General features: G+C 38.4%; 1 protein-coding gene across 1 annotated transcript; it reads right to left on the reverse strand.

Moving 5' to 3' along the window:
• Positions 1-22,282: 22,282 nt before the first annotated feature.
• On the reverse strand, positions 22,283-229,801 carry fstl4 (follistatin-like 4). The gene is made up of 16 exons (XM_059526879.1): positions 229,660-229,801; positions 224,750-224,882; positions 214,911-214,944; positions 157,011-157,238; positions 93,314-93,495; positions 92,183-92,303; positions 63,362-63,528; positions 58,478-58,598; positions 53,080-53,241; positions 39,339-39,473; positions 36,620-36,646; positions 34,433-34,551; positions 33,137-33,286; positions 28,961-29,068; positions 24,062-24,171; positions 22,283-23,897 (listed from the first exon to the last, which is right to left on the reverse strand). Exons 2-16 carry the CDS (start codon positions 224,870-224,872, stop codon positions 23,195-23,197), a joined length of 2,490 nt encoding a protein of 829 aa, XP_059382862.1. The 5' UTR covers positions 224,873-224,882; positions 229,660-229,801; the 3' UTR covers positions 22,283-23,194.
• Positions 229,802-288,358: the final 58,557 nt, after the last annotated feature.

Genomic DNA, 288,358 nt, shown 5'->3' on the forward strand with positions numbered 1-288,358 from the left:
ACCCGAATTCCGGAAAAGTTGGGACGTTTTTTTAAATTTTAATAAAATGAAAACTAAAGGAATTTCAAATCACATGAGCCAATATTTTATTCACAATAGAACATAAATAACGTAGCAAATGTTTAAACTGTGAAATTTTACACTTTTATCCACTTAATTAGCTCATTTAAAATTTAATGCCTGCTACAGGTCTCAAAAAAGTTGGCACGGGGGCAACAAATGGCTAAAAAAGCAAGAAGTTTTGAAAAGATTCAGCTGGGAGAACATCTAGTGATTAATTAAGTTAATTGATATCAGGTCTGTAACATGATTAGCTATAAAAGCTTTGTCTTAGAGAAGCAGAGTCTCTCAGAAGTAAAGATGGGCAGAGGCTCTCCAATCTGTGAAAGACTGCGTAAAAAAATTGTGGAAAACTTTAAAAACAATGTTCCTCAACGTCAAATTGCAAAGGCTTTGCAAATCTCATCATCTACAGCGCATAACATCATCAAAAGATTCAGAGAAACTGGAGAAATCTCTGTGTGTAAGGGACAAGGCCGGAGACCTTTATTGGATGCCCGTGGTCTTCGGGCTCTCAGACGACACTGCATCACTCATCGGCATGATTGTGTCAATGACATTACTAAATGGGCCCAGGAATACTTTCAGAAACCACTGTCGGTAAACACAATCCGCCGTGCCATCAGCAGATGCCAACTAAAGCTCTATCATGCAAAAAGGAAGCCATATGTGAACATGGTCCAGAAGCGCCGTCGTGTCCTGTGGGCCAAGGCTCATTTAAAATGGACTATTTCAAAGTGGAATAGTGTTTTATGGTCAGACGAGTCCAAATTTGACATTCTTGTTGGAAATCAGGGAGACCTTCCAGCATGTTATCAGCGTTCAGTTCAAAAGCCAGCATCTCTGATGGTATGGGGGTGCATAAGTGCATACGGTATGGGCAGCTTGCATGTTTTGGAAGGCTCTGTGAATGCTGAAAGGTATATAAAGGTTTTAGAGCAACATATGCTTCCCTCCAAACAACGTCTATTTCAGGGAAGGCCTTGTTTATTTCAGCAGGACAATGCAAAACCACATACTGCAGCTATAACAACAGCATGGCTTCGTCGTAGAAGAGTCCGGGTGCTAACCTGGCCTGCCTGCAGTCCAGATCTTTCACCTATAGAGAACATTTGGCGCATCATTAAACGAAAAATACGTCAAAGACGACCACAAACTCTTCAGCCACTGGAAATATGAATGGGACCAAATTCCAACAGCAAAACTCCAGCAACTCATAGCCTCAATGCCCAGACGTCTTCAAACTGTTTTGAAAAGAAAAGGAGATGCTACACCATGGTAAACATGCCCCGTCCCAACTATTTTGAGACCTGTAGCAGAAATCAAAATTGAAATGAGCTCATTTTGTGCATAAAATTGTAAACTTTCTCAGTTTAAACATTTGCTATGTTATCTATGTTCTATTGTGAATAAAATATTGGCTCATGTGATTTGAAAATCTTTTAGTTTTCATTTTATTAAAATTTAAAAAACGTCCCAACTTTTCCGGAATTCGGGTTGTATAAATATATGGGAAAAACATCCCACAGCACAACCACCTGAGCCCAACTTTAGACTATTCATCATATAAAATTTTCTTTGTGCACAAAAAAGTTTTCTCGTAGCTTGTAAAATTACTGTTGAACCTCTAATGTTACATGGACTATTTTAACGATGTTCTTGTTATGTTTCTGTGCATTGATCATGGAAATATCCTTACTGTCTATGGAGGTTTAGAAAGCTCCCCGATTCCATGACAAATATCTTAATATGTGTTCCGAAGATGAACGAAGGTCTTAAAGGTGTTGAACAACATGAGGTTGAGTAATTAATGACAACATTTTCATTTTTGGTTGAACTAACCCTTTAAATTAGTACTAGGAGATTCATCTGACAAAATATCACATGCCACACTATTTTGCTTTTGAGGCCAGTGTTACACAGAGATGAAATATTGACTGGGACACATTTTATCTGTTCTTTATAGTGCCTTTTCTCACAGGTCAGAGTGGACACGGAGGTTTTAAAGCTTTAGGTATTGGGGTGTAACTTCCACTAACTGATTATTGCATTGGGTCATGCAAATATGAACATTGTTTGAGACCTTCTCCTAATTAATGGATTTTATTTGATCTACATGTGAGTAATGTGTTGTATAATTTTCCTAATTTACACATTTTAGTCTATCATACCTTTTTTATTCAGCACTCTTAAAATGAATTCATTTTCACAGCTTTTCTTCACATCCGCAGCCTGCAGAGTGAAGAATGATTCTTTCACTGTGAAAATGTGATGTTTATTTCAGTGATACAGTGATCATTTTTGGGTGATAGATAGCTCACACAAAAATTAAAACTGTCATAATTTTATCACCTTCAAGTTGTTCCAAACTTGTATGAGTTTCTCTCTTCTGTTGAAAGCAAAAGAAGATATTTTGAAGAATGTTGGTAACCAAACAGTTAATGGTTGCCACTGACTTCAATTGAATTTTTTTCCATACTATGAAAGACTATTACTGTTTGTTTTGTTTTACAACATTCTTGAAAATATATTTGTGTTCAACAGAAGAAACTATTTATTAATCTTAAAGTCAGCTCAGGTCCATTTTATAATATAAACAGATCAGAGCTTTTGATTTTATTAACGTATTAATAGATTAAAAAATTAACTTAGACTAATAAATGCTTTTAAATATTTTTTTTGTCTATTTAGTTAGTTTTAAGATCTACCATAAAACTAAATCACTTTAATTTGAGATGTTTTATTGTTTTCTCCATTGTTTAAATTTCTTCTCCTTTTATTATTCTTATTCATAAGTTGCTTAAAAAACTTTGCAAAATGAATAAATGGAAATGTCTGATTAAAATAAATCAGTGAAATAAATTTCACTATAGGAATTTTGAACCTGTTTGTCTTTTGAATCTTTTCAGAAGTATTTCTTTTCTATTTCAAACTTAATAAAAATATGAAATAATTATAATAATAATACTTAAACTTCAATTTTATTGACTTAATTTAATTATTTTTGTTTAACTGCTGCACAACAGAATGCAGATTGTTTCTTGATGTACAAGGATTTCTTAGATACTGTACTGTAGATATTAAATCTATGATCTGTAATGGTCGACCCATTTTTATCTGACATTTCCTCATTCATGCTTGATCGTCTCTGACCAATTGGGGACTCGTGACAAAGAGAGGTTGAGCTGTGCACTAAGCCATATCCATTCAGGGTCAAAACCTTAAAAGGTGACTCGTGGTGGGCATAACAAAAAAAAAAAAACCCTGAGCAAAAACAAAAAAAGTGAGTGGGGAAAGAGGGGCACAGAGTTAGAGGAAAAGAAAGTAGGTCGACTGGGTCACTTTGTGGATGAAGAGAAGCATTAATGGATTGCTACATCCTGTTAAGAGGCAGACGAGAGAGATAAAGGTACAACGAAATAAAAGCTGGATGTCAGAGCCACCTCAAGGAGAGTCGGAGTCACTGGCACCAATGGCTTCAACCTCATGGTGAGGGGTCAAAAAGTGGAGTTTAGGAACATGAAACAATGCTCTTTCGTCCTGAAGGTCTGAGTGCATCTTGTAGAAGACAAAGTTCTGCACAGAACATTATCGGCTCTATCGCTCGCTCCGTATCCGGATCCAGTCCAGACTGAATGATAACAGAAATGAAGGTGGTAATGGGTGAAATAAATAAACCATGGAAAGAGTTAGCATGCACACAGCTGTTTTTACCAGCCTGACATGAAAGTGATAATGGCAAAACTGATGTGCTTTGAAAGGAGGCGTTCATGAGAACGAAAGTGCCTTTGTGATTGTGTTAGTTCACATGAAGTCGTCGTGTAGGAGCCATTTATACTATGACTGTTGATTTATGATCTGTTTACATCCGTGTTGTCAGGAGAAAAGGAAATCAACAATCAGAAAATGTGGGGACAGGAAGCAAATACCTGGGCCGTTTCTGACTATTGGCACCCTGGTAAAATGTGTTGGTTCAGCTTAGTTAGCAATGAAAGTTTGCAGATTGAGTACTTTGTATGTAAAATCTAAACCGATTGATTGCCATTTGATTTGTTTCCAGTGCACTTTCTACACAGATTTCTACAAAGATTGTACATTTCTCTCTCCCCACTACCCCCGACCACTACTAAAACACACAAAAAACAAAACATTACTCTGTGTTCACTCCATATCAAAAGTATTTTAGTATGTATATTAGTATGCCGATCTCTAGACACAGTAATATTTTTAGTCACACTTTATTTTAATAAAGGTCCAATTCTTACTATTAACCAACCAACTATTAACTATGAATTCTCCCTCAATCAACTCCTAATTTGCTGCTTATTAATAGTTAGTAAGTTAGCTGTTAAGTTTAGGTATAGGTTAGTGATGAGGATTATTTTCATGCAGAATATGTGCTTTATAAGTACTAATAAACAGTCGATATGTTAATAATAGGCATGGTAGTTAAGAGTGAGAACTGGTCTCTATAATTTTGTTAACACTTTAGTATAGGAACCAAGTAGTAACTTTGACCTCATATACTCTATGGCAAACAGATTTCAGATCAGCTTTTGTTTAGAATATGTTTGGCTCTGGTCGTTACTGTTCCTTTAACAATGGTTTAAAATGGATTTCAGGAGGGAGAGATGTTGAAAGTTTTGTCAACACCCCAGCTGTGAGCTAAGAGTGTAGAAACCAGCCGCTGTGTTGAATATTCGCTTCGACTTTTAGAGTATGTGACTGTTCTGTGTATGTTTGTGTGAGAAATACACAATGTAGGTGTTATTATAGCTGAAAATGTGATAGACGGTTTTTTAGAGCAGCACCTCCAGTGTGCAGAGTCTAATCATCTCCTCGTCTCTGCATTTTGTGTATTTGTCTTTCATTCTTCTAAGGCACCACATCTGCGAGGATTAAATCTAAGTCTGACACCAGAATGAAATTTAAACTATGTCCAGTACTGTTCAGGCAGTCAATGTAGTAAAATCAAGTATTTAGGGAGCTCAAAAACATTTGTCTATCAGTGTTTAATCAAGAATATTTCATTAGTTGTGCAAATTCAGGTGAATTTGTTTAATCACACTGATTCATTCAAAAATGAAACGCAACTACTGTGTGTTCCTCTGAGATTCATGAACATTAAAAGGATCATCTTACTTGCCCTCACGTTATTTTTGGATGAACTCAGATGGTTTGAAGTCAAAGTCAGTTTTTAGTGTTTAACGTAGTTTAGTGTAGTCGCATAATTTAAGATTTCTTGCCCCTCATATTGAAGTTAAATGTCACACATGGCTGTAAGCATGAAAGAAGTAAATATGACCAAACGCCGAGCCTTGTGGGACCCCTGATAAATATGTGATGTGAGACATGCAATGTGAGGGTTTGAGCTGATGGTTAGTTATGTAAATGAGAAAAATGTTGATGAATAATGATTTTTTAAATCTTATTATTATCTTGTGTTACATTAAAACATGTCAGAACCACATTCAAAATGTTTTACGTTCAAATCTCCCTAATTTAGAATGACTATCAAAGTATACGCAGATGGTCTAGCACCTGTTTCCCTGCATTTGAGAGGTTATTGCTTTCGCTATAGCTGAACAGTGACAGGTTTACAACCTTTATTTCCTCTGATTTGGGGATAAACATTACAGTCTTTGGTAGTTCCTTTAATAGCAATGCTAAATCAGACAAATTACATTTTATTATAAGGTTATACATGGAAAGATGCGGATGAAAAATACCTGAAGAGTGTAGATAGCATACAGCGAGCTGTATATCAGCATCTGTGGGAATATCCTTCAAATCATTAAGCAGAAGCATGTTGCTGAGTGCTTACAGTATGAGATGTGCATGTAGCTGAGCTGAAGGACTAGTTTGATAAATGGCTTTGTGTGATAGCATGAGTGTGCAGCATATCTTTGTGTTTATACATATCTCACAATAAAATGTTAAAATAAGCCTTCTATTTACATCATTATATATAATCTGAATTATTACAAACCATGCTAAATGTACATGTCTAGTATTCACATATCACCAATTAGATTCTCTGTTATGCTTTGATCATAGTAATAAATTGCTTTTTAACATATATTCACATATAAAACATCTATTCTAAATCTTAATTCTATTTCAAAATGTTAATGTTTTTGCTGTATTTTTGAGCATATAAATGTAGTCTTGATGAGCATAAGAGACTTTAAAACTGTATAGTCACTGTAGTAAGTTCGTGTGGGCAAGGAAGAGGACAAAGCGGTCGGCAGGACTGCTGACGTGTTTATTAAACTGAAAATAAATTAAACTTTGCAAACACCAAATGGTGACTCTTATTCTGGCACGTTGTTCCAGCACTTCCGATTTACTCTTTCCGGTTTCGCTTCCGGCTTCGCGTCCGCAGTCCGTCTCTCTCTCGCTTGCTTCCGACTCTCCTGGCGTTTTATACTCTCTCCACGCCAATTACTACAACCAGAAACAGGTGATGATAATTTTCGCCCAAACCACTCACTTACCGCTCGTCTCCTGATTCTCTCTCCCGCTGCAGACTTCGCTAAACCACGCCCCCCCTGCCACATACCCCCACCGCCCGACTCAGGCCGGGGAGCCATCCGGCCTGCAGCCCCCCCCCCCCCCATTTCTGGAGAGGAAGTCGGCCACCGCCATCTGAACACCCGGCCTGTGGATCACCTTGAACTTAAAAGGCTGAAGAGCTAGATACCAACGAGTGATCCGCGCATTGGTATCCTTCATGCGGTGGAGCCACTGCAGCGGAGCGTGGTCCGAACAGAGGGTGAACTCCCGTCCCAGGAGATAATAGCGGAGGGTGAGGACGGCCCATCTGATGGCAAGGCACTCTTTTTCGATGGTGCTGTACTTAGCCTCTCTCTTCGAGAGCTTCCGGCTAATGTACAGCACCGGCCGTTCCTCTCCCTCTATCTCCTGGGACAGGACTGCCCCCAGCCCCCTGTCCGACGCGTCTGTCTGCAACAGAAAAGGGAGAGAAAAATCAGGAGAGTGTAACAACGGCCCGCCACACAGGGCAGCCTTGACCTGAGTAAAGGCCTGCTGACACGGCTCCGTCCACTGGACCGTATCCGGCACCTCCTTTTTAGTGAGGTCAGTCAAAGGGCTGGTGAGGTCCGAATAATTAGGAATAAACCGTCTATAATATCCCGCCAGCCCCAAGAACTGCCTCACCTCCTTTTTGGTCTTGGGACGTGGGTAGGTCGCAATAGCGGCTGTCTTATCAATTTGGGGACGCACCTGCCCATGCTCCAAGTGGAAGCCCAGATACCTTACTTCCACCCGCCCAATCGCACACTTCTTTGGGTTGGCCGTGAGCCCCGCTCCCCTCAGCGACCTCAGGACAGCCCTCAGATGCTGCATATACCGCTGCCAATCATTACTAAATATAATGATATCATCTAGGTGGGCAGCTGCATACGCAGCATGGGGCCGTAGGATCCTGTCCATGAGGCGCTGAAGGGTAGCTGGAGCCCCGAACAAGCCAAACGGAAGGGTAACAAATTGGTGTAATCCAAACGGCGTTGTGAAAGCTGTCTTTTCTCTGGACAATGGAGACAAGGGGATCTGCCAATAGCCCTTTGTTAAGTCCAATGTCGAATAAAAGCGAGCCGTGCCTAGCCGATCAAGCAACTTCGCAACTAGTTCGAATCGACTTAATGCCCAATAATCCGTACAGTTCGCGTAGCGTACGTGACATAAACGCCGTGCCCTGATCGGTGAGGATTTCTTTTGGAATCCCCACCCGGGAGATAAGACGAAACAGGGCATCTGCAACACTTTTAGCGGAAATGTTGCGGAGGGCCACCGCTTCAGGATATCGTGTTGCATAATCAACTATGACTAGTGCAAAGCGATGTCCTCGTGCCGATCGCTCTAATGGCCCGATGAGGTCCATACCAATTCTCTCGAAGGGGACCTGCATTAAGGGAAGAGGGCGCAAAGGCGCTTTTGGGGCGGCCGGTGGGTTTACCAACTGACATTCCGGACAAGACGCGCACCACCTGCGCACGTTGTCATGAATGCCCGGCCAAAAGAAACGGGCCATGAGGCGATTTAGTGTTGCTGCCTGTCCCAAATGGCCCGCCATAGGATTAGAATGAGCCGCGTGGAAAAGCATTTCCCTGCGGCCCTTTGGAATTAACAATTGGGTTGTATTAAATTTTCTCCGAGCGTCTTGGGTCACTCGATACAACCGGTCTTTTAAAATGGCAAAATATGGATAGGAGAGTGGGAGGGCAGGTTGGAGAGACTGGCCATCGATAGCGCAGACCTGTTGAAACGCATGTTTTAGGGTCTCATCCTGAGACTGCTCCAGAGGAAAGTCATCATGCTCCGAGAGAATCAGTCTCCCGATTTCGTTCGGTTCCCCTGAAGCAGAACCCAGCGGTCCAATTCGTTCCCAAGATTATCGGATGCCGGAGGTGGGGACTAACCGCCACCTCCACACTATGCTTTTGTCCCCGGAATTGAATTATAATTGGGACAACCGGATACTCCACCACATCCCCGTGTACGCACCGCACCTTAACCACGCGGCTTGTATCCAATGCCCCCGGTTGAATCAGACTTTGATGGATTGAGGTTTGGTTACATCCTGAATCCACCAAGGCCGGATATGTACCCCCTTGATACTCACGGGTATTTGGTACTCGCCAGCCTGACCGGGGAGGACCTGTGGGACGTCCGGGACCCGGATCATCATCCCCACCTCCATCACTGGACACCTGTCCACGACATGCTCCGGGTCCCCGCAACGCCAACAGGCCAGCCCAGACCTACAGGCCAGACCTACAGGCCACTCCCGCCCCAGTGGCAGGGAGTGGATTGGAGAATTGGCGCGGAGAGAGCGGAGAAACAGAAGCACTGTCCCCTCCGGCAGGCACAAGCCCCGCCCCCGTGGCGGGACACGAGGAGGGCCGGGTGGACGAGACCTAGGGAGAGGGACAGGGCGACAGAGAGAGGGGGGAGAGAGAGAAGGAGAGAGAGAATTAGTAGCTGGGGGTGCGCCGACCCCTGGGCACGCCACCATGTGGTCCTCCGCCAGATGGATGGCCGAGTCCAGCGACGTGGGGCGGTGGCACTGGACCCACTCGGCCGTCTTCTTGGGAAGCCGAGCGATGAACTGCTCCAGCACCACCAGGTCGACGACATGCTCCACGTCGCTTCCCTCGGCTAGTAGCCACTTGCGGCAGGAGTCCCGGAGCTGTTGGGCCATCGCGAAGGGTCGACCGGCTTCGCCCAAGTCCAGGGACCGGAAGCGCTGGCGATGTTGCTCTGGCGACCGGCCGACCCGCTGGATGATGGCCCTCTTCAGGTCGTTGAAGACCAGGAGGTTCGCCACCGGAAGTTGTTGGGCCGCTACCAGGGCCTCGCCGGAGAGCAGGGGAATGAGGCGCACCGGCCACTGCTTGTGATTTCTCAAACAGTTCCAGGAAGGCCTCCGGATCGTCCTGGGCCCCCATTTTGTGCAGTGGCAGATGGAAGGGGGCGGCGGGCGGCCCGGCGGCCTCGGCGCGAACCTCCCGATCAATCCAGCTCCGGAACCTCTCGCGGTCCTCCTGCTGGGCCTGAACGATGGCCTGGAATCGTCTTTCCTGATCGGTCCTCAGGTCCAGCAGGGCCTGGTGTTGTTCGCGGTGCAGGACCGCGAGGGAAGCAATAACGTCCGCAAGTGGCGTGGAGGACGGGCTTTGCATGGCGGCGGCGGCAGTCCTACTTCCTTCCCGGGTTTCGGCACCAGTGTAGTAAGTTCGTGTGGGCAAGGAAGAGGACAAAGGGGTCGGCAGGACTGCTGACGTGTTTATTAAACTGAAAATAAATTAAACTTTGCAAACACCAAATGGTGACACTTATTCTGGCATGTTGTTCCAGCACTTCCGATTGACTCTTTCCGGTTTCGCTTCCGGCTTCGCGTCCGCAGTCCGTCTCTCTCTCGCTTGCTTCCGACTCTCCTGGCGTTTTATACTCTCTCCACGCCAATTACTAGAACCAGAAACAGGTGATGATAATTTTCGCCCAAACCACTCACTTACCGCTCGTCTCCTGATTCTCTCTCCCGCTGCAGACTTCGCTAAACCACGCCCCCCCCCTGCCACAGTCACATATTTTGAACGTTTGGTTATAATTTAAGTGTCCAAGTCCTATAGGTCTCATTTCACAAAAATTGTGAATATTGCTCAAATACTGTGGCTACTACAATAAGTCACCAAATGTAAATTAGTCAGTAAAGTAGGTGTGAATCACAGAGGAATATTAAGGTTGAGTCATTTCCTCAGTGTTAACATACATTCTATCTTGGCTTGATAAGTTTCAATTTAAAACGAATCGAATGCAATTTCAGTGTAACTGAGATTTTTACCAATTCTGAGCACATAAACATGTAACTTTACCAGAGTAAAGGAAGGCCACGCAATAAAATACTAATAAAAAACAACAGTGAGAAATCAAACATATTTTCTGTCTTTGTGTTAGTGGGTGTATTTTTTCAGCTCTTTGTCAAATATTTGTTTAATCTCATGTTATACATCTCTTCCTTGTTTTCAAATCTAAAAATCAATACCTTATTACTTCTATCTCCCTGTCCGTCTGCACAAACTCAGGAATAAAGCAGAAGACCTCAAAAATGTATCAACAATTATCTTGAAATATCTGTTTTCTGCGAGTGAAGAACATTGAGTCAAATTCAGAAACACTCATTCTTGTCCAAGACAGAAAATATTCCAAGATTCTTCTAAAATGTTACAATTAAGATTTTTTTCTGCTAGAATAATGTGAGCACAACACAAAACATCCATCTAACAGTCCTGTTCCTCTGCATTTCACAGCTACCTAACTAGCTATACCAGTCTTGCTGGTAAACAACTAAAGAAACTTACAGCAGCAGTCTTTTTGGAGGCTATTGATCCAGTATCCATCATATCCAGATAGTGGTAAAGTTTGATAGACGTGTAGGTTTTAGTGATTAGGTCTGAGTAAATGCAGCTGGCAACTTCAGCAAAGAAAATAAAGTTTACTTAACTTTGCTTGATTGAATTAAATGCTAAAATGAATCTGAGACAAAAGTGATTTGCCTTTAGCTTACTCATATGTCTTTTTAAAATGAATAAATAAATAAAATAAAAAATAAAGTAACTAAAGTGTCACATTAACTCCTGTAAATTATCTGACTAGATAATTTTCAGTGCACAGTGATGAGGAACAGATGAAGTCCTTTTAAGTGCTTTTTAATTATACTTTTTTAAATGAAAAATAATTCTAATACAATTTAAATAAAAATACCAGCAGCTTGTTTTTCAGTTCAACGGGGCATCTGTTCTATACAATTATTTCCTGTTTCCAATTTTTTTCCATTTTTAGCAATACATAGTTTTTTTCTGGACTTGATTCAAGAGGTTCTCCATCTCCAAATCTTTGTTTAAATATTCATTCATTCATATATACATCCTTTGAAAGCTGCATTCGAAGACCAAATGTGACACAGTGGCACGACAAAGGCTGTCCCACTTCAAAGGGTTCTACAAATAAGGCCTTGCAATGCTTCTGTGCAATATCAAAAGATGCATTCTTGGCAGTAAAGATAAGATTTTTTTTTTTGAGAAAATGTCAGATAGCAGTTTAAAAGTTCAGTTAATTGACAAGTTTTGTTTTGCGACTGTTGAATATAACTTTTAAAAGTTGTGGAATAAACATAACTAATGATCGTCAACACCAGCTGTCATCGTTGCAATGCTCTGTAAGCTACACTGTCTAGTTCTGTTTAAATGTTTACATGCTCCTTGCCAAATTTGTGAATAAGTTAATCATTTTAACAAAAGAATTATAAAAATGCATGTTTTTTTTTTTTTTTGAGTAGCGGATCTGACCCGAATCAGACAAATTAAAGAGTCGATCAGGACTGTGGTTGAAACATGAGCCGAATTCCTCAGAAAGGCAACAGGAAGTCATAAGGATAGCTTAAGGATACATATATTATCTTATCAAGCATGTGGCCCGAATTTTTCCGCTCTTGCAGGGTAAAATTTTGGACATGATTCCTATAACAAGAATATGATACATTTGACAAATAACTGATGGTCAGGACGGTTTCAAGCTAACAGATTCGAACACATACATACTAGACACGAATATGTATCCTTAAGCTATCCAATAGTTATTAAAAGACATACACAATAAGTGATTATAACATGATAGTCAAATGTGTGGGTTACATATAAATGAATATGGAGTGAAGCGATGGACTGATATTCATTTATAAGTTTTTTTGAGTTCATTTTGATCCATATATATGTAGAAAAGACAGTTTCTGTGTTACTGTTACTGTTTCTTCCAAAGGTTCAAAGCCCCCCCCCCCTTAGGAATTTCAGTCTGGTTCTGCTAGGTTCGAGGAAGTGTTTAAGGATATTGTGTATAACTCTCATGGGTTTACATGTGATGTACGGCGTTGCATTTCAATTACTTGCCCCAAATTTGACAATCTCTTCTCCGAATTGAAATTGTCAATAATTGTTCTACTGGTGTTAATGTTGAAAGCTGTTCTGTGAAAGAGTTGGTTGGTTGGTTATCTTGCTTGGGACTTGTGGCACAGAATGTTTTATGACTTCCTGTTGCCTTTATGAGGAATTCAGCTCGTGTTTCAACCACAGTCCTGATCGACTCTTTAATCATCATCTCATTTGTATGGTTCTGAATATGCTATTTCACAACACAGATGTTTACATATAGTCCACAAGCTCGCCAGGAAATACGTGTTCCTACCTACATTTCTGCAAAACTAAAAAAACCAACAAACAAACAAAAAAAAACTTCCCTACCTGGATGTGCACGAATATCAGCAGTTTCCAGTTGGAATGAACACTTAAGGCAGAAAAACAACTTAACGTTTATTCCCTTTTACAAAAATTATTATTTACAGGAACAGAGTTTCAATTAGGAAAGCCTACTTTTTAACACAATTCCTTGCACAATATTGTGTTACTGTATGTTGGGTTTGGTGTAGGGTTTATGTTATTTTCCAACACAATAGAACATTACCCTTTTAGCGACACACTCCAGACATTAGAATTCTGAACCATGACAATATGTACCTGAAGCAACGTAATAAAAACCCTGCAATACATGCCTTTATTAATGTTAAAACGTGGCCATGTATTGAATGCAAACCATTCACTGGACATTTGCCTTTGAAACTGCTGTGAAACGTGCAATTAAGTACATAATATGAGGGTTGCAGAAACCACAAGAACATATTGACTGTTTTTTATGTTTTGTGATACAGTCGTTCATGTTCATAGTTCACGAGTCTTCGGTTTTGCAACATATTCTGCATATTTGAACCCTTTCCACCAGTGACTGTATGATTTGGACATCCTTCTTTTAATTTAGGGAACACAAATATTATAAAAGGTGAAAACACTGATGTTCAAGATAGAAACACCATGCAGCCTCTGCTCTTTTAATTTACGATTTTATGATCAATAATACAAGAATATGGTAACTTATATTAATAATAATAGGCAAAAAAAACTATATAATTTTAATTTATTATTTTTTAAACAATATTTTAAATAAAGTGTTCCAAGTACCTTTAACCCTGGAACCGTGTAAAAATTAGACTGGACTAAAAGGCGGACAGGGAACTTTGCCTCTTTATTTCAGAGGTCCACCAGTTTTACGCACTGCTGTTAATGCATTTTCATGCATGTTGGCCCTGAGAAAAGGAGAGAAAGATGCCTTTGAGAGTTGTGGGATGTGAATTCCCTGTGAAGCCTGCTCCATTAGGAAAACATGATGCCCCCAAACTACTCCATCTCTACTACACCAGGACACTTTCTCTCACCCCTTTCTTTTTTCCCTCTGTCCTTAGGGACCTTGTGAAATATATTGAAAGCAGGCCTCAAAGGCCTTTAGAATTGAAAAAACAAATAGCATAATTCAGGAGAACTCCACCACTTGCAGCTATTGGATCTACTTCTTCATTTCTTATTTTTTAAAATAATTTGGGGCAAGTTTCACAACACCATTATGCCACTAGCTGAAATTAAAAGTTTGGCAGAGAACTCTTATTCATCCTGTCTCCTCACAATTAGCACATGCCGTAAATAATTTATTTTCTCTTGGAGTTTTTTTTCTTTTTTCTTCAGAGCCTGCCACCAAATTAGTTTTAAAGTATACATACTTTCACTCTTGTTTATGATCAATGTCAAAAATGACTGCATGTCTTATTGTACTTGTCCAGTTCTTGTTCCGTTGTACTGTATATCACAGGACTGAACAATATTAATATATATATATATATATATATATATATATATATATATATATTAAAACTGTTTGCGACAAGTGGCCCATTAGGAAATGTTTTTAGCAGAACAGCCCTACTATATCATCAACTGGTCTCGTTCAAAGCTTGCTGTTAATTTACTTGCTCTCAGGCCATACAAGATGTAGATGACTTTTTCTTTCATTAGAATAGAAGATCTTTAGCTGAAATCGTGGTCCTTGGTGATTTATAAAATGCAAGTCAGTGGCTTCCGGCACTTTGAGAGTCAAAAAAAGCATATCAGCACAATTAGTACCCATGGCTCCTGATGATATATTGAGATCTTATGAAGCAAAGCGATCGGACTGTGCAAGAAACTGAACATTATCTACAATATTATTACCTGTAAAGCAGAGCTTCAGGCAATGAGGAAATCCAATTATTTTCCACAATATGGTTCTTCTAGACACTTTGTTCTGGTTCAGTTCACTAGTTTGTCATGTAATGTATATGCAATTATACCATAAAAGCACCCAATTATAATGTGAAAAGTGGATGTTTTACATATCTAAAGCATATAAAGTGAATAAGCCGTAATCAAACCATCAACATAAACAATGAGAAACCATAAAAACTTAAATGTCTGTTTGTTCTATGCATGCTCATCAGCATCTCATTGATCTTCGGTCTGACCTGGAACTGTTACCTCAGTTCAGTTGGAGGAACTGGAGCAGTGAATCAGAGCATTCATATAGGACAAGATAAACTGGTATTTTGCTTCATTTTCAGTCGGAGTCACTGTCAGGGATCTGAAAGTGAGTTTTGACTGAGTAACTTGTAGATCTATGTTGCTCAGGCCATGAAATGTGTCTGCAACACATCCTCAGTACCAACTTGTCACGTATTGATGCTTGGTCGGGACCCTTTGGTGTCACTTTTTGATGCACAGGGTACCCCTTTAGCAATTTTTTGATGTGCAGGACCCTCCATGCTTTAAATAAGAAACCTGTGGCCAACATTAAAGGCATTGGACATTTTTGCATCATGATTAAATTATAAATTGGATTATAATATTGCCATTATTGCATATGTATTGTACATATGCATATATGAGTGTGATTTTACAATGTTAACAGTCACAACTATTTTATTTACACATTTATGAGCGTTTAACCCAGCCCCTGCCCCTAAACCTAATAACAGGCAGGATCTACAGTCATAATTTCATGTCATACAGTCATAAAAAAATTGATTTGCGAGAGGAATAGACACGATAGCCATCTCTATCCACTGTAAAGCTCATCTCCTGTGTGCAGTTTGTAATACTTTTATACTGCTTTTTATGGCTAGTTCTTGCAGTAAATACCTGTGACTGTACTTCTATTTGCCTATTATGTGTTTTATATTGTTCTGATGTGGGTAGGTTTAGGGTAGAGGTGGGGTTTGGTGCTCCAATTAAAGTATACATTTATATAAAATGATTTCTATTTTTTTTTTTTTTTTTTTTACAAATGCATGCAAACTGTTAAACTAAGGCAAACAATTGAAAGCAATAAAGGAAACAGGATGTCAAAAAGTGATGCTAAAGGGGTACTCTGTGTGAGCATGTTGGTTGCAGATGCTTCAGATTTGGTAAAATGGTTCATCCAGTTCCCTAAAAAGAACCGGTTCGAAAGTATGATTTGTTTGTGAACCAGGCCTTTCTACAGTTCAAAAATAAAATGCTAATGTTCACATTTTCTTTTTATTTTATTTATTCGTTTCTTTGTTTATTTTATTTGAATTTTCATTATTTTCAAACCTAAAATCAGCAAGCTTTTATTTTGATGTGTTGTCAGCAAGTAAATATATGCACTGCTTATTTCAGCGCTGCTGAGTAAAGTGTGTCATAACTTTGCACTTTGCTCCGAAAGTGGAAGCACGTACAGCAGCCTATATTTATGCTTTCAGGTCTAATGGAAATATTTTACAGTATTACAGTTAGATCTAAAACAGTGATTGTGCATTAACAGCTGTCAACCATGTCGGTACGGAGATGAGTTGTCTGAACTTGTTTACCCAGCACCAATAATGGGTACCCCTGATCATATTTATTTTAAAAAAGGCCACCATACACTTACACTGAAATGTAACCATACAGAAATCAGAGAAATACCGAGATCAGCAGAGATGTGCATGTGATGAGCAGGATAACAACATCATCAGTGTGAGGAAACCCACATCCAATTTCAATAAGAGGTCTGTTTAATATGCATTATAATTTTTCTTCATTTATTCATTTCAGTTATTACAATACAATAACACATTTTATAATTATGCAGTTTGGGACAGGCATATGTACATTTAAACTCAGATGCAGATTTAAAGTTAAAAACAGTACAGAAGTTATAGATCTTTTTTTTCACAATACTAATTTTAACAGTAAGGTGATTCTGAGAAGGAAATGTGTTTCACTGTCACTGCTTCATTTTCTTATTGTTAATATACAGGTGCCGGTCATATAATTAGAATATCATCAAAAAGTTGATTTATTTTACTAATTCCATTCAAAAAGTGAAACTTGTATGTTATATTCATTCATTACACACAGACTGATTTATTTCAAATGTTTATTTCTTTTAATTTTGATGATTATAACTGACAACTAAGGAAAATCCCATATTCGGTATCTAAAATTACAATATAACTTAAGACCAATACAAAGAAATGATTTTTTAAAATCTTGGCCAACTAAAAAGTATGAAAATGTGAAGTTTGAGCATGTACAGCACTCAATACTTAGTTGTGGCTCCTTTTGCCTGAATTCCTGCAGCAATGTGTCGCTCTGATAGTGGCCTTCAGCTCTTCTGCATTCTTGGGTCTGGTATATCACATCTTCCTCTTCACAATACCCCATAGATTATCTATGGGGTTAAAGTCAGGCGAAAACCCATGTCTTACATACGTCTGTGTGTAGTGGTTCTTGAAGCACTGACTCCAGCTGCAGTCCACTCTTTGTGAATCTCCCCACATTTTTTAATGGGTTTTGTTTCACAATCCTCTCCAGGGTGCGGTTATCCCTATTGCTTGTACACTTTTTTTCTACCACATCTTTTCCTTCCCTTCGCCTCTATTAATGTGCTTGGACAAAGAGCTCTGTGAACAGCCAGCCTCTTTTGCAATGACCTTTTGTGTCTTGCCCTCCTTGTGCAAGGTGTCACTGGTCGTCTTTTGGACAACTGTCAAGTCTTCCCCATGACTGTGTAGCCTACAGAACTAGACTGAGAGGCCATTTAAAGGCTTTGCAGGTGTTTTGAGTTAATTAGCTGATTAGAGTGTGGCACCAGGTGTCTTCAATATTGAACCTTTTCACATTTTCTGAGATATTGAGTTTGGGATTTTCCTTAGTTGCCAGTTATGCTCATCAAAATTTAAAGAAATAAACTTTTGAACTATATCAGTCTGTGTGTAATGAATGAATATAATATACAAGTTTCACTTTTTGAATGGAATTAGTAAAATAAATCAACTTTTTGAAGTTATTCTAATTATATGACCAGCACCTGTATAAAGACTTTTTGTTAAAGCAAAATACATTCAAAGTATCATTTGATGTGAGAAGTTAAAGACTTAATGACACTGTCTTTTACCAGTTGATTAGTTTTGTGCTCGCATTTGATAGCATCTCTCTTTAAGTTAAAGTGAAAAGGCTTATAGATTTATTTGCAAGAAAAACTTTGTCTTTGTGTCTGCAGTCAAGAAAGTCTTTGTGTCTGCAGTGACAGTGATGGATGGCCTATTGACAGCATCTTTCACTGGTGAGTTGTTGTGAATAATTACTACAGATGGAGGAGTGTGTCGAACACTGAAGTGTATAGATTAAGCAGAGCTGGAGTAAAGGAAGGCTTCACATGGTCTTATCAGAACCATGAAGCAAGATTTGAGCAGGTTATCAATGTTGACCTCTGTGTAGACGCCATTCATCAGTCAAGATGTTCAGATAATCACTGTCAGAATGATCTGTGTTTGTGCAGTAACACTGGAATTAAATATCTATAAGATCTCCAATTCAAACCCTGAACAATAACACACCAATGAACCAATAGGTCAAGGGCCAGTTTTACTAACAGCTTGTGCCAGGGCAAACCGCCCTTTGGTATTAAAATAGTACTGTCAGGTTTTACTAAAGACACACAGTGATGAATTAGCACAAAAAGGCATAGACACAGTTATTTGTGCACCTGACCTTATTGAATATGCATTTCTAGGAGTTTCCCTTTCAGATGCAAAATGTATGGGAAGAGAGTATTCAAATGAATCACGCAATGAGATTTACTAACGTTTGCACTTGTCAAATTGCTTGCATTTGCACTATTATTTAACGGCCACACACACACACACACACACACACACACACACACACACACACACACACACACACACACACACACACACACACACACACACACACACAGATGAACAAAACATGGTGCTGCTTGACCACGAGACAAGCTGAGAACTAGACAAGGGCTTACTGGTGTGGTCAGTTACACTTCAAGAAAAGACAAAAGTCAGTCATCAAAAATTAGCAATTACTGCCAGTTGCAAAAAGTCAATATTTTAACAGTTATTGACTTAATGCTGAAAAATGTGTTGCATTGAGATATAGATTAACCAGCACAAAGACATCTATAGACTGTTATTTCAAATGAACAAATACATCATTTTTGTTGTTGAGTTTAGGCCCCTTGGCATTTTGTCATGATTGAAATGTAAATGTTTAAAAGAGTGTTTTGTGTAATAAATGTGAATTTGATGGCTGTGTGTGCTGTAAAACCAAAGAATGAATGGCGATACAAACTTACAAACTTAAGGAACAGGTTTTATTCACCATACACAATTTACGATGGGAGAAACAAATCTTACACATACACAGAATTGTAAAATCTTACAAATCTTACACATACACAGGCAATAAAAGCCGACATGAGGGTGTGTGTCAGAACAAATGCACCTAGATCATGACAGCTCAACTTGAAAATGAAAAGCCATACAGCTGTTCTATTATTCATTTAAAAATGCTGTTAAAAACGAAACAAATAAAGCCTTTGGTTCTTGGCCTGTTGATTAGCGACTGCAAACGGCTACAGCACTTGATGTGTCTCAAGTTTGCCAGCAGTTCTGGTACACTTAATAAACATTTTAATGACACACATAAACAGAGACTGAGGTGTTGAACAAGTCAATAATAAAATAAATAAATAAAACAACTGTACATGACGAGGACAAGAACAGGCTGAAACAGTCTGAGGACAATAGAGTATAATGAAGACAAATAAATGTGGACTTAAATTTGACTCAATGAGGCACAAGATGCTTCGTTTCTGCCTCATTGGCAAAAGTCAGGCTGGCATTTCAGAGCTAAAAAGAACTGTGAACACATAATACACTCGCACACACACATAATGCAGACATTTTAAAAGAACCCTATATTATAATCAGGACTGTACAAAATGTGTGCAGCTAGATTAGTCTTGAAAAAAAATGTGAATGATGTGACGTCTCCGTTCCCGGGTTATCATACTTCACTGACACAATGTTTATGTATATGTAACATGATTTTTAAACCACTTTTAATATAGATCACTTCTCCTGCAACAAACTACTCTGTTTAATTAATTTTCTCCATAAATCAGACATATAGCGCTCACACTGTTTTGAGATATACTGTTACAAGAGCATTGTAATGACTGTGACTAAATCCAGCTTTCTGGCTCAGTTCTTAAAGAGATAGTTCACTCAAAGTTGAATATTGCTGTTAATTTACTCACACTCTGGCCATCCAAGATGTACTTTAGGCGACTTTCTTTCTTCAGTAGAACAGGAAAGAAGAATGTTAGCTGAAACCATGGTCCTTGGTGATTCATAAAATTGATTGTGGCTCCTGATGATATATTGAGGTGGTATGAAGCAAAACAATCCATCCGTGCAATAAACTACAAGTTACTCATTCAAAACTGAAATGAGCCAAAATGGCTCCAGTTCCTCTAACTGAGGATTGATTCGGACCGAAGACAGATGAGCCACTGAAATGAGCATGCGTGAACCTAGCACTTGAATGTATGGGCAACATTTATGTTCATTCACTTTATGTGCTTTAAACATATAAAACCTCCACATTTCACATCATATTTGTTTAAACAACAATTCTTTCTGGTCCTTGAATCTGATTGGCTGAGAGGAGTGTGACATTATAGTGAACAGAACTCCAACCTTTCACTGTATGTTTAACTTTTATGATGGTTGTTGTTGTTTATTAAATACATTTATTCAATAAACAATATTGTGTATAAATAGCAGTAGTATTTAATTATAGCATTTAATATTGGGAAACTATGTGTGCGTTCATGATAGTAATTTTAGTAACATTATTCTGTCATTAGAAAGAGTCATCAGTATAGACTTTTATATTGAAGGAGAGTTGTAAACAAGGACTTTTTTTTTTTTTAACAACACCTTGTAATATGCAGCACTGGAAGTTACTCTTAACAGATGAAAGGATAGTATGACAAAGATATTGCTTTCCTCTGTGGTTATTCATATTCTACATAAAACAATGAGCTTTTAGTACAGTAATACAATAAGCTTTCAATGAAGCAATGCAACGTTCCTTCACTACTAGTTCTAAAGTGAAGTTTTCAAATTAGTAACAAAGTGTTTGGCTCAGCTGTTAAACTGTCAACTAGGGAGTTGAATCCATGAGTCCATGATAGAAAGAAAAAGTTTGCAAAAAAAAGGGTTTTTTAAAAAACATTGTGTTGTTGTTTACTATGTATTTGCAGACTCGTGCTGTCGAACTGATGTATCACATCCGTGCCAATACACAGCCATATTGCACTGCTACTTGTGTGATATTGCTCGTGTATACAGTATGTGACGTCATTGCATGTTTACATAAACTGGAAAATCAGATTTTTTGAACAGCTTCATTGAAACTGTCCAAGTGGAACAGTTTTTGGAAAAGAATCGGATTTCCCCATTTGCCTGAGGATCTAGATTACAGGTAATTTTGTATATCATGTACAGTTTCTTGCACAAAGTGATTATTTTGTAACATCAATATAACATCAGGAGCCACAGGGATTTATTTTGTGACGATTTTATTTTTTTTATTGACTGCCAAAGTCACGGCAACCACTGAATTGGATTTCATGAATCGTCAAGGACCACAGTTTTAACTAAAAAATTTTTTTACTGTTCTATTGTAGAAAAAAGGTTTGGATGGCCTGTGGGTGAGTACATTAACAGCAATGTTTGATTTCTTGGTGAACTATCCCTTAAAAAGCCAGACATTAAAGACACAAACTCAAATCACTCTATAAGTTAATATGCTGTATTCAGAGCACATTTATTCAGTGAATGGTAGCCCACTGAGTTTAATTAGATTTGTATGGTCCTTAAATGGATCATATTTGTGTCCAGTTTAATGTTCATTGAGGTCTAACTATCTGGCTTTCTAAAGTAATATTGTAGTCATGCATATCTGACTGAGCCTGAAAGCACATCGAAATGCCAATTTAGCTATTTTGTCTCAAATAGGGTGATTTAAAGCTGTGCTTGCGATCTTCTCATTAGAGATGATAGTGTGTTCAGTGCAACAGTGCTCTAATTTGGTTCATGTGTGTTGAATGGGCTGAATGTTTTCTGTTGCCTTCAAAACATCTGATGCACCAGATGAGTTTTTATCTAGCACAGTGGACCTCATTGGCCATCTAATTCTATTTAGCAAGAATATACTTTTCTTGCATTGTTATTTGCCATTCTATTCTTTAGCCGGGTGTAATATATGAATGTAGAACTACTTTAATGAAACTAAAGTTTGTGTTTAAACCAGAAATGAAGCAAAAACAAAAAAAGGCCAATAGAAGATTGACACACTTTTTTTCTTTAATGGTAGTTGTTTCCATGGACTTTTCTAGTTGTGAACTAATGATATTTTCTATCCCCTATGCCTTTACACAAACCTCTGCATTAAGACATTTCCATTAAGACATTTTGTAGTATGTTTATTAAACATACTGCGTCACACAATGGTTTACTATCCTTGTAGTAGGGACATTTGATCAACTTGACCAACCCGCACACCGTGCTTCTAAAACAAATTATTTAATTAAAAAACAAATATTTAATATAGGATTTGTCCTATATGTTGTCCCCAAATGGAGGTCAGCTTTAGCAAACGTTTGGAGGCGATGGTGTCCCCAAAGTGTAGCTCCACAAAAATAAAAACACACACACAGAGCTCTGAGGATGACAGAAAGTACTCACATCATTACAAAAAGGAAAATGCAAAATGTTACTGTAACACATGTTTATTATAATAAAGTGTACTAATAACTGTAAAACAAAACTTGTAGAATTATGTGATCAGAAACACTGGGATAAGGCAAACAAGTTTTCTACATTGACAAAAATGAGACATGACACTGATGGACACATTTGCTGCTGTGACTACTGTATATATAACAAGTGAACACACTGAGAAAAAAAAGGAAAAACACTCAAACTTTAAAAAGCATTGTGCATAGTTCAGTCATTACCTAACCTGTCTGCTGCTTAATGCTATTTCTGCTAACAAGGAAGTGCAAAAAATCATCAAATTAGTTCACTGTTGCACTGAAGGGTGTCTTCATTCGTTCCCTTGATGTTTAAGGTTTCTTGTCATTGAATGTGTGTGTATGTGTGTGTACCTATACAGAAACCCGCATGTGTGTTTGTTTGTCTCACTACTAGGATCGAGTCCATCCGCATCCCTTAAAGGTTTTCCCAAGCTTTGGCCGAGTCGGCCGACGCAATCCTCTGCAGAACCGGCCCGCGGTACCCCGCTCATACCTCGCCCACCCAGACCACTGTGTTCCCTCTCTTGACGTCTGACACCTCACAGTGAGGGCTGCTCTGTTTGCCATCCAGAACGAACAGGGACTCGGCCGCCGATGTGACCAAGTAGCGTCCAAACACCCCGCTGGAAACCACCACCCTGTTGGAGTCTCCCCAAGGCCAGCTGCTGGCTGGAATAGGATCCTTGACATACTCGAGGGCTTTCGTTCTTCCTGAAGCCAGGTCCGAGAAAACCAGCTTGGAGCCCTGCGCCGAAGAGGCCACGATCATGTACTTGTTGGCCTCCGTGAAGGACGGCTGAAACTCCAAGTCTGCAAGGGGAATCGAGACATCCACTTCATGGCCGGTCCGCAGCTCGCCGCTGAAGGACACCATCTGGACTTGAAGCTTTCCGTGTTGCTTGTCCACAGAGACCACAAAGTGGCCATCAGGAGAGACGAACGGCTGGCCGTTGATGTTGGGATTGGGGCCAATGACCTCGTCGCTTACGCTGTCGATGAGAAGCTGTGAGCTTGGACCCGAACGGTCCTCGACTTGGCACTCGATAAAATAGTAGCCGCTTAAATGAGTGTAGGCCATGCTGGCTGGAATGCAGCTGTAGTTTTTCAGACTGATGGTCTTGACGAGATGGAGGGTCTCAAGGTCAATTTTATGCACCGCGGGCTCCGATTTTAAGTAGACAAAGCCAAACCTGAGATGACAACGGTCAAAGACAGGTTAATGATCTTTCTACGGATTTATTAAGTGCTGCGCTTTTAATTACAGCCATCATTTGCTCGCTTGCCATTTTTGGAAGAATTATGTGGAAAATCTGACAGAAGTCATGCACACTAAGCAGCGATGATCGTTTCATACCTTACGTGGGTGATAACGAGATTGGTGGGAGGTATGTAGAAGTCCTCCACTCCTTCAAATGGAGTATGGATGATCTGATGCTGCTCCACCGCACTGGCAGAAGTGAGCACCTTAGAAAAACGGAAGAGAGTGAAAAGAATATAACAACCAGGGCCAACAGCCGCTGAGTTCAGAAAATGTACAGGCTGTGCAATTTTTCATTAAAAACAGGGAGAACCAATTGGGAAAACATGTAATTGCAATTTGTGCTATTATTATTAATATTTTTTTATGTAATATTTGTATTATTGATATTTAATAGTATTCATTAACTGTAAAGTATCTAATAATAAATTTTATTTATATAATAATTATTATAATTATGATTATTATTATTTTATATAACAGTACAATTGCAATAATAATATTGATGGTTGTTTTTTCTTTGCTTTCAAATGTTAAATAATAGTGGTTTTTATGTTAGCAGAAAAACTTCTCTTTTGAAACGCTGCTCTTTTGCTGATAACAGTTTTATAAATGATTCTCATTACAAACTAGTGAAGATTTTTGTACATGTTGCATTTTTTTTATTTATGTTATAAGACACTGAAAACACTGTTATCGTGAGTGTCTCCTGAGAAGATCACAGAACTTCACTCTGAAACACGCAGCACATCAGATTACATATTTATATAATTACAATGCAGTTTTTTAAGATTTCATAATCATACTAAGCCTTATTTCTTTCTCAGGCATTGTTGGAGTTAATAAAGTTATCAAGTTAATGCTGTTTCCACCATGCCCGTTTCTCAGTTATTTACTTGAGTGTATTGTTGCTTCTCATTTGTGTAACCAACTCACAGTTAATAATCTTTTTGAACCTCTTCAGTCCGGTTTTCGTAAATTTCACAGTACTGAGACGGCATTGGTCAAAATCACAAATGATTAGTTGATGGCTTCTGACTCTGGTGCAACATCTATTCTTATTCTTCTTGATCTAAGAGCCGCGTTTGATACTGTGGAGCACTCTACTACTTACTCATCTTGAAAGAGTGTTTGGTGTGTCTGGGACTGCCTTAATGTGGCTGAGGTCTTATTTTACTGACCACTTCCAGTTTTTTTATGGATGGTTATAGGTCTGAGATTAGCTCTGTCTCAACTGGCGTCCCTCAGGGGTCAGTTGTAGGTCCTTTACTTTTTAACATTTATTTGTCACCTTTAGGCCACCGTTTGATAATTCATTACCATTTTGTATGCAAATGCATGCATATATATATATATATACACATTTAACACCTCACGTGCACCTTGATGTTGCTTTTTTGTCTGACTGCATAACTAAGATTAAAATATGGATGTATAATAATTTCTTGTGTTTGATTGGGGTTAAAACTGAAGTTATACTCATTGGTTCCTGTTATCAAATTTCTAAAGCTGGTTGTCTGTCCCTGACTCATGACGAGTCCGTCTTAATCCAGAGTCAGGTGAGACACCTTTGCGTTATCTTTGATGCAACTATGTCTTTTGATTTTTTTGTTCAGAGCACTGTTAAAACCCCTTTTTTTCTGTTCAGAAATATTGCAAGATTACGTCCTATGTCAAATTTTATAGTCGTGGAAATGCTGATACATTTACACTTAATAAGTTGCAATATGTACAAAATTCAGATGCCATGATCTTATCTGGAATTAGGATTGGCAGTCATATTACTCCAGTGTTAGAATCTCTGCACTGGCTCCCGGTCAGGTTTAGAGTGGATTTCAAAATTATGATGCTTACTATTAAAGCACTACATGGTCTGGCACTACATTACCTTACAGAATTGTTACATCCATACACTCCTAGTCATAGATTGCGTTCCTTTCAGTCAAACTTGTTGGTTGTTCCTCAAACACATCTAAGATCTATGTGATGAGGTGATAAGGCTTTCTCTTTCTAAGCTCCTGTCCTTTGGAACTTTCTGCCTCTTGAATTTAGGGAAGTTCAGAATTATGATGTTTTAAAAAAATCTTACGTTTTGCATTTGCTTGTTGATTTTGTATTTTTTTTTTATTGTTTTGATTATATTGTGTTCAGTGCTTTGAGAAGCTGCTTAAAGGCACTTTATAAAATAAAGTTTATTATTATTTATTATCATTATTATTATTAAAGTTAACTGGCGAGTAACACTTAATTCTGGTTTTTACTCACATTTGGTCATTGGTAAGTGAACTTCAGACCCAGATTACAACCATGGCTAAATCTGACAAAACTCAGGAGATGATAAGCAAAGATATTCAGTAATTCATGCTTTGATATTTTATTATATAGTAAGACATTCATGAATTTACTGTATAAGTACAGCTTCCAGCAGTGGTGTAATACTGCCATACAGCCTTCATGTCGAGTGTTTAAACATTTCTATAATGCTTTCCCTGCTCCCTTTACAGTTAATTTTCATGTGTCATACTGCTTAACTTCATTCACATTTTCAGAAAGAAAAAAAAAGTGCACTGAAGAGTGTTAAGAAACATACAGGCAAGTGAACTCTTTAGATGCATGTCTCTTTAGTTGCACTGAAGAGTGTTAAGAAACATACAGGCAAGTGAACTCTTTAGATGCATGTTTTATTAATCTTATACATGTATTACCTGCAAGTAGTTTTTAAAATATACTTTTAAAATTTGAAGTACACTGAGTGCACAGTTACTAAAAAGAAGCACCTTTATAATCACAAAGGCATTGTTCAAGCCATATTTATATTTATAATGTGTTATAGGATATTTAATGTTTTTACTGCAATATTTATATAAAAAAACAATTCTAAAACGCAGATATAGGATTGCTAAGAGACATCTCAGAAAAGTTCAGACTTGGCTTATATTAATAAAGGTTTTAGTACATTCACTTGTTACCCAATAGATACAGTACTACCAAGATAATGATGATATTAGAAGTTTAGTTTTGAATTTACACCAATTTAATGAAAAGAGCTTATAAAGTTGATAAAAATGCCACTGTTGGCTTCATGGCAGATGATTATGAATGCAAACGATGAGTTCTTGATTTGTGAATGTGTGTGATGAGTGCAGGATCAGAGCCAAGCACACACATGTGGCTCTATCTCCCTTCATTTGTTTAATCTAATGAACTGACAAACAGGTTCAGATGTTTGACTAAAAATATAGAGCCATTTAAAAAAATGGTTTTGATATTTCACCTCTCAAGCTGAGCACTGCCTCCAGGCCCCACAAATTGCCAGTGCCCCGGTCAATTACTTGCATTCAAAATGAGTCGAATATTATCAAGTCATTTATTTGTTGTGTGAATCCATATCCCCTGCAGCAAATTATGCAGCTTCCCTCTAAAAGTGCTCTTTAGCATTTCTGAGTGATTCATAGCAAACGCCTTCATTATTCTGTGCGGCTGAAACTCTGTGAGCATGCTGAACAAGCAAACACACCTGAGGACTTTCCCGCTGTTTAATAAAACATGAATTATTCATGTGAATGGGGGCTGGATAACACATTGTTTGTTAAATAAAAAGCCTTGCATTTGTTCTGTCTTTGAGGCTGTGTGTTTCTCAGACGTTTGTGCTGACAAGAGGACAGCTGAGATCAAACCTGGCAAAGAATAAAGTGGGAACAGGGAAAATTTTCTTCATTTAGCAGAAAGCGTCTTATTTGCCTGCAGCTCGAGTCAGGAGCTCTACCTGACACTGAACTGCACTGTGTAGAAACACATTCAGAAATTGCTCGTAAATTGTACAAACAACTATGAAGAAACAATAAGTAATACACTGAATTAAACAAGAAATTTTAATAAAAACTGAAATCGTATTTTCTTGTCTTAAACTCCAATAATTTTTGGAAAAATTTTACGGTTCAGTTAATGCACATGCAATTAATCTTCATAATGCATTTAAAATCTATACTATTTATAAATTTCGGGTTGCTAGAATCATTATTTTCTAAAAGATTTAAAGATTATTAAAGATTTTTCAGATAAAACCATGTACTGTAGTGTCAGATTACCCCCTTTTTATGAATTAAATAAAAAAAGAAATAAAACAAAAAAAGAAATTACGCAATAGTATTGATGAGAAATTTTAGTTGGATAAATTATTTTATGAAATTTATATGAACATATAATCTGTGATTTATGAGTATATCAACCTTAATTGCATTGAACTATGTATTTCTAACTAAGTCGTTACGCCATAAATATAACTCTGAATTGTTTCCAAACTAAATAAATTGTTTGTAATAGCATAAACATTACATTTCATGTGTAAAGTCATCAGGTTTTCATTCTGCAGTGGTTCATCAATAATCATACATATCCATGATGGTCAAAAACATGAACAAAAACACAATTAATTGCAAAAAGTCTTTGAGAATTGTGAGAACTATTTTACAAAAGTTGTTTAATATAACTGTATGGATAATTTTACGAAAAATATATTTTGACAACAAATGGTACTCCATACAAATTAAAACTAACCAGAGCATGAAACATGTGACTTTTGGGTTATATCTCCTAAAAATTAAAGCAAAAAAATTAGAATTAAAATTTTTTAAACTAAGCATAGTTTTCTTTTTTTTAAATTATGTATCTCTTTCAGGTCAAAATGGACCTCAGTATGTTATGAGGCAGCAGTCAGTGCAGAAATACATTTGTCAAGCATAGACTATCACACTTTAACACCAAACATTCAAAAATACAGACAGTTAGCAGATAAAAGGCCCCTCATAAGCTCAATGGATGAACTCTCAGGATAATAATAATAATAAAAAGCACATAACAGTGAGGCATGAAGAAAGTGTGAGTACTCGTTAATATGCTTGAGAGTCTTTAGGAACTATCTGGGTGAATTATAATTCAGGCCAAAACTAGAAACAGTATTTTCCTTGTAGACAGTGAAGGCTTTTTGAGTGTCACCTGCAGTGTAGAGCGGGACTTCTGCAGGTCTCTCCAGCTCAACAGCCACAGCTGATCATGAGATTTGTCGTAGAAGAGTTTGACGGGCATGGCGTCTGTTTCCACAGCCTGTCATTCAACAAAAGAGGAGAAAGTCATTCAGTTTTGTCTGTCAGGAGCAGCTGTTATGAGTAAAGCACCCATTGTGATTTATTTTGGCAAGTGTCATATTAGAGGGTTTCACAGTCTGAAGTGCTCTAAATGTGATGTCATGTGATTTACTGTGGCCTTGTGATCCAATCACAGCCATTGATACTGAGAAACGTAATACTGTTTGATTTATGAAAAAAAGCTCTTACTCATAATTAAATATTGCTTAGCATTGTTTAATATTTCTAGTTTTCAAGTGTTGAAACCTTGCAACCTTGTAATATTTATACATAGATTTGAAAAAAATGGCAAACGTTATTTTTAGAAACATAAATCAGTAGAGCTTTATTAACATGTATGTTTACACACACAAGGAATTTGACTTGACGACAGGAGCTTCCAGTGCAGAAGAATGTACAGACATAGTGCAGACATACATAGGAATAACATAATAGGGATGGAATATAACACTAATATAAGAAAAAAAACAGAATTAAATTATGTACCATATAAAGAATAGAAGAAAAATCTAGTTGTTTAAAAATGTACAGATATGTTGTAAGTGTGCAGATATGTTTTTAACAAAGTGTGCAGTTTACAAGTGTACAAATTTTGAATTCTGTGTATAAATGTGTCAGTTGTGATGGACAATGTATAATTTTTAAAGTTTCATTGTTCAGGCTGAATATAGCCTGCAGGCTGTTCTGGTGGTCAGTGCTCTGTGTGATTTGATAGCTGAACCAAACCAGGCCGTTATGGATGAACACAGGACAGACTCAATGATAGAAGAGTAGAGCTGTTTTAGCATCTCCTGTGGCAGGTTGAATTTCCTCAGCCGGTGAAGGAAGTACATCCTCTGCTAGGCCTTTTTCACAATGAGTCGATATGAGTGAGTCCTGAGAGATGGTGGTGTCTAGAAATCCGAATGACATCACTGAAGCCACAGTGCTGTTCATGATGGAGAGTGGGGGGAGTTCTCCTCAAGTCCACGATCATCTCCACCATTTTGAACATTTTGAGCTCCAGGTTGTTGTGACAGCACCAGACAGCCAGCTCTTTAACCTCCTGTCTGTAAACAGACTTGTCTCTGTCCTTGATGAGGCCGATGACTATAGAGTCATCCGCAAACTTTAGGAGATTGACAGAGGGGTCCTTTGAAGTGTAATCATTCGTGAACAAGGAGAAGAACAGTGGGGAGAGAACAGAGCCCTGAGGGGCGCCAGTGCTAATGGTGATAGTCCTGGATGTGAGTTTACCAGCCTCACTAGCTGCTAGGGATGGGGAGTTGAGTCTTTGACTCTGAACAGCCCTAGAGTCAGAGTCGACTCCAGCACTGGAATCTACTTTCGGTGTCAACTTCAAAATTGATGATGTCTTCCCTGATTCTTAAATCCCTATAGTGCTTTCATGGGAGTTGAGTGCTGTATTATATCAGCAAAGAATGAATGAAATTAGGGGAGGGTCCGTTTGCAGTGCAGTCCGTGCTCAGTGTACTTTATTAAGTCTGTGCTATAGTTTCCGCATGAGCAATTCAGAAGCATAAATGGACAGCGCACACATGGAAAGCATAACACAGGCTTTAGTGTGCTCAGTGTGCTATGATCCGCGGCTATTAGCCTATTTTGATTTCAAATTTGAACGTTGTTGTGACTATTTTTTTCTCTCTCTCAGCAGAGTGATTATCTTTTCACACATTAATACTATCTTTCATAGACATTCATGTTTAGGCGCAATATTATTAAATTAAATGCTTTTTACTGTACTTATTTTTATATTAAGATGCTTAAGCAAGTGGCAAACACAGCCCACAGTAAACTTTTTTTTTCGTAAAAAAACGTGAAACGTTATTAGGTTCACAATTTTAAATATAAATTTACCATTGACAGAAACAACCATCTCGTGGCTTTTTTTTTAATTTTTTTTTATACAAGTAACCCTGTTGGTCATAAAAAAATAATACAAATTCTAGCTCCATGAGTGCCATCGGTTACCATGTTTATCTAAAAGTGTAGGGTACTTTTCCTTGCTTTACACTATAGCCATAGGTAGCCTACTTTAATTTGCCTATATGAATTTATGGTGGTATTAATGCATTTCGTATCAACCCATGTACATTTTTAAAGTTAGCAATGCCTTTTAACTTTAATTCAGGTGTGCAGCACAGCAAAAATAGACTCGATGCTGTAGATGCACCACTCAGAACACATTGAGTGAACGCTCAACATGGAAAAGGAAAAGAAAACATGCACTGCAAATGGATTATGTGTGAAACTCAATAGCCTATAGGCTACATTAGGTTTTCAATACAGGCTATTCAATCATTACACTAAGCTTAAATCATTAAGAACTGACAGGTCTTTATCTGTATGTATTTATTTCTTTTAATAATGCTATTTAAGACAAATTAGGCCTACATTTAGCGCCATCCCCTAACCATTATAATGTGACGAATTCATTAAAGAATATATAATTTTTTATTTAATTCTAAGAGAACATTCCACCATGGCTGACTTTTCCCTTTGTGAAATGAACAGTGAACTATCTGAAACAGCAAGTAATGGTGATAGTTAATTGAAAGGTTATGTCACCGCTAGATTGGACTAGTTTGGACAGTCACGGTAAATTCACAGCTGATTTCTTTTTTCTTTACTGTAAATTTCACAGATTGCTTTTTTTTTACAATGTGTGAAAAATATTTTGCATGCATCTCCTCTAGGTTCTAAGATCTCAACCATGTCTGAAACTGGATGATTTTAAAGTCTGCAAAGAAGTGTTCAGGTTAGACATTTCTTACGAACAAATTATCCACTATGATTTTATGCTGCGTTCCAGGCAGGTTTTTGAGCCCGTAAGTCACGATTTCAAACCACGACTCACGACTTTATAGCGTTCCAGGCAAGTCACGCCAAACTTCCTGAGCGCAAGCAATTGTAGCTAGATTATTAAATTTATTGCAATGTTATATTGTCCTAAAATCGTTTTTTTAACGTGCACCACTTGCGTAAACAATGCATCCATAGGCAATATTATCCGTAGAGGCTGCCATTGTTGTTTCGCAGGCTATGTGACGTCAGAGTTCGTAACTCAGAGTACATCTATCTAGTACGAGTTCACGCGTGGGAAGTCACGGGTTTGACTGCTGTTCCAGTGCACTTTCACGGGTAGAAGGTTGGAAAAACACGGGTTACGGGTTGTCTGGAACGCGGCATTACTGTGTGATGATCACATGTAACCTGGATTACTGTATATAAGTGATTACATGATTACATATTATTCACAAAATAGTAATACATTTTACAAAATGTATTGATTCTCCCTAATTCAATAAATAAATAAATAAATACATACAAAAATCATAATAATTTATAACATAACACATCCAGCAATATTTCCAGTTTTGTGGCCATTCACACAAAGACCAGTCAGTAGTCAGGTGGATATAATAACAGAAAATTGAGAGGCCACATATCGTTTGACCGTTGAATTTACAATAAATAAATAAATAAAAATAATAACGATGATAATAATTTTAATAAATGTTTTCTCAACATTTCAACTCTACATCATCTACTGATAAACACATTCATTTTTATTGAATCATCACTCAGGTTGTTGAACCACGTATTTAAAGCACATTAAAATCCACAAATTCACATTATATCGTATCTACATGTAATGCAGGGATTCCCCAAGGTTTTTTTTTTTTTGTCTTTTCATTAAACCCCCTGCAGGTCCTTTACAAACCCCAGTTTAATGCACTTTATGTTGTTTATAACAACAACTGGAATATATTTTATTTCTCTTTGTATTTTTATATCAATATGGTACAAGATTACCTTATTTAAATCAATGTGATTAACAAGTTAGGTCAAAAGTAATCAAAAAGTAGTCTGATCAGATTACCTAAAACATGTAATGTAATGGATTACACTATTAACTACAAATGTTGTCATGTATTCTGGAATTAGCAAGTAATCTACCCAGCACTGATAACATCTATTGAGATCTCTAATAAGATATGAGAGCAGTGGTTGACTGAAGACTCACCTGCACGACTCTCTGCGCCTGTGTGTCGATCAGCAGCAGTCTGTTCTGAAGCGGCTGAGAAACGTACACATACTTGTCCCTCACGCTGACCGCAGATGCCCATACACACTCCTGTGAAGAGACGCCGGTGCTGCTGGGACACAGTTCTTCCTGCAGGGATGGACACGTGCTTGAACCAATGTTTGTGTCTGTGCACTTGGAAAATACATAGTTATATAGTGGCTGCTATGGTGCCATAAAGAACCTTTAGCCTCCAGGGTACATGACCCTTGCACAAAAGGCTCTTTACAGTAGAAAAAGGTTTTTTAGATTGTTTAAATGTTTTTCACACTAAACAGAAATTATGCTTATCAGAACCTTTCACTGGAGGGTTCTTATGGGAATAAAAAAAATTAAATAATTATGGCATCACTGTGAAAACCACCCCCTTTGAAACAATGTCAAAACATGTTCACCTCCAAATCAAAAGAAACAATAAATTATATATATATATATATATATATAAATAATTATAATGTTGTTTAAATAAAGCATCTGGATGTACATACATTAAAATTCTAAAGTCTGATATACAGAGTTTCTTTCTCTTCTAGTCACTAAGGCTGCATTTATTTGATAAAAAATACAATAAAAAGTAATATTGTGAAATATTACTACAATTCAAAATATTTACTATTGAGTTTATTTTAAAATGTATTTTATTCCTGTGATCAACTCCATTCTTAAGTCACATGATCCTTCAGAAATCATTCTAATATACTGATTTCCTGCTAATTTCTGATTATGAACAATGTTAGTGCTGCATCATATTTTTTTGAAACTGCAATATATAAATATATAATTTTTTGAATTCTTTGATTTGAAATGTAAATCATTTATAAGAAAGTTAATTTTAATGCATGCTTATTATGACTCGTAGTGCATCTTTTAATGCATTATATGATCTCACTAATTATAACCACAGTTATACATTATAATAAATATCTATTCATTATTCAATTAATACATTAGAACACATGACAATTATTTATGAAAAGATATAATGCATTACAACATACGTCATGAATACTTTCATAATGCATTAAACATAAAGTCTTTAAATAAAGTGTTACTAAGAAAGTCTTTTTGAGCAGTAGTATATATTATACTAATGATAATGGTTTGCATTTGCAATAATACGAATTATGGGGGTGGAAGAATGTGAAAATAATCTAAAAACAGTTAGGCTTCACTGGCATTAAGCATAATGATTACTCTTATTTCTGTCTTTTGTTTTGGGTTCGAGCCAAGACTTACATAACTACCCAGAATCCTCTCTGTCCGCGGGATGCGTCTGCGAATCTCACAGTTGCCCGGCTGCAGTATGGTGATCCCTTCGCTGGAGAACACGTAGAACATGTTTCCTACACTGAGCCCTGCAAGCACACATAACATCACACATGCCATTACACACACTCTCTTCCTTCAGAGAGAACAACAGCAAACGGCATGCCACCAGGGGGAGAAAAAGGTTTCAAACAATGTGGCTGTCATACGGTCAGACAGCAGAGACTATTAAAATCTCCTGAAACCACTCCAAAAAGCACATTTGCAGGTCTGTCAGCTGGCAGCAAACAACAGCTGCTAATTAGCGTGGTCACGTCAGAGGAGCGGCGGCACTGAGTTGTCATGCTGTCAGAAAGCAGAAGGTGTAAAAACACACAGTCACAGGTAAGCTGTGCATGATCAGTGCTGGCGGTCATCTCCATGAGTCAAGACGGCGGATGACTGATCCTAATGATCACACGAAGGCACTGATTTGTGCAGAAGCCGAAACTAAATAAAAAATAAAAAAGGTAATTGCCACTTTTTATCTCACAGTTCTGATTGTTTTCTTACAATTACGAGTTTATATCTCACAATTCAAAAAATAAATAAATATATATTTTTTTTAAATAAAAATAAACGTCAGTTTATATCTTGAAATTCTGACTTTATATCCCAAAATGCGGCTTTATATCCCACAATTCTGAGGAATGAAGTGAGAATTTGCAAGAAAAAAAATCTGAAAAAAAGTCAGTTTATATCTCACCATTTTTTCTCAAAAATGCATAATATAATCTTGCGATTATTATTGAAAAAGTCAAGTTCTGAGGAAAAAAAGACTGACCTCCTGCTCCTCAGAATTTATATCTTACAAGTCTTACCTTTTTCTCAGAATTACGAGTTAAACACAATTATATGTAATACACACAATTGCGAATTATAAAGTCAGAAATTAGATATAAATTCACAAATGTAAGAAAATATCTTGTAAGAAAATGTATTTTTTCCACTCAGAATTGGACTTTATTGCGAGTTTATATGTCACAATAATAAAAATAATAAAAGTCAGAGTCTATATCTTGCGATTCTAACTTTATTTTTCAGAATTGCAACTTTGTATCCCACGATCCCACAACTTTATGACTCGCAATTTGAGTTAATTTCAAACAGTTCTGAGAAAAAGTCAGAATTGCACATTTTTATCACACAGTTATGAGAAAAAACAGAAATGCTAGATGTTAACACAATGGCGAGAAAAAAGTTACACTTTGGAGAGAAAAAGTAGCTATTACATTTTGTGTTTTTATTCAGTGGTTTAAAGGGGCTAAAGATAATTTTAACTAAAATTAACATGAAAGCTGAAGATATATTTAAAAATCTAATTGAAAATATGAATAATAACTACAATAGTATCTCAATGATACTAAAATAATGGGATTCAGATGGTTACTACCATTTAATACGTCAGTGTCCACATTAGAGACAATAATCATATTTTGTAACGAAACCATCATATTTAAAACATATCATACATTTTTTTTTGTTACTACTGTTAAGCCATTTAAAGTATATATTTGCTTCAAGCTGTGTATAAAGTTTTCTGAATATTTCTGTATTTTTTAAATAAACAGAAACAGTAAACTTGGCTGAAGGGGTTGTTTAGAACAGGATTTTATGCAAAACATATTACTTTAGCTGAAGTATTTATGTGGCTTTTGCCTCAGTGTGATTCCACAGCACCTCAGATATTTATAAGATTTTAAACAAAACAAAGCACTTTTACAATGTACTTTCCTTCAAAATGTGTTGCTCCATCAATGTTTAATAAAAAGCCTATATTTGTAGCCCCGTTCTACCCTACTGTATGAACATGACACACTGAGTCATTAGACGAGACAGAATGTTAACCACCATTACGACATCATATGTGACGATCAAAGCAATCTACATGTGAGCTTTCTTTGATAACTGGGTTCCTGCAGGTGTGTTATAAAGTCATTAGCACCTGTGCATTCTAGCTCTTTTACCTTCACATTAATGCATGCTTCAAATATGCCTGGATTCATTTTAGCAAGAAATTTAGTCAAAGTGTAGTAATAAAAGTGTCTCCCAAAATGTTTGTCATTGCTTTTGTAACATGACAACTGATCAGACAGATAATCAGACAAACAGATTTACCTTCTTCCCTCCAGAGAATGTTGGCCACTAGATGGACAGCATGAGGAAACACAGAGGACAGTTAGTGGACAGCAGAGAAACACACGGATGAGACTGACTTTAACCTGGACATTTACACGTTTACAGTATGTGAAACTGTAATAAAAGTGATTTCACATTAATATGATCCCCGGAAAACTTAAAGATTAGAAATATTAGAAATTATATTATTTTACAGTACACTATACTAATTAGTTCTGCATTATAAATATACTTTATTCTTATAGAACACAGGAAATTACAAATATATATTGTTGCTGTGCATATGAAACTGTGTATTTGAATGTTCTACTTCAGCATACAAAATTTTACAGAATTTGTATTTTTTATTTTTTTACCAGAAAGTCAAAATTTTGATTTTTTTTTCACCCCAAATCCTGCAGTCCTAGTGGTAAGTGCTGAAATATGGGATCAGATGAACTTCATTTTAAAATTAATCTGTGCTTTTTTCCTGAGATTCCTTTAGTCTGTCCCAATGAGCTGACTGAAAACCTGCAGGCAGATATTACTCAAGCCTTTTCCCACACAGTGGACATTTTCAGAAATGTGTATATATCCATTCTAGTGATGTTTTTAATCAGCAGAAATAGTGTGTAGAAAACTTCAATAGAAATTCATCAAAAGACACAACCACCAGCAGTGTACAGCAGTCAATACAATTTTTGCATTCAATTTTTTCTTGTGTTTATGTGGCTTCTCAGAGAACTCACACTTACCACAAGTACATTTTCATGGTAGACGGTTGATGCATGTTATCAAAGTGAAATTTTATACTCAATTTTCATAAACTCATGAAATATCAATCTGCTAGCTCAGTGTCAGAGATATTAAAATGGCCCTTAGGTCTGTCAGGTCCCCAAAGCAAGGGTTAACATATAAAAGACTTCTTCTAAGTTCTTATTTGAGGTGATTAAAATGCAATAATAACCAGCCTTTGTCCTCTTCATATGGGACTTGTCATCTCTCTTTTATTAAGCCTTTTATATTCAACAAGGACAATGGGTTAGAGAAAATATGGCTGATTTATTATAAGACATATTGGAGCTCAAAGACAGAATGTGTGTTTTGGACAGGGAACATTGCCTTCTTTTTCATATCTTATATTACTGAACATGTGATCATGTTGGGTTAGAGTTGTATTGTAGTACTTCAATAAAGCCTTGCCAGGCAAACTGTGAATTTTCATCAGTACAAGAGTAAAGAAGGTTTTAGCTGAAACGGTGATCCTTGGTGATTCATAAAATGCAAGGCATAGGCTACCGTCACTTTGAGAGTCAAAAAAAAGCATATCAGGCAACACAAAATTAATACCAGTGGCTCCTGATGATATGTTGAGGTCTTATGAAACAAATCAATCGCTCTGCGCAATAAACTGAACATTATTTCCTGAAACTGAACAACTATCACCTGTAATCCAGAGCTTTAAACAAACCGTAAGGAGTGATGTTTAGTTCACAAATCATCTTTTTAGTGAACTAGATGAACCAGTTCACAAAATTAAACTGCACTATTTGAAACAGTTCTCGGCTCGAGCAGCACAGTTCTACAAGTTACTCAATCAAAACTGATTTTCACCTGACAGTCATTCTGTCTGTGACTGAAATGAACCAAATCAGCAGCGTATCTGATCCTGTGATGAATGAACTGATTCAGTGCTCCAGTTCCTCCAACACTCACTGAACTGAACAAGCAGTTAGACTCAGACTGAAGGCCAATGAGCCACTCATATACGCATGTGTGAACCGAGCACTTAAAAGATGGGGTGAAATTAAAGTTTTAGTTTTTCATTGTGTATGTATGTACTGTATTAAAAAAAAAAAACTTAAATATGTCACATCATTATTGGGTGTTTTAATAGTGCAATTGTGAATATGTTATTACATGATTAAATAAATTAACTATAGTGATTGAACCAGTTCATTGAACCCCCCCGGCTCTTGGAACTTTCCTAAACTTCCAATTTTAAACACAAATCTTCCATTTATGAATTGGACACGTTGAGATCTATAGACCTTCATTTCACTTTAACTGAACACTGTAAATTTAACAGTCCAGAAAATGTCTGTAATTTATGAAACAGGAATTGGCATGGCTGTTCACATTTGCAGATGTTTATAGCTGTATGACCATTAAAACCTTATTAATGACAAACTGTCCTTTCCGCATCAGTGGCTTCATTACATGTGAGCTGACTTGTTAATTCTTGTCAGTAATGACTGAATCAACAACACACAGTAAAGTGTGCACGAGTCTAACTGTACACCTAAGGCCCTGTGAGTTCCACAATGTAGAAAATGTGGACAGAATTGCAGAATCCAGTTATAAATACAGAATTTAATGTATAATGTGGAATGTCATAGAATTTGGGAAATGTTGAATGATTTTTAGATTGATATAATGAATAGATTATTATACGATTAAAACTGGAAAACAGAATTTGGTTTAAAAAAATATATTTTTTAAACTTTTTGTTATGTAAAAGTCAAATTCTATAAGTTTTATTATTTCAATTAATTCACATAGATTTTTGCTTTATAACGTAAAAAATACAAAAACTTTGCTTGTACATTCTGGCCAACACCATTCTCCTATTTACAGTATATCTTTTTAACATGTAAGGAACCATAGTTCACAAAATCATTACAATCTGTGTTAAAACAGTTTCATTATCATCACTTACGTGTCTTTCGTGCTGAGTCTTCCACAAACAGAGATGAGATGTCTTCATCCACGCCAACCTCGTTTCTAGCTATGCAGGTATAAGCACCGGTGTCTTCATAACGCACACTACCGATGTGAAGCTCGCTGCCATTAGCTGAAGAAATACAACAGCTAACAGTTAGATTATTCAGTGCATTTCCAATCTAATTCCTTTATGTCCTATGTATCAACACACACCATAGAAAAAGGCCTCTAACAAAACCAACAAGCAACTACAGGGCAATAACATAAATCTCAAAAGTAAGTTTGAGGTGTTTGTTCCCATAGTCGACCAATAACATTTTTCATTGACAGAGCTTTGGGTGAAGGCATTCTTAAAACCCATAAAGGTTTCCCTGTGGTGCAGCTAATACTGTGCCAAGTCCAATACTTGGATTTATTGAATGTCTGTTTTTATTTTTTTACAGCAGGTATGGTCTCTCATGAAAACGACCAAAGGAAGGAAAGGTATAAAGTTGGCAGAATGTGCATTTCATGTTGTTTGCTGGCATGACAAATATCTTGTTTTAAATTCAACCGAAGCAGCTCATACAAGTTACCCCTAACCAGGGGCATGTCTAGAGCATTTCAAATTTCGGGGGCCAGTCTGGGGCACTGGCTCAAAAGAGGGTGACTGGGGGTGGGGGGGGCACGATGTAAGTTATAAATACATTGTGTATACACTCACTAGACAAAGAGTGACAGCTTTTGAATGCTTTCAAAGTAGTAGAGGTAGTGATAATCATAGCAACAGAGTGGACAAATATAGGAAAAATGTGCATTAAGACTAGAGCACCCTCGATGATTTCAGAAGCACCCTCAATAATTATTTCTGGAACCTGGATGATATGCTTTTATTGCAAAACTATATATAAAAAACAACAAAATACAAATGCACTAAATAATTGAATAAATGCCTATTTTCAATTTAAGCACTTACAGGTTTCTTCAGTGAACACAAACCAAGATTTTTAACTCAAGCCGTTGCAGTCTATCAGTCTTATAATGTAAGAGGATGGGAAATCATGGCTAAAACATACAATAAAACTAATACATTTTTTTTTTACATCTTACTAATGCAGTGTCCGAACTGTTAGAACTGAAATAAGGCAGAAACCAGCCGGTGAGCTCCCCCTCCCTCACCACCTTCGATGCCAGTACTGCCTTCCTGGACCTGTAGGCATTCGTCTGGTCTAACCGGCGGTACCTATGCGGCTTGTGGGGAAGCTGCTTCCGTCTTACAAGCTATCGTGTTATTGCAGGTGCACCAGGCTAAGGCACTGAAGGACCTGCACGAGTGTGGTCATGATTCAGCAGTTCTGAAAGAACTCAGAACCGCCATTGTCCTCGCTCTCAGAGCAACAAAGGACACTGCCATCTCTGGCAGACATGAGGGACACCGACAAGGTCTGGTTTCTCAATGCCCCTGTGTCCCAGACCGGCCTCATCGGCAATGAAGATGAGAGCCGTTCTCGGCTGCCCAGAAGCAGACTGAGGTGATCCAACACATCCTTCTCTTTTGGGCAGCTGCTGCCTACCCCCGTCTGTCGGCTGCAGCACCCCAGCTTGCTCATCACCGAAGGCGGGACCCCTTGCCGAGAAAACCTCATAAGATGCCTGATTGCGGTCGTGATTTCCTTTCTGCAGCAAGGGCTGGAGCGAAGGCTGTCTCCCTCCACTCTCAAGGTTGCTGCTATTGCTGGGTACCATGACACTGTGAAAGGTTCCATAAAGGGGCCAGGAGGTTACATCCTTCCCGGACCCCTTCTATACATGCATTCAGTTGGGCTAAAGTTTCTTTCATTAAAAACTCTGCTCCTACATGTACTGGCCTCCATCAAGAGGGTAGGGGACCTGCATGCATTTTCAGTCGACGATTCGTGCCTATAGTTTGGGCCGACTGGCTGAGGCCCCAGCCCGGGCCCGGCTACGTGCCCAAGGTTCCCACTACATCCTTCAAGGACCAAGTGGTGAACCTGCAAGCGCTGCCCCTGGAGGAGGCAGACCCAGCCCTAGCTTTGCTCTGTCCCGTCCGAGCATCTTTGCATCCTCCTGGGCGCATCCTCATCTGTTGCATCCTCCTGGGCGCTGGCTCATGGCGCCTCACTGACAGAGATTTGTAGGGCTGCGGGCTGCATGGTATAGCCTTAGAGCCAGTGTTTCCCCGGCAGACTTCTGCCTTCCCAAGAGGGTTTTAATCACCTCAGATTTCTCCATATACACCTAAACGGATGCTATATGTGTATTTGCTTCCCAAAATCCTTTGGGAAGGCTGGGGCTTCCGCAGCATCCCTGTTCCAAACAGAACGGGTACGTTTCCCAGTGTTATCCAATTTCACCCAGTGAGGTAGTGCTTTGACAATGGTGAGTGGAACTACTTGTTCCAAGCCCCGGCCTACACCTAATAGCGGCGCAGGTGGCTTGCACGGGGCACTGGAAGGGTCAGCACCCATGGCGCTTTGGTAGACATCACAATTGGTGTGCATCACAATCAGTGCATCACACTCGAGAACAAATTCATATTCCCTAATATTTTATTATTTTATTCTAATACATATTACCTGGAAATTATTTGAGAAACAGACATTAACCATATGTTACTGCAGTCTTGATTTTATTTTGTTTACGTTTCAACTTTTTATTCAGCTTATAAGATAGACTACTTCTATGAATCCGGTTTGGACTTTCATCGTAAGAGCGCCCCCCGGCTTCGAGTATGAATGAAACACACACTGTATGACAGTTTAGTGTTTACATCGTTTTGGTTACGAATAAAACGTCATGCATATACTATCTTGTCTCTTTGCTTTTAAATATATATTTATTCACACTAGACACACCAATTTGAAAAACTAATGGAATGCATAGTCGATATAAAAAACTGGATGACGAGTAATTTATTACTGCTAAATTCTGAAAAAAAAAACAGAGGTGTTAATTATAGGACCTAATAACTCTGCATGTAATAACCTAGAACACTGTCTAAGACTTGATGGCTGCTCTGTCAATTCTTCGTCATCAGTTAGGAACCAAGGTGTGCTATTTGATAGCAATCTTTCCTTAGAAAGCCACGTTTCTAGCATTTGTAAAACTGCATTTTTCCATCTAAAAAATATATCTAAATTAAGGCCTATGCTCTCAATGTCAAATGCAGAAATGTTAATCCATTCATTTATGACCTCAAGTTTAGATTATTGTAATGCTTTATTGGGTGGTTGTTTTGCATGCTTAGTAAACAAGCCCGGTCCTGTCAACACTGCACTGGCTCCCTATCAAACATTGTATAGATTTTAAAATATTGCTTATTACTTATACAGCCCTGGATGGTTTAGCACCTCAGTATTTGAAAGAGCTCCTGTTACATTATAATCCTCCATGTCTGCTACGTTCTCAAAACTCAGGCAATTTGATAATACCTAGAATATCAAAATCAACTGTGGGCAGCAGATCCTTTTCCTATTTGGCGCCTAAACTCTGGAATAACCTACCTAACATTGTTCGGGAGGCAGACACACTCTTGCGGTTTAAATCTACAATAAAGACCCATCTCTTTAACCTGGCTTACACATAAAATACTAATATGCTTTTAATATCCAAATCCATTAAAGGATTTTTAGGCTGCATTAATTAGGTAAACCGGAACTGGGAACACTTCCCATAACACCCGATGTACTTTCTACATCATTAGAAGAATGGCATCTACGCTAATATTAGTCTGTTTCTCTCTTATTCCGAGGTCACCGTAGCCACCAGATCCAGTCTGTATCCAGATCAGAGGGTCACTGCAGTCACCCGGATCCGGTACGTATCCAGACCAGATGGTGGATCAGCACCTAGAAAGGACCTCTACATCCCTGAAAGACAGCGGAGACCAGGACAACTAGAGCCCCAGATACAGATCCCCTGTAAAGACCTTGTCTCAGAGGAGCACCAGGACAAGACCACAGGAAACAGATGATTCTTCTGCACAATCTGACTTTGCTGCAGCCTGGAATTAAACTACTGGTTTCATTTGGTCAGAGGAGAACTGCCCCCCCAACTGAGTTTCGGTTCCTTGCCGCTGTCGCCTCTGGCTTGCTTAGTTGGGGTCACTTCATCTACAGCGATATCATTGACTTGATTGCAAATAAATGCACAGACACTATTTAAACTGAACAGAGATGACATCACTGAATTCAATGATGAACTGCCTTTAACTGTCATTTTGCATTATTGACACATTGTTTTCCTAATGAATGTTGTTCAGTTGCTTTGACGCAATGTATTTTGTTTAAAGCGCTATATAAATAAATGTGACTTGACTTGACTAGTCTCTGAAAACCTCTTCATGGACAAAAATGAGGAGTGATCTTTATTCGTTGTCCAGAAATGAATAAAAGTCTTATGGGTTTGAATTGACATGAGGGTGAGTAAATGATTTTTTTCAGAATTTTCAGTTTTGAGTGAATTATCGATTTGAGTTTACGTCTCGTCTGGTCATTCTTTTTCATATTTGGTTTTCTTTTTTGTTTTCCTTATCCATGTTATATTGTTTTCTGTGAGAACTTACACTGCTCTCTGCATTAACAAATAACGTGACCATGGCAACAGTTGATGGTAATGGACGTTTGTACTGAATATAATGTTTTCACTTAGTGATGTATATATTTATAAGCAACTGAAAAAAATCACAAACGTCAGGGCATGTCAAAACTTCTTCAGGCCACCAAAATACCCTTAGACCCCAGAGGGTTAATATTGCAAAATATATCTATATTAACTTTCACAAGTAAAAGTAATTTTTCAAGGTCATGATGGCTGTCTCCGACAACATAATGTGGACGTCAGCTATAGGATTGTTGTGTCTGAGTCGTGGCTGGCCTTTGGTAGAGTGTTCACAATGAACTATCCAGTTCATCTCATACAACACTGTAGCTGGGGTTACTGATGAGATCACCTTTACAGAGTAATCTATTATGACATCACCTCAATATTCTGAGATTCTGTCCCCAAATGAATCAGTGTTTGCAGTAATGATGAGCATGAAGCCAATTATGCATCTCCACTACTCTACAGTATACTACTCTACTCTAAAACACAGACTCAGTTCAAATGAGAGTTTCTCACCACTGGGTAAAAGTTCATACTTTTTATATGGATTTTACTGCAGCTGCATATTTCTGTATTAGGTACATTTATATACTGCAGGTGGATTCTGTATGTGAAATAATGGTCACACTTTATTTTAGGGACCAATTCTCACTATAAACTAACTATTAATTATGACTTTTGCCTCAATAAAGGCATAATTTCCTGCTTTTTAATAGTTAGTAAGTTAGTTCTTAAGTTTAGGTATGGCATAGGATTAAAGGATCTAAAATTTAGTCATGTAGAATAAAATATTAATATGTGCATTATTGGTATAAACAGCCAATATTCAAGTAATTAAACTAATTAGATTATAGTTAGAATTGGTCCCTGCAAAAAAAAATAAAAAAAATAAATTAAAAAAAAAAAAAAAAATTAAATTAAAAAAAAAAAAAAATAATTGAAAATAAAAATGGCCACTAATTCTAGGTCCTGCATTAAATTCATATACTGTTCAACTCCATGTATAAATGAAATTAAACCATATTATGCATTAACTTATTAAATACTGAATGTGTACTGAATGCTGCCAAGGGCATGAACAAAACCTCATGGTGCAGAACTGTGGTCTAGTGTTTTGCACATTCTCTGACACATTTTCAACACATCATGTGGATGATTCAAGTTTTAATAAAATGATGTCAGTTTCAATAAAACTTCCAAAAATATGTTTTTTTTTTTTCAACAGGTTTGCCAACTAAACTTTCTTTAACTATATATCCCAAAGGTTGACTTTTTTCTTTTTTTTTTTACATAAATTCTTTGAAACTTTCCGGCCTTTAATGTTATTTATTTATTTATTTCATTTTTTTTCTTTTCGTTTAAATGACTTTTATGTTTAGTTTTATTGTATTTTCTTTTGTCCCAGAGGCAGGCTTTCCCTTTTAAAATCCAATATAAAATATGAATGTCAGTATCTATTACACCAAGTGCAAATATCCAACCTGGCTGGCAAAAGCCTTTTTTTTTGTTTTTTTTTTAACTTCGCGCACCATTGATATTTCACTTTGACAACTAAGAAAAATTAAAGCAAATGTCTCTTAATTTATTAATTTATGCACAAAAAGTGTAAGTGAAACTTGTTTTTGCAATACGAAAGATGTTAGCTGAGAGATTAGCCTTAGCAAGAAAAATCAGTTGTTGTATTGTATATTTAAAATATCAATTCCACCACAGAATGCTATTTATATTTAGTACAATATATCATTTAAGATGCGCTGTAAGTAACAGTGATTAATCCATGATATATATGTGCCCACTGACAATTTAAGCTAGTGAGATAATGCTATATTGGAGTTTATTTCTCAAAAGGACAAGTGTGCCAATAACTGCTAAAATACCCCAACCAATATTATTTTGTCAAACACCAAAAAAATCCAATAAACTTAAACTAGCGATTGCCATTGAACTTTTTTTGCGGTTCAAATGTTTATTTAAATTTCAATATCATAATAATTTAACCAAATATAAATGTTATTATATACAAAAAATTATATATATATATATATATATATATATATATATATATATATATATATATAATTTAATTAAACATCTGTTCCTTTTCAGGAACTCGAGCTGCGTCGAGCGCTTTGGGGAATGTCCCTGACGAGACTGACTCTGAATATCGTGTGCAATCTGTCCAACGGAAGAGCGTGACGTCACGGGCGGGGTGACGTAGCGACCAGGAAGTTATAAAAGCACGTGCCGTGCAGCTGGCTTCAGTTTCGCGTCTGTCAGCAAGCGCTCTGTGTGTGCATGTTAAAAGCCTGTCCTGTTTGTCCTATTTATTGTTGTCTGTCTCTAAAAGCATTAAAATATCGCTAGAACAGCTCAATATGCCAAAAGTAAAGGCAAAGACCAAGCATGTGAAGGGCAAATCCAAGCCACGTTACAGATTGTGTGTTCCTCCCTGCCCTCGCTACATCACGGGTGGGGATACACACAATTTGTGCGTGGCTTGCCTGGGATCGAAGCACGCTGAGTCGGCTCTCGAGGGGGCCGACTGTCCGCATTGTGAACGATTGCAAATGCGGACTCTTCAATCCCGGAGGGCTCTCTTCAAGGAGGGAGCCTTCACCAGCGTTCCCCGCGGTGCTGGCCCCGCTTCTGCCGAGACAGAAGGGCTGCTGCACTCGTGGGGTTCGCAGGTGGATCTGTCAGAGGGAATGGAGACGGCCAGTCCTTATCTCCTTCCTCATCTGAGATCCGGTGCCCAAACCCTGGGTTTGGAAGCACGCTCGTCAGTTTCTTCCCCCCAGGGTGAGGGATCAGCTTTTCCTCCGAGGAGGTCGATGTGGAGACTGTTGCTGGGGATTCGCCACCCCTGTCGCCCCAATATGAGGAGCTTTTGGAGGTGGTTACGCGCGCAGTCAATAAATTAAAAATCGAATGGCCTGCTGAGAAACATTCTGAGCCGCAGAGAAGCAAGTCAGATGAACGCTTTCTGCGGCCGAGGCAACCACCTCCACGTCGGAGCCTACCATTTTTTCCCGATCTCCACAACGAAATATCGAGATTGTGGAATCATCCATATTCGACCCGCCTCTTCGGCTCCGATTCACTATACTATGGCAACGTGATGGGGCTGGGAGAGCGGAGCCACGCTCGAACAGACGCTCGCCCGGGTCGGCATTATCTCTAAAGGCTACGACGTTGCCCACCAAGCCTCTTAGAGTGACATCTTCGCTGGTGGGCAAAGGGTATGTGGCAGCAGGTCAGGCTGGGGCTTGCCTTCACACCATGGCAGTCCTGCAAGCATATCAGGCCGACCTGCCGGGAGATATCAACGAGGGGGAGGGGATCAAGTCTGAAGATATTGAAGAGCTTAGAAAGACCGCTGATCTGTCCCTCCGCGCCACTAAAGAGACCGCTCGCACGATTGGGCGGTCTATGGCAGCCTTAGTGGCCGCGGAGAGGCATTTATGGGTGACCCTGTCAAAAATTAGAGAAAGAGACAGGGTCTGCCTTCTGGACGTCCCGCTTTAGCCTTCTGGCCTGTTTGGCGACACAGTCAATACTGTCGTCGACAGGTTCCAGGAGGCACGGAAACAGGTGGCGGCATTCCAGAATTTCCTCCCTCATCGCTCTTGTGGTGCATCTGGGTGGGAGATGACCACGCCACATGCCGGCTCCTCATATCGACAGTTCGGTCATCCACCGCCGAAGTTCAACGGGGTTACACCGACAGTAGCCGGCCCCGGTCAGGCTCTGGTTATGAAACAAGAAGTGAATACCCTATTAAGGAAGGAGGCCATTGAGGGGGTCCCTCCTCTAGACAGGGAATCCGGGTTTTACAGACGGTATTTCATAATTCCAAAGAAGGATGGGGGGTTGCGTCCGATCTTAGACTTACGTCACCTGAACCGCTCAGTTATGCCACTGTAGTTCAAAATGCTCACTGTCAAGCAGGTTGTAGCTCAAATCAGATCCGAGGACTGGTTTGTCACAATAGATCTCAAAGACGCATACTTCCACATATCCATCCTTCCACAACACAGGAAGTTTCTGAGGTTTGCTTTCGGGGGCAAAGCTTATCAATATCGAGTACTTCCCTTCAGCCTTGCACTCTCACCCCGCACATTCACGAAATGTGTAGATGCGGCTCTGGTATCCCTCCATATGCAAGGCATCCGCATTCTAAATTATATCGACGATTGGTTGATTCTAGCTCAATCAATTCTTCAGTTCAGAGAACCACCTATCTAGGCATAGTGTGGAATTCGACCACGATGCAGGCACGTCTGTTTCCTGCTCGGATCGAGTCGATCCTCACATCAGTCGAGAGAGTCAAAGAAGGCCAGTCACTCACTGTCAAACAATTTCAGAGATTGTTAGGTCTGATGGCGGCTGCGTCCAACGTGATACCTTTTGACCTGCTGTACATGAGACCCCTGCAGTGGTGGCTTAAGTCCAAGGGCTTTTCCCCGAGGGGGAATCCACTTCGAGTTATCAAGGTCACGCAGCGATGCCTTCGTGCCTTAGACATGTGGAAGAAACCTTGGTTCTTGAATCAGGGCCCGGTGCTGGGAGCTCTTTGTCGCCGTGTAACGCTAGCGACAGACGCGTCCCTCACCGGTTGGGGTGCAGTGATGAGTGGCCACCCTGCCCACGGTCTGTGGAGTGGTCGCCATCTGACATGGCACATCAATTGCCTAGAGATGCTAGCAGTCTATCGAGCATTGAAACATTTCCTCCCAGACCTGAGAGGTCACCATGTGTTGGTGCGCACCGACAACACATCAGTGGTCTCTTATATCAATCACCAGGGGGGTCTGAATTCACGCGCCTTGTACAAGCTGGCACACCAGATCCTTCTGTGGTCCCAGGGCAAGCTCCTCTCGCTCAGAGCAGTGTATATTCCTGGGAGATTGAATGTGGGAGCAGACATACTGTCGAGGCAGGGGCCGAGGCCCGGGGAATGGAAACTTCACCCCGAGGTGGTGAAGCAGATATGGAGAGTGTTTGGCACAGCCCAGGTGGACCTCTTTGCGACTCAGGAGACATCGCAATGTCCCCTCTGGTTCTCTCTAGTTCATCCAGCTCCTCTGGGACTGGACGCTATGGTACAGACCTGGCCGAGGCTTCGTCTGTACGCATTTCCCCCTATCGCTCTGCTCCCAGGAGTTCTGGCAAGAAAACGCCGGGACGGGGTCCGTCTGTTATTAGTAGCCCCGTTCTGGCTGGGCCAAGTATGGTTCGCAGATCTAGTCTCGCTCCTCGACAGTTCTCCGTGGGAGATACCGATCAGGACAGACCTACTCTCACAGGCGCAGGGCACGATAATTCACCCTCGCCCGGAGCTGTGGAAACTGTGGGTGTGGCCCCTGAGGGGGCACAGCTCATAGAATCCGGTCTCTCAACTGAGGTTGTTGAGACCCTCCATCAGTCCAGAGCTCCCTCTATGAGGAAACTGTACACCCTGAGGTGGAAACTCTTCACCTCATGGTGCAGAGACCGTCAGCTTGACCCTGTTAACTGCCCAGTTGATACAGTTCTGGAGTTTCTGCAAGCTAGGCTCTCTGCAGGGTTAACCCACTCCTCCTTAAAGGTGTACGTGGCGGCCATAGCTGCTTACCATGTCCCTTTCAATGATCAGTCAGTGGGTAGACACCCCCTAGTTACACGTTTCCTCTGCGGTGCGCTGAGGCTGAAACCTCCAGTACGATCCCGTGTTCCCCCCTGGGATTTGGTTGTGGTTTTAGAGGCTCTTTGTAAAGCTCCATTCGAGCCAATATAAGACATCTCAGATAGACATCCGATGCTTAAAACTGCCCTGTTAATGGCTATCACCTCGCTAAAGAGAGTTGGAGATCTTCAGGCCCTTTCGGTGGCCCCTACTTACCTAGACTTTGTCCCTGGTATGGCCAAAGCATTCTTATACCCTCGAGCGGATTATGTTCCAAAGGTTCCCTCTGTTACACCACAACCTATAGTACTGCAGGCCTTCTGCCCTCCTCCCTTTCGGGAGCCAGACCAGGAAAAGCTAAATTGTATGTGGACGCATACGGGCAGCTCCCTGTGGAGAAAATCCGACCAATTGCTTGTTTGCCACGGTCCTCCTAAAAAGGGGTCTCCTGCCTCCAAGCAGACCCTAAGTCGTTGGATAGTCGAGGCTATCAACGTCTCCTATGAGTCCTCTGGTCTTCCCCTTCCATTGGGAGCCAAGGCTCACTCCACTCGGGGTATGGCGGCCTCTAAGGCCTTCTCAGCAGGTGTGTCCCTCTTGGACATCTGCAACGCTGCGGGGTGGTCCACGCCCTCTACATTTGTCAGATTTTATGACCTTGATATGCGAGCCACTCCGGGCTCTTCTGTTCTCTCGCCTTAGCTGTGCTCTTCGGATACACACTAGGCAGGGATTTGGAAGTCTGGCAGCGTGGGCACATCGTTCCCCTAAGCGCTCGACGCAGCTCGAGTTCCTGAAAAGGAACGTCTCAAGGTTACGAATGTAACCCTGGTTCCTTGAAGGAACGAGACGCTGCGTCGCAGAGCCATACTCCCGGCACCCCTGTCGGCGCTTGCTTCCCTACTCGAAGCTGAAGCCAGCTGCACGGCACGTGCTTTTATAGCTTCCTGGTCGCTACGTCACCCCGCCCGTGACGTCACGCTCTTCCGTTGGTCAGATTGCACACAATATTCAGAGTCGGTCTCGTAAGGGACGTTCCCCAAAGCGCTCGACGCAGCATCTCGTTCATTCAAGGAACCAGGGTTACATTCGTAACCTTGAGACGATTATGTTTAATGATCATATGACAGGCAGGTAAGCAAATAAAAGATTTAATCTTTTTTTAATGTTCAAGAGTTTTAAAATAATGGTGATGCTTTACATAAAGACTTCATGTATAAAACATTATTATTTTTTTGCATAAATATTTGTAACCAAAGTTTGTTTGTTATGTTTTAATGCACTATACTTTCTAAAGGTATAACAATAAATAGATAAATATTATATTATATTATAAATGTGATTACAATTATTTATGAGATCATACAATGCATTATAAGGTGCATTACAAGGCATACTTAATGAATTAAAACTACTTTTAATATGCATTATGTATAAAGGCTTTAAGTGTTACCAAAATTATTTTTTTAGTGTTCTATTTTAATGATTCATTTAATTATTAGCTCAAACCATAGGTGGGAAACTCGGATGGAAACTATGGTTTGTGACTGTTTACCTTGCGTTGTCTATGAGTATAAATCATGAGTCTGTTTTGTCCATCACATCCATCTTTTCATACAGCAGAAAACAAAAATCTGTTGACACAAAATGACACATTGTGTCTCCGTGCTGAACTAGGCCTGTTATTTGTCATCCCGTGAAAGTGAATTTTTTGAGACTTTGTGATGAAATCATCTTTTATCTTGATGCTGTAAATATTTCTGTGGGCACAAAAAGAAACAGGAGAGCTTGAAAGGAGTGCTTCTAAAATATTAATGCGTGAGGAAAATGGAAACAGACAGACATGCACAATAAAGGGCCAGAGAAACAAATGCTTGAAACTGTCTGTTACATTAAACCTCCATAGAACAAATAAATAAGCCGAGCTGGTGAGAAACAATGGAGCTGAAACAAATAAATGAGTGAAATGAGACCTTGAAGGTCTTGTCTTTTCATTCAGAACTTAAGCAGCACAAGCATCTGATCCAAATAACAAGCTATTACAGGATGTAATGGACCGCACTCAACCAATAAAGTGCTTTCTAATAAGGAGCTACTCTGTAAACAATACAGCACCGCGCTGGAATCGACAGGCCCCACCAAACGAGCCCATTTTCCTGGGCCTGCTATCATCATTTCATGCACTTTTTTTATTATTATCATCATCATCCTTGCAGGGAGCTCGAATTCACTCCCACAGCACCGACGGCTGCCAGCAACGGCTGTAATCCACTGCTGCGTCTGAGGGCTGTACAGAGGATATTATTCATATGCTTCATTACATAATCTGCCCATTATGCATCTGTCTGTTTACCTACGGTCTACCAAACTTTTAGGTTCTTTTGACATCCTGTATTATGGTGCACTCAGGTTTATATTAAAATGTAATGTTAGTACCCATCATTGTGATTTGCATAATAGACTTGGTTGGAAGTCATCAACATGCAGACGTAGTCAGTGGCACCTGTTTATTTATAAATCCATTTTGGGTCTACTGCATCCATATCTCTGTTCTCTCCCAACTTAAAGGTCCTGGAGCTTATTCCCTGTGCTCACAGGACTTTTACACTCTTTGACCAAGGAGCTGTTAAAGGAAGAATTAACTTGTAAATCTTTTAAATTATTTTGGAAACAGAGTTGTGTGTTCTTTTTCTGAAATGTAGCATTGCATCTTGGACAGGTCACTTCTGTAAAAGAGATTTTTAAAGGGGTCATCGGATGCCCTTTTTCCACAAACTGGTATGATTCCTTATGGTGTTAATGTAAAGATAGTAGTGCAAGTAATGTAAAACAACACCCCTTTTACCCAGTCAAAACAGCTGTTGACAGCAAGACGTTTCATTGAATATCTCTTTAAATGCTAATGAGCTCTACTGCCCCTGCCCTCTTCTTTCGTGGGGTGACGAGCAGTTGCCCAGTTCTCTGAGAGTCTGTAAACTTTAGCAGTATTCATTGTAAAACTTGCTATCTTGCACATTATTAGGAAAGGCGATTTGCAAAAATCATTTGAAAAAAAAAAAAATACAAGTATTTTCACTTCTTCTACAGGTGAAGCTGGACCATGATTGATTCGCATGAACATAGACACATTTAGGTAGATCAGGGGCCGCATTCCCTTCACAAAAATATGTAATCCTCTGTATCTTCAGCGACTCGTAAATTATGACTGCTATGTTCATTAGCTTAGGAGTTTAGGAGCCATTCTTGTCTACTCCTGCTCCAGTGTTGAAACAATGGTACATTTTTATCATTATAGGGTGGATGTGTACAAACACTGCCAACACTAATTTCAGTTCAAACATCATGTAACAATGAACTTCGCATCTGATGACCCCTTTTATCTCAGGAAGTTTTACCTGGTTAGATAAAGGAGGAATAAACAAATAAATAAAATCTGCTTCCCGAGAGCAAGGGCTGAGGATCGTACCGAGAAGTGAAATCTGCTTGGATCCGTGCGGCTGCAGGTCCAGGCCGTTCTTTAGCCAGGTGAGTTTGGGGTTTGGAATACCATCTGCATGACAGCGCAGGCTGGCAGCGACGCCGGGTTCCTGGGCTTGAGTCTCTGGATACACCAGGATTACTGGAGGCACTAGAAGGACAAAGAGACAGAAGCAGACTGTGAACAACAGAGAAAGTGATTCAAGACCAGAACAATTGCTTTGTTTTGGATTCCCCTTCTTGTGTAAGTCAGAAACGGTTATTTATTGAAATGAATGTGAGCCGCAAACATGCGTCCTGTCTCGAGGTACCTCAATTAGACAAAACAAGCTCTCGAACAATCACGCTTATTGTCTCTGTTAATTGAAAATCCTTCCAGTATTTTTTCTCTCGCAAACGTAATACAGCACGGGAAACAGGATTGTTGTTTTTGTATCAATACAGGGTTTGTTTATATGCCTTCATATGCCTCGATTAAGAACGATGCCTTGAACGGTTGAATGATCAAAAGGTGAAAACTATTTCCCATTTGAACTATTTCAAATGGTTTGGAAGCAAAGTTATTTTACTTTATATCATATGTTTGTGTTGTTAGAACCAAGTCAATACTTTATTTTTTAAAACATAATAATACTAGCCTTTTGACAGTGTTGGGTCATTCCGGTTCCCTTTGATAGGCAGCTGCTTTCAGATGTTCCCATATTTGTGTGAAGAGTATCAAAAGTTTTTTTTTTACAATGTGATTTTGCAGCGTTGACAATTGTAGCCAATCACAGACATGTTTGTTGAGCATGTGAACTCAATGACTAATCAGAGGCTTTTTAGTTAGAATCTATCACATCAAAGTGTTTTTGATACATGTACAAATACAGCTGATTTTGTAATTAAGGAATGTAATTATTTCTCTTGTGAAGGGAATTATTATACAATATTATTATACTTGGGGGTCGTTGGCATAAGACCCTTTGAAAAACCACTGATCTGTGCACAGTGCATTCTGTCTTTCTCACACACAACTAGGCATTTATGCACAAGTGACATTAAAATAGTTTCAGGATTTGGGAAATCCAGCACATATGTGAGAAATTCGCATTCACACTCTCGCCTGCTCTAACTCTTCAATAACTGCATAAGAGTTCTTGATTCTTTTATTTATTTAACCTGCCAATGCAGGTATGCTAAATATCTGGACCTGTCGGCGATTCAAAATCCTGCTGTGTGTAATGAGTTCTACATCAGCGATGATCTACAGCCAATGAAAGAGCAAGATACAACGCAGTGGGAAATTCTGGAGGAGTTATTAACCACAGTAGTGAACGTGGGAACGTGACATCAGCAAAGCACGGCATTCTGGGACATGGAAACGACAGTAGAGTTATAGTGGAGGTAGTTGTTAAAATTTATGTTAAACAGTTAAAAACACATTAGAATGGAGAACGCTTGCTGTGTTATAAACTGCCACATCTGCTCTCATGACTGGAGTGGAAAACAGATCTAAAATGAAGTGCAACTTTCTGCTTTTCAGCTTTAAACATTACAGTGGTGACAGTATAGTTAAATGGAAATAAACAACTTGACCAAAATTTGTTTTTGTGATTTGTATTTACTCTTTATTACAGATTCATAATTTCTGATCCACTTGAATTTGTAAGCACTCATACCATGAATAATGTTTGAAAACACGTTTGGAAATGTTACGTGTAATCCTAGTCGTTACGATCACTCTCCGTGTTCATAAAGCAACCACTCCCTTTATTCAGTGTTCAGCAACTCTTTATGAGAAACTGTATTTTTTTCCATTTAAATGTAACGTTACCCCCGCTCTAAATATTTTGGTAACACTTTAGAATACTGTTTCTTACTTACTAAATAACTAATAAGGAACTATTGAAGAACTAACAGGTAATTTTTCATTAACACTCACTACTCACTACTGTTAACTACTAAGGAAGATATGTTAATTAATCAGTATGTAATACAATTTTATGATTGTGTTAATTAACAGTTAGCTAATCAATAACTAATGAATTCTGTCATACCTACTGAAGAACTACTATTAATTATCTACTAGTTAGGGTTCATGAAAAATAACTATGAAGTAACTAATGAACAGTTATACACAATTTCCCTATGTTTTCACTTTAGAATACTGTTTCAGTATACTACTGCCCAGTGGTATGGTCAAGTGCAAGTAAAAATGTAGAAAAATTACTGTTAATCCAGAATAGAGCTGCAAGACTAATTCTGAATTGTAAGAGAAAGGTTAATATTATGAGAATGCACAAAATGTTTGGTTGGCTACTGGTGAAGGACAGGGTAATTCTTTCTCTGCTATGTTTTATAAGAAACATTTCAGTATCGAGAGATCCAAGTGTATTGTACTCTAAACTTTTGTATAGTAATGCTAGTCATAATTTTAACACCAGGCATGCATTAAAGTGATATTTTTTACCTTGGTAGTGGCTAATGGGGATTCAAATAAACAATAAACAATTTCATTGAATTGTGACCCTTTCATATAAAAGTTATTAGCAGTAGTAGTAGTAGTATGAAAATGCAATATTAATAAATGCAATTTTACAGAGGTTTGCCTGTGTAGTGAATTGTTTTGTGAGTGTGTTTTGTAAGAAATCAGCTTCCAGTAGGAACCCTACCAAGACTCCAGTGCCTTGCGATAATTACCTTAGTTTTTATATTTTATATATAGTACTGTATGTGTGCCTCATCAGCATATACCACATTACCCTTAATTCAATTTCTGTATGTAAGGCAAAGCCTGAGGAAAAGTGAAAATACAGGTAACCAATTAGTAATTAATAAAGAATTAACAAATAATTCTGCATGACTTATTTCAAACCTGGAACATTAGGCCTACTCTAAAGTGAAAATATTGGGAACGCATTAGTTATTAATAAAAAATTATTAGATAATTCCTCAAGAATTACTTAAAACCTGAAACAGTATTCTAAAGTAAAACATATGGAACCCATGAGTAATTAATACATAGTTATCAAATAATTGTTCAGGACTTATTTCGAACCTGAAACAGCAGGCCTATTCCAAAGTGAAATTATAGTGAACCCTTTAGTACCCTTTTACTCAAGTAACTTTGAAAATGAACAGGCCTACTTATAATTTTGCTGGAGTAATATTTTATTGGGGTATCTGTACTTTTACTCAAGCACTTGATTTGTGGGCCACAGCCTGATTATTATAGTGATTATTTGCGTATAACTGTTCATTAGTAGTTACTTCATAGTTATTTTTCATGAACCCTAGATAATTAATGAACTAGTAGATAACTAGTAGATAATTAATAGTAGTTCTTCAGTAGGTAGTTATTCATTAGTTATTTATTAGCTAACTGTTACTTAACACAATCATAAAATTATATTACATACTGATAAGTTAACACATCTTCCTTAGTAGTTAACACTAGTGTGTAACGAGGAGTCAGAGGTGTTCGGATCCATGTGCAGAATTTTATTAAGAGAATGGTCATACAGGCAGAAATCAGGAACGGCGTCAGGTGTGTTAGGGATATCCAGAATGATTAACGGTAACAAGCAGAGATCGGGGCAGGCAGCAGAGAATCAGTGTCGGTTACACAATCCAAGATCAGACACGGGAAAAACAAAAACACGGGAAAATGCTCGGAAATGCTAGATAGGCTATACAAGACTTCGCAGTGAGTGAGAGTGAGAGTGCTGCTTTTATGTGTGTGTAAATGAGGTGCAGGTGTGGCAAGGAAATTGGCTGATGAATGAGGTGCAGGTGTGGCAGGGTGATTGCGATGCAGTGACTCATGGGGAATGTAGTTCGGGTGTGGTGCAACAGTATGAGAGGTGCTAGTGTCCAAGTGACATCTGGTGGTTGATGGGTGGAATGGTCCTGAGTGGAGTGCCCTCTACTGAAGTTCATGGGCACTCCATCTAATGATCATAGTGAGTTAAGTCTTAATGAATAATCACCTTTTAGTTCTTCAATAATTCCTTATTAGTTATGCAGTAAGTAAGAAACTTATTCTAAAGTGTTACCCATATTTTGCATGTCTATCTTATTTAACACACCTGATTCCGATAACCAGCTGGTAAGAAGAGAGCTACGTGCATGAACTGTGTACCGACTGACATGGTTATATTCATGTCTCGCACACTTTAATGGTCTTTGAATGGAACATATACGCTTGCTTTGAACTGTAATCATGGTGAAATGTACTGTGATGTCTACTTTGCAGGGCACTTATTGTCGAATAGAACAAACGTCGGAAGTGATAAGTGAAACGAACGAAATATGCAGAAGACTGTAATTGACAACCACTTAAATACATAATCAACTGGATGAGATCAAGCTATAGTGTGTTTATTGTTTTATCTGGCAGATATATCAGTGCCATCTAGTTATTAAAAATATTTTCTTGTGTGTGATACGATAGAAGGGGGCTGTATGATTTCAATGAGTGTGTATGTGACTGAGTGCTCAAATTATCATTATTGAATATGAATAGTCTATATATTTTAAGCAAATGCAAGCATCTCTTAAAAATATTAACGCAAATACAGCCGTTTTTTCCTCTGGTGATATGCATTTGTTATCATTGTACGATACTAATATCACAGTAACCATTTTCTTCTCTATAATAAATTTTTTTTTTACCCTTTTGCTGAAAATCAGCACACAGACATTTTAATCTCGAACTTCTTGCAGGCTATTTCCAGTCTCGCATGAGATCTCTGATCGCATAAGCTTGCGTTATTTCCTTATCTCTTCTCGAGGCGTTTGGTTGTGAAACTTAGTTTATCAACCAGACAGAGTTGTCGGCGATTCCTCCTATTGTAAAGTCATGCAGTGTGTAACCTCCTGTCGCCAATCCATCATGCAATGTGAACACAGGAGTAATTGAATGTAATTCCAGATAGTCATGCTGTGTGAAAACAATGATGATCCAACGACTTAGAAAATTGTGCAGTGTGAACTCAGCATAAATGCATGTTAATGTTAAGTCTAGAACTACAGTACAGTAACATCATTGTGTTCTCTGCACTTACTCCCAATTGCTCTCAACATGTGGACAGGAGAGCTGTCAGTCAATGGGAAAACAAAGTAACTCTCCTTATGTATTTGAAAAAAGTAACTCTGATGTTTTTTTGCCAATTAAAAAATAATGTGTTACATCATAGTTACTTGGAAAAGTAATTTGATTGTATAACTTGTAATACATTACCACCAACACTAATTATTACTATAGTTAAAATGAGTAACAAGGACGTTGTATTGAAAATGAAGGTACACTGCTTAATGTCTTTGTTTATCCCTTTGACAGCTTTTACAGACATTACAAAAATAGCTCATGAAATCAAACATATATGAAAGATTCTACTACTAACCATTCACCTGGAGCACGTGGATCTGGGACAGCTCCTCATAGCCGTACGCGTGACAGCTGTAGTTCCCCATGTGAATCGTAGTCACCTTAGTAATGTAGAGTGAGCCGTCGTCGCCAAAGTCCTAATTGAAAGAGAAGAAAGACACAGAGAATAAAATTGCAGGAAGTCACGGGATGAATAGACGATGCATCAGCGCCATCCCAAAAGCACGCAGGCACAGGGGTTTGTTCCTCACTGTCATGCTCTCTCAGGTTGATAAATGGTAAGGGTTAAAAATATAGCCAGCATTAGCGTGATTAATGAAGCCAGTTGTGGTTTTGTGAGGATGCATCCCCTCATTTGGGGCTTCAGGCTGACTCAAGGGGGATAAAAATATTAAACTGTTTTGTAGTTATATGAATTTGCAGAGGGTAAATGATTTAAGGACACGAAAGCACGCTCTTAAACCCTAACACACCTGCAGCTTTATAGGGCGCATGCCGAAAAGGGGCTCGACTGCCGTACTGGGAACAAAACAGCAATTTGTTTGTTTAGGAGGTCGTCGCTTATCCAGCGAGATGGATGATCGGCTCCAATAAAAACGTGACTTTCCCTCCGAGTGCTGAAGTTTTAGGATGAAGAGGGCAGAAGTGACTCTCTTCCAAGGACATGATGCTGTGGAAAGCCAACGACAAAAACTAATTACTTTTTTTTTATTAAATAAAGATTATGTGACTGATAATACCTCACCTCTGCCGTAAGGCCGATATAATGCCACATAAGGAGGACTCGTAGGGGTATTAATCACTGGAGTTGTATTGGCTGCCACTTTCAGATGAAATCTAATTACGAGTTTGTCATTCACATTTTGAAATCAATTGTCAGATAATGGCTTGTCATGAGGTTTTACCGAAAGAAAAGCACCAGAACTATACAGTTAACAAGCCACTAATTCAAGTGACTGGAAAACAGAAAGACGCAAGGGAAATTTAGCTGCCATCTGAAATTTAGCTGGTTTTGGAAAAGGCAACATTTCAACTCTGAAATGAATCAGAGATGAGTGTTTGTCACACAACTGTGCCAATTCATCTCTAAGGAGAGAAAAGCATTAACTGGAGAAGCCATCTGACACTGCTTAAACTAAAAAACCATTAGACATCATGTTTTTTGGTAATGCATTGAAGCGCCATATAAATGGTACATGAATATGATAATCATTTGGTAATCATCTGAACCCATCACTGCACCATTAATATTATTGAAAGAAAACAGATGAAGCGAAAGGAAATGAAGAAGAACTGTTACAAGCTTCAATTAAATATTGTGGAGTTAACATGCAATTATCAATTATTTAGATGGTACTGCACAAACACAACATGGTATTAGCAAAAATATACTTAAAACATTCTGTGCAAACTTCAGTCAATCATCAATGGAAACAGAAGGAAAATAATTGGGGGTATATATATATATACACTCACCGGCCACTTTATTAGGTACAAATGTTCAATTGCTTTGTAACACAAATTGCTAATCAGCCAATCAGATTGCAGTAACTCAATGCATTTAGGCATCTAGATGTGAAGATGACTTGAAGATGAGCATGTACATCCCTTTATGACTATAGTGTATACATCTTCTGATGGCTACTTCCAGCAGGATATTGCACCATGTCACAAAGGTCAAATCATCCCAGACTGGTTTCTTGCAAAATTGCTAAATTCTTTGCTATTTAAGTTTAAACTCTTAGCAGTTTATTTACTCCTGCGTCATTGCAGTGTTGTAAAAGTTGTCCTGTGCTGAGTTTAACAGTACACCATGAAGCTCTACAGCCTACCATGAAGCACAGGTAAACGGTGGGAGTAACTATGACTCTCTTAGGATCTCCAATCCCCCTCATCCTGGTGATGGGAGAGGTGATCAAAGAGAAATGCATTGGAACCATAGCATATGCAAACGACCTGATTCTGCTGGCTGATGCCCCCCAACAGGTCCAGAGAAAATAGGATGGCCTCTGCAGAGGAATATATCAGGTGGGCGTGTCGCTCAACACCAAGAAATCACGAACTTTAACTATACTCAAGGATGGCAGAAGGAAACATCTGGTGCTGGCACGTATCCTCTGCTCAACAAATGACAAAGCCATCCCAACGATGTGCGTTTCGGACACATAAAGGTACCTTGGAATCCACTTTACATGGAAGGGACGAACAATACCAAAGCAAACAAGTAGAGAGAATGTTACAGGAGATTACATTGGAACCTCTTAAGTCGTACCGGAATGTAGAAATTACACACAAATTTCTGGTCCCAAAGCTCAAGCATGAGCTGATAATGGGATGTGCCCATTGAAACACCATATACCGAAACGACAAAATGATCAGAAGAGCTATAAGGGCATGGCTCCGGTTGCCTAAGGACACATCTCTGGGATTTCTACATGCACCAATTAAATCTGGTGGACTGGGAATCCATTAACTATTAATGAGTCAGAATCCTATTGAAAGAGCTCTGACTGAACTTCCTTCCCTCAAGACAACCCTAAGCAGGATAAACTGACTTCTACTATGTAAAGTCAGCAAGGAAACTGTGTTCTCCTTTGAATAAGCTAAAGTCGAGTGGAAAAAAAATATGAAAGTGTCAGCGGATAGCAGGATGATGATAACGGATGACATTGACCACTGGGTAATCAAGCCCAGTAAAGTCTCCTCAGGGGGATCCAGCTCCAAGGAGGTGTACTCAATACAAAAGGAAGGGAGAAGTCCCCTGATGAGCTAATGTGTTGTGAGCCCTGCCACACTTAAGAAACCTACAATCGCATACTTCATATCTGCAAAATAACTGCGAAATAAGTGGAGACAAGGGAATATCACAAATTTTAATTGTCCAAAACAAGGTTTACACAGAGCTGACTGGAGACACACGTAGCACATCAAAACGTTCAAGACCCGACAAGGACCCATGCAGCAGACTACACTATAAATACTAAACTTAAAGAGGGATAATTTATGGACACAGGTGAATCAAAGAGAAAAATACACACAGACAGTCTATAATCCTGACAGCCAGATCCACCAAACACAATCGGATCACAAAGCAAATAGAGAGGATGCTGAGAAAGAATGGATCCCAAAAATGGATCGATCCAATTATACCCACAGAGAGAAGCTTCATAAAACCTGATCTGATAGTGGAGACAGGACAGAGAACAGCATGCCACAATCCTCTACATATTGGTAGTAGTAAACCCCCAGATGGAGCAGAGCCATAGACTGAAAATCAAGAAATATGGCTTCTGGGAGAATGGCTATATGAGCTTGGATGGCTATATGAGCTTGGATGGAAACTGGCACCCCACTAAAGCATCTTCCGATCATCATATCAACCCTAGGACTGATGTATGGTCCTAGTGGAAGGGGACTGTGGGCAATAGGTCTGACTGCTAAAGACCTCTTGGATCTATGTCTGCTAACAATCACTGGATCACTCAAATGCTACAGTGTGTACACTCATGGAACCTAGAACCAAGAAAGACTTATAAAGCAAATGTGCCCACAAAAGCGGCAATATCCTTGCCACAACTAACTGTCTAGCATCTTTAAAGGTGCCTCAAGTATCAGTGGAAGTCAATCACCACAGGACGAAGGGACAGGATGTCTTGAAGACGTGTTGTGCCTCATCATCTAATTAACGACATGCATGAAGGGATGAACGAGGTTACCAATGTCCCTAACAGCGATCTTTTCCCAACACTGAAATCAACGATTCACTTAGTGAACTGCTATATTGACAAGTGCGACAGAAACCAAATACTGAACGGCCCCAAATAACTATACAGCTATAAACCGCACCATATACCTCAGTTTTAAAGATAAGTCAACAGTGAGAAATCTTGTAGAATAAACTTATCTTTTCTCCTGGGGATATATAAATTATCCGTCTGAGGAATCAGAGACAATCAATTCAAAAGACCTATTCCTTACAATCAAAACACAATTACACATACTGATGTTTCCGTTTTCTGGCGTAAGACACAATAATGTATTTATTTAGTTTCCCTGTTTGTCTGGACCATGTCAGTACTCTGATTCTCTATGCAGCTACATATGAAGCTGAACGGCAATGCGTAAGTCACCGGTGCTCGTTCTCGTTGACCCGCGAGTCTTCGTTGACTGGGTCAGTGTTGTAACATTCAACAAACACTTCATTAACATGCAATTAGAGTATTGTAATGAGCGATTGCATAAACACAACCCCATGCTGTCAGGAACACAGGTGAGCTAAACACAAGCATGACACACCTCATTAAACACTACCCATTCCCACCATGAGCATGTCTGCTTCTCAAAATTTACACATGATTTGCAGCTCTTTGAAATCAGCACGGCTCCTGGCCCAACTCCTGAGACCACGCTCATTATGTTATTTCCAATTACATCATGATATGAAGTGCAGAAACACAAATGTGTTTACTAATTGGAAATGGAAAGTGTGCATCAGAATACAGAGTCTGTGTCCTGATAATGAACATTAACATTTGTGATTTGTGTTGGCATGAGCTTCTATTCAAAAACATACTGATTAATTGATGAAAATCAGTGCAACTGGACTCCGACTGAGCTTTATGTTCTGGAAGGTTATCAGATATTCAGCAGCTGTCCAATTAACAGGAGGATGTAAGCATTTTACATCAGATAAGAAGCTCTGCAGGGTTTCTCACCTTGAGAAGGTGTTCTGAGCACAACATTTCCTTATAATCCATAATACTGTGAATGCCTCACATCATGCAGATGCATATTACCAAGTTGTGCTGTCGCAGTAAGCATATAAACGGGACTACATGACCGGGGTTAATTTTCTTGCAGTGATTATTATGGTTGATTTTCAACATATGAAAGTACTCACATTTATATCCTCCAGATCCAGGAAGTTGAGGATGATGCCGTTTCTCTTCCAGATAATGGGTGGTCTCAGGGTGCCCTGAATGGCGCAGGACAGCATGGCACTCAGGCCGACGGTCACTGTTGTGACAGTCAGATGCTTGTCATCGGCTAGACTGAGCTGAACGACCTCTGCGAGACAAAACACCATTATTGCAATTTAGTTAGCCCATGCATTTACATGTATTACTTGAAAAATTATTTGTAATTTATTAAGGCGTTGGAATGTTAAAATACTTTTTGTTGTCTCAGTTTAATATGCTATTATAAGGATGTTTCCTTGTGACAATAGCAATTTGTTTATCCTGAGTGATTCGTTCATTGTGAATGAATTCTTTATGACTCGGGAGTAACGAGTGGTCTCAGAGAGTGGCTAGATCATTTTTTGTGTACAGTTTCTTTTGAGAAGACAAGCTTCTGGACAAGGAGACTTAAATAAAGATTTGTTCATTTTGCTGAATGAGATTTAAAGATATGAATTGGTAAAATGATCCAATCTTCTATTACTGCAGTAGGCACTATGAAAACATAGATCTGTTTGTTTGCAACACTAGATGCATTTACATGGAGCATTGCTTTCTGGTTACAATCGGTTAAAAAATCCAAGCCGAATGAAAATGATTTATGTCAACATTTACGTCAACGTTTAAAAATGTTTTCAACATCTTTTAACATTCTTATTTAACATTTGGGTAACTAGTAAATTAGAATTTTGCGTGTGTTTTAAAGTTATGCAACATTTTAATAAAATTAAATAAAATTTTTAAATTATGCAGTTTTGAATTACAGTATATGCTGTTAATGTGAGAATGTCACACTATTTTACATATGCATCTGCTTACATATGCAATCGCTTGTTCGTGCTACTTCTTTGCCTGTGTTTTGACCTGGGCATTTCGTACTCTTTCAGACGATGTGTAATAGCGCCCCCTACCATATAACAGTGAAAACATAGAAAGAAACAATTCTGTTAATGCCGGGGAAAGAGTTATCAAATCAAAAGCAGCAGAAACCAAGATCACGATTAAAATGTGATTTATTGTGCCACCCTATTTTCCATCATTGCTTGTGTTATTTTTCTGTATATTACTCTAAAGCTGCTTTGTCTCACTCTGTATTGTATAGAGCACTATAGAAATAAAAGTAAGATGACTTGTCTTGATGAGCCATTTGATCATTGGTGAACAGTCCATCTGAAGTGTGCAAACAAGAATGGCCCAGACATTGCAAATGTCTCCGAGTGACCTCGGGTCAATAACAGTCTGGCTTTCAGATCAGTCATTTCACAGCTAGCTTGCAAATAACAGTGTTGGTGTGTTGACAGCAGTCTAAGCATATCATGCTGATGCTTGACGGCTGAAGCAAATGGCTTGAATGCTTGTATCCATTAGCATTCTTCTGCAGTGGACACTTTCTGGCGCAAACATGTTGTTTGCATGATTTCCTGACAGGTCCAGGTAGGGCTGTCACTTTTTATTCGATATTCGAATATGCATTCAAACATGACGTGAAATATCCGTAATCGAACTATGAATAAAATATCCGGTTTTTAAAATGCCATGTGAAGCGAATTTTTTACAGTCTATTAGACCGTTTGTTTTTTATTTTATTCTTTGCCATCTTATCCAGTAGAGGGCACTCTACACATATTGCAGCGTAGTCCCATGACCAAATCAAGCGAATAAGAGCTAGTAGCCAGGCACGTCTGTGCGCTCCGAACGTGTGTTCTCCACCGCGGGGATCATTGTAAATAAAAAGAGAGCTGCACTTAATCCAGATCAAGTTGATAGACTGGTGTTTCTTGCAAACAATATTAAGAAATGATTTAGGCTAGGCTATATGCCTTACTCCTGCTTCACGTTATTGTTCGTGCCTGTTCTGAATCATTTTTTTTTTTTAGCCTAATGTTGTGGGATATGCATAGTGGCACTTCGTGTAAGTTGATATTCTAAGTTGATAACCTGCTGTTTCAAACATTAAGTAAAAATAATAATAATCCAGATAGTCCTGTTTATGACTCACAGTTAATACATTTGTGATTGAATCTCCATTAGGCTACAGTGTTTTTTTTTTTTAATGTGCGGGGGGCGGGCATGTACATTGCATGATATTCGATATCCATTCGAATTTGATTTTTCTCAAAAGTGACAGCCCTAGTTCCAGGTAGATTTAATTATTTCAAATGAAAAGAGGTCATTTAGGTGACGTTGAGAGAGGATTGCAGTGCTGAACACATTTATTTGTCCTGGTTACAGGGGAAATGAGTTCTTTGCACCTGCCTGTCAAATTGCAGCCATCAGATCTGAAAACGCAGCAGGTGCAAGAGGATGAACGGCCCATATACCGCTACAGCAATGACTTGTGATCCACCGTGATCCAGACGGCACTGCACGTCTCTTAAAATGCTATTCTCCATCATTTCATCATGCTGTAGTGAATTTCTGCTGCTGAGATCACTAGAAAATTCAAAATGTTACAAAATGTTTTTGACACTGAATTCAGTTGATGTGCTGTTACTAATTCTGCCATTTGTGAACAAATATGTAATAATCCTTATTTAACATTTGGGTGACTAGTAAGAAGTTTACGTGTGTTTAAAAGTTATGCAACACTTCATGTCACAGAGTGCCACATTCCATGACTCCAAAAATGGAGGCATTTTTAAATTATTTTAGTATAATTGTACAAACACATCCATACATAAGTTTTTAGAAAGATCAGCGAGTCTGAAATATGATCATCAGGCTTTTGCGGAATGTTTATATGTTCATCTCTGTATTGCATTGGATTATGTTTTGATCATTTAAGTATCATCTTACTAAGACATATTATTGAAGATTCTTTAATATAAACAAAAACAAATTTCAAAATTCTGTCAGGCTTTACAAGGTTAAACTTGAAAAGCTTTAACTCTTGTCCAAGTGATGCTATTTCTATTGAGTCAAGAAAGAAGAACAGTTAAATCAACAGGTGATATTTCTTTTGACAAATATAGCAAAGTAGTGTGTATGTAGTATTAGAACAGCACATAAGAGGAGGACGTTTTATAAAAGCGAAGGCAAATTCTCCTCACAGGGGTCGAAAAGTGAATGCATACACAGCTTCAAATTTTACAGCAAATATAAAACCTAGCATCTCCCTTTTCAGGAATCAGCAGATGCCTCGTAGTTGTGCTTCTCATTTTTAGCCTCCAGCAATACTTTTCTTTTCTTGGCACCATGTTGATTTTCCACAGCATAAGAGGTCTGGTTTGAGATTGTTTACCACCCAGACACACACACACACACACATGCGCACACGATAGCCTCTGAGGCAGGGATGCAGACAGACGAATGACATATCCATTGCCCATGGCAGCCCTCCTGCTGGATAGGGTTGACATGACATTATCTCTGTAATGACTCTTTGTGTTCCCCTCTCACCCAAAAATAGTCCCTCCTCGCAAGTAATTGACTTGCCTGGGATTTGCAAACTATTGATCCATCAAAGCTACGTGTTATTGCCGACATCAGCCAAAGGCAAGAGCGCTCATTTCCCACCTAAATGAAAGCTTCCTGCAGGGGTTTTTAGACAAATGCTAAGCACAGTCAAAGTGCCTCCTCAATCAGAGATGAAAGGTGCATGAACAGCCACAGCATCTTTATATATGACACTATAACAGCTGATCTTGGAACAGTTCTCCACAGTGGCACACCGACTCTGTTTCTGAGCAGCTGATTATGGTGATGTGCCGTTTACAGCTCTGTGTTTAAGACAAAACCACTATGGTCGGGAATCCAGAATCGCTTTCTCTGTTTTACACTATAAACCCAAATAAGTTTGCAAGTTACCTCAAATTATTTGAACACACAATATAAATATAATATAAAAATATTAAATAATCTCTAGTAATTTTTTGTTACTGACGGTTTAATCAGACTATATGTCCATTCAGGCAAGTAAAATTCTCTCTCACTTGCCCCTTCAAAAAATCATGTGTTAATGTGATTATGTGTTAACAAGTGTTAATGTCGAGCCCTAACCTAAGATTTGTAAATCAAATCATGACCCTGAAAAAGCTCACTTGAGGAAGACATGAAACTTAGAACAACTGATTTAAAACTCTCCATGTGTTTCGTGACTGAAACGAGAGAAGAAAGAGCACAGAGTTTTCCATGCACAGATCCAAAGCGGCTTTAGTGAGTGTGTTCAGTTATTACCCATCTTACACTGACTGAGTGTTTATAACAGTTCTCATGTGACACACAGAAGCTATCAGATCTCTCACAGTCATTGCATGTGGATTTATTAAAGGTGTCTCAATGTGCTTTGTCCTAAAATAAGATTAAACAGCAACACCCGCATAAAGCACAACACCTGCTGGCTGCAAACACTCTTAAGAGTGCAAACAGCGTAACTGTAGACTGCTAACACATGCACAACTTCTTTTACAGCAAACTGCTCTTATTTCTTTATATAGATAGATGAGTACATCAAAACATATGTTCATGCCCTTGAGAAAATGAACATGCTGAGGTATCTGCAGCACACACACACACACACACACACACACACACACACACACACACACACACACTCCCTTCTATTTGTTACAACAGTCACATTTAAACATTTTACTACTTGATATATTTGATTATGATTGGTTAGTTGTAGCACTGAGCAGTTAAATATTTTTGCATAATGTTGCTAAACTGTTCATATTTACACTAATTTCATATACTGTATTTATATGAAATGTATTGTATTAATTAAATTAGTACTAGCTAAAAGTCATCACTTAAAGGAAGAAACTGCCTTATCTCTCTATCTATCTATCTATCTATCTATCTATCTATCTATCTATCTATCTATCTATCTATCTATCTATCTATCTATCTATCTATCTATCTATCTATCTATCTATCTATCTATCTATCTATCTATCTCAACCTGTCCTTCAACCAATATGCTCGTATAGGTCGTTTGTCCAAATCCCTGAAATATGACCCATCAGAGCATATACTAATTGTGCCCCTATCGGCAACAGGAAAATTTCATATTAATGTTGGGTTATATATAAATTGGGTTATAATTTGGGTTTCATGTAGCTCAGTTAGAAGGGTATTGCATTATACGACTATATGTAATCATGCGAAATAATTTTAGCAAATATATCTTTTGGCCATTGTTTGTATATATATAAATATATATTGGAAACGCAGGAGATCTGAATGGTAGACTTTTCGAAAATGATCATCAACAAGAGACCCTCTTGAGGATGTGGTTATTGTCTCGGCTGAAGAAAAGGCTCTGAGATGGTGGGAGGAGAACAGCGCACTATTGATTAGATTGGTTTTCATAATGCACAGGTGTGCACGAGCCCACGGGGTCAGGATGGCTCTGCCGCACTCCGCATTTAAGGAATGTTGACATTTGTTCTACCATCCTGCCCTGAAGGGACAACCTCAATTACAGAGCCAATTAATTTCCATCCCACAAAATAAAAATGACTTGACATCAGCAAATGTGTTCTCGGAGGTTGCATAAGAGAAACAGAAAACAGACTGAAGAATGATGCGACGGCACAACAGGGATCCTACAGTCATTGAAAACCTGGAAATATCACATTTTTAAACTGTTGTTGTCCTGGAAAAGTCATGGAAACAGATTCTGTTATGATGGGATTTTAAAGGGTTTCTATTATGTCTGAGATTTGTAAGGCTACAATTGCACTGAAGAGTAGAAACAGTGTTTATTTCGAGGATGGACCAAAAGCAATGACATGATGCTGCATGTTGCTTTATTTTTAAGGCACTAGCTGTGTAGTTGTCAATGCAGTGATGTCTGTTTGCTAGTTACATTAATCCATTCATTACAAGTTAATGGTTAACTGCAAAAGTTTTTAATACATTTTTAGTTTTTAAGTTAATTTATTCCTTTAATTCAGTTAAGTTTCAAATACACAACATATTTGAGTAGTGTTTGCACACAAAATGAATGCACTACCCAGCAAATGCTGCCTAACACTCTTTTTTCTGTCTTTGTAAAACAACTTGCAATTTTGAATAAAACTTTAATTTTAGTCTACTTAAATCTTAAGGTGGACTGAACCAATTTCAATTCCTCAAAGTGGTAGTAAACTTTAAATCTAAACATGAACCAGCTTGTTTGCTAAATTTGAGGCAATTAAGTAAACTTAACTTATTACATTTTACAGTCATGAAACTCTAGGGGCCCTATTTTAATGATGTAAACGCATGGTCTATAGCACACAGCACAGGTGCACTCAGGGAGTGTCCGAATCCACTTTTACTTGTTTAACGATGGAAAAACAGTCGGCGCGCCTGGCTGCATGGTCTAAACGGTTTGTCCCTATTCCCTGATTAATGGATGGTTTTTGGGCATAAAATGCAATAAACCAATCATAGTGTCATATCCCATCCCGCTCTTTGAATAACAAAAAAGTAAAAACATTGCGCTACACTTTAGACCAGGTTTTTGTTGGTCAACGGCGCAGTCTATATTCAGTTCCTCAAAATAGCAATGCGCCAACAATGTGCCTGAACACACCTCTTTTTTAGACCTGCATAACCATGGGCACACCAGTGGGCGCAAATACATTTGCTATTTAAACAACACAGTGCAGGACGGAAAAATTTTAACTGTGTCAGGCTGAAACGAGCAAAAACACTTGCTTTGTACCGCATTGCACCAGGTGTATGATAGGGCCCAAAGATGGCGCAGTCTTATGTAGATAGGTCTAACTCAATCTGAGGTAATAACATCATTATCACATGGCACAGCTGATTGGTTCTCTCCTGTATTGTTAGCCAATGAGCTCGCTGCTCAGCATTCAAATATATGACTAGAGCTTGCTGTAGCAGTTGCAGCATGCTTCAGAAACCCTCCACCTTCCCCAGCTCCACCTATATAGACCTGCTACGAGGTGATTCATGTATGCAATAAGGGGGTTATTTCATGTATATTTGCAGCAGCAGTATTTCTTACATTCTCACAGCAGCATGTTGTGGATGTATTGGCAGTAGCAAGTCTCTGTACTTACTCTACCGCAGCAGCGTAGCAGATCTATTCCGCCAAGACCAAATACATTAACATTGTCATTAAGACAATAACACGCCAATCCCTCAGAGAGTTGTAATGACAGGTTACTCATTTTAGGTAATGCATTCTGACTACTTTTTAGATTACTTTTAGATCTCTTTTTAGTTAGCTTGTTTTAAACGTATCATTAAACATAACATATTGAATCACCTGTCAGTCAAACTCTTTGCGAAGGGTCAGTTGGGTTACAATAGAGATTTTAATCCTGTGCATTCATAAGATCACTAAGAACACTAAGAATGTAAGACTAAAAAACTCCAAAACAGTCTCTTCTTTACTCCATTTCACATGTTTTCCGTAGTCATTTGACATATCCTCTCAAACACTGATAACCTGTGGTTAAGCGTGGTGCGAAAAATCTTAAATGAGTCTAAAATATTCATAAGCAAATCAATCTAATTATTAAAAATCATTCATCACAAAGGACTGGAAAGTATGTGAAAACTCATTTATCAAAAAGCATGTAACTAGGGAAGGACTAGTCCCCCGCTGAATCAAGATCGATTACCTGCTGATGTTTTACTGATCTTCTACCACACACAAACAAAACACTGAACATCACACTGATGACTTTACACAATAAAAAACCCAACCGAAAGATGTAATCAACATAAACCAACTCTTTCATACCCTTCAAGCTGTTTATCGACAATTTAAAACCACATAAACTCAGGCATCCAATACATTAAGGTGCTCTAGAACAAACGCTTCTTTGAGACGAGAGAACGCTGTTTAGCACTGCATGTCACCTGCCCCCTGTAGACCGCAGCAGGACGTGAAGGGCACACGCTGTGATTAATTACCTGCCCGACAGCTGTTTACTCAACCAGGCCAGGTTTGGAACACTTACCAAATTTTAGCCTGTAAATGAAAAACAAAAAACAAAAGAATGACCGATATTTAACTCCATGTGCATTGTGAAAAGTGCTATACAAATAAATGTGGCTTGATTTAAACTGCAGCTCATACTTCCACAGTTTCCAATAACAGGCCAATTACAATCTCCATATTCCATTATCTTTTCAAACAAATGAAAACAGACTCCTGGCATATTACCATTGATTATTATATTGCAAACACTCTCTGTCTGACACTAAACAGAAATGATGTGTACCGGCACAAACTGCTTAAACGGACCAGCGGTGAATGACCAAGAACTGATTTGTTCATTTCCTACTGTAATAAACCACTGCGGGTGTAATAAAGAATTTAATTACCAACAAAACAAAAATGTTCAGTGCTCAAATATAAGCAGACCTACAGAATAGTTTATAATGAAGTGCTTGCTTATCTCACTGTGTGCTGTATTCACAATTTATTGCAGTACTTGTTTTCCCTGCATCCTGTTAATTTGCCATTTTTATTTTGAATTTATGCACCACTTAAAAAAGACATTAAAAAGGAACAATATTGACTTTGCTTTTCACTCAAGAAATTAAGTATAAAGGTTACCTGATCTAAAGAAAGTGTAAGTAGTGCCACAATGCTAGGAGCACCAGGCCAATAATATATATCATAGCAAAAAAAAAATAAAGTATGGAACAGAAATTCTTCATTTATAGAGCTGGGCAATATGGCTAAAAATGTTATCACAATATGTTTTCCCATATCATTCAATAATAATATTCATGACAGTATTAATTTAGCATTAATGGGGAAGGTAATGGGGCTTTGCTAATGTATGTTAGATATTGAGAATGAATGTAAACCTTTTTTTGTTCAAAATTAAACTGCACAGAGCAAGGTTGCATTAAATCTATTTTATTTTCCCCTAAGTTCTATGTTTTCCCTTTTATTTTATTTTCTCTGAAGTTTGTATTTTATGGTTTAATACAAACATATCGTCTAAAATGGTGTCTAATGAAATGTATTCAGTCTTTTAAGATGCAATCAATAACAAAAGATTGCATTTTTTCCCCCAGATACGATGTATACATGTTATGTGATATCCCTTTAAAAAACAATAATACTTTAAGAAGTATATTTTAGCATACTACTGTGATATAATTATGTTACAATTTCTTTTAAGTTAAGTTGGAATTTTATTTTGGCATTTTCTTTTTTTTCTTTGGTGGTGGTTTGTCTTTAAAGATCTGTTAGTTTCAGTGTGTATTTGACAGAGGATGGACACAGAGGATCACAGACATTAGCAGTACCGCGTCAGGGAACAGCAGCTATCATGTCGTGTAAGACTCGGGCGACAGGTGTCATTGCTCATGACAGCACAACAGCGGTCAGGTGACTCGTACAGATGGTCAGAGCTTCCAGTCGTGTTAAAGGACATACTAATGTGATTTCTCAGGGATATTTTCTGACCTACAGTAGATGGAGCAGACTGTTCTGGTGAAACAGACACATTCTATCTAAGAGTCTCGTTCAACAGCAACCTTCAACATTCTCCAGCAATCCAACAGATAATCAACGACGTATTGTCCACAGTAAATCAGTTTTTGGAAAATGCAATATCGAGGAAAAGGTCAATCTAACCTTGCTTTAGGAGTTTCCTCTTCTATGATCAAACCATTTCGTTGCAATATGATGGCAGAACTCCTGTCTTCCGCCCGGATTAGTGCTGGACTCAGATGTAATGACAAAGCTGGATACACTGAAATGGAGGAGATTGCTTTTTGTTGCTTCTAGAGCAAACACGCTGCATTAATCGATAAAGGCCCAGATTTGCTGCATAAAGTGTAAATGAAGAGGAGTAGCAGACAATTAGCAGAAATGAACAACACTGAATGCTCATTTCAATTTATAGAGTAAGGTCCCAGAGTCTGATGATAAGAGTATAATATAATTATATCTAATATTGTGAGGCCCACACTGATCAAAAATATCAAATTTGGCACAGATGCTGATATTTATATACAGTATGGTCAAAATGATTTGATCAATATTATGTCTTAGATATATGATATTGATGAATGTGATATTGAATGCTCATTTGATGATCAAAACATATAATGCAATGGTAAGGTAATCAGGTAAATAATAATCAAGCAAAGTGAAGCTGCTTCAGTCCGGTAAGTGCCCATATTGAAATATTACTTACAATATCAATATAAGTTATTCTTATGTTTACTTTATACAAATCAGTAAAAAGACATCTGAAGAACAAGCTGAAGGTGGATGTTTGTACAGTTAATAAACAAAAGGATTTAGAATTGTAAATCAATTTTGGAAAACGTTATGATGCGAAATGAGATTTGGTCAGATGTTCGTCTTCCATTGAAGCTCAAGATGCTCTGTGGATCATCTCAGATCATGACCAGAGCTGCTGTCAGGAAAGCAGAAAAGACATGCACCAAATACTGAGAAAATATAAACGGCATGTTCATGTTTTACTCCATTTGTTATGCTGATTCAAGTTTTAGCATTTGTCATGAGTGAACTTCTGCAAATAAAAAATACTCACACTCAACATGATCACATTATATTACTGGAAGTTATTTCTTTCTATTTAATTCTGAGATTTTAACGAAGATATTTGTATTGCACATTATAGAAGACAATTTTAGAATCTTACATTTTCATTGTAGAAGCGTTTTACACTTTTTAGCATTATTTTAGTCTTCTGGGTTTAAAAATGACTTTACGTCGACAAAACGGATTGTGAATTGATAAATGACAGTAGTACTTTCGATGATATGTTGTCTGTGTGTCCTTTTCCTAAGACAAGATGCTTTGCTTAATTATTCATGACTGCACGTGTTGATTTCCTATGACAGACATTTCAAACGGTAAGATTGTGTACAGTACAGATTATGAAGTAAAATGAACAATGATGAAATCTGAAGTTAACTGATTTTATATTGAGAAAATATGATTTGAGTCAAAACATAGTGAATACAAATGTGGACCTGGACTCGAGAGATTTATGAGCAGTTGAGTGGAGGAAGGTAATATGACGGCAATGAAAGTGATACTGACGTCTCAGCGCACTCATGTCTAACACAATCAGAAGTGCTGACAAGCTATTATAGACTCGTTGCCAGTTTGTATTCAGATTCACAGCTATAATAGGATAATGAGCGGCCTGGGGTTTTTACCTAATTATATGTCAGCAGGATACATTAGGTGATACTTGCTAACCTCAAGACATACAGTTTTGAGTTTTGAATATTTCACACAAACTTGACATATCACAGACAAACCAATCTTGCCAAGCTTTACTGACTGACATTAAATCACCAAAATAATAATAAAAAACAAAATATATAAGTAAAAACAAATAAAAGTTTTTTTTAATAAACAGTAATTGTACAAATGTCCACCTTCAGCTTTCGTTTAACTTTTTTTTTTTTTTGCTGTGAAATCTTTACAGATTTTTATAAAGTAAACGTAAGAATAAGTTGGATATTGTTAGTAATTTTTCCAGATGAACACTTACTGGACTGAAGCAGCTGAGCATTATTTGATTTTCCAGACATCATTTTTGGAAAAAAAACAGTGAGTCTCAAATCTGATAATGCTTTTGAAAAACATTTATTTGTTCATCTCTTAATCTTCATTGTATTGCATTACATTGCATGCTTTTTTTTCCATCAAGCTAAGCGTTTAAATAACGTCTTACTAAGATGGAGAGACAGAGAGAGAGAGAGAGAGAGAGAGAGGTATCATGTATTATGAGAACAATAATGGCGCCAGTATTGAGCCCTGAGGGACACCACATGTAAAATGACCTAGAGAAGAGCAGTGCTTACCAAGACTAACTCTTTAGTCTTTAGAATTTACTCTTTGACAAATAAGAATAAAACCAGTTAGTACCTCTAGGACTGGTGCCGGAGGATCTTGTCTTGTGGTCAACAAAATCAAAACCTGAACCTGAAGATCTAAAAGCACCAAAGCCACCACATTACCAGCATCAGTCATCATTAAAATATCATTAAATTTTTTTAGAAGATCAGACTCAGTGCTGTCTTTAATATGTACGTACATTGAAAGTATGATGAGGTCAAGTAAATTGGGACACATGCCTTTGGTGTGAGAGACCCGGGTTCGAATTCACTGTGAGGCACCAATCTGTCCCTGAGCAAGACACTTAAACCCTAGTTGCTCCAGAGGCGTGCGACCTCTGACATCAAAAAATCAGTTTCACTGGAGAAAATGAATGTGATTTTTCCTGCACTGCCAGTGGCCAAATTAAAGCAACAATTCAAACCCACATTTTAAATGTCTGAACACTGCACCAATTAATCAGCTTATAATCCAACGTGATCTCATGAGAATACGTGTGTATTTTTACGTTTAATGTGGTTCTACCACACGTACATTTACTTACGTTTTCATGCACATAAAAACGTACAACTTAGACGTATTTATAGCAGTAAAACGTACAAATACTTACATGTTAGCAGCTACAAAAACGTAAATAATCTAACGTAAAGTGTGAATTTATATGAATTCCCATGTATTGATATTAAAATCGTGGCTTTAATGATTTAAATCTGTTGTATTTAATTGTCATATCAATAAATGTTTTTATTGAATTTATTGAAAGCAGTTTACTCATCTACTTCATAGGAAATAACATTTCTGTGCATGCTGCAACACATAGATACACAAAAGCACAGCATACAATTACAAATCACATCCATTTTATTTGTTTGCTGTACTCCATCTTTAGAATCCAGATGTTTGCAAGGAACATAACCATATCAATCGATCTTCATCTTCATTCTCAGCAACAGCGTCCGTCACAGTCAAAGCCCGCGCTCGTTATGATTCGAATTAGTGATGTGTCGTTCTTGAACGATTCGTTCATTTTGAACGAATCTTTAATGTGACTCGGGAAGAACGAGTCGTCTCGGGGAGTGATTCGTTCAGTCGCGCATGCAGTAGTGATTCACCTGTCAGTCAATGCAGTCTTGAGCCGGAAAGAGAATTGATTAGTTCATAGTTCGGGTCTGTCGGGTTTTTGACTCGTTCCTTCATCACGTGACAGACCCGTACGCTAAAACCATAGACAGTTCGGGTTGTTTGTTCTTTTGTCCCGTGATGTGACAACATTGGGAGTAATTATTAAATCAGATTGTCTTTAAAAACCATACTTTTGTAACATATGACACTTTATAAACATTAAAAAACACCGTGTACATACTTTTGAATTGTTGTTTATTGTTTATTTTTGTGCCAGAAAAGCTTTGTAACAAAGAGGACAACTATTCCAAAATAAATCAAAATAATAAAAAAGTAAATAATTAAAAATAAAATTAAAATTAAAAGATAATAAAGCCACAGGGTCTAATAACCTTAACAAATGAACTTTAAAAGTACAATATAAATTTTTTTTAATATTGCACAACAAGCTTTGCTTTTTTTATATAATAATTTAAAATGAATACGTTTTAAAATAAATAACACTTTTGTGCCAAAATAAAAACTTTATATCAAAGAGGATAACTACTCCCCAAATAATTTTAAACCATTTAAATAAAAATAAATGAAAATTAAGAGATACTAAAGCTACGGAGCCTTATAACAATAACAAATTACCTTTAAAATCACAACAACAACAAAAATATTGCACAACAAGCTAGTCTTTTTCTAAATAAATAAAAATAAATAAGCTTTAAAATAAATAACACACTGTGGCTATATACTTAGGACTTGCTTTAAGGCATGTTTGCATTTAAAAAAAAAAACAAGCTCCCTGACCTTGGATGGGCTGAGTCTGTTTCTTCTATCTGAGATAATCTGCCCAGTTTTAGAAAAAATTCCTTCAGATGGCACAGATGTGGCCACAATGCAAAGTCTTGTCTTTGTGACTTCAGAAAGGCTTTTGTATACTGGTGAACATCTCCTCCACCAGGCCAGAGGGTCTGATGTGCGGGGTAAGAGTGGCTCTGCAAGGTAGGCCTGCACCTTTATAGCATCTGAGGTCTTAGAAGAGGTAGCAGAAGGCCTCAAGCTTGCTACCCTCTCGTCAAAGTCTTCCCAAAACATGGCCCCTGCACTGGCAGTAGCACCAGGATCTGAAGTATCCTCCTCACTCTGAGCTGGGTTAAAACTGTTAAAGCTGAAGTTATCATAACCTTAATGTTTTCAAACTAACATTAATAATTCAAATTCAAAATTTTATTTGCTTTTAATGTAAATGTCATTATGTCCTTTTTTGAGCAATCTTCTTATACATATATTACACCAATATGTCAAGTCTGCCTAGGAAAAGCAATTATTATACCAGCAAACTCAAAATTGGAGTAAAAATGAACAAACTAGTCTATAAAAACTTTTTATTGTAAGCTTGGATTATTATATTATTATATAGCCTAGTGTTTATTTACCGATAGACAGTCAAAAAGACAAATTAATCAATATTTTATTTATAACAGGGTTTTATTTATTTATAAAATAATAACAAACAACAGATCCTCAACAAACAGTAACAAAAACACAGTGACAGAAAATGTCAGAAATAGCGTATGGGTCTGTCACGTGATTAAGGAACGAGTCAAACTTGACCCGAGACCCGAAAGACTCATGAGATGAACTAATCAATTCTCTTTCCGGCTCAAGACTGCGTTAGTTTTGCGTATGGGTCTGTCACGTGATTAAGGAATGACTTAAACCTGAGGACTTCTTGTCAGATAAGAGGTGAGGTGAGCTAATCACAGACTAAAGACCCAGGTAAAGATATATAGCATTTATTATATATAGCTTATAGCATTTTAGTTTTGTATTGTTTTTAGTGTGATCAACGTTTGCGTAAGTACTAGATGTGTTGGGGAAGTAACACGTAACATTTTCATTACATTTTGCTAAAATGAACGAAATGAACGAAATGACTCGAAAAAAGATTCGTTCGTTTTGCTGAACGAGGCTCAAAAGTCTGAGTCGGTAAAATGATCCGAACTTCCCATCACTAATTCGAATTTGAAAATAGCGCCAGTGTGCCACAGGAACGTTACGACATGGTTTACGGCATTAATATCGAACTCTCATTGGTTCTCATTGGTTGGTACAACCCGAATTCCGGAAAAGTTGGGACGTTTTTTAAATTTTAATAAAATGGAAACTAAAGGAATTTCAAATCACATGAGCCAATATTTTATTCACAATAGAACATAGATAACATAGCAAATGTTTAAACTGAGAAAGTTTACAATTTTATGCACAAAATGAGCTCATTTCAATTTTGATTTCTGCTACAGGTCTCAAAATAGTTGGGACGGGGCATGTTTACCATGGTGTAGCATCTCCTTTTCTTTTCAAAACAGTTTGAAGACGTCTGGGCATTGAGGCTATGAGTTGCTGGAGTTTTGCTGTTGGAATTTGGTCCCATTCTTGCCTTATATAGATTTCCAGCTGCTGAAGAGTTTGTGGTCGTCTTTGACGTATTTTTCGTTTAATGATGCGCCAAATGTTCTCTATAGGTGAAAGATCTGGACTGCAGGCAGGCCAGGTTAGCACCCGGACTCTTCTACGACGAAGCCATGCTGTTGTTATAGCTGCAGTATGTGGTTTTGCATTGTCCTGCTGAAATAAACAAGGCCTTCCCTGAAATAGACGTTGTTTGGAGGGAAGCATATGTTGCTCTAAAACCTTTATATACCTTTCAGCATTCACAGAGCCTTCCAAAACATGCAAGCTGCCCATACCGTATGCACTTATGCACCCCCATACCATCAGAGATGCTGGCTTTTGAACTGAACGCTGATAACATGCTGGAAGGTCTCCCTCCTCTTTAGCCCGGAGGACACGGCGTCCGTGATTTCCAACAAGAATGTCAAATTTGGACTCGTCTGACCATAAAACACTATTACACTTTGAAATAGTCCATTTTAAATGAGCCTTGGCCCACAGGACACGACGGCGCTTCTGGACCATGTTCACATATGGCTTCCTTTTTGCATGATAGAGCTTTAGTTGGCATCTGCTGATGGCACGGCGGATTGTGTTTACCGACAGTGGTTTCTGAAAGTATTCCTGGGCCCATTTAGTAATGTCATTGACACAATCATGCCGATGAGTGATGCAGTGTCGTCTGAGAGCCCGAAGACCACGGGCATCCAATAAAGGTCTCCGGCCTTGTCCCTTACACACAGAGATTTCTCCAGTTTCTCTGAATCTTTTGATGATGTTATGCACTGTAGATGATGAGATTTGCAAAGCCTTTGCAATTTGACGTTGAGGAACATTGTTTTTAAAGTTTTCCACAATTTTTTTACGCAGTCTTTCACAGATTGGAGAGCCTCTGCCCATCTTTATTTCTGAGAGACTCTGCTTCTCTAAGACAAAGCTTTTATAGCTAATCATGTTACAGACCTGATATCAATTAACTTAATTAATAACTAGATGTTCTACCAGCTGAATCTTTTCAAAACTGCTTGCTTTTTTAGCCATTTGTTGCCCCCGTGCCAACTTTTTTGAGACCTGTAGCAGGCATTAAATTTTAAATGAGCTAATTAAGTGGATAAAAGTGTAAAATTTCTCAGTTTAAACATTTGCTATGTTATTTATGTTCTATTGTGAATAAAATATTGGCTCATGTGATTTGAAATTCCTTTAGTTTTCATTTTATTAAAATTTAAAAAACGTCCCAACTTTTCCGGAATTCGGGTTGTAGATGTGTTGGGGAAGTAACACGTAACATTTTCATTACATTTTGCTAAAATGAACGAAATGAACGAAATGACTCGAAAAAAGATTCGTTCATTTTGCTGAACGAGACTCAAAAGTCCGAGTCGGTAAAATGATCCGAACTTCCCATCACTATGGCGCAGTAGCAGTACTGATTTCAAATGTCTATCAACTGAAACAAGACATGTCGCAACCTGTGACGAATTATGTGAGAACCAATGAGAGTTCGATATTAATGCCGTAAACCATGTCGTAACGTTCCTGTGGCGCACTGGCGCTATTTTCAAATTAGAATTAGTGATGGGAAGTTCGGATCATTTTACCGACTCAGACTTTTGAGCCTCGTTCAGCAAAACGAATGAATCTTTTTTCGAGTCATTTCGTTCATTTCGTTCATTTTAGCAAAATGTCATGAAAATGTTACGTGTTACTTCCCCAACACATCTAGTACTTACGCAAACGTTGATCACACTAAAAACAATACAAAACTAAAATGCTATAAGCTATATATAATAAATGCTATATATCTTTACCTGGGTCTTTAGTCTGTGATTAGCTCACCTCACCTCTTATCTGACAAGAAGTCCTCAGGTTTAAGTCATTCCTTAATCACGTGACAGACCCATACGCAAAACTAACGCAGTCTTGAGCCGGAAAGAGAATTGATTAGTTCATCTCATGAGTCTTTCGGGTCTCGGGTCAAGTTTGACTCGTTCCTTAATCACGTGACAGACCCATACTCTATTTCTGACATTTTCTGTCACTGTGTTTTTGTTACTGTTTGTTGAGGATCTGTTGTTTGTTATTATTTTATAAATAAATAAAACCCTGTTATAAATAAAATATTGATTAATTTGTCTTTTTGACTGTCTATCGGTAAATAAACACTAGGCTATATAATAATATAATAATCCAAGCTTACAATAAAAAGTTTTTATACTAGTTTGTTCATTTTTACTCCAATTTTGAGTTTGCTGGTATAATAATTGCTTTTCCTAGGCAGACTTGACATATTGGTGTAATATATGTATAAGAAGATTGCTCAAAAAAGGACATAATGACATTTACATTAAAAGCAAATAAAATTTTGAATTTGAATTATTAATGTTAGTTTGAAAACATTAAGGTTATGATAACTTCAGCTTTAACAGTTTTAACCCAGCTCAGAGTGAGGAGGATACTTCAGATCCTGGTGCTACTGCCAGTGCAGGGGCCATGTTTTGGGAAGACTTTGACGAGAGGGTAGCAAGCTTGAGGCCTTCTGCTACCTCTTTTAAGACCTCAGATGCTATAAAGGTGCAGGCCTACCTTGCAGAGCCACTCTTACCCCGCACATCAGACCCTCTGGCCTGGTGGAGGAGATGTTCACCAGTATACAAAAGCCTTTCTGAAGTCACAAAGACAAGACTTTGCATTGTGGCCACATCTGTGCCATCTGAAGGAATTTTTTCTAAAACTGGGCAGATTATTTCAGATAGAAGAAACAGACTCAGCCCATCCAAGGTCAGGGAGCTTGTTTTTTTTTTTAAATGCAAACATGCCTTAAAGCAAGTCCTAAGTATATAGCCACAGTGTGTTATTTATTTTAAAGCTTATTTATTTTTATTTATTTAGAAAAAGACTAGCTTGTTGTGCAATATTTTTGTTGTTGTTGTGATTTTAAAGGTAATTTGTTATTGTTATAAGGCTCCGTAGCTTTAGTATCTCTTAATTTTCATTTATTTTTATTTAAATGGTTTAAAATTATTTGGGGAGTAGTTATCCTCTTTGATATAAAGTTTTTATTTTGGCACAAAAGTGTTATTTATTTTAAAAACGTATTCATTTTAAATTATTATATAAAAAAAGCAAAGCTTGTTGTGCAATATTTAGTTTTTCTAGTTCTAGTTTTTAAATTGTACTTTTAAAGTTCATTTGTTAAGGTTATTAGACCCTGTGGCTTTATTATCTTTTAATTTTATTTTTATTTTTAATTATTTAATTTTTTATTATTTTGATTTATTTTGGAATAGTTGTCCTCTTTGTTACAAAGCTTTTCTGGCACAAAAATAAACAATAAACAACAATTCAAAAGTATGTACACGGTGTTTTTTAATTTTTATAAAGTGTCATATGTTACAAAAGTATGGTTTATACAGACAATCTGATTTAATAATTACTCCCAATGTTGTCACATCACGGGACAAAAGAACAAACAACCCGAACTGTCTATGGTTTTAGCGTACGGGTCTGTCACATGATTAAGGAATGACTTGACCCGAAGACTCATGAGATGAACTAATCAATTCTCTTTCCGGCTCAGACTGCAATTGGGTTTAGTGTATGTGGCTGTCACGTGATGAAGGAACGAGTCAAAAACCCGACAGACCCGAACTATGAACTAATCAATTCTCTTTCCGGCTCAAGACTGCATTGACTGACAGGTGAATCACTACTGCATGCGCGACTGAACGAATCACTCCCCGAGACGACTCGTTCTTCCCGAGTCACATTAAAGATTCGTTCAAAATGAACAAATAATTCAAGAACGACACATCACTACTGCGCCAGTGCGCCTTCACGGAGAGAAGACAGATTCATAATTTCACGGATTAATAAATTAAATTAAATTCTGCTCTGTACCCTATAAAAACTATTACCTCCAGAGAGGACTGCGACTGGAACTCATTATCATTTGAACTACTTTTGGTACCACTTTTGATATTTTTTCACAAAAAATAAATGATTAACATTATGTTTGTTTGTCTGTTATTTGTTTATTTATAACAGTAACATTATGTAGTTTTTAGAAATGGTTATGGGTAGGTTTAGGGGTAGGTGTAAGATTAACGTTAGTGGCTCAAAATAACGTTTTAATGTTATACTTTTACAAAACTTGTGTTTTATTATGTTTTATTCTTTTAACATTCTGTATAAAATGGGTAGGTTTAGGTTCGGGTGAGGTATAGGGATCTTACATTTATCACAAAGAAATTATAAAAAGGGAAAATATACATAAATATTTAAAAAATTAATCCGATACGCATCGAAAAGCAGCTTCATGAGCAAATTTCTATGGATAACTGACTGTTCAGAGAACACGTTCTATCTGTACGTATTTGAGGTTGTTTTTACGTAAATTTCGATACGTATCGAACCTGTAATTACGTCCAGATAATACGTAAATGACACTGTAAATACGTAAAGGCACATACGTATTGGACAGTTTTAATTTACGTCTAAATATGTACGTTTTGATTGTGAGATCAGGCTGTATAATCCTTGCTCAAAACATCTGTATTATGGAATAATCAGTGGGTCGCTTCTCGATTTTCTCTTCACGTGCAATCAAGCTGGACTGATTGCTGATTTACTTAAGCCGTTTCCATGCAAGGATTCAGTGATAATTTCTGTCTAAAGGCATCTTCAACCTGTGCATGTTTGATATCAGCGTCAACTATGAATGTCTGATGCTTTTAGACTGAAAATGTCACCTTAATAGCACCTTAGGTTTTTGGTCTACAGTAGTCACCTTAGTAAAATACACTTACATTACCTTACTTGCATAACTGAGATAAAATCTACAAAGTGTGAAATACTATCTGTGTCAAATCAAACTGAACAAGAAGAGAGGCAAATGAAAAGCTTCATAGTAACAGCATTATGATTGAATAATTACATATTATAGATAAAATACTTTTTGTGTTGGGAAAAGAAAAGAACTTTGAGATTCGTTTTTGCACTAATTCAGTTGAAAGCATGCTGAAATCTTTTTAAAAAGTGCATTTCAGATAACTGTTTTGATAACTTGCTTGTGAAAACTGTGGCAGCAAACAAAAAACTCTCTATTAGTGTATAACCCATTAATGTACTAACAATGTAGAGACTACAGTTTTGAAACTATCAACTAATAGTGAAAATTATTTATTAGTGCTTTGGAAGTTACAGGAAAAATTACAGCTGAGAAAAGTAGTTGTAAACAAAGCTGCTGTCAGAGCCTGAACTGCATTTTCTACCTCCGTGACAAGAGGCTGAACACTGAAGCCTTTCAGCAGATTACAGCGTCTTTCTGCTGCCAGTGTGTGTCTGTGTGCGTGAAGGTGGCAGCGCTAGGAAGAGCTGAACAGTCCATCGCCTCGAGCACTTGTTTGAAGTCAGACTCTAGCTGAGGCCTGCAGAAGGAATAAATCAATGCAGCCACGGTAATGAATTATTTCCTTCATGCAGTCCAAGTTGGAGGCTGAGATAAAAAAGGCCCACATGCTGAGCAGCCTACAGCCGGGAGCCGCTCCGCCGTCATCAGAATGCTGCACCAGCACTTGTTCGTGTACAAATGCAAAACGTGTGAGAAACTGCATTTCCTTCCGCTAAACGCTCTTCTGCACTGCCAATGCTCACATTTAAAATAATAAAGATGAGTGCTGGAGTCATCAAGAACATGGCAGAACTTGGGAAATTACAAATCTGGCTTCTACTTTGGTCCTTGCAGATACACAAACTAGGAAAATGTCAAGTTAAAAATGTGAAAACATAATATTTTCTTTAAAAAAATATGAGTGTTTCAAATGCTCAAATCATGGCCATTATGCAAGAGTGCACTGGGTTGCTGCCAGGATGGAGGATATTGGCGGAGTGATAAAAAATATCATATTAAGATCTTTATAAAATATTTTTCAATAATGTCAATAACAATGATAAGCTCTTGATATTTCTAATGAATATCATTAATTAATATCAATATAATTTTTTAAGGGATTTCATATAACTAAGATATTTATCATCCATTTTAATTCATACAGTTTGGTTGTACAGCATTTTATTCGACAAAAAGCAGTGTTTCGTTTCGTTAATTTATTTGTTATATTTTAATTTGATTACATTTTAAAATATTGATAAAATTAAAGTTTTATTAAATCATTTTTTATGATAAATCTGTATTAAGTCAGAAAACACAGAATCCAATAAATAGATAAAGTGAAAAACACAATTTAGGGAAAAATAAAATCGATTTCATGAGGTCTAAAACGCCTCAAGGTTACATATGTAACCCTAGGGAAGCTCTCGCTGGGATCGCTTTTTTAAACTAAAATAATCACAATATAAAGAAAACAGATGTTTTTCACACTACTGACAGTAACAGTGTGAAGCTGATGGTCTTGAATCACTGATGAATAAACAGCAATAAACCACTTTGGGACAAAGCACGTCTACTTCACCCATCACAGCTCATGATGAAATGCAGTTCCTGATTTTTATAATGGCAACACTGTAGTTTAAGGATAATTTCTTGCTATTAACTAGTTGTTTATCAACATGCATATTACTAGCATATTGGCTATTTATTCAAACTTATAAAGTACATACAAAGTATGACCATATATGGTCCCCTAATCCACCCCACACCTAAACTAAACAACTACCTTACTCACGAATAACAAGCAGCAAAACAGGAGTTCACTAATATAAAATTTGTATTGATAACTTTATTTAAATGAATTTAAACTTTATTTTAAGGTAAAACTCTGAGAATTAGATCTTAAAATAAGGTTTGACCTTTATATTATGTTTTTCAAGGTTTGTCCTGATTTCAAATCTGGACATTTCAGAAAGGTATAAAAGAATAAATCATATTTTAGATTAGAGAGTTACTTTTGAGTTCTGAAACTTGTCACAGCAAGATATTTTTATTTGAGACAGCTCAAACATGCATTTTAGTCTGGGACTAGCTTAAGCCTTGTAATACTTTCAAATGTATTACATCATTACAAATATGCAGGTTTTCTTTACAAATGACATTAAAGTACATTTCAGTGTACCATAAATGCTTGTTAAAACACTTTAACCATATTTCAAAGACAATAAAAGTACTTATGAAATTATATAGTCCTGCTTAATTGGGGTTAAAGTGTATTTAATATCAATTTAAAATATAATACATTTGCATTTAATTGTAAATAACATGCAATTAGCCCAGTTCACATTTAAGTATGTTTTATAAACTTTATTATGCTAAAGTGATTCAATAAAGTAAGCTAAAGGGTACTTTTTTCACAGGGGTTATCTTGACAGCATTTTGAGGCTTCATAGGTGTATTCTTCATTTTAAAGTATGCAAAAACATAATGCTGTCTTCTTCTAATACACCCCAGTTAAGCAGCATCTCTTTTAAGAAACCAATCCCATAATGCACTGTGAAACAAAACTTTCATCCAAGACTAGAGGTGTGACAAGATCACATGAGATCTGATTTGTCTCGAGAGACCTGACTGGTCTCGTGAGAACGTGATGATATCCTCGCCCAGATATTTCTAATTTATTTGCATTACACTTGCCCTTTCACCAGTGGTGGTATGTAAGATATTTTATGTTCACATCAGGCAAGTGGACGCATGATAAGCAGGGAAATTATACAGTGTTTCATGTACAATTCAGTTTAATGCGGAAAGTCACAGAATTTGTTAAACTTGAATTGATAAATAAATCAAAATTAGGTAATTTACAGTTAACCACATCAACTCTGGGGACCCACCGGTGGGTCCAATATTGCATATGCCTAATTCTCAAAAAATCAAAATAACAGCTCAAGTGGTTAAATAAAATCTCGATATCTATCTGTAAATATAAAGCAGCAAAAGTCAATTTAAACATAAATCCTGCATGTTCTGCGTGTCTGTTAATGAACGGCAAAGACACTGGGTTTCATTTTCTACACAGAAGTACACCTGACTCTCGCGGTGATTTCAGCATCTGTCGTCTCACTGAGGACGGAAACACATGAACATCTCCAGAACTGTTCTGAGAGTCACTTCATGAGCATTTTACCATTTGATTTGAGTAAAACTTCCGTCATATCACATACACAGAACTTTAAAGGAATTCACGGCAACCCGTCAAAATAAAAGTCTGGTTTGATTTGGAGACATTGTACTTATTAATATTTTTCAGAATATTGTACATATCCTACTACTACTACTAAAATGAAACAAATATTTCTTTTAAGGAATAATCACACAACATTTCTTCAAAGTTTTAATTTTAATAGTAAATTCCCTCTGTTTGTTTAAAATAAAGTTTGTTTAATTTTCAATAATTAAAAGATAAATGATAAAAGAAACCATAAAATAACCATAAAAAAGGAGAAAAAGAAGGCTACTTTAAGAAAAAAATTATATTAATCAATTAAGTTGTTTATACAATTAGACATGCTAAAACAGAATTTGGTTACAATACAAAAATATTAATAATATAGTGAGAAAACATAAAACATGCTTTTTAATTAATAAAATGTAATTTAACTATTAAAAAGGAGTTGAAAAAAATTATAATTAAAAAAAAACAAAAAAAAAAAACAACGAAATTTAGGAAAAAATCATAGCCATGTCCTATATCCCTCAGCATATATATATATATATATATATATATATATATATGTATATATTTTATTAAAGTGGAAATAAGTTTGCCAAATAATAAACTTGACTGACTGCTTCACTTCCACTTTAAAGGGATATTTGTGTTATTATTTATTTTTATTTATACTATTTATAATTTTTGTGCACTTACTTGCCTGTTAGTTGAGTTCATGGTAAAATCTTCTGCAGTGTTTACATATTGTTTATTACTGCATAAAAAATTATTAAAATAGATGTTTAATTTCATAAAGAACAAGTTGATTTCAAAATGCACCTACATTTTTTGCATTTTGTGTTTTTCCGTTGAATAATAAAAGACTATTTTCCCCTATATATTTCATCATTTAGGATTTATTTGAACAAATAAATCTCATCTCGTCTTTTTCTCATGAAACCAGTCTTATGTCTCGTCTCATCTCGTGGGGTGAGTGTCTCATCACACCCCATTGAAGACTGAAAACAAGCCACAGTAAAATGTCAGTTATGTATCCTCATGTTAATAAAAATTGACTATTTGACACAATATTTGCATGTAGCATATATTAATGGACATCATTAGAGTACTTTATCAGCTAAGCTAGCCACATGCTAACATCAGACTCGACTGGAATCACAAATCCAGATTTTGTGTGGCATCTGGAGCTTTTGAGATCCGCTTCAGTAAGTAAGTGAGGCACTGACAGCAGAGCTAGTGTCTCCGTTAGATATGTTTAATTAACTCTTTGTCCGATTCAGTAATTAAGCCCCTAGTGAGACCTGCGACCCCCTCTGATATGCAAACCCTCTCCTGACCCGCCAGAATGAGCCATGCAGCTAAGATCGGTCAGACGGTACAGACCTTCAGCGACGCTGTCAGGCACAGGAGCCCTGCTCTCAGCGGGACCTCTTTCTCAATCAATTACACCCGTTCACTCGTTCCCACACCCAGCTGCTCTTTATCTCTGCCTCTTTGCAGTGAGACTCTTTGTCGGAGATCATCGATCGTCTATCTCAGATGGTCAGGCTTCGGCAGGTTAGATTCAGCAGGTAGCTGTGATTATTTTTTGGAGGCTCTTATATTTGTCCTGTCTGGGGTGTCAGAGCTCTGGATAGTCACTAGTGAAGGCAGGTTTGGTGTCTCGCTTTTTGGTTCCCATGCAGACTCTGGATTAATGCAGATGGGCACAGACAGTGCAGCTAAATGTCTTTACAATTCCATCGCTAATGCAAGCCGTGAAAACAGACTGATGCTCCTGTTGCAGTGAAATCTACCCCTCATGCTCACACTTTCTCACGTCCCCCCTCCGGCCCTTGTGAATAAAAAGTGTGCTTAGTTTTATTAAATGTCCATTTATGGTGTATATTTCAAATCTTAAAAGAATAGACTGTACTTTCAGAAATGATAGAGGACTAATTTGCTGCTTATTATTGTCTAATATAGTGTGCTTTATAAGTAGGCTTCTAATAAACAGCCAATATCCTAGTAATATGCATGCTATTAAACAATTAGTGAGAAGTGGTTCCTTAACTAAAGTGTTACAATTTTAACTGTAGTGTGTTATTTGATATTACATTTAAAGGTAATATAATTTAAATACACTACATTGGAGCTTCATAATTATAAATATGCTTGAATGGTAACACTTTAGAATAGGGAGAACTTATTCACTATTAACTATTATTCACTATATTAACTACTTTTCCCTCAATAAATTCCTAATTTGCTGTTTATTAATAGTTAGTAAATTGTTAAGATTAAGATTTGGGTAGGATTGGGGATTAAGAATAAGGTCATGTAAAGCATTAATATGTACTTAATTAGTACTAATAAATGGCTAGTATTCTAGTAATATGCATGCTAATAAGCAACTAGTTAAGAGACCCTAAAACAAAGTGTTACAGTTTAAATATAGCATACAATTTTCAATAGAAGTGACATTAAAGTGTATTTATTTTACCATCAATGCTTGTCGGTGCAATATTTCAAATACAAAAGAATTATGAAATTACATATAAAGATGTACTTAACTAGGTCAAAAAGCACTCTTAAGATCAGCTAAATGAATTAATATGCACATTTAAACTACAACACATTTTCATTTAATTAGAAATAACATGTAACGAAGTGTCTGAAAACATTAAGTTCACACTTAAATTCATTCTTTTTAAATGAAATTATTTCTTTAATAAGTACTCTTTTTCAACGTATGCTAGAGTTCAGAAGGGCATTTTTGACTTTTTATACAATATGTGGCTGTTCACAGCGTTCTCCAGCTGATAAGTTTTGTACTGTATGTGTGTGTGTGTGTGTGTGTGTGTGTGTGAGAGAGAGAGAGAACTGTATTTTGCAACTAAACAGAAAGATCTGGCTGTACCAGAAATAATGATGAGGTGAAGAAAATTCAAAATCTGAAAATTGATTTGTTGATTGAGAGTAGCTCAAAAATTTCTTAGGTCATTGCTGAGTGTTCTGACTGGATTCTAGGTGGATTTTCAGCATCTTGCTGGTCTTTTGGGTAAGTTGCATAAACAAACAATAACCACTATGCTAAAACTGTGTCTTAAGAGCTATTTTTACCAAATATATTACTTTTTCAGATTGAAATTGGGCCAATGAACAGACTTTTATAAATAAAGCTTTGCAGAAAAGAGATTAGATGACTAACAGTAGCTCTTTATTTTAAGGACCAATTCTTACTATTAACTAGCATGCATATTACTAGCATATTAACTGTTTATTTGTACTTATAATGCACATAATCCACACCATACCTAAACTTAATAACTACCTTATTAACTATTAATATGCAGCAAATTAGGAGTTTATTGAGGCAAAAACTGTTAGATTATTATTATTTTTTAATCTACTTTATATTCCAGCAATGTTAGTGTTAGGAGGTGTTCAAATCACTCACCCTACCTAAGATCAATGACAATAGTTCATCTTCTTCTTCTTCGTCTTTTTTTCTCATTAGTTTTTACTGTTTTCACATTTCTGTCCCAGAAACTGAAGTTTATCATTAGGCTTATAGGGTTTATTTTTGTCGAAAGCACTGAAATCCAGCGCTGTCAGATTAATTCAAGCTGCAGCCTTTTCAGATTAATGTTATTAGGGCTTTACTCATATTTATGTGCTGCATGATCTGCTCTTATAAACCTCACGTCTGAATAAACTCTAATGTACAGTGCAAATTTAATAGTGAGTGACCCAGACATAAGATTCCCATGCTTTATTACAGATGAATTCCCATGACTTTCTATGACCTCTCCGGAAACTTACATTGCCCAATCATAAAAATTCTGTTTAGTTTAAAACCTGATTTGGTCCAAATTGTATGGCAGTATCAGTGAGAAAAAATACTATTTCCTCAGTTAAACACTAAAAGAAGATATTTTGAAAGATGCTGGTAACCATATAAATAATCAGCATGCTAATAAGCAACTAGTTAATAGTGAGAACTGTTCCCTATACTATAGTGCTACTGAATTTTCATTTTTGGTTGAACTATCCCTTTAAACTGTATTTTTAGCAAGCAACTAAGACAATACATGCACATTTCACATTATAACATCTAAACAAAAAAATAAATAAAACAAACAAAGATCACATAATTCTGTTCACTATTCACTATTAGTTGCTTATTATCATGCATGTTACCAGCCTATTGGCTGTTTATTACTTATAAACACATATTAATTAACTTATTCTGCATAATTTGGATCCCCTAATCCTACACTATACCTAAACTTAATACTTAAGCAAATTTGAAGTCTGTTGAGGGAAAACAAAGTGAATATGTGTTCCCTATAATCTAAAGTGTCACCAGATTGGTAAAAATCAAAAGCTCATGAATGTGCATATGTTTCATCTCCAGCTTATAGTTGAACAGCATATGTAAAGCACATAATAAAGCATGAAAATTATTTTGTTACACAAAGAACTATAGGAAACGCTAGCGTCTTTCCCCTACAGAATAAAATGCACCGAACAAACAGAGGAGCATGGAGAGGGATCTCCTCAGGGATGCTTGTTTGTATGAAACACCTGAGTCTGTCAATTGCAACAGTGATCCTTCCTCCCTCATTGCAGACGATATCCTCCAAAATCCCACTGCGGCAACACGCTTAACCTTGAGAAGGGCTTGACAAATGCAATGTTTTATTACACCAACACTCGTACACTCGACCTCCTCACCTGAGAACCAACACGGGCCAGCTGGACACAAAAGAAAAGGGACTTTATAATGACAACAAGCAGTTCGCTAAAACCCGGCATTAGTGAGGTTAACGACTGGCACTAGTTAATGGAGCCGTGTTTTTTGCCCCAGCAGTTGAATCTCAAAGTAAGGGTCGCAAGGCACCTCTAATGCTTTGATTGGTCTCCTGGTGGAGTGAATGGATAATTTTAGTCACAGTTGCTCATTCAGAAAACTGGGACTTCGAATTGCATTGGCAATTCCTGAAACGAATGAAATGAGGGCGTTTGCTTTATGCACAGGACGATGGATGATACGAGATAATCTGGGCTTGCCATCTCATCTCTCTTTTTCAGCCAAAAGCACTCATCTCTCATCACCGGGCCATGATTAGCATTCATTGGCCCAAAGGATCAGGTGCTCGCTTCGTCTCAAATGTGCAAAGTGCTTCAGAGAGAGACGTAATGGTGCCTTTCAGACAAAAAATTAGCAGATTTGCCACATGGTGGGAGAGGCTCATTTGTAGTGTAGGACTCACGGAAGGCTGTGTAGAGCTCCTGAAGGGTTAGGTGACCATCGTTGTTGTAATCGTCGTAACGCAGGAGGTCTTGCATGGTGCACTCCAATAAGATATTTTCTAAATGCTCCTTTATGGAGATCTGTAAAAGAACAGGAAGAACACACACAGTGCTGGGTTGTAACTGAGTCAACCTGGTCTCATAAAAATACATACCTCTGTGCACTTTTGTGCAACACCGTTTTTACATACCTTCCTGAACGTTTCCCCACAGTTTCAGAGAGAAATGTTTACTGAGTGGCGCTAAAACACTGGTTCCATTTTTTGTACCATAGCATGTTTTTATTACATTGAAATCAGTATTGCTCTGTTTTTATGTTACTTCAGGTACATATTGCGGTGTCTCAGAATTCAAATATCCGGGGACTGTCGCTAAAAGTTTATGCTCTATCGTGTTGGAAACATGCCCTAAATCAAAACCAACCCTAAACCTACCCGATAGTGTTAACAAATGCAAAACTGATATAAAAAACGCATTTGAGGGGAAAGCACCTCTCAAGCTACTAGACAAACAAAGAATTCTTCAAATTACTGGTAACTATTGATTCTGGAAATCTGGACAAAAATATTTCAGACCCTGAACACTTTGGGCAAGTAATGTCATTTATTGTTTTTATTAATGTTTGTTCATGTAATGGAGAGATTCCCATACGTTTTTTTCAGTCAAACCCATTAAAATAAAATATTTACTTGAAATATCTCTGAGGAAGTTTTTAACATTTAGAATAATTTAATAGCACATTCACATGTTTACAGTTTTCTGATCTCAGTTAATGATCACATTGACATGCAGGAACACAAGTAAAACACTTATATTTTTTAGTGTTCAAGTGTTTGTATTATTTTTATTTTACATTTTTATGATTTCATTAATTATTCGTTTTTTTTTTCAATTCACAAACCACAGATTATTGGTTTGTAATGATTCTGTAAATAATGACTCTGAAATCTTTGACATAATATGCAGGGCAATGTGCAGTCCGGCGGTCATTATAGAAAAATAAACCTCTTCAGAGTGGAGCGAAATGACCGGCTGAAGGTACACTATCCCTTACTTAATCTTCTTGAACTGCAATCCTATGGGACCCTCACCTCTGCCAGCTCCTCACTGCTCAGACGGCCGTCCTGGTTTCTGTCTATATACTTGAACATCGTGTCCACTAGGATCCTCCTCTGGTCCATGGCGTTTGCTTGCTCGTCCATGGATGCCCTGGGCTGCATGTCCAGCAGCATGCTCTTCAGCTTGTTGTACTCTGCCATGGTGCACGTGTCTCCTGTAAAGCACACCAGAGGAATTCAATTAGCTGGATATGACCAAAGGCATCTGCATTTGCATTTATGCTCACACGTGTGTTTGCCATTTGCATTTTTGCAGTTCAGTGCAGGGGTCTCAATTAATTCACTGTAATCCTGCTATTTACACCCAAAGACAAAAGGTAAACATTCCCATTTAGACACTTTAGCTGTATCGCAGCTTCTTTCTGCGGTGAGGGATTAGCAAGCATGTTTTAAACTGTCACATTAATTCCCATGCGGCTCCGCAGCACTTATGTCTATAAAAGACGGCTGGGAAAATGAGAACCATGATTAATCAAGTGTGGTAGTGACTGTTTATTCCTCACTGGCAATAAAATTATGCAAACACAGCCCACCCGCTGAGCAGCTCTTTAAGACCCCTCGAGTGGGAGGAAGATTGTTTCTTGTATCCTTCAAGGAGGCAGCGCAGAAGACGACATTTTATACAAAGCTCTGCTCAACTGATGAGAGGAGGAAATATGGTATGAATAAGTCATTAGGTGACACTGCTCTACATGACGGATCAGAGCCGCCCGCTGAGAGGAGTCTCACTACATCTAATGAAGGAAACAGCAGTCAACAGTAACTGATGCTAACTGCCGGCAGCTTCTGACCATCACAGTATACTGCAGGAACTGAACAATCTCAATAACACACTGAGATGACAGCGTGCAGTGTGCATTACTGGCTGCATACATACTGTGCAATTTCAGGAGGTACACCACATAAAAAAATGGGAGTGAATCCCTTAAATTACAGTTTCATGTGACCGAAACCATAGCAGCGTTTTGCCATCTTGTGCATTTGGTATTCGCTATTTTTTGAGGAGAATAATGTTACAGCTACCAAAGACTCATTATATACACAGATTTGAACTAAAACCAAAGTTCACAGAGCAAGCGTGTTTTGCTTATGTCTGGAAAAGTGTTGCCATGTCTGCTTATTATTATTATTCAGCTTTATTGGGCTTGTTGGTTTGGGCTCAGCTCATAAAACGATCCATTTTATGGAGTTCATAAAGTAGGCAGGTGCCGATCGGGATATTTTACTATGTGGCCTATTTCCAAGAGAATGCATTTGGATTTGAGTTTACACTGCACTGTGTAGTATTTCTGCAAATGAGGTTGCCACAACCTGCATTTTTCAAGAGTCAATGCAGTTGTAGGATGTGGTTAAATTGATTAAAGAAAAAAGACAAGAGGTTTTATTTGGCAGAAAGTCTCAGGGAAACTTCTCTTTTGAAATGCTTCTCTTTTGCTAACAAGACATTTATAAATTATTCTCGTTACCCACAAAGATGTTTGGGGTATGTTGCAAATTTAAATGCATATTATGAAAAGACAGTGAAAACACAGAAAAGATCAAACTCTGAAACACGCAGTGCATCAGATTACATATTTATATAATTGCAATGTCTTTAAGATTTAATAAACAAACTAAGCCATATTGTTTTCCATTGTTAGAATTACTTAAAAAAAAAGTTACCAACAAACTGGCAGGTAACACTTTATTTAAATCACCAACGCTGATTTTTCTCTCGTTTAGCAATTGCCAAGTATTAATATTAGGCGACGCATGGCCATAAACGTGTGACAGTTCTCTTACTTAAAGCATTTCAGAATGCTTACACACTTAAATATCTGTAGATATAGAAACTACATCAGCAGGGGATACATTAAAACTTATTCGTTACATTTGTCAATACAGGGGAAATCCTTCTGTTTTGGCATTCAAATAATATTTCTATTTTCCTGCAGCACATATTTGTACAGTAAATAACCTCAATGTCAAGCCTGTCTGTTAACATCACATCAGGGTCGTCTCCATACACAAACCTGCTTTTCTTACCCACAATCCCTTTTTTGATCAATCACGTACGACTCTGACAGGTCGTTCTGTTTGGTACTTTTGAAACATGGTAATAAGTACATCTATCACTCAAGTGCTAAAGGAAAAGGTCATTGCTAAATGTATAAATTGTTATGACATGCCATAAATCTGAGTTAATCCCTAAATATTTATTTTTCACCATAAAAGGTATCACACAGGTCTACAGCTCCTCTTTTTCGCTTTCACACTCATGCACACAAAAATATCTAATGTACCATGAAGCACATTTCAGAGAGAGCAATCATGTGACTTACATTGCTTTGCATTACAGGATAAAAAGGTCTTTTTTATTTTTTGAATGAATGAATGAATGTTCACTAAACATTGTGTTATCTAAGTGTTCGTTCAATAAACTGCACTGTCAGTTTTATATTGATTCCCTGCTACCTCGCAAATATGCATGACAACTAAAAACACATTTTTTGATTTAGCTGGTTAAGATGGCCCTCAAATAAACTAAAAACACTATAAACTCTATACATTTTAAGGTTAAATAGCACAGTCTAATCCCACGGCTGAGCAGATGCTATGATGGCATGTTGACAGAGCTCCATTTGAAAACACTCTAAAAACTCTTAAAACAGCAGTGACCGATTCAGTGCTCTATTAGGTTCTGTCAGATCCATTTCTCTTTGTCACTTTGTCTTGCTGCTACCCAGCGGCCTTTAGACCATCCAAAACGAGAGATCGCAAGCCTGTCTGATTTCTCTGGAGATTTAGAACCCATATCTTCTGACCTTTTACGTATTTATGTTTACACCTCTTTTCTACCAAGAAAGAGAAGTTCATTGGCATTTTGCTTGACTAATCAAGACTTGATGGGAATGTAAAGATGTGCTATCTAATCAAACAGCATATTTCGCAGTTTAATCAGCAGAAGCTCTTCTGTTCCTGAGTGTTTTAGCATCAGTACGGGACGCCCGTGAAGCCATGCTGTGATGAATAACTGATCAGGGATGTTCAATACATCCTCAACTGTAGTTGCACTACAGGGTGCCATGCATGGACATGTATGATCAATCAGTTATGGTGAATGAATTGAATAAAATCTACATAAATCTAATTTATACTCATACAGAAGCTCACTTATGATTATGTAAATACAATGATTCAAACATATGGCAAGCCATTTTGACATTTAATCCTTAAAACGCATTTATTTTCATACTAATAGCTACTAGTATCTAGTATCTTAGGTAGTATTTATTCATTGTCTGCTATCTGTGTTCATCACTTAGGTATGAGTAACTTTTTAAAGATTATTCATTAGATACTAGTTCTTACTTATTTGATTACTTATTACAGTAGTATATTTTGTATTTGTTACAAGTAACAATTATTTTATCTTAGTAGTCACAATTGAAGATTTTTTACTTGTCTTAACCCACCCTTAAACTTACCCATACCTCCAACCCTCTCCCTAACCTTACCCCTATCCCACCTCAATAGCAGCAAAAGTGTTTTACAATACAATATGAACACAATAAGTACATTGCACTTATTTTTTTATGTAAGTACATAGTAGTTAAGGCCACCTAATATAAAGTGGGACCGTACTAATAATTAATAGAATAGATACTAGTAGCTAAAAAGCAAGTAGTACAACAACAGAAACTAGTACGCTTTAATAATTAAATGTTAAAATAGCTAGCCACAGAACCAGCTGCACTGAGATTTAATGAATCTAATTCCTTCATATTCTTCATATCATGTAAGGACACAATAATAATGTGCTGTCACTACCATGAGGAGCTATTCCTACCGTATCTGCCCTTAATAACTTTCATTACTGCAACATAATGTAGTCATGTTAAAATTAGATTTTTGACTTGGATAAAACCAGTTCATTTATGAAGCACATTCTGAAGTAAACTGACAATCTTTTCTTTACAGTGCTGGCAATGTCTCTGCAGTCTGTGCAACAACATGATCAAAAAGCATTTCCTGTGATCGCTGAGAGCAAAGCATGAAACGTACTAGTTAAACTGAATCCTCTTGAAGTTAGAAAAGGAAATCTTCAGAAGCAGAAGTGTTATGTATCCATTTAGTTCAGTTTATTAGTGAGAGAATCTGGCCTTTGACAGTCAGTAACTGTACATATATAAGGTTATAAGCAATACAGCTAATCCCTGTGGATAAATGTCACAAGCTGCAGGAAAGAAGTGCTGCATATATTTAGTACTCAACTAGAGGTTGCTATTATCCTGTCAGGCATGGCATTTAAAACACAGTATTTGCCACTTCAAATGTTCAAAGGATAAAATAAGTACCAGATATAAATGCTTCTTTCTCATCTTCACGTGAGCAATGCATGCTGTAATGCAACACTAGCACCAAGGTGAACCCTTTTCAGGCATTACACAATTGAACAACATCCAAATAAATCCCCCCAAACACAGTGGGAGACTCACCTGGCAGTTTCCTGACCCCGGGCCTGACAAAGGGTTTGTAGGTGGAAACAATTGCACGGCTGTCAAACACTTAATGGATTAAGAGCAGGATGAGCAGCACAGGACTTGATTACAGTCTCAGCATCAGTGTGCTGCTGCAGGACACTGTATGTCCACTTCAGCACTTCTAGGGCTCAATCAATAGCACTCAGCCTTTAGCCTTTAGAGGCTTCTGGGTTTTAAATGGACTAACAAAAGATTCTGGAAATATCGGCTCATTCAATCCAAATCCTCAATCATAATGCAAAGATAATTTAACAAACCTACATATGAGAGAGTGGGGAAAGATATCCTTGTGAGGAACTACACTTCAAACATACTTATGAAAAGATAACAGACACTTATAATATATTAAAACTTAAAACACATATTAAAACACTTAAAATATATTTAAATGTGAAAAGAATGTTTTCAGACACAGTAAATTTATATTAAATGCAAGTTTGTGGAATTAGACTGTCTTTCTGACTTATCTTTATATGACAATGTTTATAATTACTTTTATTGTCAATTGAAATAGGGTTGAAGTGTATTGCCAAATGTATTTTTTATGGAAGATTAAAATATACATTTCAATGTATGTAATTTGTAATGATGAATTTGCATTTTAGTACATTTAGTACATCATGTTAACTTTAAATGTAATATCAAATAACAAACTACAGTTAAAATGATTTTACTGTATTTAAAAAAAAAGCAAACTGCAAAACACTGATTTGAAATGTACTTTAAAGTAAAGTGTTTAATTTGACATGAATTACAAAAGCACACTTTAAAACAAAAGTGTGTTAAGAAACCGTAAAGAAAAAGTATTTTATTAATTTCATACATTTTCCATTATCTGCAAGTACAGTTTGTTTTATAAATATATACTTTTAACAATTGAGGTTTACTTCAAGTGCACATCCAATACAATTAGCCATACATACGTGGAAATATGGAAATCAATGCAGTTTAGTAATATGTCTGTGTATATTAGCATACAAATTACATGTATATCTGTGTATATTATATGTGTTAATCTATTACTGTGCAATCAAAAAAGAAGCCTCTTAATCCATTTTGAAGTAATAGCTCACCCCAAAATGAAAATGAATTTTCTTTCTTAAAGAAGATTTTTAGCTGAATCCATGGTCCTTGGTGATTCATAAAATTTAAGCAAGCAGATATGGCACTTAAGAATCAAAAATAAAAACAAAACACAAATCAGGCAACACAAAAAATAATACCCATGACTCCTGATGATATATTGAGGTCTGCAAAATTATTGGTCTTTGCAAGAAACTGAACATTATTTATAACATTATGACCTGTAATCCAGAGCCAAAGGCAAATAGTTCAGTTCATGAACAAATCTTTCTTTTGAATCAGTTCTTTTTAGAATGATGAGCCACTGACATGCGAATGAGTGAATCCAGCACTTGACAAAGGGTCCAAATGTATGTTTTTATGGTTTCTAATGATTATTGAAACTTATCACAAAGAGCCAGTTGGCAAAATAGAATCAGATTTCCCCATTTGCTTGAGGCTATGAATACTAGGTAATAATGTTGTAAATGTTGTTCAGTTCCTTGCACATAAAAATGGTTTAACTACATAAGACCTCAGTATTTGTCGTCAGGAGTCAGACAGAAACATCTGATCTGCTATGTAACTGCTGGCAATATTAATCACCATAGACCACGGTTGCAGCTAATTTATTTATTTTTTTTATAAAAATATCAACTTTTTGGGGCGGGGTGGGGGGGGGGGGGTTATCACTTTAAACTTTTTAAGTGTATGTTCATTTGATAGATGCAACTTAAGGAGAGCAAAAATATTTTATATTCATTGTTTTTCTCAGCAACTACTGTACTTGATATTTTTATCAATAGCAGTAAATATGGCTAATCTGTCACTATTTGAAGGTTTTCCCTTTGCTATTGAGTCATACAGCCACTATTTTCCCATTCACCCTATAGAAATCGAAATGCTGCATTGACATATAATACAGAGCATGCAGAAAAGACAATGAGTTTTCTATTCAGAGTCAAGGTTAGAGACACCTCAGAACAAGCTATCTTATTTCAATAAACTGTGGGGCACAAACACATAAACGTCCATTTATCTGAAACAATCTTCACAACGGTATTTGGTCCAGAGCCCAATCTCTCTCCCCAAGAGGCTTCTAGACTGATGAATGGCTCCAGACTCGTTCAGGTAAACAAGGTGAGTGAAAGTCGCTGACTGGGGAGCAGAACTAATGAACGATCTAATTAATAAATCAGCATTCACACACAGAAGATGCTCTCAACAATTGAGTCTCATTTGTTATTGTATGTGGGTCAAACATGTCCCTCGGTGTTGGACAAATCCTTACAGACATGTTAACACAACCACAGTTATGAATTAGCACAATGGAAGAGATCTGAAGCTGAACTATTATAGTGTTTAACAGGTTTTTTGCCTGACAGAGCACAACATTTTAGAAATTTAAAGTCAACAACATTAACTACCCAATTTATTTCCTTTTTTTTTTTTTTTGCTTCCGGCTTTGCTACCGTTCGGACATTCTAGCTTACTGCTCTGTGCTTTGCTTCTTATTTCTGTACTTTTCTCTGATTTTTCTAAAAAATTTTTTCAGCAGATCAGCACAGTGCTCAAACAACAGATTTTTGGCACAAACGCTGAAACTAAAAACTTTTTTAGACTGGAATAATTCTACAAAAAGAAGACTTTACCTCCCACTGCTAACAGCTTACATTCCTGAGACAGGGTAACAACTGCCTACATTCAAACAGAAGAGAGAGAAAATGCCTCTTGTTGGATCTACTTGTTGCATGAACTGCTGCAAACTTCTACAAAGGATTGTGATTCTTGAAACAAAGTTACTTGCTGGAATTCCAAAACAGACGGAACACTCAGCAGACCGTAGTCATGAACCCTCTCAGCATACAGCCGGTGAGTCCCACGAGTCTTCTGAATCTCAACAGTTTATACCAAGTTTAAAGGTACAAGCTGAAACTGATCGTCACACAAATCGATTGCACAAACAGGGAGCGAGACCCAAAGGAACACGAGATATCAGATTGTCACGAGTTTCTCGTATTGCTGCCGTAGCTTCATCTACCCCAGATTCGACTATGACAAGGCTTGTAAATACCGGTATTGTAACTCCCCCTGAACATCTTGAGAACAGATTTGAAGCATTAATGAATGTGGGTGAGAAATCCCCAAATGTATTTAAAGATGGATCTGATCAGCCAGCAGCTAAGATCGCTACTAACAGGCGTTCAAGGACGAGCAGACAGCGGCATTCAGCTCAGAGCGCAGCCGAGCCCAGGACTCTGATAGTGGGTGACTCTGTTATGAGAAACATCCGTAGCAGGACTACAACAACATGCTGCCTTCCTCAAGCAACGGTCTCTGATGTGAACAAGGAACTTAAGAACATTCTGATGAAGCACAAGACTGCCAATCGAATCATCATCATCCATGTGGGAAAGAATGATTTTCGGAAAGAGCAGTCAGAACTCCTTAAGAAGGACTTCATTGAACTCTTTGAAACACTTTGAAGACTCAAAGTTCAGTCGTTCATCAGTGGACCACTCCCAGCAAGGGGAACAAATATGTTTTCACAGTTGCTTGGGCTGATCACATGGCTACAAAGATCTTGCAGTATAAAAGGAGTGAATTTCATCGACAACTTCAATCTTTTCTGGGGCCATAGACAATTGTTTAAACCGGATGGCCTCCACCCAAACAAACTTGGTGCTAGAGTGCTTAAGGACAATATCTATTTCTCCCGCCATTATCCTTCAGCAGAGTTTGTCAATCCATTCAGCACACACACAACGGGTCCGAGTCATCATGTGGTTGACATATCCCACTAGGACACTGATAACACCATGCGAACAAAACAAGCACTGCAGACGGACACTATCACGGCTGAATCCTGCCCACAGAGCTCCTCACAGACAAACCGTGATCTATTAAAACAGCTACAAGATTCAGCACCCAAGGACGGCTTTCTAGAAAACAGCCAGGGAAGCCAGGACAACATATCACAGCCACCGGAAACACCAGAGACACAGCCCATCTCACCAGACACATTATCACTTTCTCCAGCATCTCCACTTCTGTGCTTCTCACAGAAAATGGAGGAATTGGTGTATGCTGGGACTAAACTCTCCCACTCATTTGCTGCAAGCCCGAAGATATCAACAAAAAACGGCGGGCCCCACAACCACCAAAGCCTGTGGCCCCTGCTCCTGCAAGAGCTCTTCGACCACTGCCTCAACGCCAGGGCCAAACCCTCTATCTGCTGAAGGTGAACCAAAAACAACTGATAGCAGCTCTCAGTGATATGTGTCAGGTCCCCGCTATAATAGCAGCAACATTCACAAATGCTTACAGAACAAGCGGGAACCCAGTGTGCCTGTAGCTTTCTCTATTTCAGTTTTATCACGTGATAGAAAGTCTAAGGCCATCTCAAGCCGAAGGGCAAACTCATCTAATCTGTGGCCTATTATGCATCAAACTAAGATTGATGTAAAGACACAAAGCACTGTCATCAAGCTAGCACTTTTAAACATTCGCTCACTAAAAAATAAATAATTTCTAATCAATGACTTCATAACCACAAACAATCTGGATTTTATGTTTCTAAACGAAACATGGCTTGAAGACAGCTGCAGTGCAACAGTCCTAAATGAAGCAGCCCCTCCTAAATTTACTTTCATGAATGTCTGCAGGACTGTTAGGAGAGGTGGAGGTGTAGCTGCTCTATTTAAAGATGTCTATCAATGCAAGCAAGTGTCATTTGGTCAGTACTTGTCTTTTGAATATCTAGGGATTGTGCTTAAAGGTGATCCATGCATTCTGTTTATTATTATTTACAGGCCTCCAAAATACTCTCCAGCATTTGTTGAAGAGGTCATAGAAATGTTATCAATGATTTCCTAAGAGTTTGACTGTTTTGCTATTGGAGGGGATTTTAATATTCACATAGATAATGCAGAAAACAAAACTACAAAAGAAATGATAACGGTTCTAAACCCTTTTGACAGCTTAAGTCATTTGTGGATTAATGTGTATTAGAGATGCAAACCGTTTAAAACGATTCAGTTCTATTTGGTGAACTGAATGATTAGTTCACGAACCGGATATCCAGACTGCTTTGTTTTGAACTCTCTCACACAACAGACACGGAAGAGAAGACAAAGCTGAATAAAGTCGTCGTTTTTGCTATTTTTGGACCAAAATGTATTTTCTATGCTTCAAAAAATTCTAACTGACCCTCTGATGTCACATGGACTACTTTGATGATGTTTTTCCTTCCTTTCTGGACATGGACAGTATACCGTACACACAGCTTCAATGGAGGGACAGAGAGCTCTCGGACTAAATCTAAAATATGTTAAACTGTGTTCCAAAGATAAACGGAGGTCTTACAGGTTTGGAACAACATGAGGGTAAGTTATTAATTACATAATTTTGCTATCTGGGTGAACTAACCCTTTAAACAACACTCGTACTCTTTTTGCCACTGTTGAGAGACTGACAAACCCCCCAAGTCAGATTCCCAGTGAAATGCTCTCAGACAGCAAATGCAATGAGTTTGCTTCCTTCTTTTCTGAGAAGATCATCAATATCAGGAAAACGATTAGCACATCCTCAAATAATGCAGAGGTCAGACAGATTCGGCCACAATATCAAAAAGATACTATGTCTATTTTTGAAACAATTGATAGCAGAATTCTCGAAGATAAAGTGCAGCACCTAAAATCGTCAACCTGCTATCTTGACACACTTCCCACATCTTTTTTCAAAAGTGTGCTTAACTGCTTAGAAGCAGATCTTTTGAGAAGTGGTGAACACGTCACTTCTTTCTGGGACATTTCCAAACCCCCTAAAAACTGCAGTTGTTAAGCCCCTCCTGAAAAAGAGCAATCTTGATAACACCATTTTGAGCAATTTTAGACCAATATCTAATCTTCCTTTTATAGGCAAAATTATAGAAAAGGTCGTTTTTAATCAGCTGAACAAACACTTAAACTCAAATGGATACCCGGACAATTTAGAATCTGGTTTTCGACCGCATCACAGCACAGAGACAGCACTCATTAAGATAATAAATGATATTCGCTTAAATTGTGACTCTGGCAAAATATCGGTGCTGGTATTGCTAGATCTCAGTGCTGCGTTTGACACTGTCGATCATAACATACTTCTACAGAGACTGGAAAACTGGGTCATGCTTTTGGGATGGTACTCAAAGTCTAGGAGAGCATAAGTCTAAGTGGACGTTCATGACTATCATTTAAAAAACATTGCAAGAATTAGATGTTTTGTTTCCAGCCAAGACTTGGAGAAACTTGTTCATGCCTTTATCACCAGCAGGGTGGACTAATGGGCTCCTCACCGACCTTCCCAAAAAGACCATTAGACAGCTGCAGCTCATCTAGAACGCTGCTGCCAGGATTCTGACTAGAACCAGAAAATATGAGCATATCACACCAGTCCTCAGGTCCTTACACTGGCTCCCAGTTACATTTAGGATTGATTTTAAAGTACTTTTACTCATATATAAGTCACTAAATGACCTAGGACCGAAATATATTGCAGATATGCTCACTGAATATAAACCTAACAGATCACTCAGATCACAAGGATCGAGTCAGTTAGAAATACCAAGGGTTCACACAAAACAAGGAGAGTCCGCCTTTAGTTACTATGCCGCCTGCAGTTGGAATCAGCTTCCAGAAGAGATCAGATGTGCTAAAACACTAGTCACATTTAAATCTAGACTTAAAACTCATCTGTTTAGCTGTGCATTTATTGAATGAGCACTGTGCAATGTCCGAACTGATTGCACTATATTTTCACTGTTTTCTTTTTATGTAAAATCATTTTCTAACTGTTTTTAAATTCATTTGAATTAAGTAAATGTTTTAATCATTTTAAACGTTTTTAAAATTGCTTGTTTTATTTTTGTTATTATTTTTCTTCATGATTATTTTACTTTCTTTTATGTAAAGCACTTTGAATTACCATTGTCTACGAAATGTGCCATATAAATAAACTTGCCTTGCCTTGCCTTGCCTAGACACTGTAAAATTGGTTACCTGCATGTTATCTTAAAGGGTTAGTTAATCGAAAAATCAAAATTATGTCATTAATAACTCACCCTCATGTTTTTCCAAACCCGTGAGACCTCAGTTCATCTTCGGAACACAGTTTAAGATATTATAGATTTAGTCTGAGAGCTTTCTGTCCCTCCATTGAAGCTGTGTGTACGGTCTACTGTCCATGTCCACAAAGGTAAGAAAAACATTATCAAAGTAGTCCATGTGATATCAGAGGGTCAGTTAGAATTTTTTGAAGCATCGAAAATACATTTCGGTCCAAAAATAGCAAAAACTACGACTTTATTCAGCATTGTCTTCTCTTCCGGTCTGTTGTGAGATTTCAAAACACTGCAGTGTATGATATCCGGTTCGCGAACGAATCATTCGATATAACCGGATCTTTTTGAACCAGTTCACCAAATAGAACTGAATCGTTTGAAACGGTTCGCGTCTCCAATAAGCATTAATCCACAAATGACTTAAGCTGTTAACTTTTTTAATGTGGCTGACACTCCCTCTGAGTTAAAACAAACCAATATCCCGGAGTAATTCATTTACTCAAACAGTACACTGACTGAACTGCTGTGAAGAGAGAACTGAAGATGAACACCGAGCCAGATAACGAACAAAAGATTGACTCGTTCTCGAGTCAGGAACCCTTTCTGTCAGACGAGTCAGATAAGAAGAATCGAGGAGCTGATGATACTGCGCATGTGTGATTCAGCGTGAAGCAGACCGACACACAGAGCGTCTGAACCGAACTGGTTCTTTTGGTGATTGGTTCTGAACTGATTCTGTGCTAATGTTATGAGCGCGGGTAAACCGAATCAAGGGCAATCATCGCTAATGACGTCACCGGTGAACCGTTTTCTTCAACTGGTTTATTGAATCAAACTGTCCGAAAGCACTACTGGTGATCCGAAAACCGATGCAACCGGTTCTTGACTCGTGAACGAGTCAATGTTTCGTTTGTTATCTGGCTCGCCTCGGTGTTCATCTTCAGTTCTCTCTTCACAGCAGTTCAGTCAGTGTACTGTTTGAGTAAATGAATTACTCCGGGATATTGGTTTGTTTTAACTCAGAGGGAGTGTCAGCCAAGTTAAAATGTTAAAAGGTTAATGACATAATTTTGATTTTTGGGTGAACTAACCCTTTACTATTTCTATATGATTTAAACCACAAAATTTGTTTTGTTGGCATACATGTATTTATAGAAGTTGGTTCAGTGATATTATAGTAAGTAAAATTTTGACTTGAAAACCAGCTAGATATTACAATTATTTTTATGTGACATATTTCTGAGTGAAATAGGGGCTTTGTTCTACTCCTGAAACAAGTTTTTTTTTGCCTGTAACGAAAGATTGGGTAAAGTTACTTCAACAAGTAATGCATTGCAATATTACTCCCTAAAAAGCAACTACTGAACATGTAAATGCGTTATGGAAAGTAATGCATTGAGCTATTTTTACGTAACTTTTTCTCATCTGGGCTGGCTTACTTGTTAATTTTTAATATAAAAAAGTTATATTTTTGGCTTATATAAAAAAAGCCCTTTCCGTTTACTTTGTTTAAACATGTTGTCTAATAATTTAATACTTAGAACTGTTAAACAGAGACTATAAAATAATAAAGATGGAAAATGGGAGTTTTGTGCACTCTGTGTTTTCATCGCTTTCAAAATAAAAGTCCCATAGGCTTTCAAAATTAAACATAAATGTCAAACTGAAAAAATAAAAAAATAAAAAAATAATTGTGAAAATATAAAATAGTCACAAATAAGAAAAATAAACTGGTGTATGGGGAGGGCAGGTAAACAATGTCAAACCACTCAACGATATTTCACAGTCACCCTATTGCCATCTTTAAGCCATTTCAACTCTAGGGATGGGAACCGAAAACCGGTTCTTATTCAGAACCGGTTTTGTTCTTTGAAAAGAACCGGAACTGTGAGCAATTTCTAAGTTTCGGTTCCGAAAATGGTTCTGGTGCAACACATGACCAAGCGCTGTGAGCAGCCTTGCGCCGGTGTTCTGAATATTCGGCATTTACCGTAAAGCAGCGGTTCTCAATTGCAGTCCTCGCGCCGCACTGCTCTGCACTTTTTGACCGTTTCTCTTGGCACTTCAGACATTTGTTCTATTCGAACATAAGTGCCCTGCGAAGTGGACATCACAGGATATTCAGCCATGATTCCAGTTCGAAGCGAACGTTGCTATATGTTCCAATCAAAGTGCATTGAAGTGTGCAAGACGTGAATTTAAATTGTGTTGATTTACAGAGGTATATGATGTCACAGTTGTCCATGTTTAAAGACGCTGCACAGCACAAATCAGTGAATGAATGTTTCGATGTGAGGTAAACTTCAACAGATTTCCCCTGCTCAGGGAGTAGGGAGCAATGAACAATTGGAACACAGTTCATGCATGGAGTTAATTTCTAACGAGCTGATTATCTGAATCAGGTGTGTTAACAAAGAGAAACGTGCAAAATATGCAGAGCAGTGGGGCGCGAGGACTGGAATTGAGAACCCCTGCCGTAAAGGATGTCACGAACCGAATAACAGACACGCCTCCCTGCCTCTTTAATTACTGAGCACATTGATTCCAATAACGTGCATTCCACAGACTCGTTGCGTTTTTCCCGTCTTTAATTGCCGAAAACATTGTTTCTCACGACTGTATGTGTATATGTATATCCCAACCCTCCCTTTGATAACTGCACATCGTTTTGTCTGACTGTACATCTAGTTTAACCGTTTATATTTCATTAATTAAGGGAAATTAACAAGTGTCTCAGCCCTCAAGGGACTATTTGGCCAACAAGCTTATTCCTGCTTGAAAAGCAAAACGTTATTGATAGTGTAAAAAACATCAACTTTGAAACACATGCTGATTGATGGACTAGCATTACTCAACATTACTTACTACCTTCCAGCAACGCTACATTCAGTGAAGGTAAAATAGTAAAAAACATAGTTCATTTAAATGAAACCAGAAGCCGAACCAGAAAATTAAAAAAAATACCTCACCCTACTTATGAAGAGCTGTACACTGTAATATATGTTGCATTTTGACATTGCCAACCTTTAAATTAAGTTGACAGTAAGTAATAAACAGTATTGAGCACTGAGTAGTTGAGTATTGTGCATATTTCCTTACCACTATTTCTTAATAATTGTTTAAAGATTTTAATGGAACCGGAACCGTTAGGTGGAACCGGAATCGGAACCGGAAAATTTCTAACGATTCCCAACCCTATTCAACTCAATGTCTCCATTTCTCTCTGTCAGGTGAACATTATAATGCTGAGAGACCCTCTTTTAGCTGAGTCGCATAAGATGGGATGCGAGTATTAAGTGATCCACTAAGCTGGTATTCTATCATCTGAGCCTGTTGCCTGCAAAGCTGTAAACTCAAGATGAGGACGCTCTCCAAGGTCTGAATTTATGCATTGTGCAAATGTTATGCCAATACCTCCATTTTCTGTCTTTTTTTTTTTTTTTAGCTTATTCTCCTCCTTCAATTAATATCATGCCGCAAAGTGTGCTCCTATACCCAGAGAGACAGAGGGGGAAATGTGCTTTGACTGATAATTTGAACACATGTTCCCCCTGGGGCCAGCTTCATCTCCCACAATCCTCATCATCAGTCGGCTGGCTAATCTGAACACAATGAGGCAAGTTGGGCTCCATTGACTGAACTCTTAATTAAAACCCAGACAAAAGTATCTCATTCTCAACACTGTCATTAGGCTGGAATGAAAGAAGCCGAGCGAAGACACACACGTGCCCTTAGAAAGCAACAGTACAGATAGCTGCTAAAGAACTTCACTATACTGCCATTGTTGAGATGTAATAACCAGACAAAGAGCCAAGGAATTCAAGCCCTACAGGGATGGGACTGGTTTATGAAATCATACTTTGTATGTCATTCATGTTTATCGTTATTTTGAGCGCGATAAGCTGTGTCAGTGATGGTCATCCTTATATTCAAACTATGCTAGGTGCATTAAATTCCCAAACCACCAGGGGGCCCTCATGCGCTTAAAAACACTTGAAAAATGCAGCAGAAAATCATACCGACTGCGCCAGGAAAAGTGGTATATCTAATATATGCATACATCTTTTCTACTTGTAATGCCTAATAAAGCAGTGTTTATAAAATATGTAAATCTATCGCTTTGTTTACAGAGGTTTCCTGGAAACAGTTCTATTTCTGCTGTTCCATAAACACCACCTGCTGTCCGACGTGGATTTACATTTTTATTCAGCCATACTGCCATTTGTATCTACAGGAATGTGAAATTTGACTAAATTTTTGTTGTAAACCTGTGCATTATAAAAATATCAAGACTTCAGATAATTGAATTGTTTATTAAGCAGACAAAAATGCCTATAATTTATCATTTTAATTAATCTTTTTCCTAAAAATGATTTAAAGGGTGAAATGTGTTATTTTATAAAACTTTTTTTTTCTCTTTTTTTGTTAGTGGAAAGAATGGTATTTTGTAAGTCACCCAATCAATATTTATTTATTTATATTTGTATAAAATCTTGCCATAATTTTGAATATTATTAATTTAATGCTTGTGCAGACAGACGTGCATAGTGCTGCTAATTGTTGTTTTTGTACTTTCTGAACATTCCTAGCACAATTTAGCAATACCATCAGTAACCATGATAATTTTGGCCACTTCGTCACTGTGATATGAAATTTTCACGCCACTTCATCTATAGCTCTAAATAACTCATATTAACGCTTTAATGAACATTATTACTTACAACCTTTAATCCAAAGTGTTGCTTAGGGCCCCTAAATGGCTCGAACTGAGAGATATGGCAAAGCTTTATTTTAAGGAACAATTCTCACATATATATTATTAGCATATTGGCTATTTATTAATACTTACAAAGCACATAATAATGTCTTATTCTGCATGATCATATTTTAGATCCCTTAATTCACCCCATATTTAAATTTACCAACTACCTTTCTAACTATTAGTAAGCAGCAAATTAGAAGTTTATTGAGGCAAGAGTCATAGTTAATAGTTAGTTAGTAGTGAGAATTTAATCGAAGTTTAGTCACACTTTATTTTTAGTTCCAAATCTCAATATTAACAAATGTCTCTGTTAGATATGGTAACCCTCGTTCCCTGAAGGAGGGAACGGAGATGTCACATCAGAGGCCGACGAATTGGGATATTGCTTCGATAGACCAATCTACTTCGAGTGTAAACTAAATAGCCAATGCACATTGGCATGCAATTATTGCATCCAGCTGCAGCTGATCACAGCATGAGTATAAGAAGGCAGCAGGTGCAATGCATACCAGGTTATTGCTTCTCGCAATGCATACCAGTGAGCCGGCTGCTCAGTGGTGGTACAGCAGCCGTGGCGATGGGACGTGATGTCTCCATTCCCTCCTTCAGGGAACAAGGGTTACCATACATAACCGAGACGTTCCATTTCAGTCGGTCACTCTCAACTTAAATGGGTAGTGACCAACGAATTGGGATTCGCGAGTGAAAGCCTGGCACCGGACGCTCCACCACGTCTGGCTGCCAAGGAGACAGAGGAGCTTGACAGGGTCTATAATACAGACTTTATGGAGTGGTTTTAGCAAGCCGACACTAACCGGGGCCTCTCAGTGCCACTACCCATTTAAGGTGAGAACACAGGAGGATACTGACTCCACACGAAAGCTATAGGATCTAGCAAATGTGTTGAGGGTCGCCCAGCTCGCATCTCTACAAATATCTCTCAGCGAGGTGCCACGAGCCAGCGCCCAGGAGGATGCAACAATTCTAGTAATGAGCTCGCAACCTGAGCGGACAGGGCACACCTTATGCCTGATAAGCCAGGGTGATGGCATCCACAATCCAGTGGGCCACCCTCTGCTTAAAGACGGCCTTCCCCTTCTGCTGTCGTAACAACTTAGCATCTCAAGGCTTGGACGGGACAGAGCAAAGTAGGGCTGGGTCTGCCTCCTCCAGGGGAAGCGATTGCAGGATCACCACCAGATCCCTGAAGGGAGTATCAGGAACCTTGGGCACATAGCCAGGCTGGGACCCTTAGGATTACCTTGAAGTCAGCCAACCTGGACTTTGAGGGTGGCGGCAGACAGCCTCAGCTCCAGACTGCTGCAAAAAGGAAAGCACGACCCTCAACGAACATGTTTCACTTCAAGGCATAAGCGTGTCTCGTAGACGGTGGTTTCGCCGAAGTGATGGTGTCCACTACCTCTTAGGGTAGGTCATCTGTGTGAGAAGGTACAGTGCATTCGTGCCGAGTGCCTTGTACATGGAGTAGAAACAACTGGCAGTGAGAGGTCTCTAGAGAAGCAAACAGGTCTACCTGAGTGGCTCTGAAATGTTTCCAAATCAGCTGGACCATCCGGGGATGGAGTCGCCAGTCTCCCGGGAGTATAGCTTGAGACATCGCATCCAGAATCGTTGGCCAGATGATTACCTACAGACCCGGGAGAGGAGGCATGGTTCGTCCTGCCGTGTGGAGGCGGTGTTAGGACATAAATGCATCACAACCAACTGCTCCACCGGGGGACCCCTGTATAACCCCTAGCTGCACCACCGTCGAGGGTGGTGAGGGAGGAGGAACCAGCAGATCAGTTTCCGAGAGTAAAAGGTACTGTCCATGACCTGGTGAGCTCCTTATGCACTTCTGGAAAGAAAAGGCAGCCAGCGCAGGACAACCCCAAGAAACCAATCTGGCAGCCACCAGGACGAGCCTTAGATCGTGGCAGAGGCAACGGAACTCCGCCCCCCAGAGGTAGCGTTCAGTTCAGAGATGGTCATCTTCCCACAGTGGGAACATGACTCATCCACAAAAGCCACACCAGCGTATTCAATGCCCAGACACGTGAGGGAGCGATCGTGACCATCACCCTGTGCCAGGTAACAACCGCATCAAAAAACGAACCAGTGAAGTGGAATTCTTAAAAAGAAGTTCAGTCGTCTTTATAAACTGACTGAAGCTCTTTTAGAGAAATTGCTCTTTCAGGGAAATTTAGCTCTTTTATCGCTGAAGCACACAGCGGAACTGACCGCTTGCAGCACAACAGTGGGGTAGTGCAGCCTGAAGTACAATTCGTCGGTCATCGACTTGACGCCAAGAGTGACTGATTGAAAAGGAACCATTAACTATGACTTTTGCCTCAATAAACTCCTAATTTGCTACTTATTAATGGTTATTAAAGTAGTTGTTAAATGTAGGTATTTGGTAGGTTTAGGGATATAGAGTATTGTCATGCAGAATATGTGCTTTACAAGCACTAAAAATAATATATAGGCTTGCTAATAAGCAACTAGTTCACAGTGAGAATTGGTCCCGGTGAGAAATCTCCTCAGCTCAACAAAATATTTCATAAAAATTATACAATGTTCATCTACTTGAAGTACCAAAATTGGCTTTTTACATGTGCTTATGGAATTATTGGGCTGTAATCCTTCATTGCACATTAAAACAATGGATGATGGGTTTGATGTGTGCTTAGCCCTTTATTCTTCATGAAAAACAATCCTTTCTTTTTCTTTAACAGCAAATGAGGTGCATTTAAAAAAAAATCCAGTTTAATGACTATTAAGTAAATTGTATTAGACTTTCTTGTAGACCTATTTTTGACATTTTGAAATATACAATTAAAGATTTAAGAAAAAAAAAATCAAAAATTATGATAGAATTGAGGAATTCAATCTGACATCAGAATCATAAAGTGCACTGTTAATAATAATATATATATATATATATATATATATATTACACAACTCTGTATAATGACATGGGTATGACACAGGTATTACAAGGAGAGTGTGACTTATGAGGACATAACCCATGTTCCCATTTTTCAAAACACTTATAAACCATACAGAGTTTTTTTTGAGAAAGTAAAAATGCACAAAGTTTCCTGTGAGGGTTAGGGTTAGGTGTAGGGTTGGTGTAGGGCCATAGAATATACAGTTTGTACAGTATAAAAACCATTACGCCTATGGGATGGACCCACTTTTCACAAAAACAAACATGTGTGTGTTGTGTGGGTGTGTGTGTGTGTGTTTGTATGTATGTGTGTGTGTATCAAGAACAGTCTACTATACTGAACATTTTCATTTTTTTTCTGTGAATAAACATAAGTACAGTGGCATCACAGCACTCAGCATGCATGCAGGGTGTTACTGAATCTGATTTAAGTGCTTTCAGTCTGACTGAGCTATAAATCGGATTATTACCAGATTATTAGGATGCATGTAAACATATTTGATATATTTCTATTAAAGCTCAGAGAGCTGCAGGAACAACATACGCACTCATAGCAGAGACCTTCCTAAAGTGAGTTGTCAGAATGAAGGTGCAAATGAAGTGGTAGAATAAAAATACAGATGTCAAACTCAGTCTCTCCTGATTTTCACAAGCTTCCTGTGGCTCTGGATTTCTCGACAGGCTGTCAATTGTTTCACCACAGTCGGTCTCACGAGACTGCTGTTTCCATTCAATTATTCCAAAGGGAACTTACTACATGAAAACACACATCCAATTAACACACTGAACAGAGAACTCGTTTTACAGGATTCTGGAGCAAAGAAACATATTTTTTATTTATTTATTAGAAAACACATTGAAACAGACACTGACTGGCACAGCAACTATAATACATTTCTTTAAGAGATAATTGAACCAAAAATAATCACCCTCAGGTTGTTCCAAACCTGTCTGAGTTCTTTCCTCTGATGAACACAAAAGACGTTATTTTGAAGAATGTTGGCAACCAAACAGTTACCAGCAGCCATTGATTTCTGCATGGGAAAAAAAGTAACTCCATGGTTACCAACATTCTTCAAAATATCTTATGCTGTATCTGCAGAAAGAAGCTCATACAGGTTTGGAACAACTTGAGAGTCAGTAAATAATGATTTTTTTTTAGGATCATTTTTAGCCAACATAAGCATTTATTGATGTCAAATAAGCATTGCAGTGTTAGGATCAATGAAACTGAAGACAAAGCCAGCTCTGCATTAATTGACAGTCATTTTAGCAGAATAAGTATTTGGTATCTTTACAGAGAATCTGACACAACCATTTCAGATCCTGGAGTTTCTTTTAATAAGTTTGTGATTATGGAGAAATACATCATGTGCTTTCTAAAATATTGCATTTGCAGCTCTTAACACTTTAAAGTCTTTAGTGGTGGAAATAAAAACCTGAGTAACAGTACAGATTCTCTAACAAAATCTTACTCCTGTAAAACAATACATACCCATTTTCAAATTTTACTTGAGTAGGAGTACAAAACTACCTGATTTAATGACCCGAAGTATTAAAAGTACAAAGTAAAGGGATATTTATTTTATGTATTCTAGCCTACTCAGACTAGTCATTAACCAGCACTAATAAGATTAGCACAGACTTTTGTGTATTTTTATGCAAATATCATGTGTTGATCTGCAAATAAGCAAACTTTTTTTATTATTATTATTACCAAAACACCATTACACACCAAGTTCATTATACAAAAATATCAATTTAGGTTACTGATAGTTTAAGTGAGCAAATTATAAACCCTATAGTATTTTTAAACAACTAAATTTGTGTAAATTTGTGGCTACAAACAGTATGAAAACACAATACTTTAATATTTTAATAATAATGGTATGCAAACATACTACTTTTAATTTAAAATAATCAATAATAAAAATCAGCATTAGTAACTTACTTTTTGTGCCATCGGTCACACGTTCACGTTATACTGGTTTGTGGTCTTTTTGACCAGATCATTGAATCAGTGAATTATTGACTCAAAAACTGCTGCAGTCCATTCAGTCTGATTCACAAATGAATCTTTCAGTGTGATTCTTGGACCAGTTCAACGAATCAGCCATCGTTCTTTTGTCTCAGAGGCAGTGGTGATTTCTTTGGTTCGGCATAACAGATACAAGAGAAATGCACTTGAGTACAGTAATGAAGTGAAAATACTTTTTTACTGTCCAACACTTAAAGGGCCCTATCATACACATGGCACAATGTGACATAAGGCGCAGCGCAAGTGTGTTTGCTAGTTTCAGTCCGGCGCCATTTGCATTTTCCCATCCAGCGCCACGTCGTTTAATTAGCAAATGCATTTGCGCACACTTGTGCGCCCATGGGCGTCCTGGTCTAAAAAAGAGGTGTGTTCAGGTGCATTCCTATTTTAAAGAGCTGAAAATAGACTGCGCCATAGACCAACTCAAACCTGGTCTAAAGGCTAAAGTCAATGGCACAATATTTTTTTTTGTTATTTAAAGAGCGCATTGATAGAAAATGCTCCTCTAGGCGGGTCTACAGTGCGCGTTGACTTTGCTTGTTATACACAGGGATGCACATCACACAAACATGCCAAATATTAAAAACAAAAGGATTACAGTGTAAAAGAATATTATTGTGTAGGCTACATAAATATAAAAATGTAATGATGGATAGGAATTGCGTGTATTAGAATTAGGATACCTATTTGCAATTCAGCCTTTTACTACTTATAATGATGAATGAAATTCTACTTCATCCCACGCCTTCTTCACCTCGGGAAACTTGGTGGATTCCTGCTTGTCCCGTAGATGATCTGCTCGCGTGCTAGAGCATATCGGTTTCTTCGCTTAAGAAGCGTTCAGCTTTTCAGCCCAAATATTCCGCTAACGAGTAACGATCCGCCATGGCGCGAGCGCATCTCACTCTTAAAGGGAATGGGAGATGACACTCTGATTGGTTTATTGAATGTTACGCCCATTACTTATTAAGAGAATTGGGACAACCCATTCCAAAAATGCGCCCCGGCGCACGGACCGTTTTTTCCATCTTTAAAATAGCAAAAGTGGATTTGAACACACCCTGAGTGCACTTGCGCCGTGTGCTTTACACTTTGCATTTAGAACTTTAAAATAAGGCCCAAAGTCTTACTATTAGTATCTATTTTAAAGCATCAAGGAGTGTGATTTATACATAGAGTAGGATGTGCTTCTGGATTCTGGAACATTCAAACTCTAATTCTAATTCTTTCATAAGGTGTCCACTTCATATTAACCAATTTTATTGCAGCTGCAACCACGATGAAGGACACTTCTGTCTGTTGCTTGATTTCTATATTTCTGTGGTGTGGTCCTGAACATAATTTTGAAATAATGAGAAGAAACTGGTTGTGGAAGAGCAAGTGTGTATACAAACAGAGAAAACCCATCCACACACTGTTGAGATTGGCTGTGCTTTATAATTGTCTGCAATGTTGCAATTAATTAGACGTTTACAGCGTTCTGTCATTCAACACTACACAACAAAACTAACAAAACTAAAAACAGCCAGCAATGCTAATTTACCAACTACAGCAATTACACTTTAGGTGGCATTCTGGTCATTTTTCAAAAAAATGTATTTTCTCTAAGATGCTATTATCATATTAGACTAAAACCTACTGACTGCTCACACAGAGTATAGCAACTTTCCTTCTCACCTAGTTACACTTGTGGTCTTTCCTGTCCAAAACGACTGGCTTACAAAAAATTCCTTATATATTTATTTTATATATATTTATTATATATTTATTGTGCTGTATACTGAATTCCATCTTTTTATCAACTTATTTTCTTTAAATTAGCACAGGTTTTGTATTCCTTTTTTAGAGCAGATTGCATAAGCCCAGACATTTTTGACCAGTAACACCAAATTAGGTAAAGTATTTTTAGTACAGCACAAAGGTTGAATCTAAAGAAAATCAAATTGCCTGCTAAGAGAAGATTTATGCATAATCTGTTTGTGAGGACTATGATATTTTGTATACCGGAATGTCTTAGTTGTGTTCGGGTTCCCACTCTTTTTCAGATATCATTTTCCAGGACTTTTCCAGGACATTTCAAATTTCATGATGATGGAAATAAAATATAAGGATCACATATTCACAGCCTAAAGTAATATATTCCTCTCTCCTCTCTTAAAAAAGCATACAATTTATGGCTATAACCCAACTATAAAATCAGAAATGCACCAAATATACAAACACGCAGACATCTGGTTCACTATCCTGCTAGAGAATCTCCTTAGACATAATGGTTTTTATACTGTATAAACTGTATATTCTATCCCCCTACACTATCACAGAAAACGTTTGACATTTTCAAAAAAACATTTAGTATGTGTATTGATCCATTTCCCCCATGGGGACTGCTGGCTGGTCCCCACAATGTAGATGATCTCAGGTTATACTATCCTTGTGGGGACCATTTGGTCTCTCTCTCTCTCTCTCTCTCTCTCTCACACACACACACACACACACACACACACACACACACACACACACACACACACACACACACACACACAGCTTTCACACTCTACACTTTATTTTAATGAACACATTATAACGACTGCCTAGGCCCTTCTTGTTAAGCTTCCCCTTCCCTCTTCCCCCAACTGCAGTCTCCAAAGAAATAAAAGGCATTATAAAAAAAATTGTTTGCAAAAAGCATCTGTCCCAAACAGACTAAACAACAAATAAATGTCTGTCCAAAATATTTACTGCATTAAGCTCCACAGTAACCTTGTGAATTATTTTTACTGTTTGAGTTGGCTCAAACTCTCTTGCAACTTTTCCAAGCTTTGTTTTAGAGCTGCTAACTCCTCACTTTTGTCTGCGACACTTTTTCAATAGGCATTTGATTTTGTCAGTAAGGTGAAGTCATGCTTTCTCTCTGCCCTGACGGCCATTTCATCTGCCTCTTTCTGCATGGTTTCAATGCTTGGTTTCGAAACTTGTCCAGCCTGGAAGTGTAAGCAAAATTTGTGAATTCTGCTTTATGGTGTGTGTAGACGTGTATTAAAAACATTTTGTACTGTGCAAGAACCTCATCACACTGAGGTGCAGTGTACCAACCAGCATTGAGCAAAACTGGCAAGAGTTTTTGAAACATTTCTCTTGAATTATCTCTGTTTGCAACCATGATCACAGGGTAAAGGGAGCTCAAGTGCCACACAGCTGGGTATTTAATAAAAAAAACACTAGTAGTAATCTAGTGTTTTAATAAAATATCAACGAACAGTATATCACAATTGTATAAATAACGCAACAAATGTAATGTTTTAAAATAAATACAATTTAGAATAGAAAGCGGAAAGGTAAGATGCTTTAAAAATTAAACTATTACCACCAGCAGATGGCAGCAAATAACAGTCTTAATGAGTGAATCATTGGAGTCACTCTATCAAACGATTCATTCAAAACGTTTATTTAGGAATGAAGAAAATGACGGTCTTCATGAATGGGTCATGAATCGTTTCTCAAAGATTCAGTCGGCAAAGAAACGTCACTGTACTGTTTGTTGCTAAGAGAAACATCTGTTTGGAACTACTAGGTTGGTGAAACAGAGCAAACAGACAATAGTACAATAGCAAACGTGCCTTTATATATACGTTTATATAAGTACTATTAAATACTACCGGCCTCCGCCTCATGTTCACAAGTCTGTGCTGCACTATGAACATGCAATTATCACTGTGCATCGCGTCAGCATTTCATTTTTACTTCCTATATCGTTCATAAAACAGGTTTGGGAAATTTGGGTCTGATTTGTCATGGGGATGCAAGACGTTCCAACGATTCTAAATAAAATAGACTTAACAAATCGATAACCTTATCTCAGGCAAATGCCGTCACGCATGCTATAATTCGTGCAGACCCCTTGCACATGCGTATCAAAATAATTACTTTACAATAATATTAACATGTAATTAAATATTACCTGCATACCAGTGAACATTTGCTGCAAACATTCGAGCACTTAATTTCTAGCACCTGAAAACCGGCAACACGAGACAGCGTCATACGTCACAGGGAGCTTAAACAACGTGAGCTCACGTGTCAAAACTCAGCATCCCTGAACAGAGCGCTTTCTGTTACGTTAATTGTTTCAACCAGTTGTCGACCAATTCTTTAATGATCAAAAAAAAATTAAAATAATAATTTTCCAGGACAAGATTTTTTCCAGTACAATCTATGTTTTCTCTCATTTTCCATGAGTTTTCAAGGACTGGAAAATTGGTCATTAATATTCCAGGATTTCCAGGACGCGTGGGAACCCTGAGTGATTGTAACACAATAAATTGTCATGATAGTGATTCATGAACATGTTCTACTTGGGTAGATCACATGAGCAAGGGCATAAACTCAGACAGACTGTATATATACATGAGCACACGTCAAACCTAAGAGTGCTCTGGACCACTCTTAATGGAGCAGAACAGTCAAAATATAATTTCCAGTCTCTCAAGCAATATTACACATGAAAAGGTCTGTCAAATGTGTTATTCTACTTCATGTTCTGCACAGCGATGGCCTTAAGCACAGGGAGGAGATCTACTAATTTATCATTTGAAATTGAGGCAGAGCAAAACTTAATGAAACTAGATAAAAAGGCAAACATTATTCACCAATGGAAAGAAGATGGAATAAAAGGTCATAATCGGACATAACACTGGAATAGGATATAATATTTCTTGTCGACCTATTTTTGACAACAATATTATTTTATTAATACATTTATATAAACAAAACCACGTAAAGAGCTTAAAGGGGTTATTTAATGGATAATTTAAAATGTTCTTGATATTTACACATATGAGGGGTTGCCTATTTGTCGGTCACTACGAGTTATGTTGTGACTCAACATTATGGAGTCTTACTTGGGAGCCCGAATCCTCTCTAAACTAAGAAAAACTGCCAATAAAATTTGGCTGGTGGATTCTGCATGCTGAGCCACTCCCTGTGCACACAGGTATAAATAGGTGACAGGTGCATCCACTCAGCAGATTTTTGCTTAGGAGTCGAGTGAATGAACACAGTTCGGTGCTTCATTTAAAAGAGCAGATTCTGAACTGTGCCTTCTGGTTGTGGTCACTTCCTATCCTCTGGGCATCCAGCTCGCTGAAGCTGCATTCGTGGATGGTTTATGCATTCACTGTGAGTGTGTCAACATGGCAGCACTGCGATCATGCCTCTCTCTCCTCACAAAGATGGCTGTATATTTGCCCACCCGGACCGAAACTCATGCTCCTCGTCACAGCCCCTTCCTGGCACATCCCTCTGAGGAAGGACCTTTTTCGCTTTTGACTTGAAGTGGAGTCTGTTTTCAATCTGGTGTGATTCTCGCTGAGAAGATCCCTAAAGAAGCACAAATGGAGTAATGCTTTCTTTCCTGGAAGAAAGGTTGGAGCGAAGGCTGGCCCCCTCCACCTTAAAAGTGGAAAAGTTCGGTCTCATCGTCAGGTTTTTGAGGGGTGCCAGAAGGTTAAATCTTCCTAGGCCACCCCTTGTGCCCTCCTGGGATCTCTCTACCATCCTGGCTGGCCTTCAGAGGGATCCCTTTGAGCTGCTGGACTCAGTTGAGCTCAATTCCTGTCTGCTAAAACAGCACTCCTGAATGCGCTCACTTAGATTTACATTTAGTCATTTAGCAGATGCTTTTATACAAAGCGACTTACCAATGAGGACAATAGAAGCAATTAAAACTAACAAAATAGCAACAATATGTGAGTGCAAATGACAAGTCTCGAATAGCCTTGTACACGTAGCAATATTTATATAATAGTGTTGGGCAAAAAAAAAATGATTTCGCAATAATCATTTTTTAAAATGACATTCATTCAATATTGATTCTCAAAAGTCGCGAATCAATCTTTTCCAGTATTTATTTCAGCAAACATTTAAAACAAGATCTGATTAATATGAATATTTTCATTAAACTTCTCCAGTGTTTTCAGCCTCTGTCGTTTCACTATGATGACATGAATACATGAATATCATCTCCAGCTGCTCTGAGAGTCACTTCATTAGTGACTAATGACAAATCTAGCATCATATCACATACACAGCAGCTGCAAGTTCCCCATGGCAACCCCCTCAAAATAAAAGTTTAGTTTAACATGAAGAAACTGTCAGAAATATATTTCTATTTAGAAGTCTTAAGATTCAATGTAACAACAATGCTTCTATTACTACTAATTCATATTAACAAAATTTAATTTTTTAAGGTATAATCACATTTGTTTTCTTTTTAATTTTAACAGTTAAAAAGTTTTTTTTTTTTTCATTTTATTAGGATCAATTAAATTAATGTTTTATGCCTTCATCTGATTAACAGAAAAAATAAGAGCATTTTATATGGCCCTATTATTGTTTAAAATAGAACTCTATTCAAAAGAAAAACGAGAAAAAAAAAATTAAGCATTTGGCTCTTAATTTCTTTATAAAGTATACATAACTGCAATGAACATGTTGCTACTTCCATACCTCATCGGCTCATGAGACAGTACTGTATGTGTTATGATTGCTGGGGAAGACACTGAGAGCCTTGATTTCTCAGAATCCTCGCTGAATAACAGTATGGATTAGGGTGTAACGTTCTTCTTACAGTCACGCAGTACAGCAGGGCAGTGGCTGCCTGTCATCTCTGCCCTCTCATGTCTGACATCATGATGATTTCCTTCTGTTCTAGCAGCTGTGGCTTTCAAACTCTGTCACCTTACATGAACATTAACATGAACGTGAATGCGGTCTGATCCTGGCGACCCATCGCGGCATGATTTAATAAGCAAGTGACACTTTCACTTTGCTGGTGTACTTCTTAAAACAGATCTCCTCCTCCCAATGAATTCAGCATTTTGCCAGGCTGATGGCAAGGGACTGTGCCAACCTCAGACAACACACACACACACACACACACACACACACACACACACTCAAACAGGCACACACACACCAGTGAATAATGCATATCTCAATAAGTAATGTACTCTGGCCCCAGAGGGAATTTGACCAGATGCCTGTACACCTGCTGATGCATCTAGTTGTCACACTTGTTTGCTTTCATTTATGGGTGCAAGTAAACAGCTTTAAGATTCAACTTTGACGTGATGATCCACCTTAATTCCAGACCTGCTTAGTATTTCAAGCTGTTTTGTTTTGTTGGTAAAGCACTGCACTGGAATGCAGATGTTGTAGGCAGGATTCTGGCAGCATAAAGCCACTGTACATTGTATCACAAGGAGTAGAATATGCCCATTGTGTTGCACAGTCTTGTGCTATTAGCACTGTGCTTTTAAAACAGCATGTCAAGTTATAAACAGTAAAGATTCAAAAACAATATCTCGAATTCTCTGTTTTGTTCCAGCAACACACCATTAATGAGTAGTAGCAATGGGGTTTATGGTGACATTTTTACGCTTAAATTTCTGATGCCCTGTAAGCCTACAGCTGGGTGATATGGCATAAAATAAACAAATAAAATGAAAATAAGTAATAAAATAGATAAATAAAATGTCTTTCAGAATGTTTGAGATAATTGTTTAGATATTTCAACATTTAAGTGAAGTGAAAGTCACATTCAGCCAAGTATGGTGACCCATACTCAGAATTCGTGCTCTGCATTTAACCCATCCGAAGTGCACACACACAGAGCAGTGAACACACACACACACTGTGAACACACACCCGGAGCAGTGGGCAGCCATTTATGCTGCGGCGCCCGGGGAGCAGTTGGGGGTTCGATGCCTTGCTCAAGGGCACCTAAGTCGTGGTATTGAAGGTGGAGAGAGAACTGTACATGCACTCCCCCCACCCACAATTCCTGCCGGCCCGAGACTCGAACTCACAACCCTTCGATCGCGAGTCCGACTCTTTAACCATTAGGCCACGACTTTAACTAGTCAACTTAACACGTATGTAGTATTCTCTTTATTAAAAACTTTGAAAACCATCTGGTTAAAAAGAAAAATCTGTTCCAAAAGCACAATGCGTAACACGGTCAATGGTGTAAAACATTCCACATGTTAAATATTTTGAAGCAATAATGTAAATCTTGTCCAAAGCTTAAATACATCTTATTCAGAAAATGTTTTTAGAAGTGAACTCAAAGTCAAGGCAATTCAAATTCAAAATGACTAAAAGTATAACAACAACAGAAGGCGATTATTACCAGTAAATGAAAATAGCATCAACTTTCAGCCTGTCACCATCATGCAAACATAAGGTAATAAACATACAGTAGAAGAGTTTTTCCATTGTTATTTCTATGCAAACATGTACTCGATGGATGTGTTTGACCGCTGCTCTCACGTCTTGCATCTCTTGTAGCATCTCATGCATAAAACATCATTATAAAAACTTAGTGCTGTTAAGAGAAGTTTATAACGTCTAATAACCTGGCATTTTCCCAATTCCACTGGCCATGTGTCTTTAAAAGCAAAAAATTATTTATAGCTGTAAAAATTCTATGTTATGGTTTTCCATAGAGCAACAGTCCCATGCTATGGCCACTGCCGTTGACACAAGCTTCAGGAGAAGTTATTTTACACTACCATTTAAGGCTACCATTTTCGAACACAGAAATGTGAAAATGTCAATGGCCGTTTTAACTTCTCAGCTTTGTGGCAGGGGACAAGTGATGTACAGTCACTGCTGGGTAGTAACTGATTACTTTGCTGTACTGTCTGTCAATCTTTGATTATATAATTTTGTCTGGATTGTTCAATCAGGTTCCAAGAATTTTATATTTGTGATTAGATTAATATGCTTTTAATCCGATTACAGTTACCGTTTTAATGGATTACATGATTACATTTCACAAGAAGTCCCCCTGAAATTTATTATTAATATTTACATTTATATTTTGACACATATGCATGTTCACCATTCTCTTATGTCAGTTAATTGTCACTGTAACGTGCAGATAAACAAATAAAACGTTCTTGTTTTTAGCATTAAGGTATTGTTTTTATTTTAAAGTATTAATTTTTTCTTTAAGTTTACATGTTTATGATTTAATTCATTTTTCATCAGTTTAGAAACATCCCCTAGGTTTAGGAAGTTTAGGAAACCTTGCTGTTTAATGCACTTCAACAAAAATGCTCTTTCTTGTTCAACTTTTAGAACTTAATTCTTATAATTTAATTCAAATTATGTGATAAACCGTGTTGGGGAAACATACATTTGAAAGTAATGCATCACAATGTTGCTTTATTCCATAAAAAGTAACTATTAGCGTTAAGTGGTTACTTTTTATGGAAAAAAAATGCATTACATTATTTTTGCGTGAAATGAATAAGCCTCTGAAAGTATTGAAATTAATAAGCCTTAGGCTGAAGGAATGGCCTTAGTACCTCACCCACAATTTCTCTAAACATGAATACAGGAGACATATCAGTGAATAAATGGAAATACAAAGTACTAGTTACTTTAAAAAGTAATCTGATTGTGTAACTTGCGTTACTTCCAGCACTGGTGAAAAATGTTAGGTCAAAAAATTAAAAAGTTAGGTCAAAAGTAATCTCAAAGTAATCAAAAGCAGTCTGATTATTTTACCTACAATGTGTCATGTAATAGATGATGTTTCTAACTACAATTGTTAGTCAAGAAATTCGTAATCAGTAACAGACTACAATCTACAATCCAGCTCTGTGTATGGCCCTGTGTTCAGCACACAAACCGGAGGACGGAGGAACAGTTTCACTGCATGAATCTGATGAAATGCTGGGTGCTGCTGCCATAACAGTTGGCTGCCCTCGCAATGAAGCAGAAACAAAGGCCAGCTCTCATCAAGCCAAACACTGCATCTCAAGGAAGTGGTTTCTTACACCTCCCTAGGCAGATTTAATTAAATTAATAATGATATTCTAGAGTAACCATGAGGCAGCTGCCCTACCAAGTGCTGAAATAATCAGAGATAATACGCAGTACCTGGGCCAAACAAGCAGTCTCACAGCCATAGTTCTGAAACCCGATGGCACCTTCTGTTTTCCTAACAATGTCCAAAAGCTAAATGACACCAGCTGCCTTTGACAGTCAGCCCATGCCTTGAGATAAGATGATTGAGAGATTATGTTAGGCATGATTTTCAGATGATGCAAAAGATAAGGCGGTGTTCGGTACACCAGGAGGTCACTGGCAGTGTACTTAAGTTCTTCCCTTCAGGCTTCATGAGGCACCTGCCAGCTTCCAGAGACTTATGGATATAGCTCTCCGTGCTGGGAATAATGATGGCCTCTCGAGGGTGTTTCCTCATTGGCCAGTCTGTTCTATTTTCATACAAAACCCCTTCTATTGAAGACAAACCTGAAGGGAATGGTGAGCCTTTGGCATTTACGCCAGTGTCGCCCTGAGCAATAGGGATTCCCAAGATATTCAGCAGTCTTCTGTTCTCACCCTTCCTCACATGGATTGGTTACCCACAAATCCAGACTTTCTGCTAAACAATAACCCTTCACCCTTTTTTGTACCACAAAAATGTCAACATTTTTGACATCAGGGATTGGTCTTTGCTCTAATATGCATTTTCTGCTGTTAGACCTTTTATCTATAATAAAGTTGCAAAGATGTATAAAACCTGTTATTTGCTTTGTCATTATGGTGTATATAGTGTAGAATGATGTGAGGGGGAAAGTAATTTAAAGCAGTGTAACATACAGCTACAACATAAAGTAAAAAAAAAAAAATTAATACTTCGCAAGGCACTGTTATATATATATATTAGTGGTGGGCAGTTATCGGCGTTAATGTGCTTCGTTAACGTGAGACTTATCGGGCGATAAAAAAAATATCACCGTTAATCTATTCTCAAAGTTGGGTTGGGAGCTGGATCTATACTATGCGAGCTATGATGACTTTCACCTTGATATTTTATCACGGATGTATACCTAACCGGATTGCACTGTGCACTGTAGGGGGCGAGAACCATAGACAGGAAAAGAAAGGTGAGAATGAGTCTTCACACCTGTGTGGATGCCTACTGTGAAATAAATTACCACCTCAAACGTGACGTGCTAACATGAGCCCCTTTAACACTGCCATTCCGGCAAATACACGGGTAAAGTGTTCCGGCAATTGTTCCCGGGTCGCTAGATTTTGCACTTTCACACTGCCAGTGATTACCCGGGATATGTGCGTGCTTTCACACACAACCAGTAAAGATCCCTTAACGACACGTGACATCAGGGCGTGACGTGTAATGTACGAGTCGAAAATGTGAGGCACGTTATACTTTCACTGAAGCAAGGGAAAGAACTCGGCGTCAGTGCAGAAAGTGAGGAACTAACTGATCTCTGCTTCATTATAGTTTGCACATATTTTTTTCGTTGCGAACGTTGATCTTCCTTCAAAACAGCCGGTAAAAGAGTCGCACGATAACGCGCGTCATCACTTCGACATGGCATTAGATCTGGCTTTTGTTCACACAGCGTCCCAGGTTGAACCCGGCAATGTTACTAGGTCCCCGACCCGGGTTCAATGCCGGAATCAATCCCGGGATGTGTTTGCTTTCACACAGAAGGCGACCCGGCTATGTACCGGCAATTTGCCGGGTCTGACGTGCAGTGTGAAAGGGGCTTTGGATGCAGCTGAAGCCGCCGGGTTTGCTTCAGGGATTTTTTTTTAAGAAGCTTCCCAATGGAAACCTCGACAAGACGCACGCCTGTGTCACACATAACGTTACTCTGTCTGCAGTGCGTATGCAGTCCGTCTGCGTTAGGTATGTGGTGCAAAAGCTTTCACACAGGACACGTTTGCAGTCCGCTACTCGGTACGTGAACAATCGCTGCACTGCTGCAGACGCAACGCTCCTGGAACGCACTGACGGACCTCAACCGCGTGAACGCTGGAATCCGTTAACATGGGTGCGTAAAAAAAAAAATGAAACGCATACGCACTGCAGATGGATTATGTGTGAAAAAGGCGTAAGGTTGTTTACACCTTGTGCTATGTGGAATTAGTTTACAGCTTTTTCAAGCACTTTGTGATGCATTTTGGAAACAGGAGAAGAGCCCCTGGTCTAATGCACCACCTGTCTTGAGAAACCCGTTCTAAAAGACTTACTTTTAGTCATTATTTTATTTGGGTAGCACACATATTCGGAATGCCTTTGCCGGAATGTATATATACATACACACACACACACACACACATATTTTATAAACAGTATATTCAAAACTGTATACATATTAATATAAAAATTATTTTAAAAAGTGAGTAAATAATAACAAAATTTTTGCATGAACTAATGCTTTAAGAACTAAATCCAGCAGTAACACAAAGCTTGGCTTGCCTTATTCGGCTCACGGTGATTGGCTTTAATCTGCCATTTTTTGCTTCTCATTTGCATAAAGTTGAGCATTTCTCAGCTTTTTGATTCTCTCATTGCTTGCTTCACTTTGCTTTCAATCCCATAATCCCCTGCGTGCTGCATGTTGTTGAAATCTCATCTCTATGCCAGTGGATACGTATGACCTGCTGTTTAGACAACTTCATCAAGTCCCTTTCTTGCAATAAACATGTTATTTAATAATCTATTCTGATAAAAAATATTTTTATTTTTATTTTTAGCTAAATTGAAGTTGTTTTAGTGTCATTGATAAATTATTATAAGTTTAGTTATTATTTTGAATTTTTATTAAAGGGGTTATACGATGGAATTTTAAGTTTTTCTTTCTCTTTGGAGTGTTACAAGCTGATTGTGCATGGATAAGATCCCTGAAGTTACAAAGACTAAAGTCTCAAATCCAAAGAGATATTCTTTATCGAATTTAAGACTCTGCCAAGCCCCACTATAACGGCTCAATCAAACACGCCCCCACATGTCTACATCACTAAGTGGAAATATTAGCGTAATGCCGCCAAAATGTTCATGCAAACAAAGAAGGCGTGGTTTCAGTAAGTTAAAGCAGCCATGTCAGGGAGATTTTTGCTATTATGGAAAGAGGTGTTACATTTCCGATGAGTGTTCAGCCAATCACAATACACTGGGTCAGTTGGCCAATCAAAGCAGACGGTGCTCTCAGAAGGAGGGACGATGAGTTTGAGAGAGGCGGGGCATAGAGGACCTGCAATAATGTACAGTATTTGAAATATAATTTGTTTAGAAAATTAAAGCATGTCAACATATTCTGTTATACCAAATACACAAAATAATGATCTTTATAAAAGCATCATATGACCCCTTTAATATTTTGTTTGGTAATGTTTATTAATATTTTGAATTGAATTTTATTTTTATATTTTCTGTTTTTATAAAATTTTATTTAAGGTTTTAGTAAATTTGTTGCATGTTTTATCATTTCCATTATTTTTTGGTTGTTTTTAATAAATCTACATAGTTTTGATGTAGTTATTTTTAGTTTATTTACTTTTAGTTATTTTTGTGCATCAACAATGGTAATTCAAATGGTAATTCAAAGTGCTTTACATAAAAGAAAGTAAAATAATAATGAAGAAAAATAATAACAAGAATAAACAAAGCAATTTTTAAACTTTTAAAATTATTAAAAAATTTACTTATTCCAATTTACGTATTTCTAACGGACTCTATCCTAATGATCTGAGTGCTCTGTTAGGTTTATATTCAGTGAGCATATCTGCCATATATTTCGGTCCTATGTCATTTAGTGACTTATATACGAGTAAAAGTACTTTAAAATCAATCCTAAATGTAACTGGAAGCCAGTGTAAGGACCTGAGGACTGGTGTGATATGCTCAGATTTTCTGGTTCTAGTCAGAATCCTGGCAGCAGCGTTCTAGATGAGCTGCAGCTGTCTAATGGTCTTTTTGGGAAGGCCGGTGAAGAGCCCATTACAATAGTCCACCCTGCTGGTGATAAAGGCACGGACAATTTTCTCCAAGTCTTGGCTGGAAGCAAAACACCTAATTCTTGCAATGTTTTTTAAATTATAGTATGCTGATTTAGTTACTGCTTTGACATGTCTACTGAAACTAAGGTCTGTCTCAAGAATCACATCAAGATTCCTGACTTGATTTTTAGTTGTTTGACCCCTAGAGTCAAGGTATGCATTCACCTTGAAAACTTCATCTTTGTTTCCAAATGCAATGACTTCAGTTTTTTCCTTGTTTAACTGAAGAAAGTTCTGGCACATCCAACTATTAATTTCATTAATACATTGGCAGAGGGAGTCAATTGGGCTGTAGTCATTTGGAGATAAGGCTAGGTAAATCTGGGTATCATCAGCATAGCTGTGATAGGCTATTTGGTTCTTTCTCATTATTTGACTTAGTGGGAGCATATACAGGCTAGTACATTTTGATTGACAGCTGTCGGGTCCCGTCGGGTTCGGGCGAAGACCTCTAGCTCTAATACAGGCTAAACAAGAGCGGTGCGAGAATTGACCCTTGTGGGACTCTGCATGTCATGGACGTCCACTTAGACTTATGCTCTCCTATACTCACATAATAGCCTCTCCCTTCTAAGTATGACCTGAACCAATTGAGTACCATCCCAGAAAGCCCGACCCAGTTTACCAGTCTCTGTAGAAGTATGTTATGATCGACAGTATCAAACACAGCACTGAGATCTCGCAATACCAGCACGATATTTTGCCAGAGTCACAATTTAAGCGAATAACATTTATTATCTTAATGAGTGCTGTCTCTGTGCTGTGATGCGGTCGAAAACCAGATTGAAAATTGTCCAGGTATCCATTTGAGTTTAAGAATTTGTTCAGCTGATTAAAAACTACTTTCTATATCTATATTTTGCCTATAAAAGGAAGATTAGATATTGGTCTAAAATTGCTCAGAATGGTGTTATCAAGATTGCTCTTTTTCAGGAGGGGCTTAACAACTGCAGTTTTTAAGGAGTTTGGAAATGTCCCAGAAAGAAGTGACGTGTTCACCACTTCTCAAAAGATCTGCTTCCAAGCAGTTAAGCACACTTTTGAAAAAAGATGTGGGAAGTGTGTCAAGATAGCAGGTTGACGATTTTAGGTGCTGCACTATGTCTTCCAGAATTTTGTTATCAATTGTTTCAAAAATAGACATAGTATCTTTTTGATATTGTGGGCTAATCTGTCTGACCTCTGCATTACTTGAGAATGTGCTAATCGCCTTCCTGATATTGATGATCTTCTCAGAAAAGAAGGATGCAAACTCATTGCATTTGCTGTCTGAGAGCATTTCACTGGGAATCTGACTTGGGGGGTTTGTCAGTCTCTCAACAGTGGCAAAAAGAGTACAAGTGTTATTTAAGTTACTGTTTATAAGGTTTGAGATACAATAAAATAGTAGATACAATAAAACATTAAAATATTATTTTCAAATATTTTTATTTTATTTCATTTAAGGTTTTTTTTTCTTTTATTTTGAGTAATGAAATGTGTTTAGATTTAGATTTTAGCCAAACAAAGTCAGTAAGAACATATAGGTTGAGGAGTATCCCATTTTTGAATTAGAAGTCTATATATATAATCTTAGCATTATGATTCCCCTTCTGAAGGGCAGTGACACCTTCATCTGAGATTAATTATATTTATCAGCAGCATTAATGAGTCTTCCTATTCTTCCTATCTCTCTCAGGCCGGCTTTTGAATTGGAAGGTAATCCTTTAAATCCAGTGACAAGAAACCGAGCGATCCCAATTACCTGCGTACCATAGGGTGTATCAAAAGAGAAAAAAGGCTTTTGTGTTGACATCCATAACCATACACTTTCTCCGGACGTGGGGACATGTGATCACTGTAATTATTGTGGTCTTCATGGCAAACCGCAGAGTGTATCAGGAAAAATTGGAGACAGATTGTAGCAAAGATGACAGAAGTATTGATCTCAATCTAGAATGAGTAAAGTGTTTGACAAACGCTGACAATATTCCCACTGATGAGCAATTCTCCGGTGCAACTCAAACCACTCAAACACACAGAAATGTAATTACAGGATGTCCCAGTGATCAGACCCATCCCAGAAATCGGTGAATGGTTAGGGCTGAAATCTTGCCAAGGCACGCTTCGAGAGAGTGAGGGAAAAAAAAAATATTGTATTTTTGTCAGGACTTTAGGAGAACTACAATGAAAACATCCATTTTCATTTAAACAATTGCAAATATGTTTACTCCATATGTCATCAGACCAATAATTATTACTGTACATATGCATTATCTTTAAATCAGTACATACCAGCTTGTTTTTAAAAGTACAAAACAGTCAGGTTTAAACAAATTTCAAAGTAGCATGATCCTGCAGTGCTATGCAGGCTAAAGTATCCTCACTTCTCAAGAATGTACCTACTGACATTACTTTGATCCAAATATTAAACATCAGGGATGCACTCATACTAAATATTTCAGGCAGTACCAATAACAGATTATTTACAATGATATCTGCTGATGCCAAAACTAAAAGTTAGTTTTTTCTAAGGAAAAAAAATCTCTCCTAACTAATGTTGTGCACTATACAGGGAATACTCTCATCTGGCACATTACAAAGATATTAGAGTTTATAATTAACAACAGGCACTAAACTATTATATCCAACTGTTATTTAATTTCAGAAGTAATAATCACTCCAAACTGAAATGTTTGTATAAAACAGAATTAACAGACTTTGGAATATCATCTCTACCACCATTACGCAAATGTAAAGTTTATCATTTGCATTAATGTTTAAGTCTTGCAGTTTAAAATTCAAATGCAATAAGCAGCAAAAGATCTCAGTTTCGTAACTGAACTTTTTGGCATCTACTTGCACTTGATCAGTTGAATATGCACAATTATGTGTCAAAATGGGAGTGTTTATGTAAATACACACAGTTATGTCTTAAGAGCACGTAAACAGCTGGGAGAAAATCAGATGTGTTTCAGTACATTGGCTCCATGCATTAGGCCATAAAGTGACAGCAGCTTAATTAACAACAAATGACAAAGAAAATCACTCAATACTCAATTAACAAATTAAGTTGATTTCAAACCATTCCAGAACAAGACGAAGCAAAAAAGTACTCAATTTGGTATTTACTTTGTTTTCTGTGAACACAGCCGCACACACAAAACCTCACACACTTGAGGAGCCTGCAGTAGGATCTTTGGTTCACTGTAGTGACTGCAATCCTTTATTTATGATAGGTAAATAAAGGATAGTAAGTCGCTTTGGATAAAAGCATTTAATTAAGCATTTAATTTAAAAGTGATCTGATTTGGATCATCAGTTCAGCAGCAGAGCTTGTGAATTGAGACATTTCCTGATTTTATACGAAGAGCCTATGTTGATTTTCCATCTGTGATATGATGCATTACGCACTGGTACAAATTATACATAACATTATCCATTCCACAATGTATAGTTGTAATGTCAGGTCTGATTTGACACACAATAAGCACCACAGTGGACATCAGAAGTACACAAGGAACATCTACTAGTGATCAAGCAGCATAGCTTGGCAGCAAGCAGTGCTGGAGCAGCTAGCGGTGCGAGTGGTGTTTCACACAGATGCGTGCAGCTACTAGACAGCCTGCACTGACAGTGACACTACTAGTGAGCAACTGAAGCATAACAGATACAGATACACAGACATGTCAGGATGAGAACTTATTTGAAGTTTGGTATTGGGTACAGTATTGGGTATTGTGGAGCGGTAACTAATGTACTGTTGGTGCATGTAAAAAGAGCTGTGCTGAATTATATTGAATGTGCACCGCTAGTTTACTTTAAAATCCTTACTTACTGGATTCGACAGTAATGTCGCAACACAAGTGTGAGTAACAGTTTTCATTACATAGTTACTATTGCTTTGTCTTTTCTTACAGCTCGCTTGATATGTATAGAGTTGTTTATGCATTTTTGACCTACAGTAAATCACATCAGCATCTATGTGTGAATGAAAGTACATTGTAAAATATTTAATAGAGTGTCTGTTTACAAATAGCAAATAGCCCACATTGTTGGCAGAGGCCATTTACACTAACTCTCGACAACATTACATAAGACAGCTATCAAACAACAGCTCTTGTGGCGTAGTGCAGACTTTTTGACACGACCGGCTCAAGTTCAAATTATTATTTTTTCGTCGAGTCCCTTTTCACATCACATATTACATCGCAAAGACATTTATTTTCAACAAAAATAGAGGACATAATCAAAAAGTAGTAAATTAATTATCAGGAAGGGTTAGGGTTTGGTGTAGGGAGGGCTTTATTGTCCCAACAAGATATCATCCATTTAATAATTTTAATAAAACTTATAGTTTACACAATACATTATTACAGCATTCTGTTTTATAATGTACTGTATTATAATACTGAGGTGCAGATACTTTTTGCTGTCATTATTCGCAATAAGTAGTACAAATACTGCTATTTGTACATAGTGCACTTAGTGTAAACAGAACCATTGCTATTTGCACTGTGTAAATAGCATCTATTGCTAAGAAAATATACTATTTTCATGTTTCATGTGTGAATACCATCTACAATTACAGTAGTCAACATCTGAAGTGGATCAAAGAAGTTCATCAAAGTTGTCCCAAAGACAAGAACGGGTGTTGATTTGTATCTTTGATGAAAGTTTTTGATCCACTACAAATGTTGACTACTGTAGTGCAAATATCTGCTGCTAATATTTAAATAACTAGATTGTGCAGACATATATTTTAGCACATATTTATTTATTTTCTTTCTTTCTTTCTTTCATTATGATATAGGTTGTGATTTATACAAAATGACTCTTAACACACTACACATTTGGTTAAATATACATCCACCCTTCTTAAGAGAGGAAATATATGGCCTTCAGAAACAAAGATGATCTGCCCCTTCTCTGCATTTTATTTTAGTAAGGTAAAAAAAAAAGACACATTGTCCCTTTTAGCACCACCCAGGCCATGAATAATACATAGAGCAACATGTGATGAGGAACTGGGGACATCCTGTTCCACACTATATCTCTGCCTGCGCTGGTCTTGGCTTGGACCATCTGAACCCACACTGGGCCAGAGCCGCTTCTGGAAGAGGGATGAAAGCCTCGGGCCAGAAGCAGGTCACATATTGAGGCCATCTCCTAAACCTTTGTGCTTTTCACTCCTGTCTGGCCTCTAGAGAGCTGCAGAGGAACCGTTCTCCATCAGACGAGCTGGAACACAAAAGTCCTCACTATGGTGAAGATGCTTTATTTACAGACTTTTGATTTGTGAAGCTTACACTTGGGTAATGCAATGATTGTAGCTTATATAAGATCGATTTGTATGTTTAGTGTCTTCTAAATTCATAAATGTGTTTGTAACTATAGTTAGGAACAATGTGTTCAAACCTGTAGCGTTAAGATTTAAAGTTCAGCGTGTGCACTGACCTGTTTGTGCTCCAAACATGAATGATTCCTCAAATCATCAAATCATTGACTTTAGTAAGTCATCAGATGCAGCATTTTCCAGGGCTGCATGATTAATCATATTCAAATCCCGTTTTCTGCCATTATTGATTTATTAAGAATATATGTGCCTGCTGGTTATCTATCCTGAATAAGTTTCATTTTAATTTGGCATTTGCATTATCTTGCATTCTTAACAAGCCTCCGCAAGCTTTCATTGCTGTGGTTGCCAGATATCAAGAGTAAAATCCCACAATCACCATTTTTTAAAAATGTTTTCTGCCTAGTGTTTTAATTTATCTTCCCAACCTTTGCAACTATTTGCATGAGCAAATAGTCTGTCTATGTTACAGAAAAGCACTAATGAGCAGAAAACAATGACAAACATGTAAGCTGGAGTTTAGTGACATCTATTGAAATATTTAGCTAAAATAAGTGTAACACAACCAGTCGTTTTTCTTTCGTAGAGTCGTTTTCGCTGTGTGCCGACTAAATCTGCAAGCAAACCATGCTTGGTGTTCTCTTGATTTGTGCTTATGTGAAAGTGCAATAATTCTTATAAACTGTAAACAAATAAATACATAAAATAACCATTAACCATTATCTTTTTCCCTACCTGATTCACCAGCTGAAAAATCACACAGATGCACATTTAGCCACATCTAGAGAGCAAAAGATCAGAGATTTGATGCTGAAGGACACTTTTCACAGAAAGAAGTAATAAGAGAAGTCAGTGTTCGTTTTAGCAGAAGAAAGTATCATTGATTCATAAATGTAAAAGTCTGGTGTTTCTACAGATTCCATTTCTTTTCTTATCCAGCGATGAACTGTTATTTAATCCAAGCGCTCGGCACATCGGCGTGAAGCAAAATGCAGTCTATTTGATGTGTTTGATCTATTTGATCCTGCTGAACTGTGTGTGATAATTTTCCATGTCTTTCGTGCTCTCGTCTGCAATCCCTCTGATAGTCCTGATAAATCAGCATTTTAAAATGCACTGCTTCATACAATAAATTGCGGTTTCAGAGGGGAAATTAAAATTCCTAATGCAGTGATAACACTGGCCTTTCGCAATAATTGAGGCTTCAAGGATGGTAATCACAGTGAAGCAAATCCCTCCAGACACAGCAAAGCTTTTCATAATCGGAGAAAACATTTTCCTCTCAAACGGCAAATGAGGCTTATAGAAATACAATCCTGATTATATAACACATTCATACAGAGACTGAAACATTTCTGCCTGTTCCGTTTACCTCCATTTTGGGACTTTAATTAAAAAATCAAGCAATATAATAAAAAAGGTCAGAAGATCTTATTCGGTTACGACCAATTCAAATCATATGATCTCATTAATAAATATGAGCACAGTCACCTTCTGAATGTCTAATGCATTAAAACACCAGACGATCAGCATGTGAGATGTAACTATGTGTCTAAAAATATTATAAAGGCTTTATATATATATATAAGGCTTTAATTAAAGCATTATCCAATTTTGTTAATTGGTGTGTTTTTTATGTACTTATTTTAGTTTATTACAGTTAATGTTTGTTTTATTTATTAATGTTTATGGCTTTAACTTTAGTGCCAGTTTTAGTTAACTATACAACAGCCCTGCATTGTATAAACCGGCGTAGCTTGATGTTTGAGCTTGGTGGGGCCAAATCAAGCCAGTCAATTTGGTCAGTCAAACTTTTAAATACATTTTAGCATTTCTGTAGTAAACATACAAAGTCACAATCCTTGTATCATTAAAAGCAGTTTAATTGTGATTAGAGCAGCAGCAAATGCATGAAGTTGCAACTATATATTGCACGCAAATTACTTGTAAATGCGGTGCTGTCTATTTCGGCTCCAATAGCAATATACACGTTGAATAGAACGCACCATAAACATGTTTGCCAACAGAATCGCAAAGTAGTGGACATTATTCAATTGAGTTCATTTCTAGGTTTTGTTCTGTGTGCATTAAATTATATATGGATGTAAATGGTCCTTTTCTTGACATAAATGTAAATCACTGAGCTGCTAACGGACCGTCCTGTGGATCACCTTTATGATGCTGTCCGGGTCTGGAGTCAGCATCTGGCTTAATTCCTCTTTATTTTCATCAAGTTCTTATTCCTCTGCAGTTGTTGTATGTTGTAAACAACAACAAAAAAACCCACTAAATATCCATTCATGTCATGCAATCGCATGCAACAGGCAAGCATAGGCTATTATTCTCCAAAATGCAGATTCGTCACACGCCAACTTCTTACGCAAATACGATTGGTATTAGTCTAGTCTATTAGTAAGTTTGATTTTATTTATTAATGTACTCACAATAAATAACAGCAAAATATAATAAAATAACTACATTATGTGCATATTTATTTTTGAGTTGAAACATTATAAATTAACAAATATTTGGTAAAATCTTTCATTCTTTCAGTACGCCTATGATTGTATATGGTGTGTATTAAGACTAACAAATATTCATCATTTCCCGCATTAGAAGAGGTGTTTCAGTAATTCAGCAGTCCAGCACTGATGCAGTGTTTTCTTTCCCCCGATCCTCAAATTACACCTGTACCTCCCGCCGGGCCCAATCTAAAGGGAAAACATTAGAAAATAACAATGTGTGCTAGTTTTGTATGCCATTTTGCTATGCCCCCAAACTGCTGGAGAGGAGGATCTGGCAGTGAATTGCAAATGCAACCCAATGCAAAATTACTTAAGATTCAGTAGGAGAGACCTCAGGATTTTTGGCCTGGCTCTGCTCTCACAAAGATCTTCTAAACATAAGGTCATCCACAGTGGGATTTTTATATTGAGTACAAGGCTGTCTGAACTGTAAAAGAAGGTTGCTCAAAGGTTATGATTTTATCCCGCTCTGAAAATAATTGGCCTTCAAAATTGAGTATGTCCAGACAGAGAGGCAAATTGGAATGGATTTGGTACGGCAAGCGTCTCCTTCTGTGTGATTAAGTGTAGGCATAAACATTAGTGGCATCTCATCAGGCTAAGGAAAAATCTGAAAAAGTCCAATTGAAATGATGGGAGGCGTTGAGAAATTGTAATAGAGAGGTACAGTAATAGAATCTTGATAGTAAATTGTATTTGCAATTTTTGTTCAGATGATTTTGACGGCAAATGTTCAAGAAATCACCACAAGCGTTCCTAGTCATGGATTAAAAAAATTGATTTTCAGAGGAACATCATTATCATGCATAACAGTATTTAACATTTATGAGACTTAATCAGCTCCCAAACCAGCTGCTAAGAGGACGTGTCACATATATTTCTATATTCTTAGATGTGTGATATATTTTTGTGAAGTCTAGAGGGATTCATTCAGTCAGCACATCTGATTGAAGCTGATTATTAATACTCACTGATTTGTAGAAAGGAGTGATGTATTAGTCCTGCCAGCTGTTGACATTTATTTCTTAAATCACAAATGATCTTCTGGATAACATTGTGCCATAATTGAGAAAAACTCTAATTGCTTTTGCTAAATTATTTTTGTCATGGTTGTAACGCAGCTATTAGAGCAATTAAAGAAGTATTTAAAGCTAAAGTGCATTACTGTTTTAAAATTAAAATACTTTCTCCTAGGACAAGGCATTAAACATTGTTACAGTATATTGAGTTTTTGATTAAATTAATGTTGCTAACAATGATAACTGTAGCATTTTTACTGGATATGAATAAATGTGACAGCAGAAATAAATGTGAGAGCAGCAAGAAGTTCTGAAGAAATATTACTATTCTATACTAAATATACTATATATTCTCAAACTAATAATAATTTTATTATTAATATATTTTTTTAAGGAATATCATGCAACCAAGATATTTTCATCCATGTTTTTTTTTATACTATTTATAGATGTGCCGCATCTAATTTGACTGGAAAGAAATGCAATGTTTTGTTCATTATTGGTTAAATTGTCATTTGATTACATTGAAATATTGATTAAATTGTTAAAGTTTTATTAAAACATTTTATTATCAACCATTTTTGATGATACATTTGTATTGAATCATTAAACACAGAATCCACAAGAAATAAAATGTAAAACTGAATTTAAGAAAAAATAAAATAGATTTTTGAATTATTAAAATATTCTTACGCTCATCAAAGCTGCATTCATTTAATCCAAAATACAGAAAATAATCCAGTAATATTGTGAAATATTATTGGAATTTATAATAATTGCTTTCTATATGAATATATTTTATAATGTTATTTACAATGTTTTTTTTTTTTTTTTTTGGAAACTGTGATGAATAAAAAAACAAAAGAACAAATCTGCATTTATTACTTTTAATTGTATTCAAATATAAAACCATTCTTTTGAATTGTAATACGTTTTTGTACTTTTTTTTTTTGTCAAATAAATGCAGCCTGGGTGAGCAAAAGTGTCAGTCTACGGTGAAATTAATCTTTAATAATCCACAATAGGGTAAATCCAGAACAGACAGGCCGGAGACCTTGATTCCATTTAATTTTATTTTATTTTAGCGGCATTTGTTTGGCATTTGCATAACTAAACTAACATTTAGTCAATCTTATCTCCATCATGTCCCGCTGTCATGTTACCTCTTTTCCTCCTCTTCTTGCTTTTTTCCGCTTCTGGCTGACATAAGGATAAGTCTTCTTCATGTTTAAATGAGCTGAAGGAACGAGTAAGTGCTGTGACACGAGGAAAAGCAAGCACATCCAGTGTAACGCAAGAAGGGGCATAGGGGTATATTGGTCCGTTACATTAATAATGACATTAGCCTGCCTTTCCTGCCCTATTGCTATGCTTCTGCCTGCCCCAAACGTAACCAGGTCTCAGCAATATAAATAAAACATGTAGCAGGCAGATAAAAGTATAGACACAATAATTTACTTCCTTGATCATTTGACACATTATTGTACCATTAAAACATCCTGCAAGTTTCATATCTTAAGGGATCCTCCTAAGATCAAAAAGAACATTTATTCAAACCAAGTTCCAAAACGTTTCGTTTGGATGTGGGTTTGTGATGTAACAAGGGCAAATACATCTGAATATGACTCTAAAGCAAGACACTGACAGGCTTACATCATCACAGTGCTGTTGCTCAGTCTCTGAGCAATACGCCTAAAACCTACTAAAACACTGTTCATAAAAAATTAGTCTGTGAAAAACCTACAAAATCTCCTGATATTTTTTCACTTTACTATCATTGAAAATGGCTGTGAAGTGCAACTGATAGCATGGGTCACATGGCAATGACAACATGACTCACATGTCAGATTACAAATACTGTATGCTATAAGAACATACTTTTAAAAAAACTTACTTTAACTAATTTGACTATTTGTTTGTCTGACCAATGTCTGAACGAGGAAGTGTTCAGGAAAGTATTGAAACTCAGCTGTACAGTCAAGATAGGTATTGTGCATGTATTTATAGATCAATATATTCTGAAACGTGTGCAATATATGATTTTTTAATTGCAGTGAAAAAACAGCAAAATCTTATGAATTATTTCTTGTTTTCATTCTTGTGGCAGCCCATAAGCAGCTGTGCCAGTGCCATTCCACTTGAAGATAATTGCCAAAAACATTTGTAAGAAAATATCAAGAATAAAATGCTGAATAGCAAAATAAGGAAAAAACTGAGATAGAATAGAAAAGGCAGCAAAACATTGTCCACCACCTCACTGTTAGGGCCATAGAGTGTGTGTGTGGATGTGTGTGTGTGTGTGTGTGTGTGTGTGTGTGTGTGTGTGTGTGTGTGTGTGTGTGTGTGTGTGTCTTGAGAGGGTAGTAAAAACAGACTCAGGTTTAGGAGAAAAAAAGCAAATGCAGTCTCTGGGAATAGTGAGGGAAGTGGCTTATCTTGAGAGATTTGGTGCATTTCATTTTGTACTGTCAGTGCCAGCATTCTGTAAATCTGAGTTTGCTGTTGTTTTTTTTCAAGGTATAAAGCATTAAATATTTTACACTATTCCATTGGAATCTACTGAAATTCTGCAGCCATCAAACTTACAGTGGTGTATTGACAAAACAGTATGTTATTGCAAGACAAAAGCCTTCATCCTATTTACAAACCACAAGCAATCCATTGTAAAGAGGCATTTAATGTCCTGCACTGTGAGCATTTACATCGCACATCATTGCTGTTCTTGAAACCACACAGAATTCTATCCGTTTTTTTGCCAAAGGAGTCTATTGTGTTTTAGATAATGGAATGCACTTACAGTGATTTTAAAGATTTTACGGTAACACTTTATTTTATTTAAAACTTTATTTTTGCTCTTGTTAGACATGTTACATGTATTACTATTATAAAATATGCATAATTACCTACAACTACTACATCCCACCTACAACTCCTGCCAGCACCGAGACTCGAACATGCAACCTTTGGGTAACTAGTCCAAGTCTCTAACCATTAGGCCACAGCTGACAGCTTCAGTGGTTAAAAAAGAAAGCTTCTTTTTAAAAGTTTCTTTAAAATGGCTTCTGAAAAAGTGAATTGATTAAAGCAAGTATTTTGTAAAGCATTTGGAGAAAGGAGGAGCACTTGTCTTTTCAATGAGTCTGTTGAAAACAGCTTCAGGTCACACGTTAAAGACAAGTAAAATAAGGCATACAGTAAACGGCCATGTTTTCATGAGATTAATCAGAGCTTAAGTACATTTTTTAACTATACTGAACATATACAGTATTTGCATGTCTGGTCATCATTCTGGAGCTTTAATGTAGTGAGAAAAAAAGATCAAAAACTGTAGAGCAAAAACTGAATGCACCTTCAGGAAATATGAACAATAATTTCAGTTACATACTGTAAATGGGACAAATGAAATGACCACAAATGCATAATTACTTTCATCAGAAAATCACAAAACAAACAGCAGCATGTGCTCTGCATCACAGGGTGAAGATGCAGCATCCAGACGCTCGGGAGCTTGTCTGAAAGTCACCGGAGCGCAGGACACAACAACACCAATCTCCCCGAGACCGCGTTAGTCGGCTTGGCAGAGGAAGGCTGTTTCAGGGCTTCTGTTGCGCACAAGCTCAGATGGAAAGCATGATTGAAACGCTGCCCCCTGCTAATGAGCACACAGAGCACAATGTCACCAGGTATTAGTGCTAATTTTTCTGGCTGGGCCCGTAGGGATGGATGAAAGGATTGGTGAAGCGATGCTTCTCTCTGCAGAAGGCATTAGCTCTCTGTGCTGATCTCTCACTGTTTGAGGAGAGTGTCACGTGGAGAGTGCAAACCAAACTAGATACGGTGGACCAATACGTCAGTCTCACAGGACCGAGAACAACATGATGCACACAGACGCACAACATTAGGGTGGTCATTTCTATCACACCTACAACGAAGACACACTGCAGGACTCACTGAAGCCAGGATAAAAGTAAAACTATAATCCTAAACCAGTGACAGAAATGTTTACCACTTATGTTTACCACTTAAACCGATTTCTCTGGACATTTTTTTTTTCAACTTTATAAGAGCAAATTTTCGTACCTTGTGACCTTATTAATTGTATGCTTGCAATTTAAATAATAAGACACTAAAGGGCTGATAATGAGTCGAATGAAAACAATCCACAAAATCCATCACTGCTCTGCAGAAGTGGAACAAAAGCTGCATCTGAAGGGGCAATAAGATGGATTTACACATAATGTTAAATGCAGCTCAGAGATTTAATGAATGCATTTACAGGTGATACAGGTGCCGGCAAATCATCATTGATTCATTTAATTCAGGAATGATGCAAGTGACTTTTTGATTTCGGGAACACATACTAGTATACTAATCTTGCTATTTCTGCCTTGCTAAAAATAGTAAGAGTAAAAAACTTGTACGTAGTTGAAAATTTTGCAGTTGTCTTTATGAATAGCTTATTGATTCATTGACCCAATTCATTTAAAAATGCTGAATAATTCAGGAACAAAACACCACCATGCTGATTGGAGACTCAATGATGGCCAAAATAGTGAAAAACAGTGTCTAAATGTGCATCACTCAATATTAAATTGAACATGACATTAACATTTTCTGTTTAATTATTATGTATGTACAAGGCATAAAGCAGCCATTTTAAAAAGAGGATAAATAATAAACCAGCTAAAGCCTGCACCAGTAGATGGATATGGCCTTTCAAAACCAGTTTGTCCAAACTAAAACCGGATGGGTGGTCACCCTACACAACATACAGATTTTTTCTTTTTTTCCCTCCAATTAATAGTCATAGAAACAAAAACAAAAAAGAGCTCAAAGACTTGTAGAAGCAAGATAAATGTATTTTTATGTCACGTTTGCTTTTGTTCACACTATCGGTTAGCCTGGTACATTATTTTCAGATGCGATAGAGCCTTAATCTTTTATCTCAAGAGACGTTTCATCTCTGAACTGCCACGATACATACAACAGACATAATAAAATAATAACAGAGTCACAACCGAATGCAATCTTAGCACCACCCACCAGACATTTCATTTTGAAAGCGTGTTGAATGCAGGGATCTCTCAGTACACACAAACATCTGGATTGGCCGAGTGGAAGTATTTCATCTGACAGCTAATGTGTCACTGAGCAGTAATGCTTCCTGTACAAGGTCAGACATGCAGCAGCGGACAGAGGAAGTGACTCGTGAAACAACACTGCCCTGTCCAAATGTAAACAGGCCCTTCTGTGATCTTTTGTGATGGCAGAGAGCTTTTTAAAGCCATTCGACCATCTCATGCTCTTCTACTGGAAGTGCTGAAGTGCCCTACGATGCTTGAGTGAGATGTTCATTAAAACAGTGTTTGCTCTCTCATTCTGACCTAATGCAGTGAGCAAATCAAACAAGATTTTTGAAAATACCTTGTGAGTTTTTTTTAAAGGACAGCACCCTACTGAATAAGAACTAATTTTGGCCAAATAGCTGTATCTGAGTGCGTAATTAACATAAACATACAAGCATGAAAGCTGCTGTCATTGCTTTGTAAAATCACCAATAGTTAATTTACAACAGTAATTTAATGCTGCCTAGTGTACATGCATCCTGAAAAAGAAGTCAACTTTAGAATACTTTTGCTAAAGTATGTAAATAATTGTATGCAAATAAAGTAAATAATACATACTGAAAGTAATGTTTTCTAACACTTAATTGCATTTTAATTGCAATAAATCTATTACAATTTTAATGTATATTAAATGCAATTACCTAAACCTAAGTGTAGTTTTTGACCCTTGAGGGTGGGACATTCGCTTTCAGTGCTATCAGGCTAAAGTTAGCATTTTCCAATATGTTCTACTGGACTTCAGTACATCAGTACAACTAAAATATACTTAGACGGACCAGCCTGATCTCACAATCAAAACGTACATATTTAGACGTAAATTAAAACTGTCCAATACGTATGTGCCTTTACGTATTTACAGTGTCGTTTACGTATTATCTGGACGTAATAACAGGTTTGATACGTATCGAAATTTACGTAAAAACAACCTCAAATACGTACAGATAGAACGTGTTCTCTGACCAGTCAGTTATCCATAGAAATTTGCTCATGAAGCTGCTTTTCAATACGTATCTGATTTTTTTTTTATATTTATGTATATTTTCCCTTTTTATAATTATTTTTATAAATGTAAGATCCCTAAACCCCACCCGAACCTTAACCTACCCATTTTATAAAGAATGTTAAAAGTTTGCAGCATTAAGTAGATGAGTAAATTGCTTTCAATAAATTCAATAAAAACATGTATTGATATGACCATTAAATACAACAGATTTAAATCATTAATGCCACGATTTTAATATTAATACATGGGAATTCATATAAATTCACACTTTACGTTAGATTATTTACGTTTTTTAGCTGCTAACACGTAAGTATTTGTACGTTTTACTGCTATAAATACGTCAAAGTTGTACGTTTTTATGTTCATGAAAACGTAAGGAAATGTACGTATGGTAGAACCACATTTAACGTAAAAATACACACGTATTCTCATGAGATCACGTTGGACGGTCAGAGGGAGCGAGAGGTTTATTTGCTAACATAGAAAGGGTCACTTTCAAACAACTCGGGCAGTCAAGTATGCAATGACTTTAACAGACTGACTTCTAACACAAAGCAACATCTCAGGTGTTCATAATGTACTCTCTCTGAACATGTAATTGAATTCAAAGCCTGCCAAGAATATACTGTTTAGCATGCTTAGACTTTTCGACTTTGCTGTTCATCTTGCCATATGCTTTCACCTTTTGTGTTTTATCACACAACTGGCAATTTGGCAAGTCAAATGAACGAGAGGAGTGAAGGCGCTCATATGCAACTGTCAGACTGATAAAGAAACAACATTTATGAGATTACAAACCTGTGACATTCCCTAGAACGACAGCATGTGTTCTTTATATGATGCACTCTAGCCTATAAGTGCTATAAATGTAAACAGACCCTAAACTGGGACCAAGCGCTAACCTCTTTCACTGTAAAAAGTGGAAACCTGCAATTGTGACCATAAAGAATATCATTATACCAATTTGACTCAAAAGAAGTGTTTGTAGGTATAAATGAATGTAATTATGTTAATTCAGTTATGCTAAATAACTTTTTTTTATTTGGGCTTTCAATTGAACATGCTAATTTGACGCAACTAATTATGAAAAAAGAAGAAGAAAACACACACACACACAAATTAAAATGATTAAGGCATTTAATGCAGCTGCCCAGATCTGGACGTCATCTTACACTGATGCAGTAGCTGATGAACATGATGCAGAACGACTGATTGACTGTGCAACCGAGTCTGTGAGTGTGCAGTTATATGCCCTAAAATTTAAGATATAAGGGCAAAACATATCTTATATTTATTTATATAATATTACAAGCAACTTTTCTTCATATCTGTATGATTTCAAATGTGGTGTAAACAGCAAGTTCATACTGTTTTAGACACAGTCAGCAATGCCTGTTTTTGGCAAACTGTTCCAAACAAACTACGAGTCCATGAGCAACACACAGAAGTGATTTGTTACTGAAGGAAATCAAGTGAGCTAATGATTCAGTGAATCATTCATAAAGATTCAGATGCCTTGTTTCTGAATGAATCAGCCATTGGGACAAATCAGTTGAATGAATGACTGAATGATTCACTCATTAAGAGAGTGCCTTGCCTACTGACATTTTTAGTTTCATATTTCATAAAAAAATTAATCACTTTTGTCTTTGTTTAATCAAAATATATATTTCTAAAGCTACTTTTTTGTCATGTCTATTCTGTTCTTTTCTCATTTAACACAATAGTGACGTGGAATTATATTTTGGCATATAATTTCTCAGCCAAAACTGATATGCAATCAATTAATCAACACATCATGTAATAATTTTTATTAGCTTGACAGATTATTATTATTTTTTTTTTTAGATATTTATTTAGATGCATTTTTCTTTCAGTGTAGGACAGAAAAAAATATATAAATAAGATCAAAAAAAAGAGAGAGATCTCAGACCTCTCAGAAAAATATCTCAGATTTGCCAAAATAAGTTCTTCAAGCAGGAAAGTAATAGATTAGTTATTAAAAAAAAAAAAAATTCTAATGCTGCTATTTATTCCTCTAGACTACTTTTGTATGACAACTAGTCAAACCTGATGACATTCAGTGGCGTACTTGTAAGAAAGGTTTCACTGGCGGTTAAAGATTAATGTAAAAACAAATCCCATGAGTTACGATTTCCTCTTTCTGGTTAAAAATAGCATTTTAATTTTAAACCGTTTAAAATTGTTATTTAGCGTTTCAAATTAAAAAGCCCGGGACTGAAGCATTAGAGCTCATTTGGGTGAAAGCCATCACTTGAAACCCCAGACCGATACGTCATGAGTGAGAGGCATAGAGAGAGATAAACGCATTATACAAGGACTGTCAAAGTCTCTAAAGCGGATGTGAGGATGCGCTTTCAGAGGAGATTAGTTTGTTTTGGAGCTGATTGTTGAAAGCGACAGTCTGGACTGAGCATGCTCTGTTTGGCCCTTCAGGCTCAGCCTTCTCTATGCAAGCATCTAAAGGCTTCAAGCCTCAGATGATGCTAATATACAACAAAGCCTGACTTAAAACAGTTGTCCTAATTTGTCCTTTTGATTTATATGCAAATTCTTCACACACAGTTTTCTTTACTAATTAGGCCAAAATAAACAAGTTTGGCAAGCAGTAACATCAGACTCGAGAGCGCCTGAATTTTCTGATTAAGTGGAAAATTGTTACTTTTAACATGAAACAAAGTCTCAGCTTTCAAAGCCTGTCAATGCTATCACAAAATTTGGTTGGTTTTGTCACTCGTTAAAGGGGTCATACAATGCCTTTTTTGGTGTATTAGGTGTAACAGAATATGTTGACATGCTTTAATGTTAAAAAAATACACTATTTTTCAAATACTGTATATTATTGTAGGTCCTGTATGCCCTGTCTCTCTCAAACGCGTCGTTTTCTACAAAGTCCCTCCCTCTGACAAGCACAGTCTGCTCTGATTGGCCAGCCGACCCAGTGCATTGTGATTGGCCAAACACCGCAAGCACTCATCGGAAACGTAACGCCCCTTTCCATAGTCACGAACTTCATCTTTCAAAATAAATGTAAAGTCAGTTAATAATGTCCTTAGTTTTACCATCAGTTCAAGCCTGAAAGAGGAAAAGAGTCATGACAGACACAGTGATGAAGCTCGTGTGTGTTTGCAGAACACAAGCCATGGACGGTAAAGACTCCACTGAGTGACGCTCTCTCTCTCACACACACACACAAACGAGATGCGCAAAACTCCGCATTTGAACAGTCAATAGCCAATACTTATTAACAAATCATACTTCAAGTAGCTGATTCAGAAGAGCCAGATTGTTGTAGCAAACTCAGAATGAGCTCCTCTCCTAGATTCATGAATATGGTCATCCATAAAATGCGTTGCTGTTCTGTTGTAAGTAATCTTAAAGATTCCTAAAAGGATCTACTTTCTGAAGAACAAATAAAGTGCTTTTGCTTTCTTCTTCTTCCTTTGCGTGAACATTTAGGTGGCATTACGCAAATATTTCCACATAGTGACATAGACATGTGGGGGCGTGTTTAAATGAGGCGTTTTACGAGGCATGGCAGAGTCTTAAAGGTTTAGTTCACCCAAAAATCAAAATTATGACATTAATAACTCACCCTCATGTCGTTCCAAACCCGTAAGACCTCCATTTATTGAAAATTTATTTTCGATGCTTCAAAAAATTCTAACTGACCCTCTGATGTCACATGGACTACTTTGATGATGTTTTTCTTACCTTTCTGGACATGGACAGTAGACCGTACACACAGCTTCAATGAAGGGACTGAGAGCTCTCGGACTAAATCTATAATATCTTAAACTGTGTTCCGAAGATGAACGGAGGTCTCACGGGTTTGGAACCACATGAGGGTAAGTTATTAATGACATAATTTAGATTTTTGGGTGAACTATCCCTTTAACTTTGATAAAGAATATCTCTTTGGACTTGAGACTTTAGTCTTTGCAACTTTACAGATCTTCGTTATGCACCACGAGCTTGTAACACTCAAATTTAAATCGAATTATATGACCCCTTTAATGTGTTGCAACAGATCGCTGTAGATGTCTCAGTTCAAGCAGCACTTGAACTAATCATCTCTTCTTCAATCTCCTAAATTATATATGCAGCGGATTCAGGCACTTATCTTTTAACAGCAAGTAAAGATGTAGTGAGAGATACTGTTCCACCCACATTCCACTGCTGTTAAACTGCACAAATGATTTAAAGAGTAGCATAAAGGTAGTTCACACACATCGTGTTCTGTATTGCAAGTCTCCTGATGCCATAAAATAGTGAGGAACAGGTCTAAATGGGAGTGAATGGCTTCTGTTCTGCTCTGCTTGTTCAATTGAGAATACACTCAGCACCATATATAGAGAAAAAGGCACACACTGCACTTAAATTTCATTGGATTGTTGTCATTTGAAAATGTATAAATCTAATAATGCACAGTTTTCTTGAAAAAGCAACAGCAATGCTTTTCTTTGCAAGTACTAATGCTAAAATGCAATGTGGGTCCACTCAGTGCATACATATGCATCACATTTGAGCTTTCTCGAGACTCTTGCAATGGAGAGTGATGTTTATGAGGCAAGGGACTTATGCAGGAACAGGGTACAACATGGCATTCAATTCAAATAGCAAATACTTTAATGTGATGAATCTCATGGGAGCAATAAAGTTAATGAAGTGGCCATGTGACCTGTTTATTCATCATTGTGAAAGAAGGATAGAGACACTTTTAGGCTCATTAATAATAAAACGAAAACAAATTGAAATTTAGCATGCACCGCTCCTGGATATTACTTAAAAGAAAAAAAGCTGGTAATAATTGTTTTGATGATTATTTACTGTGGTGGACGAAGTACACAAATCAAGTTCTTGAGTAAATGTACAGAAGAACATTAACTGAGAGAAAACAGAGTTGACCATTGAATTTTCACCAGTAAGAAAAAAAGTGTTTTAAAGTTTCTTGTTTTGCAGAGCGTCACAGTTATATATGACCTGGCCTGAAGTTAGGAAGAACATTTTAAGAACATTTTTCCTAATGATTTTTTTCTTCTCAAACCTCGCCTTTGGTGTAATAACACCCCTGGCCAAAAGCCCCCAGAGGGCATCACTTCCTGTCACAGTGTCTGGGTTGTCTTCCCTGGGTTTCCACTAGGTGTCCTCCTTTCTCACGGTGTCTGTCTCCTTATCACTTCCTGTTCCCTTATTTGGTCACCTTCCTCCTGTTTAGTAATTGATTGTTCCCCACCTGTCTCCTGTTCCCTCATTATCCTTCTGTGTATTTATACCCGGTCTGTCTGAGTCTGTGTTACGGAGTCCTTGTTTAATGTTTGAAGGTTATTCATGTCCGTCACTTCTTGCCTTGCCTTGCCTTGCCTTGCTTTGCCTTGCCTTGCCTTGCCTTGCCTTGTCTTCGTGTCTTGTTTATGTTTGGATTTGTTGGATATCGACCCCTGCCTGGACTGTTTATTCTTTGGATTGCCCCTTTAATAAATACATACCCGCAATTGGTTCTCTCTCCGTGTTTCCTATAACACCGAACGTGACAGAAGGACTCCGTCATTCTAGGAACCAGTGGTATGTCGTTTTTCCGTTCCCCAGCCAAGATGGCGGAGCGGCGAGCCAGGTATCTTAGGTTGACCGCCCTCCGCCAAGAGGGAAATGAAGTGGGTGCCCTGGCTCAGGTGTTCTGGTCCCTGGCCGAGGGCATGGGCTACAACGATGTGGCCCTCAAAGACTATTTCAATGGCGGGCTGGATGATCCAGTGTCTCAGGAGGAGATGGCGCAGTTAGAGACACTGGAATTCTGGGAATTCGTGCGCTACCTGCAGCATCGGCTTCGGTGGGATGCCCCAGCCACTCCTGTCTCTTCCGGCGGGGTGGTCGTCAGCCCAGCACCACTGCCCAGGATGGCAACCAGCCAAGCGCCACAACCTAAGATGGCCGCCAGTCCAGCACCACTGCCCAGGATGGCCACCAGCCAAGCGCCACAGCACAAGATGGCCGTTAATCCAGCGCCAATGCCCAAATTGGCCACCGTTCCAGCGCCACAGCCCAAGATGGCCGCCAGCCCAGCACCAATGCCCAAATTGGCCACCGGTTCAGCGCCACAGCCCAGGATGGCCGTCAGCCTAGCGCCACAGCACAAGATGGCCGTCAGTCCAGTGCCACAGCACAGGATGGCCGCTAACCCAGCGCCAATGCCCAAATTGGCCACCGGTCCAGCGCCACAGTACAAGATGGCCGCCAGTCCAGCGCCACAACCCAAGATGGCCGCCAGCCCAGCGCCACAGTACATGATGACCGCCTGTCCAGAGTCATGGCCCAAGATGGCTGCTTGCCCAGCGCCGCTGCACAGGATGAGAGTCACAGCTGACCCTCCGGAGTCGAGTCAGGTGCCAGTGAACTCTCCAGAGTCGAGTCAGGTGCCAGTGAACTCTCCAGAGTCGAGTCAGGTGCCGGTGAACTCTCCAGAGTCGAGTCAGGTGCCGGTGAACTCTCCAGAGTCGAGTCAGGTGCCGGTGAACTCTGCAGCGTCGAGTCAGGTGCCGGTGAACTCTGCAGCGTCGAGTCAGGTGCCGGTGAACTCTGCAGCGTCGAGTCAGGTGCCGGTGAACTCTGCAGCGTCGAGTCAGGTTCCGGTGAACTCTCCAGAGTCGAGTCAGGTTCCGGTGAACTCCCCAGAGTCGAGTCAGGTTCCGGTGAACTCCCCAGAGTCGAGTCAGGTTCCGGTGAACTCCCCAGAGTCGAGTCAGGTTCCGGTGAGCTCCCCAGAGTCGAGTCAGGTTCCGGTGAGCTCCCCAGAGTCGAGTCAGGTTCCGCTGAACTCCCCAGAGTCGAGTCAGGTTCCGCTGAACTCCCCAGAGTCGAGTCAGGTTCCGCTGAACTCCCCAGAGTCGAGTCAGGTTCCGCTGAACTCCCCAGAGTCGAGTCAGGTTCCGCTGAACTCCCCAGAGTCGAGTCAGGTTCCGGTGAACTCCCCAGAGTCGAGTCAGGTTCCGGTGAACTCCCCAGAGTCAGGGCTGGTCACCGCTGATCCTCCAGAGTCAGGGCTGGTCACCGCTGATCCTCCAGAGTCAGGGCTGGTCACCGCTGATCCTCCAGAGTCAGGGCTGGTCACCGCTGATCCTCCAGAGTCAGGGCTGGTCACCGCGGATCCTCCAGAATCAGGGCTGGTCACCGGTGATCTTCAAGGACTGAGTCAAGTCACCGGTGATCTTCAAGGACTGAGTCAAGTCACCTCTGATCTTCAAGGACTGAGTCAAGTCACCTCTGATCTTCAAGGACTGAGTCAAGTCACCTCTGATCTTCATGAACAAAGGCAAGTCACCAATGATCTTCATGAGCACATACAAGTCACCAATGATCTTCATGAGCAAATACAAGTCACCAATGATCTTCATGTACAAATACAAGTCACCAATGATCTTCATGAACAGTGTCAGGCCACCACCAATCTTCTGGAGTCCAGTAAGGACACCAGGGGATTACCAGAGTTTCGTCGTCCCGTTGGTCCAGCCGCATGGAGGTCTGCTTCGCCTTGGGGGGCTCTGGTCCTGACCGCATGGCTGTGGTGGTCTTCTGCTCCGCCCTGGGGGCCTTCCACCCTGACCACACGGTTGTGGGGGTCTTCCGCTCCGCCCTGGGGGGCTTCCGCCCTAACCACACGGGGGTGGTGGCCTTCTGCTCCGCCCTGGGGGGCTTCTTTGCTGACCTCACGGTTGTGGTGGTCCTCTGCTCCGCCCTGGGGGGCTTCCGTCCTGACCACAGGGGTGTGGTGGTCTTCTGCTCCGCCCTGGGGGCCTTCCGCCCTGACCACAAGGATATGGTGGTCTTCTGCTCCGCCCTGGGGGAATCTGGCCCACCTTCCTTCTGCTCCGCCCTGGGGGGCTTCCGCCCTGACCACACGGTTGTGGTGGTCTTCTGTTCCGCCCTGGTGGGCGCCACGTGATATCATTATGGACTTATGTTTTGTGTTTCTTGTTTCCTGTTGTGTTTTTTGTCGGTTCCCCTCTGTTAGTCTGGCCCTCCGTCCCTCCCCCTGGACCTCCTCCAGTCCTCCTCCCTCCTGGTATCCCTGTTTGGTGTTTACACTTCTGTTGTCTGTTTCCCATGTTTCCTTTCTGGCCCTCCGTCCCTCCCCCTGAGCCTCCACCTGTCCGCCTCCCTCCTGGTCTCTGTTTTGTGTCATGTCGTGGAGCGTCTGGGAGCCGCTCCGTAGAGGGGGGGTACTGTCACAGTGTCTGGGTTGTCTTTACCTGGGTTTCCACTAGGTGTCCTCCTTTCTCACGGTGTCTGTCTCCTTATCACTTCCTGTTCCCTTATTTGGTCACCTTCCTCCTGTTTAGTAATTGATTGTTCCCCACCTGTCTCCTGTTCCCTCATTATCCTTCTGTGTATTTATACCCGGTCTGTCTGAGTCTGTGTTACAGTGAAGTGAAGTGAAGTGAAGTGAAATTCGGCCAAGTATGGTAACCCATACTCAGAATTTGTGCTCTGCATTTAACCCATCCGAAGTGCACACACACACTGTGAACACACACCCGGAGCAGTGGGCAGCCATTTTTTTTATGCTGCGGCGCCCGGGGAGCAGTTGGGGGTTCGGTGCCTTGCTCAAGGGCACCTCAGTCGTGGTATTGAGGGTGGTGAGAGAACTGTACATGCACTCCCCCCACCCACAATTCCTGCCAGCCCGGGACTCGAACCCACAACCCTTCGATTGGGAGCCCGATTCTCTAACCACCAGGCCACGACTTCCCCCCTTACAGAGTCCTTGTTTAATGTTTGAAGGTTATTCATGTCCGTCACTTCTTGCCTTGCCTTGCCTTGCCTTGCCTTGCTTTGCCTTGCCTTGCCTTGTCTTCGCGTCTTGTTTATGTTTGGATTTGTTGGATATCGACCCCTGCCTGGACTGTTTATTCTTTGGATTGCCCCTTTAATAAATACATACCCACAATTGGTTCTCTCTCCGTGTTTCCTATAACACCGAACGTGACACTTCCCACTTTGATAATTACTGTAGTTGCCATGTTCTGATCATCACATGCTTTCTTTCCCCAAATGTAATCTATCTAGGTGGCTGAATAAAAGTATTTGGACTTTATATAAAAAAATTACCTTAACTTAGCATGAGCAAGCTTGTTAGCTAGACAGTTAGCATCAACTACCAATATTTACTTATTTTCAGTATGGTTATTAATAAAAAAAAAATCATATCCGTCTACTCTGTTAGTTAATCAAGACAATATAAAAATGCATGCTGTTGATAAACAAGATAAAAACAGATGTCACATTGGGCTAAATGCGTAGCATTTTAATAAAACTGTTAAATGTATCGCAGTTATTATTATTATTATTATAATTTTTTTGAGAAACACTGATGTTGTCTTCATTCAAGCATTTCAATGGGCTTAAATAGATCACTCTTTACAGCAGATTTAGCTCACAAGCAACTGACAGTTTTGACCTAAATATGATTTTCAGTTACAATAATTAATCCTAAAATTCAACATTAGTAACTTACTTTGGTTACACTTTATTTCGATAGTCCACTTTAGACATTCTACTGACTATAAGTAACTTTGTAACTACATGTCAACTACATATCAACTAAATCTCAGAAATTTGCAACTACATGTCTACTAACTCTCAGAGTAGACTGTTAGGGTAGGTTTAGGGTTAGTGTTAGGGGTAGGTTTAAGCTTATTATAAGTTGACAATAAGTTGACAAAGAAAGTGTTAGAAGATATTAAGCAGACAGTCTACTAATACTCTACTAACTGCTAGTTGACATGTAGTTTCAAAGTTACTTACTGCTAGTAGAATGTCTAAAGTGGACTATCTAAATAAAGTGTTACCCTTACTTTTAGCAACATCAGTCGCGCGCGCTCACAAGATCTTCTGGTTCTTACTTGTGAATTTAGTTCACTGGAGACTCGCACTCATTTGAATCAGTTAGTTGTCAACTCGAGAACAGCTGCAACTGGATCATTCTAATTCGTGAATGAATCGTATGGTGCGATTAAAAATAATCAGTTCGTTCTTGAATCAGACACACTTCTGCGTGTCGGAGCACGTGATATATTATAAGGACTAACGATATGTAAAAAGTAAAAAGGTACAATCTTATGCTTTGGAATGTAGATGTCAGAACTATTGTCTTGTCTGTGTGTCTTTGCCCCAGTGACTGCTATGGTTTGTTAATTGGTTTCCAGGTGTGTCTTGGTTTTTCCCCATGTGTTCCATGCCCTAGTTAATTTAGTCATTCCATACACCTGTGTTTCCCCAATTATCCTGAGTTTTTGAGTATTTGAGTTCATGTTTGTCGCAGATTATTCATCTACCCGTGTATGTCCTGTGTTCCTGTTTTCTCCTTGAATTTCTATTGAAATTAAAAGAAGAGTTTTGTGCATGCCATGTTTCCTCATTCCTCACAACACACATATTGTGACAGTAGTGAAGTAAAAGTTACTCAAAATAAAACTATTACAATAAAGTACAGGTACTTGAAAAATGTACTTAAGTACTGTCCACCACTGATTATTTATAAGATGGTATAACATATTATAAGGTTTTTTTATTATGCATTATGCATTAATTATAATGCCTTAAGAATACCCTTATATGCATTAAATATGGGCTTCACAGAAAGTGTTATTCTGGATCTGGACTAACTTCTAGATCTGGGATATTTTGTGAATGTTTTGAGTGAACATAATGCTGATTCTGTAGTTCACTGTGACAGCATTTATGTTATGAATGTACATGTGACTTCATACATCAAAAAAACTAAAACAAGTCTCCACGAGCTGAGGGTGATCATTAGGAGTTCTGTCACTGACACTGCAAAAACACCTCCCAGCATCCCTCCATCCACCAGAGATTCATTTGTACACCTTTTGGTGTTCTGATGGTGGACACGCTCAGCTGCAGAGGCGTCCCGCTGCGCGCCAGGCATCAGTCAAACTCTCACACTTTGTTGTGGCACTCCAGCGGCCTGCAGAGATGAAAGACGCCTCTCCAATGCAGTGTGCTGTTGCTGCTGTTGTTTGGTTTGTTTGGATCAAAGTTGAGCTGAACAGTGACCCGAGGAAGCGTCTTTCTGTTTAATCACAGGCGTGAACAGAGAGAAGGACGTCCTGTTCACAAGTATCAGTACGGCATTTAAAGATGCCTAATTACACGATATGTGAGAGATAATGAAGGCACACTTTGTCAGTCAAACTCTGACTTTTAACTAACTATTAACTATGATTTTTGCCCTTAGTAAACTCCTAATTCGCTGTTTATTAATAGTAAGGTAATTGTTAGTTGTGTACAGTATGTCGTGGATAAAATATGATCATGCAAAATAAGACATTTGCTTATAAGAACTAATAAACTGCCAATATGCTAGTAATATGCATGAAAATATGCAACTAAATAATAGTGAGATCCCTAAACTGAAGTATTACCTTCATCTGAAGACTTCAAAAATCGAATGAAATATACAAACAAAAGTATAAAAACCAAAAAGGTGTAGCTGACAGCCTTCTTAATCTCCTGAGCTGTGAGCTATAAACTGAATTTAACCTTCAGGATTAAAAATCACCATAAAACCAAGTCCTGACACATTACACATGCTGGAATACACAAGCGAATCCACTGTGACATTCAGCGTGGTGTTCCTTGCGAACTCCCTGCTCTCTGTAAACTGGATTAAAGGTGCTGTTCGTCGACATTATTCTTTCCGTTTTTGATGAGAAATACTTTACAGCTCAAATCTCTTCAGACCGCATGCCTCAGCTGTGCACAAATGCACTGCACTTTATTATTATTTATGAGGTGGAACATTGTCAAGTGCTTCTTGTGCTTAAGAATGACCTTCATTTAGTTTGAGGCCATAAACCTTGACCGACTCCCTACACGACACCACTACGGATCACAAACTCGTTTTGTGGCGTTATATCGGCTAAACACAGCAGTGCTGAGTTTATATGGTGAATAATTATGAATATGTCTTGTATTTTGTCTTGTTTTCCAGCAGACACATCCTGAAAAACCTGTATGAGTTTTGTTTCTGCCGTTGAACACAAGATATTTTGAAGAATGTAGGTAACCAAACAGCTGACAGTAGCCAATGACTTCCATAGTATTTTTTTTTTCATACTATGGAAGTCAATGGCTACCAACATTCTTCAAAATATCTTCTTTTGTAAAAAAAAAAAAAAAAACACATGGAACATCAAATAATGACATAATTCTTATTTTTGGTAAACTGTCCCTTTAACCTTCTGGCACGACTGATCCTTACACACATATTTGTTTAAACTATACTAGCCACAGATGTTACGAATGTTGATGAATGATACATCTTTGAAAGTGTGTTAAGCATCAACATCCAGTCTCAGATTCATTATGCTTCAGCAACAGTAATATAGCAATATGGGTTTGAAATACAAAGAAGAATCTACATTTCAAGACTTTATGTCTTCATTATAAAACAGCAATCGTGAGATGAATCCAATCCGTCACACTTAAATTGTTAAAGCATCAGTTTAAGCATGTTGAAGTACTGAATCTATGAAATATTGAAATATAATCCACTGTTTAAATCAGATGTGCTTGAATGATCTGCAACTCAACTTGAGAATTCAATCTGTGGCGGATGGACTTTTTTAACTTTTCTTTTTTTAAGACACTAAACATTTATGTCTAATATATATATATCATTCGTAGCTGTCCAATATTGCTCTAAGCTCACGGTTATATATACAAGTTTATTTGTCTGATTACCAATATGCAGAACTGATATTTATTTATTTTACTTCTGTTTTTGACGTAATTATAACAAAAACACTGAAATGAAAAACTACACTTTTATCAATGCTGTAATTAAACTTTCTTCTGTAATTTCAGTCATCTTAAAAATGTTACATTTAATCTTCATATTACAACAATTAAAACACTACATCTTTTTATTTATTACAACAAATGCAGCAACACTAATATTAACAGTAGGCAAAATAAATGAACATAGTCTAAAGTTTAAATAAATGACAGGGCCATCTATAAACGCCACTTATCAGTGACTTTAAAACTGATTATCGGATCATTTCTTGATGAATTATTGGTTAATTCATCAAGTAATTATTGGTTAATATCAGAGGTTTTTAACGTTTACAGAGAATAGCTTACTTTCACATAATGAAGGTGAACAGGACTCAAAACATCTCTTAAAAAATGACCCCTGAAAAGTATGTTTGGAGAAGCAGCAGATGCACTGACCATCAGTACACACAAACACTGGACACTCATGTTTGCAGCGCTACATAGAGGAACATGCATCTAACCTTTGAAAAAGCATTCTTTGCTGTGGACCACATAGATTCTCCTCCGCTGCAGGCAAGCGGTGCGGTACAGCTCGCAGTGGTTTTCATAAAAACGTCCGTCAGAGCCACACACAGGCACAAACGAATTGTGGCAGCTTTCCTGGCACACACACTCGGCACGGCCTGTTACTTCCCTGACTATACACTCCCGTCCCCGGCCACAGTATGTCCTCCTGCACGGACCCCCAGCTGTAGAGAGATAAGAGATAACATCAGTTTATGTGTGATTCATCAGCCTGTGAAACAATGTCATCAATCCCTGTTTGCTTTCATAAGAATGTCATAAAACATGCTGCAGTCATGACATCAAAACGTACTCGGTTACTAAACGTAACCTCGGTTCTCTCTAGAAGAGCGAACGAGTACTGGGTCTTAGCTAAGACGCTACGGGAAAAGTCTCTTTTCACGAAATACTGAAGCAAAAAATTATCCTTAATTTTGTATTTTTGTAAAGCGCATTTGCAGCAGTGCACAGCCATAGGCGAGATGGCTCGTTCGCTCATTGGCTTGTTCTGCGGCAACTGCACAGCCTATCGAGCACAGGCTGATGCAACATCAGACCAATAAGGGCGCTTCGCGCCCTTCTTGCCACTTCCCGCCGAAACGGGTGTGGCCCAACCTATAAAAGGAGCTTGAAAAGGCTGACTCACCTGATTTATTTCATCGCCGAAGCGAACCAGAGTGAATCGTACGCACGGCAGAGAACGCAGTACTCGTTCGCTCTTCTAGAGAGAACCGGGGTTACGTTTAGTAACCGAGTACGTTCTCTTACGAGAGCTCTCTATTGCGTCTTAGCTAAGACGCTACGGGAACCCAATGTAAAACGCCGTGCGCGCAGGGATCACACATCAATAAACCTGAAGCAACGCCCAGGATTTACAGTGCACAGTCACCTGAGGGACTCACAGAGAGTCCAGGACAGAAAAGGGGGAAAAAAAGCCCTCCGTCCTATATCTAGCAGCATCCGTAGATGCGGCAATATGACATCACACAGCCGAGGCAAGGCCTGACCAATGTGGCAATGCGGGTCTTACGCAATACTGCCCATATAACAGTCGGCAGCGCATAGCGCTCGTGAACGCAGAATTCCCCTCAGGGCCCTGATTCGACTATACCGACAACAGCCTTGCTTGTAAGGCGGGGACCTCCAGGTTATAGAACCTGATAAATGTAGACGGCGAGGCCCAACCTGCCGCCATACATATATCCTGCAAGGAGATCCCAGTAGACCACGCCCACGACGAGGGCGACGCCTCTTGTGGAGTGTGCTCTGACACCGGTGCTTTCCCAGCAGTGCTAGGATGCTTTCGGGGCTTCTGGCTTCACTGCAATCCTCTGCCGCGGCTCCCGCAGCGCGGGGCGACGGCTTGAAGAGCGAGAATGGGGTCCCGAGCTGCGTTGCTGACGCTGTCGCGATGACGCAGCAGGAGGCGGTGGGGTGTGACTGAGAGCTCTGTGGGGCCGGTCTAGAGTGGCTAGCTGCAGAACTGGAGCGCTTCGGCAAGAAGTGCTTGAACGCCTGTGAAGCTTTCTGGTCCTCGGCGAATCTCTCCACAAACTCATTGACGGAAGATCCGAAGAGGCCGGCAGGAGTTAGCGGCGCGTCAAGGAACGCAGCGCGCTCAGACTCCTTGATGTCAGAAAGTGTCAGCCACAAATGCCTCTCAGCCACCTTAGCGGAAGCCATAACCCGTCCCATGGCCTGTGAAGCGGACTTAGTAGCGCGGAGGGAGAGATCCGAAGCACTCCTCAGATCCGGTAGACAGATCGCTTCAGGTCCCATCTCATCCAGCTTGCGGAGAAGATCACCCTGGAAAATCTGTAGCGTAGCCATGGTGTGTAACGCAGACGCAGCCTGCCCAGCAGCAGAGAATATCCGTGCGAGCAGCGATGACGTAATGCGGCAGGCTTTGGATGGAAACGCCACCTTAGTCAAAGGTGGGCATAGGTGCGCTGCTATAGCCTGTTCCTCCGGCGGAAGTGACAGGTAGCCTCTGTTCTTAGCACCGTCCAGTGTGGAGAATGCTGGCGAAACGGATGAGCGGATTCTCGCCGAGAATGGAGCGTCCCAAGCTTTCGCCATTTCTTCGTGAAGCTCAGGAAGAAAAGGGGCGTGCAAAGGGGCGTGCTTTGAGCTTGAGGAAGAGCGCTCATCCGGAAGATAGCTACCATCCAGCCGGGAACGTGAAGGGGGCGCTGGTGCAGACCACACGAGGCTCGCCGCGGCCAGCGAGAGTACACGCATCAGCTCCTTATCAATATCCCCCCATCTGCTGGGCCTCTGAGCAGCGGGCGCGAGATCCACGGAGCTCGCCCAACCCTCACTGCCCGAAGCAAGCAGAGAGCACGTGTCTTCTTCCTCCGACGCGGGCCTGAGATCCACTTCCTCAGATGACGCGTCGGCAAGCAGCGGACGCTGAGCATCGGGAAGAGATGCAGGGGAGGCCGGCGAAGCGGAGGGAACCGGCGAGCTCGGCCGAGCTGGAAGCGGTTCTGGTAGGCGCTGCGAGCGGCGCTTCTTACGGCGCTGCGGCGCACCGGATGATGCAGGCTTCGAGAAGGATGCCAGGCGAGTCCTCAGAGTCACCATAGGCATCAACTCGCAATGAGGGCATCCGCCGTCAGCGAGCGCGAGCGCTGCATGGTCCTCACCCAGACAGGAGACGGAGATGACGTGACGATCTCCTTCGCTGAGCGGGGCTCTGCACGAGCCGCACGAGGGCATCTTTAAAAAGACGCAGCTCTTTTGTGAATGTGCGTCGCAGGGCGAACACACACACAGGATATAACAGAATAAGGATGTAAAGGATATGGGCGCCGGATAGCGCAGCAGGAACGGCAGTGGAAGGCGGCGATGCCAGCGGCTTCAGGATGGCTCGTCCTGCTGATATGCTCTTCCAGACGGCGCTTGCTTCCTCGTGATCCAGCGATGCGTGAGCTTCGCTGAAGAGATGAAAAATCAGGTGAGTCAGCCTTTTCGAGCTCCTTTTATAGGTTGGGCCACACCCGTTTCGGCGGGAAGTGGCAAGAAGGGCGCGAAGCAGCGCTTTACAAAAATACAAAATTAAGGATAATTTTTTGCTTCAGTATTTCGTGAAAAGAGACTTTTCCCGTAGCGTCTTAGCTAAGACGCAGTACGAGAGAGCTCTCGTAAGAGAACCTGGAAAACTAATTCTCCATGCACTGTAAAACAATTGTTATTATTTAATGGGAAAAGACAGTAAAACTTCTATGGTAAAAAAAGTTAATTGGATAACAGTAAGTTCTCTTATTATATTGTGATAGATTCAACCTCATAAATTGACAAAATTCCCATATTAATGACTAAAGTCTGATTACCCTGTATTCAGCACTGTGCTACAATAATGTGAGGAGCATGTATGTTTGCAATTCTGAGAAAATTGTTTATATGTGTGGTTAGTAAAAAAAAAAAAGTATATTTTAAATAACTAAAATAAGGCCATGAACCACATACTAAACATTTATTCACATTATATTAGTAAATACAACTTTTTTAACTGTAAATTCAAGTTTAATCTTTAAACCCTAAAATATTGCTACTGTATCTGTACATATATACTATAAATTTCACAGTTTAAAATTTCATATGGGTTTTTACACCTGTAACAGGAATTTAAATGTTTTCAGTAAAACAAGGTCTCTGGTAATGTCAATTAATGGTGTCAAGTAGCCACACCCAAACTGAAAATGCTCAATTTGATTATTTATGTTTATTCTTAAAAATATATGTTTCTTATAATAAATACATAATAACATTTGGCGTGTGAGTGTGTGCAGTTTATGTTGTAGAAAAAAAAGTCCCAAGTTACATTTACCATAAACCATATTTTGCTTTTGAATGGAAAAATCGATTAAAAAAATGTCAATAGAAAAAATCTGAAGGCAAATTAGTCTTCTGGATTTTGGATCACTGCTGCATCACTATATAGAGACACTCTTCATCAAAAATAAATAAATTAATTAAAAATACAATAAATAAAATAAAAATAATAATAAAAATTTCTTTCTCTGAATATCCTTTTTTGATCTCACATTATGAAATGAAACCTGTAAACAATGAGTTGCTATCTGCTCTACCATGAATGTTGTAAAACAAAGACAGAACAGCATGTTTGCGATGCAGTTTGGACACACTTTGGTTCACTCTTTCCAGAACCGCAGGAGCGCAGTAGGGGAAAACTCCTGCTGGACTCACGCACTGGATTTCGTGCTAGCTTATTGTCCATGCCAGTTTTAGTACTTTCTTTGGGCGACAGCTGGTAGGCAGGATATGATTCCCTATTAATTCCTGACTGCTGACCGAGAGCAATGGAGTGGCAATAAACCCGGATCCCAGATCTTTGTATACTACTACTCAGCATACTACATGGGCATCACAAGGGTACGCACCATCAGGCAGGAGAATGCATTGACTGGTACAGATTACATGGTGCCAAGCAAAAAATAATAGGCTACTCTGCAAACTGTTGAGATCTCGTGACTTGGGTAACATCACTACGTGATTGTATGTCATATTTCCAGCAAAAATAACTATTCTGTGATACATACCATTTCATATAAAATTTTGGTCATATTGCTGCATTATTTAATTAATAGATGGATGCTGCTGTGACGTGCTCTGAAAACAATAGGGGTAATTTGGGTTAAAAACATATAAATACTAGTGATTTGGAATAGAAAATGCAATAGTAATAAAAAACACATGAGTTTTGCAACATTATCCAATATAGTCAAACTCAGCACTGCATCATCTTTTACTTTCAGTATCTCTGTAAATCCAGCATTGAACTGTCTTGTCAGCAGATCTGGAGTAAAGCAAACAAACAAACAGTTTCACTGACGTGATTTGGAGCTCTTTACTTTATTGTGGCACAACACGACTTAAAAACAACAGAACTCATTATAATCAGCAGTTGTGTCTATGCTGATTGTGGCACAGATTGACACAACAAATCCCTGACAGTAAACTGATGTCCTGTTCTACTTCATTTGCTCGCATCCGATCTAGATACGGTGTTAAGATTACGAGGAAGGAGGGCAGTTCAAAGACTCTCCTCAGAGGATCTCTATGTTTTTTATGAGGGTGATCATGTGTTTACATCGCTTTAGTATTTCCTCTCCTCCTCCTACAAGCGTGAATCAGTGGGCGTGGCTAAAAAGATTTTCTTCTGCAGAGTTGCTCTTTCATCACAGTATGATGTCATAATGTTACAAATTTTGAAAAGAAAACATTTTTTTTAACTTGGTTTCAATAAAAGCAGTTTTAAAAATATTGAGAAAGTTTTGAGTTTTGAAACTCACAACATGTTTTTACTGACCTGTTTCATGTAAAAAAAAAAAAAAAAAAAAAAAATCGAGGCGAATTTGATTTCTCAGTTTATGACACCTTTAAAGCTCACTGAACTTTTGGAGATATACAAACTTTATTTTTTGCAAGTAACAAGTAAAATAAATGTTGTTGAGGCATGTGTTACTCAAACAATAGGTATCCAGTGTAGTAAGTTAATGAAGTTTTCTTCGCTCTATTCCCAAAATCAGCTAACAATCTAAAAAAAAATACAAAAAAATATGCAAGCGTTGGAACAGATGTTCTTTATGACCTTGGTTAATTTTACACTTCTGTGATGTGCTCTACTTAAAAAAAAAAGACTGCACAAAGACAGGGTGATTGCATTGGTTTTATATGGCAATATACTTCATCATCAAAAAATCTAAGGAGGAGATTTGGTTTATTTGCTCTGTAAAACACTTTCTACACTTAGAATGCAAATTGACTTCATCCATGATATTACATCTGTTGATTTCATCTCATGTGTCGATTATGTTGAGTATTATTTGGTATTCAGTCTTAGGCTGATTGGACTCTGGTGTGACTCTCTAATTTCAACAGATCTGATAAATATTAAATAACATGACATGCAGCCAAAGCTAACTTTATTTTAAGAAAAACACAGTCACACAGTCATGCTTTCTGATTCTTGCACAATAATGCACGGGCCAACTTTTAATGCTCTTATGGGTTTTAAATGAGAATGGCTAAAGGTAATAATAGAATCTGATCAACAGGGCACAAAATACGTGCCTCCCCTCAAGCCTGTGTCATTTGGTTTACTAATTATTTACCGCACATCCATAAAGCAACAGCAGACAGGAACACCCGGCCCAACATCGTGACCTTCTTCCTCCGTGTCAAGGTTGGAGACGATTACCGGATCATTTGTATTCCCTGAGCATTAGAATGAAGATTAGGTGCTTAGTTGAGCTCTGCTCCTGTGAAAATGATTTGCTCTTCTTGGGACGCCTGCTGTCTGACCGACTCTCGCCTTATTCCAGCTCTTTCTCTGCTCCAAGTTCAACAATCTGGTCCAAAACACAAATGCTCCTTTTACAGCACTATTAGCAATTCTGCAGAGACGTCGTCCTCTTTGCAATCATGGCATGCGCTCGCTGACAATTCCCAACTGCACTCAGCACTGATTTACTTAAGGAGCTAAAGAGTTGATTTGTAATCCATTCAATGTGGGCAGCGAGACAATGGTGATACATGAATCTTAAAGGTTCCACCGAAAGCTTTCAAACCCTGCCAAGCTGCTCAGCAGACGAGCTAATGCGTTTGTTTATCATGACCATTCTTGGGATTGTTAAGAAGCTGCAAGCCATTGCTGGTCCATCAGCAATCGCTCCAGGCCTGGAGGAGAGATGCTCAAGCATTTCATAGGAATCACAGAGGGAATGTTTGCAAGTATTATTCCTCAGCCGTGGATTGCTCTGGATCTAATCCCATTGTCATCAAGTAAATGTGACTAATTGATTCCTTTCATGAGGAGTCGCTCAAGAGCCACAGTGGTGTAATCCCTGAAAGCTCACATTATTCCTCTCTGACATTAACCACAGACCACCCTCCAACCTCCAGGGTACATGCATTGTAAAGTTCTGCCAGAAAGAAGTCGGCTTGTCGAGTTACTCAAATGATGAAAGTTCAATTTTGGAGTGTAATCAACTATTCCCTTTAAACCAGTTGTTCTCAACCAGGGGGCCTCAGGATCAATTAAAATGTTTAAATCAATATATTATAATATTAAATTATTAAATTAAATTATTAATATGTTAATATTAATTAATTCAGTACATCCATAAAAAGTAAAAAAAAAAAAAAAAAAACATTAGCATGTATATTGAGGAGGCTACAAAATGGTGTTGGAAAATTGACCTTCAATTCAAATATTTACAAATTCAAAACATTAATTCAAACCATTAAATTTGTCATCATAGAGGCATCTAGTCACCTTAATTACCAATTAACTTTTATTCATGAGAATTTTGTCTTAATGGGACGGGACACCTGAGAGTCCCAGGACAGGGAAATGTGCATCTGATGGTTTAAGTAATTATTTGTATTTAATTATTATTTGTAAAGTTCAGTAATTAAAAGCATGTACAATTACTTGCATTGGTTTAGGGCCTGATTCACTAAATGCAATAATTAGATCTATGCTGATGCATTGACACATGAATAATGCCACACTTTTCTTCTCCATCATCTGCCGTCATGATCACTGGAAAGTGCACACAGACATGCCTTTCAGTTACTTAAATACTATTGAGTTTTGTTAATAACTTGCAATCTGTAATAAGCCATATAAATAAAGCATGTTTGCATAGAAATTAATGACAATTGCTTGATTTGGGGGGATTTCCACCAGGTAAAAAAAAATGCTGAAAAACTCAAAGTTATGACATAAGTCATAATAACGAGATAAAAAGCAGAAATTATGACTAACTGATTGAACATGCAACTTCATATTCTGGGCTATATTCTGCTTGTCTGTAAATGCTATATGCTTTATTAATAAGGTGTGAACTTGGTCCCCCAAACTCCCAAATTCAGAATGTCCCGTTCATCAATATAGATACACACTATTCTGTGCCCAATGTGTTTACAAAGTCATTAAGTCCATTTCAACTTGTAAAGTCATAATTTTCATAATTCAAACATTTTATCTAATAATTTAACTTTTTAAGTCATAATTATGACTTCAGTAAAACATAATTTCGACTTTTTATTTAGCAGTTATGACTCCAATAAATGTGTATATTAACATCAGCTTCATCCCATCTGTACTTTGAGGTATGAATGACATTGGTGGGTGTGGTGAGGATATTCTGGTCACATGACACTGCCCTCTCAAAGACACTGTGATAAATAAATAAAGAAAACTGATTTGAGAAAACCCATCAACTTATCTTCAGAGATATTGGATTTATTCTTATTTTTATTTTTTGTGAAGTAGATGAGCATTATTGTAAGGCAGTATGTCATGGTTGAATCTCTCTCTGAGACCAGCCACAGCAAAATGGTGTTGACAGCGCAGGATATATCTGAATATTAATGCAGCGGCACTCTGAGCATGTGCTGCTTTAATTCTGCTATCCTCCAGTGTGCTTCTCTGTTTTCTCTCTTCTGTATTTCAATTGGCCACACATGAAGAAATTCCTATTCTCAGATCTGTAACACTTCAGACAAGTGTGCAAATGTGAATGTCTGGCTGAAATGTGACTACAGCTGTCAAAACTAACATGTTAAGTGTGTAATTGTTTTTTATTAAAAAAAAAAAAAAAAAAAAAAATATATATATATATATATATATATATATATATATATATATATATATATATATATATATATATATACAATTAATGCAGCATTATTTGGCTGGTGTTATATAAGACTATATTAATACATTTTGAAGCACAATAAGATGCAAAAGAGAAGGTTTTTTGTTTTTTTTTATTCAATCCGCAAACCCTTCAGCAGTCCTTACATTAAGCCCAGCTTCGAACTAGTGTTGTTTTTTCCTTAAACACTAATATCACAATAGTATTATGTATCTATGTGTTTGTTTGTGTTTGTTTGATTTTTATATTACTATTTTTAAGATTTATTCTTAAAACAAGAACTAACTTTTTTATTATTATTTAATTAATTGATAGGTTTTCAAAAAAAAATGTAATTACAGTGAGATGAGACTTTAGTCATTTAGATGTTTGTAAGAAACGGAAAAAAGCACAAATGTCAGGGCATGACAAAACTTCTCCAGAGGGTTATTGCATTTTATGACGTTGATATAAAAAAATATGTATTTTTTCTCTTCTCTTTTTTCAATATGTTATGTTTAATGATAACTTTAAATCAATTTAGATTTGAAAAGTGGCCTAAAAGTAATCTAAAAAGTATAGAATACGTTATTAACAGTTTTCATCTTGTAATCTGTAATCAGTAACGGAGTACAATTTGTAGGTAATCTACCCAGCTCCGTTTCTGAACATATAGGATATGTATAAGACAGTTTGTACAATATTTGACTTCACATTTACATGTACAGCAGGTTGACTACTTTGAAATAATCGAAATTGTTATAATGAATTGGTCAAATGGTCTGTTTGTTTTTTTTTGTTAGTTTTTTTTTTTTTGCATGCAAAAGTTACAGATTGTCATGAGAGTGTGCCTGTTCAAGTATGAGGTCTTCAAACAGACAGACAGATTAATAATGACTTGATGCTTTGACTCTTTGTTCCCTTTCAGTCGGTCACTCTTGACGTCACATCGTTGATGAACAAAGAAATGGGTTCTCGCCAGAGAGACCAATGCACTTCAAGTGTAACTAAACGAGCCAATGAATATTGGCATCTGGCTGCCACACCCCACAGTGCGGGTATAAGAGGCAGCAGGTGCACCGCATTCATTCATCCTTTCGCTTCAGAGCACAGCAGTAGTGAATCACTACAGCCAGTTGGGTCTTCAGATCAACTGGGAAAAGAGCAAACTTGTGCTCACACAGCATGAAGGAAACACAGGGAAAATATATATTTCAACAGTGTCTCTTGCAGTATTATAGTTGGGTAATTATACTGTATATAAAATGCAGACATCAGGGAGCCGCTATTAAGATGCAGGGCATTGAAACTAAAAAAAGAGCAAACTCGTGCTAATGCAGAGGATCGCGTTTCTCGGCATGGAGTTGGATTCGGTCAGCCAGACTGCAAGCCTCACCCAGGAACGGGCTCAGTCCATGCTAAACTGTCTCCAGACTTTACCAGGCAGGACGGTGGTCCCACTGAAGTGAAGTGGATTGGTATCACAGGAGAGATCCCAATTCGTCGGTCATCACCGACATGACGTCTCAGTTCCCTCCTTTTGGGTTACATACGTAACCGAGATGTTACTTCACAATGTGAAGCTGATTTTACACTGCCATTAGACTCATCATTCATATGTCATGAATAAATTCTTATGTCATGAATAATCTGATCTTTCACTGACAACCATGATGCATAAACTTCCTCACCAATCAGAGAACATAATGAAATAAAGAACAACAGAAGATAGAGTAAGAGACATTTCTGAGAACCGTTGCCATTCATACTCAATGTCCTGGATAAAATATGACTTCCAAATGAAGCAAGGTCAAAGTGAATGTCAGAAAGAGTGGTGAGCTACAAACTCAAGGGCCGTGACTGAGGCAGAGTGTGTGTGTGTGTGTGTGTGTTTGACAGGTTGAGTATTCTAAAGATTTCAGATGTAAACACACAAACCCAAAACCAGCTCCATCAAGCCAATACCGCAGCACTTAACTCACTGGGTGGCCTGATAACACTTTATTGATCTTCAGATTGCCTCTCCATCTGTTAGCGGCATGCAGCTGGTATGTAGTATGCTTTACTGCATCTGTGTGTCGCATATCGCAGGTGTGGAGGAATGAATCACAGACGAGAGCAGTTACTTTGGTGAAAGACTAGTTGTGGTACACAGCTGTTGTGACCAGCCTATTTTTCAAGCTACAAAATTTCCTAGATTACAGTTCACATATTCAAAATCAGAATCTATCTATCTAATATTGTTCTTAAAAGAAGAACTAGTGATTTGCCAGTGCAGTAAGAACACAAACTTAAAATATAAACCTGTTTTAAGGCTGCTCTGATATTTTTACAGGAAAACATGATACACTTTCTTAAAGGTGCCATAGAATGCATTGACAATATTTTAAATTGTCCTCTGAAACATATACATAGAAGGTATGTGGCTTAGGTGAGGGCAAAGAAAATCTCCAAAAACAGTTTTACATGTCCATTTACAACCCAAGGATTTGTCCCTAGAATGAAATGGTCTGTTTTTACCTTATTTGGAAAGGTCATGAATAATAATGTGGAGCTATGCTCTGATTGGCTCTTTCACAGTGCGGCTCATTTCAGCAGGAAGGAAACTATATAAATGAAGAAATATATTTCAATACTGTCTCTTGCAGTTATATCATTGGGTAATTGGGAGCCACTATTAATATTAATATCGAAATTTGCGATCGCACGTTCTCTGTGTAAACTACAGCAGCAGTACTAACCACACATTTTACAGGATCAGATGCTTGTCAGTGGTGCTCAGGATCTGTCAATCATTCGCCATCATTCTCAGTCATCTCTCCTACTCTGTTTATGTGGTAAGTGAAATCTTATGTACTGTAATGTAACAGGCTACCACTAGCAAGCAGCTAACCATGTCCATTTAGTGGCTCACATTATTGTATTAGAACATGCATTATTTGTTTTCTGTGCCTTTCTGAATACAGACACCAACCCATCCCTGCACATCACATCACAACACATAACTTTTATTTCCAGGATCTGCCATTTTCGCTATTATCCTCACTTGTTTCTCCACACCTGCAGAACTTCTGATGATTCAGCTCTGCAGGTTCGGCTGGCATAAAACATGGACAGGCATATGCAAATGTTGGAGGCGTTACTATTAGCAGGGGTGCATTAGTGGTCCGCAGGTCCACATGTGTTACCAAAATAAAAAAATGTGTTATATAAATATGTTCTGACAGCGCATTTGCGTACCAACATGGTTGACAGCTGTTAATACACAATTACCATTTTAGATCACAAACTGTACTATATAAGTTTTATTTTCAACCTTAAAGCATAAATCTAGGCTATGCAATGCGGTTTTCAAAGCACAATGCAAAACTGTGACCTTCATCCACTGACGCTCTTTATTCAGCAGCAGCGCTAAATCTGGAAGCGCGGATACTTACTTGCCAAAATAAAAGCCTGCTTTTTAAGTCTGAATATGATGAAAACGCTTTTATTTATTGATTTTTAAACGCTTTTATCCAAAGCGACTTAAAATTGGGGAATACATAAAGCGATTCTTCTAAAAGAGGCAAACAAAGAAAGTAGTAGTAAATATTAACATTTTATTTTTACGTTTACTATAAAATAAATGTATTTGTATTTAATAGTAGGACTGCCTTTTATTTTAATAATATTATCACGCACTATTATTTAGTTTATTTATTTATTTAAACTAAATAAATAAACTGCAATAATATTATAACTATAATTAATTCATTTTTTATAGTTATATTTAATGGGTCACGTTATATGCAGTGTGAGGACCAAACCAAATCTCCAGGTTCTCTTATGAGAATTATGTGCACCCCTGACTATTAGTGATCCCAAATGTAACTTCACAGTCAGTCAAAGCTATAAAAATAGCAAAAATAATAGCAGTGAGAACATATATATAAAAAAATTTATGATGAAGACAAGTTTCTAAGAGGTTTAATGTGATCTTTATATAACAAAAAAGCTTGAAATATATTTTAATAAACACCAACCCCAAGGACACAACATTTCAAGAATCATCCATATATTTTATTTATTTTATTCAAGCACAAAACATGCTTGGTCCTTATTATATGTGCTCAAACACAAACTATGTGCTGGAAATTATTTTTGATAAACATTTAATAATTCACTCTGCTCTGGAGACATTTGATTATATTTTCTGCATGGTTATTTATGTGTCCTTGTAAACCGGCTGGTGGCTTAATATCAATTCATCTGCAGCAGCGCTGACACAGCAGCTCCTCTATCTAGCAGCGGACCACCGTCCCACGCAGCACGAGACCAAGGGCACCTTCCCGCAGAACCTCTGACCCGACAGGAGCTCGTGATGATGCCTTTCCTTTCCGTAACATTAATATCATACTGCAGATTTTAAAGGCTGCAGGCCAGCTGCAAAGGCAAGATAATCACTATAGTCAAATTACACTGAATAATGATTTGCAGACTATTAATACTGTAAATATGAGTAATTTATCAATATCAAGTTATGCGCAAAGGAATTTAACCAACGGAAACCTCAGAGATTTTACTCAAATCAGTTAATACACTAAAAGACTAACTGCTTTTAGTTATTGGGGATCCAGTTGTCTAATTGTCTATACAAACTATTACATCCTGAAAGAGATTTATTTTGTTTTAAAGAGTATTTTGGCTTGACATCAGAGTGATCAGAGTGCACATACTGGATTGCTTTACTCATAACAGAAAATATGAGGCATATTTTAAAAAGTGTGTGTGTGTGTGTGTGTGTATGTGTGTGTGTGGAGAGAGAGAGAGAGAGAGAGAGAGAGAGAGAGAGAGAGAGAGAGAGAGAGAGAGAGAGAGAGAGAATAATATAAATGTTTTTGCCTTTGGCATAAGAAATGTTTTTGATGTCAAGTCAGATGTTGAATCAAATTGGACCAAACCACAATTCTGAGAAGAGAAAAAAAAAAACTAAATACAATTTGAGAAGAAAATAATATAATATTATTTTTAATACAAATATTTGCCTGTGACAAATTTGAGTTTTTTTGGTAGTCGTTACATGGCTTTGCTGCTCATTTGCAGCAAATAGCTCCACTTAATGCTATTTGTCACACAAGTCACCAAAAATGTCAGTTCTGATCAAAAATAAATGAGGTCCTGTCACTGTAAATCACTGTCAGTGTGGATGTCATAACTGAATAACAATTTATCAGTCAGGTTAGGGTTAGTTTTCAGTGTCAAAATTATACATATAATAATAAACGAACTGATTAGAACAACTTGCAGACTACTTTGAATATTGAAAAAAAATGCATATAAAGTAAGCATGTGATTTTATTTTATTTTTGTATTTAATTTACTACAATCAAATGAATAAGTGTGATCATCCTTTGCTTTTGAAACATCTCTCTCCTACCGTATTTGAACACAATTCCTAAAATCATTTCAACAGGAAGAGATGTGGCTCCTCTATTGTTCTCAGCTTTAGTCTCAGTTGATGCAAGACAGACTCAATGATCATTTAAAAATCTCATTGGTTTATTGATATAAATGAAAAGGGAATGTTTGGAAAATTAACATTTATATTTCAAACTGGCATAATTAACCAAAGTATATACATAACTATATCAAATATATGTATTATGGCCCTCTATTTTTTCGCCAGCACTTAACCAACTAATACTAGCACTTAAAAAAAAAAAAAAACCTAGATACATGTTCTGTACTATATATATATATATATATATATATATTATTGTTTAACAATAATTACTATTTTAAATTCTACACTCTATATTTTCAGTATTGTCTGTTTTGGTCAATTTCACAAACGAATATAGTTTTAATTAAAGCCACAGCAGAACATTTATCTCTCAGCAAAACAGCAGTGATTCGTTACTGAATAAATCCACAGGTTTTAACTAATCAAATGAGTCAATGTTTCAGTGACTCATAAAGACAGTCACCCGCTGTGTTTCTGAGTGAATCAGCTGTTTGAATTGATCACTTGAATAATTATTTGAATGATTCACTCATTACGAGAGTAACCTGCCACCCACCACCTACTGGTGCTTTTAGTTTCATATTAGAGCATTATTTTTAAAAAGCTGCCCTTTTGTGATTTCTATTCAATAATTTTCTTATTTAACAATTACTTTAAAATATATATTGTTTTCTTATTTTATTTTATTTAATATGAAATCATTTATCAGCCTAAATTTAAGTGTGATTTATCTGTAATAATTATAATTAATTAATCGATAAACTATGTAATTAATAAAATAAAATAAAAAATAGATATTAGTCCAATAGAAGTTTCACAGTTTGCATCACTCCATTTGCAGAAGTTGCCGTATTTCTCACAGTGAGTGTCATAGCCATATACTGTATGAAAACAGTAGAGTGTTTCTGAAGAGTGTTTCTGAAGCTCAAAGTGAATGGAGCCAGCCGTCGCCATCTTGGCAGCAAATCACAGTGTGTCACTCCCGGATAATCAAAGAAATTCACCTCTTCACACTTAAGTGAAGTCACTAAGAGCCAAATTAGCTATATAGATCAAAACCACTTTTTGTACCTGTAAACAGGCTGTTTATTTTTCTTCTTTTTTTTCTGCTGGTAATGGCAGACACCCAAATCCACAATAATTTTTTAAATAATACTGTTTTGTGTCACGGAATTAGAGAGTATTTTAGGTGAGAATGTACTTCTTTTTTACTTTGTTTGTTAATCATGAATCATGAAAATGAATAAAAGTATTTGGAAAAAAAATAAAAGTATTTGAAAATTTGCTTAGACATTTTCGGAGCTCCAGGACGTTAGTGGTCATCGCTTCCCTCGTTAGGTGATGTCTCAGCTAAGGGTGTTGTAGGCACTCAGCTTCACATAAAATTCACTGTAAAACAACAATCTGGCAATACGATACGTATCATGATACAAGGGTTGCGATACGATATATTGCGATACTGTAATCAAGGTGATATACTGAGATATTTCTTATTTTAGGAATAGGATATATTTTTAGGAAAGCTGTCATTAAGAACACACCACCATAGGCAAATCTTAACAAAAATAAAGAAAAATTGTTTAACCAGATCGCTTTTATAAAATGGTTATTCCATATACGTAGTAAGGCTTCACAAAATAAAACAGAGCAAATAAAGTGTAATTATATTAATATAAACATTATTCTCCTGACAAACAATGTAGTTTCTCAGAAATGTTTGTGGTTCCAACAAAGTTGTTTCAGAGAAACACACAAATGTAAACAAAGGGGAGCAGTTGGGGGTTCGATGCCTTGCTCAAGGGCACCTAAGTCGTGATATTGAGGGTGGAGAGAGCACTGTACATGCACTCCCCTCACCTACAATTCCTGCCGGCCCGAGACTCAAACCCACAACCCTTCGATTGTGAGTCCGACTCTCTAACCATTAGGCCACGACTTCACCCATGAAGATTACCAGTGACTTGAATTGACTCTGGAGTGTCAACGGTGACTAGCCCTGACTCTGGAAGGTCAACGGTGATAATAATAATAATAATTATTATTATTATTATTATATTAATATTAATATTACTTTCAATCAAACTGTGCAAAAATAAGGTCATGTGAGAATCTGTCACGCTGTCTGGTCTCTGTTTCCCTGAATTTCCACTAGTGGTCTCACTTCCCCATAGGCACCTTACTGTAGGCACTACAAATCCCACAAAGCCTTGTCCCTTCATCACAGTAATTGCACTCCTGTTAATTGCACTCAGGTGTCTTCAGGTTAGTCATTATCCTCCCTATATTAACCAGTCCTTTTCTGTTTGTCTGCATGGAGTCCTTTCCTTCCGTCACCCAGTTTCCTCGCCTTCCGAGTTCCTCGTCTTCCGAGTTCCTGTTTCCGTTCCTGTTCCCGTTCCTGTTCCAATTCCTGTTTATTTATTTGTTTGTTTGTTTGGATGGATATTTGGTTTTGACCCTTGCTTTTTGATTTCTCTTTGGATTACCCATTAAAACCCTACTGCGATTGGATCTCTCGTCTCCTGCGTTTCACTGGGTCTCCGATCGTAACAGAATCACAAGGCTGAAACCAGGCATAAAGAAAAAAAGAAAAAAAAAAGAAAAATTTCTGTTGCTGGATTTCTATTGATGTGTTTAGAATGACTGTAAAAGCTGGCATCAGTACTGTTAATGTTATTAAAGCCATTATTTTCACATATGTTAATGAGGCGCGCTCCACATAATTTCCACACACATTAATGTTGTCGCAGTCCCTCGTAAATGACATTTCCCCAAGCGCTTAAGAGAGGACTCACAATAATTAATAACAGCGGACAGCAGTTCATAGGTACCGTGATCCCTAGCATACTTTTTTCTCATTATTCTCTGTGCTCCAGTAATAATTATGTTACAGAATTCCTCTAGTGATAGCGTTTCCATTCCTGCACCGTTACTAAAAATATGTGGAGACGGAGTACAGAAGCCCAGAAGGTACGACAGCTTCCTATAATTATAACTCAAAATAAATAACCTCTGCAGACAGTGAACAGATTTTGAGGGGGTGGCTCATCTCTGGATAGAAGAGAGTTGGAGAGAATGTAATTGATTTTCATTGTATTAAATATAAGATGATATAGATAAAGGATGACACTATTTTCAGTTCTTTGTAAGCCCATGCACTTGATGAGAATTGTTTTTCTGTGTGTGACGGGTCACGCGTGTAAAGGACTGGTGGAGGTTTGTTGTTCTGTAAACAAGTCCAGAGAGCAGCCGCACAGGCAGCTGTGTCCCAGCCTTTCACTGTCCCCCACCGAAATTAACAACACTGCACTTCTTTTTACAAACATCAGCAAACTATAAATTGGCCCAAAGTTTGTTTTAGTCTCTGATCTTATAAGCATAAAATATATTAATGCATAACCTGGTTTTGCTGGTGTATGGGCACCTGTGGGATGTAGGCCAACAAAGTCTTGCCATATTATTTAAAAAAAATTTACATTTTGGGGTAGGAGTGGGCGACAAAATTTGCTATCATGATATACGTACTGTATAATAATTATATATAATATTATATTGGTATATAATATTAGTTGATGATATATATTGGAAGTTATATCGATACATCAGTTTTACTTTACTGTTTAATCAGCACTGATGACTGCTTTCTGGAATTTTTTCATATTAAATATAATTTACAAAAAAAATGCAACATCAGTCGACGCTAAATAAATGTATAATTTTTATGGGAATGTAATGAAGAAAAGGTTTTGTTGTTGTTGCTGTTTTGTTTTTGTTTTCACATCCACCCAATAAATCATCTATGTTTGTTGGTTAACACTTTACAATGAGGTTTAATTAGATAATACATTATTATTAACTATTCATCTAACAGTGGTGAGTTCTTGTTCCTGATGCTTGAGCACAGAAGGTTTGGTGGTGCATGTTTTGCAGCAGAGCTATCTTCTGACAGACCACCGAGGGAAAACACTCTTGTGACTTGGTTGGTTTGGTCATTCATAATTGTCCTCTCTTTTTTGCACCATTGGGAAATACATATGCTATTAAATTGTAGCAAAGCAATTTAGCAATTTTTTCAGCAGCTCCCATGACCCACTTCTTGGGCAGCTGTCCCACCATCTCACGACTCCTTGAGTTGGCTGATGCACAATTCATTGAAATTCTTGATCGTACTAACATAAATCTATTAAAAGAGACTATTATGAGTCATCTTGTAGAACGAAAAGATAGGTGATCTGACCTGACAAAAAAAACACAACTCTGCTTCCATTCACAAGCAGTTACAGAGATGATTCGCATTTTACCCTATGCATTCATTACCCTCGCTTCGCCATACAACAGCAACCCATGCTCATGCTAATCAGGGGTCCCAAAAGCATTGTTAGCTAACTATGGTAGTAAGTTCCATTCAACTCTATTGGTAATGACAGAACTTGCGACCATAGTTACTTTTGGGAAATGCACCCCAGAGCAATAAAACAGGAGTAAATCTGCAGTCTTATAAGCTAGCTCAGCTACTTAAATTTGAGAACTGAAACGTCTCGGTCACATGTGTTATACACAATTGTTTATTGTGGGAACTGTTCATAAAAATGCCATCCAGCTTATATGATCATTAATTCTATCATTTAAGCAAATAAACGACATTCAGCCAAAACTACAGTCATGGTACTATTAGATCTCAGTGCTGTGTTTAACACTGTTGTTAATAACAAACTTCTAGAGAGACTGAAAAACTGGGTTGGGATTTCTGGGATGGTCCTCAAATGGTTCAGGTCATACTTAGAAGGAAGAGGCTATTATGTGAGTATAGAAGAGCATAAGTCTAAGTGCACATCCATGACATGCGGAGTCCCACAAGGATCAATTCCTGCACAGCTATTGTTTACCCTGTATATGCTCCCACTAAGTCAAATAATGAGAAAAAAGCTAATTGCCTATCACAGCTATGCTGATGATACCCAGATTTACCTAGCCTTATCTCGAAATGACTACAGCCCCATTGACTCCCTCTGCCAATGCTTTGATGCAATAAATAGTTGGACGTGCCAAAACTTTCTTCAGTTAAACAAAAAGAAAACTGCATTTGAAGTAACTGCATTTGGAAATAAAGATGAAGTGCTCAAGGTGAATTCATACCTTGACCCTAGGGGTCTAATAACTAAAAATCAAGTCAGGAATCTTGGTGTGATTCTGGAGACAGACCTTAGTTTCAGTAGTCATGTCAAAGCAGAAACTAAATCAGCATACTATCATCTTAAAAACATTGCAAGATTTAGATGCTTTGTTTCCAGTCAAGACTTGGAGAAACTTGTTCAAGCCTTTATCACCAGCAGGGTGGACTATAGTAATGGGCTCCTCACTGGCCTTCCCAAAAAGACAATCAGACATCTGCAGATCATACAGAATGCTGCTGCCAGGATTCTGACTAGAACCAGAATATCTGAGCATATCACACCAGTCCTCAGGTCCTTACAATGCCTTCCAGTATATACATATATATATGATTGATTTTAAAGTAATTTTACTCACTTATAAATCTCTTAATGGCCTTGGACCTCAATACATTGCAGATACAATTACTTTACTACAAATGTCATGATCCGGTCAATGCACATCTGTTTATTCACCACACAGTTTCACATGACTCAGTACACCCTGGACTTCATTTCCCATAAACCCCTGCCTAGGAACTCATTATTGAACCTCACCTATAATGTCCTATCAGTGACATTATAAAGGTTGCACTCATCCACACTCACATTGCAAAGTCTTGTTTAGTTCTATCTGGCATTTCCCTGTGTTTCCCGAATGGTTTCTCTGTGTTTGTTCCTTCCGTGTCTGATCTTGGATTGTTTATATCGACTGTGATTCTCTGCCGCCTGCCCCGACCGCTGCTTGTTTCTGTTTTCGATTCTGGATATCTCTTGACATACCTGATGCTGTCCTTTGATCATTGCCTGTTTGACCATTCTGATAATAAACCACTGCATATGGATCCGAACGTCTCTGACTCCATGTTACAACAAAGAACCTTTTGTGAAACAGAAAGGTTCTTCAGATGTTAAAGGTTCTTTATGGAACCATTTAGACAAAAAGGTTCTTCTATGGCATTGTGTAACACCTTTATTTTTAAGAGTGTATGCACACTGAATATAAACCTATCAGACCATATAGATCATTAAGATTGAGTCAGTTAGAAATACCAAGGGGTCACACAAAACAAGTGGAATCTGCTTTTATTATAATTTATTATAATAGCAATTATGCCACCCGCAGTTTGAATCAGCATCCAGAAGAGATCAGTGTGCTAAACATGAGCCATATTTAAATCCAGACTCAAAACTAATCAGTTTAACATATACTGAATGAGCACTGTGCATTGTCCAAACTGATTTCACTGTATTGTATGTATAATCATTTTCCATTCTTAAAGGGACAGTTCACCCAAAAATTAAATTCTGTCATCATTTATTTTCTCTCATGTCGTTCCAAACCTGTATGAGTTGCTTTCTTGTGTTGAACATAAAAGTAAATATTTTGAAGATTGCTGGTAATCAAACAGTTGGAGGTTCCCGTTGACTTCCATAGTATTTCTCTTCTTACTATAGCAGTCAATGGGAAGTTTTAAAAATGTCTTGTTTTTATTGTTGTGATTATTTTTATGATTATTTTAATTCATTTCATAAGAAGTACTTTGAATTACCATTGTGTATGAAATGTACTATATTAGCTTGTGAGATCCACTTTCCTGCAGAGTTTAGCTCTAACCCTAATCAAACACACCTGAGTTTGCTAATCAGTGTCTTCAGGGTCATCACAAAATCACAGGTAGGTTTGTTTGATTATAAATAAACTTGCCTTGCCTTGCTTGCCTACCTTCACCATTACTTTATCTACACTCAAAAAAGGGTAACCTAAAAATGGTAACACAGCCTAATTAAATTAGGTAGAGATATCTCTTTAAGGTAACAGTTGCAAGTTACAGTTTTTACAGTATATATGACATATGAGATGATACCACATGGGATGGAGCTAGCAGATTTCAATTTATGCTGAATACATTTTGGATTTAACTTTTAAATAGGAGATATATATTAATCATTAAACTAATTAAGCTTCAGTGTGGATCCAGAACACCTGAGAAGAGATGATGCTAACCCCTCAGAGGACCTCAGATGATGCTAATCCTGAAACAACATACAGGATTAACAAATGTTGCTACAGGTGGGATTGCATCATATAATAATTGTTAATAGTGTTCATCATCTAGTTGACTACGTCTTGTATTAATTTTTCTGAAAATGTCCTGTCATATGCACATAAACTGATAGTCACCACTGATAAGCTACTACTAAATATTGTAGAAACTTAATTTTCTGTAAAGTTGCTTTGCAATGATTTGTATCGTAAAAAGCGCTATACAAATAAACTTGAATTGAATTTAATATGTATATATATGATATTAAAATAACTTATTATTTTTTTTATTTTATTTTTTTCTGCTAAACGCAGCAGATCATTTGAACAAGCAGATGCTGGAAGCCACTGACTTCCATAGTATGAAAAAATACCTTGGAAGTCAATAGCTACTAGCAACGGTTTGTTTAAAATATTGAAATGTAAATATTGGTTCTTTTTTTTCTTCTTTTGGTCGAAAGTTATTTTTTTCAGAGTATGTTGCAATAGGAAATAATCAAAATGCCACATCCACCATCCACCAGGATGTTCTGTATTATTCCTGATGAATATTTCAGTCTGAGCCTTAAGATGGGAGGCTGATGTGCGCTGCGACGGAGCGGCTGTTGCTGACGGAGCTGAAGTGCTGCATCAAAGGGACAAGCAGCCAGAGTTCATGTCTGTTTTAGGAGCAGCGGGGCCATGAGAGGAAGAGCACACCGGCAGCACTGACCCACCAACAGCATGTCACAAAACCCTTCTACTTCTGCCTTATAAACCAAAATATTGATGTGAAGGACAGACGGTTTATGATCTGGATCCAACCAGGCCCCCTGGATCTTGTGTTCTGCAGTGAGGACCATCTCTGTTGATTTGACTATATTACAAGTTAAAAATGAACATTTAACCCTTGTGCTTGAAAAGCCTTCATATAATCAGATTTTCCAGTCAAAATGCCCAGCCTTTTAAAATAGTTTGTACTTCTATCATCTACGGTATCATCTTGGATTCAATCTTTCTTTCAGTTAGCACAGGTTTCATATTTATTTTTGGAAGTGATTGGTCATAGGTCTCACTGATCTGAGCTCATGCACCTTTTTATGTTTTTGAGTGAAGGAATTTATTTATTTTCTTTGGATAATTTCAGCAATATTCATTTAAAAACTGAGATGCATAAGTTAAAATCGAAGAGGCCTACGACTTATCAAGAAATACAAAACCTGTGCTAAGATTGAATCCAATATTTGGTAATATACAGCATAAGAAATGTATAAGCTATTTTTTGTAGGCTGGTTATTTTTGACCGGGAACACCCCAAGTGTATCAAGACCAAAAGGTATTTTTTTATTGATTGATTGCTTGTTAAGTTACATCCTAGTTACATCCTGGGGAAGTCGTGGCCTGGTGGTTAGAGAATCGGACTCCCAATCGAAGGGTTGTGGGTTCGAGTCCCGGGCCGGCAGGAATTGTGGGTGGGGGGAGTGCATGTACAGTTCTCTCACCACCCTCAATACCACGACTGAGGTGCCCTTGAGCAAGGCACCGAACCCCCAACTGCTCCCCGGGCGCCGCAGCATAAAAAATGGCTGCCCACTGCTCCGGGTGTGTGTTCACAGTGTGTGTGTGTGTGTTCACTGCTCTGTGTGTGTGCACTTCGGATGGGTTAAATGCAGAGCACAAATTCTGAGTATGGGTCACCATACTTGGCCGAATGTCACTTCACTTCACTTCCTATGTGAGCAAAGTAAGTACATTTTAGCCCAATGGGATAACATTAACAAGCGTTTTCTGGAAGAAGAAGATCCACTCTGGGTCACAACGACCGAAACAAGACATGATGAGGGTTAAAGTTTCTAAAGGCAGTAAATGTAATAGTTCAAGATTGGCTCTCCGTCAAAAGACATTGTTCTCTTCCTCACAACAGCAAACTTACTTACGGGTTCATGGAAGGCCAGCAGAACGTGAGCTCCTCTCTCTCAATCGAATCACAATCAATAATCGATGTGACGATAAATAAGTGATGAGAGATCAGCATGAGAGCATTACACCTCTTTGGAAATCTAAAAGAAGCCTCTGCCATGTCTCTGACTCCCCGGTGTAAAACCAAAAAGACGTCCAGCCAGAGGATCACAGGGTGGGCTGTGAACGAAAAATCCTCAGGCCAGACAGACACCAAATGAATGAGTGGCCACACGCACTTTCAAAGCGGATGGAGGCTCGTATGCTGCTAATGGACGCTATTGAAATGAATACTTTCAGCAAATGCAAGGCATTTGTCATCAGTCACAGATGATTTACTTCTCTTTGGCCCACATTATTATTTCGCAGAGCACAAAAAACCTCATGAAAAACCGTCCTAATTTTGGCCGTTACTCAAAAATGCCCCGGCTGCAAATTAGCTACAGCTGTCTTAATCAAACGGCCAAACGCTGAAGCACTCACCGCTGCTCATTAATTGTTTCAGTGTTTGTGTGTGTGTGTGTTTAGTCAAGACTTTAGTCAATCTAAGTCTGCTCAGAACCGTTTCAGAAAGCGAACTAATTTAATTGCATATGCATTGATTGGCAGAGCTCCACTGAGGCACCACCTGCCTCTCCCCGATCAGATGTGAATGTGTGTGAAAGGTGGAAAGTTGCTAACAACCAAACTACTGTTGTCTTGCAGTCCTTGCCAAGGCTCAAGGTTTGGTTAGTTAGCATGGTTAGTCAACCTTGGCTGTTAGATGTGGCCGAAAAGCATCATTATGCTGCCAAAAAGCATCTTTCGTTCAAAATCAGCTGTATTACGCAAACATTTGTTTATAATTTTTCAGTTATCGTGGATCTCCATGGTTCTTAACAAAGTTATTACAGTTAACTAAAATTAAAACCATGAGAAAATCATGTTTATTGCTTGGAATACAATAAATATTAAAACTGTAACAAATTCAATAAAACTGAATATTACAAAGCTTATTTCTAAAACGAAACAATAATTAATAAAAATGATTTAATTTACGGTGTCCTTGATTCACTGTAATTATACATTCAAGTACTGATTAATATTAATGAACTACATCTACTTTCTATATGGTTAAGGTTAGGACGAGGGTTTAGTTTATGGATAGATGCATGTAATTATGCATAATTTATTACAATTACTATAGTAAATACATGTAATTTGTAACATGGAAACTGTAAAATAAAGTGTTACCAAAAATATATTTTTTAAGTAATTAATTTATTGCAGTGTATTGTTATAAATGAATTGTTATACTTTAATTTCATTACATTTTAAAACATTGATTAAAACGATAAAGTTTTATTAATTCATTTAATTGCACATTATTTGTTTTATGATAAATTTGTATTAAATTATAAAACACAGAATCCAGAAAAAATTTAAATCAATTAATTAAAATCAATTAAATAAATAAATAAATAAATATATATATATATATATATATATATATATATATATATATATATATATATATATATATATATATATATATATATATATATATTGGAAAACACAGAACATAATCAATTTCATAGGGTCCAAAATATTTTCAAATTTACATTCATTCATAAGTTTTATCAAAAAACAAACATACTGTGACAGTATTTTCGCCCATCCCTCCTCGAGAAGATTCATCTTTCCTACTGCTAAATAATGACATCATTCATGCGTGTACATCACATAGATATGATCATGGTGACATGGCCGAAGCGTCCTCATTACAAACCTCGCTGAAAGAGTGACCGGAGGATCTCTAATGGAAAAATACAAACAACACAAGTTCTTTCTTTTCCGTATGTTTCACGCACACACACACACACACACACACACACACACTCACTCACAAATGCATTACTTTGCGTTGAGAAGCCTCTTGTCTATTCTCCAGCAGCCATGATATTATGAGTGCACTCGCCGTGGCTTCCCGGATGAAGCCGTCATCAGGGAGCACTAAAAGCAAATTCTGACCCTGTTGATCATCAATAATGCAGAAGAAACCAGGGTTAAAAGAAGTGCACCGGCGAGCAAACAAATAATTCATCCAGAAGGCGTGGGGGGCGGCACTCTCTTGTCTTATAAAGTTTAAATAAGCCTGGAGGCCCATCCGTGTAGCTGTCCACATTCGTTACGGCATTAGCTCAATTACTGCCGATGCCTGGAACGCCTGACTACATTTAGACCAGCCCGTCTGACTGAGGACTATCCGAGATGAGGAGAGAGCGGAGCATGTTTCGTCATCCAAATAGAGCCCCACTGAGCCAACCAGTGTTTCACTCGCATTTGTGACTAAAACAGAACTGTAAAATGCATTTAGGATCACATTAAAAAAAAACTTGAAATCAAAATAAATAGAATAAAATGTCTCTGGAGCTCCATGAAAAGTTTTAAATATTGAAAATGTGAAAGAATGTGTAAGAATTTATAAGGTCTTAAATTTGAGGAGGGCAAAACAGGAATCACAGGAAAATGTGATTCATTTCATTAAGTAAGGGATAATCAAGGCTAGCTGTGCATTAATCCAATTTAATGCATAAAGTGGAGGCAAATAACCACCCATCATGAAGCCAGAGTGCATTACATTTGTTTAATTTAGTTTGCCATTGCACTCCTGTGTACATTCAAGCGAGCACACAACTGAATCCTTCTGAGAAATCAAGATGAATAAAATGATGACACGAAACACAAGACCTATAAACCTCAAAGGTATGTATATAATATAATGTACAGACAGTATAGGCTAAACCTAGACATATTAGACATATTATTTTCTTTGTGTTAATAATCAAAATAATTTAATTCCAAAATGAAAAAAATAGCGTAATTTTAAATAAACAATAAAAAAAAATTACAATTTCAATTATGAATGGAAGCCAAGAAACAATTTTGCTCTTAAACTTAAGACTGATTAGATTTTAGTCTCATCAGTCGGCCTGATTTAGTTTTTACTTTTCTCAATATTCATTTTGTTTATAATTTATTTAATATGTATTTCTGTCACAATTTCTTCACGTTAAAACATTTATAATTCCTTTTTTTTCTTTACAAACGGTGACACTGTTTCTCATGGAGACATTTCATAGAATTTGTTTTTTATTATTATTTCAACAGCACTTTTTTTTTGTTGTTTAAATATATTATTTGATTTATTATACAGTACCACTTTTAATTTATTAAACCAACAATTTTTGTTATTTTTTTATACAGTAAATATAATTTTTATGACTGGGTTCTGTGATTCTGGCTGGATTGCAGAAATCATAGGGCTCTTCTTATGCAGCACTTATTAACACGATATTATATATTTTACACAATGTACAATACATCCCATAAACACCAAGGGGTTCTTGGCCTGAAAAGTCCACTGATTCATTCATCACACGACAAATGAAAGCTGAAGTCAAGCACAAACTGACTCTTAACATCCATGTAAAGATGTTTTGATGTATTGTAGACAAAAGGAAATGGCAGAAGACAATGGCACTCATTTGCAAACCACAGCTTTACACCTATGACCAGTGTTTCTCCTCTCACGTGCCACAAATGTGTGTCTAGCCTTGAGGGAAATTCTCAAAATCTGACAGTTTGTTAATGAACTGTCTGCATTAATATTTATTACCTGAGTACTGCAGATGTTAGCACAGTCTTGGTACATAGTACATACTCAAGGCAAAGAATGTCTCCACGCAATCACTTCACCTTTAAGAAAAAAGCCGTTTTACATCCGATGGACGAGAGTGTGGCATGTCTTCAGGCATGCTGCATTTGCATTTATTCAGAGCTGTCAGATTTTAAGTGTCTTGTATCTGCACTAAGTGCCCCTTAATATGCTTTAAGAACCCCTGCGGTGCATGAAACGATCGATGACAGTGTGCGGCACAGGGAGGGGGTTCATAATGCTTAATGCAGACATGAATAAATCGATACAGACTTTGAAACACAGCTGAGGGATGACAAACTTGTTTATCAAAGAAAAACTGAGCATTTTTACAGCAAAACAAGCACAATGCTTAGCGGTAAACACTGTGGAGTTGAGTTGAGATCACACATTACATATTTCCCAGCGTGGCTGTGATCAGACAGTGTTCCCATCAGCCACTGCATCACACACGGACTCATCGGCCGCTGCAGATCCAGGCCGCTCAGCTGCCATCTGCATTGTGCACAAAGGATTTCAGGAAAATACTGATGGATTTGGCAGATCCAAAGTGATAGAGACAGCAAAGTGGAGAAAGATGAAAAAACTGAAAGGTGGTCAAAAGCTGTTTATTGAGACCTTCAAATCTCTCTTGTTTTCAGGCCTATCTAGAGCCGCCATGAAATCAGAAAAGAAAGCAATTGCATGATGAACAATGGCATTCTCAAAAATTAAACAAGTTCACAGGTCCTGTAAAAGTCTTACATTTAATGCCATGGAAAGTCTAAAATGGTACAAGAAAGTCTTAATTTTGATTTTAGGATTTCTTAAATTTGGGGACGGAAAGACAAGAATTCTGATATGGCTTAATATGTCAATTAATTCTCAAAAGGCTGTGATTTCATTAAATAAACACAAGTGCTGTCATCTGTTACTGGGAAAACTATATTTCTAGGATTCTTAAAAAAAGCGCCACCATCTGGCAGAGAATTAATTAGCATTTTCAATAAGCCTGTCTGCTGTTTTTGTTCAGACCAATGTGAAAATCAACCCATGTGAACAGGTGAATCGACAAGAAGATAATGTATAATAAAAATAGAAACAAACATGACAGTAAATATATTTATACTGTATGTTATTTAATAATATAGTAATTGATTGATAATTATTGTTTAAATAAAAAAAAAATGATAATTTAGACTCAATTTTCTTGAAAACAAAAAAAGGTTTAAAGACCAAAATGTGGTGTTTACCATTTTATGAAAACATGTATCTGAACTCTAAATCATGCTTTTTAGAGTTTTTTAAGTTTTATTTGTGTAGGTGTTAAAAAGTCTTACATTTTAGCTTAAATATCCGGCAAATACCCTGGTCTGGCAAAAACCATCAGTTCATGCTTTTGGATATATAACTGTTTGGAACTCAGCTGGTGAGGAGGGTTCATTACTGGACCTCAAGCAATTTTAGTTGAAGACCCCTGGTCTACCATAATATTGTAATTGTTGATTTTACAATGTGATTTGTCATTATTTAGTGTATCGCAAAAAAAAAAAAAAGACAGACCCAAATTTCAAGATATGGCACAAAACACCCCATCCAATTTTTGTTTTTACTATATATATACTGTATTATCATATATTTAAATATAGCTAATAAATATCATACGAGAGTGCTGTTTTTCTCCAAATATCAGCATGATGTGAAGGTGATTTGATGAACAGTTCAATAAACAAGAAGTTCATATTAAGTGACTTTAATTTAAGACACAACAATTATACAGTTTTTGCTGTATTTTGACAATGAAAATAGTAGCAAAGGTTTCGTTATTGAATCAATCAGCCATTTGAATGAAACAGTTGAATAATTTGTGACTCATGAATCAGTGGCTACGTTTGCATGCCACCAAATAATCCGTTTGTAATAGGACTGAAAATCCTTCATGTAAACACCTTAATCGATCCAATTAAGCTCGAAATTTAATTCCAATCAGATTAAAGGGGGTGGTTTATTCCTTATCTAATACAATTGAGAGTGCATGTAAACACTCGATCGGATTGAACCTCGAAACTGAAAGGATTGTGCAAGTAAATTAAATAAAGTAAAATAAATTGTTGTATAAATGCGTGTCCTGTCATTATAAAACTCTCCTTCCACTTGACAGCTTTGAAGGGGAGCAGGACAACCTCCCACCAGTCCTTGTTTTGGATTTTCATCTGCAGGCAACCTGTTTTGGGCGCAGGGAGAGGCATTTTTACTGCGTGATGAATATGAGCAGCACGGCAAAGCGGTTTATTTGTATATTTATCCATAAATGAATAAATATTAATTCTGCTGTTAAAAACAAATAGATAAACTGTGTAGAGTGGAGAGTGGTTATGTGCAAACAATGAGAAACTCTATATCTTTGCAGTGTGCGATTTGAAGCTTGTGACATATAAACACGCACATCAACCCGATCACTTTATTTAGCGTTCATGTAAACACTACATTCAGATTCATTCAATAGGAATGAATTCAGTGTGATTGAACCAAAAATTTTGCATGTAAATGTAGACAGTGACTCACTCATGCAGTGATTTGCTAACCCTAACCTTCTACTAATGCCTTTAATTTTCTATTTAAAGTTTATTTTCCTCTGTCTCTCTCTTCTTACTAAACTAATTTCAAATATTAGTATTCAACAATTTGTTTTAAAACATCAAAACACTTATGTAGCATTTTATAACTGCAGGTTAACTGCATTCCTGCATTAAACAGTCTGTGTAAATGCATCTAAATGCAACTTCAGATGCAGATTCTGTGCAACCTCTGCACTGCAAACACAAATTTTTGTTTATACTAATTTCATTTGATTTGTAACAGTGTGTCTCACTATTTGAATTGAATTTACTGATTACGTGTAAGAATTTGACAGAAAGATAATGCATACATTCAATAAGGTTTGACTGGCCTTATAAACATAGCATATGAAACCATGATTCACATCACAAAAATGTCTTTTAATGTTTTATTTTACATTAATCACCAGCAGGACAAAACAAAATTTTGGGCTCAAGGCCTTCTTAAGTTACCTTATAAACGTAAAAATGTCCATTAAAGTTAAATTATCTGTAAACTACGCTAACAATGCTGATCACATTAATATATATATTTAGACAATAGATTTTATTTCGTTTTATATTAGTGTTGTTTGTGTGTTATTTTTATTTATTTATTTTTTGTCTAAATTATTGTGACTGTACTTTTATATGTTATGTGTTGTATTTTGTTTTTAAATGATTTTTTATTTAGAAATGGCTTAGTTTAGGGATAGGGTTCGAGTTATGTGTGTATGACAGTGTCATGTAAATGAAAACATTGTGTTTGTTCAAGCTAAAAGTCACACCTCAACACATCAAGCCTCGAGAGTAAAAATGGGTTAAACATCATCTTTAAAACTGTCTATTAACACACAACTGATCAGCATTTAAACAAGCTGAATGATCATGTCCACAATTGCAGACTGTATTTACTCATCCAAATCACCCAACACCACATATAAATTATCAAGACCACTATTCTTAACAAAGTTACAGTCATTCCCTTCCCAGCTCAAAAATATGTCTGAATAAGCATGAGATGCAACATCAGAACACTCACAGAGGACTAATACTATATATACACACATGTACATTCATGTTTTATTTTCTTTTTATGTGCCACAGTGGAAATATAATGAAGTGACTGGTGGCCTCAGAACAGCTCATTGAAACATCATTAGTAACAGTGAACGCCTGACTTGTGTTTTTCATTATGCCGCTTTGTTTCCTGTGTTAACGTGGCATGTGATTAATACACAGGTACCGTGAGCATGTGTCAGAGCAGCGGTAATAGACACCGTGTGCAGGCTGCGTCAGAGATCTCACCGCCGCATGTAATTGCTCCGGTGAAGCAGTTAGCCTTCATCAGCACAGTAAAAAGAGGTGGGAAAAACACCAAACAACAGAAGGAAATTTGATCTAACAATAATGCAACTCGCAACTGTTCATCAACTAATGAGCAACAAGTTGTCAAGGCAGCTAAAGGTAGTTCAGCATTAAGCAACGCAAAGAGCAACAAATATTGCTCTTTCATTTTAATGTCTGAGTTTTGATATTAGCAATATCTCAACTCAACAGTCACATACAGTAAAGTGGAAGTGAGGTGACATACAGCCAAGTATGGTGACCCATACTTAGAATTCATGCTCTGCATTTAACCCATTCAAAGTGCACACACACAGCAGTGAACACACACACAGAGCAGTGGGCATCCATTTATGTTGCAGGTTCAGTGCTTTGATCAAGGGCACCTCAGTCGTGGTATTGAGGGTGAAGAAAGGGCTGTAATCTCACAACCTTTGGATTATTAGTCCAAATCTCTAACCATTAGGCCACAACTTCCCTAACGCTGATAAGTGAATATATTAAATCCATCAGCTACAAAGAGATTCACTTCAATAAAAATAAAAAAACTGTAGTCCAAATTCAAAATATTAAAAAGTTATTTTCCACTCATTCTCCCTAGACTCGACACTCATGCGGGTTGCCAGATTGAGGACACGCAACTGAAACACGCACATTTGACAATGGAAGGCAACAAACCTTACATTAAAAGTTAATGAGTTGATTTATCAGTGTGTTTTAGATCCAAGGTTGTTTTATGTTGGGTAGAATCTGCAGTCTCTGTTACAGTTTGTCTGTTGGCTTCAATGGCTGCAATTCACAGTGTTTTCAGAAATCTGGCAACCTTGGCTGTTAAATTGGTACTGGGGGGAGTCACACAGACCAAAAAAAAAAAAAAAAGAAAGAAACAGAACATTTAATTCTGACTGTAGCACTGTTTTTCAGAGAAACATGTATGTGAGCTTAGCATGTTTCCTAAATATCTGCAAGCATATTATGGAATGTATGCTTTAGTACGGTCAAAACAATGACATACAGCACTTTTAATAAAGCTGCCAGTTGAATCTACATACCCACATCATGACGGCCTCAGCTAATCGGTCCCTTTAGACGTCTTATCACAGAGACAGCTGGCCTGACGGTGCGGGCTGATCCGTATCTTCCTATAGGGCAGCAGCAGAGACTTATGGGCCTCATGACTCTAAACAATAGTGCGCAAGTGGAGTGTGTGACATGCGATAAGAGCAGATATTATCAGCAGACACCCTGTTTTCCCAAAAGAGCGCTGCTCATCAGATCTCTGCACCGCATCGATTTGACCTTCAGGTGGAGCGCTGGAGGTGCTGTCATTCGTGTGGAGGAGCCTGCACTGCTTTATGTTTCTAGATCTGTGTGCCAGTCTTTACAATGCTCATATAATCTAAACAAATATGAAGACCCAGTGATCGGCATCACTGTCTGCAGATGGGAAGAAATATTTCAATGCTAGATACACAGCTAGCATCTCTAGACAACTGATATGTCATGTCAGATAGCGACCGCTCCACAGACCGCGGGCAGGGTGGCCACTCATGAACGCACCCCAACCGGTGAGGGACGCGTCTGTCGCTAGCGTAACACGCGACAAAGAGCTCCCAGCACCGGGCCCTGATTCAAGAACCAAGGTTTCTTCCACATGTCTAAGGCATGAAGGCATCGCTGCATGACCTTGATAGTTCGAAGTGGATTTCCCCTCTGGGAAAATCCCTTGGTCTTGAGCCACCACTGTAGGGGTCTCATGTACAGCAGGCCAAAAGGTATCATGTTGGACGCAGCTGCCATCAGACCTAATAGTCTCTAAAACTGTTTGACAATGAGTGTCTGGCCTTCTTCGACTCCCTTGACTGACGTGAGGATCGACTCGATCTGAGCAGGAGACAGATGTGCCTGCATGGTCAAATACCACACTACGCCTAGAAAGGTGGTTTTCTGAACTGGAGAAAGTACACTCTTCTTGGCTTTCAGTCTCAAACCCAGCTCCCCCATGTGAGCGAGAATGACATCTCGATGTCGAACCATCATCTGCTCTGATTGAGCTAGAATCAACCAATCATCGATATAAATCAGAATGCGGATGCCCTGCATATGCAGGGGAACCAGAGCCGCATCTACACATTTCGTAAACGTGCAGGATGAGAGTGCAAGGCCGAAAGGAAGTACTCGATATTAGTAAGCTTCGCCCCCGAAAGGGAACCTCAGAAACTTCCTGTGTTGTGGAAGGATGGAGACATGGAAGTATGAGATCTACTGTGACAAACCAGTCCTTGGATCTGATTTGAACTACAACATGTGTAATGGTGAGCATTTTGAACTTCAGTGACTTAACTGAGCGGTTCAGCTGACGTAGATTTAAGATCGGACATAACCCCCCATCCTTCTTTGGAACTATGAAATACCGGCTGTAAAACCCGGATTCCCTGTCTTGAGGAGGGACCACCTTGATGGCCTCCTTCCTTAATAGGGTATTCACTTCTTGTTCCATAACCAGAGCCTGCTGGGGGCCGACTAGTGTCGGGATAACCCAGTTGAATCTCGGCGGTGGAGAGCCGAACTGAATGTAATAGCCTTTTTCTACCGTGCGCAGGACCCATTGAGATACATTTGGCAGTAGTTTCCACGCTGCTAAATAATCTACTAAGGGAATCAGTCTCTCAAGCTCCACTGTGCTCGTGGGCGGAAATAACTGTGAGCAGCGCTCGCTGGAAGCCTCTGCACCCTGAAACTCTGGCAGGGTTGACAGACCGACCTCCTGAGGGCAATGAGGTGAGACGGGTACGGTATAATGAGGTGGACCCCACTCTACCCCAGTAGGGCACGCCCTCTTCAGTCATGACAGACACGCATCAGGACTTCTTGGCCGAGGACTTCCTCACCTGAAGTACGGCCCCCAGAGCCGGCTTAGGCTGGGAAGTCCCTGGCCCAGAGCGTTGCTTCAGCCTCCGGTCACAAAACAGGGAGCGTGGGCAGTAATGCTCTGTTTGTACATGGAGGGGGCTGCTCAGCATAAATGTCATTATATTCCTCAGAATTTATTGCAATCAAACAAGTAAACACGATCTACAACCATACAAGCAGTCGGCAGTGGAAAGATTCACATCAAAACTAAAAATGATGTAATACATGCGTTGCCTCGGCAGCGCGCAAGTCGCTTAGTCACACAAACAATATTAATCTCTTCGGAGATTAAATAGCTGCCGCAGCGAGTTCACAGTCAGAGGAGGACGAACCGCAGTGCGGGCTTCTGAGCCTCGAGAGTGAGCTCTTAGCTTTACTCTTTGACATACTATTACTACTTAAAGGAGCTAATAGTGACAAACGGCAATAAATAAGATTGACAAGACAGAATGACATGCTCACACAGAGCGCTAGCTGAAAGACTAGAAGCTGAAGCCAGCTGTGTGGCATGTGCTTTTATAGCCTCCTGGTCGTTATGCCACCCTGCACCATGACATCACGCCCTTCCATTGGACAGATTGCACAAGAGATTCAGAGTCAGTGTCGCTAAAGGCGTTCCCCAAAGCGTTCGACGCAGCTCGAGTTCCTGTAGAGGAACTGTTGTCGTTCTATATCCTGACAGATGAAGTGGAATCCCGGAAAATAAACTGTGGAACTTTGACCAATGAAAGAACGGTTTACTAGTGCGTGACTTTAATTAACAAATTTGGCCTGGTTAGAAACTTTGCCGTGTGAAAGCAAACTTCATCAAGAATAAAAAGCAGCATTGTAATAATTTGAATCCCTGTTTTGGAACAAAGCAATAGATCTACAGGTAGAGTGTACATGTAGAGAACTAAAAGTAGTTAGATAAATAAAGTAATCTAAAAGTAATCTGAATGCATATCCTAAAATGAGTAACCTAGATTGCATTACTTACAGTTGTAATATTTTTTGTCGTTGTTGTTGTTGTTGTTGTTTTTTTGTAATCTGTAACTAGCAACTGACTACAATTTTAAAGTAATATACATATTATGATGTCTTTAATTTTGTTTTAACAAAGTCTTAAACTGTTTGACAGTAGGTTGTGTTTAGAGAAAGAGAAATACTGTACTTACTCAAACTTACTAAAATTTTAACTATTGAAAATGGAAAATATTAAATAAAAAAATGATTTAAAATATTAATAAAATGTATAATGGTATTTCAATAACACTAAAACGACACTGCTGCTGACATATCACTAAAGGTCAAATAAATAAATAAATCAAACATATACAATGATGAACTGTTCACAATAAGATCTATAACATGCACTTAGGGAAAAATAAATAATAACCTTTCATAGTTTAATCTAATGTGAGTAAAAAATATATTTTATTTTATTGTTGTCATAATGACAATCATGTTCTGAATTCCAAAAATATATTTTATAAATCTCAAACCCTGACCTCTTAACACTGGTGTTTCTGGTATCAGTCTGAGTTTCTGACCCAGAGCTCTGGTCACCTTGGTCAACATCTGGCCATCAGACACAAAACAGCTGCTCCACTCACTTGTAACACATCCCATGTGGCGGCGACAGTCACACAGACGGACATAAAACATCTCTTTTCCTCACATCACATCTCACTGTGGGCTCTCTCCTCCTGTATATCCGTCTATAAGCACTGTATGTGCGTTCTGTTTTATATATCAATAAATGTGAAGTAAAACATGCATTTTTCCTATTTCCAACAAAAATATCTAAGTTAGGTATCTAAAATAACTAAAGGAGCTAGGCACAAAACTAAAATGCACCTACGAAGCAAAACAGGGTACAAAAGAGCTGTTTGTAGAGAATAGATTTTGAAAAATTGTAAGCTTAAACCTCATCAAATGAATCAATAAATATGTTTAAAAATGTTTTGGTAGATTAAAAAAGACGAAATATTCTGAACACTAGCCTTATTATCTCACACAGTTTTGATTTTGCAGTCATTTATTAATTTAGCAAACGTTTTTACCCCAAGAAACTTGAGGAGCATCACAAGCAATTCATCATAAGAGTCAGCAATATTCTTAGCACACAATGCCAATGTATGTATAAAGATGCCAAAGGATTCCCAGAGTATAAAACAGATTAAAAGAGGAAGGGAGAAATGCAGAGAAGAAAATAAAAACTAGTTTTGATTTAAGGAATTAGTAAGTATGTGTTGTGGCTTAGTTACAGAAAGTGCTTGCAAAGAAGGAACTTCAGTTTATTTTGTTTTAAACATGACTGTTATTTGCCAAGGGGGTAAGAAAAATAATCCACTCCAAACACATCTTATGCTGAATTTATAATGTTTCACTATCAGACATTTTCAAGACATTTCACCTAGAGCTGGGTAGTAAGGGATTACATACTATATGGATTACATAATCAGACTCCAGGATTTAAGGAATTGTTATATTACATTTTAAAATACTTGTAATCAGACTGCACTTACTTTTCTATGGATTGCATAACTGCATACCATTCACACAATCGCAATAAATTATTCTTTATTGATTTCATTTCATTTTTCTTTTTAATTTGTAAAATTTTCCTTTCTAAAATAGCCTTTTATACATTCAGAAAGTCTTCTATATTTCTGGAAATTCACACAAAGACCAGTCAATAGTCAGGTGGATACAATATGGCTTTTATATGTCATTTATGAATATTAATAAACAGCCAATATGGTAGTAATATGCATGCCAATAAGCAACTAGTTAACAGTGAGAATATGTCCTTGAAATAAGGACCATTTTCATTTCATATTATTCATATTATATTAAATTATAATCTATATTTTCATATTAGGTCATCCTAATTAAAACAATGTGATAAATTAGGTCAAAATTAATCTAAAAGTAACCAAAAAGGCAAATAATATTGTACCTAAAATGTGCAATGTAATGGACTACATTACTTAATTTGGAATAAGTTACAGACTACAATTTGTAAGTCATCTGCTTTCACCTTAAAATAGATTTACTGACAATCCACACAAAACCTACTTGTGTCCTCAACTCATAATGCTATAAACCAACCCTAGTGAGATGCATGTATAAAACGTTATTATATTATATGCCTCTCTGTGAGCGCAGGCTTCTGGAGATGTAGATTTGTAAAAGAGATTTCTTCAGACAATGTCCAAATCTATTTTCTGAAGATCTTCAGAAGATAAGTGTGTCCTTTCCCTCCTCACACCGAGTGCTGTGACTATCGAGGGCTTTCAGAAATTAGACGTACACCAGCTACTCCCTCTCTGACTGTATCTCCTCAGTCTTTCTGTTTTCCATCGCTGTGGTCTGTCATTGAGCTCAGCACAACAAATGGTGCCAATGACACATAAAGTTTGCACCTTTCCAGAGAGACGTCATTAAAGCAAACAGTGTGGAGTAAAATGCACAGAAGCTCATGATGCACGTGCCAAACACAGAGCACTGGAACAACTATAAATAACAGTTATCACACAAACAGACTCTCTCAGAGAGACATGACACAGACGGCTGCACTGGTATCATCCCAGACAAATGGCTTCCATCAGACGGATGGCTCTTTATTTTCCTTGCACATCTGCTGGCAAAATAGAAAAGACAGCAACTTGCAGCAGAGCAGATCAAGAGTGGCAACGGCAGCATATATATTTGAACATACAGCTTTTACTGCAATAAAACCAAGTTCTAACACACCTGGAGTTTTTTAATCACTTGACTTCAGGAAGGGACTGCAACAAATTAATATTTTGATCATTTTGTAATTGCTTAAAATACTGAGTAACATATATTCTATATATAAATGCATAAAGATTTTTATGTATTTAGTTATTTATTTATTTTTTACTATTTTTGTCCCCTGATCTGAGTCATTGAATATTGAGTATCGATCAGGGATGGGCGTTTTCCGCAAATATCACATTCGAATATTTGAGCTCACAAAAAAAACGAATATTCGAAAGTTTAATGAGACAGACGTTATTTTTCAGCAACATTTATTGTTTCCGTCATTTTTGAACAAGCTTACTCACAATAAGCTTGAACATTACACATCGTGTTTTGTAGCTGAAAACCTTTAACAATGTGTGCAAACAAACAAAAGTACAGATTAAAAGCAAAAAAAAAAAAAGTGAACAAAGAAAAAAATTAAATAAAGCAGCCTGCAGCAATTAGGCTTTAGAACGTAGCCTACACTTAACTTTGAAACATTTAACCTGTCAGCAAATCTTTTTTGCTTTTTTTTCTATTGTTTTACATGTTCTTGTTAAGAAATACGGGCATGTAAACATGATCGGGGGAAAGTCGGCTCCCTAGTCTGTTAACAATAAGGCCGGCCGCGGAGAAAACGTGCTCTGACGGCACAGACGTTGGCGGGACTCACAAATAACGGTGTGCTAAGCGAATACGTTTTGTGAAGCGCTTCATGTTTTCGTTTCAACACTGAATGGGATCCTCATCTGGTGGAATACATGGCTCCAGCAAGAACTGTTCCCACTCGTCTCGGCTGGACTCTCTGTAATCATCGCTGGAGAACTGGCTCTGCCTTTTCCGACGAGTGGGCATTGCATCCTCTTCATCGTTGGTGACGGCGACTGCATCCGAGCCACTCGCATCAAGGAAAATTTTCTGAAAATGTTCAAAAAGGTTTTTTTTCCAACTTCTCTCATGTTTTCCTCGAGAAACCTGAGATGTTTGGGTCGAGGGTCTAGGGCAGACGCGAGAAGAGGAGTTTTCACTGTATTCTCCAAGTTAGCGGTGTTTATTCGTTGCTGGAAAGATGCTGCAACAATGTTCTTGAATTCAGTTCTTGAATGCAGTTCTTATTCATTCATTCATTATTTTTTGCTTGCATAGATCTTCAAATATGCCGTGGAGAATCACAGAAAGTGGCCGAATTATGTTTTATTGTGGATTTTTATATATTTATTTTTTTATGGCAAGCAAAAATATAACAAAATTCAAATATCATTTTTATTTATCGAATAATTAGGGCAGAACGAATATTTAAATGTTCGACTATCCGAGCACACCCCTAGTCTCGATTCAATACTTGGTGCACACTTCAAGTACATTTAAGTTATAAAGTTATTAAAATCAATCCATTTTATACAGGGATGAGAGTTTCTGAGGGACAGTAGCTAGAATATAAAGTAATAAATTAATATATTAAAATCAATCAGCCTCTTTAATACTGTTAAGCTGCTTGCTTTAAAGTAGCCTACTGCATAAAGAGATATGTAAATAAATATAATGTGACTTCACTGCAGTGCTGAATGCAGAGCTTCTGCAAATATATCCATATCACTACTACCAGATGCTTTCTTAACTGCTGTTTTCTCACAGCTGTCATATATATATATATATATATATATATATATATATATATATATATATATATAATACTCTCAACAGCATTGGGATCTTTGTTAAAAGTAAACTGTTGCTTGCATATATCACATTTTTCTTTACTCCTAACTGAAGAACAACAAAGAAGTTTGCCGTGAGTATATCACGGCAATGTTCACACATGTAAGCATTTTTGTTTGTCATTTTGTAAAACTTTCCCACACTCTACTGATTCAGCTTCATTTTCATGTTTCAGAAGTGTCATCTTCTATTGAATTTCTACAGCACCTAACTGGACAAAAAACATTATTGCAGGCCCTTACATCAGGTCAAATCATATCAAATGACTTTTTGATGAAATTTTACTTATGTATCTAAAAGCATTTGCATTCACAGACTCTCATTGAGTGCACTGGAAAGCGATTACAGCTGTAAGAACATGACTGTGATGGCTGTGATTTCTCCTCTGATCTGCTGTACTTAGTAGTGTCTTTGCTCACATGCCACAGAATAAAATAACCCTGGATTAGAGAGGAAGTCAGTCTGTCTCTGTGGGGATTCTTGCTCCACAGCATGAGGATCTGTAAACCTTCCCGTAAATCCAGCGGTGTCTCCCTCAGCTAGTTGGTGGCCTCTGCGTATCCCAGAATTCCTCTTTGAACTCCTCTCTCAGCACAACCCAGCATATACAGAAGCTACACTGTCCAAAGACTTACAGACCCCTGCTACTTCTCCACCTTAAGGCAAAAAATAACTAGTTTACATAATAAAAAGTTTGTTTTGCTCAGGATTTGTGGTTAAATTCCTCTAAAAAGTAAGTAAAAGTGATAGAAGTTATATCTCCTAAAACATGTCTATACGTACAATTCACTGCAGTTTCCAGCTGAAACAAACACTTGTGCCTGTAATAAAACAGCTTTTATTCCTTTTCATGCAAATTATTTTTATTGTAATTTTTTGCTATGGCACTGAAACTGGTACTGAGAAATGTGAAATTTTACTCTACATTTTACTATGGGAATGTTAGTACTGTGACAACAAAAGAAACAAGATGAAATAGGTTTAGGAAATGCTTTTTTTTTTTTTTTATATCCATTTGCTTTTGTTAATAGTATAAGTTAAGTTTAAAGATGAAAATTTCCCCATGATTTACTCATCCTTAAGGCATCCTAAGTGTATATGGCTTTTTTCTTTCAGACGAATACAGAATACAGTCAGAGTTATATATTTAAAAAGTCCTGCATCTTCCAAAGTTTTATAATGGCAGTGAATGGTGGTCAACATTTTGATGCCCACTAAGTGCATGGGTGTGTTAGAATAAAAATAAATGAAATCCAGAATTAGTCAACTGTTTTGAAAAATAAATAAATAAATAAAATAAAATATATATAAAAAAAAAAAAATAATAATAATAATAATAATAATATATATATATATATATATATATATATATATATATATATATATATATATATATATATATATATATATATATATATATATATATATATATATATATATATATATATAATTTCCGGTGAATTTTCACTAAATATTTTTTCAAACAAAAAAGCCACAGTTTCCATAAAAAAATGCTTGCTTTATTACAGTCAGCAAAAAAAAAACGAAGGAAGCTCTAGACAGTTTTGAGACACTGCTGAGTAAAGATGCTGTGTCTCAGATGGCTGGTCTGCACCTCAGGATGTTCTCTCTGCTGCGGAGACCAATCCATCTTGAGCTAATAGACTGTGAACATTTATTTCACACTCCAAAAATCACAGTAGAGAAACTTTCCGGATCATCATAGGTGTGCACTTCATCCAACTCAACATCACTAACATTGAGCTCCTCACAAAAGTTCATGAAATCGTGAACGTAATCTTCATATAATTAGGATGTGGGCAGTCACCTGGCCTTACTCTAGGGTTAATAGAGAAATAAGGGTTAATAAACAGTTCCACCAATCTAAGGCATGACCAGATGTTATTCACGATGTGACTTTTTCAGGAAATTCAGTCCGTAATTAACATTATATACACCCTTAAAAATCAAGGATAATTTTTGGTGTTGATGGTTCCATGAAGAACCTTTAACCGCCATTTGACCTTTAATTTCACAAAAGTTCTTTATAGTGTAAAATGTTTCTTTAGATTATTAAAATGTTCTTCAAACTAAGAAACAAATGCTTCTTTTGGGAACTGTTCACTGAAAGATTCATTGAGGAACCAAAAGGGTTCTGGTGTAGTATTAAATATGATCCAAATGCACATTCACAGTGCTGGGTAGTAAACCATTACAGGATCATGTAATCTGGATTATATAGTCATATTCCAAAAATTACGCAAGTATAAAATAAATTAGATAAAAAAAGTAATCTAAAAGTAGAATACATTACATCTCTGTAATCAGTAATGGGCTACTACAATTTTTAAATAATCTACTGAGCTCTGAAGAGAAATTTTGTTACTTTAGATATGCCACTTGCACTTGCTCAAATGAGGAAATGCAAAGTGGAAAAAACGCACATTATATAGCTCAATCCCTCTACGGGACAGATATTTAAAATATTTATACTACCATGAAAAATTACATGAATGAATCATGTGAGATAAATCTCCATATATTTCTGTTCCTGACTAAATAATATTGAGATACGATATCAATTATAGATGAACATAATTAAACGTCCTACATTGGTTCTGGTAATGAATGGAATGGGACCCGTCTGAATAAATCCCCCATGATGACCCGACCCAAGTGTGCTGAGAGCAGCTCGTCAGACACCTAGACATCTGATGTGTCTAGCGTTCCAGCCACGATTGTATGAGATTTATTTTGACACTCACTGTTATCCATGAAGCATGAATCTCAATATGGTAGTTTGTTCTGCTAGTTAGAGGATAGTCTCAGCCTCAGATGTCATGAGGCCCACGGACCATCAGCTGAACGTCTGATGCATATGGCACACAAAAGTGGAAACACTTCAGGAGTTTCGAATCAAACTGTGATTGGTTGTTTGACATGTCGGTCAAACGGCCTCATGGGCGGGCCTTGGTAAATGAAAGCTGTTATGGATTCCAGACCTACAGCTGTCAGTCTAGAGACTAGTTAGAGGATGACGTTCCTGTGAAAACCACATCACTGGTACACTGAGGAGGACTAGAAATTGACTGCATTGAATGCATTACACATTCTTTTATTTCCATAGTATGAGTGTGTAACATCTGACTCTGAGAACGTTGTTTTGTAAGGCATTTTGAATGTGATGTTCCTCTAAGATCTGGACTAATAAGATGCCTTTATGTGGATGCCTTATAATATATATGTAAAAAAGCATATGCACATTCATAAGCATTTGCAAAATTACTAAAATGTAAAGGTAAATGTATGGATTCAAGCATTTAAAACATGCTTTTTGCATTATTTTCAAATTATTCGAGATCTACACCACACCTTTTTTGAACGGACTGAAACTTCATTCGGATCAAATGGCGAGATTAACTGGATCGGATCCATTGAAAATACATAAACATGGCCTGTTTTGGAATCCAAAATGTAAATTTTCACTGAATAGTGGCATGTTTGCATTCCTGTACATCAGTTCTTCCACAGCATCTAAAGAGAGATGAGACTCACCCAGTTCACCACAGGAAAAATTTTAAGACAGTTTAGCTCTTGCACGTTGCATTAATTAAAGCCTGCATAAACACAGCAAACGTGTAGAGGGAAATCCAGCATTGTGTTCAGCCTGCTTCTCCGCTCTGAACAGACAGGACGAATGTGCTAACTCTGCCATTAAAATATTCACAGATGCCTCCATCAATATTTGATACAGCACTAAATTATTGTTAGGCAGCCAAAAGGTGAGAGTTTTATTCGTTATAGAACTGAGTTTAAGTTAATTTGATGTTAATATATGTTCTCTAATCTCAGTACGGTTTGTTTATGGGCAGGTTTTGGAGTCTTCATCTTTCAGCTACGAGTGAAACATGAGGTGGCGGTCATTTTTTGCCCTCATATATCGAATTTTAGAGCATACAACTGCATCGATCGAATGTACTGTATGTGTACAATGGCTTTATTAAATTCTATAATAAATTGCATCCAATTAATGTGTTCAAAAGACAACAATTGACAGATCAATTGATATATTTTAATTATACATTTTTGAGTTTTGGCTTCAGCATAGAATTGTAATTTTTGGTGGCAATTTATGAACATGACATTGTAGATGGGACGTGGATGTATGGTATGGCAGAATCACAATTTCTGGACATGTACCATGGTAATACTATGATTTTGTATATGATAGCACCATGATATTTTCTGACAAGCAGCTTGGTATAAAAAGTATGTAGTACCATATGATAATGTAGCTTAAAACTAGTAGCTTAAGTGCTGATGAGGATGCAAACCATCCCGAGACAAACCGAATACACACCACACAAGGACAATGACTGAGAAACGACTACTGTAGAGCTCAAACTACCAGCTATGCCTGCTTTCACTTCCTTCACCAGTGTCTTTATCCAATGACCGAACTAATTCATTCTGCTGACCCACTTCTGAAACTTTAACTGATGAGACGAGGTGAGACCACCTCTCAGGGGTCCATTCGATCATGACCACTATTACACATGATATTTGCACAAATTGCCCCGTTTGTGTTTGAGTATGAAGTACATTTTTAACAAAGGTATTTCCCAGGAGCCTCAAACGACAGATGAGTGTTTCTTCACTTTGATTTCCTCTCCTCTGCTCGCAGGCCTCTGCTAGGAGCTCTGGGCTTTGAGATTCTCTACCTTATCAAAGTCTTTAAACATGAACGAGGGATGTACTCCATCAAACAGATGGATTTTCATCATTTCATCAAAAATGCTGGTAAGAGAATGCTTGTTTGAGAAGGAGATTATACTGTAGATAGAGGAGATGTTCCCCTTTCAAATGAGTTCTGATACAAAAAGACATCAAAAACACCACAATCCAATGTCAATAAAGGTCCAAATTATTCAATATTTCTGTGCCGTCCTTTATCTATGATGTGCACCAGTGACCTCCAGGTGCAAGCAGGTTAAATGTCATTTCATGACATCAGTTTATTTTATGTCTGGAGAAGATTGGTTGTTAAGCATTAAAACAATGTCTTTTTTGTTGTGTAATCAAGCAAATTGAAAAACAATAATAATATACAGTATGTTGGCATAAAGTTTTGGCTTTACATTTACAGATGACTGAGCTGAAGGTTTTCTAGTTCATCTATCTCAAGCGCTTGCCACTACAAGGTGTATTAGATGGAGAGTAATGCTGAGGAGTTCAATGCAAAAGAGTTCTGATGGTAACATGGCAGATGCATGAACTAAATAAAATAAAAAGTCTTTATTAATGCAAAATAATAATAATAACTTTATATGCACTAAATGAAAAAAATAATACATCAACAACTGTTTCCAACATTGATAATAAATCAGCTTATTAGAAAAATTTCTGAAGGACCATGCTGAAGGACCAGCCGTAGAACATTTGGTAGGTAGAGTTAACAACCTAGAAACCACTACAAGCATGTCAAACAAGCTGAGATAGACTAGATCTGCCCACTCAATCCAATTAAGGAGAGAAAGAGAGAGAGAGTTGAGCTCACTGGTTCACCTGAGCCAGATTCACATTTGCTCATAAATAATTCATTGTTTTAATACTAGCGACATTAAAACAAAAGACCCCACACCGTACTTGCGTTTCTGTAGTTATTTTAGTTTCATTGTCTGGCGTTGTGGCATCATTCCTGTCAGTATAGAATAACACAGTGTACATAGTAAAATATGTCTTCATGGGAAAATTATTTGACGTGCCACAATGAAACCTGATTAACTGATAAGTAACAAAAAAATAGCAGAAAAGCTTTATTCCTACAAGTAAATGTTGTTCACACAGGTCAAGTCACCTGCTCCATCATTTTAAACTGTGTTTCAGTAGAAACATGAGCTAGACGGCCATATTTAACCTTTGCCAATGGCAGTCAATCAGGCTGTCTACATTAAGCAGCAACAATAAACCCAAAACCATGTCTGAAATTGCCCCTGCAACCTTATATAGCACAGTATTTCTGATCAGGTACTGTACGATACCATAGAGGGGATTATCTAGTAGCACACCCATTCAATCCCATTATGCACTGCAGTAAATACACTTAAGGGTTTTAAAATGTCCATAAGGCACCATTAAGGTGAAGACAACTCAACTCAACAACTTCTAGCAGTTTTATGCCAATTTTGAGGATATAATTGCCATTCATAGCTACATCATGCACTGAACACAATGGCCAACTTATTCTGTAGCTGGAAGCGAACATGCATAATAGTGCAGTCCTCAAACAGCAAATGAAGATGCTGGTAATTGCCTGTCAAATACAGAAATGAACAAAGTGACACAATGAAAGGTGGGCTTTTCTGTTGCTTGTGCATCTGGGCAATGCGCTCAGCTGCTCCATTTGCATATCTGAGAGGTGTTAGAAGACAGCCATGAAACCCTGTAATAACACAGATATAATGAGGCTCATGCCATATCGACATATAAGAAACAGGACAATAACTTTATTCCATTATTCCACTCTCTGTGCAGTGCATCTCTGACATGCTGTCATCTGGACTCATCCTTCCACAGGGTGGATAATCGTATGGGAAGTATGTTTGGGAAAGAGAAAATTTCTTCAGATCAGCGGTTCACATCCTCACCAACCGCCAGTCTTAATTCAACACTTTAGTATAGGGATCAGTTCTCACTATTAAAGGAAAACACCACCGTTTTCCCATATTCCACTATGTTCTTCCCTCAACTTAGACAAGTTTATACATACCTCTGCCGTCTCAGTGTGTGCACTTAAATCGCTGTAGCGAGCGACACCACTATGTTAGCATTTAGCTTAGCACCATTCATTCCTTAGGATCCAAAGAGGGATGAATTTAGAAGCCACCAAACACTTCAATTTTTTCCCTATTTAAAGACGGTTACATGAGTAGTTACACAAGTAGATATGGTGACACAAAATAAAACGTGGCAATTTTCTAAACGGATAAAAAATTATAACTATAATGTAGAGCACTTCGCAGCACTTCGACCTCGGCGGAGTAATATCATCACTCCTTAAAACTCCCCCTCCCCTCTCCCTATCCGTGCACTATTGGTAGTAGTTTGGGGGAGTTTTCAGGATTGATGATAATACTGCGCCGAGGTTGAAATGATGCGAAGTGCTCTTCCGTCTAAGTTGAGGGAAGAACATAGTGAAATACCGAAAACCGATGGCGTTTTCCTTTAACTAGTTACTTTTTAGCATGCATATTACTATTACATTGTTTGTTTATTATTACTTATAAAGCAAATTTTAATGCCTTATTCTGCATGACCATATATATATATATATATATATATATATATATATATATATATATTAGTGGTGGGCCGTTTTCGGCGTTAACGTGCTGCGTTAACGGGAGACTCTTATCGGGCGATAAAAAAAATATCGCTGTTACTCTATTCTCAAAGTTGGGTTGAGAGCTGGGTCTATACTAGGCGAACTATGATGACTTTCACCTTGATATTTTAGAGCAGATGTATACCTAGCTGAATCTGTAGGGGGTGAGAACGAGTCTTCGAACCTGTGTGTATTCCTACTTTAAAATTACCACATCAAACGTGACGCACTAACATGGATGCAGCTGAAGCCGCCGGGTTTACTTCAGGGAATTTTTTTTTAAGAAGCTTCCCAATGGAAACCTCAACAAGACGCACGCCTGTTTCACACATAATCCGTCTGCAGTGCGTATGCAGTCCGTGTGCGTTTCATATGTGGTGCAGAAGCAGCACGGACTCATACTCATTGTGCTTTCACACAGGACGCGTTTGCAGTCGGAATCCGTTAACATGGGTGCGTAAAAAAATACGAAACGCATACGCACTGCAGACGAAGTATGTGTGAAACAGACGTAAGGTTGTTTGCACCATGTGCAATGTAGAATTAGTTTACAGCTTTCTCAAGCAATTTGTGATGGATTTTGGAAACAGGAGATGAGCCCCTGGTCTAATGCACCACCTGTCTTGAGAAACCCCGTTCTAAAAGACTTACTTTTAGTCATTATTGTATTTGGGTAGCACACATATTCTGAATGCTTTCGGCAGAATTCAAATGAGCCATTTTAATCTAGATTAATCTAGATTAATTCCAAAAATATTAAATAAAAAAAATTTATCTATGCCCACCACTAATATATATATATATATATATATATATATATATATATATATATATATATATATATATATATATATATATATATATATATATATACACTCACCAGCCTCTTAATTAAACCTGTGCAATTGCTTGGTAACACAAATTGCTAATCATCCAATCACATGGCAGTAACTCAATGCATTTAGGCATCTAAATGTGTTGAAGAAGTTCAAACCGAGTATCAGAATGGGGAAGAAAGGGGATTTAAGTCTTTGAACATGGAATGGTTGTTGGTGCAGACGGGCTGGTCTGAGTATTTAAAAAACTACTGATCTACTGGGATTTTCACACACAACCACCTCCAGGGTACGGAGCCCCACACATGTCATGCAAGAAAAAATATATAAATTATGCACACGATTTACTAATTCATTCCATCAATGTAGTAAAACGTGCACATGATTACCATTGCTTTGCCTCAATTTACTATTGCGTTCCCTCGATTTGCTAAATTGTGCGCTCGTTTTATAAATTGAGTGAACGAAATAGTAAATCGAGGGGACGCAATAGTAATCGTGTGCACACCTACTATTTTTTCCTGCATGCCATGTGCGGGGCTCCGTACTAGGGTTTACAGAGAATGGTCCGAAAAAGAGAAAATATCCAGTGAGCTTCGGTTGTGTGGACAAAAGTGCCTGGTTGATGTCAGAGGTCAGAGGAGAATGGGCAGACTGGTTAGAGATGATAGAAAGGCAATAACCAAAGCATGCGCAGAATTGTGTACAGATCCTGTGATTGTGTACATTTTTGTGCATCACTAATATATAATAAACCAACAGCCTTTTCATGGAGTGCACTGTATTATACCTAAAAGTGGGGAATGGCTCAATGCTGCTGCACTTGCTATTGATAACATGTCAGATATGCACAGGCATTACACTCACTCTGTTTACTGAGAACTCGACGTGTCAGTCTCTGATTAATATTTCCACTGCCCCAGATAAATGCAAATATAGTGTGTCCTCTGCAGAATGACACAGAGCTAAAAGGACTTCAACAGATGCGAGTCACACACATGACTTACCAAAGACCAAAGGCTACCAAAGACCCACAGAAAGAGCAAATGTGATTTAGGTTTTCAGCTTATAAAACAGGCATCCTGTCAGTGAACAGAGCATCTAAGTTCTGTATTAGAAGTGATTAAATCTGTTTCACATCTTATTATTCCTCTGGCGGGGGAATAAGGGATATATGGATGCACGATATTATTGGAATGCTATCAGAATCTGCCAATAAGGGTTAAAATGTAAACACTGTAATCGGACCGATAGGAAATATTATGCTGATATGTCTTGCTAATAAGAACAACTCAGACTTGGTGTTGTTTCCAAACGAAAGGAAATATATCAGCATCAGTATCAGCTGAAATTAGTTGAAAAAAATTGGCTAAATAAATATTGTACATTCGTTTCTCTCTCGCTCTCTCAGATTTTTTGGGGTCCTGTTTCTCCATCAATTGCCAGCTGTTTAAGTAGGTCTAATAATTTACATAATTTTAAATTATTTACAATAGTTCATCAGAAACATTACCCGTAAGAGATTTTTCATACCAAATTGTTTGCATATAATGCATCAGTGAATGCTGATTCGAAAATAAACGAATTATAAGTCTTTCTCTTATTAACTTAAACTTATGTTACATCCTGGCACTGCACCCCCTAGTAGTCAAAACCTAATAAATAACAGCTACATGTGCTCATATGAACAGATTGTTCTAAATCATTCATCTGTCTTCTGGTTTTCTGGATTATGCTTAAATAAATAGATGTCTGTAACTGCTTCTCACAGCTACATGTTGTATTGTTTATTGTGTTAGTTTGGGAAAAATAACCACAGGGCTCATATCTGTGTTCAGAGCATATCAATCACCATCTTCTGTCCTTCTGATGTTTCTCTCACAAACAGTCTGTTGTCTCAAAACATTTTGTGCTCCAATTAAATTATTTAACTGAAGTGAAAAATTACTTCTGAATACGGTTAGTCAGTTTGTATTTTCTTCTTCTTGTAGTGTGTGGGATTACAAATTTATAAAATGTTAAATCTAGGTTCCAATGTAATAGCATATGAACTGAAAACGTTTCGATATACATTTTGAGGTAAATCAGGAAAATCAGGTGTCTGAGATAATGTCCTTTTGTCTTTGTGCTCTTACTTGCCATTTGGCTTTTTAAGCTTAAGGCACAGCTGTGCCTTTTGTCTCTATGATAATGGGAAGGTATGGGCGATACTATCAGGCACCTATGCATTTAAATGACACTGTTATGCTGATGAGATCAAGGCTCCTTCAGTTAGTGGCACCTTCCTGATTGCATTTGCATGCTTTGTTTAGGTTTGTCTCCACCTCTGTGTATCCCGCCCCCTTAAAATGTACATAAACTACAATGTCTTAAGGACAAGTTAGACTTCTTGATGACTGCAGCGCCACGCAGACCGTTCTCAATAAAGAATCCTGCTGAAGATTACCCAAGAGTCTCCTGGTCTTCGTTTCTGAGTTCCCAACAAGTGCTTACCAATTTAAGAGAGGTTGATATGCATGCAACATTCCTACCTTGGGTTTTGCCTGTTAGATAACTTTACATAATGGTAATTTACACAAACTGCTCCTTATTATTTCTCATTCCAAATGTACTGACATAAATTAGTCTAATCACTCACTAGTTGTTTATTTGACAGTATTTACAGTAGTTTCAAATAGGCATTTAGAACAGAGTCCTGTCATAACAAAAAAAAATGTAGTTTGCTAAGAATCATTAAGTGGAACGAGAACCGTTAAATGCCTAAAGACTCTCACCTCGACTCACAAGCTCAACTTTGGCCATCATAATTCAACATTATGATTCGTTCCTGATGGCTCGCTGATTTTGGTTTCAGAATTTTATGGACTGTGAGCCGTGAAAATTTATTGGACCCAAGGATAATATATTTACACACCTCTGGAGACTTATTCTCCAGTAATCTGACAGTGACATATGAATGATACTGCACAGTAATATCTGTCTATTGCACTGAATGTCAGAGAGCTGTTTCTGGAATAAACCTAAAAGCAGTGTGTGTGGATTATTTCAAGGCTGCATAACTACAAAAAGATATTCTCAAGCAACTCAAATTTGTTAAGCCAAAACATTTGTTTCTAGAGTGTATGCACAATGCAGTTTGCGTCTTCAAAGGTACTAAGATTCATTAAAGGGTTAGTTCACCTAAAAATGAAAATTCTGTCATGAATTACTCACCCTCGTGTCATTCCAAACCCATCAGACCTTTGTTCAAATTCAGAACACAGTTTTAAGATATTTTAGAATATTTTCAAGTCAGTCAAGTCTGTCAGTTAGAATATTTTGAAGCATAGAAAATACATTTTGGTCCAAAAATAGCAAAAACCGGTTCTTGACTCGAGTCTCAGATCACCAGTAGTTCTTTCGGACAGTTAGATTCAATAAACCGGTTGAAGAAAACGGTTCACCGGTTCTTTTGCGCTCGACGTAATGGCGTCATTTGCGATGATTGCCCTTGATTCAAGCCTTCGGTTTACCCGCGCTCATAACATTAGCACAGAATCAGTTCAGAATTAATCACCTAAAAAAATAAGTTCGGTTCAGACGCTCTGTGTGTCGGTCTGCTTCACGCTGAATCACACATGCGCAGTATCATCAGCTCCTCGGTTCTCGAATCGGACACATCTGACAGAAACGGTTCTTGACTCGTGAACGAGTCAATATTTTGTTCATTATCCCTGATTTAAACAATCAGACAATGTCCGATAGTGCTGATAATTGCTTTAGCAAGTCAAAATTGCATTATGTTGTAATGGGGATGTGACCTGTAGAGTTGTGGCACTATCACTTAAATATCAGTGTTCATGTTAACATCACTATGGTGACCCCTGTTGGATGAAGCGGGTAACATAAATAAAGTCAGTCTAGTGTCTACACTCACACGAGTTACATGTGTATTACTTGACACTCTACATGGTGTCAGAAGTGTCTGATAATGGCTCAAGGACTCCGTCGTATCGATCCGCTAGTTTTTGACAACAACATTGCCGACAACTGGCGGAAATCTGAGAAAGAATGGATAATCTACTGCAACGCAGGACTGTCGGATAAATCGAAGAAAGTTCAAGCTTACACGCTACTGAACCTAGCCGGCCCGGAGGCTGTTGAAAAGTCGGAATCCTTTGTGTATGGAGAGGGGGAAAGTCACGAAGAACCAGAGACTCTACTGGTAAAGTTTGCTGAATTATGTTTGCCAGCGAAAAACATCATTATGGACAGGCACGTTTTTAACACCACTAGTCAGGGAACCGGTGAGTCTATTCAGGCGTATGTCTCCACTCTGAAAATACTGGCGAAGAAATGCGATTTTGGCGCACTCCGTGATGAATTGATCAGGGATCGTATCGTCTGTGGAATACAGAGCGACACCCTCAGCAAACAACTATTACGTGAAAAGAATCTCACCCTTGAACTGGCAGTTAGCATTAGCATGCTCCATGAACAGTCGGAGAAAAGCTCTAAGGAACTTCATAAGGAAGCTGAAGTGTGCTCAATTCAGAAGGCTCGCTGTGGCAATTGTAATGGCCAACACTCACCTGACCGCAGCAAATGCTTTGCTCTCAACAAGACATGCAATAACTGTGGAAAACTTAATCACTTTGCTAGGTGTTGTCGCTCTGCACCAGCGCAGGCCACAGTTCGCCCCAAAGCCCCCACTCCATACAAAAGAAGAGAAATGGGTAGAGTAAATGAATTGACCACTGAACCAGACAATCAAATGGTTGATACTTTCTACTGTGACACAATACTCACACCCGCACAGAAGGGGGAAATCTTCGCCACGCTCGCAATGAAGAACGGAAATGGACAACTGAAGGTAAAAGTGGACACTGGTGCCAAATGTAATGTGCTGCCCAGAAAACTGCTGCATGCAGTTGACCACACAGTGCATGTGGATCCAAATGAAAAAGTCAATCTAGTGGCTTATGGAGGTGAGTCAATCAAAACTGATGGCACTGTAACACTGCATTGTACACAGGGACAGTTCAAGTTTCATGTGGTCAATAGGGATGTAAAACCCATACTGGGACTACAAGACAGTATTGCTATTGGTCTCATACATCTCGGACCTGACGTCCACATGCTGCAACAAGAAGCTCCAGAAATACTGGAGTACAAAGACCTTTTTGACACTGATGTCATAGGTAAATTACCTGTGATATATCATATGAGACTAGATGACACTGTTGCCCCCACAATATGTGCTCCCCGCAGGATCCCCATTGCCATGAAAGATAAGGTCAAGGCGGAGCTGGACCGGATGACTGCCCTTGGTGTAATTATACCAGAAAATGACGCAACAGAATGGGTGTCTGCCATGGTGGCAGCGAAAAAAAAAGATGGAACAGTGCGACTTTGCATCGACCCAGTGCATCTAAACCGGGCCCTCCTCAGACCCCATCATCCACTCAAATCAATTGACCAAATCATTGCGGACATGCCCGGTGCAAAAATATTTAGCATCTTAGATGCCAAGTGTGGGTTTTGGCAAATACCCCTTGACCGCGCATCCTCCAAGCTCACAACATTCATGTCACCTCATGGCCGCTATAGGTTCCTGAGAATGCCATACGGCATATGCACAGGCAGTGAGGTCTTCCAAAATGTGATGGAACAGTTATTTGCTGGACAACCTTGCGAGATCGTGGTCGATGACATCCTCATCTGGGGACGCACATTATTAGAACATGATGAACGCCTAACTCAGGTTTTGAACAGGATCCATGCCATCAACCTAAAGCTCAATCCTGACAAGTGCAGATTCAGAGTCAACTGTGTACACTATGTAGGACACCTGTTAACCGCTGATGGTGTTAAGCCAGATCTGGAAAAGATCAAAGCCGTCTGCGAGATGGAGAAGCCACAGGACAAACAGGCTTTACAGCAGTTTATGGGCATGACAAACTATCTATCCAAATTCATCTCCCAGTACAGTGACATGACTGGCCCTCTGAGACAGCTGATACACCTCGACGTGGAGTGGCACTGACATGACGCCCATGATGCGGCTTTCAGCAAACTGAGGCAGGCACTGACTAATCCCCCTGTGCTGCAATTTTTTGACACATCAAAGCCAGTGGTTATATCAGCAGACGCCTCCCAACACGGTCTGGGGGCGGTGTGCCTTCAAGACGGGAGGCCGGTGGCATTTGCATCACGTGCCCTCACACCAACTGAGTCCAGGTATGCTCAGATTGAAAAAGAAATGTTAGCACTGGTGTTTGCAGCTAAAAAATTTCATGATTTCATCTATGGCCACCCCGTTACTGCTGAAACGGATCATCAGCCCCTTATAACTATCCTGAGGAAACCACTGCACACCGCATCACCACGCCTGCAGGGTATGATGTTAAAATTGCAACGTTACGACTTGGATGTGATGTATAAGCGAGGCAAGGAACTGTTTGTGGCAGACGCGTTGTCGCGTGCACACTTACCTGAGTCTGAGCCCCCACTTACTGATGACTTACTAGAAGTGATGACTGTCCAGGTGCTCTCTTCACGTCGTACAGATGAATTACGAAATGCAGTAAAGAGTGACGTCACCTGCCAACAGCTATCTGAAGTCATCGTGCATGGCTGGCCCAGCACTTACAAGGAGCTGCCGCAACAGTTGCGACCGTTCTTCTCCATGAAGGAAGAGTTGACGTTAGAGGATGGACTGCTTCTGCGTGGGCAAAGGTTAGTCATACCTGCAGCACTGCAATCATTTTATGTTGGCCAGCTACACCAGGGCCATCCCGGGATTGAAGCCACCAAACGCAGAGCTCGAGAGACTATGTACTGGACCTCAATGTACACAGATATCGAAAGAGAGGTGTCTCGGTGTGCTGCATGCAACGCTTTGACAGCACACCACACAAAGGAACCAATGCACCTCCATGACATCCCTGAACTGCCATGGTCATTTACTGCAGCTGATATATTTGAGTGGCGTGCCAAAATGCATCTAGTCCTGGTGGACTCCTACTCAGGGTGGTTCGAGCTGGATTACCTCCCCAACATGACCAGCAACATGGTCATTGCGAAGCTGAAGCGACACTTTGCAACACATGGTGTGCCCCACACCCTCATGACTGATAATGGGACCCAGTTCACTGGAAGGGACTTTGCAGACTTTTCACAAGCATGGGACTTTAAACACATCCGCAGCAGTCCTTATTACCCACAATCTAACGGTCTGGCTGAGCGTGCAGTGAGATCCGCTAAGCACCTGCTGGAGAAGTGCCACCGTGATGGCACAGACATCCAAGCAGCCATTCTCCACACTCGCAACATTCCCCGTGATGGGCTCCCTTCCTCTGCTCAGCGACTCATGTCTAGGCAAACCAGGACCTTCCTGCCAGCAACCACAGACATGCTCAGGCCTGCTATCCAAGTCAATGTGGCTGCTGCCATCTCCAAACACAGAATAAGGGGGAAAGTGTATCATGACCGCAGTGCTCACCGCCTCTCTGCACTAAGACCAGGTCAAACAGTCAGAGTGCACACTGAACGTGGCTTTGATCAAGTGGCAAGAGTGGAAGGCCCAGCTCAGCAGCCTAATAGCTATGTAATAGCATCACAAGGAAAGAAATATATCAGGAACAGGCGACATCTCCTCCGGGTTGATGAAAACCCAACGGCAAGCTCTGAGGAGGACGTGCCACTGAGGTCCACCTCACCAGTACCTGATAGAGAGACTGCCCAAAATGCCAAGCCGCCACCTACACCTCCTAGTATCACACCAGTGGTCAATACTGCTGACTCATCTGAGAGACAGTTGGTGGTGACTCGAGCGGGCAGAGTTAGCCAACCTAATCAGCGTTATCAGGACTATGTCAGTACGTGGCTAAAAAACTAAACTAAAATCAAGATATGGAAATGATAACCAGGTGTCCCTTCGTTAACTGAACTAACGTTGTTTGCCCATGCTTCACCATACTTTTTATGTTCTGTGTCACCTTTTGTTCCGTGGTGGGTGGCCTGATAATAAGATAATTTCAGTACGTGTTTTGGTTACAGTTTTGTTGTGTGGGCTATTAAGTTTATTTTCATCTCATCTGGATGAAAGGGGATGTAGAGTTGTGGCACTATCACTTAAATATCAGTGTTCATGTTAACATCACTATGGTGACCCCTGTTGGATGAAGCGGGTAACATAAATAAAGTCAGTCTAGTGTCTACACTCACACGAGTTACATGTGTATTACTTGACACTCTACATGACCGATTGGTTTTTTAGTTCAGGCCTGGGATCTAAGACTAACAAGACCATGCCCCCATTTTCCTAAACTATCTATCCATTACGCTCTACCGTGACCCGGACCTATAAGCGAGGTGCTGTGCCTTATCGAATTTCCTTCCAATTAGTGTAGAAACAAAGCAGAGGACTCCCTAATGGGCTTTGCTTCATGATATTGTTTAATTTGCGACAATAACAAACCTCTCATTGTGATTTCAAGGCCAAATGAATCCTGACTGTTCAGCCGCTGAATGCGGGAGATTTGATTGTGCATTGTGTCTGCCACTAAAGTGCAAGCTTTCTCCTGTGTTTCTGAGTGACCTTTTCGGCATGCTGCCAGCGGTACGTTATTTATTTATGATTTGTGTGGAAGCCAAAAGGCTGTCAGCCTGCCCTGTTATCGTTTGGTCACCCGCTCAAGTGGCTGGGTTATTGGGTAGACGCATGGCGTTCAGAAACTAGGGCTGTCTGATTAATGTCAGCCTTTGGAAGCAATACTCACAGACATGACAACAAAGAGGACTCTCTGGAAGGCAGGGAAAGTGAGATAAGGCGCTGCGATACGCAGACACACGCACATGAGAAGGTAACATGATTCCAGCTGCTGAAAGGAAAATCAAACATGCCACTGCGTGTTTTGTTAAGTTTAGTCCGAAGCCTGTGAATAATTAGTCCCTAAGGGGAAATCAGCACATCATTTGCATATTTCTGACACACTGGAGAAGTTGTCTGTCTGCACCGCAAATGATGGGAAACTTTTCTCCAACTGATTTTTGTTAAGCTTTTGATCTTCTACGCTCAGCCAGGTGTAAATCCATAAAAATGTAAGAGTTCCTTTGCAAATGTAGTTCAGATCTGAATCAACACGCTAAAACATTGCTTTAACATTGCTGTTTCTATAAACTATACATTAAAGTGATAAATGACTCTTAAATACATTTTTTTCAAGAACATTTTACCAATTCCGAACCACATCAATCTTAATTACTACTATTAACTTTGTACTGAATCATTTCAGTGATATATAATTCTCCATAAAGACTTAAAGTGAAAAACTCCTTATATTTAGGTGTGCAGAATTATTAGGCATTATTAAAATTATTAGAATTATTTTATTTTACAGATAAAATTAGCCAAAAAAGAGATTTAAATCAGAATGAAAGTCAAAAATTAATAAATGACCATGAGAAGGAGGCAAAACCAAATGCAATTTGAAAAGTTAAGCCATGACCATTGGACAGCAAAACGCTCACTGCGTCAGCACGGTCAGAAAAGAGAAAAAAACATGTTAACTGCTAATGAATGAAGAAATAAGGTGAAGAACTTTGCGTGTACTTTAGTATGACAGTCAGCACATCAAAATAAGAGTACTTCTTTAAAGCATTTACAGCAACACACACACAAATAACAAGATTGTAAAAACAATGATTTAAAATGTACTTTAAAGTAAAATCGTTCATTTGACCTGGTCATGAAAGTGAACTATTTAATAACACCCTAGTATTTGAATGTGTTAAGTTTGCTAGGTACAAAAGCTCTCAGACAATCATTTAATTCCAATACAATGGCCACGAAGACATGCAGAGGTTATTTGTGATTTGGCAAGGTCAAAGCACATGCTGCCATCAATACAGAAATCATTACCGCTGCACAGCACTACCAGAGACACATAAGTGACGTGTGGAGCGGCGCTGGCCTGTTGGAGACACACAACAGCCAATATAATACTGTACCTATATTCAGCCAGAATTCCCTAGTGTATCAACCCATGATCCCAAATTAGATCCCTAAAGTATGCTTTGGTTTTCCTTTAGCCCTCTCATGCACGCTGCCACTCACAGTTGGGCCACAGATTTTAAGACAAATTTAAAGACGATGATGGAACCACCCCAGACTGATGCACATACTCAATTCAAATAGCTGCTAGCCATTGTTTTTATTTGTGAAACAAAAGGTTTTAAAACAAATTTCAATTTCTTGAGGATAAAGCTACAGTTCCCATAACATGTGTGAACCAGAATGCACGAGGAGCATCATTATAAATATGCAAGTTTGGACTTACTTTGCTTGACTTTATTTTCAGCGTCTCCATATAGCTGCAAAAGAAAATGGGAAAATATTAAGACATAATCCATAAATATGGGAACAGCCCTGTCTGACTCCCAAACAAAGCTAACTATTTCACTGGTTGGTAGTAAAGCCTCCAGGTTTACATGTAGTACTCCAGAAAATTCTAAGTTAAAATATACAGCACAGACCACTTTACATGTGCATGTCTGATTATGACAAATAATCATACATGCACATTCCTTACGAAAAAGAAGTTTATTCAAGTGTGCTATTAGTATACTTCTTTTAAAGTAAAAATAGGAAAGTACACTTTCCGTCTACTTTTTATGTACTTCTCAGAAATATACTTAAACTGACATTTGAAAACTATACAGCAAACTGTTAAACTCTTTTTGTTTTACACCTCTGAGGAGAAAAAGACGGTTTCTCAGGTGTATTCGCATTAGCTCACAGACAGAAAACAATGCTTAATGTTAAAATAATAAAATGTAAGTATTGCACAGTCTATGATAGGCTGAGAGACTGACATGCGCTGGATACAGGCTAAAGGCTTTTTATAGCATACGCTCCACTGAACAAACAGCTGCACTTACAGACCTCTGTTTATTCTCATGCTGTCAGTCTGTTCTATACAGGCATGTTTGAAATAAGTCTTTCTCACAAAGCTTACTGTCTGTAAATGTAGAAGTTCATTTAGTGTAATTTAGTGTTGTGATTTTCCCTGCACCACCTGAATGTCGCAAACACAGTAATATTATTATTGGGCAATCTGTGAGGTCCCCAGCTACAAATTTTGATATATATATATATATATATATATATATATATATATATATATATATATATATATCAAAATTTGTAGCTTTGTAGCTATATATGTGTGTGTGTGTGTGTGTGTGTGTATGTTTTTTTTAAAGAAATACATAAATGAAGAAGAAAGCCCATATTTGTTGCATTATACAGTATGCCAGATTATTATTATTATTATTATTATTATTATTTATTTATTTATTTATTTATTTATTTATTTATTTATTTGTTCATCATTTTGGATTCTGGTTCTTAACAAACTTTTCTTTTTACATCTTCATTTTCGAGGCCTTATATAGTTCAGTTCCAGAGATATTAGGATCTCAACTTAGGTTCAAGAATAAATTGTTAAAGTTTATTCAGTGGTCAAAAACCAAATCTAGGTCACTTTGTATACAGCTGATACTTTTTTATTTTAAAGAGGAATGTCTGAAGGACTAGAAATAAAGTTGAAACTAGAAATGTATATAACAATTGCACAGGGAAAAAAAACTGTCCGAGAGCCTTATATATTCTTTTTACAAAGTTTGCATCCCTGTAACTCAAGAAGTAATTAAGATATTGCAATATAATTTCAGATTCTGAATATTAGCAACTTTTTTATTTGAGACCCCCTTTTTTAGGTCTTGTATGGTTTGGTTCCAGAGATATGGGGAATTCAATGTGGCTCCATGTGCAAATTGCTTAATTTGACAAATTTTCAGAGGTCAAAAATTAAATGAACCTATTATATATACTGTAGATATTTAGATTATTTTAATATAGATATTTTATCATATAATATTATTATTATTATTATGTTATTATTACTAGATATATTAAACTGTAACTTTGCAATACAAATCTTATTCAAAAAGATAAAATGAAATTCAAACAGATGTTTGACATTATTGACATCAAACTTGGCTCAACACATCTTGAAGCAACAAATTTGGAGATTTGGCAACTGGTAAGTGGTGTTTTTGTCTTTTTTAGAGCCTGACAATTTCTGCTGTCATCATGTGAAAAAGAGCAGCTCAGACATTGAAGACTGAAAATTATTATGTGGGTTTTCAGCAACATGAGGGGGAGTAAATGATGAAAAAATGCCTCCTTACATCTTAGCCTTGGGTAAAATAAAGGAATCCTCTGAAATGAGTTAAATACGACATAAGAGTGACATTTCTCTGTGAGTATGATGCTCAGCAACACAAAAAAAGCAGATGCTAGATAATGAATGTACTATAGATAAGCAATGAGAATACAATAGGTATTGTGAAAATATATTAGGATTACAGTATGCAATGAATCTGTGAGAGCAGGCAGGAAATATGAAACATGTTTGACCCTTTATGCACTTAAAACCAGAGCCCTATAATTTCAACAATGCAAAAATCATTGGGCTTTCTGCGATTCAATGCAGGAATATTAGACTTTAGACTGCAGAAAGACTACTACTAATACTACCAATAAATTAGAAAAACTTAAAAAAAAAACTAAAAAAAAAATTATTTTTAAGGTACTGTATAATCACACATTTTCTTACATGTTTTAATTTTAACATTAAACCTCAGTTGTGCAGCTCTAAAAAAAAAGTTTTAAGAGTTTAAGTTTATTTATTTAAGATAAATTAAATTTATGTTTTATGTCTTTATTTGATTACCAGAAAAAAAAGAATAAAAAAAATGCTTTTGATTCTTAAAATTTAATTAAACCATTAAAATGGATTTGGTAGAGATTTAAAAAAACAAAAACAATTTAAAGCCAATTTAAAAATAAATAAAGAAAACTAAATAGCTGAACTATACGTCACGGTTGGTAAACCGTGATCTCTGGGTTTTGCACTTTGTGGGTGAAGTCTGTGTGTTACGCGTCAGCACTGATTAGTTTGTGGGCGTCTCCGTTAATTGTCATCAGCAACAGCTGTCACTCATTACTCATCCCTATATATTGGCTTGTCTAGCGTCTTGTGTTCGTGAGAGCGTTGTTTCATGTTTGTAACCTATGCCTTGCTTTCTTGTGTGTTTCTGCGTTGGATGTCCGTGTCTCCCCGGAACCCTGTCCACTCTACGCAACCCACCACCAAGCAACACCACTTACCTTCGGCTCGCTTCCCCGCAGTTCCTGTGTCACCCTCTCCTGCTGCCAACTCACCTCCGCCTTCCGGATTTGTCATTCCTCACCACCATCTTGGACTGTGCATTCCTCCCAGCGTTATTTGTGTCTCAGTTTCGTATTGTCTCATTGTCTTCATTAAATCTCATTAATCTCGCACTTGCTTCCTGCCACTCCTTCACCCAGTCGTTACAGAACACTCTCACCAACCATGGAAGCAGCGAGCACCACTTCACTGTCTGAATTCATTCACCACAGCGTCAACCGCATGGATCAGCAGCAGGAGAGCATCGTGAACACCGGACGTGCGATCCAAGCGCTGGTGACACAGGTGTCCGAGCTCACCCAGCGGATTCATCAACTCACCTCTCCCACTGCACCCACCGCACCGCCTGCGCCGCCTGTCCCCCGGGAGACCTCCCAGGACCACTTCCGGCCAGAGCCACGACTTCCGGCGACAGAGAGTCACTCCGGTGAGCCAAACATTTGCTAGACTTTCCTTAACAAATGTTCCATGCATTTTGCATTGCAGCACCGCACCTTCGCAACAGAGGAGTCCAAGGTTGCGTTTGCTCTTACCCTACTCTCTGGCAGGGCCGCCTTATGGGGGACGACGGTGTGGGAGAATCAACATCCGTATTGCGCCTCGTTCCAATCCCTCTCCGAAGAGATGAAATGGGTCTCCGATCGAGCCGCGGCTGGCAGGGAGGCCGCTCAGCAGCTCTCGGACCTGAAACAAGGAAAATCATCAGTGGCGGACTATTCCATTCAGTTCCGCACCCTGGCTGCCGCGTGCAAGTGGAACGAGGCGGCGCAGTGGGATCGATTCCTGCATGGGCTGACCGACCGTGTTCAGAAGGAGATCTACCTCCTCGAGCTGCCCCCAACGCTCAACGGCCTAATCGACCTGGCCTTTCGGGTGGACGCTCGGATTAACCGCCTGGCTAGACAAGTCAGTCTTACACGCCATTACATCTCTCCAGAAAGGGGCCGCTCGAGTCGAGAGAACATGGTCAGTCCCGTCTACGATCACGAACCCATGCAGGTGGGTAGAGCTCGGCTTTCCCGGAGAGAGAGAGTTGCGGAGGTCTCAAGGACTGTGTTTATATTGCGGTGGCTCGGAGCATTCCATCCATTCCTGCCCGGTAAAAAGAGCCAGCCCGGTAGTAAGTTTGAGGCTACTATTGGGAGGGACCTCTGCCGGGAAGTCCCCAACTACATCATCGATTCTCCTTCCAGTGAAACTGCGGTGGGAGAACCACACTCACGACTGTCACGCCCTTCTGGACTCTGGGGCCGAAGGTAATTTCATTGACTCTCTACTTGCACGTCACTTGAAACTTCCTGTCCTTCCTGTGTCTCATCCCATCCATGTCACTGCACTCAATGGCCAGAAACTGCCACACGTCACCAACTACACTGAACCCATCACTCTGCTCACCTCAGGCAACCACAGTGAAACCATATCCTTTTACCTCATGGACTCCCCTGTAGCTCCCATTGTTTTAGGTCACCCCTGGTTAATCAAACATAATCCACGAGTGGATTGGGGTTCCAACACAGTCACCTTGTGGAGTGAAAGTTGTCATGAGTCTTGTCTGGTTTCTGCTTGTCCTGTTGTGCCTGTTTCTGTCTTTCAGAAAGAGACCATGGTGTTATCAAACGTGCCCGCAGAGTACTTGGACCTGAAGGAGGTGTTCAGTAAGTCCCGTGCTGCTTCTCTTCCTCCGCATCGTCCCTACGACTGTGCTATAGATTTAGTGCCAGGTAAGTCTCCGCCTAAAGGAAAGCTTTACTCTCTTTCTATTCTGGAGAGGGAGGCCATGGAGAAATACATTTCTGATTCCTTGGCATCGAGGTTCATCCGCCCTTCCTCTTCTCCAGCGGGGGTGGGATTCTTTTTTGTGGGTAAGAAGGATGGTTCTCTGCGACCTTGTATTGACTACCAAAAGCTGAACAACATCACGATAAAGAACACCTATCCGTTACCGTTGATGTCTTCAGCTTTCGAGAGGTTACAGGGAGCATCCGTATTCACAAAATTGGATTTTACGTAACGCTTATCATTTGGTCCGCATCAGGAAGGGGGATGAATGGAAAACCGCCTTTAACACCCCTAGAGGGCACTTTGAATATTTGGTGATGCCGTTCAGGTCACTTAATAATAATAATTAATAATAATTCATTACATTTATATAGCGCTTTTCTAGGCACTCAAAGCGCTTTACATAGACAGGGGGTATCTCCTCATCCACCACTAGTGTGCAGCATCCACCTGGATGATGCGACGGCAGCCATAGTGTGCCAGAACGCCCACCACACACCAGCTTACTTGTGGAGAGGAGAAAGAGTGATGAAGCCAATCAGCAGATATAGGGATTGTTAGGAGGCCATGAGGATCGGAGGCCAATGGGCAAATTTAGCCAGGATGCCGAGGTCACACCTCTACTCTTTTCGAAAGACATCCTGGGATTTTTACTGACCACAGAGAGTCAGGACCTCGGTTTAACGTCTCATCCGAAGGACGGTGCTTGTTGACAGTATAGTGTCCCCATCACTACACTGGGGCACTAGGACCCACACAGACCCCAGGGTGAGCACCCCCTGCTGGCCTCACTAGCACCTCTTCCAGCAGCAACCTAGTTTTCTCAGGAGGTCTCCCATCCAGGTACTGACCAGGCTCAGCCCTGCTTAGCTTCAGTGGGAAACCGGTCTTGGGCTCCAGGGTGATATGGCTGCCAGCACTTCAGACGAGTGCTCCAGAGATTACTCAAGAATGGGCTTTTTGTCAAGGCGGGAAATGCGTATTCCATGCACAGTCTGTTCCCTTCCTAGGGTATAACGTCTCATCCGAGGGAATACGTATGGATCCTGACAAAGTTAAGGCTGTGATAGATTGGCCATCCTCAGATTCCCATAAGGCCCTACAGCGGTTTCTGGTGTTCGCCAATTTCTATCGATGTTTAATTCGTAATTTCAGCAAACTAGTCTCACCTCTGACGGCCTTGACCTCCCCCAGTACTCCGTTCAGTTGGTCGGATGCAGCCGAAACTGCATTTACCAACCTCAAGAGCCGCTTCGTTTCGGCTCCCATCCTTGTAGCCCCTGATCCAACATGGCAGTTCGTGGTGGAGGTTGACGCATCAGAGGTGGGGGTAGGAGCAGTTCTTTCCCAACGTGCTGCCTCGGATGATAAGATGCATCCCTGCGCGTTTTTCTCTCATCGGTTATCTCCTGCTGAACGTAATTATGACATTGGTAACAGAGAATTGTTGGCCGTCAAATTAGCTTTAGAGGAGTGGCGTCACTGGTTGGAAGGTTCAGGGGTACCTTTCATTGTTTGGACCGATCACAAGAATTTAGAGTACATTAGAACTTCCAAAAGACTCAATTCCAGGCAGGCTCGGTGGGCACTTTTTTTCAGTCGTTTTGATTTTACTCTGTCATACCGCCCGGGTTCCAAAAATGTCAAACCCTGTGACTCCCTAGTGTATTTTACCTGAGAAATTAGTCGTCTCAGCACTCGTATGGGAGGTCGAATCGAGGGTCAAGACGGCCTTAGAAGGGGTAACGCCTCCACCTGGTTGTCCACCGAATCATTTATTTGTGCCGGAAGAGTTATGGTACGAAGTTATTCAGTGGGGTCACTGCTCTAACGTTGCTTGTCATCCAGGGATAAGCCGAACCAAGGGGTTAGTTAAACAACGATTCTGGTGACGTCCACGATTTTGTTTTGGCTTGCTCAGTTTGCGCCAGTGGTAAGTCATCTAAGCGGCCTCCTGATGGGCTTATTCAACCGCTGTCTGTCCCTTCGAGACCCTGGTCACATATCGCACTAGATTTTGTTACCACCCTCCCGCCCTCTAATGGCATGACGGTCGTTTTGACCGTAGTGGACTGGTTCTCGAAGGCGGCACATTTCGTTCTTTTGCCCAAATTACCGACAGCCAAGGAGACAGCGGTCACTGTCCTAGATCACGTCTTTCGGTTACATGACCTCCCGGTAGACGTGGTTTTTGAAAGGGGATCCCAATTCATATCCAAATTTTGGAAAGAATTTTGTAAGTTGCTAGGAGCAACGGTTAGCCTGTCTTCGGGTTATCATCCACAGAGTAACGGGCAGTCTGAGCGAGCCAACCAAGATTTAGAGAGAACGTTGCGATGTTTGGTCTCCAAGAATCCTTCTTCCTGGAGCCAACAACTCTCTATGGTGGAGTATGCTCACAAATCGTTACCAGTGTCAGCCACGGGCCTCTCTCCGTTTCAGTGCAGCTTAGGTTACCAGACACCAGCTTTTCCTAGTCTGGAAATCTGAAGTCGCGGTCCCCTCCGCTCACGCATTTGTCCAGAGGTGCCACCACACCTGGACCAGAGCCCGCGAGACTCTGCTCCGGATGAGGGAGCGCACTAAGGCCAAGGCCGATTGCCACCGGTCAAAGCCTCCCGTTTATGTCGTGGGTCAAAAGGTGTGGCTTTCTACGAACAATATTCCTCTCCGTTCCGTTTCTAACAAATTTGCTCCCAAAATCATTGGCTCATTTACTATCACCAAGATCATTAGTCCGGTGACAGTCCGTCTCAAACTACCTCCAGCGTACAGGAGGATACATCCCACCTTTCATGTGTCCAAAATTAAACCCGTGTTTTATTCACGTATTAATCCGCCTACCCCGGTTCCCTCGCTGCTGCGTCTCGTAGATGGGGAACCGACCTATTCGGTTAATCGTATTCTGGACTCGAGGCAGAGGGGACGAGGATTCCAGTACTTGGTGGACTGGGAAGGTTACGGTCCGGAGGAGAGGAGTTGGGTACCTGCTAGGGACATACTGGATCACTCCCTTATTGATGATTACAATCAGCAGGTAGGCCATTCTGGGAACTCCAGGAGGCATTCTTAGAGGGGGGTGTACTGTCACGGTTGGTAAATCGTGATCCCTGGGTTTTGCACTTTGTGGGTGAAGTCTGTGTGTTACGCGTCAGCACTGATTAGTTTGTGGGCGTCTCCGTTAATTGTCATCAGCAACAGCTGTCACTCATTACTCATCCCTATATATTGGCTTGTCTAGCGTCTTGTGTTCGTGAGAGCGTTGTTTCATGTTTGTAACCTATGCCTTGCTTTCTTGTGTGTTTCTGCGATGGATATCCGTGTCTCCCCGGAACCCCGTCCACTCTACGCAACCCACCACCAAGCAAAACCACTTACCTTCGGCTCGCTTCCCCGCAGTTCCTGTGTCACCCTCTCCTGCTGCCAACTCACCTCAGCCTTCCGGATTCGTCATTTCTCACCACCATCTTGGACTGTGCATTCCTCCCAGCGTTATTTGTGTCTCAGTTTCGTATTGTCTCATTGTCTTCATTAAATCTCAATCTCGCACTTGATTGCTGCCACTCCTTCACCCAGTCGTTACACTATAACAGATATCGATCCTGAATTGCTGTCCTGTTGTTTAGCTATGCCTCCTGTCTTTGTCTCACAGCACTAAGAAGTCATTAGCAATAAAAGTCCCAGCAGGCCTCACGATGAGCTTGACACCCAGTGTTCAGTGTGTGCTTGAAGACAATGATATACTCCTTAAGATCTCATCTGGGAAAAACAATTCCTACCACTACATCTACATTAGACATGACATTTGCAGACTGAAGAGGCTCATTAAGAGCTTTATTAGCCCTTCAAAGATGCTGAAAATTGTTGTCCAGCATCAACTCTCCAGCATCATTTAATGAAATATCAGTGCTGTTTGTCCTGGAAGCATGTCTAGTTTTGGTTAGTGATTAATGGACCACTTTCACAACTACTTCCACATTCAACTGAATACGGTTCAGGCATTTAGGACCATTCAGACAGTTACAAGGAAGAGCCATTCCTATATCCATTGATTAAAACAATTAATCGTGTTCTCTGCATTAACATGAATAATACTGAACCTGTTAACATTTTCCTATAAACATGTTTTCATTTCCATATGTGCATTCTAGATAATAAATACAAATATTCAAATATTATATATATAGTGTTCCTGTAGCTCAATTGGTAGATCATTGCGATATCAAGCGTAAGGTTGGGGGTTCGATTCCCCGGAAACACATGATAGGTAAAAACTGATAGACTGAATGCACTGTAAGTTGCTTTGGATAAAAGCGTCTGCTAAATGGATAAATTTATTTATTTTATTTTATTTAAATATTTCCCTATTAAACTGCAGCTGTCTTCTCATTTACAATGTTTGTTTAATGAATGGTTATTTTTGTAACATTTTTAATGTTTATTTTGTGTTTTTAACTTCTATATATTAAATCATTTTCTGTTATATATTTTATATAATCCTACTGATCAAAGTACCTGGGGAGGAGGGCTTGTTTATGTATGTATGTATTTATTTATGTTTGTTTTATTTGTTTTTGTTTTTTTCCAGTCCATATCAGCAAAAATTGCTATGTTCAGGACAACGTTAAAATATTATTTCAATAAGTCATTTACAATATTGGAGGAGGCTTGTCATTCTCTAGCAAAACATTAAATGTATATCAACATGTATACTGCAATTCAGCCAAAAAGCACAGATACATTTTTTCGGCCATTTAACCCAACCCTAAATGAGGCCTATGTTCTCTACTACAAATATTTGTAATTTTATTTCCCACACTTCTATTTCAATTACAAGATATTTACATGTTGCAATAAAAAGGGAATATTGTATATGAATTATAAAATGAATTTAATACATTTTATTTAAATTAAGAAATTATACAAAAGTATTTAATAAATTATTTAATATTCTTTTCTCATAGAGCTACACTTTTAGTTGTGATTCTGCTGGAGCTGGTCTAAAACTTGGATGTGGTTAGCTTGGTTAAGTCTAAACATACTCTGAAACTCAAACGATTTAGCTCTGAGTCCCAGAACATGAACAAACAAAAGACTACTACCTGAAATCCCTTCTGAAGCTCCTTTGCTGTAGCTCCAGATCCAGCACTGGCTCGGACTCCATAAGCCAGCCATAGGGAAGATCCGAGCAGGACGGACAAAGCCCAAGCTCCCAAGAACCCCATCAGCGTCAGCCTGTCAAGAGAAGAACGTGTACATGATGAGGTGAGCATGTGCTGAAAATCTCCTCACCCTCAGAACATCTGAGATGTAGATGAGTGTTACAAAAGTAGATGAGACAATCACAAAAGTAAGTTATTTGCATGTGCTTTAAAACTTTTCTGATTAAACATTTAATTCGCGTTCTGTTCTTATATGCTCTTTTTCTGAGTGTGTACACATGAAGTGAGCGCAACACCGCACACTAAAACAGCGCCTGATTCGTGTCTTACTGATTAAGCGTCTAATCCTGTCGAGAACACACAACGTTTAACATAGACTGTAAACACAGTTGTTTATGTCTAGAATGAAAGTAAACAGTTGAGAGAGAAATGGATACTTGATAATAGATAATAGAGATAATAGAAATAATACTTACAAACATAATCATGCATATAAATTAATATATAACTATAATCCTAAGAGGATGTGTTATTTTCAGTACAGAACAAATTAATATGAGAAAATCAGAAAATAAATGTGTAGTTGATATGAAATGCTTTTGGGATGTTGGAATGGTCTGACTTTTAAACAGCATTTTGCTCAGTTATAAGTATTATGCATGTGTTTTAATGAATGAAACTACATGGAATGTTTATATTTAAGAGAAACTGTTAAGATACAGTATAGGCTACACTTTTCTTTCCTATATATAGACAGCATTCAGCTGCATTTGAAAGCATGCAGACATTGCTGTGGCTTTATCATGAAAACGATAAGGTGATGAAGCGTCATTTCCCACTCTAATGCAGAGATATAAGAGTCTTCTGACAGCAGCAGCTGATGCAGGTGATTTGTGTTCGCTCCTTCTATTCTACCCGTCAAAGATCTTCATCTTGAACTGAAGTGAAACATAAACTGGCAGGTTCAGTCAGAGCTGCTTTATAGTTTTTGACTGGAACAAAACCTTGGATAATCAATTGGTTACCAGTTTGTGCAAAAACAATTACTAAAAAATAGATATGTGTTACCAAGATTTAGTTTTGGCCATTGCTTTACTAAGATGATTTATAGTTTAGTCAAGTCAAGTCACCTTTATTTTCATAACGCAGATGCAATCCAGCTTGTTTAAAAGCAGCTTCAGTGATAAACAAGAAAATAGAATAATTAATTATGAAAAAATAACTATGGTGAGATTAATATTTTGCTGTAAAGCAGTTCTAAAAGACTAAAAACAGTGTCATTATTCAGATCAATCAATTCAATGTTGGTTCAGTTCAGTCAGAGCTGCATGATGAACAATATTTTAATTGCAATCATGAGTTTTGCTTCTCTAGATTTATTAAGAATAATCATATGCAATATTTGCCAGCTGGTTATTTATCCTGAAACAAGCTTGTTTTATTAATCGATACCTTTTCTGTCCAAAGTGTTTCTTTATCTTCCCAATCTGGCAAGCATGTGCACACACTCTCTCTGCATTACAGAAAAAATGCTGATGAGCTGAAAACAACAGCAAACATGTAAGCTGGAATTCAGCGATCTCTTTTGAGATATTCAGCTTCACACTGTGTGCTGCAAATAAATCTGAAAGTGAACCGTGCAAGTTGACTTTCTCTTGATGTGAAAGTGCAATAATTATGATGAAAGGTTGGCCAAAAAATTAAATGGGTAATCATGATTAACAATTGTGATTGTATTTTTTGAGCAAAAATAATGATGACACACACAATGACCCTGTATGAAATGTGCATTGTGGTCAAATGTCTTTCTGACAGCTAGTTTTGATGATGTAAGCTCAGCCAACATAAGAAACAGCTGTTGAAATTGTCTTTATTAAATCTAATCTAATTAATTAATTTAATCCACAAGCAATGGTCCTGCCAATGACATGCATGCACTACATTTAAGATGCACCTCATGTTTTTGTATATATATAATTTTGTCAATTTTTGTCAAAATATCTAAGTAATATATATATATATATATATATATATATATATATATATATATATATATATATATATATATATATATATATACTTCTAACTGCTTTCACAATATCTATAATACCCCTGTTTAGTCGCAGTTTAGGTCCAATTCTCATTATTAACTAACTATTAACTATTGAGTTTTGCCTCAAACTCCTAATTTACTTATTATTAGTAAGTAAGGTAGTTGTTAAGATTAGGTATGAGGTGAATTAAGGGATCTAAAATATGCTCATGCAGATTAAGACATTAATATGTGCTACATAAGTATAATAAAAAGCCAATATGCTAGTATTATGCATGCTAGTTAATAGTAATAACTGAGCTCTTTTTAAAACTTGGTTACCAATCATTTGCATTCAAGTACTACCTTAGATGTGTGACGAAACATTGAATACTACAGCAAAAAAAAAAAATCACTTTAAAGTTTCTCTTTCTCATCTTAATGAGTTAGTCACACCACACACCGAAGCAGGGAACAGTGCTGCACCTTTCTGATTCATCAGCAAACACGTTCAGACTTCTGCAATTCTGTAGACATTCCTCACAGGTTTTCACGCCGTGTGTATGTGTAAGTGTATTTCATCACAGAAGCTTTAAGCTATAAAGATGGAATGTTCAATCTGAACAGTAAATATATTTAATCTATGTGAACAAATGTAATAACATCCACCAAGAAATTCAATATTCTATGAACTGATCCATAAGCCGTTGGTTTTCTTTACATATGAATACTGATGAAATCACATCAGTTAATCTGAAGATTGGCTAATCTGTGCCAGTTTACAGAGGCTTTACAGAAAAGGTAAACACATATTGTGAACGAAAAAAAAAAAAAAAAACTCCACAATATTTGTGTAAAGAAGACCACGGATCCAAACAAGCATCTTCAAATATTGCAGAAGGAATGTGACTAGCATTACAAAGGTTACAAATAACTCGTGACATTTTCAAGAGCTTTGTTGGATTGCAGATTACATGTTGAACCGCAGCTGAGCAATTCTCAATACAGATTGAAACAGGACTGGGAATAACAATCAGGCACTTGGTATGACTGCATGAAGAAATCACAATGATGCTATATTCTGCTGCTTGATATTATTCACCTACATGCACTAGATCACATCTGATCTCCCGCTGAAGCATCATCATTGCATCTGAATCAGACAGAAATATCACACCATCCCTGTGCCTCTATTATCAGTTCATATGAGTGCAATCCACTCGGATGCTCCACAGCAGCGAGTCGCAGGTCTGTTCTGAAGGGGGTTTTGACAGCAGGGAACACAATGCCAAACTATTGCTACAGGCTTATCACAATAATTAAAGATGGGAATAATAAAATCAAATCAAATAAGATGTTTGCATCCAATTAATCTCTACAGCATATTTGGGCAAGCAAATATTTGTGTGATATTTATTTGTATGATATTTATTTGTATGATAAATATTGTATGACACCCTTATCCTCCAAAGCCATGAACAAAAACTCACAAAGTAAAAGAAAATACAACCCAGGTCAAATTTTTGCTCTTGTTCATGTACGTACAAAATTTTCAGGTCATGTTTATGATAATATCATATGTAATATAATATCATATTATACCATGTTGTAACATGAACAATTTTGGTTAGTTCATTGTAAAGTCTGAGTCCTGAAGCTGAAGCGAAGGTCCCAACACAACACAGTTTCAGAAGCAATGCATACTATGGGTAATAATAGCATTGCATTTAGTATAACAATAAAATAAATATCACAATAAAATCATGAGACATTTCATTGCTCCTATGCCAAACTTATAGTGTCTTTCTTCCACTATACACTTGCCGTAAAAATGTTTTTCTCTTATATTTAAGAAAAAAAAAACTGCCAGCTGTGTCGGAACATTACATTACAAAGTACAAAATACAAAATACAATGATGATTTTACACACATTTTACTGCCTGAAAGAATGTAACGTTAATATACCAACCTATGTGAGCTGTTAAAAATCTGTTATAATAACAGATACACAATACAGCGGAAGGCAACATGATGACTTCAGTTTCACCAAATGTGACCTCTCCAGTTACCATCTGTGACTAATAATAACATAAAGACAGATGAAAGTTCACCCACACATCATGCTAGCTCAAATAACGATGCATGTTATAAACATGTAATAAGTTAACATAAATAACACAGTGCAAACGTGATGGTTTCTATGCAAGGAATTCTGGGAATGAACTAGAAGGAGATTCATATATTTTACCTACTGTACAACAAATCTTCAACAATATTCTACATTGATGAAAGATGTTACTGTTCAACCAATTAAAGTTTTTACAGTATACTTTTACATGATCTTCTGTTACAATATCGTTTCAAAGTGTGCATCACCTTTTCAGTCATAGTTATGTGATTGCACACGTATTGGCTATATGTACAACATGTACAAACGAGCTGTATTAAAACTGGTCGGATCAAATGTGTGGTGTACCTCTGGTGTTCTGACCCTGGAATCTAGCCGCTGTGTGGGAGTTCGGGTCAGATGCACTGACCACCTCTGTACCGTAAACCCAGCGCTCGTGCAGCTGTCTAACCAGACCTCATGCTTGGGCATCAGAGTCGGTGCGAACGATGCCCACAGCCGCCCAGATGTGCTCTCTAGGTAGGCGGTGACACAAACGCTGACTGCACAAACCAAGAGTCCAGTTAAAACTCCCGTTGAGGTACTCGATACAAACAAACGGCGTAAAGCATGTGAATCCCGTGCAGACGCAGAGCGCGATGGAGACTCACCGCGACGCAGCGCAGAATAAAGTGATTGTAGCTCGTTACCTGTCGTGTTCCTGCGCGGAGACAGAAATGCTGCGTGAAATGCGCGTTATAGGTGTCCAGAGACTCACAGACCCTCACAGTCCAAGCGAACGGAAGAACACACCCGCTCTCACTCCATCCTTCAACTGAGAGTGACCCGCAATTCCAGCTCACCCTGTTTCAACTGCTCTGTCTCTCTCAAACACACACACACACACACTGCCTGCGACGTCACACAGCTTATATATATATATAGCACACACACCGCTGTTGAGAAGATCCCTGTGTCTGCTGCACTGCTGTCACACTCCTGCGTGTTCGTGTAGTTGTGCGTGTGTGTGTGTGTGTGTGTGTGTGTGTGTGTGTGTGTGTGTGTGTGAAAAGAAATAACTGACAAGAAACATGCTAGCTTACTATAGTCATCACATTAAAGTCATATTTGTAACAATACTGTATACACAGTAAAATAATAATAATAATAATAATAATAACATTAATAATAATAATAATAATAATAATAATAATAATGAATACAAAAAAGCAGTGTTGTGGACCTGAATGTTGCTTTAAATGTAAATGCATTGTATAATGCACATTTTATGATTTTTTTTTTTTTTAGTTTCCAAAAAATTTGGCCCAACAGAAACTGTACTTTCTGTAATATGTATAAAAATATTGTATATAAATTCCAAATGACAACTATAAACTTATGAAAAATTTTCAAGTTCAGATACATTATACACTTTATGAAGCCTTTTAATGGTAATATTTAAAAGTGAAAACAGTCATCATGAAATACACAAATAAAAAATATTTAAAGAACAAAAAAATTATTGAAAAAAAGTGTAAACAATTTTGGTAATATTTTACAATAAGGTCCTATTAGTTAGCATACTGTAAGTTAATGCATTAACTAACATTAACTAACAAAGAGCAATACATTTGTTGCAGTATGTATTAATCTTTGCTATAATGTTAGGTAAAAATTATTTTTATTTTATTATTTTTTATTATTTTTTTTGCTCTGGGAATATAGTTCAACCTTCAAAATTCACTTCAAAGTCATTATAAAATGATTTTTTAGTTCAGTGTGGTTTCCCAACAGTTATAATAATATGATAAACTTTAGGTTGAAAGGACAGAATTCCCCAAAATTATATTAAATTAAGAGGCTTTTAAGAAAATGGTGTTTGAAATTAACCACTGCTAGAAAAAGAAAAGAAAAAGAAAAAGCTTTTGTATTATTAGACTTTTGACTTAAAACTGAATGGTAACTGAGATATATATAGCCCTTGTGACAACAAACTTGTCACTTGTGCTTACTGTGCTGGAGCAAGGAGACACGGAGACATAGAAAAATCCAATAAGCACAGAACTTTATTAAACAGAACACCAGGAAAGCACACATACTGGTGTGAGACGAGCAATACCGGATGGGAAATGAAGGACAGAACACACTTTAAATACACTGAAACGAATGGGACACACCAGGGAACAAGGGAACAGAATGGGGAACACCTGGAAAAAATGATACCACAATCAGGACAGGAACAGGAAGACCAAATAAGGAAATAAACAAAACATTGAGCACGTGGGGAAAGGAAACACACAGACACAGAACAGAGTCTGACAAAACCTTGGTGTCTCCTACATCCACTAACAGACCACAGAGGGGAAAAGGCATCATTTCACAGAAATCAGATCATTTGAAGTAATAGCACAAAGAAATAACTGTACAAAGAGGTGCAGTATACGATAAATAAAAGAATTTGAAAAAGCCTTTGAGTGTATATGCAACAGAAGAGTGTCCCTGTAAGACTGTGTCTCCTCCGATTCAGAATCAATGTTTCAAAGGCAGAGAGGACGTGACACAGTTAAAGGGGATAATACAGGGTGAGCCATCAAAGTTGCATGTGCGCCTGAAATATTAATGCCCACTGTAAGATTCATCACAAAAGAGAAAAGAGCTTTATTAGTGCATCCCATGCAATACTGCAAAACGGCAAAGCGAGTGATGCAAGTGACAGATCGCACTGATTGTTTCACCAACACATGAAGGGAGCTTAATTAATGGAGTAGCTTGAGATTGCTTTGATCTAATTATAGGAAAAAAAACTGTCAAAATAACTACCATTAATAACCTATTAACAAACAAAACTGAAGAAGTTGATTATAGCCCATAGGGGGTCAAACAACCATGTCAGGGAACACAAAACCCTGCTATTTAATAATGATTTATACAAAAGGTGTATTACTTACTTATTTTAGTGTTATCTTGTAACCAAAATTCAGCTTGGGGAAGACACCACACATCACAGAGCTCAAGATGATTTGTTCGCTAATGGAATGAATGTCAGATTGACAAGCTGAACCAAAACATCTCCTTTGCAATGTCTTAAAGTCCTGATAGTTCTTTGAAATTTCCAAAAGTACCAAGGATTAAAGTTCTTATCATCCACGAAACTTTCACAGATCAAGGCTCTTCTGTTAGTCAACAGCTGTTCAAGGTGTACGAGTTAAACCCTTTGATATGCTCTTTGAATTGAACAAAATTTCTCCAAGTTACAAGAGGAAGCCTTGCTGATGAGAAACACTTGCCTGCGCTGACAATCCCGTCCTCTGCATCACTTGACAAGGCTTTTCTCTTATAACTTTCAGCCTCTTGCCCCGAAACTTTCCTAAGGAAGTTTCTCGTAGGTTTCCAACTCGTCTGAACGGCTGTTTTGACAACACTGAAACACCGATTGCTGCAAACCTAACATCTCTAGATATGAAAGGATGCACCTTTGAAAGAATCTGAATAAAGGAGTATATTATAAACACAACTTGGCAATAGAAAATGTTTGAAGTCTGATCGCTAATGTAAGTTGAAGCAGATAAACGGTGGTGGGATGCTTGACCTCTGTTTCAAAATGTTATAATTGGTGACCCCTATTCATTGAGTTGAAGGGTTTAAACTTATAATCAGTGTTGGGCAAAGTGGCTTTTTAAAGTACTGGTTTACAATATTGTGTTACTCCATAGAAAGTAACTAATTGTGTAAGTAATGCACTACATTACTTTTGCATTACTTTTTGTCACCTGGTCTGGGCTTGCTTATTTATTTTTAATAACAAAAAATGTCTCGGTTACGTATGGTAAGCCTCGTTCCCTGAAGGAGGGAATGGAAATGCCACGTCAGGGACCGACGCAAAATGGGATATCGAGTCTGAGTGTTCCGAGTGGGCCAATACGGTGCCACTAGCAAGACTTGCTCCTTATCCTCCCGGACTTTGCACAGGGTCTGTGCGAGAAGGCTCACTGCGGGAAACGCATACTTGCATAGGCCCCGCGGCCAGCTGTGTGCCAGTGCGTCCGTTCCGAGAGTTTTCTCGCTCAGAACAAGTGGCAGTGAGAGGTCTCTGGAGAAGCAAACGGGCCTACCTGAGTGGCTCCGAACCATCTCCAAATCAGCTGGACCATCACACCTCTCCCTCCGATGCTGAGATCAACATCTAGTCGGGGGGAGGCCCACTGGATACCACTGGTATTTAAAGAGGGCCCAGTGCGTTCCATGGGTTGCTCCACTAGATCGGAGGTGCAAGAGGAGTGATGGTCCCCAGAGGGTTGGTTCCCTGCGAGGTTTGCCACCACTGTAATCCTCAAACCACCTGCGCTACCTGCCGGAAGTGGTTCTCGTCTGTCGGCCACCAGAACGAACCCCAGATCGCGGCAAGTGGACTCATGCCAATGTGCATTGGCTCGTTTAGTTTACACTCTAGGTAGATTGGCCTATCGAAGCGATATCCCATTTTGCGTCAGTCACCGACGTGGAGTCGAGAGTGACCAACTGAAAGGGAACATAAAAGTTTTATTTTTGGCAAATGTAAACTGTAAAGGTTAAATAAATAAGCCTCAGCCAAAAGGAAGTGTTTCTGCACCTCACTCCCAATTTCTCTCAACATGAGGACAGGAAAGATGTCAGTGAATAAATGAGAAAACAAAGTAACTCGTGTTACTGATTAGAAAACAACATGTTACATTACTTGTAACATGGAAATGTAATTAGATTACGTAACTCGTCTTACTTGTAATGCAAAGACTGGAATACAGGTACATAACTTTACAAATCTAAACATATGTTAAAAATAGGCATCACACATTTGCTCACTTTTTAAATGTTAACAGAAAAAAAAAACTTCTCAGAATCAAGCTGCTTCTAATAATACTACTTCACACAGAAACATGCGTTCCAAAGCTATGAAACACAAAATCAGTTTTTAGTCATATTCTTTGACCAAACAGGTATGTTTGACCTTACGTTTAAGTGGTTGTGTTATCTTTCCATTGATCTGCATTGATTTTTTTGTGGATTTAAATAAAGACTGTTAACTATGTTACTTTGTTTTGCCATTTATTCAGTGACATGTCTCCTGTCCTCATGTTGAGAGAAATTGTGCAGAGGCACCTTCAGCCTGAGGCTTATTAATTTCATTTTTGGTGTGAAAGGGCCTTTACAGTTGCCAAAAATATAATTTGGGGGGGGGGGGGGGGTTGTTGTTAAAAACAAATAAGTAAGCCCAACCCAGGTGACAAAAAGTAAAAAAAAAGTCATATAGCAGATTAATTTAAATAAAAAAGTAACTAAATTCTGCTTATTAATAGTTGGTAAAGTAGTTGTTAAGCAGTATTGGGGAAAGTTACTTTTAAAAGTAATGCTTTACAATATTGAGTCACAGTGGTTACAAGTAGTTACTTTTTAAGGAGAGTAATGCATTACGTTATCCGATTGAGAAAACAGTCAGATTTAATGGATAACAAGGCTAAAACTGCCAAACAGATTATTTCAGATCCACAGCTCCCATTTTAACCAGATCAAAATTTTATTCAGATCAGATTGTGGTTTTATATAAAGGCTTTTCAGTCTTATTGAGCCATCAATCCGATAATGAAGAAATTACTGGGTTTCATGTAAAAATAGCTAGTGTAGTATAGGTTAATTTATTTATTTTATTATATATACAATTATTATATTGTTTGGGACAGTATTCTACTCCTAAAATAAAGGTTATTTGTTGACATTTATGGTTCTGCAAATAACCTTTAATTTCCATTGGATCTTTCCATTGCAAGAAAGGTTCTTAATCATGTAAAAAAGGTTCAATTGCACTTTATTTTGAGGTGTCCTTCTTACAGTGTAAGTACTGAGTAATTTTAATTAGCTACATGCACTTACTACATGATAAGGGTCAGGATTATGGTTTGGTTTAGGGTTACTTGCATGTAATTATGCATAATTGATTGTTATTATATTAGTAAATACATATAACATGTAACAAGGTGTAAACATGTATCATGTAAAAAGTGTTTTAAAGGTTACCAAAGGTTTGCTGGTACCAAAAGTTCTATAATTTTTAAAAAGTTAATTAATTATTAAAAAGTTATTTTTAGAACAGTTCACTTAATGTTTCTTCGGGGAACCAAAAATGGTTTTTCTATAGTACTGTTGAGAAAGAAAAAAGAAAGACAAACTCTTTTAAAAACGTTTATTTTGAAGAAAAGTCTTGAAGAAATGTCTGCTCTCATAAGGCTTTCAGTGAGAAGAGGCCAGATCAGAAGAACGAGGGTGTTCTGAAGATATCATTGACTGATGAGTAATTCTGTAATACTTTGCCAAGGGGTGGGATGAACAACAGGGTGGTACTTTTTCAGGACATGAATGTGGATGTATAATGGAAGATTTTTGTATCAGAGCTAACCAGTCCACATCGAATCTGTGCAACCAACTTGAATTTATTCCAAAATCTGTTTGGGAAAATTGAACAGCTTTGAAATGACTGGATTTCGCCTGTGAAAATTTACAGAGTGCAACTGCTTTAAACTGCTCCTGATTTCTCTAAACTTTGAACATTGCAAATGGAAATGGAAACAGAACTGTGTGTTGAGTTCTCATATGTGAACGCACAGATGGATGAAATGGATTTGTTACAAATTTGCTTCCTTACAAGAAACAGCTGAGCTCCAAAACCGATGTCCATTGGTCTATCTTCTTGACTCTATGACTAAGCAATTAATTGTCTGTCTGCTTGTGTTAGCACTCTCCTCTCTCTGTAACATGGAGAATCACACAGAAAATGTCCTTTGGGATGGATAATCAAACCCCATCTTCCGATTTGATACACATTCAGTCTCTGCTTGATGCTCCTCGTTCCTTTTGTTTCTCTTGCTTTGCCTTTCTGATTTTATGGCTTTTGGACTCCAGATGACAACGAGATGAAAGCAAGGGCCTGATGAAACACAATCCGGCTCCTGCGGCTCAGTCTTATGGATGATATATCGCTCTTATGAGGATCTACCCCTCTACTGGGCCTGACCTAGATGTATAAAGAGCCCTAAAGCGCACTCACCTTTGTTTGCTTATATCTCATCGTCTTATGTCCCCACAACCATTACATTACTGATTTTCCTTCGCTTGTTTCCTCTCAATTTCCCACCATTTCTCCCCGTAGCTGCCATTAACCTAGAAAAGGCTAGTAGCTTCCCAAAATAATCCGATTTCATTATGAACCTCCCTAATGCCACCATAAAGCGCCTTTAGAAGAACATCCATATTTAACATGGTTTTGCATGACAGTAGATTTGCAGATTCATTAAATAGGAATAACAGACAGCGTTCCTGTTCTTAAAGTTAATGTACGATCTACCCATAAAGTAAACAATTTCATGTCACATATCACATGTCAATAAAACTCCTCATTCATTCATCCAGTATGTTTTTCTAGCTAACAAATGGAACACTTATTAAATATACAATTTTATTATTATTGTACCAGGCTAATATAACACAAAGTATGATGATATAAGTATATGAAGTAATATACTTCAACAGAGAGAGAGAGAGATAGAGAGAGAGAGGTCAATTTTTCTAAACTACAGTAGATATGAAAACTCTGAGTCCGTAATAAAAAAAAACTGAGAGCACAAATCCTATCAGGACCATCTCATATGCTATATTTACGTATGGTCTATTATTTTTAGGTAGGAACATGTAAAGTGAAATAAAAGATCCATCAAACCACCATCTTTTCCAAGTCAGATCTTAGTCTGCATGTTTGCAGCTTGTGCAGATCACAGAAAATTGCAGATAATTGCTAATTGCCATGATGTTGTGTGTCAGTATGTGATTAATGATTAGTTACACTTACATTCTCTGTATTTATTGGAGATCACATCAAATTAGTCTTGGTGAGCATGACCATGCCTATGTAAAGAGAGATGCACATGTAATGCATAACATAATGTTTGTGTCATTATTACACCAAACCACTGAGAAAATTCACCCAGTGATCTATTGCAAGACAGATCAAATCGCACTGAGCTTAAGATGTACCGTCCCTGAATGTAAATAGAAAATAAAGGTTAGCTATTATTAATTTTAAAGACCTCTCTAACCCAGGAAACGAGAATGTTTTCTATTAGACACAGAGCATTGAACATATAGCACCATATTTCATACTGAATGCTATTATGAGCTCCATTATGGGATCTTTCTGGCCGTAGGATGAACACTGAGTCAAATATTATGCCCTATACAGAACTGTATAAACTGTGGTGGATTATTAAAACTCCTTAAAGGGGAAGTTGACCCAAAAATGAAATTGTGTCATCATTTACTCACCCTCAAACCTGAAGAAGTTTGTTTTATTCCGTTGAACACAAAAGTTGTTCAGTTGGTCCTCACTGACTTTCATAGTATGGAAAAAATATGGAAGTCAATGCGGACCAGAAACTGTTTTGTTACCAACATTCTTCAAAATATCTTCTTTTGTGCTTAATGGAAGAAAGAAACACATACAGATTTGGAACAACTTCTATCTATCTATCTATCTATCTATCTATCTATCTATCTATCTATCTATCTATCTATCTATCTATCTATCTATCTATCTATCATTAGCCAAGCCTTTTTTTACAAGGTTAGGTCATGCAGCAATGTTCTAATTCATGTAAGCTAATCGTGCTAAAAATGATTTAAAACCTGCTAGAAACTTGCTAAAACACTATAGCAAGTGTTAAATCATTGTTAAAAGATGCTAGCAACATACTAGCAATGTCATAGTAACAACATGCTAATGACACGGTAAAGACATGCTTATCTTGTTAAAAACATGCTACAACATGTAAACAAGATTATCATGATAATCATGCTATAAGGATTACTCCAAGATTACATCCAGGTAGCTCCGTTTAGATTGTGTTTTATTAACTTTTTTTACTTACCTTTGCTTTCTCTTTTAACACACATAACATCTGCACTGATCATTTACGACAAAGAAACACTTTTGGACATTGGACACCGCTTCACTGACCTGTTTTAGGACACTTTATCCTCCAATCCATCATGGCCATCTGAGATTCTCCGGAACGCCGAGATGAACAATGACCACCTGAATAACCACCCAAGGTGACGGATCAAGAAACACCATGGGGAAAGTGCCGGGATTCGCAACAGACTGAGGAAAAGAGCTCACAGTCCTCCTCTACCGAGTATTCTGCTCGCAAATGTCCAATCTCTGAAGAATAAGATGGACGATCTGGAGCCAGGATAAGTTTCCAATGGGACATTAGGGACTGTAACCTCCTTTGTTTGTCTGAAACATGGCTCACCACCTCGGCCCCAGACACTGCTGTAATGCCATCTGATAACTTCTCTGTTTTACGGATTGACAGAACAGCCGAGGCCAGTAATTCAAAAGGTGGAGGAGTGTATTTCATGATTAACAACAAATGGTGTGACCCAAGGAATATCTCCACTCTGTCACGCTCCTGCTCGCCTCATCTGGAACATCTATCCATTATTTGCCACCCATTCTATCTGCCCGGGAGTTTTCATTGATCATCGTTACTACTGTTTACATCCCACCACAAGCGGACACCGGCTTGACTTTGTCTAAGCTTCATGATGCACTCAGTGGCAACATCAGCAAACATCCTGATGCTGCTACTATTATCGCTGGGGACTTTAACAAAGCCAACCTCAGGCAGGTTAAGCCGAACTTTTATCAACATGTTTCCTGTCCACCCAGAGGACCGAATACATTGGATCATTGCTACTCTCAGATTAAGAATGCCTACAAAGCTCGCTCACTACCGTTTTTTTGCCAATCGGATCTTGCCGCCATTTTCCTCACACCAGAATATAAGCAAAGGCTCGTTCAAGAACCCCCGGTGCTGAGGGTGGTGATGCGCTGGTCCACCCACTCTGAAGCCATGCTACAGGTGGCTCTTGATGACGTAGACTGGGACATGTTCCGAGAGAGTTCTTCTGATGTCAACAAGTTCACGGATGTAGCATTAAGCTTTGTAAACACGCTAGCCAAGCAAAAGCAACTGAAACAGTAACTATAAGGACCTTCTCTAATCAGAAACTGTGGGTGGACAGAACAATCCATGCAGCAATAAACAAACGCACTGCTACTTACAATGCAGGTCTTTTGTCGGGAAACATGAGAGAGTACAAAGCATTGTGCTATGCTCTCCGATGCACAGTAAGAGCCGCCTAACTCTGATACAGGGAATGAATAGAGTCTCATTTTCAGCTCAATGACTCCTGATGCATGTGGCAGGGACTAAGGACCATCTGTGCCATTGGAAACAAATACTCTGCAGAGGTGAGAGCAGATCCGTCGCTGGCTGACGAGCTAAACTCTTTCTATGGCTGCTTTGAAAACAATCTAAGTAGCGTGAGTCTGCCGATCAGCGCGTCAGGAAGCAGCAGCCAGAGCAGCGGTAATAATGTGATCACCGTGTCGGAGGGCAAGGTTCGGAGGGCTCTAAAGTGAGTGAATGTCAGGAAAGCAGCTGGACCTGATGGGATTTCTGGCCATGTTCTGAGGTCCTGTGCTGATCAGCTTGCTGGTTTGTTTACTTCCATATTTAATGAGTCTCTTGCTACCTCGGTGGCTCCCACCTCCTTTAAAAAATCAGTCATCATCCCTGTGCCTTAGAACAATAAACCCTCTTGTCTGAATGACTATCATCCAGTTGCCCTCACATCAATAGAGGTCTTTGAGGGACTGGTTAAAAACTACATTTTTTTTCCTCCATCCCGGTTACTTTGGACCATCTTCAGTTTGCCTATCGCCCCAACAGATCCACTGATGATGCCATATCTCTCATCCTACACTCTTCTCTCACACACATTGACAGCAATGATTGTCATAGCTGATTGTTGACTTCAGGAAGAGACAGCAGCAGTCCTATACTCCTCTTATGATCAGTGGGACCCCTGTGGAGAGGGTGAGCAGCTTCAAGTACTTTGGTGTAAACATCTCCAAGGACCTGACTTGGACTACCCACATTCAAACACAGGTTAATAAAGCCAGGCAAAGACTGTTCCATCTGCGACAGCTGAGGAAATTCAGGGACTCACCAGCAATCCTGAAAACTTTCTATTCGGGGGCCATAGAAAGTGTATTGACTCAGTTTATATCAGTGTGGTATGGGAACAGCTCCAGTCAAGACTGCAAAGCCCTGCAGAGAGTTGTGCCCTTAGCTGAGCGTATCTCAGTTGTCTGCTCTCCCCTCTCTGCACGACATCTACCTCAAACGCTGCAAAGGCAGAGCTGTTAAAATCAGCAAGGACTCCATCCACCCCAGTAACCATCTTTTCACTTTTCTGCCATCTGGTAAGCGCTTCCGTAGCCTGATGGCAAAAACCGAGAGGCTCCTTAACTCAAAACCAGCCTCTTAACATCCACTTGTCTCCACTTAATATTCACTTTATCAGTAAGATATTCATCATTCTCTGCCTCTCATTGACATACTGACAGTGCCAACTTGTTTGCACATTCCTGAGTATCTTAATATTTAAGACTACAGTATAATGCACAAATGTACATTTGCCTCTTGTACATTCCTGTGTATCTTAACATTTAAGAGTACAGTGTACTTTCATGCACATTATTTTCTATTCTATATTTAATTCTACAGTATACATCTTTTTAATATATTTTACTCTTATATGCCCTCCCGTGGGCTCACCACCTGCAGGAGGGAGCGTAAGGGGCCGGTGCATAGTGGATCGGGCGACAGTCGAAGGCGAGACCCCCGATGACCCGATCTCTGGACACAGAATCTGGATTTAGGGACGTGGAATGTCACCTCATTGGCGGGGAAGGAGCCTGAGCTTGTGCGGGAGGTCGAGAGGTGCTGACTAGAGATAGTCGGGCTCACCTCCATGCACAGCTTGGGATCTGGAACCACACTTCTTGAGAGAGGCTGGACTCTCTACCACCCTGGAGTTGCCCATGGTGAGAGGCGGAGGGCTGGAGTGGGTTTGCTTATAGCCCCCCAGCTCAGCCGCCATGTGTTGGAGTTCACCCCGGTGAAAGAGAGGGTCACTTCCCTGCGCCTTCGAGTCAGGGATAGGTCTCTCACTGTCGTTTGTGCCTACGGGCCGAACGGCAGTGCGGCCTACTCGGCCCTCTTGGAGTCTCTGGGAGGGGTGCTGGAAAGTGCTCCGACTGGAGACTCAGTCGTTCTACTGGGGAACTTCAATGCCAACGTGGGCAGTGAAAGTGACACCTGGAGGGGCGTAATTGGGAGGAACGGCCCCCCTGATCTGAACCCGAGTGGTGTTCTGTTATTGGATTTCTGTGCTAACCACGGTTTGTCCATAACGAACACCATGTTCAAGCATAAGGGTGTCCATCAGTGCATGTGGCACCAGGACACCCTAGGCTGGAGGTCGATGATCGACTTTGTGGTCGTGTCATCAGACCTTTGGCCATATGTCTTGGACACTCGGGTGAAGAGAGGGGCGGAGCTGTCAACTGATCACCACCTGGTGGTGAGTTGGGTCCGATGGCGGGGGAGGAAGCTGGACAGACTCGGCAGACTCAAACGTACTGTGAGGGTCTGTTGGGAGCCTTTGGCAAAGCCCCCTGTCAGAGAGATCTTCAACTCCCACCTCCGGCAGAGCTTCGACTGGATCCCGAGGGAGTCTGGAGATATTGAGTCCTAGTGGACCATGTTCTCCACCTCCATTGTAGCTGCGGCTGCTCAGAGCTGTGGCCGTAAGGTCTCCGGTGCCTGTCAAGGCGGCAATCACTGAACCCGGTGGTGGACACCGGAAGTTAGGGATGCCGTCAAGTTTAAGAAGGAGTCCTATCGGGCCTGGATGTCTTGTGGGACTCCGGAGGCAGCTGACAGGTACTGGCAGGCCAAGCGGACTGCAGCCCGGGTAGTCATGGAGGCAAAAAATTGGGCCTGGGAGGAGTTCGGTGAGGCCATGGAGAAAGACTATCGGTTGGCCTCGAAGAGATTCTGGCAAACCGTTCGATGCCACAGGAGGGGGAAGCAGTGCCCTACCAACACTGTTTACAGTGTAGATGGGCACCTGTTGACCTCAACTGGGGATATCGTCGGACGGTGGAAGGAATACTTCGAGGATCTCCTCAATCCCACCGACTTGTCTTCCGTTGAGGAAGCAGTGGCTGGGAACTCGGAGGAGGACTCATCCATCACCCGGGCTGAAGTCATCGAGGTAGTTAAAAAGCTCCTCGGTGGCAAGACAGCAGGGGTGGATGAGATCCGCCCTGAGTACCTCAAGTCTCTGGATGTTGTGGGGCTGTCTTGGCTGACACGCCTCTGCAACATCGCATGGCGGTTGGGGACAGTACCTCTGGACTGGCAAACTGGGGTGGTGGTCCCACTTTTTAAGACAGGGGACCGGAGAGTGTGTTCCAACTATAGGGGGATCACACTTCACAGCCTCTTCGGGAAAGTCTATGCCAGGGTACTGGAGAGGAGAATTCGGCCGATAGTGGAACCTCGGATTCAGGAGGAACAGTGTGGTTTCCGTCCCGGTCGTGGAACACTGGACCAGCTCTATACCCTTTCCAGGGTGCTGTAGGGTTCATGAGAGTTTGCCCAACCAGTCCACATGTGTTTTGTGGATTTGGAGAAGGCTTTCGACCGTGTTCCTCGTGGCATCCTGTGGAGGGTGCTCTGGGAGTATGGGGTCGGCGGCCCCCTGCTGAGGGCTGTTCGGTCCCTGTACGACCGGAGCAAGAGCTTGGTTCGCATTGCCGGCAGTTAGTCAGACCTGTTCCCGGTGCATGTTGGACTCCGGCAGGGCTGCCCTTTGTCACCAGTTCTGTTCATAATTTTTATGGACAGAATTTCTAGGCGCATTCAAGGGCCGGAGAGTGTCCGGTTTGGGGACCATACGATTTCGTCGCTGCTTTTTGCAGATGATGTTGTCGTGTTGGCTTCCTCAGATCAGGACCTTCAGCGTGCACTGGGACGGTTTGCAGCAGAGTGTGAAGCGGCTGGGATGGGAACCAGCACCTCCAAGTCCGAGGCCATGGTTCTCAGTCGGAAAAGGGTGGATTGCCCACTTCAGGTTGGTGGAGAGTTCCTGCCTCAAGAAGAGGAGTTCAGGTATCTTGGGGTCTTGTTCACGAGTGAGGGAAGGATGGAACGGGAGATTGACAGATGGATCAGTGCAGCTTCTCCAGTAATGCGGTCGCTGTACCAGTCTGTCGTGGTGAAGAAGGAGCTGAGCTGTAAGGCAAAGCTCTCGATTTACCGGTCAATCTACGTTCCTACTCTCACCTATGGTCATGAGCTGTGGGTCATGACCGAAAGGACAAGATCCCGGATACAGGTGGCCGAAATGAGCTTTCTCCATAGGGTGGCTGGGCGCTCCCTTAGATATAGGGTGAGAAGTCCGGTCACTCAGGAGGAGCTCAGAGTAGAGCCGTTGCTCCTCCACATCGAGAGGAGCCAGCTGAGGTGGCTCGGGCATTTATTTTGGATGCCTCCTGGACGCCTTCCCAGGGAGGTGTTCCAGGCACGTCCCACCGGGAGGAGGCCCCGGGGAAGACCTAGGACACGCTGGAGGGACTATGTCTCCCGGCTGGCCTGGGAATGCCTCGGGGTTCCCCCGGAAGAGCTGGAGGAAGTGGCTAGGGAGAGGGAAGTCTGGGCATCTCTGCTTAGACTGTTGCCCCTGCAACCCGGCCCCAGATAAGCGGAAGATGATGGATGTATGTATGGATGGATGGATTATTCTTATATTTTTACTGTTTACTTTTATTTCATTTAATTTCATTATTTCGTTTACTTTCATACCTATATGTATGTATATTTTCATCTGTGTTGTATTCTTTAATAATTGCACTGTCCATGGAGCGCACCTGACTCACATTTCACTGCTGGTTATATATGCTCTATATAATTGTGTATGCGACAAATTAAAAAAAAATCTTGAATCTTGAATCTCTATAAACATGCTGCTAATGTATATTTATGCTGGCAACTTGCTAGTGACATGTTAATAATGCTAAGAACATGATTTGCAAAATGTTAGCATGATGCTAATCGTATTAGCAACATGCTAGTGTCATGCTAATCATAGTAAAACATGTTATCAACATGGTAACAGCATGTTAATCATGCTACCAGCATGTTAGATACATACTAATGACATGGTAATCACACTAGAACCATGCTAATAATGTTATAAATATGACTGGGAAAATGTTAGCAGCATGCTAATCATGCTAAAAACATGCTAGAAATATGGTAATCATTCTAGAAACATAGTAGCAGATAATGCTAATCATGTTAACATGCTAAAACATACTATTAATGTTAGCAACATGTTAAATGTGTTAGTAATGTGTTGGCAACATGCTATTCATGTTTAAAACAAGCTACCAACATGTTAAATCATGTTCAATATCTATCTAAACTTTCAATCTTCAAAGTTTTACAACTGCTTCAAAGTTTCAAGTTAAGCTTTCTCAGGCCAGTCTCAAAGTTTGTTTACAAACTTTACTCATCTAGTTATGTTTGGGTTTTTATATTTTTTGAGACAGGTGATACTTTTACTTACTATTTTAATACAGATAACTTCTGGAGGCATTTTCCCCTATACAGTACAATGCTGTCTGTAAGTTCCCACAACATGTGTTCTCAGTAACACTTTCTATTTAATTGATATACAGTAACACAGTAGCAATATGCATTGCTATGCCCAGTAACAGAATAATTCCTTATATCAATATAACCATGGAAATTCAACTGAAATGTATATGAATTACGATGAATGACCGTGTGTTTTTCATAGAACAAACAAAAGAGCCTCAGCTGATGGAAGGCGGGTCAGTCTGTGGATGCGCAGGTGGCAGAGGTGCTCAGCAATTAGTGGCGTTTGCTGTGTTTGGTCTGCAGGGGTGTGATGTGATTACTTTATCTTCACACTCACTAACTCATCTAATTACACAATTTCAGGGAAAGGGCATACTTACAAAAAAGGTTAATTGCTTAATTTTCTCACCATATGTACACCCAGGTCATAAGTCAAGTTTTATACATAGGCACTGTTTCAAAACTGCTTCTGTGTGCTCAGACTTTCGCGTTAATTTTATTTGTAAACCCAAGCGGCGGTCCAAGTCTTCCTGTTGTATCACTGCACTTAATACAGAGGGCATGCTCTTCATGGAAGGACTTTAATTCCTTATAAAAAGGTCATCCATGTCTGGATGTGCATCTCATGCCAAATAGCATCGCGCAGAGAGAAAAACATCCGTGGGGAAAGCAGATACATTACATGGATCATTAGCTCCTGATATAGGAGAGGGAGCGCTGACTGGCTTAATGATGCTTTGATAAGCTGTTTTCAGGAGGTAAACATAATCTGTTAGCTTTTCAACACTTTTTTTGTAGTCAGAGCAATTTTTGCTGTGAAACGAAACTGTCATTTGCTTGTTTGCAGAACAATCCACATCTGCAAATATTCATGATATTCAGTCTTTGTGCTGCTTCATGGTGGAAATATGCAATAATTAGACTTATGCTAAGTTTCTATTGAGTTCCGTCTTGTCATGGACCTCCTGTTCCTTGTTCCCCCAGTTTCACAGACGAGGCTTAAGGTTAGTCCCAGACTAAAGTGCATGTTTAAGCTGTCTAAACTAAAAAAAATAATAAACTAATAAATAAATAAATAAAAAAAATAAAAAAAACTGATTTAACTAATAATGACCAACGAGAAAATTAATCAAAAACCATAGAAACAAACAAGGCAGGAGAAAGGGAATCACAGAAAGCTAAACCAAAACCGATCATAACCATAACAGTTCGCCCCCTCCTGGAACAGCATGTCTTCATGCCGACAAAAGTCCAGAGTAGGGAGGGTGTAGGTTCAGGAGGCTGGCGTTTGGCAGGCTAGGGGCAGGCAATGGAAAGGAAGCATAGTCCAGCGGGCTAGGGCGGAGTGGATGGAGGGAGGAGCCAGGGAGGAGCCCAGAGCAGAAGGAGCCAGATGAAACTCAAGTGGCCAGCCAGGATAGTGGCCGATGATGTAGTCGACAGCGGGAGGAGCCATGGTGGAGATATGGCTGATTCTGCCACCAGCGGAAATGGAGCTGAGGAACTGGCTGACTTGAGCTGAGCGGAACCAGTGGAGACCCAGGAGATTCAGGGCTGGGTGCAGATGCAGGAGAACTGGGAATTACCTCCCCAAGCCAGTTTATTAGATCCACTTGGTCAGATGATGATCGATGCTCAGGTTCCGTGTTGATGCTCGGCTCCGTCTCAACGGTCTGCAGTGGGCTCAGGCAGTAACTCCATGCAGTGGAAGGAAAGCTGTCTGGTCTCTGGTTTGTGAGTGGGGCTGATGGAGAAATACAGTCTATTTGTCTCCAGCACTCACTCCACCAATGCTGTGAAAATTCTCCTTGAGACCATTCGCTGCCACCGCTGGTGGTGGAAAATATGCAGAGCGAGCGGTGCGGGAAGTGTGTAAGGTATGCCATATCTAAAAAGTCCCTGGTATGGTCCTCCAGTGAACTGTCCTGTTGCTCCCTGCAAAGGAGTTGCACGGCAGAGATAGCCATCCTGGAAGGGGCTGGAAAACAAAACAAAAAGGAAAGAAAAACAGTACTATATTAAATACTTTGTAGGTCGGTTATTCTAAGGAAGACAAGGATAATCCACAAAGAAAAGTCTTTAATGTTATGGATTTCATCAAGCACGGTGAGTAATGGCTTCTCCTGCTATTGTTTTTTGCACCTCTTGCCACTTGTACAGTTTATCTATCTCTGTCGGCGATGAGGGATTCACATGTGATAAATGCAGGGAAATAGTTAGGCTGACAGAGAAGATTTCAGAATTAGAGACACGCATCCAAACTTTAATTGAGGACACTAAGAATGTTAGGGCTCTAGATACGGCTTTGGATGCGTCTAGCTCAGGGATTCCTGTGCATTGTTCGGTTCCGGCAACTGGGTGCCAGTGAGGCAGCGTAATCGTGGGTCAAAACACCACTCTTCTGTTCCAATCAAAACATTAAACAGGTTCTCCCCACTCAGTGATGCACCCACTGAGAAATCTGATGAAAGTGCTCTAGTTATTGGTGATTCTTTTGTACGGAACGTGAATATAGAGACACCAGCCACCATAGTCAAATGTTTACCGGGAGCCAGAGCGTCTGGCATCTTGGCAAATTTAAAAGTGCTGGCTAATGCTAAACGTAAATACAGTAAGATTGTTATTCATGCCGGCACTAATGATGTTCGACTTCGCCAGTTGGAGATCACTAAAAATAACATTAAAGAGGTGTGTGAACTTGCAAGCACGATGTCAGACACTGTAATATGCTCTGGTCCCCTCTCTGCTTACCGTGGTGACGAAATGCATAGCAGATTGTCATCACTCAATGGCTGGATGTCTAAGTGGTGCCCACAGAATAACATAGGTTTCATAGACAATTGGACGAGCTTTTGGGGCAGACCTGACCTGTTGAAAAGAGATGGTCTTCATCCCTCCTGGGGTGGCGCCACTCTTCTCTCTAGAAATATGGCAAATAGTCTTAGTGTTTATACTTGACTAACTGGGGCCCAGGTCAGGAAGCAGACAGACTGGCTAAACCGACCGTCTGCTAGCTGCCTCACGTCACAGAGGTCAGCTAATTCTCAGCACATAGAGACTCTTTCACCTAGATATCATACTATAGAGACTGTGTCTGTTCCCCGAACTAGAAAATACAATAAACGTCCAAACCAAGTAAAGATTAGCAATTTAATTGAGGTTCAACAAATAAAAAACAGATGCAATATGGATAAACAAATGATAAAGCTTGGCTTATTGAATATCAGATCCATTTCTACGAAAACACTTTTTGTAAATAATATGATCATGGATCATTATATGGATGTGCTCTGTTTGACAGAAACCTGGCTAAAACCTGATGATTACATTATTTTAAATGAGTCCACCCCCCAAGATTACTGTTATAAACATGAGCCGCATCTAAAAGGCAAAGGGGGAGGTGTTGCTTCAATTTATAACAACGTTTTCAGGATTTCTCAGAGGGTAGGCTTCAAGTATAACTCGTTTGAAGTAATGGTGCTTCATATAACATTATCCAGAGAAACAAATATTAATGATAAATCCCCTGTTATGTTTGTACTGGCTACTGTATACAGGCCACCAGGGCACCATACAGACTTTATTAAAGAGTTTGGTGATTTTACATCCGAGTAAGTTCTGGCTGTAGATAAAGTTTTAATAGTTGGGGATTTTAATATCCATGTTGATAATGAAAAAGATGCATTGGGATCAGCATTTATAGACATTCTGAACTCTATTGGGGTTAGACAACACGTTTCAGGGCCTACTCATTGTCGAAATCATACTCTAGATTTAGTACTGTCACATGGAATTGATGTTGATAGTGTTGAAATTATGAAATTATTTGCAGCCAAGTGATGATATCTCAGATCATTATTTAGTTTTGTGCAAACTTCATATAGCCAAAATTGCAAATTCTACTTCTTGTTACAAGTATGGAAGAACCATCACTTCTACCACAAAAGACTGCTTTTTAAGTTATCTTCCTGATGTATCCAAATTCCTTAGCATATCCAAAGCCTCAGAACAACTTGATGATGTAACAGAAACTATGGACTCTCTCTTCTCTAGCACTTTAAATACAGTTGCTCCTCTACGCTTAAGGAAGGTTAAGGAAAACAGTTTGACACCATGGTATAATGAGCATACTCGCACCCTAAAGAGAGCAGCCCGAAAAATGGAGCACAGCTGGAGGAAAACAAAACTAGAGGTATTTCGTATTGCTTGGCGGGAAAGTAACCTATCCTACAAAAGCATTAAAAACTGCTAGATCCGATTACTTTTCTTCTCTTTTAGAAGAAAACAAACATAACCCCAGGTATTTATTCAATACAGTGGCTAAATTAACGAAAAATAAAGCCTCAACAAGTGTTGACATTTCCCAACACCACAGCAGTAATGACTTTATGAACTACTTTACTTCTAAAATCGATACTATTAGAGATAAAATTGCAACCATTCAGCCGTCAGTTACAGTATTGCATCAGACAGTGCACTATAGACCCCCTGAGGAACAGTTCCACTCATTCTCTACTAGAGAAGAGGAAGAATTGTATAAACTTGTTAAATCATCTAAACCAACAACATGTATGTTAGACCCTATACCATCTAAGCTCCTAAAAGAGGTTCTTCCTGAAATCATAGATCCTCTTCTGACTATTATTAATTCCTCATTGTCATTAGGATATGTCCCCAAAACCTTCAAACTAGCTGTTATTAAGCCTCTCATCAAAAAAACACAACTTGACCCCAAAGAACTAGTTAATTATCTTTTGCATAGACTTGAACACTTTGTTGGCATTAATGGAAGTGCATTAGCATGGTTTAAATCGTACTTATATGACCACCATCAGTTCGTAGCAGTGAATGAAGATGTATTATATCGATCACAAGTGCAGTATGAAGTGCCTCAAGGCTCAGTACTAGGGCAGCAACTCTTCACACTTTATATGTTACCCTTGGGAGATATCATCAGGAAACATGGTGTTAGCTTTCACTGTTATGCTGATGATACTCAGCTCTATATTTCTTCACGGCCCGGTGAAACACACTAATTTGAAAAACTAATTGAATGCATAGTCGATTTAAAAAACTGGATGACGAGTAATTTCTTACTGCTAAATTCTGAAAAAACAGAGGTGTTGATTATAGGACCTAAAAACTCTGCTTGTAATAACCTAGAACACTGTCTTAGACTTGATGGTTGCTCTGTCAATTCTTCATCATCAGTTAGGAACCTAGGTGTGCTATTTGATCGCAATCTTTCCTTAGAAAGCCACGTTTCTAGCATTTGTAAAACTGCATTTTTCCATCTCAAAAATATATCTAAATTACGGCCTGTGCTCTCAATGTCAAATGCAGAAATGTTAATCCATGCATGACCTCAAGGTTAGATAATTGTAATGCTTTATTGGGTGGTTGTTCTGCACGCTTAGTAAACAAACTACAGCTAGTCCAAAATGCAGCAGCAAGAGTTCTTACTAGAACCAGGAAGTATGACCATATTAGCCTGGTCCTGTCAACACTGCACTGGCTCCCTATCAAACATTGTATAGATTTTAAAATATTGCTTATTACTTATAAAGCCCTGAATGGTTTAGCACCTCAGTATTTGAATGAGCTCCTTTTACATTATAATCCTCTACGTCCGCTACGTTCTCAAAACTTTCACAATTTGATAATACCTAGAATATCAAAATCAACTGCGGGCGGCAGATCCTTTTCCTATTTGGCGCCTAAACTCTGGAATAACCTACCTAACATTGTTCGGGAGGCAGACACACTCTTGCAGTTTAAATCTAGATTAAAGACCCATCTCTTTAACCTGGCATACACATAACATACTAATATACTTTTAATATCCAAATCCGTTAAAGGAGTCTGCATTAATTAGGTAAACCGGAACCGGGAACACTTCCCATAACACCCTATGTACTTGCTACATCATTAGAAGAATGGCATCTACACTAATATTTGTCTGTTTCTCTCTTATTCCGAGGTCACCGTAGCCACCAGATCCAGTCTGTATCCAGATCAGAGGGTCACTGCAGTCACCCGGATCCAGTACGTATCCAGACCAGATGGTGGATCAGCACCTAGAAAGGACCTCTACATCCCTGAAAGACAGCGGAGACCAGGACAACTAGAGCCCCAGATACAGATCCCCTGTAAAGACCTTGTCTCAGAGGACCACCAGGACAAGAACACAGGAAACAGATGATTCTTCTGCACAATCTGACTTTGCTGCAGCCTGGAATTGAACTACTGGTTTCGTCTGGTCAGAGGAGAACTGGCCCCCCAACTGAGCCTGGTTTCTCCCAAGGTTTTTTTCTCCATTCTGTCACCGATGGAGTTTCGGTTCCTTGCCGCTGTCGCCTCTGGCTTGCTTAGTTGGGGTCACTTCATCTACAGCGATATCGTTGACTTGATTGCAAATAAATGCACAGACACTATTTAAACTGAACAGAGATGACATCACTGAATTCAATGATGAACTGCCTTTAACTATCAATTTGCATTATTGACACACTGTTTTCCTAATGAATGTTGTTCAGTTGCTTTGACGCAATGTATTTTGTTTAAAGCGCTATATAAATAAAGGTGACTTGACTTGACTTATAATCCACATAAAACTATAAAAAATACAGGTAGTAACATCAAACATTAACTAATAACCGACAAAATACCAAACAGGAAGAAGACTTTAAATAAGTCAGCTGACGAGGGCAAAAGAGGTGGAGTGAGTTAACTAATAATGACCAAAAACTATAGAAACAAACAAGGCAGGAGAACGGAATCACAAAAAGATGAACCAATACAGATCATAAGCATAACAATATTAAGGTGTGTATGTATGTGTGTGTATATATACTGTATATCTATGTAACAAATGTTTGAAGAATTAAAATTACAATTAAAATGAAAGAATTATGTTTTTTAAAGAAGTTACTTATGTACACTAAGGCAGCATTTATTTGATCAAAAAGTTTTCGACTACAGTTTTTAGAAAAAGTTATATATATATAGTATATATATATATAATTTAAAATATACTTTATTTCTTTGATTCATTTATAAGGTCTTCAGTGTCACATGATCCTTCAGAAATCATTCTGTCTTATTTTTTCAGGAACATGTCATTTCAGGATTCTTTGATGAGTGAACCTTGAAAGTTTGCAAAATAAAAATATTTTCTAACAACATAAGTCTTTACTATCATTGTTCATCTATTTAACACATCCTTGCTGAACAAAAATATAAAAAAAAATAAAAAATACTGTCAGTAAACAGTATTGTTTATTGTTACAAATATTTATATATATATATATATATATATAAAATTTAAAAAATCATGTGACTTGTAAGACAGAAGAAATGTCTGAGCTTTGCATCACAGAAATTAATTATATTTTAAAGTATATTGAAATAGAATTTTTGATAAAATAAATGCAGCTTTGATGAGCAGAAGAAATTACTTTAAAATACAGAGATTTACTGATATCACACTTTTGAATAGCAGTCTATTTATTTTAGTCTAATGGCATGTACACACAATCTTCTACTAACTACAATTTCTAAAGGAAATTTTGCACTACGTTCTTATATGGTTGTTTCTGAAAACGTTCATGCCTTTCCACACTTCTTCAGAATATGTAAAGATGTTGTTTTCCTTACATTTTCCATGAAATTGCACAAGGGTAAATCCAGCACACTGAACTCCTCTCAGTATAGCAGCTGAATCAGTTACCTACATCGCTCTCGCACATGCAACTATAGCTCATCTTCATACACGGCTGGCCCTTTTTGGGAAACAATTTAGCGTTTCAGTTTAGTCACATGAGATTAATGTCTTTCTATTCATTTCACCAGCATTACAGTCTTCTCACTCCTACAACCGGATTCAGACATTATACAAAGCTGATTTGTTAAAGGATTCCAGATGAAGGATAGTAATTTGTTTGTGCTTTTAGGCATTTTGTGGGTCATTTACTGACAATTATAGGCTGTTTATACTAATATTTACAAGAAGTTCTTTGCTAATAGCAAACGTTGGCCATGCAGTTTGTCTGCAGCCTTCATCAAACACTGAGGGCCAAATGTATAAAACGTTGCATAGACACACAGTCCAGAGCATGCACACATTTAATAATTATATATATATGAAGAGTCTGTTTCAAAATGCTATTAATCCATTTTGATTAATTTGAGTAAAAATGTGTTTTCTTTACACATGGCAAGATGAAAACAACTATTTTCTGTTTCAAACTTTCACATAGCATCTTTAGGTTATAATAACATTCAAAATTCAAATCCATAAATATTTATTTATAAAAATATGGAGCTAATATTATGACAAAATGATTTGAATTTGAATTGTGTAAATTTGAATTATTTGCAAGTGTAATCTAACAAATTTGAATTTTAGGTAGTAGTTTAAATAGTTCTGAATTAGATTTTTTTAAAAACGAATATTTAACATTTGGAATTTAACAAATTGAAAGGTTTTTATGGCATAATTTTATAGACATGTATTTTCAAACATCTAGTTTTTTTGTTCTGAATTCTTATACTGCAAATATTCAGTTTAAAAAAATTCAGAATCAAGTTTTCAAGATGAAGAAATTCAGAACTTCAAATTCAGTTTTCTAAAATTCAATGTCAAAAATTCAAACTGTGGAGTTAACATGAATATTCATTAGTTCCCTTATTGTGGGCGTGTCCTTGAAACAACGTGCAAATGAATGGAACTGAAAATATCAGTGCACGCTCGTCAAATCTCTATTTGTTTTAATGGATTATTTTGAACAGGTAACGAAGTGTCAATGTTAAGCGTTAATTAGCATTAACTGAAACAGTGCCAAAACAATGGATAGTTTGTGTAATTTGATAAATTGTCTTTCATGTTTTGCTTGATTGATTACAGGCACACAGAAAAACAATCAATACGCTAATTTAACCTATCTTACCTAATATAGTTTTTACTGTTTGGTGTATTTCGCTTTTTATATATTTCATTTGTGGGGCTTTATTTTTAATAGTTTGCTTTGATTAGACTACCTAGTTGTCATTGGAGAGAGACTAGTACAATTTGTATACAAAACCTGAAACAAACCACTACAAATGTATCCATGTCTTAAAATCGGTGTGAGCATCCTGTGTCATGCTTTCTTTAATCTTTTTATATATATATATATATATATATACAGTGTTGGGAAGGTTACTTTGGAAATGTAATAGGTTACAGATTACAAGTTACCCTATTTAAAATGTAATAGTAGTGTAACTTTTTCAATTACTTTATTAAAGTAATGTAACTGATTACTTTTGAGTACTTTTTGATTACTTTTAAAAATCTCTAATAAATGTTTATTTGCAACCGTCAATATTTACACTATGCAGGTTTAACCTTAAAGTAGAGCTCAATACTGTCAGACTTTCACCATCCTTCATCACTTGAATTAAGATGATCAAATTTGAACACATCCACCACACAATCAGACTTTAGTTGTGCATTTTACTTTAAGATTGATCTGAAGTTCAATGCAAATTTAAAATCATAAGAAATTGTTTAGTGAAACTTTTTTTGAAACCAAATCTTTGCATAGTTACAGGAAACACTGCTTCTAACAATAGTTTGGAAAGAAAAAGTTAATTAAAAAATAATAAATAAAAGCATATACATCAACTCAAATATGTTTATGTAATAAGCATACCTCCTATTCTGTGTACTAAACTCCTGAAACATTGCTGCTCTTTGTATATGATGATAGTTTTCTCAAAACAAGTTAAATGCTCATGAAGTGATTCATGATAGAGATTGTGTTTATGTGTTCATGTACTAATATATCGAGACGGCAGAGGTTGAAAACACTCCGAGCTTCAGTAGGCCTATGTATAGTAAATCAAACCGCAAGTCTGCATCAATTTCCATGAGGGGTGGACTGGGAAAAAAAATTTCAGACCAGGAAATCTCTAACTCATACAAACAAATTCATGGACAACACTATTTTTTGTATGGACCTGACATAAAAAAGGTATAAATCTTTAGTTTGGGGACATGCAAAATAATTAAAAATTCTCTGCTGAACTGCACCTTCACTTCCATTTTTCTTTTCAGTCTCTTTATTTTGCCTTGTTATCCATTTCTCTCATGACTTCAATACTCAAGATTTAACAAAACTATACTTTCTAAATTGCCTACATGTCAAAATGAGTGCATCACTTCAATATATTTATAGAAAAATCCTAATTCATGAGTCATGTTTTTCCCTCAGACAAATTTGCCATGCTTTTATTATATAAAAGTACATTAACCTTGTTTTATTTATTTGCAAAGGGATTACCATTTGTATTTGTTTTTAAATAAATACATTTGTAAAATAATTTTTAATTTGTGGCATGGTGTATTGTGTGCTTTGTGGCAATAGTAACCTTTGTCTCTGGATTTATAGCAAAATATTAAAACATACATTTTCGTAAGGGTTGTGTAGTTGTCTGTCGTAGCTTCCCCTAAACCTATAATAAAATCTCATTATTTTTCAGCTTAATTACTACTGCAACATTACAATAGATAATAATGATGTCGTTTATGCAGTATTTTGAGTGAGTGTGATCAATGTGCTGTTGCTCCTTGACTAAGTGAACAAATACAAAACTACTATAGCATCTTTACAGATGAAACTGACCTGCACTGCAAACCCTGAACAGTAGTTTTGCTTCTCTGCTCCAGCTGTGCGCTACAGTCCACTCCGGTCTCTCTCTCTCGCATTGATTACTCTGAGTCTGATCCAAACCGTTCGGCGGAGGCGCGGAGAGCGCGCGCGCCCAACCATTGCCAGTCACAACTAACCGATCCATGAATTATTAGAGATGTAATTATCGAATGGCGGATTCGGAAATGATCGCTTTAGTACAGTACATTCGGCAGGCAATTATACAATAATAATATTAAAATAGCGGGACAAATCGTCTGCCAGGCCACCGGGAATTGTCGCGGTTCTCCAGATGTCCGGTCCGCGCCTGTTCTCCACAGACATTCAGAACGTGCAGGATTCATAATGTCTTTTGCGGCTTAATATTCGTAGACAATACTCCATGCTTTGATTCAAGTGTACTGACCTACTTTTGATTTATTTGTCCAAAATGTGGCATATTCTGTCCGCGTTAGGCAATAGCAATCCCGTTTTTATGACTGGATTCAACGAACCAGACTATGTTTCTGCATCGCGGAAATTATAGGGCCGTGTGTCTCAGAAGAAATCATTTAAATCTGTATGTGTATGTGTGAAATGTAATCCCCTTTGTAATCTTTAAAAATTTCATAAGTAACTAATTTAATTACTCACTTTTTCTTAGTAACTGTAACTGATTACAGTTACATTTATTTTGTAATTAAATTACGTAACGCCGTTACATGTAACTAGTTACTCCCCAACACTGTATATATATATATATATATATATATATATATATATATATATATATATATATATATATATATATATATATAACCCGTTTTTACCAGCCTTCAAAGCCCCATCAGTGTATTTATTGATATAAATGCATATTTACTTCTGTCACATATTTTATCCTATTACTAAGATTTTAAAGTATCTTCTACAGAGTGAGTCATGCAACATTGAAACAACATGTGAGTTAATTTTTATATTTAAATGAACAGTCTTTTTAAAATGGACACATTTTTCTTTATTGCATTGGGTTAACAGTCAAATACAGAGCTTAACGGTTTAGACAATCTGAGAAAGATCTACTAATAATAAATATAATAATAATGAATATCATAAGCATACATTGCATACATTGTGTCTGTTCTTTGACCATAGCACTGAAAAACAACCTCATCATGTGATGTTTAAGAATAGTGAATAGTGATCCATTGTGTAAATAATGTTTAACATTTGAACATCTTATTCAAAATTGTTTTGCACATTTTACAACTATTACATAAAATGAAACCCAAATGTTTCTATGTCAGCCAAACTCTGTTCTCCTGTCGCTTACCGAAATTAATATCCTCTGAGATTCATTAAAGTTATTATTTAAATAATTTAACAACACTCTTTAATGTTGACAGTTCTCTGATGTGTATTAATAGTAACATGGCATGCAGGTTAACAAATAACATGGTATCTTTAAGTATGTTTACTGTTTAAAATTATACTCAAAAAACGATATTGTAGATCACATAAATATTACATTCATTAAATGTTACTATGACAAGTACAGAAGTAATTGCTTTATGAATATAACTCAAATTGAAAAGACAAGGAAAGTTGTGTGAAAGTAAGCATGGAATGAAGCAATGCAAAATTAGGTGAGTGTCTGAGATATTTATTGTCTCTGGATGAGAACAGCCTCCATGTATGTCCAGTTCATACAATGATCAGCTACTGTACCAGTGACTTCAGCTCTCTCATCCAGACAGTGACTTTACATGAGGATCAATATATGTGGAAACATCAAAAAAGCAAATCAAAGCCATATTATAACATTGGTGATGATGAGACACATGATTTCTTATCCAAATGTAAAAATAATATTCTAGCTGCTGTCCTATGTCCAAGAAGACTGCATCAGAACACCACTTTAAGGTTTATACACCGTTTTATATAACCAATTACAAATTAGATTGATTACAATATTAACATTTTCACTGCAAGAAAATTGTTTTCAGTAGCCTATGTATGTGACTTATTTAGGTAACAGAAACACTGGCTACATACAAACTAAACTTTTTATAAATGACACAGGATAGCTAGCCTATAGCTATATTTATTAGGCGGCATATATATATGTTTCAAGCATTGACATGAATACATTGCAGTAATAGTCACCAGTAGCCTAACTTAACTAATCATACTATTCAAACAGCAATTAATGCCCTACAAATGAAATGTATAAAAAGTTAAACACATAAAAAAAATATGATTAAGAAACTATATATCCCAAGGTTAGCATATTCGCTTATTGTTTTTCTGTGTGCCTGCAATCAATCAAGCAAATCAGCTTACAGACGATTAATATTACACAAACTGCATTGTTTTGACAGTGTTACAATGCTTCAGTGCTTAACATAGACACTTCGTTACCTGTTCAAAATAATCCAAGTAGCGATTTGAGGAGCGTGCACTGATTAGGGAACTAATGAATGTTCATGTAAACTCCACCCACGGGAACAGTTTTTCACGGGAACCGAATATTACACAACACCGGACGCGAACGGTGCGACGCGACCCATGAAATCCCCAACAGCACACGGATTCCCCATCCTATTTCTGACATAGTCCCAGCTCTTTGCAGCAGTCGCTTCAAGCACTGTGTTGCGTCGCGCCGCTCGCGTCCTGTCTGTGTAAGGCCTAGTAGAGACCAATTTTACACAAAATATACTTTAAAACAAACACCAGAGACCGCTTAGGCAAATGTATCACGTTCTGAGAATGCTAACCTAACATATGAACACAAAATCATTCATGTTTAAGAATCACTTACCTCCGGGCGACTCATGATCAGAGTCAGAGAGTGGCGACCTCTTGAACCACCACCATGTTCGCGCTGGAAAACTTCCGCAGTCCCCAATTGGCCAAAATGCTCTGTTCGACTTTTCTGAGATGCTCTACTCTCCCCTGTTGATGACCTGTGACCTACTTTGTGTAATATCTGAATTTTTGAGTTTGAATTTTTGACATTGAATTTTAGAAAACTGAATTTGAAGTTCCGAATTTCCTCATCTTGAAAACTTGAATCTGATTTTTTTTTTAACTGAATATTTGCAGTATAAGAATTCAGAACAAAAAACTAGTTGTTTGAAAATACATGTCTATAATATTCAGCCATAAAAACATTTCAATTTGTTAAATTTCAAATGTTCAATATTTGTTTAAAAAAATCAAATTCATAACTATTTAAACTACCACCTAAAATTCAATTTTGTTAGATTACACTTGCAAATAATTCAAATTTACACAATTCAAATTCAAATCATTTTGTCATAATATTAGCTCCATAAATTAGGTGGAAAATTTCTCTTATGTATAAATATGAATGATCCATGTAATTATTAGTGAATGAGACCAACTGTGTTTTCAGCACATTGTAATGATGTGTGCCAGAAAAAATAGCATTGTTTGAAATTAATATAATATTGGCAATATAAACAAAAACCTTTTTTTTTTATAAATGACAGATGCTTTAATCCAAAGCCAAGCGCACTGGGTAGACTATTCCTTCAAGGGAAACGCGCAATTTGTAATCATCAATAAACCAACTGAATTGTTGCATACATTAATGTGAATAGCAGCAAAAGTGATTTGCAATTCAACATAACATAGTACCCTACATTGCACCAAACAATTTTTTTTTTTTGACACAACAAACCAAATATAAAGTGGTATCTACAAACCTTAATATTCATATGCATACACAACAAAAATATGCATGTACTTGCTTCTACTTCAGATACGTCCCTTACAAAAATGAAGCATGGTTTTATTGTAGTAAAAGTGTAGTTACAATGTTTTGGGCATATTGACTACCATTGGTATAACCACAGTTTTGCTTTAATGCTTTCAAACCATTAATTGTGATTAATCGCATCCAAATTTTTGTTTACATAATATATATGTGTATTTTTTGTATATTTATTATGTATGTATAAATACACACACATAAAGCATATATTTTGAAAATATATTTCTATTCATATGTTTTATTTAATATAGAAATATATTTAATACATAAAAGTAACATATTTTTCTTAAATATATACATGCATGTGTGTGTAATTATATATGCATAATAAATATACAGAGTTCACACACAAATATATTATGTAAACAAAAACTTTTATTTTGGATGTGATTAATGACAGCGCTACTAAATACTATGTTTAATCTTCGGTTAGTAGCAAAACAATGGTTAATTTGTGGTTACCCTGGTTTAAGTCTAATAACCATGGTTTCTTGGTTTATTTGTAGTGAAATGATGGTTAATTTTCGTAAAGGGGTAGGTTCTCAAAAAGCGCAGCCCTCTTAATAAAAAAAAAACTTAAATAACTACTGAAGGGCTCAGACATTTTTACCTTGATGACAAAATGACAAGTCTATCAATCTTCCTTATCTGGGGAAAAGTGGAGGTTTGGTACAGCAATCAATAATGTCACAATTAGTCCCCCTTAGCAGCGAATCACAGGGGCAGGCGCAGCTGGACCGGAGCTCTGCATGGCATGCATCGTGCCAGCTGTCCGTCCTGACATTAGCCAGCTCCTCACGGGACGCACTGACATTTCCTCGAGCGAGTGTTTGTGGGCCGCTCACCTTGACTTAGTGACCTGGAACTGCATCCAAACCGAGAGACTCCCAAAGGCACTGGAGAGATCCATGTGAAGGGCTGAAGTCGAGATGTCTGTCAGCACTCATCAGTGTAGCGCTGAGCTAATGACAAGCAAAGAGGCTCTGTGGCCCGGGATGCTTAGGGGAAACTGGGCGATACATGTTACCGCAGCCTGTCTGGCATCTGAGCAGATTGCTAAGGCGGTCTTTAGCCAGTGGCTGGTGGACATGAAAGTTTAAAGGGTTAGTTCACCCAGATAGCAAAATTATGTAATTAATAACTTACCCTCATGTTGTTCCAAACCCGGGAGACCTCTGTTCATCTTCAGGACACAGTTTAAGATGTTTTAGATTTAGTCCGAGAGCTCTCAGTCCCTCCATTGAAGCTGTGTGTACGGTCTACTGTCCATGTCCAGAAAGGTAAGAAAAACATGTAACGTTAGTCCATGTGACATCAGAGGGTCAGTTAGAATATTCTGAAGCATCGAAAATACATTTTGGTCCAAAAACGACGACTTTATGCAGCATTGTCTTCTCTTCCGTGTCTGTTGTGAGAGAGTTCAAAACAAAGCAGTCTGGATATCCGGTTCGCGAACGAATCATTCAGTTCACCAAATCGAACTGAATCGTTTTAAACGGTTCGCATCTCTAATATGCATTAATCCACAAATGACTTAAGCTGTTAACTTTTTTAATCTGGCTGACACTCCCTCTGAGTTCAAACAAACCAATATCCCGGAGTAAATCATTTACTCAAAAAGTACACTGACTGAACTGCTGTGAAGAGAGAACTGAAGATGAACACCGAGCCGAGCCAGATAAGAAGAATCGAGGAGCTGATGATACTGTGCATGTGTGATTCAGCGTGAAGCAGACCGACACACAGAGCGTCTGAACCGAACTGATTCTTTTGGTGATTGATTCTGAACTGATTCTGTGCTAAAGTTATGAGCGTGGGTAAACCGAAAGCTTGAATCAAGGGCAATCATCGCAAATGACGGCATTACGTCAAGCGCAAAAGAACCGGTAAACCATTTCTTCAACCGGTTTATTGAATCAAACTGTCCGAAAGAACTACTGGTGATCAGAAAACCGATGCAACCGGTTCTTGACTCGTGAACGAGTCAGTCTGTTGTTCGTTATCTGGCTCGGCTCGGTGTTCATCTTCAGTTCTCTCTTCACAGCAGTTCAGTCAGTATTTTTTTTCAGTATTTTTGGACCAAAATGTATTTTCGATGATTCAAAAAATTCTAACTGACCCTCTGATATCACATGGACTACTTTGATGATGTTTTTCTTACCTTTCTGGACATGGACAGTAGACCGTACACACAGCTTCAATGGAGGGACTGAGAGCTCTCAGACTAAATCTAAAATATCTTAAACTGTGTTCCGAAGATGAACGGAGGTCTTACGGGTTTGGAACAACATGAGGGTAAGTTATTAATTACATAATTTTGCTATCTGGGTGAACTAACCCTTTAAGCACTTGAGTGGCGTCCTGTAATTCATCTGAAACTACTGTGAGCCACAGCTGAATTCCTCTATATTCTATTTCCTTCTAATTCCTCCTCGTTGTTATTGAATGAAAATCTGCATGGGTTATTACTAATGAAATGTAAACTGTTTCTTAAAGGGGTAGTTCAGCCAAAAATGACAATTCTATCATCAGTTACTTAAGTTGTTCAAGCTGTATGAATTAGGGTCTCTAAACTAGTTGTTTATTGGCATGCATATTACTGGAATATTGGCCATTTAATAGTAGTAATTAAGCACACATGAATGCTTTATTCTACATCCATGATCCTACCCAACATCTAAACTTAACAACTATCTTACTAACTATTAATAAGCAGCAAATTAGGAATTTATTGAGGGAATAATAATAGTTAATATTGAATAAGTGTCCCCTATTGGGTAGCCTTTGACCCCAAACCCCCCATCCCCCCCCCCCCCCCCCCCCCAAACTATACAAGTAAAAGTTTAAGTTTAAGGTATTTATTTCGGTTAGCTGCCTAGACAATATTTTAGAATATGTTTTATTTTTACTTTTTTATCTAAAATTTACATTTCATTATATTTTGGCATTATTACTATTATATTGTTTTGTGTGTTTAACTTATAGTCAATTTGTTGTGTATTATTGCCATTTTTTGTCATTTTTTTAAATAATTGTTTTAATCGCAGTTTTAGTTTTTAAACTAAGAAATGTTGTAGCTGAATAGTTTTTTCATACTTTAATATTTATTTTGTTTCACACACACATACACACATATAATGCTTTAAATTTTAGTTTCAGTTTAGTATAGTAAACTATAATAACAGTATATATAGATAAAAACCCTGGTTGCTTCATTTTATAATCATGTCTCACATTACTTTTGTAATTAATGAATTGTATTACAAAATCAAGGTACTACAGTTACACCAGTTAACAAATACTTATTATAAGTTATAAAAACAGAAATATGATCACGTATGAACTATGATCATGCAGAATAATGCATTAATATGTGCTTTATAAGAACTAATAAACAACCAAAATGATAGTAATGCATACTAATAAACAACTAGTTAATAGTGAGAACTGGTCCCTAAACTAAAGTGTTACTTATATTCTGTATTCCCAGAGGGAAACTCATTTAAGCACATGCATTTATTCTACAATTTCACATTAACATAAAAACAGCATTGCAGAGAGAGAGAGAAAATGGTTTCCTCAAATGACGTGCACACACCAGAATTACAGGACATGTTTCCTAAAGCAAACCCAAACTGAATGCTTATACAGTAGGTCTATTTTGAATATTTCTGCCTCAAGATGCATTAGATATTGAAGAAGCATCATTCTATCATAAATGCCATTAAAGACTCAGAGTATCTACCAAGTCCTCATCTCTCCTCGACAACAGATCGATGCTGGCGCTAATCGGATCTTTATGATGACAGATAAACTGACCATCAATATACTATAACAGTTCATTATCACCATTCACATAGTGGGCTGGAAAAACAGTCTCCCTGCAGACATATAGAGCCTCATAACCTCACAAAAGCACACCTCACCTTAATAGATACTAACATGCTCCTCTGTCCACTGTAATTTATTTTGTAATCCCCAGAGGAACGTGGGGTAATAACATCTCTATAATATTGTGCTCTTACGCTTGGGGATGTTCCTTTTTGTCTGACAAATGGCGTTTATGTTGTATGTCTGGAGATAAGTCAAGCAGATGCATTACTAGCAGCTGGGAAACAACACTATTTAGAAGAACTCTGGCATTTTCTGATCATTTATGCAGTGCAATTAAAGCTAAATCACTGACGCCATAAGGGATTTTGTTAACACTTTACAGTAAGGTCACCTTAGTTTACATTAGTTAATACATTTATTGAACTTAACTGACAGTCAGCAATCCATTTGTTACAATATTTATTATTCTTTGTCAACATTAGATAATAAAAAAAACTATTTACTCCCATACAGCAAATAAATATTCAAACATATTTTTAATAAATATATTTAAAGATTGGCTAAATTATATTTACATACATTTCCAGTATGTTTTTGGCCGTTATTGGCATATTTATAAAACAAAATAATAATATAAATATGTTTTTATTATAGTTAACAAACAAACAAATAAATATATAAATGATAAAATATTTCAGATTTCATTGCAACATTTCTCTATTTCATTTAGTTTAACTTGAAATAAACAAAACAAAAATACATAAATATTTAATACAAAAAAACTATAAAACCACATAACAAAATTACTAAAACATCAACAGAAAATATACAAATAAAATCTAATTCAAAATGGTAACAAAAACTATTTTACTAATCTCAATAATACTGATATAACACTGAATATTTCACATTTGAAAGAGAAATATATATATTTTCTATATCTCTTGTAAAAAATTAATTAAGGTTATTATATATTTATTTTTTATTTTTTTTGCCACTGAAATACATTTTTTATATATATTTTGGAAATAAATATATTTTCTGATTTCTAAAACATATAATTGAGCCTTACTGTTCGCAACAGATTCCAGTTGAAATTCACACTTGAGGTAGTTAACACAACTTTTTTTCTCTTTTCAACTTTTATTCCTTTCCACACAAAATATGATTTGCAGGTCCACAGTTTCAATTTACACAGCCTAATTTTAGCATAATACTGTATTAAGTTATGAATTCCAAACAATTTGAACATGCTGCGAGATTCGAAGGCTGATAGTTTTGAACGTTGTCGACACATGTACGTGTATGGCTTTAATCAGACCACTCAATGTGAGTGCACTTCATTTAAACACATTCATTAGATGTATTATTCATTTCTTATGTGCAACACTTGCTCAAGTGGAAAAGAGGTCATTTTTTTTGGATGAAGTCTTTTATTACTCACTGAAATTACTAGGGGTGGACGCACAGCACTCTACATCATTGAAGCTTTATTATTCCTCTTGAATCTTAGAGCCACAAAATGTTTCCAAAAGGTTAAATTCAAACGAAATCTTTGCATTTTCTCCAGGAAACATTCACCAGTGCTTGTTTACAGGCTGTGAAAATGATGAAGCGTTTCCGCCACTGAATAAGAAAAAAAAAGGAATAGTGGCTTTTTATCTCACAATTCTGAGAAAAATTCTGTAGTCAAAATTGTGAGATATAAACAGAAAAAAAAGTCATTTGTGAGATAAAATGTTGCAATAACCTGTTCTACTTTTTACTCCATAGAAAACAGTCCTGCACTCTATGTGCATCTGTAAATTTTTGTTTTTGTTTTATTTTTTTCACCTGTTTTATGGCCCAGCAGGTGAAAACGGTGCATCTGATCACTTAGACACATGATTTGAGTAAATCAATCATGTTGCTTACAGGTTTATTTTAAATCAGTCACCCACTAGCAATAGTGATAGTGATGCTTGCCTTCCAAAATCACAAGTTATACAGCCTTATTTGTCATTTTATGCAAAACAAGGGTGAGGCAACTGTGATGGCTGGAATTATTCCAAATTTTATTTCGCCATTTTGTCGTTAACTAACACTTGTTCATCCAATTTTAGGATTAAGGATGTAGATTATGGTCATGCAATATATGTGTGCTATCAATACAAATAAGCTGCCAATGTGCTAACAGTAGGCACCCTTATAAGGAACTAACAATGCAAAAATGAGTCCCTATACTAAAGTGTTAAGCCCAATTTAGTACTTTTGTGTTGAACTTATGCCGTAGCTACACCGTCAATTCTACACGGACTACAAGCACTGTGATTGGTTTAACAGAACACCTCCCTCCATATGTATGAGTTTTGTGTGTGTTTGTGGCACTTTAATATACTTTAATGTTACCCCTTCTTATATAACATAAAACTAAGCAAAGAACAAGTGTCTTATAATTTATTATACAATAGCATTATACATCAATTTGTTGTCCACGACAAACAATATTGTTCTGCCATGGTACAAGTCCTTGTGGAGATTGAAAGTGGCCCATCTCCTGTTCAGTTCTCATCTCCTTTTCTGTAGTTTTAAATAAATGATCCATTCTTGGATATTTATTCAAAGCTACTAGAAGCCAAGTCTGCAACCATTAGCTGAAAAAGTCACTGATTTTTTGCGACAGGTGGGATTCAGCTTACAGCACTTCTCATTCACTCCTATGGGATCCGTAAATGGTGACTGAGTGGCGCTAAACTCTGCCTGAAATTCAATTACATCAAGGGTGTAATGTGATTGGTTATTAAGGGACACGTGATCTGAGTTTACATTTACATTTACATTTAATCATTTAGCAGACGCTTTTATCCAAAGCGACTTACAAATGAGAACAACAGAAGCAGTCAGGTCAACAAGAGAACAACAACAGTATACAAGTGCCATGACAAGTCTCAGTTAGTCTAGTATAGAACGCATAGGTAGGTTTTTTTTTTTTTTTTTTAATTAAAAGACAAGAAAAGGAAAAGTGCTAGTGTTAGTTGGTTAAGTGCAGTCGAAAAAGATGAGTCTTTAGCTGTTTCTTGAAAATGAGTAAAGACTCAGCTGTACGAATTGAGATTGGGAGGTCATTCCACCAGCTGGGGACAGTCCAGGAAAAGGTCCTTGAGAGTGATTTTGAACTTCTTTGGGATGGTACCACAAGGCGTCGATCACTTGCAGAGCGCAAACTTCTGGAGGGCACATAAGATTTAACCAATGAGTTTAGGTAAGTTGGTGCCGTGCCAGTGGTCGTCTTGTAGGCTAGCATCAGTACCTTGAATTTGATGCGAGCAGCTACTGGTAGCCAGTGTAACCTGATGAGGAGCGGAGTAACGTGAGCTTTCTTTGGCTCATTGAAGACAACCCTCGCTGCTGCATTCTGGATCAATTGCAGAGGCTTGACAGTACATGCAGGAAGGCCCGCCAGGAGAGCATTACAATAGTCCAGTCTGGAGAGAACAAGAGCTTGGACAAGAAGTTGGGTTGCTTGCTCTGACAGGAAGGGTCTAATCTTCCTAATGTTGTATAAGGCAAACCTGCAGGACCGGGTAGTTGTAGCAATGTGGTCTGTGAAGCTTAACTGATGATCCATCACAACTCCTAGGTTTCTAGCTGTCCTCGAAGGAGTAATGGTTGATGAGCCCAGCTGTATAGAGAAGTTGTGATGAAGCAATGGGTTAGCTGGAATCACCAGGAGTTCTGTCTTCGTAAGGTTAAGCTGAAGGTGATGGTCATTCATCCAGCTAGAGATGTCACTCAGACAGGCTGAAATGCGAGCAGCTACCGTCGGGTCATCTGGTTGGAATGAGAGGTAGAGTTGGGTGTCATCAGCGTAGCAGTGATAAGAAAAGCCATGCTTCTGAATGACAGATCCTAATGATGTCATGTAGATGGAGAAGAGAAGTGGTCCAAGTACTGAGCCTTGAGGAACCCCAGTAGCAAGGTGGTGTGACTTTGAAACATCACCCCTCCAAGACACACTGAAGGATCTGTCAGAGAGGTAGGACTTAACCCACAGGAGTGCTGTTCCAGAGATGCCCATCTTTCTGAGGGTGGACAGGAGAATCTGGTGATTAACAGTGTCAAAAGCAGCAGAACGGTCCAGTAAGATGTTAGAGTTAGCCGTTATGCTTTCTCAAATAGTAAATAATACAGACCCTCTCATCTCCCTATATAGTAAGACAATCTCGGATTTATTTACAGGCGTCAAGTTGCTTCTTTTTTGGCTTTTGCCTTGACAATGTGGGTTACACCAGCAACATGCCTGTGGACACTGTTGACTAGTGGTCTGCATGTGTAAATGCACGTTGACATGGACAACGACACAAAAGTATAAATGAAAACCAGTGCACAGCTCACAGCATATAGGCTGCAACATATGTCAAACAGGTTAGAAAATTCAAAAGTAAAGGCGTTCCTCAAGGGTCAGTCCTAGGACCAAGTTTATTTCCTTTGTAATGAAATAACATCTGTGATAATATCTCTAAGGCTAGGTACCATTTTTATGCAGATGACTGATTAGGGATACAAATTCAATATTAACAAAGAGTTTACCCTCAATAAACTCCTAATTTGCTGCTTATTAATAGTAAGTAAGGTGCTTGTTTAGCTAGTTTGGTTGGGTTAAGGGATCTAGAACATGCATAATTACACATTAGTATGTGCCTAATAAGTACTAATAAACAGCCAATGTGCTAGTAATATGTATATTAATAAGCAACTTACTGGGAAATTGACCTTAAAGTGTTACCCCTTGTTATTTATTGTTGTGCATCATCAGCATCACAAGTCCTTCAGTATTTGCATTCAGGGTCTGATGTTATACAATCTCATTTATGCCAACTTAAACTGGTGTCAAATATGCATACAACTAAATTAATGATACAGTATTTCTAACGCATTCTCATCCCAAGGCGTCATATACTGACACTCTTGACATTTCGTCAACATCCTACACATATGGCACCCTCTAGCGTCAATATGAGACACAGATTATGGGTTAAGGTTAGGGTTAGGGTTAGGGTTAGACCGCTAGGAGGCGCCTTCTGGCCCATTTTTATCTGCTTCTAATATTGACGCTAGAGGGTGCCATGTGCGTAGGATGTTGACGAAATGTCAAGAGTGTCAGTATATGACGCCTTGGGATGAGAACGGGCTGGTATTTCCATAAGCTCTAGCTTTGAATCTTTCTAATATTGCATTCGCCCAAGGAACAAAAATGTAATGTGTTAGAAAAACCTGGGTATTATTTTTGATAGTCGGTTATGTTTAAGGCTTCATATTAATTCACAGTGCTTTACAATTTATAATTGGTTGTAACTTTTTTTTAAACATCGCTGTATGTTAGCACCTCTGTCCATGCATAGAAGTTTTAACTGCCATTATTTTATTCACAAGTCCATTCATGGTTTAACTCATTACTACTTGTCTCTCAGTTTATACAATACAATACAATGTACAGTACAACAATCTTCAAATGACCTGTTAAATACTGTATATTTGACTGTTTTATGTTATTTGTTGTGGCCAGGTCTCTTTTGAAAAAAAAAAAAATTAATCTCAACAATAAAGGAATGTTTGAACAAAATAAACGCACTGATTCCTTTCAGCAAAAGAGCATTTCTAAACGATCTGGTGCTTTGCAGTGCTTCATTAGCATGTTGCTTTTGTCACTTAAATGACATTCATTGCTACCTTAGCATGTTCAAGTTGTTTAAAATCATGGACTTTGAGAAATAAGCCTAACATAAATCAAGGCAAGAAGACAACAATTTTGTCAATGGAACATAATGCCTGTGGAGTGCTGGGAACTTGAGCAGAGTGCAAAGTTTTCTCAAATAAACATCATTTGTCAAGTTTCAGTAGCTTGCCACTTTGGGGACAAATGTAAATGGATGAAACAGAAGTCGCTTGAGGCGTGTAAAGTGAGAGCTGATCAAAATCAAATGGCAGAATATAAAGTTGACCTGAGCTGTCCTCATATTCAAACTCCAGAAAGATCCATCAGGCCCTTGGCTTCATCCATCACTGACATACTGTCATCTCAGCATTTTGCCTCCAACTGTAGATTCTCATACTTACAAACAATGAAATCATGGAGGAGAGGAGATCTCTCTGCCCAAGGCTTTGAACACCCCTCCAATTACTCCTGCCAAGAGCCTGTACATAATTGGCAGTGTATTAACAAGCAAATTACATTAATTAGTGGGTACAAATGGATGAGGAATGATGAGGGATGCTAGCATCATTTGCATTTCTTCAGTCTGGTAGTATAATAGAAATAAATTAGAGGACAGAATTTCAAATCTTCACATTCATGCTGCAAATTAATCATGATGTGCAAAACTGCTTAGTCTAAGCATAGGCTTAACAGATCATTGAGAGCATTACAATGACTGTTTTAAAGGTGTAATCATAAATAATAATGGTATGACTAAGAGGACACACAAGGAAGCAGTCTTTAAGATTAAAATTCCCGTGTATTGGCATCCTCAACCCAATTTACTTCAGCATATCAAGCAACTTAATTTCATCCACGATTGGGTATATTTTACCGGAATGCAGCCAGACAGAATTAATACCTAAATAACTGTCACATTCAGACAAGAAAGAGGAGATGAGGATCTTTGCAGCAGATTTGTCTATTTTATTATTACATGGTCACTTACAGAAACACAGTAACTGACTGCTGAACAGTTTATCATGACACACTGAATTCAGTTAGCATCTTTCAAATATGAGTTTGTAACTCATTTTAATTGCACAAATATTAATTTAATGTTAATTTGAGCTACCAGTAACAGAGTAATACTCAAGACATTTTACCATGTTTCGCTCCATCCCAAAATCAATGCAGAAAATGCAAAACAATATTCTATGAAGATAGTAGCATAATGCAATGGGAATGCTGACATGGCGATTTGAACTAGGCCATTCAGCTCTCCGCACATTAGTTATACACACACATGCACAGTGATGGATGAAATGTTTGCACTTGAGAAATACATCACGAGAAGCATTTTACCTCAAAGCTTTAGCTGCAGGAGTAAAGCACAGGGAGCGCTGCTGTTAAATGAGAGGTTAGTGGTTGTAATGCAACCATTTGTCTTGTTGCGGTTTATCACATATAACTAATAAGGCATGTTAGGACAGAGTATCATCTTTACACTGCCATTGGTTTGATATCTCACAGCTAAATTCCCTTTATTAAGCAGGAAGGAGATAATCAGATGAGTAGATAAATGCATGTTAATCAAATGCATTGCTGTTGGAAGCAAGGACATACTGAGAAGCCATGGAAGGGCTTTTCATTTAGGCCCTAAATAATAAAGTAAATGGAAACATTTTAGTTTAGGGACTAGTTCTACTATTACCAAGTTGCTTATTATCATGAATATTACTAGCATACTGGCTGTTTATTAGCACTATGAAGCACATATTAATGTCTTATCCTGTGTGAGCATATTTGAGATCCATTAATCCACCCCATACCTAAACTTAACAACCATTTTGAGGGTAATGCATTGCAAGTAACACGAGTTACATAATCAAATTACTTTTTTAAGTTAAAAGTAAATGTAACATTACTTTTAAATGTAAAAACAAAATACTTTTTCAAATGTTTAATATAATTACATTTTTTTTCCCGTATATTCACTGAGAGTTCTCCTGTCCTTGTGTTGAGTGAAATCAGTTTACAGTTGCCAAAAATATAACTTTTATTATTATTAATCATAATAATATTAGTATTAATAAATAAGCAAGCCCGGCCCAGGTGACAAAAACTAATGCAAGAGTAATGTAATGCATTACCTCCAGAAAAAGTAACTATGTAACATAATTTGTAACACATTATTATAAAGCATTACTTTTAAAAGTAACTTTTCCAACACTGCAGCAAATTAGGGGTTTATTGATGCAAAGTCAAAGTTAATAACAATGTTGGGGAAAGTTTCATTTCATTTCATTTACATTTCACCCCTGATTAGTTTCCTAATCTGGCTTTCTAATGAACCTGGATCTGTATACTATGAATATTGCTGGCATTGTGCAAATTATGTTCCTCTATTGTAATACACTTTGAATAAAAGTGTCTGCTTAATGCATAAATGTAAATCATAAACCATAGAGGCTCTTTGTGAAATAAGAATTATGCTAAATGTACTTTTGAATTATCTTCTCTGTTTATTTCTTGTTTTGAGGATTTTTTTTCATGTTTCACTTTTTTTTTGTTACAATGTTGTCCTTGAGCTGCATTGATTTAAATGCATCCATTATCATATGAAATTATTCTATGATAAAAGAAAACGTCACATTCATAACCAATGATAATCTAGTTAAAAATTAATTTTACCTCCTAAAATCATCCATCAGTAAAACTATACTGACTTAGAATGCGGAGCATCCTATCAAAAATGTTTAAAATCAATTCTACAAACAATTGTAAAAAAATAATAATGCAAATAATGTACGTTTTAAAATATATGCAAAATATACAACAAAAAATTAATCATTAAAATATATTTCAAAATATATTTATATAAATATGTTTTCCACCTGTATATCTTTAGTTTTCCAAGGTAACATTTCTCATTTTCATTTAATTTAACTTTGTTCTAAAATAACTAAAACAAAAATAGCAAAACACATGTAACAAAATAACAAAAACTTTAATTTACAAACCCAATTGTCACGGTTCTCAGATATATGGTGTCATCTTGTTGTCTGTGTGTAGGTTGCGGGGTGTATCACCTGATTGTTCTGTGTGGGCGTTGCCGTTGATTACTGATCAGCGGCAGCTGCGGCTTATTACATCTTGGCTATATTAACCCCTTGTCTTTCGGCTCATGTTTGTCAGATCGTTTGTTTGGAGTCCTGGTGTTTGTTCGTGTCTCTCATGTTGTTTCCTGCTCAGGCTTTCTCGTCGCTGTTTCCTGTTGCCTGTCTGTTCCTGTGGAATTATTCCGGATTTCCTCGTTCATCTCGTCAGCCTGAGTTACTTCACGGACTTCACTCACCACGAACACCATCGCCCATCAAGGTCCCTGTGTTGCCATCTCTCCTGCTGCTTTATTGTCTTGTCATTGATTGTACATCTGACTTATTCAGCGTTAAGCTCTATTAAAGGAGAATTTAACTTGCAATTGCATCCAGTCTTCTTTGCCGTGACACCAATTCCAAAAAAGCTGAGACACTGTACAAATTGTGGGTAAAAAAAGGAATGGAATAATTTACAAATCTCGTAAACTTATATTTTATTCACAATAGAACATAGATAACATATCAAATGTTGAAAGTGAGACATTTTGAAATGTCATGCCAAATATTGGCTCATTTTGGATTTCATGAGAGCTACACATTCCAGAAAAGTTGGGACAGGTAGCAATAATAGGCCGGAAAAGTTAAATGTACATATAAGGAACAGCTGGAGGACCAATTTGCATCTTATTAGGTCAATTGGCAACATGATTGGGTATAAAGAGTGGCAGTGTCTCTCAGAAGTCAAGATGGGAAGAGGATCACCAATTCCCCAATGCTGCTGCGAAAAATAGTAGAGCAATATCAGAAAGAGTTTCTCAGAGAAAAATTGCAAAGAGTTTGAATGGGACAACATTCCTATTCCTAAACTTGAGCAACTTGTTTCCTCAGTCCCCAGACGTTTGCAGACTGTTATAAAAAGAAGAGGGAATGCCCCACAGCGGTAAGCAAGTGGTCCCAACTTTTTTTAAATGTGTTGATACCATGAAATTTAAAATGAACTTATTTTTCCATTAAAATTATACATGTTCTCAGTTTAAACATTTGATATGTCAACTATGTTGTATTCTGAATAAAATATAGAAATTTGGAACTTCCACATCATTGCATTCTGTTTTTATTCCCAATTTGTACAGTGTCTCAACTTTTTTGGAATCGGGTTTGTACATGAACATTAAAAAAATCCAATTTCACAATATAACAAAAATATAAAAGTATTTCACTAATACTAAAATAACACAAAATATGTTGCATTAAAAAAAAACGTAGGCTACTGTAAATGTACTTGACAAAGAGTTTTGCAACTAAGGTTGAAACTAAATATATTGTCAGTTTCAAAAATATAGTTCATCAAGCTTCACTGTTTACAACATACATTTAGCAAACATTTTCCTCTTTTTTTCTTTTTTTGCTGTTTAAGCCAGGTATTATACACCTGTATGGGTCGAACAATGTAGTTTTGACTAAAGTAATATCTTTAAACATGTGTGCTAGTGTTATGTTTTTTCTTTGCCTCTTGACACTTAAGTCTCACAGCACCTGTCTTCTAGAATATATATATAGCACATGTGACGCAGCCCACCCGCCAACAGATATTAAACCTTAAAAATGAGTTTTACTTCTACATCAGTTGTAATTTTTCAGATCAGGTATTACTTGTTTATTGTAAGCCCATCTGTTTGTCAGCGTGCCATCATCACTGTGAAACCCATTAGACAGCGTGCAGGTATTGGTGTTAATGAAGTGTCAGAGTCTTTCTCTTTGTTAGTGTGCTTACACTCCGCTGCACCCTAATCTGGTGTGAGTCGCTGCACAGAAAGGGGAAACGATAGTCAATCAAGGGTCTTCTTGCATGTCCCTTCCTCGGGGTAAACATGAGGTGATACAGATTCCCAGGGAAAAAAGAGAACTTGTTAAAGACTTGTAATTGTTTATGCATTATAAAATATGTACGTTTAAAGGGATAGTTCAGCCAAAAATTTTAATTGTGTCATCATTGGTTTAAACCTGTAGGAGTTTCTTTCTTCTGCTGAACACAAAATATATTTGTTACGGTAAAGACAACAAAGTGATTTCTAGGTTACTTCATTCAGTATTTATTGTAATAAAGCTTATAAAATAGTAAATGGTTATTTTGAGGGAGCCAGTGAAAACTATTACTAAATTGATTGTGAAATGCAAATGGTAACTCTTCATTATAGTTATAGTATAACTAAAGCCATAAAAAAAAAATGTTTTGTTATTTAAAGTAAATGGTAACTGAAATTAAACTTATCTTAAACTTTTTTTTTCTTAAAACTCATTTACCTTTAGATTAACTTGATTAACTAAAACTAAACCTGAAAAAAAATATTTTTAAAGAAATATAATTATTAAAAAATCTACCTAGATAAAAAAAACACACCAAATTGACTAATACTTTAATTAATATTAATTATATTATATTAATGATAGAAAATATAATAACTCAAAGTATAAATAAAATTATAATAGTATCAGTATAGTGATACACTGGTAATTACTTACTTTTTGGCAGGGAAACATCACAGTCACTCACATCAACACAGTCACCTCTTTCGACACTAACCAGATCCCAATCACTGGAATTCTAATCACCTGCATCTGCAGTCACTCATTAAGTCAGCTATATCTCCACACTCCACGCAGTATCACACTGTCCGGTCTACTTTTCACTACCTGAATTATACCAGACTCCTTTCCTGAATAATTACTGGTTGTTTCCTTACCTCCAATGTTCTACTGCATCTCCATGATCCCGATTCTCCTCTGTACCTCTTCATCTCCAGGATTCCTGTAAATATCAGACCCAAGATTATCAAGAGCTAAGATACCCAGAACTTTCATATGTCTCTTATACTTACCTGCCTTCTATCCTCACCATTTCAACATTGTCAATAAACCCTTCTGTTTACCTGCACTCCTCTTATCTCTGGCCTGTTTGTGACAGAAGACCGGAGCAGGAACCAACACCTCCATGGATCCCCATCTTACATCCACTGCTGAGGTCCTGGAGGAACAGGTCAACACCCTCCGGACCTCTCTCACACCTGTCACTATCCCATCATCTCCCTCTGTAAGTCCCATGGCCCTGCCTGCTTCATGTGCTGGTGATGCTGCTGAGTGTGGCTTCCTTCTGCAAGTGGCACTGTTTATTGAGATGCAGCCGCAGAAATTCTCAATGGAACGTTAAAAAGGTAGCCTTCTTAATTTCCCTCCTAAACGGCAAAGTGCTGGAAAATGGCCCAAGCAATATGGAACGCTAACAGTACCATAATCAATTAATATGATGCTTTCATTAATAATTTCAAGAAAGTCTTTGGCTCTGCTACTGGAGAACTTTCCATGTCCAATCAACTTCTGCGTCAAGGCTCATCCATCAACAGTGATTATACACTGCAATTTTGTACACTAACAGCAGCTAGTGGCTGGAATGAAACTGCTTTCCTCAGTGCATACCGTCAAGGTTTGAATCTTCTGCCCATTCAGACCCCCACGCCCTGCGGTGAGTACCCTTCAAATAGAATCAGAAATAGCTACATTATCTCTGCTACCAGTACAACTGCTCATTCAATACTCTTCTGTTTCAGTCTCTGCCTTTGTCGACTCTGGCTCTTCAGGCAATTTCATATCCCGCAGCCTCCTAAATCGACTCCATCTACCCCACCTATGTCATGCTTGGAAGCTCCAATCGAAACCATTCAGGGAAAGCCACTAGAGCATGGGCGGGTCCAGTATGCACCCCGCCATTGAGATTGAGGATCAGATGTCTGCATGAGGAGATAATTTCCTTCCTGGTACTAGAGGGACCCACCATGGATATCATCCTGGGATGCCCCTGGCTTACTCTCCATAAGTAAGAGGGGAACCCTGTGAGATCACACATAAAAATGGTCTCAGCACTCTTCCACCCTAGTTGAAAGTCCTGAGCCTCAAGCAACACCCACAGTCCCATCTGAATATGCAGCATTCCCTTAACCCTAACCTGCATTCCCGTATTCCTGAACTTTTTTTTTGGGAGACCGCATCTTCTCCAAACTGGACCTGTGGAGCACGTACAACCTAATTCGTGTCTGGAAAGGCAACTAGTGGAAGACGACATTCATTACCCCCGCAGGCCACTATGAATACTGGGTTATGCCATATGGCTTGTCAAACTCCCCGTCTGTCTTCCAAGGCTTGAGGCCATGCATTGACTACCGGATGTTGAATTCCTGAACTTTGGGGAGACTGCATCTTTTCCAAACTGGACCTGCGGAGCACGTACAACCTCATTCGTGTCTGGAAAGGCAACTAGTGGAAGATGACATTCATTACCCCTGCAGGCCACTATGAATACTGGGTTATGCCATATGGCTTGTCAAACTCCCTGTCTGTCTTCCAAGGCTTGAGGTGTTCCAGGAGTTCCTCGAAAAGTTTGTGGTCATCTACATCGATGATATTCTCATCTACTCCTGGAACCTGGCCGAACATCGCCACCACATCACACAGGTCCTCCAGAAGCTCCATCAACATCCAGCCATATCTAAAATTGGAGAAGTACAAATTCCATCACTCCTTGGTCCAGTTCCTTGGATATGTCATCAGTCAGGAAGGTATCCAGATGGACCAGGGGAAGGCCATCAGGGAATGGCCGCTTCCACAGTTGTTGAAGGAACTTCAAAGATTCCTGGGATTCGCAAACTTCTATCGACAGTTTGTGCCGTCAGCAGAATTCTAATCACCCACACCTTCAGTCACTCATTAAGCCAGCTATATCTCCACACTCCACACAGTATCACACTGTCCGGTCTACCATTCACTACCTAAATTATACCAGACTCCTTTCCTGAATAATTACCTGTTGTTTCCTTACCTCCAGTGTTCTCCTACCTTTTCGCGATCCCGATTCTTCCCGATTCATTTTTTCACCAATGGATCCTCTGCAGTGAATGGGTGTCGTCGGAATAAGATTCAAAACAAATCCATCATTAAGGGCTAAGAGGGCAATTTTGGACAATTATGGGTGAGTCACTGAATCATTCACTCAGCTGTATCTTTATCAACATTGATTAATGTAGAAAAGTTACACTAATACTGTGTTTCACAGATTAACATAGCAGTCGATCTGCTTTTGCTAACCTAAAAAAACGGGGGGGGGGGGGGGGGGGGTGGTTACTAGGGGTTTAATGATAAAACTGATAATGATTTGATCCTATAATGAGAATCTGTGTTTGGGAAAGTTACTTTTAAAAGTAATTTAAAAGTAAACATTACAATTTTGCATTACTTAGTTACTTTTTAGGGAAAGTAATTTTTATTTTGTCACCTGAACTTGGCTTACTTGTTGATTTTTAATGACAAATATATATATATATATATATATATATATATATATATGGCAACTGTAAATGCCAGCTCAAAGGCATTAATATGATTACGTAACCTCCATTACTTGTAATGCATTAGAAATATTAAGGGTAATTCAATATGTCATACAACGAGCAGGGACATTTAAGCTATTTCACACATTTTCAAACAGGCAGGTCGAGTAGTTCATCTTTTAGATGATGTTCAGGTTGAAAGTTTTAGAGCAAATTAAGGTGCCCATTTGTGTGATGTCAACCATTTACAGAAGTTCAGAACATAATTTTCACAGTTTAACATTCTGAAAAGTACTATAGGTCTATAATATACCTACTAGTACATCAAGCTCTTTTATGAACTCAACTGTAATTGTAGCTGAATTTAACAATTTTAGATGGAATGAAACATCAAACACAAGCTTACCTTGATAAGGAAAGTTTTTCTCACACTGCATTATAAAAAAAAAAAAAAAATCTAATCATTTTTTGGCTAATGTTCCTTTGTTTTGATTTCATCTATTTGATTAATCTGATATAACTGTGATGTTGCTAAAGGGCCTCCAGAGAGAGAAATCACCTATTGATTAATCACGTCACTTCCTGTTTGTTGTTGGCGTCTGTACTGCGTTTGAGCTCCGTCACTATATTCTTTTATCAACTATTTTTAACTTAAAAATCAATTTTATACACATATATGTGAATATATCCTCTATTGTATTCTACAACAAAAACAATCAGAGCGCCTCGCTATCACTAGTTTAATTTTGATCTCCCGGGTCTGCTATTAGCTTATAGCCCGTTAGCATCAGCAAGCGTGGTTGTTGCTAAATGCGCTTACATTGCTAATACTCTATTCACACACATTTCCACTGCTGTACTCACTGTTACTTGCTTTAATGGCGGATGAATGTCTACCTTTGATTGCAGGTGGGGAGAGCCGCGCTGGAATCATCCCGGGCTGACACTCACAAGTCCGGGGTAAGTATACAGCTTGCTGTTAACAGTCCCACCATGTCTACTCTGTGTGTTTCCCTTCACAGGCCCGGTGCACCCAGGAAGCGATCTTCCCAGATGTCATTCACTCCGGCGCCGGGACACCACGGACCCTGGGTGCATCCACAGCGGAGGATGCTAGCCGGGCCCCAGGCGACGACTTCTCCCCCTCCGGTCTTCGAGATCTTCATCCGGAACTGCTTCGCTCCCCTCCGCGAGATAGGATGCGACGCTGTGATCATCGGAGACTCCATCGTCCGACACGTCCGTGCTACATTAGCCGAAGGTAAAGTGCACACTCATTGTTTCCCTGGTGCTCGTGTTCGCGATGTGTCTGTGCAGATACCCGCGATCCTGAAGGCCGACGAGAGCCCCAGACCGGTTGTGCTTCACGCCGGGGTTAATGACACCATGCTGCGGCAGACGGAGATGCTGAAGAGGGACTTCAGGAGCCTGATCGAGACGGTTCGCAGCACGACGCCCGCGGCAACGTTGTGGGCGTCGTGTCAGGACCACTGCCCACGTATCGACGAGGACACGAAAGGTTCAGTAGACTTTTTGCTTTAAATGAGTGGTTGTTGTCATGGTGTAAAGAACAGAAACTGCTATTTGTTAATAACTGGAATCTTTTCTGGAAGCGTCCTAGGCTGTTTCGCACTGACGAAAAAATTAAATGATCACAGATAATAGTAAATGAAATGATCACAGATAATAGTTTTGATGTACTCTGCTTGACTGAAACCTGGCTAAAACCAAATGATTATTTTGGTCTAAATGAGTCTACTCCACCACACTACTGTTATAAGCATGAGCCCCATCAGACTGGTCGTGGCGGAGGTGTTGCAACAATATATAGTGATATTCTCAATGTTACCCAGAAAATAGGATACAGATTTAACTCATTTTAAATACTTCTGCTTAATGTTACACTGTCAGATATGCAAACAAAATCTAATTTATCTCTTGCTCTGGCTATTGTGTATAGACCACCAGGGCCATATACAGAATTCTTAAAAGAATTTGCAGATTTCCTCTCAGACCTTCTGGTTACAGTTGATAAGGTGCTAATCATGGGAGATTTTAATATTCACGTTGATAATACAAATGATGAATTAGGACTTGCGTTTACTGACCTAATAAACTCTTTTGGAGTCAAGCAAAATGTCACCGGGCCCACTCATCGTTTTAATCATACACTAGATTTAATTATATCTCATGGAATCGATCTTTCTGCTATAGATATTGTATCTCAAAGTGATGATATTACAGACCATTTCCTTGTATCGTGCATGCTGCATATCACTGATATTAACTATATGTCTCAGCATTACCGTATGGGCAGAACTATTGTTTCAGCCACCAAAGACAGATTTGCAAATAACCTGCCTGATCTATCTCAACTGCTATTTGTACCCAAAAATACACATGAATTAGACGAAATGACTGACAACATGGGCACTATTTTCTCTAATACATTGGAAGCTGTTGCCCCTATCAAATTGAAAAAGGTTAGAGAAAAATGTACTGTGCCATGGTATAACAGTAATACTCACTCTCTCAAGAAAGTAACTCGTAGTCTTGAACGCAAATGGAGAAAAACTAACTTGGAGGTTTTTAGAATTGCATGGAAAAACAGTATGTCCAGCTATAGACAGGCTCTAAAAACTGCTAGGGCAGAGCATATACACAAACTCATAGAAAATATCCAAAACAATCCAAGGTTTTTATTTAGCACACTAGCTAAATTAACTAATTACCAGATGCCACCTGATTCAAATATTCCACCAACGTTTAATAGTAATGACTTTATGAATTTCTTCACTGATAAAATAGATAACATTAGAAATACAATAGCAAATGTAGATTGTACAGCGTCTAACACTTCAGTTTCATCCATCGCACCCAAAGATAAACTGCAGTGCTTTACAACCATAGGACAGGAAGAACTAAATAAACTTATCACTGTATCTAAACCAACAACATGTTTATTAGATCCTGTACCCACTAAACTACTGAAAGAGTTGTTACCTGTAGCCGAAGAACCGCTTCTCAATATCATTAACTCGTCGTTATCTTTAGGTCACGTCCCAAAACCATTCAAGCTTGCGGTTATCAAGCCTCTTATTAAGAAACCAAAATTAGATCCTAGTGTACTGGCAAATTAAAGGCCTATTTCAAATCTTCCATTTATGTCTAAAATTTTTGAAAAAGTTGTGTCTGCTCAATTGAGCACCTTCCTGCACAAAAATGAACTGTATGAAGAATTTTCAGGCCCAACCATAGCACAGAAACTGCACTTGTTAAAATTACAAATGACCTGCTTCTTGCATCAGATCAAGGCTGCATCTCATTTTTAGTCTTACTTGATCTTAGTGCTGCGTTCGACACCATAGATCATGACATACTCATAGATAGATTACAAAACTATACAGGTATTCAAGGACAGGCTCTAAGATGGTTTAGATCCTACCTGTCCGATCGCTACTATTTTGTTTACTTAAATGGGGTGTCATCTCATTTATCACCAGTAAAATATGGAGTGCCACAAGGATCCGTCCTAGGTCCCCTTCTATTTTCATATACATGTTGCCCCTTGGTAATATTATTAGAAAATACGGAATTAGCTTCCACTGTTATGCTGATGATACTCAGCTATATATCTCAACGAGACCAGATGAAACTTGTAAATTATCTAAGCTAACAGAGTGTGTTAAAAATGTAAAAGATTGGATGACAAATAATTTTCTCCAATTAAACTCGGATAAGACAGAGATATCAATTATTGGACCAAAAAACACTACACAGAATCTTGTAGATTACAATCTGCAACTAGACGGATGTACTGTTACTTCCTCTACAGTCAGAAATCTGGGTGTTATATTAGACAGAAATTTGTCTTTTGAAAATCATATTTCCAATGTTACAAAAACCGCATTCTTCCATCTTAGAAACATTGCCAAGCTACGAAACATGTTATCTGTTTCTGATGCAGAAAAGTTAGTTCATGCATTCATGACCTCTAAACTGGACTATTGTAATGCATTTCTAGGTGGCTGTCCTGCATCTACAATAAACAAGCTACAGGTAGTCCCAAAATGCAGCAGCTAGAGTCCTTACCAGGTCAAGAAAATATGATCATATTACCCCAATTTTACAGTCTCTGCACTGGCTACCTGTTAAGTTTCGTATCAGTTACAAATTATCATTACTTACCTATAAGGCCCTAAATGATTTAGCTCCTGCGTACCTAACTAACCTTCTACCACGTTACAATCCATCACGCTCCCTAAGGTCACAAAACGCTGGACTTTTGGTAGTTCCTAGGATAGCAAAGTCCACTAAAGGAGGTACAGCTTTTTCACATTTGTCTCCCAAACTCTGGAATAGCCTTCCTGATAATGTTCGGGGTTTAGACACACTCTCTCTGTTTAAATCTAGATTAAAAACGCATCTCTTTCGCCAAGCATTCGAATAATGTATCTCTTAAATTGTGAGTGTAGTTGCATCTGATCAAATGTGCATTCTTATTCATTAGCTTGGGTTAAACTAATTTTACTTTGTTGGATCAGCAGCTATGCTAATGATGTCTCTATTTTGTTTCTATGTTTTAACTAGGATTTACACAAGCTCCTGTCTGGATCCAGAACACCTGAGAAGACATGATGCTGACCCCCAGAGGACCCCAGATGATGCTAACCCTGAATCAACAAACAGAACTAACAAATATTGCTACAAGTGTGACTGCATCATATAATTATTAATTACTAATATTAATAATGTTCATCATCTGGCTGACTACGTCTTGTATTAATTTTTCTAAAAATCCTGTCATACGTGCAAAAACGGACAGTCACCACTTATAAGCTACTACTAAATATTGTTGAAACATAATTTTCTGTAAAGTTGATTTGTAACAATTTGTGTTGTAAAAAGCGCTATACAAATAAACTTGAATTGAATTGAATTAATATTCTTTACTGAACTCCAGACAGAGCATCAGCATCAGTGGATGAGTGCTTCATAATGAGTCTGAGCAAGAAGCAGCGCCTCACCAGTTAAAGCAGTGTCTCTGAACATTCACATCACTGCATTTATTGTTCTCTTACGAGAGCTCTCTCGTACTGCGAATTAGCTAAGACGCTACGGGAAAAGTCTCGCTTTGCGCCCTTCTTGCCACTTCCCGCCGAAACGGGTGTGGCCCAACCTATAAAAGAAGCTCGAAAAGGCTGACTCACCTGATTTTTCATCTCTTCAGCGAAGCTCACGCATCGCTGGATCACGAGGAAGCAAGCGCCGTCTGGAAGAGCATATCAGCAGGACGAGCCATCCTGAAGCCGCTGGCATCGCCGCCTTCCACTGCCGTTCCTGCTGCGCTATCCGGCGCCCATATCCTTTACATCCTTATTCTGTTATATCCTGTGTGTGTGTTCGCCCTGCGACGCACATTCACAAAAGAGCTGCGTCTTTTTAAAGATGCCCTCGTGCGGCTCGTGCAGAGCCCCGCTCAGCGAAGGATATCGTCACCTCATCTGCGTCTCCTGTCTGGGTGAGGACCATGCAGCGCTCGCGCTCGCTGACGGCGGATGCCCTCATTGCGAGTTAATGCCTATGGTGACTCTGAGGACTCGCCTGGCATCCTTCTCGAAGCCTGCATCATCCGCTGCGCTGCAGCGCCGTAAGAAGCGCCGCTCGCAGCGCCTACCAGAACTGCCTCCAGCTCGGCCGAGCTCGCCGGTTCCCTCCGCTTCGCCGGCCTCCCCTGCATCGCTTCCCGATGCTCAGCGTCCGCTGCTTGCCGACGCGTCATCTGAGGAAGTGGATCTCAGTCCCGCGTCGGAGGAAGAAGACACGTCTCTGCTTTCTTCGGGCAGTGAGGGTTGGGCGAGCTCCGTGGATCTCACGCCCGCTGCTCAGAGGCCCAGCAGACGGGGGGATATCGATAAGGAGCTGATGCGTGTACTCTCGCTGGCCGCGGCGAGCCTCGGCCTCGAGTGGTCTGCACCAGCGCCCCCTTCACGTTCCCGGCTGGATGGTAGCTATCTTCCGGATGAGCGCTCTTCCTCAAGCTCAAAGCACGCCCCTTTTCTTCCTGAGCTTCACGAAGAAGTGGCGAAAGCTTGGGACGCTCCATTCTCGGCGAGAATCCGCTCATCTGTTTCAACAGCATTCTCCGCACTGGACGGTGCTAAGAACAGAGGCTACCTGTCACTTCCGCCGGTGGAACAGGCTATAGCAGCGCACCTTTGCCCGCCCTCTGCTGGACGGCGGACTAAGGCGGCGTTACCATCCAAAGCCTGCCGCATGACGTCATCGCTGCTCGCACGGATGCGCAGCACACTCGAGCGCCGCCGTTGCCCAGACAACAGAGCGCGTTTCGCATCCAGCCCTTAGCCATTCATGCAGATGCATGGTCAGCGCTTCCAGGGGTTTCGGATTGGGTGCTAGGCATTATAAAGAGAGGCTACTCGCTAGTTTTCTCGACGCCCACCGCGCTTTTCAGCGCGTGTCGAAACTACGGTCAAAACAGAAGTAGCACACATACTTCGGGCCGAAATATCAAAACTGTTGAGCAAAGGGGCTGTAGAGCCTGTGTCTCAAGCTCAAAGCGAGGGGGGGGCTGTACAGCAGATACTTTCTGGTGCCCAAGAGAGACGGGGGTCTCAGGCCCATACTGGATCTAAGACAGCTGAACAAGGCATTGATGAAACGCAGTTTCAAAATGCTCACGACCAGGAAGCTCCTCGCGCAGGTTCGCAGAGGGGACTGGTTCATGTCAATAGATCTGAAGGACGCGTATTTTCAAATACAGATAGCGTCAAACCACAGGCGATATTTGAGATTCGCCTTCGAGGGCCAGGCATACCAGTTTACAGTCCTGCCATTCGGCTTGTCCGTAGCTCCTCGTACGTTTACGAGGTGCATGGATGCAGCGCTCGCTCCTCTCAGACTCAGAGGCATACGAGTGCTGAATTATTTGGACGACTGGCTGGTTCTGGCCCGATCACGAGCGGAGCTCGTGGACCACAGGGCCATTTTACTCGATCACCTCGAGAAGCTCGGCCTCAGTGTCAATTGGACGAAGAGTTCGCTGAACCCCAGTCAGACGATCCTGATTCTGGGTATAGTTCTGAACTCGTGTTCCATGACGGCGTGGCTGTCACCACAGCGCGCGATGGGCATTCAGCGCGCAGCAAGTTCTTTCCGCTGCGGCACGACCGTGTCACTCAAACACTGTCAAAAGATGCTGGGTCTAATGGCCTCAGCATCTCCGGTTCTGCGGCTGGGCCTGCTCCGCATGCGCCCCCTGCAGTTCTGGCTGAAGGCTCGGGTGCCGCGCAGAGCGTCGGCGTCTGGCCGGCTGCATTTCAAGGTCGATCAGAGCTGTGTTGCGGCTCTAGCACCTTGGACAGCGAACGGCTGGTACCGATTAGGTGTAAATGGTGTCGACGGACGCCTCCACTTCGGGATGGGGAGCGCTGCTCGAAGGCAGACCGTCCTTTGGCCTATGGTCAGAACGGGAAAAGCTACATCATATCAACTGCCTGGAAATGCTGGCAGTGGAGAACGCGCTGACGCGCTTTTGTCCCCATTTCAAGGATCACCACGTCATAGTCCGTTCGGACAACATGTCCGTGGTGTCCTACATAAATCGCCAGGGCGGTCTCGGGTCCCGAAACCTGTGCAGGCTGACGGAACGCCTCCTGGTTTGGGCTCAGGGCAACGTGCACTCGCTGAGAGCAGTGCACGTGCCTGGACTGCAGAATCTGGGTCCAGACAGGCTGTCCAGAGGCAATGTTCCTACGGGCGAATGGTCTCTACACCCGCAAACAGTCCGGCTGTTGTGGGAGAGATTTGGCATGGCGGAGGTGGACCTCTTTGCGTCCCACGAAAACGCTCACTGCCCCGCGTTCTTTTCCAAGAACGAAAGCGCGCTGTCACGGAGATGGCCGTGCTGCCTGCTTCATGCGTTCCCTCCCGTTTCCCTCCTTCCGCAGGTGATAGAACGGGTGAGAGAAATGAGATGTTCAATACTGCTTGTAGCACCTCTTTGGAAGAACCAACCATGGTTCCCAGATTTGATGCAGTTAGCAGATGTCGCCCCGTGGCCGGTACCGTTGAGGAGGGACCTCCTCTCGCAGGCCAGGGGCTCGATTTGGCTCCCTCAACTGGAGTTGTGGTCCCTCCATGTGTGGGCGCTCAACGGTTACCCGCTGATCTCGCAGTGGGAGTGCTAAATACCATCACTCAGGCTAGAGCTCCGTCGACACGACGTCTGTATGCCTCGAAGTGGTCGGTGTTCTCCAGCTGGTGCACAGCTCGAGGTTATTCACCCCTTAGTTGTGAGGTGACGGAGGTCCTCTCCTTCCTACAGGAGCTGTTGGATAAGGGCAGAGCCCCATCCACGCTCAAAGTTTATGTGGCGGCCATCGCGGCGTTTTCTGAAACGGCGTCCGGTCAGTCAATAGGAAGGAAAGACCATTATTGGTCTGATGTTGCATCAGCCTGCGCTCGATAGGCTGTGCAGTTGCCGCAGAACAAGCCAATGAGCGAGCGAGCCGTCTCGCCTATGGCTGTGTACTGCTGCAAATGCGCTTTACAAAAATACAAAATTAAGGATAATTTTTTGCTTCAGTATTTCGTGAAAAGAGACTTTTCCCGTAGCGTCTTAGCTAAGACGCAGTACTCGTTCGCTCTTCTAGAGAGAACCGAGGTTACGTTTAGTAACCGAGTACGTTTTGATGCATGTAAACTGTAATGTATACACATCTCTTTAACCCCTTAAATTTACTGTCATTGTGCCTATTGCTACATGTTAAGCAGATGTGAAATATGACCTACATCCTCATACATACAGGCCAATAAAAGGCTTTTTTCTTAAACCGTCATCAGACAGTATAAATCTGCGAGACTCATGCATGCTCAGAGTAATGAGTAATGCTCAGGATCTAAATAATAGTGGCAGCTGATGCTTGGGGAAGCACACCCATCACTTATCACTGCCTAAATATACACTAAGATGTATTTTGTCATTGATCTGTTTGTAAACATCTATTTATCTTTCCTTCTCCTAAAAGCTACCATTACATTAATGAAAATTGTTACAAACATCTACAAAACTCATTATGAAAGAAACAGCATTATTAACATTAAACTAAATGCCAAAACAGACTATTCACTATTCAGATTGTGCATAGTACAGTTGTGCTCTTACAACTTTTATTTAGTAAAATATTGAAATGCACCAAAAGTGATTAGATAATTTATAATAATTAATTGTATAGATTTTAAAAATTTTTAAACCTACTTGCGAGTCTCAGGATCCCGAACACACTTCATACTTTTTTTAAAGTGTTACTTTTTTTCAAAGACTTGTCATATGAAATTGGAACGTAACTTTTATAAATCCCATGACAAGTTGCCAGACATGTTTAAATATATTACTGTGCATTTAAAAAACAGAGACAATATTTTACAATATCTCTTTTTTAAGATTTAAATATAGTCCTATAAACACATTTAGTATTTCTAAAAACACTTATTTGCTAGAATGCAAGCACATAAGTAATCATACAGACAGCTCAACCTCATTTAACCTGACTGCGTCTCAAAAGCAACCACTGCCCAAAAATGATTCCATTTACATACATTTTCTAATATGTGTTGTTTATTAATGTGACAATTTGTTCTATGTAGCAATTGTTTCATTACAGCATTACTATATTACAATTTGTACAAATATAGTACATGATTAAAGTATTTTGTGCATCATTCATAGCACACTAATCAAAATATGCTTGATTTTGCTCACCGGAAGCAGTTTTCTTATCCTTTTGAGCCAATAACATATTTAATAAAGTGTTTATTTGGTTGTAATTTCAATACTACAAAACATTTCATATAAGAGATTCACACAAATATGCAATATATTAAATACAACCCGAATTCCGGAAAAGTTGGGACGTTTTTTAAATTTTAATAAAATGAAAACTAAAAGACTTTCAAATCACATGAGCCAATATTTTATTCACAATAGAACATAGATAACATATCAAATGTTTAAACTGAGAAAGTTTACAATTTTATGCACAAAATGAGCTCATTTCAATTTTGATTTCTGCTACAGGTCTCAAAATAGTTGGGACGGGGCATGTTTACCATGGTGTAGCATCTCCTTTTCTTTTCAAAACAGTTTGAAGACGTCTGGGCATTGAGGCTATGAGTTGCTGGAGTTTTGCTGCTGGAATTTGGTCCCATTCTTGCCTTATATAGATTTCCAGCTGCTGAAGAGTTCGTGGTCGTCTTTGACGTATTTTTCGTTTAATGATGCGCCAAATGTTCTCTATAGGTGAAAGATCTGGACTGCAGGCAGGCCAGGTTAGCACCCGGACTCTTCTACGACGAAGCCACCCTGTTGTTATAGCTGCAGTATGTGGTTTTGCATTGTCCTGCTGAAATAAACAAGGCCTTCCCTGAAATAGACGTTGTTTGGAGGGAAGCATATGTTGCTCTAAAACCTTTATATACCTTTCAGCATTCACAGAGCCTTCCAAAACATGCAAGCTGCCCATACCGTATGCACTTATGCACCCCCATACCATCAGAGATGCTGGCTTTTGAACTGAACGCTGATAACATGCTGGAAGGTCTCCCTCCTCTTTAGCCCGGAGGACACGGCGTCCGTGATTTCCAACAAGAATGTCAAATTTGGACTCGTCTGACCATAAAACACTATTCCACTTTGAAATAGTCCATTTTAAATGAGCCTTGGCCCACAGGACACGACGGCGCTTCTGGACCATGTTCACATATGGCTTCCTTTTTGCATGATAGAGCTTTAGTTGGCATCTGCTGATGGCACGGCGGATTGTGTTTACTGACAGTGGTTTCTAAAAGTATTCCTGGGCCCATTTAGTAATGTCATTGACACAATCATGCCGATGAGTGATGCAGTGTCGTCTGAGAGCCCGAAGACCACGGGCATCCAATAAAGGTCTCCGGCCTTGTCCCTTACACACAGAGATTTCTCCAGTTTCTCTGAATCTTTTGATGATGTTATGCACTGTAGATGATGAGATTTGCAAAGCCTTTGCAATTTGACGTTGAGGAACATTGTTTTTAAAGTTTTCCACAATTTTTTTACGCAGTCTTTCACAGATTGGAGAGCCTCTGCCCATCTTTACTTCTGAGAGACTCTGCTTCTCTAAGACAAAGCTTTTATAGCTAATCATGTTACAGACCTGATATCAATTAACTTAATTAATCACTAGATGTTCTCCCAGCTGAATCTTTTCAAAACTGCTTGCTTTTTTAGCCATTTGTTGCCCCCGTGCCAACTTTTTTGAGACCTGTAGCAGGCATTAAATTTTAAA

This window comes from Carassius carassius, chromosome 36 (genome assembly GCF_963082965.1).
Source record: "Carassius carassius chromosome 36, fCarCar2.1, whole genome shotgun sequence".
Classification (NCBI taxonomy): Eukaryota; Metazoa; Chordata; class Actinopteri; order Cypriniformes; family Cyprinidae; genus Carassius; species Carassius carassius.

Coding starts and splice junctions, on each gene's coding strand:
- fstl4 (XM_059526879.1), bottom strand. CDS start 224,872: ATGGGGTTCTTGGGAGCTTGGGCTTTGTCCGTCCTGCTCGGATCTTCC. Junction 92,304..93,313: donor GCAGTGAGGAGCTGGCAGAG/GTGAGGGTCCCA, acceptor GTTCTTTTACAG/ATCTCCATAAAGGAGCATTT. Junction 39,474..53,079: donor CAAGCAGATTTCACTTCTCG/GTACGATCCTCA, acceptor GTATTTCTTCAG/CTAATGGCAGCGAGCTTCAC.